Source organism: Crinia signifera, chromosome 1 (assembly GCF_055691185.1).
Source record: "Crinia signifera chromosome 1, ASM5569118v1, whole genome shotgun sequence".
Classification (NCBI taxonomy): Eukaryota; Metazoa; Chordata; class Amphibia; order Anura; family Myobatrachidae; genus Crinia; species Crinia signifera.
The window spans coordinates 173,182,868-173,471,225 of record NC_139217.1 but is presented as its reverse complement, the minus strand read 5'-3'; the positions used below and the strand labels follow the sequence as shown (position 1 = coordinate 173,471,225).

Sequence of the window (288,358 nt, the reverse complement as noted above, 5' to 3'; positions counted from 1 at the left end):
ATTGTATGACATTGTATATGGCATACAATGCCATACAATGCGATGCTATGCGATTAAAAATTGTATAAGCACCCTAATGGGTGCTTACAATCTTAAATGCACCCTAATGGGTGCTTACAATCTTAAATGCACCCCCAAGCCACCCCCCCACTATAAACGTGAACCCGAAGCGTGGCGAGCGTAGCGCGCCCGCGAGGGGCGGCGGTCCGCGTCCTACGACCTTTTCATACCCCCACTATCCACGTCGGCGTGGAATTGATTTTACAAAGTGTGGCGAGCGCAGCGAGCCACCGCGCCCGAAGTGTGGCGAGCGCAGCGAGCCCCACGAGGGGACGCGGATACCTGTGAAGCCCGCGAGGGGACGCGGATACCTGTGAAGGTATCCGCGTGCGCTTGCCACGATTTGGGCTCGGTGGCTTGCTGCGCTCACCACACTTTATAAAATCAACTCCACGCCGACGTGGATAGTGGGGGTCTGAAAAGGTCGTAGGACGCGTGGCTCATTGCGCTCGCCACGCTTCGGGTTCACGTTTATAGTAGGGGGTGCGTGGGGGTGCATTTAACATTGTAAGCACCCATTAGGGTGCTTAAAAGCACCCATTTGGGTGCTTATACGATTTTTTATCGAATAGGGGGCTAAAATCGCGTCGCATCGCATGCCATCGGGTGCATGGCATGCGATGCGATGAAAACATCGCGCGATCAATATCGGGGGCGCCGTGATAATACACAAGTACCTTTAGATTTTTCTTTTTTGTCTTTTACATATGGTATTTAATGTCTTATTGTTAATTAATAATTAATTATTCATCTAATAATTGGTGTCGTGTTGTCTAGCGCCACATAGAAGTATTCTTCAGTTTTCAAATTTAGGAGATTGGCATATCTCCACTATTATGCCAGCTGATAGACACAACTACTAGTCCACCAACCACTCTATTGCCCTATGACATATCTCTTTTTCCAGTAGAACGTATGTCTGGCTACACTCCCTGACACAATCGCAAAATGGTTATCTTGCATACATTCAGGTTGTTGCCACCCAGATATGCCCATGTGGTGTCTGAGAAATGGCTGGGATGTGTTCCTGACTGTATCATGCACGTGTTCGTACCTTTGCGAATGAAGGCCACCATGCATGCACAGCGTGCAAATAACCGCCAGCTTTGAAGTTTCAAGCATAGAATCTTGATGGTTTGTGTTCTATTCCGATTGTGGTGTGTCTACGCATGTGCAGATTTCCTGACCTCACGAGCAGGGATGAGGCTGCAAGTTTGAGTAAGCTTCATCTTTCTCAGATGGCTGATACTGGAAATATTGGAAATACGATGATGTATTTTCTGATGTGCCACCCGAGGGGGTGTCTTTTCTCCTCAGATGTCTCCTGCTGCATTAGCATTAGTTGTACAATATTACACATCTGCCTCCCTGTGGCTGTGCAATACCATCTATATATAGATACTGTATACGCTGTTCATCACCTCTGTAGTGCTGTCGCAAGCCACAGTAGGGCACCAACGGATCTCTGATCTGGACACACAACACTAGTGGCGGTTTTACCTATGGATTGCAGCCCCCCAGGTAAAATCCACCATTGGTTAAAGCCACATGCAGTCTGTGAGATTTCACTGGCTTCACTGTGACTGGCAGTGACTTCCTATTGGATGTCCGACCAGCCAGTCACTCAAGGCAGTCCGATTGAGAAGTGTTCCCACCTTCAGGGATGCCTCTATGGGCTGCTATGACTACAGCCTATAGAATTTGTGGTCTGTGCATGCACAGTACTGAGGCCGATACCACGCATACAACGTTCCTGGTGCCTGTCATCTGAAGTGTACAGGCACCTGGACATATTTTATCTTTTATGGGCTGCTGCTGAAGCGGTGAAAGGGGGAGGGCGGCATTGCCACCAGGGGCAGCCCCCCTCCTCCAACAAGGAAGGAGTCACCAATGCACAACACACCCCTATTTACACTGCACCCCCATCATTTGCCATAGACTGCCATACATTGCACCACCATACCCCCTCCATATAGTACCCCTTATGTACATAGAGAGCACTCCATATTCTATGCTTCAACCCCAGGTTACTTGACATACAGGTACTCAGCAATAGTAGCAGCAGTAACCAGGAAACAGATGCAGAACCCACCAGACAGTTCTGCATCGCTCAGAGCAGAGGCATCGGAGACATATGTGATACTCCAGCCTTTGGCTGAGCTGCAGGCATGACAGGAGTTAAGATATTGGAAAGTTCCAAAATGCCAGTTGATCCTCATCAGAGGGGGGATTTGCTAAGTTGGAAGACTAGGGACATTTAGGGAGTTTTTATGGCCACCGGAAATTCCAGTTCTCTGCACAGGCAAGTGGGATATGCAGGATGTGGGGATTTTAGGAGAGAAAATCCTTAGAATAAGGGGGTCAGGGCCGCCGATAGGGGGTGCTGTGGGTACAGCTGTCCCAGCCCTGGCCTCTGGAAGGGCCTGTGCAGCTCATTTTGCCCACTGCAACCCCCCCCAACTGCCTCCGCTGTGCTCCTGCGCTGCGCTTGGTGCAGGTCCCGAAACACAGGCATCTCCAATGCAGGGCACTGGCAGCCAATTAAAATGCTGCACCGGCCTTTGAGACAATCAGAGTTTGTGTACCATTAGCCAATCAGAGCAGCTGCTGGTACATGAGCCTTGATTATCTCACCAGCCAGTGCTGCATTTTAATTGGCCACCGGTGTGGGGAGAAAGAGAGGGGGGGGGGGGGGGGCAAAATTCCTAGTGGCAGCCCTGAAGGGGGTAGTTGTGCAGTCTGAGATGTGAGCTGAGGAAGCATGGCAGGCACAAGCTAGAATGTCCAGGGATGAGATCCCCTGCTGGGGCCGTGGACTGACATATATTGGTTTCATGGTCCCAGGCATTATGCAGCAGCATATGGGTGCTGCTAGGAAGTGCAAGAGAGATCCAGATTTGCTATGGAGAGAGGGAGAACCCGTTTCTGCATTGTGACCTAGGAGCCAGCAACTTCAGAGACTGAGTGAGATCGCAGGGTAAAAGCAGCATGAATGGAAGCAAACCAGGAGGATCTTCACCTTTTGGGATAACCTCATAGTTCACCATGTGAGTCTCGGGAAGCAGGATGAATCTGGGTGAGTGGAAAGGACTACAGTGGGCACGGCAGCCTCATCGAACACGGTCCACGTTATGAGTACCATGATAAGACTAGGCCTCAGAGAGAGAGGACGCACAATGACAGGGAAAATCCCAGCAGGAAGCTGTGAAACTAGTGATCCCAGCAGGACTCTGGTAATGTATTTGTGTTGCTGTAACTGCATCATTTATGCTTAATCAGAAAGTCTTGCCGTATCTATGCTGTATCCTGAAGTAGCAGATATGAAGATTGTGCTGGAGAAAAGAATAGCAAGAGTTGATATGTGACAACTGTGACATGCCTCCGGGATGTGAGGCAGCTCCCCTGTGCGGCTCAGCTGTCCCCGCCACCTGTACCTTACATCATGGTCAATCCCAGCTTTAACGAGGGCCAAGTGCCCTTCACCCACCCCGCTGAAGAGTCCGGCGGTGCATGGAGCGTTACTACGCTCCTCTGGAGATGATAGCGTTCTACAATAAAGCCACTTCAGAGGGGCGCGCCAGGATACAGAATCAGGGGCGGATTTACCACTAGGCCCGTGCCTACGGGCGGCACCTGCTGGGGGCGGCACAGCATCCCCCCTTCTCGCAGGGGTCCGCAAAATGTGAGAGGGGGGGTCGCAGGGGGTCCACAAATCGCGTGAGGGGGGTCACAGGGGGGGTACGCGAATCACGCGCGGGGGGGTGTTGGGAGTTCTGCGAATCGCGGGAGGGGGGGTCGCAGGGGGCCCGCGAAATGCAGGAGGGGGGTCACGGGGGAGCCGTGAATCACGAGAGGGGGGTCATGGGGGTCCGCAAAATGCGGAGGGCTGCTGCTTAATATCCCAGTAGCACTATGGCAGCAACTGTGGAAGTGACTGGAGCACCAGCTGCAGTGGCAGCAGTGACATCTCCAGCACTGGGGAGGAGGAGAGGACAGGATGCCTCCTCCAGATCTGGGACTGTGATGGCTACACCAACAGGTCGGGGGGGCATCATCAGCAGGTATGCAGGCGGGCATCAGCAGGTACACAAGGGGGGGGGGGGGCACACAATGTTGTGCGTATGGGCCACTTAAATCCGGCCCTGTACAGAATGGCGCCGGAACTCCTTGCAGCTCTGAACCTCACAGACGAGGCGTCCTCCTGCCCGCAGCGCTGCACTGATCCTGGAGTGAGTCACTTTCCCCCTCACTATCCCAGGTTTTTCAGGTATGCAAAAGTGATAAAATGGAGAGTGATAAACAGCCAGCCAATCAGCTCCTACCTGCCATGTCCCAGACTTGGTTTGAAAAATGTCAGACAGGAGCTGATTGGCTGGCTTTTTATCACTTCCATTTTATCACTTTTGAAGCTTAGAGAATCTGGCCCTATATTCCCTACCACATGTACACGCACACTCATTCATTTGAGGATTAATTTTAGTTAGGAGCCAAATAACCTACCAGTATTTTTTTTGGAATGTGGGAGGAAACCGGAGTGCCCGGTGGAAACCCATGCAAGTACGGGGAGAATATACAAATTCCGCACTATTAGGGCCATGGCGGGAATCGAACCCATGACCTCAGTGCTGTGAGGTAGTAATGCTAACCATTACACAAACTGTACTGCCCACCATATCGTACTTTGCCTCTACCTGAGAGAATTTCCTAGACATGAATGTGTAAGGATGAATCTCAAATGAGTACTGGTCCTCCTGGGACAAAATTGCCCCAAACCTGACCTCCGAGGCATCCACCTCCACAACAAAGGTAAGTTCGGATTGGGGTGTTTAAACACTGGGGCAGACACAAAAGCTTGCTTAAGAAGTTGAAATAAATGCTCCTCCTGGGGTGAGCACTTAGAATGATTGCCCCCCTTTTTTGGTCAGAGCCATGATGGGTGCTACCAACTCGGCAAAAGTATGAATAAAGCACTGGTAATAGTTGGCAAAACCTAAGAATCTCTGAACTGCTTTGAGATTCCCAGGTCGCTCCCATTCCGGATTTGGCTCAAAATTTCTTGGGTTCCATTGAAATCCCCTTGGGAGAAATAATATACCTCAAAAAGCTAACTCAGAGACATAAAATTCACACTTCTTCTGTTTGGCATAGAGCTGGATCTCACGTAAGTTTTGTAAGAACTGGTGAACATGAGCATCATGGTGTGAAGTGGAAGAAGAGTAAATAAGAATGTCGTCTAAGTACACAACTACAAATTTTCCCAAAAAAATCACGAAGCACATTGTGATAAAATCCTAGAAGACAGGTGGGGTGTTTGATAGCCCGAATGGCATTACTAAGTACTCGTAATGGCAATGAAACAACCTACGAGATCCTACAACATGATCCAACAGAGATCTTTTCAAGGCAACTACTAGAACATCTAGAGGAAGGTTTGGAGAGAGATATCATTACGAAAAAAAGAATTCAACTTTATCTACCAAGAATATCCTAAAATACCGACCTTCTATTTCTTGCCAAAAGTGCATAAGAGCACGACTCACCCTCCCGGAAGACTTATTATCTCCGGAATTGACTCTGTCACGTCAAATCTTTCCAAATATACAGATTTCTTCCTACAAGAACTAGTAAGGCAACAAAAAAGCTATCTCAAAGATACAACCAGCATACTCCAAGTTCTAGAACACCTCGAATGGAAGAAGGAGTACATATTGTGTACAGCGGATGTAAAATCCTTGTACACATGCATTGCACATACTCAAGGATGCGAACACACAAGGCACTATTTATCATCAGATCAAACATTAAAAAATTTGCAAATAAATTTCATCATGGAAAATATTCACTTTATCCTATCCAATAACTATTTTTGGCACGATGGACATTTTTACTTACAAAAGCGAGGAACAGCTATGGGGACTCCACTAGCCCCTAGCTATGCAAATCTCTTCGTAGCAAAATGGGAAGATGATTATATCTGGACCCACAACCAGCACAGCGAACACCTTGTACAGTGGTATCGCTACATAGACGATATCTTCTTTATTTGGCAAGGGACAGAGCAACAATTGGATATCTTTAAAGCATATTTAAATTCAAACAATCTAAATTTGGAGTTCACCACCACTTAGAATTGAAGTGGTGTATCTAGATCTTGAGATTTTCATAGAAGAAGACAGATTCAAAACAAGAACTCACACTAAAGAAGTCAATGGAAATAACATCCTTCCATCAACGAGTAACCACCATCAGAACTGGATCAGAAGTATCCCTGTGGGACAGTTCCGTCGAGTGAAAAGAAACTGCACAGACGACTTGACCTTCAAAATACAAAGTGAAGAAATGAAAACGAACTTCGTGGCTAAAGGATATAAAGAGACATTACTAGACCAACAGCTAAACAAAATCAATGACACTGATAGGAAAGACCTTATCACTTACAAAACAAAGGGAAAAAAAAAACAGGAAGATTTCAACCTTGCTTTCTTCACACAATTCACCAGTAATTCTGAAGTAATTGAAAAGATGATTCACAAACACTGGCACGTCCTTCAGTTGGACTAAGCCTTACGGCCCATTCTCCCAAATAAACCAAAAATAATATATCGCAAAGCAAAAAATATAAAACATCATCTTATTACAAGCTACACCAAAGATTCTTCAAATAACACTTCAGTTCATAACAAAGGTTTCTTGGATTGTCTAAATTGCAAAGCATGCAGAAATAACAAAACATCAACTAAACCAGTAACTGTTTTCAAATCCAATCAGACAGGAAGAGAATACAAAATTAAAGATAGACTTTCCTGTGACTCAGAAGGGGTCATTTTTCTATTGGAATGCAACTGCGGATTACAATATATTGGGCAAACAAAGAGAAAAGCAAAAATCCGATTTGCAGAGCATATCTATAATATTTCAAAGGGAATGAAAACTCACAGCGTTTCCAATCATTTCTGCGAAAAACATGCAAAAAACCCGGCGGGTCTGAAATGCACTGTTATACAAAAAGTCAATAGAAACTGGCGTGGAGGCGATCTAGTAAATGAACTCAAGAAAATTGAAACAAAACGGATTTTCAATATGAAGACATTAGAACCCTTAGGCCTCAATATTGACATTGAATTAAATGCTTTTTTGTAGAGTGGTACCTCATTTTTATTTTTTTTATTTTTATCTTTATAACTCCTTTTTTCTAATTAAATAATCAAACCAGTTTTTCCTGCAAGTAAAGGAAAACATGTGGTTCCTACCACTTTTTAGCACTTCCTGGACATCATTTCCGGTTTTACTAATAAAGTTTTGTTCTATAAATAGACAATGCTGGTTACACAACCTCATTCCTTGAAAAAGTGCGCAGGCCGCACGAAACGCGTTGGCCAATCAAGAGAAGAACCAGCTGAACCCTGACACCCGTTTCCCCATACTCCATTCGTCTACTCTGACAGCCGGCACCGATTCCCGGTCACTTCCGGTCCATACGGCACGCAGCGGGGTAGCGCTACTAACATCTGAAGCGCTAGGAGATTCTGATTCCATCAGTGACACGGCCAGCGCTAGCAATACTTGCACTGCAAAAAGAACATCACCGCTACTGCACCATCCTGTCACCCCCGACTCACGCACGGAGCATCGGCTGCAGGATCACACCTGCACCTGTCTAAACCATCACAGCACAGAGAAGACACAGAGTATAGGGTAAGATAGGGACAGGCATTAGCTGTAACCTTCCATCCATTATAAGTTTTCCCCAAAAGGGTGTAAACATTTATAATAACCTATTTTCCTTTACAGGTACCACTCTAATTAATATTTTATCATCCATCTCTTTTTTACCACTCTTTACACGTCCAATACCAACCTTTACACATAACTTTAGCGCTCTTTAATTATTTCTCCTTATAAGAGCTGCTCAAACTAGCGCAATTTCCTTTCCAAAACCGAAACTCGTAATGGCCCGACAGAGTACTGAATACTGTCTTCCATTCATCGCCAAATTTTATGCGTACTAAATTGTACGCTCTCCTGAGGTCAATTTCTGCAGTCCGAATCTAATCAAATAACACGGATATTAGAAGAAGAGGATAAGTTTTTGACTGAAATCTTGTTCAGTGCCCTGTAATCTATGCAGGGCCTCAGAGACCCATCTTTTTTCCCTACAAAGAAAAACCCTGAACTAAAGGAAGACTTAGAGGGGCGAGTAGCCTTCATTTAGGCTGTCAGTCACATATTCCTCCACAGCGCCTATGATCACCACATTTTTTTCTGTGTTTTGTTTAAGATTTGAGGAGTCTTGTGGTTGATCAAGGGCGGCAGTATTTTAGGCACAGTCATTATTCTTTAACTTTCTTCTACATATTCCTCCATAGCCTCACTCTGTCCCAGAAAGCGCATATGTGTTCCCTGTGTGATAACTGTACTGTCTCTGCTTGTATTGTTGCCTGCCTGGCTGTTGTGGCAACCAGTGGCGCTGCTGGAAATGGCTGCCTAGATGCTGTGCTCTCTGTGTGATAACTGTACTGTCTCTGCTTGTATTGTATTATAGAAAGTTACCATTCAAGGGGCAGGGGAAGTGGGGGGGGGGGGGGGTAGGGGGGGGAGAGGGAGGGAGTAGGTGGGGGGATGGGGGGAGGGAAGGGGGAGGGGGGGGACTATGTTCATAGTCATAGCATAGTTTTAACTAAGACTGTGCTAAGACTATCATTTTGTTTAGACTATTAAGTTTTTGGGGATTTTTTTATAGTTTTTTTTATGGGGGAGAAAAGGGGGAGTGGGGACTATGCTATGCTATACTAAGTTGTGATATGCAATAAACAATTAGAGACTCTAACTTTCAATTTTTGCTGCATATCCTCTATCACACTTCTCCTATGACATAATATTAATATGGCTACATTGAGGTTCTTAGTACAAAACTATGAGACCACCTACCACATCAAGGTGACCTCATCAGGTGGGTTGGGGGGGGGGGGGAGAGAGGGGTTAGAGGGGAGGGAGGAGGGGATGAGGAAGAGGTGGGGGATATGGGGGAGGGGGGGAGTGGGAGGTACAGGGGGTAGGTGGGGGATGTGGGGAGAGAAGGGGGAGGGGGGACTTAGCAATGCTAAGACCATAGCATAGCATAGTCATAGCATAGTTTTAACTAAGACTACGCTAAGACTATCAAAAATTTGGTCCGCTCCGTGTGGTGGACCATATTGGGCAGGCAGCTTCAGCGCTTCCCGCTGTACTTTGTATTAAAGGCAGGGCTTAAAGTGGTCATGCAAATGTGGGGGAACTCCTTTCTCTATGCCACCTAATCTAGTCCCCCCTGCCACCCGTGAATAGATGCTGTGCGCATGCAGTATAGACCACACCCCTTGCTGTTAGGCCATGCCCCCAAAGCTCCACTGGGGCAGGGACTGATGTGAATGTTCAAATATTCTCTGTAATTCTCTTATATAGCGCAGCATATTCCATTGTGCTTTACAAAAGGAAATATAAGAAACTATTAATAAATAAATAATATTAACACAATCATCAGCTTTTAAATTTAGTAACTTTTTATCGAATTTTAAAGGAACATATAAACTGACATTGACAGCAATGGTATGACAGAGACATATATCAGATACAGCACATCCATATACATATGAACAATCATCAGCTTTTAAAGGAATGCCTGTTAAGATCTAGTAGGTAACATGGGTCCCTTGATTTCCTATTTTTACAAATATAATTTCGGTACTTGTTTCCTAGCACGGCCACACCGATTTAGATCGGGGTGGTCGTGTCGGAAAAATCGGGTCGATCGCATCGCATGCGATTTGGTCGCATGCGATGCGATCGACGCGACCGACCGATTTTGGACCCGATTTTTTTCATTGAATCCAATGTAAATTGGGTCATTGGATTAAATGAAAAAAATTCCCAACCCCCCCAAATGTAAGCGCGTAAACTCCAGACCACGATAGACGACAACCCGAAGCGTGGCGAGCGCAGCGAGCCCGCGAGGGGCGTCGGTGCGCGTCCTACGACCTTTTCATTCCCCTACTATCCACGTCGGCGTGGAGTTGAGAATAGAATAGTGTGGCGAGCGCAGCGAGCCACCGAGCCCGAAGCGTGGCGAGCGCAGCGAGCCCCGCGAGGGGACGCGGATACCTTCACAGGTAAACGCGTCGCCACGGACACCTGTGAAGGCCGCGAAGGGACGCGTATAACTGTGAAGGTATCCGCGTCCCCTCGCGGGGCTCGCTGCGCTTCGGGCTCGGTGGCTCGCTGCGCTCGCCACACTATTCTATTCTCAACTCCACGCCGACGTGGATAGTAGGGGAATGAAAAGGACGGAGGACGCGCACCGCCGCCCCTCGCGGGCTCGCTGCGCTCGCCACGCTTCGGGTTGGCGTCTATCGTGGGGTGACGACGGGGACATCTATAATGTGAAATGGGTCATATTGGCCCATTTCACATTTTTTCACATTTTTTCACCATTTCAATGTTAAAAAATATTTTAACATTGAAGCCTATGCAAAAATCGGGTGCATCGCGTCGCATCGCGTCGGGACCAATGTTAATGGTCCCGACCGACGCGATGCCCCCGATATTTTAACTTTCCCGACAAGATTTCAATGTTAAAATATTTTTTAACATTGAAGCCTATGGAAATATCGGGGGCATCGCGTCGGTCGCGTCGGGACCAATGTTAATGGTCCCGACCGACGCGATGCCCCCGATATTGTATCCTAGCCGGCAAAATGGACCTGATTTCAAAAGAAATCGGGTCCATCGGGGGTAATCGTGTCCCTTAATTAAGGGACACGATTACTCCAGATTGTGGCCGTGCTAGGAAACAAGTACCATAATTTCCCTGTTAGAGTATGACATGAAACCTGCGCAAACATACAGAATTAGGATATTTGGCCGATGCATCATTCAACTGATTTTAGATGAAGTGACCATCATACTATTCTATTCTATACTATAAGCCAGTCGTCTGATCTGCCGTTTTACATGCACCGCCCTGTGCATTCTCTGCCATGCCCTTTGGAAGTGAATAAGCAGTCCTCTACAGACCTCACAGAGGTCAGCAGATGGCTTGTTCTGGTGTCTGGCTAAATTGTAGAAAAGATCTAGCAAGTACTTAGGAACTCTTATTTTGGGGTTTTGGGATGATGTATTTGGAGCGAGAATCAGTTTCTCATTGGCAAGGAATTTATTGGACTATGGCCCTTATTCCCTGACTTACAAACATATTCAGTCTGTTATCACGTCATTGCTGTATTGCTTCATTTCCACTTTCCAAACTGCACTGCAGTATATTAAAACATAGAATGTTACTGATTGTGATCTGGATTGAACTTTTCCATCATGAATCAGCAGAGCATTAATGCAAAAACAATGTTCGGAAGACCTTTACAGTTACAGGCAGATGTTTGACATTATGACCCCTATTTCAGAATAACGAGATCTGTTGGCAGTCCAGGTATTTGATTGCTAGCCTTGTGTTCCAAACATTACTGTGCAGGGTGATGAGCAAGAATTGCCAATTAAATATTTATTTTAAGAAACATGCCTAATGGCTGGAAAATCACAATCAATGCCAAGCAGGCCAGTTATTCGAAGCTTTTTTTTATTGTATGTGTTGCTCATTTCTGCTCATTTCAATAGCTCAGCCAACATTTGCAGCGTGGACAAGCTGAGATCATATTCTTGCATGGTAGTTACCAGAGCATGTTCAGCCAGATGTAATTATTATGTAGGGATCCCTAGCTGATGTTATTGCATATTTACAAAAGGTTATATTTAAAAAGAATAATTGGTGGTGCACTATAAGTAATAATTAATATTATCTTGCAAGGCAAACATTGATGAAGCACCAGACCTGTCAAAAGGCAGAGGCGTACCTAGATATTCGTGGGCCCCATAGCAAAAGTTTGTAAGGGACCCCTATTTAGCAACTGGTGATGATAAATGTATGTAAAACATATTACTTAGACAGCAAAGATGGGCCCCTTTCAGCTCTGGGCCCCATAGCAGCTGCACCCCTTGCAACTATGGTAGTTACGCGCCTGTCAAAAGGAATATTGAGTCATGCATGATGAACACTTAATGGGAGGGGGAAATCTAGTAACATCCGGACGAGTTCTAGTAAACCCACCGTTGTGAGAGGGAGACAATCCGAAATACCTTTTTTTAATGAGTACTAAAGCACAACCTAACGCACAATACAAATCACCATCACTGAAATACAAAAGTAATACACTAGAGAGCGCTGTGTCCTGCCTGACATTTTTCAAACACAGGGCTAGATTCTCTAAGCTTCAAAAGTGATAAAATGGAGAGTGATAAACAGCCAGCCAATCAGCTCCTGTATCCCATGTCACAGACAGTGTTTGAAAAATATCAGACAGGAGCTGATTGGCTGGCTGTTTATCACTCTCCATTTTATCACTTTTGAAGCTTAGAGAATCTGGCCCATTGTCTGTGACATGACAGGTAGGAGCTTATTGGCTGGCTGTTCACTCTCCATTTCATCACTTTTTGAAGCTTAGTGCATCTGGCCCACTGTCACAGGTAGGGCTGACAATGGAAACATACTCTAAAATCTCTATGTGCCCTCCACCTCCTCAAATGCTATCAACCCCCCTATGCTGGAAGATAAACTGGCTGCACTGTGGCCTGTGTTCTATCACACTGATGCGCTCCCTCACCCTGCGGGCTGCGTTGTATCACACTGACGCACTGCCTCATCCTGTGGGCTGTGTTCTATCACAATAAAGCGCTCCCTCACGCCACATTTGTCCTATGGCCTGCGCGATATCACAATGATGCACTCCCTCACCCCACGGCTTGAGCTCTATAACACTGTCGTGCTTCCTTACCCTACGGCCTGTGCTATATCACACTGATGCAGTCCCTCACCATGCGGCCTGTGTTCTGTCACACTGACATGGTCCCTTACCCTGCGCTCCGCACTATATCATAGTGAGGCACTCCCTCACCATGCTTGCTGTGTTTTATCACACTAACGCACTCCCTCACCATGCTGCCTGCAGTCTATCACACTAACGCACTCCCTCCCCATGCTGCCTGTGTTTTATCACACTAACGCACTCCCTCACCATGCTGCCTGTGGTTTATCACACTAACGCACTCCCTCCCCATGCTGCCTGCGTTCTATCACACTAACGCACTCCCTCCCAATGCTGCCTGCGTTCTATCACACTAACGCACTCCCTCCCCATGCTGCCTGCGTTCTATCACACTAACGCACTCCCTCCCCATGCTGCCTGCGTTCTATCACACTAACGCACTCCCTCCCCATGCTGCCTGTGTTCTATCACACTAACTCACTCCCTCACCATGCTGCCTGTGTTTTATCACACTAACGCACTCCCTCCCCATGCTGCCTGCGTTCTATCACACTAACGCACTCCCTCCCCATGCTAACTGCATTCTATCACACTAACGCACTCCCTCCCCATGCTGCCTGCGTTCTATCACACTAACGCACTCCCTCCCCATGCTGCCTGCGTTCTTTCACACCAACGCACTCCCTCACCATGCTTCCTGTGTTTTATCACACTAACGCACTCCCTCCCCATGCTGCCTGCGTTCTATCACATTAACGCACTCCCTCCCCATGCTGCCTGTGTTTTATCACACTAACGCACTCCCTCACCATGCTGCCTGTGTTTTATCACACTAACGCACTCCCTCCCCATGCTGCCTGTGTTTTATCACACTAACGCACTCCCTCCCCATGCTGCCTGCGTTCTATCACACTAACGCACTCCCTCCCCATGCTGCCTGTGTTTTATCACACTAACGCACTCCCTCACCATGCTGCCTGTGCTTTAGGTACTTCTTTACTTTCACGGCGCCAGCATGGCGCCGCGCTACTTCCGGGTTACGCTCGCCACAAACTAAGTAAAATAAACGAAGTTAACGCCATGCCAACATGGATAGTTCATACCTCCACTATCCATGTTGGCATGGAGTTGATTTTAATTAGCGTGGCGAGCGTAGCGAGCCACCGAGCACGCAGCGTGGGCGAGCGAAGCGAGCCCCGCAAGGGGACTCTGACGCGCGGCGCCATGCTGGCGCCGTGAAAGTAAAGAAGTACTGTTTTATCACACTAACGCACTCCGTCCCCATGCTGCCTGCGTTCTATCACACTAACGCACTCCCTCCCCATGCTGCCTGTGTTCTATCACATTGACGCACTCCCTCCCCATGCTGCCTGCGTTCTATCACACTAACGCACTCCCTCCCCATGCTGCCTGCGTTCTATCACACTAACGCACTCCCTCACCATGCTGCCAGTGTTTTATCACACTAATGCACTCCCTCACCATGCTTCCTGTGTTTTATCACACTAACGCACTCCCTCCCCATGCTGCCTGCGTTCTATCACACCAACGCACTCCCTCACCATGCTTCCTGTGTTTTATCACACTAACGCACTCCCTCCCCATGCTGCCTGCGTTCTATCACATTAACACACTCCCTCCCCATGCTGCCTGTGTTTTATCACACTAACGCACTCCCTCACCATGCTGCCTGTGTTTTATCACACTAACGCACTCCCTCCCCATGCTGCCTGTGTTTTATCACACTAACGCACTCCCTCCCCATGCTGCCTGTGTTTTATCACACTAACGCACTCCCTCACCATGCTGCCTGTGCTTTAGGTACTTCTTTACTTTCACGGCGCCAGCATGGCGCCGCGCTACTTCCGGGTTACGCTCGCCACAAACTAAGTAAAATAAACGAAGTTAACGCCATGCCAACATGGATAGTTCATACCTCCACTATCCATGTTGGCATGGAGTTGATTTTAATTAGCGTGGCGAGCGTAGCGAGCCACCGAGCACGCAGCGTGGGCGAGCGAAGCGAGCCCCGCAAGGGGACTCTGACGCGCGGCGCCATGCTGGCGCCGTGAAAGTAAAGAAGTACTGTTTTATCACACTAACGCACTCCGTCCCCATGCTGCCTGCGTTCTATCACACTAACGCACTCCCTCCCCATGCTGCCTGTGTTCTATCACATTGACGCACTCCCTCCCCATGCTGCCTGCGTTCTATCACACTAACGCACTCCCTCCCCATGCTGCCTGCGTTCTATCACACTAACGCACTCCCTCACCATGCTGCCAGTGTTTTATCACACTAATGCACTCCCTCACCATGCTTCCTGTGTTTTATCACACTAACGCACTCCCTCCCCATGCTGCCTGCGTTCTATCACACCAACGCACTCCCTCACCATGCTTCCTGTGTTTTATCACACTAACGCACTCCCTCCCCATGCTGCCTGCGTTCTATCACATTAACACACTCCCTCCCCATGCTGCCTGTGTTTTATCACACTAACGCACTCCCTCACCATGCTGCCTGTGTTTTATCACACTAACGCACTCCCTCCCCATGCTGCCTGTGTTTTATCACACTAACGCACTCCGTCCCCATGCTGCCTGCGTTCTATCACACTAACGCACTCCCTCCCCATGCTGCCTGTGTTCTATCACATTGACGCACTCCCTCCCCATGCTGCCTGCGTTCTATCACACTAACGCACTCCCTCCCCATGCTGCCTGCGTTCTATCACACTAACGCACTCCCTCACCATGCTGCCAGTGTTTTATCACACTAATGCACTCCCTCACCATGCTTCCTGTGTTTTATCACACTAACGCACTCCCTCCCCATGCTGCCTGCGTTCTATCACACTAACGCACTCCCTCCCCATGCTGCCTGTGTTTTATCACACTAACGCACTCCCTCACCATGCTTCCTGTGTTTTATCACACTAACGCACTCCCTCACCATGCTGCCTGCGTTTTATCACACTAACGCACTCCCTCCCCATGCTGCCTGCGTTCTATCACACTAACGCACTCCCTCCCCATGCTGCCTGTGTTTTATCACACTAACGCACTCCCACCCCATGCTGCCTGCGTTCTATCACACTAACGCACTCCCTCCCCATGCTGCCTGCGTTCTATCACACTAACGCACTCCCTCCCCATGCTGCCTGTGTTTTATCACACTAACGCACTCCCACCCCATGCTGCCTGCGTTCTATCACACTAACGCACTCCCACCCCATGCTGCCTGCGTTCTATCACACTGACGCGCTCCCTCACCATGCTTATTGTGTTTTATCACACTAATGCACTTCCTCCCTATGCTGCCTGTGTTCTATCACACTAACGCACTCCCTCACCATGCTGCCTGTGTTTTATCACACTGACGCACTCCCTCACAATGCTGCCTGTGTTTTATCACACTGACACGCTCCCACACCATTCTTCCTGTGTTTTATCAGACTAATGCACTCCCTCCCCATGCTGCCTGTGTTTTATCACACTGACGCGCTCCCTCACCATGCTTCCTGTGTTTTATCACACTAATGCACTCCCTCCCCATGCTGCCTGTGTTCTATCACACTGGCACGCTCCCTCACACTGCGGCCTGCGTTCTATCACATTGACTCTCTCCCTCACCCTTCCTACCCCTACAGCCTAACCCTAACCCATCCTACATATATATATATATATATATATACACTCACCACCTACTCTTACCTTAGAAACACCTGCAAACTGCATTTTCACGGATGGGTGGACCTGGAATGGCAGCAGCTTCTCTTCTCCCTCTTGCTCAGCACAGCAGCCACTTGAATCCCATGTAGCCCCGCCCCACACCAGGACCTGGGTAGCCCCACAGAGACCCGCGTAGCCCTGCCCCTGTCAAGTTCTGTAAAGCCCCATTTGATTCCCAATCGGCAAGAGGGGAGGATGTGGCTGATTGGCAGAGCCGGGCTGCTGATCCGAAGCGGGGCATCTGAGTGAGAGGAGGGGGGAGCTGGATGCAGGATGGACGGCTGAGCAGGGGGTTGGAATTGGGGCCCATCAAATCAGCGGGGCCTGGGACAGCTGTACCCTTTGACGCCCCTGTCGTCGGGCCTGGTCACTAGACATACTGGAAACTGTGAAGAGTGCATAGTAGTCGCTGCCACTATGAGCATAACAGAAACAAGCTGGAAACTGTGTAAGTGACCGGCAGTAATGGTTGGAACTTGGAGTATCAGAGGACCACCTGAACACAGGGATTTATTTTGGGGCGTGCTGTAATCATGGGAGGCATGGCCATGCACCCTTAAAATAAAATACAGAAAATGTAGTACTTTAAGCACCTTCCTGGCCATACTCCACCCCAGCACACAGCAGCATGTGCTGGTTTAAGGAGATAAGCTGCTTTCAGGTAATGAGGGGGAATATCACGGCCCCCACTGTATCCCTCCATCAGACCTGGGCTACTGCTTCTGGGCCTGGGTAATTAGAAGTCCCTCCTCCCCCTTGGTGCCCCTGGGCAATTATACCATATGGAACAATATCCAGATAGCCAGGAAGAGATATAACAAACAATATAGAGACAGCGCCTTGGTGTAACATTGTTCCTCATATATGAGTGGTGTAATGTTAAAAGACACTATTGTGAGTTTATGGACTTTAGGGAAATAGGCAATGATTCCACCAGAATGCAAAGGTTCCTGGTGTGCTGTATGATAAAGTGACCCAGCAGTTAGGCCAGGGGTCAGGAAGATGGAAAATGTGATAAAGAAAGAGGGGTGTGGTATAGGGTTCCGACAGTCAGGATCCCGACAGTCATTAGCACGATGTCGTGATCCAGACAGTAATAACTCCAGGAGTAATAACTACATGTGTGAACAATGAAGGAAAGATACCAGTAGAGAAAGGGAGGTTACAGATTTTAGTTAAGATTGGGATGAGTACAGGAGAAAGAGATTTACTTATTTGTGAGGGTATAGGGTCAAGAGGAGAGGTAGTAGAGTGGGAGGATGAGAAAAGTGCAGATACTTTGGGTGACATTTAATTTAATGGGATGAGATATCCTGACTTTTGTGATTTTTAGTCCAAAAATTATCCGATCAGGATTGGCTGGTGGGCGGGCCTAACTCCAGGTCTGTGGGTGGAGCCACAGATGTAAACAGAAGATCGCAGTATGTGTACAGCGTTTCTGTGGAGCCGGAGAAGCACAGAAGACATCATGTGTGTATGATTTTGTAGGCACCGAAAGGGGCTTTACCTCATTTGGTACGGCTGGAATCGGTCCCACTAGTCTCCTCCGGTTCACAGTCTGGAGTCTTCTCGTACTATAGGATGGGTACACAAATCAATCGACACACTTTCTCAATTGATGCTTTATTCTGGGCCTGCAACTAGGGGCGCCAGCTGGTTTTTGTACCTTGGAATGGGGTGAACACCACGTAACAGTATAAAACAATATCACAGTGCAAACATCATTTGGAATACAAACAGGACAGTAGCTCTAGGACAGTAATGGCCATTATTTACGATTATCACTAACACAGCAATAATTAGGCTTTATCTTAACCGCTACCTATTGCAACACACATATCATGAAATTTAACTTCGCACCACCTAAGCCTATGTACCCGGGTACTATCGTTAGCTAAGACCGGTCAGTCCTCAACAAGAACCTATGCATAGGATTTAATTATGTCTATGGGTCCCTGTACTTTTATCCTTTTGCCACCGGGTGGCAATGTTGGTCCAGCAACCTTTTCCTTGGATTTGAAAAGTGGAGTGACAAAGTATGGGGGTTAACTTTTAGGTCAGGGGTAAAGTACCTGTGGCGTGGTGCCAGCTCCCGCTGGGTATGGGCAGACATTCACCGGTCGCAGTGCACCCCGACGGGATTGCTAGTGTGGGCGCCAGGCGTTGCCACACTCCGCTACACTGCACCCCGGCTGCTGTTGGGTCCTCTGGTTGGGCTGCAATTACTGCTGGGCTCTGCAGTTCTCCCCGCTGCACTCCTTTCTCCCTCTGGTACGATACCGGCACCTGGTGGGGGGTCTGCTGGTGGTCTGGTGCGGCTCTCAATGGGCCTCTGCTGGTGGCCTGGGCTGCTGGTGGCCTGGGACACTCTCTCCAGGGCCTCTGCTGGTGGCCTGGGCCTCTCTCAAGGGGCCTCTGCTGATGGCCTGGGCTGCTATGAAGTGGGGTCAGTGGGGGTCCCGGCTACTGCCACGCTGTGTATGCGGCTGGTGAGTGCCGGACCCTGAGGGATTCTTCCCTCTCTCTATTCCCCTCTAGGTGGCGTGGCCGGTGCGGCTGATGGACAGGGAGGTCAGCGGGGGTCACAGACCTCTCCGCGCTCCCTCTCCGGCTCTGTGCGGCAGTCTCTCCCCACCGCATCTTCCGTCCCTCTCCTCCGGGTCGGCGGGGGTCACCGGCGCGCTGCTGCTGCTGCCCATCCTACCTGGATGCGGCAATCTCCGAGCGCCGCGTCTCTGCCTGGAGGTCGGCGGGGGTCACCACTGACGTCACCCGCTTCTCCGTCTCCTTTCCCAGCGGCGGGCGCTCCACTCCACGCCGGGGACCGCACGCTGCTGCTGGGCTCTCTCCCTCTTCACCCTTCCACCTCTCTCCCCACGTGAGTCTCCTCTCTCCGTTTCCTGCTCCTTGCCACCGCCTCTTCCTCTACTCTCCCCTCCAATCCTGGGCGCACTCCGCGGCACTGATTAACCCCTTCCTTCTGGGGCTTACAATTTCTTTCCACAGGAACCCAAATGGATTTTACATGGACAAGAGGACAGGCCATCGGTGGACCCATAGGTAATGATTGAGTGGATGATTGTAGTATGTAATAAAGTTTTACTGTTCGGAGGTGTCCTTGTTTTTTTTTTATTATTTGTATTATTGTGGAACTACAACGGGCTCTTTAATGCCCCGCATGCTGGGACTTGTGGTTCTCCAAGTCCCTGCATGTGGTGCAATCTTGCTGGGACTCATAATTCCACAACAATTCTGTAGGGGGGGCTCCCACTTCACAGGATCCCTGCCCAGGCTGACCGGAAAGGGGGTCAATGTTTTGGCTGGGGCAGACTTTTTTAAAAAGTCTCCCCATGGCTGTAGCATTACCCTCAGTGGCAAACGCAGGATTTTCAGAAGGGGGTTTCCAGAGGGGCGGAGCAAAGCACGGAGATGGACACTTAGGTGACCCAGTATATGCCGGGTCAGTTAAAGTATTATAGATAGACCAAATGTATATAAATAATAATAATAACAATAATAATAATATATATATATATATACACACACACACACATATATATATATATATATATATATATATATATATATATACATACACGCACCAATCGACGGCTGCACGGACTCGCTTGTAATGAAACTCTCAACACACGGCTTTACTTTCAGCAACGTTTCAATGTGCGTTACATTGTCATCAGGCTTAACAAGTAATAACAAGTTCATACCTTATATACACCATGTCTCCTTAGTGCAAACAGCATTTCCGGGCGACGGGACTGCACTCCCGGCCCGCCAACGCGAATGTGACGTCATCAGGCGATACCCGTTGTCAGGGACGCATAACGACGCACCGCAGTGACATAAAACATAGCAACCACCACCACCAATAAAGAGACTGCATCTGGAATAACAAGAAGAAGATAGCGCTGTAAAGAAATACATAATGCAGCTACAATCAAAGCATACAATAAATATTATACATCAAACATTATGATTAGTATAAATAACTGATTTTTAAGTATATCATATTAAAAACAGCTTAAAGTTAATTGATCATTGAGGCCGTGGGGAGCAGAGGGGCAAAACGGGGAAGACCACCACTCCCCAGACGTCAGTAATTTACAATTTGTCTTCCTATACGTTATCATCTAGTGAAGAAAAATTATTGTCGAGAGGACTCTCTTTTGTGCCGACAAGCAATCATGACCCACTTAGACATCAGGTGGAGTTACATGAATTACAGAAAAAGCTGCGCATTAAAGAGTTCTTTACAAAAAACCCTCCTAATAACATTGAACCTGATCCAATACCACCCCAGGTTCGCAAACTACTCCCGAAATCCAAATTTGATCCACCATCCTCGAATCCCACAATAAAGACATTCATGCGAGTTATGGAACAGGCGACTCCTTCCATCGATGAAACAAAACCATCGTATAATCGAGGCAATTTATCGGGTGAGGAATGGACAGCTTTGGAGAAATTATCTACAAATGACCAGTTAATATTCCGCTCTGCGGATAAAGGAGGTGCGTTAGTTATCATGGATGTTCAAGATTATGAGGTTGAAATGGAGAGCCAATTAAATGATGAAAAGACTTATCGCATGTTACCAAGCGATCCAACCACCAAGTTCACAAAAGAACTTAAGGTTACATTAGACGCAGCAGTGTCAAATAATACCATCCACAAGAAATTGGCTAAAGCTTTAATTCCAGATTTTCCCAAGGTCCCTCTAATCTATTTAATTCCCAAAATTCACAAGAACCCTTTGAAACCCCCAGGTCGACCAATTATAGCGGCCCGTGGGTCTTTATTCCAATTGGTCTCGACGTATTTAGATGAACTGTTCCAACCGTGTGTACAAGCACACAAGAATTATTTGTTGGACACTACAGATTTGTTGTCACAATTATTACAGCTCCCTCCTATTCCAGATGATGTATGGATGTGCACGGTGGATGTTAGCAGCCTGTACACCTCGATCCCTCATGGGGCAGGTGTACAGGCTGTTAGAAGGTTCCTTACCGACCATCCTTTATATGTTGGTCCTGATATAAATTTGATTCTTGAATTATTGGAGATGATCCTCTGTAAGAATTACTTTGCTTACTCAAAAAAAATTTTCCTACAGGTCAGTGGGTGTGCGATGGGGTCCCCTGTGGCCCCATCGTACGCTAATATTTTTATGTTTATGGTGGAAGAAGCATTATTCTTTTCGAATCCAGATGTAACCTCAAAAATTTTTTTCTACAAGAGGTTCATTGATGATCTGCTGATCATGTGGAGGGGGTCTGAAATGGAGTTCAGAGAATTATTGGGCACACATAACGAGAGCTCTAGCCCCATAAAATTCACCTTCCACATGAGCAAGGAAGAGGTGTCTTATTTGGATGTAAAAATTGTGAGAAGTGGCGACACAGTGTCGACCACACTTTTTTCTAAAGAAACAGATCGCAATAACTTATTGTTATATAGCAGTTTTCACCCTGCCCCTTTGAAGGCTGGATTGCCTTACTCCCAGTTTTTACGGGTGATGAGAATTAACAGTGACCGTATAACTGCTAGAAAACAAATCGATATAATGGTGAGCAAATTTGAACAACGTGGCTATCCCAGACAATTACTTTTGGAGGCAAAAAACAAAGTATTGCTCCTTGATAGAAACGATCTTTTAAAAAAACAAACTAAGGTACAGAAATTTTTTTTCCCATGGGTCACAGTGTTTAATCCCAGTAGTAAGAGCACAGGTGCGGTAATTAAACGTAACTGGCCGATGGTGAGAACTGATGAGACATTGGGTCTCTGTGACACCAGATTCCTTAATTGCTATAAACGGAGCAGGAATCTTCGTGACTATTTGGTGCATACTGATATGTCCAAACCCATCAAATCACAACATTTTTTGCAACCCAAGAATGGATGTTTCCCGTGTGGTTGTACCACATGTGGCTTTTTGATAAAGGGCGACAAATTCCCCCATCCTTTATCTGGAAAAATTTATGATATTAGATACCACCTCACTTGCAAAATGCGGTACCTAGTGTACCAGATCATTTGTCCGTGTGGCATGACATACGTGGGTAAAACGGAACGTACGTTCCGCGAGCGTATGAATGCCCACAGATCTGCCATCAGACTGGCCTTGGAAACGGGTGACAGTGATCAGCCTGTCGCCCGTCACTTTGTGCTTAGGAAACATGCGTTAACATCTATCAGGTATCGCATGATTGATTATGTCCCCCCATTGAGGCGAGGTGGTGACAGAGGATCTGCACTGCTCAGAAAAGAGAGCGAGTGGATCCATAGATTAAAATCTTTGGCTCCCCACGGCCTCAATGATCAATTAACTTTAAGCTGTTTTTAATATGATATACTTAAAAATCAGTTATTTATACTAATCATAATGTTTGATGTATAATATTTATTGTATGCTTTGATTGTAGCTGCATTATGTATTTCTTTACAGCGCTATCTTCTTCTTGTTATTCCAGATGCAGTCTCTTTATTGGTGGTGGTGGTTGCTATGTTTTATGTCACTGCGGTGCGTCGTTATGCGTCCCTGACAACGGGTATCGCCTGATGACGTCACATTCGCGTTGGCGGGCCGGGAGTGCAGTCCCGTCGCCCGGAAATGCTGTTTGCACTAAGGAGACATGGTGTATATAAGGTATGAACTTGTTATTACTTGTTAAGCCTGATGACAATGTAACGCACATTGAAACGTTGCTGAAAGTAAAGCCGTGTGTTGAGAGTTTCATTACAAGCGAGTCCGTGCAGCCGTCGATTGGTGCGTGTATGTATCCCTGCTAGGGAAGACTGAGCTCCGGACCCCAGCATCGCTACAATTATTAGAGTGCCGGCCGACAGCCAGTGTATATATATACATACATATATATACAGGGGCGTCAACAGCAGTGTAGACCCCTGGGCATAGCAATGTATTGGGGCACCTACCGAACCTCCAGCGGTAGGGGTGGGGGAAGCTTTGATGTCCCCCAGGTGGTAGGGGTTATTATATCAACCGCTCAGCATGTAGGGCCTGGATCAGTAATTTCCACTAATTACACCTTTACTGCACAGATGGTGGGAGAAGGGGGCATTGGGCTGAATGAAGGGGCCCTGATACATAACTTACAGGGTGGTAGAGGATGTTTAATATGCAGAGGAGGGGTGTATAGTGGAGTGGGCTTATTATTCATAATTTTCTGGTGGGAGGACAGCTTGCTTGACTGCAGATATCTCCAGTTTCCAGGAATTAAAAACTAGAGAATCCCACCTACCAAATGATATTGGTGACTCGGGGATCAGAGTTCAGGAGGCAGAGCAATCTGCCAACGAGTATATAAAACTACATACCAGGTGTGTGGAGCTGGAGCAGTAACCAGCTGCTGGAAGGCTGATATCTCTGGTTTTGGGAACAGTAGAGACAAGCTACTAGTGTCCATCAAAGGGGGAGAATCCCAGCTTTTGGAATATAAAGCTCTTAATCAGACAGAACCTGAAATATCTGACTGGGAAGAGCAATTAACAGGCTTGGATGGGGACCACTGCTTTGAAGTCAGATATCTCCGGTTCCCAAGGGCCGATTTTTAAAATTCTTGTACCCATGGAAAGAGGGGACCCTCAGCTTTCAGACTAGGGCCCTTAGACTCCTAGGGGGGTTTCTGGGTACTCAGAAACCCCCCCCTGCATGCGCTACTGACCCTGCTGGCTGGTTGGGCCCAGTGCTGGTTCTTAAAATACGGGTTTTGTTTTGTCCCCTGTATTTTGGGAACCAGGTGCTGGTTTTAAAAAATCCAGGTGCCTGGTGCTGGTTTTAAAAAATCCAGGGGACCCCTATTTGTTTTGCCACGTGATTTTTTTAAACCAGGACCGGCTCTTTGAACCCAGGGCTGGTTATGCGCAGGAGGGGGAACCCCAACCCGTTTTTGTTTTTTTAAACCATATCTCCAAAATCACACATGTCCACTAATTTGCACATTTTCATGACTAAAATTTGCATTTTTTAATGACTAAACATCGCACCAGATCGCACTTTTCACCCGCAAATTTGCATTGCCATTAAATAGTCATTTTTTTTTTCAAAAAAATTCCCGATTTCGGAAAATGTGATAATGTGCGATTTCAAAACCTTACTAAAAATCGCATCCCATTAAATCATAGTTGCCTACCCTCCTGCATTCTGCAGGATGCAGGAGACTCCCTGAAATAGCAGCAATCTCCCTCTCTCCCTCATTAGTCTACCAATCTCCCTCATTTCACCTAACCCACATTACACTGTTAGATTTTTTGGGGGAAAAGGAATGAGAGATAGATACATTTTCATTGAATTATCAGCACCATTTCCCAGCACTTTACCATGTACAGTATCTCTTACTAACTGCTTTGGGGCTCATCTACATTTGTATATAAGTAATTTTAAAAGATTCCTCTCAGATGTAGCAGTACACACCCACGCTTCTAGGTGCCATGTTCACAATCTCTATTCACAATCTCTCCATATATGGAACTAGACACGCCCTTTGGGTGGAGCTTGACACGCCACCTTAATGGGGCGCTGTGCAAAATTCTACTACCAACTATAATATCCCTGAAATTAGTTTTCAAAAGTAGGCAAGTATGCATTAAATGTCACCCTTCATCTTCATTCATGGGATCAAATGAAGTAACTGTGTCAGAGGGCTCAGGTAGGGAATTGAGCCGATCACCGACTGAATGTCGAGTGAACAAGAGGGAGTGAGAAAAAAGAGGGCAGAGTGCCCAAATGGCTGACATGTCTACCTGTATGAGTGATGAATATGGATGTTTGTATAATGTATAACCAGTATTACTGATTTACAAAACAGATTGCTTAGAACAATGGACTTTATATTTGCAGACTGCAGTTACCATAGATTTCTTATGAGATTGTTTTAGTTCTACTGTAAGAAATTACTGGGTAAATGTTACACACAGTGTTTTGGTTTGGGTCTGCTACAGATATACTTTGCGCTTGAAATTTATTTTTAGTGGGGTGTCGATTAGCTCACAGACAATGTCTAGGTAGACAGTCAATATGTCGACACCAAAAGGCCGACATGCACAAGGTCAGTGATGGCTAACCTTGACACTCCAGCTGTTGTTGAACTACACAACCCAGCATGCCGTGCTACAGTTTTACTATTTGGCCATGCTAAAAATGATGCAGGGCATCAGGGGTGGATTGGCCCGCCGGGAAACTGGGCCATTTCCCGGTGAGCCGGCCCCAAACTCACTAAAACCAGGCCGCCGCGCTCCCCCTGGGCTGGCTGGGCACTTTGCCCAAAACCAAAATGGCCACAGGAGGGCTGCTGCTTATGCGTGACAGCGCACAGCACCTCCCATGGGCCTTCTGCTGCTGCTGGGAACACGCGGGGGTAGGCAGTGGGTTACATGTGGCTCCATCTTCCTGCACCTTCTGGAGTTCTGAGGTCAGAATGGCAGCTGGTGGACCGGCGGCGGTGGTGGTGGAGGAGGAGGCTGCACAGACCTTACTGCTCATGGACAGGACAGATCATCAACTGGTGTCACAGACTCATTTCTGAAGCGGCTATACTTGGTACGTTGAAGGCTCCCAGCACCGTTCCCCCTCTGGAGCCAGTAGGTGAGCCCCCCCCGTACACCGCCGACACCCCTACACACACACACACACACACACACACACACACACACATACACACACACATACACCACCGACAACCCCCCCACCCCCTTCCCCCGGGCTGCTGCACGATTATTCCCGGCCAGAATTCAAGTCCCAATCCACCACTGCAGGGCATGCTGGGATGTGTAGTTCAACAACAGCTGGAGTGTCAAGGTTAGCCATGACTGCACTAGGTCAACAATGACAAAAGGTCGACACAAGTAGATAGGTAAAGGTCGAAATGAGGTTTTCAGGGTTTTCTGGTGTCAATGTCAACACCTGAGCATCAGAGTTCTTGTGAATGATAAAGTATGAAAAGGTCCCTCAAAAATTGGAGAAAATCATGAAAAAAGCATATCAAACTTTTCATGCATCAACCATTATCATGTCGACCTTTTGCTTGTTTCAACTTATTATATCTACTGAGAAATTGGGCCGATTTCAGACCTCATTGCACGGCTGCCAAAATCGCAGGCTGGGCAATTATCGATAGACTGCGTATGTGTGCGGCCCATAGTACGCATGCCACGGGGCCATCCTGCAATAAAATCCTGCTACTTTTTTTTATTGCTGGCCGTATGCAAGGTGATTGATATGAATCAAGTGTTCGGGGGTGGGAACTGGCTGTTTTCTGGGAGTGTCAGGGAAAATGCAGATGTGCCCAGGCATTTTAGATGAAGGCTTGTGACCTCAGCTCCAGCCCCGAACAGCCTGTCTCTATCGCAGCCACCGAATAAGTCCTGGGCTACGCACAGACTTTACACAGTGAAAAATCATTGGATGGTGAGCGGTTTGCTGATCCAGATATTTTTTGCACGGCGCGCTAAACTAATTGCAGTCTTGCACAGGGTGGAATTTCACTCTGGCGGGGCATTGTATTCCTGACCACAGGGCTAAAAAAAAAATTAGCAGCCCAGCGATCAGGTCTGAATAAGGCCCATTGTCTGTGAGCCATATGGATAGGAGGTTTTTTGGTGGTGACCGGTCGCACAGAAATTATCCACAGGTATTTCAAAATGGCCCCCTAATAGGCATTAATGATTAATCACACATATATTGATTAGGTGTGTGCTACCACTGGACATGGATAAATTGACCCCTGTAAAGAACAATTGCTGAATTTCAGCTCCAATATAGGTGGATTATTTTTAGCCGCCTCCTTTCTTATTTACATATCATGAATATGCATGAGGTATGGGTACTTAAGGAGCCTCCGGATGTCAGCCCGGTTGGTCCTTTGAAGCTCTCTGCGAAGCATACGCAGACCTGACACACCTAGTATGTGCTCCCAGCCTTCCCCTCCCTCTGAAATGTGATTTTGATCTGTTTAGTTTAAATTTTAGTTTAAGTGGTGCGTCCCCGCTGCCGGCTCTCCCACCCGCCTCCAAGCCTGAGACGCGGTGTCTAGGTACTGAACACAGCGCGGTGTTCACTTGCAGGCAGACGGCGTCTCGGGAGTGAAGCGGCTGTACTTTACCGCTGTCACTCCAATTCAGCAAGCCGCGGCTGCTGCTGACTACCGTCCCTACCCCACTGGCTGTTCCTTAGCCACAGGGAGGACGGGGCAATTACGTGCCGCTGCTGTGCCCACTGTAGACGGTCACCTTACTGTCTACACCAACGGGAATTGCCTGGCACCGGGACTACTGACTTATTTTTGTCAGACTGTCCACACAACACTTTAACCAATTAACTGCCTTTACCTAATTGATAGGAGGAATCTCCTTTACCATTGGGCAGTGGGATACTGTTGCAACATTTGTGGTATTACTGTTACTGTGCAGTGGATTCACGCAACAGTGTTACACATATCCCCAAGTACCACCACTGAACAACACTAAGATTAAAAGAAGGGACACAGATCCTGGGAGCCTCACGGTGTGAGGATTACTTTTAAATTCACTGTCCGTGTCATTTATGTATGTGTGTTGTATATTTCGCAGCTTTTAGAAATCTATTATTAAAAGTTATATTTTATTCCAGTCTTTAGGTGCACCACACCGTGACATTCTTCCTTTCCCCCCTTTTTTGAGCCATATGGATACCCTTAAAACGGAATCGGTACATCTGTCAGAATGAACTTAGGTCTACAGTCATTAGGTCAACCCCACTAGGTCGACTGGCAGGAAGGTCGACCTGACTTAAGGTCGACATGGGCCAAGGTCGACATGACTTAAGGTCAAATTTGCATAAAGGTCGACATGAGGAAGGTCGCCTGGTCATAAGGTCGACATGGGTTTTTCACTGTTTTTTTATCCGAATATCGACACAGTCGACTTGGACACAGTTGGCAATGAGAATCGGACGCTCGCAATGCTTCGGGCATGGTGGCTCGCTTCGCTCGCCACAGCTTTAATAACCTCCTCCACGCCCTAGTGGATGGTAGGGCATGAAATACCGCCTGTCGGCACATGTCGGCTCAAAAAACTGTGAAAAACCCCATGTCGACCTTATGACCAGTCAACCTTCCTCATGTCGACCTTTATGCAAATTCGACCTTAAGTCATGTCGACCTTGGCCCATGTTGACCTTAAGTCAGGTCGACCTTCCTGCCAGTCGACCTAGTGGGGTCGACCTAATAACTGTAGACCTAAGTTCATTCTAATAGATGACCGCATCCCCTTAAACATTGGTTTTTCTTTTTTTTTATAATGGACATGATAAAGAAATGTTATTCATGGTATCCAATATCTATATAATAAGTTGAAGAGTCTGTGTGCGTGTGTGTGTGCGTGCGTGCGTGTCCGTCGCATTGCGGACACACCGTGGCACTCAGAGACACCAAATTTGGCAACAAGATACCTCTGGACCCGGTGGTGTGCACCTCGAAGCCGTTTTGGGGAAATTTCACTTAGAATTTTAAAAAAACACCAAGTTTTAATTTTCCTCCATTGATGATCTGGAGAAAAGATCGACGATCTGGGAAACCGTGGACGAAGGAACAACTCCACACCTGATTTAATTGCTGTCACTGAATATGACAGACACATTCTAACATTATGGTGAAGGCTTTAAACAATTAGGAAATAATTGAGGATATACATAGACCACACATAACACACACACACGTACACATTGTACACGCACACACACACACAGTACACCACATACACACACATAGCACACAACACACACATTTATACGTAGAGCACCTCACACACTTACACATTGGACAGATACACACACACACAACACACCACATGCAGTACAATATAAATCCATACACACTACAACACACACCCAAAAACAGTACAACAAACACACAGAACAAACACACTTAAACATTGCCAGGATACGCACAGCACACTACACACATATATACGTACAGTAGCACACCTCACAAACTTACACATTCGGCAGATACACACAACACACACACATAACACACCACTCACAGTACACCACACACCCACATTCACTACAACACACACCCAAAAACAGTACAATACACAGAACACACACTTAAACATTGCACAGATACACACAGCACACTACACACACACACACACAGATTTATACATAGCACACCTTACGCACTTACACATAGGGCAGATCCACACAACACACACATAACATACCTCTAACAGCACAACACACCCACATTCACCACACACACCCAAAAAACAGTACAGCACACACAAAACACACACTTAAACATTGCACAGATACACAAAGACACAACACACACATACTGTATATACATAGCACACCTCACACACTTACGCATTGGACAGATACATACAATACAACACACACACAACCACATACACTACAACACACACACAAAAACAGTACAACACACACAAACACACAGAACACATCAAAAATTATTTGCCGTTTATTTTACAGTCTGTACCGGCAAATAAAAACTGTACCAAATGTACCGTTTCTACTTTGTTCCCCATATCCGTCTCTCCAGTCCTCCAGCCTGTCACTGCGCTCCCCGGCCAGTTGCACTGAGAAATCTTTGTCCTGGCCAATGCACCCATTGATCAATACAAAGTGGGTACACTGCACTCACCCTGTTAGTCAGTTGGATATCAGGCACTGCTCTGCCTTAAGGGTTTCCCAGACTCTTTTGATTCATAGATAATGTTTGGTCGATGGGCATGAGCGCTGCATGCATTTGTTTGAATGTTATGAGTGTAAGAAATTGAAGAATAAGACTGAGATGAATATTTGTCATGTTATAGTGTACAATTTACTCAATAAATCGTGAAAAAAAAATGTGTACATAGAAGTACAATCAAGAAATGACAGTAGGATTAAAAAATAAATTCTGATTCAAACTGATAATTGTTTGGATGGCGGTGGGTTGCGAAACAAATCTATAGGTGGAGGGGGTATGGATATTGTAGGCATAATTGGTGTTTGGTACACCTACAGGGAGTCCCCGGTTGATGAGAAATTTTCACTACAGTGTCACCGTAGGGGGATTTCCAATTGCGGTTCAGGTGGTCTTTTAGGGACCCCTTTACAATCCCGTTGGTCTCTTCTCCTGGAGCCTACGGTCTCCCTCAGTGATTGACTATCATTAAGGGAGACCGTAAGCTCAAGGAGAAGAGACCTACAGGATTGTAAAGGGTCCCTAAAAGACCACCTGGACCCCAATTGGGAATCCCCCTATGGTGACACTGTGACCCAGGGGCGTAGCTACAATAAAGGCAGCCCCCGCAGCTGCTTGGGGGAGCCAACTGCGGTGGGCGCCCGGCGTACTAACTAGTGTGCAGGGAGGGATGACAGGCAGCAGCGCCGGCTGTAATGAAAGCAGCAGCTGCTGCTGGACGGGACTCAGGAGCCGGGGCTTACAAGGGCAGCAGCAGCAGAGGAAGTGACTTTACTTTCACTTTCCACGCTGCAGTTCTGAGCCCCGCCTCCTCCCTCCAGTAACTGCTGAGAACGAACAAGCATGGGTTCCTGGGGCCGGAGCTGCTGCCTCTTCTCTGCCAGTGACAATTAAGCTGGCCCCTGCAAACACCTGCTGCTGGACTCCCTAGTGCTGCTGCTGACAGGCCCTCCACCCAGCGCCAGTGGTATGTACAATATTATTAATATCTTGGGATACATGTATGGATGTCATTTTGGGGACATATGGATGTATGTATGTATGTATGTATGCATGAGGGTGCAGTGTATGTATGTATGTATGTATGTATGTAGGAGGCAGGGTGTGTGTTTGTGTGTATGTATGTAAGTATGCATAAGGAAGTCAGTGTATGTATGTATGTATGTATGTATGTATGTATGCATGCATGAGGTAGGTAGTGTATGGATGGTTGTATGTATGTATGTATGTATGTATGTATGTATGAGGGAGGCAGTGTATGTATGTATGCATTTGGAAGTCAGTCTATGTATGTATGTATGTATGTATGTATGTATGAGGGAGGCAGTGTATGTATGTATGTATGTATGTATGTATGTATGTATGTATGAGGGAGGCAGTGTATGTATGTATGCATTTGGAAGTCAGTCTATGTATGTATGTATGTATGTATGTATGTATGAGGGAGGCAGTGTATGTATGTATGTATGTATCTATGCATAAGGAAGTCAGTGTATGTATGTATGTATGTATGTATGTATGTATGCATGCCTGCATGCATGAGGTAGGTAGTGTATGGATGGTTGTATGTATGTATGTATGAGGGAGGCAGTGTATGTATTTATGTATGCATAAGGAAGTCAGTGTATGTATGTATGTATGTATGTATGTATGTATGTATGTATGAGGTAGGCAGTGTATGGATGTGCTGTATGTATCAGGGAGGCAGTGTATGTATGTATGTATGTATGTATGTATGAATGAGGTAGGCAGTGTATGTATGTATGCATTAGGAAGTCAGTGTATGTATGTATGTATGTATGTATGAGGGAGGCAGTGTATGTATGTATGTATGAGGTAGGCAGTGTATGGATGTGCTGTATGTATCAGGGAGGCAGTGTATGTATGTATGTATGTATGTATGTATGTATGAGGTAGGCAGTGTATGTATGTATGCATTAGGAAGTCAGTGTATGTATGTATGTATGTATGTATGTATGAGGGAGGCAGTGTATGTATGTATGTATGTATGTATGTATGTATGAGGTAGGCAGTGTATGGATGTGCTGTATGTATCAGGGAGGCAGTGTATGTATGTATGTATGTATGTATGTATGTATATATGTATGTATGTATGAGGTAGGCAGTGTATGCATTTATGCATTAGGAAGTCAGTGTATGTATGAGGGAGGCAGTGTATGTATGTATGTATGTATGTATGCATAAGGAAGTCAGTGTATGTATGTATGTATGTATGTATGTATGTATGCATGCATGCATGAGGTAGGTAGTGGATGGATGGTTGTATGTATGTATGTATGTATGAGGGATGCAGTGTATGTATGTACTGTATGTATCTGTATATATCAGGGAGGCAGTGTATGTATGTATGTATGAGGGAGGCCGTCTATGCCCGCCCCCCAGTCCTGCGTTCCATCCCAGTGCCTACCCCACTCCCTGCCCAATATCTGTCCACACTCTACCTGCCCACCGACTCACTGGATATCCTCTCTCTCCCCCCTATGCCTGCCCAGCATCTGCCCCCCTCCTCTCCCTGCCAACCATCCGTACCCCTTCTCCCTGTCCACCATCCGGCCTCTGTCTGCCCACCATCCATCTCCTCTCTCTGCCCACCATCCGTTCCCCCTCTCCCTGTCAATCATCCCTCCCCCCACTCCCTGCAAACCACCCCCTATCTCTGCCCACCATTCATCCCCCCTCCCTCTTCCCAGCACCTGTCTTCCTCTCTCTGTCTAATGTCTGTCCCCGTCCATCCCCAGCATCTCTCCCCTCTCTCTGTCCAGCATCTGTACCACCTCCCTGCCCATCACCTGTCCCCCTCTTCCTGCCCGACATCTGTACCACCCTCTCTCTACCCAGCATCTGCCCCATACGCACTCCTCAGCATCTATCTCCCCTCTCCCCACATCTGTCTCCCTCTCTCTGCCCAGCATATACCCATCTGTCCCCAGCTAGAACTGTATCCCATGCACACGGAATGATGAAAATGAATTTGTGGCTCCTGGGAACAGTATTTCCTTGGAGTTCACAACCTGTTGTATTAGACCATACACACTTTTCTAGGAACCTGCACAAAACTGCCCCCCCCCCCATTTATTTATTGTAGTACCCCCACTGTCATTTTTTCTGGATCCCTGTGTCTGTGTGTGTGTATATGTATGTATGTGTAATATATATATATATATAGTTAGTGGGGGGGGGGGGGGGGCGCCACAACTTTTTTGGCTTGGGGGAGCAAAATTTATAGTTACGCCACTGCTGTGACCGTAACACTGTAGTGAAAATCCCATCAATTGAGGGCCCCCTGTAGGTGTACCAAACACCAATTATACCCACAATATCCATACCCCCACCTATAGATTTGTTTAACAACCCACCCCCATCCAAACAATTATCAGTTTGAATCAGAACTTATTTTTTAATCCTACTTTAATTTCTTGATTGTACTTCTATGTACACTTATATTTTTTTCACGATTTATTGAGTAAATTGTACACTTTAACATGGCAGATCTTTATCTCAGTCTTATTCTTCAACTTCTTACACTCAAAACCTTATCAATGCACCCATTGATGATTGCGATGGCTGGCTCGGTGGATTGGCCCAGCGGGTGTAGGGAAGAATTTAGCCCATTGCACCCGTTCGCAGTGGTGCGGGTAGCATGCGTCGGGTTATGACATCATGTGGCCAGGCCCGCGGACCTGCTCCCACACTCAGCGGCGGCCCCACTGTGGTAGAGATGCCCGGTGCATGTGCTTTACAGATCTTCAGACCTCAGAGACTGCTGCAGGCAGGATCGGTGAGGGGAGCGGCAGTAGCAGGGAGCAGTGAATTTTTAATTAATTATGGCGGGGTAAGTAACGCCCACCCCGGTCTCCACGCACTCAGCACCTGTAATTACACACCCTAGAAACTGTACCATTGAAAGTATAGAAATGGAGGTGTGGCCACGTCCCTTTCTGATTTTGTACCGATATCTGACCCTCAGATGATGGAGGATATGTCATACAGTAGGAGTGGATGTGGAATTCATCAACACATACAAGTCAACTCAGGAGCGTTGTGTTTCAAACAACAACACCACACCTGATTTCATTGCCGTCATTGAGTATCAATGCAAACACATTCTAACCTTATGGTGGAAACTATAACAAATTACAATCTTAGGTCTTTGGCACAGCATACTGTAAGATGACATTTTTCAGCAATTTTGGAAATAAAGAAACCCCAAGGTTTTCCCGGGCAACGCCGGGCGGGTCAGCTAGTATTAAAATAAATATACTATTCCTATGTTATCCAACTGTACAGGTTAGAGTCTTGTGCAGTGGATTGTGTGTGTCTCCCCTGCAACTTCTGTCTGTGTGGACCTGGCTACATTATGCCTCCCAGTCATGTCAGGGTCACCTTTGCCAGTATACTTAAGTGATCACAGATCAGGTGCTTATGAGATGAAGCCGAAAACAATGGCTACTCAGACAACCTACATTGACAAAAAAGTGTTAGAACATAACATAAAACAAAATAAATCATATTTACCTACTTTCTATCTGCCCTTGCGGGGAGTGAAAAAGGGTGGGGTGGGGGTGGAGCCACATGAGTGGCTACTTATTTGGGGGCATGGCCAGAGCGTTTGTGCTGTTTTAGCCACGCCCCAACATGCAATGCCATTGTTAAGGCATTGCACTGCGGTGGTCGGGGCTAAAACAACACAAATCGCGTCATTTGACCCGCGGACCCCCCCGCCAAGGGGGTCGTGGGAGCCAGGTGGTTTTGCTGGAGGGTTGCCCTCTTTCCAGGGGGGGGGGTTGGGAGGGGGGGTGTAGCTGATTTCCGTGACCCTCCCGGGCCATTCCATTCAGGCAACCCTGAAATAAAAGCAATAAAGCAATAATTTAAATAATAACTTTTTATTAACTTTGTTTTGCTAAATATGGTTAGTATTGAAATTCCATCAGTCATGGGCACAATGCCGACAGCAGCATCCCGCGGTCAAAATCCAGATGGATCCTGGTTTTTATTTTACCCTATTCCTAAACTTAACCAACCACTCCTGTAGCCTATCCCTAACTCCCCCTCCACAGTATAATATATTAAACTAGCCTCCAAAGCCTAACCCTAACCACCCCCCCCCCCCCCCTAACCCCTGCACTTACGATCAGGATTCGTTGGGATTTCACGGTTGGTATTCTGATCCGGAGTGGATTTTAGGGTCTTGGAGCCCCTAAGCACAACTGCAATAGCCGTCCCCCTCTGACCTAGTTGGGTTATAAGCACTCAATGACTGCCAATTTAATATAATAATTAAAAAAACATGAACTATGAAGTTTAATTTTATTTTTAATTGTGTATGCATATTTTCTAAGTAGTAAAGCTTACAGGGGTAGGCCAACCCATTTACACTCCACTCAAAATGCCATATGGTACAGTAGAGTGGAAATATTTTACAGTTATGGGTATATTTCAGTCTGACAGTACTAAAACAAGCATCTATTTGCCGAAAGTGCGGGCCCTAGGCACGTACCTGAGGGCGGATTTTCCACAAGGCAACCTAGGTGCCTGCCTAGGGTCCAGTAGGTCCCAAGGGGCCCATAAATATATCTTGGACATCCAAAATGTTTCCAGAGGAGCATTATGCAATCACAGCGTGATTTCATGACATTATATGGACCTGCACACATGAACCAGTTCCTTTGATTTTCTTTGAGAGGATGAAAAATATTTAGACACACCAATTGCTTTCATCCACTGTATATGGGCAGTAAGTTTGCTTTCAATGTAACTCAGGTATTAGGCCTACTTCCACGCACCACGGTACTCTATCGATGCCACCTGCAATCAGCACCAAAATATAGTGCTATGGATTGTTTGAGGAGGGCCCAAAACTGGTATCTGGCCAAGGACCCCATGAGGTATAAATTCTTCTCTGCATGTTCTTCATGTGCTTAATGGGAAATTCCCCACTGATTCTGATTGCATCCTGATGAATAAAAAAAAAAAAAACATAAATAAAAAAATAAAAAAAATACAGAAAACCTGAATAAGCAGGTTCCCCAGAATTATATTTTCATTTCATATATTAAATATACCATGCAAAAGTGGAATTGAAGGGAAGGAAACGTAAAAAACATGAACAAATGGTTTGTTGCCCACATCATACATCCCAACTGTCCCGCTTATCATGGGAACATCCCGTTTTTTGGGGGACTTTCCTGTATCCCTCCCGGGGATGGCGGGAGCCGCAAGCATAGGCCACGCCCCCAATTTTTTTGTTGCGTATTTGGCGCGCATGTGGGTGTCCCTCTTCCTCCGAATGAAAGTTAGGAGGTATGCCCGCATGCAATATGGGGTTAAAAGAATCATAAAATTAAAATAAAACCTGCTTAATTAAAAGGAATATTTGAATAAATTACCATAAATAGTATGGCTAGCGAAAAACATTTAGCACTATATGCATCATATAAATTATATTAGTGTTAATAACAGATAATATTAAAACCATGGTATAAAAATATGGTCAGATAATGAATGAGTGTCTCTCCAGAAACATGTGATTCTTATATGTTCCGCTACAGTGTTTGGGGCATTTTCCCCTTTTATTACATAGAGGAACTCTTATACGTAAATATAAAAAATATGTGAACTCCATCCATGCTAAATGTACCGTACAAAGATGTAGATTACAGAGTAATATATTTTCCATGGAAAGTGTTGGCCCTCTCTGTCGTTCTATCCCATATCTTTATATTTAAACAGCACTTTAAAGATGATGTATTTACTTCATATGGACCACGTTCGGAGCAACTTATCCATGATCTCCAACAACATAAAATTGATGTATTAAATGTGTAACAAAGTTACAGCCACATACTGTACTAGAAATGTTTATTCTGAGTGGAGCATACAACATTTCCCTACTGATCATTGTTACAGAGAGACAAAAATAACACTGTGGGAAAAAAACATCTTTCCGTCTAACTCATCCCCAGACATTAATTTGTAACTTCCTGTTGAACGTGAATTACCCCTTGTCATTTCTTGGCCAACTTTCTTAGGCAATCGTCATGTTGCAATGATAAGAGTGTGTGCCACATATAATAATGTAATGGCAAAATAGTCTTAAGATGTCTAGTGTATCGCCTCATCATCCTGATAAAACAGCAAATAACTAAACAGAGATGGAACAACATTTCCATCTACAGTGATGTAGGTAAATTAATTCACATCTGAAAATTTGTATGCAGCAACTGTGCAGCAGCCACTGGATGTTCTATAGAAACAGGGGCGGATCCAGGAGAAAATGACAGGGGGGGCACCATGTTTCAGGGGGGGGGGGTGTTTTGGTGATAGCAGTGCCAGTGTGCCCGTTCAGAGAGTGGGGAGATAGAGATAGAGGAGAAGAGCAGAGAGAGGGCAGGAGTGGGATTATAAATAGGCCCTGGCCTTTAAAGTACACAGGCCCAACTTGGCGTCAAGCATGAAGGATGCAGTTGTGGATTGGAAAAGGGGTGTGTGGCCACGTGTAAGGGGGCGTGTCCTTGAGTGTAGTGTACCACACCATATACCACCTCTACACATTATGCAACAAAATAGAAGACCCAATTATAGGGAATGAGCCCAAATTCAAATTCATATAATGCCACACGGATTGAGCCAAAATTCACATAATGCCACACGAAGTGAGATAAAATGCACAATAAATGCCACAAAATGTGCATGTGCAGTAAAACAACAGGTCACCATGCAAACGCAGCCCTACTGCGAACAGACCTGAATAGGGGCTATAATGCCACACACTGTAATGCCCATTATACATAATGCCACACACCATAATGCCCATTAAGCATAATGCCACAAGGACTTGCATGCTTATTGCCAAGGGAACTTACAAAAAATTTGGATGGAGCACTATAAATGTGTCAGTTATTAATTGTATAACATGTAATAATTCTTATTGTGGCACCTGAAAAATAAATTAAAATAATGTTTACAATGTTTAATCTATTTTATTTTTCAGGTGCCAAAATAAAAATGATTACATGTTATACAATTAATAACTGACACATTTATAGCCCTCCATCCAAATTTTATTTAACTGCTGTATATATTTTATGAGCTGCTTGCACAGGTAGTGTGGAACATCTCACATTTTAAGGGGATTTACATGCTTGTTGCCAGAGTGGTCCTAACATTGCTCTTGCACTCCTCTGACCGCTGTGTCCGGCCTCCAACCCACAGCGGGCCACACGCACAGTCTGTCAGTGATGGCCCCTCCAAAAATGTCTGCCGCCGTGGAGGAGACAGATGTCTGCTGGACCTCTAGTGTCTGCCAGACCTCTACTGTCTTTCTCCTCCAAGCCGGGGGCCATTTTTGAACAGGCCGCCACTGACAGAATGTGCGTGCAGCCCACTGTGGGTTGGAGGCCGTATGCGGTGGCTGCAGCAGAGGTGTATGGGTGTGTTAGGCATTGAGGGGTGCATGGGAACACAAGGAAACCCCCATACACACACCTGTGAATGCAACTATTATAAATATGACACTGCACAGCAATTGGATGCACATTGGCCAAACACCAACTTTCTGATTAGCCCATGGTCGCTCAGCATGGCTGATGGAAGGAAAGTACCACAGCCCTTGCAAATAAATTGTGAAATATTTCTATATGCTATCACGTCTCATGCACAGTCAACCAATAATCACCTTATCTGTGAATTTAAATATCAGCGATCAACACTGAATAAAGCCCAGTGACCAAAGTCACAAAATCATCATGACACATGCGCAATGTAACTAAGATGCAAAAAAAATTGCTCCAATTGTACTAATTGACTAATCTTTGAACCAGGCCATAAGTTGTAAGCACAGATGTCTACTCTATCGCAGCTACCTAAATCACATAGCACATGAAGATTGAACATAACCACTTACAGAACCGCATGTATATGTCATCCGATCTGATCCGATGCACGGTTGGAAGTCGAACGGGCTGCATGTAAGATAACTCGTACGTGCAGCCGTCAGTGGTACATTGTGGGTGCTTTTTAGCACACGTGATGTATCGCACTAATACGGTCTGATAATAGGAGAGATGCTTCCCACACTCTGCATCCCCAGTGGGCAGCGGACTGAACATTAAAAAAAAATATATAACAGAATGGGTGGCCTCTGATTGGCTGAGAGAGCTCTCCAAGCCAATGAGCAGCCTCCCATTCTTTTGAATGGGTTCTTTGAATTCTCCAGAATATATTGCATGTAAAAATAGCACATCAAGTGCCAAATCGTCAGTGAGCTCTCTAGTCGGACTAATGTATGTGGGACTTTAAAGTAAATAAAATGGTATTGGTTCAACTTCAAACAGAAAATCTATCATTTTTAAATAATAACCAACAGCAGGTAAAATGATTTGCAAAGTGTTATTCGATTTCAGGTAATATGTATAAAGTGACTTTGCAAAGACACTAGCCTAGGCTTTTAGATGACTTCCCTTTATCCTCTACAACATATGCTGACATAATGTATAAGCAGCTGAGATCAGTGCAGCGTGATACTTTTATAATCGATTTCATACATTTTAGAAACGGTCAGCTCCAGTGCCTATTTATATGTAAGTCTACTGGGCATTCACCATGGACAATCCAACTTCAAAGGGTACAGTACATAAAATTCAGCTGTGATGATTAATATGACAAGAACGCTGTATGCATTGCTCCGAGCTCACTAAACAGTAACAATGTATTTGTACTTAACCAGAATCTATTGATATAGGGGTCTGTGACATACTGTACAAATGATCTTATATAGATCTTATATAGATAGTCTTGCATAGAATCTGATACAATTAAATGTTATTTTCCCACTAACATACACTGGCCAGCGTGTATGGACAGCGCTGGGGGGGAAAGCCGCTCAGTGCATACACACCGGCCCTTATTCTGGTTCACTTGCAAAGCCAAATTCCTTCTCAAATGAACAAAATCATGTGCACTGCAGGGGGGGGGGGATGTAACTTTTGCAGAGGGAATTAGATTTGGGTGGGGTTTTATTTCAAAGTGAGATCTATATTGCAGTGTAAAAATAAAGCAGCCAGTATTTTCCCTGCACAGAAACAAAATAACTCACACAAATCTAAATCTCTCTGCACATGTTGCTTCTGCCCCCCCTGCAGTGCACATTGTTTTGCCCATTTGAGAAGGAATTTGCCTTTGCGAGTGAACCAGAATAAGGGCCACTGTGCAGCTTTCCTCCTGCCCGATGCTGTTAGCTGGGGGGCGGGTGAATTTGTCTAACTAATGATAGTCTGTGATCTAGTCAAAATTGCTTTGCCTGCACAGTCTATCTATGCTAGGGGATACTGACTTAAGTACACATGTTGAGATGTGATGTGTGTTCTGAGCAATTTTACATCGCTCAGAACGCTCAGCAAATTTCGCTCAGCACACAGAGATGTGCTAGCACCAACATCCCCTGCTAAAATCTCACCATATGTACACCCCTTAAGTCTCTTTGTAATATGTAGTCTCTAGAACAGCCCGGCCGCCTACTTTTGTGACCCGCAGGATCAAGGGCAAAGCCCCTTTCAGAACGCTGAAGCCAGGAGAGGCTTCAGAAGAAAATGTGTGGAAATACTGCACATTTTCTTCTGAAGCCTCTCCTGGCTTCAGCGTTCTCAGTAGTGCATTGCGTGGGTGCACGTGTGACGTCACCGCGCAGTGCAGGACTAAGGCGCTTGGAGGCGGGAAGGCAGGGTAGCGGAGGGCTGCGAGCAGCTGCAGTGAGGGGGCAGAGCGGCCTGCAGTTACCCCCTGCCAGAGGCAGCATCAGGGAGCAGAGCAGTGGCTCCCCGTCAGCACGGGGATGAAGTAAACCTCCATGTGCCTGCCAGCGGTAAGATGTCTTTTTTGTGTGCTTTATCTGGCACTGTGGGGGCATTTGTGTTATCTGGCACCGTGGTGGCATGTGTGTTATCTTATGGGGGCATATGTGTTATCTGGCACTATGGGGGCATATGTGTTATCTTATGGGGCATGTGTGTTATCTTATGGGGGCATATGTGTTATCTGGCACCGTGGGGGCATGTGTGTTATCTTATGGGGGCATATGTGTTATCTGGCACCGTGGGGGCATGTGTGTTATCTGGCACTATGGGGGCATATGTGTTATCTGGCACTATGGGGGCATATGTGTTATCTGGCACTATGGGGGCATATGTGTTATCTTATGGGAGCATATGTGTTATCTTATGGGGGCATATGTGTTATCTGGCACCGTGGGGGCATATGTGTTATCTGGCACCGTGGGGGCATATGTGTTATCTGGCACCGTGGGGGCATATGTGTTATCTGGCACCGTGGGGGCATGTGTGTTATCTTATGGGGGCATATGTGTTATCTGGCACTATGGGGGCATATGTGTTATCTGGCACTATGGGGGCATATGTGTTATCTGGCACTATGGGGGCATATGTGTTATCTTATGGGGGGCATATGTGTTATCTGACACCGTGGGGGCATATGTGTTATCTTATGGGGCATATGTGTTATCTGGCACCGTGGGGGCATATGTGTTATCTGGCACCGTGGGGGCATATGTGTTATCTGGCACCGTGGGGGCATATGTGTTATCTGGCACCGTGGGGGCATATGTGTTATCTTATGGGGCATATGTGTTATCTGGCACCGTGGGGGCATATGTGTTATCTGGCACTGTGGGGGCATATGTGTTATCTGGCACCGTGGGGGCATATGTGTTATCTGGCACTGTGGGGGCATATGTGCTATCTGGCACCGTGGGGGCATATGTGTTATCTGGCACCGTGGGGGCATATGTGTTATCTGGCACCGTGGGGGCATATGTGTTATCTGGCACTGTGGGGGCATATGTGCTATCTGGCACCGTGGGGGCATATGTGTTATCTGGCACCATGGGTCAGAATGTGAATTTCGGCTTATTCTCTGTGTCACAATGTGAATTTCTGCTTATTCTCTGTGTCAGAATGAGAATTTCGGCTTATTCTCTGTGTCACAATGTGAATTTGAAGGCTAAATAGACACTGATATATAATATAATATAGAGGAGGCGACTGTACAGTGCTGACAATGGGTATATAGGACTCACAAGACTTAGGGGGGTATTCAATGTCGCTTTGCTCGACTTGAGCTCGGCGGTCGGGATTCAATGTCCCGGCCGCCGAGCGGCGAGAAAGGGGCGTGGCCGCGAGTTGAGGGCGGAAATAGATGAGCTCCGGCCGGGAGCTCGCCTATTTCCGGCTTTTCTCGGCAGAACGAGCCCGACAGCTTGTGATGTCGGGCTCGTTCTGCCGAGAACCCCTGTTCAATGCTGTTGGGGAAGACAGCATTGAATAGGGCCCCGCAGCCATCTCCCCCGTCGGGAGATGGCTGCGGGAGCACGCCAAACATTGAATACCTCCCTTAGACCTTTATTATTCGGCCCAGTTGGGATTTTGAGTTTGACATGCCTGCTCTAGAATCTTCAATAAGTTCCCTTCCATCTTAATCAAGATCTTGCTGAAGTGACTCTTGTTAGCCTAGTATTGAATCTGGATTTCATGGAAAAGAAAAAGAGCAGCTTGAGGATCTGGCAAGTTAGTGAGAAGCTGACTGACTCTGGGAGTTGTTGTGTCATACACACTCTGATTATCTCTCTAGGGCTTCAGCAAGCTAATATGATATAGCCGCTCTTTCTGTTGGCTTTCTGGTTGACAGATTTTGTAATCTGCTGGCCTTTCTCACACTTAGCTGTCCAAAAGTGTACTTTCTGTTGTTGAAGTCGGTATCATAATTCTGTCACCAGGTTGCAGCTGGTGATGCACAGTTTAACAATTGTACAATTTCTGTTCATTTACTTCCAATGTGTTGATGTATAATAGAAATTTTCTTTTTTGGAAATGGTTAATCAGACTTGCAAACAAATCTCTCTATTTACATTAATATGGTACTAACATAATGGGGCATAAGTAATAGTGTCAACGTTTGCTGGAGGAGCAAGATGCTGGTCGATCTCAGATTTTATTTTTTTAAGTGGCATTTATTTGGTGCGGCTTCATACCTTCCAACTCTCCTGCTTTCCTCTGGACCATCCCGGTTTTTGGGACGATCCCACGTCCCGCCCGGGGCTGGCAGTGTCCTGCGGCTAAGGGGGGGGGGGGGAGACTTGGGAGTTCCCCATGTCACCCATTAATAGACACAGAACACATGCGTCACAGAGCCGCTGGCCATTCCCCCATAGCAGCGAAAACAGGTGCGTGGCCTCGTTGGAGCATCCTGCATATAGGCCATGCCCCCTTCTCGCTAGACCATGCCCCCAAAATCCTGGCAGCGTGCACTATCCCGATTCCCGTTCAGCCAATGTTGGGAGGTAGGCTGGCATCCTACAAGCTAGGCTGGCATCCTACACCTCTGGCAAACTCAGGTCACAGTGGCCTGTACGTATACTGATTGCTACAAAAAGGCAAACTGGACTAAATGTATTTTCACTTGTAGCTTCAGTACTGTCCTTCTGCATATTCCTGTCTTCAGTGCACACTTGCTAACCTCAATCCCGATGGCTGATATGAAAAGCAGAAATAATTCCCATAACCTGGTGCCTCTGTCATGGCTGCTACTGCAACTTAAATTAGATGAATTCAAACATGTGGGGTAATTCAGGCCTGTTCGCTAGGCTGCGTATATCCGCTGCCTAGCAAGTAAGTAAATGCCACCCTGCCAAAGGCACACCCCAAATCCCTGCACCCTCATGCGAGCGGATGTGTATGGTTACACATCAGCTCACATGCGGTCGCACAAAGGAAAAATTATTTGATGGTCACTCACAATCGAACCCGTCAAAGTGCCCCCTGTCTGTCACTTAGGCTGTGAGCGCCCTGGGAAATTAAACATTTTCTGAAGGCGCTCGCTGCAGGGGTTTGCACATGCGCATAATCGCGCATGCACAGACCCCCACCATCGAGGACAGGGATGAATTCGGACCAGTGCCAACAAGTCTGAATTGGCCCCATGGTGCTGACATTTAATGACACAGTTCCCAAGTGCTCAAATATCCAAAAAACAAAGAGGACCGATTTACACTGATTTAGGTGATTTTTTCCCCCACCAGTTACAGTATATTCTACTGGACAAGTGAACATGAATGGCTACAGGTAAGTAAGCATACCTCGCCATACCTCCCAACTTGTAGGGAGACCAAGGAGGGAAATTTTGGGGTGTGGCCTAATTAAAGGGGCATGTCCTATACTCGCGGATCTCCCGCGAGGCCACGCCCACGTCTTGCCACTATGGGGGCATGACCCAGAGGCTCTGTGAGCCTCTAGCCATACCCCCAGCCCCTTGGCTGCGGGAATAGACGCTGTGCAAATGCGCACAGCATTTATTCCCCGCTGCTCAGCAGCCGACAGGGAGACTCCAAACAGCCCACCCCTTGCCGCGGGAGGGATTCAGGAATGTCCCCGAAAACCGGGACATTCCCGCGGTAATCGGGACTGTTGGGAGGTATGCCTCCCAACTTTTACATTTTGAAACTCAGGACCTGCCGCAATGAAGGCAGAAGCAGAACAGTGGAGATCTCTGGATCCCCCAATTGCCCATTCGCCCACGGGACACCACACTGTGACCCACGGGAAGGACAGCAGCACAGTCTGCAATTAGTGGGACTGTCCTGCTGTAATATGGACAGTTGGGAGGTATGCATTCAATGTCTAATTATGCAAGGGTGTTTCCGTGTGTGTGTGTGTGTGTAATTGTGCAAGGGTGTTTCCTTTTGTGTGTGTGTGTAATTGTGCAAGGGTGTTTCCTTGTGTGTGTAATTGTGCAAGGGTGTTTCCTTTTGTGTGTGTGTGTTCTGTATTTTTTTAATATTATTTTAAAGGAGGGACTAAAGATACCAGCAAGCACTTGTGGGTACAGCTGTCCCGAGCCCTGGCCTCTGGAGGGGCCCGGGCAGCTGTCCACAGTAGCACTGCGCCTCCCCCACCCAGCGGCCCCCAGCCAGGCACGCACAATACACAGTGCAACCTGCAGAGCGCCGAGCCTAGGATACAGAGGCTTTGCGCTCTGCAGGCTGCACTGTGCGCTCCCGACCGTCTGTGAAGGAGGGATTTGGTCAGCCAACGGACGGTGTTTAATTGTTCGCTATGCTGCACACATATGCAGCCTCGTGCACAGGTCTGAATCAGGCTCCATGTGACAAACCCCAGGCAAATGCTTCAAAAGCTAGTCTGCTACCATGTGATTGCCTCTGTGTTTGTGCCTGTGCGAGAGAGAAAGGGATGTAGTTTCACTCGCTGCCAACAGATGGCCGTGTTTCGGAGACACACAAACAGATACTAGACATATATAGATGATACTAGCAGATTTTCGATTAGTTTAGTGATATCACTCAGGTGCTCGTATGGGAGGGGTAAACACACTTGGTTTCTCCCAGCACCCTGAATAATACCAGTAACAAGATATAAATCCTATATGGTAACAGAATTCAGAGATCTTGTACAACATGTACATGTATGAATAAGCCCCCAAGCCGTTGTCAAGGCTTCCCTGTGTATTAGCGGTCCCTGCGGTATTTATACCCAAAGTCACTTCACGTTCTCTGCATATTATATAGCTTTTACATTACACATTTTTCTGCTGTCACTGTTGGCTCAGCTTGATGTATGTAATGAGAATTAAACAAAAAGTTGAAGTTTTGTTTGCTTTATATGAAAGCGTAAGAGACATGTACAAGCCATAGTCTTATCAGTGATAGAAGGCAGCTGGTAAAACAGGAAATGTGAATCTCCACTTATAATGCAATGTACACTGGAGGATGGCCGGATCAAGGCCAAAGTAAACAGCTTTTGGTTCTTATTAACCAGTGAGAACATTTCAGACTATAATGCAAGCCAAAAATTCTAATTTACAGAGGATTTGCTTTTGTGCTTGTATTTTATGGTGATATAATATGGGCCACTGTTGTAATATTGTATATTTTATAACTTGTCTGCATTTTCATTTACTCAAACTGAAAGAGTTTTTTTTATTTATTTTTTATTGCTTCACCTTGGATATAACTGGATTACCATATAAACACTGCCTTTCATTTGCTCATTATTAACACATATCCAATATTTATATCCCATATTTATGTCCTTATTTGCCGGCACTCCCAGACATCTTGATCTGGTGCACTACAATAAATTTATATGGATCCAAACACAGAGGCACACGGACACCATTCAATAATTCAAACGAGTGTATTGGGCAAGTAGCACTATCTGACAATGCTACTTTGCCCAATACACTCGTTTGAACTATTGAATGGTGTCCGTGTGCCTCTGTGTTTGGATCCATATATATACCAACATATATATTTCTTACCAAAGTCAGTTAATAACTTCCTGGTTGTATTTATCCATCTTTAAAAATAACTAAACTAGTTTCTTGATAAACCTTGCCTATTAGGGATGCCAATCCCGGGATGCGGGATTTAAAAATGATCAATCCCATGAATCCTGGGATCACAGGATTGACTTAATGGTGGCAAAGCAGTGCATATTGCTTCCACAGAGTTGCCTGGAGAACTAGGACAGAGATCAGGCGGGCGGACACAGCTGGATGAAGACCTGACGTGCGAGGATCAGGGGTCTTCGTGGGTTGATGGGCAGGCTGGCTGGCTAGAGAGCGGGCGTGCTGGTGAGGCAGGTGGGCAGGAGAATCAGTAGACTCAGCAGGTAGATGCGGCTGTTAGGTTGCGCAGCGTGACCTCTTATGTCACGCTGCACACAGCCAAGGGGCAGCTGGGCAGCTTCTGAGCCATTTCATACTCAGCGCTGCACGGCAATAAAAATAAAAATAAAACACATTTGCGCAATTCCAAAATTGGACGCGCCAATCCCGGGATTGAAATCACAGTGATTTTAGGCCAACCTCACGTTAAACGACCCATCTACTCTCTGAACGTTTAACTCAACTGTTCTGTGTGTGGCACAGGGGTTAAGCAGTGATGCACGGTAGGGATCCAGCGGCAGTGGGCGGAGTGCTGTTAAGCCACCCGACGTGGATGTCCAGTCAGCAGGGATCCAGAAGCAGCAGGAAATAGAGCCAGGCCTACCACATATGGACGTCTGGCAGATCTGGCATCGGCACCGAGGAGAGCCAGGCGCATCACGCGTAGACACCCAACTGGGGTCTGGAGGTGGAAGGGAGAAGAGCCGCGTGCACCAGGCGTGGATGCCCCGGCGGGGACCTTTCAGCGGCAGGGACAGGACAAGCAGAGAACTCAGCTACAGTGGATTAGGAGTCGCAAAAATGACCGGCTCCACTAACTCTTCAGTAACAACTGCATCAGCGGCAGGTGCAATACAGCTTACTGCACAAGTTACACAGATAGCGCTTATAGATGGATTATTGTTTGTTTAACTTCTGCCAGCCACTGCTGCAGGTATTACAGAAGATTCCCGGGAGCTGGTCACTTCTCAACCACTGCAGCTCTGCTTCATAAGGGTGCCCCCCAGTTGGGCAGTCACGGCATCGCTGCTCCTCGTCTCTTAAGGTAGAGGAGCAGCTTATGTGAGAAAATAAAAAGGGCACCGCCATCGCCTGGTTCTAGTTACGCCTCTGTTACTAACCATCAAGAAACTTGGAGATTTAGAAATATCTCTGTTGATAATTACACATGCAGTATTATTATTGGCCACAGGGTGGTAGTAATAACACAATAAGTTTAGAGGGAGTAAAAAAAACAAAACAAAAAAAACATACAAGCTCCTCATGTGGTAACGCAAGCTCAGGACAGAGCTCTAGTAAGAAATTAAAGTTTCCACTAGGTGGCTCTGTTGTCATTTTTAAAGCCCATTCACACTTTTACAGTTTGAGTTGCTTTCAGTTCAAAAGCTGCCCAGTGTGTATGGCCTGTCGTTGAGTGGTGAGTGCTGATGCGCGCTTCCGCACCATTTCTGGCTGCCGCCACTCATCTGCTGTTATTACCAGCAGATGAGAGAGCGTCCTGCTATGGAAAGCCATCCATTAAGGTGAAAATCATTGGATGGGCAGAAATTGCTCAGTGTGTATGCACTGAGCAATATTCAACCCAGTGATTTTCGCCATCAGCGCTGTGAATACACTGTGTCCTAAAACACCCAGTGTGTTCAACTCAAAGTGAGCAATCAAAGCACTAGGTTCTAATATAAAATGTTGATTCTCAGTAATGTTGATTTGGTCAAACCGTAAACATAGTTATTTTTAGGAAGATATTTAGGCCTAGGGTTAGGGTTAGCATTAGGCGAATATAAGCAAAAATCAGTATGCAGACAATGCATTTACATTTTATCTATGTCAACATTTGCGAATGTCTATTGGGGGTATCACTCCTCATAGGGCTTTATTCTGAGTTGGTTGCAGTAGTGGCCATCCTTGTATCCAGAGCCGGTCCTAGCCAATGATGCCCTAGGCAAAGTTTTGCCTGGTGCCCCCTAGCACTGCCGCTAGTTCCACCTCTGATCCAGCACCCATAACCCAGCAGCACAGATCTCAGCCTCAGCCACCATCCACTGGCTTATCCATAATGGGTGCAAGGTTTGCAGCTCACACAGTCCCCTGGGTCCTGGGGGCCCCACACACTGTACACCCTGCACCCATTTCAGTCTACTCACCTCTCCATCGCTCTGGCAGAGCAGCGGTAACGATCACTGGGAAAATGGTTGCGTAGTCACCTATATTCATATTACACAGTGAGTAGTGACCGATTTTCACATTACACAGCGTGTAGTGACCCATGGTCACATTACACAGCCCGTAGGGACCCATGGTCACATTACACAGCGCGTAGTGACCAATATTCACATTATGGGTCACTATGGCCCTTATTCAGATCTTATCACAGTACAAATTTGTAACATGTGCAGAGAGAGTTAAATTTGGGTGTGGTGTGTTGAAACTGAAATCTAAATTGCAGTGTAAAAATAATGCAGCCAGTATTTATAGCCTGCACAGAAACAAAATACCTCACCCAAATCTAACTCTCTCTATACATGTTGCATCTGCCCCACCTGCAGTGCACATGGTTTTGCCCATTTTGAGAACAAATTTGTACTGCGATCATATCTGAATAAGGGCCATAGTGACTCATACTCACATAGTGACCCATAGTCAAATTACACAGCCCGTAGTGACCCATAGTCACATTTCACAGCCCGTGGTGACACATAGGCCCTTATTCTGGTTGGTGCGGTCGAGCCGCATATGCGGCTCCGACCGCACCAGACGTATCCCCGCCCACACTACGGATCGCCACGGCCGTCCGTACACGGACGGCTGGCGATCCGCACGAAAATGGTGGAGGCGTACGCCTCCACCATGGTGGGAGCTGCCCCCTGCATTCGATGGTCGACGACCATCGAAGGCAGGTCCGCACGCCGCGGCAGCTCCCGCAAGCTGAGACCACACGGACAATCGTCCGTGTGGTAGCTTGTATGGGGGCTGAAAGCTGACATCCGCCGACGTCAGCTTTCCGCCCCCATGAGTGGCGTCATGGCCTCATTACCATGCGTACGCCCCGCGTTTGCATGGGAACGCCCATGAAACGCGGGGCGTACACATAGGGAAATGAGGGCATGATGCCTCTCACGCCCCTATACGCCCCCTTTGCGGCGGACGAAATCCGTCTGCGGCGAAGGGGGCTGCACATGCGCAGATTGACCTCTGCGCATGTGCAGAAGAAAAACATCGGCGGTACGGCCGCACGCGGGCCGTACCGCACGAATCAAAATAAGGGCCATAGTCACGTTACAGAGTGCGTAATGACCCATATTCATATTACACAACAAGCATTAATCCATAATTATGTTGTTTAAAAAAACGGGTTCTGGCTGTGATCAGAACTGACGGAACTAACCTTTGTGTACAGTATATATATATTATATATTATATTTATATATATTCAGGACACAGAGTGCAGTGGTTCTGCAGTATATATTTTTTGTCTTGCCGGCATCTGCTGTCCTAACAAAGGGATCCTATGCTGTCATTAAACACTTTTTTTAGGAACTTTGAAGTTTTACTGTAATGATTTTTACTACACACACAGTATAGTAAAAGGCACCCATATTGTTGTATTGTTTCCATAGAGTGTTGGCTTTTCTGGATAGTATCCAACCTGAATATTCAAGACTCAATTTTCTAGCACGATCACCACCACGCATAGACTCCGCAATGTGATCGATAATAAAATATTTTAATAAGGTCGTAGGATGACCCAACATTTTAAAATGGTGAGCCACCGGTTGATCAACCTCCCTACCACTGAGGGATAAATTGATAGCAGACCGATGGAGCGCCATTCGGTCACGGAATGGCCGAACAGTCTTCACAATGTAGTATAATCCACATGGGCAGACTGTTACATATACAACAAAAGAATTCTTGCACGTGAGAACAAACCTCGTGTCATAAAATTTGGGTTTTTGAATGGGGTTTTTTAACCCCTTCACGACATTTGACGTATATATACGTCATGGCCGGGAAGTACTTCCCGACCGTTGACGTATATATACGTCATGGCTTAAAACTGTCACTGCGTCTAGAGACGCAGTGACAGAGGGACGATGTCTGCTGTCCCTGACAGCAGACATGTCCGTGCATGCCCCCCCGTCGGCGATCGCTGTGATTGGCTGTTCATTGTGAACAGCCATTCACAGCGTTTTCTGTGTCACCGGCGAATAACGTTCGCCGGTGACACGGGATCGGAGGTGATTGGTGCTGTAAAGTACAGCACCAATCACCGCGGGGTGTAAGGGTGACACTGGTGTCACCCCACCTCACCCCTCCCGCCCCCAAAGGCCGTGATTGGTTCGTCGGACCGACGGACCAATCACAGCCATGGAGGGGGGTTTAAACTAACGGTGACTGCACTGCAGACGCCATTCCGGTCTGGAATAGCGTGCAGTGCGGTCACCGTGCCCAGCTGCCGCCTATACTGACCAGAACCCATCCAAAATACTTACCTGATCATTGATATTGCTTATGCTTGTGACATCTTGTGACATCCTGTGACATCTTGTGCTGCTGCGATTTATTAGATAGAGAGAGAGTTAGAGAGAGAGAGATAGAGAGAGATAGAGAGAGATAGAGAGGCCTAGTGCTATATTTTGTGCTGCAGTGTGATAGAGCTATAGATAGAGAGATAGAGAGAGATAGAGAGAGAGAGATAGAGAGAGAGATAGTGACAGATTGTGCTATATATTTTTTATATAACTGAAAGAGATAGAGAGAGATAGAGAGAGATAGAGAGGCCTAGTGCTATATTTTGTGCTGCTGCAGTGTGATAGAGCTATAGATAGATAGAGAGAGATAGAGAGAGATAGAGAGAGAGAGATAGAGAGATAGTGACAGATTGTGCTATATATTTTTTATATAACTGACTGCTGCCCCCCCTTTTGTGCTGATCAGTATAAATTAACTGATCAGCAACTTTTTGGGGGCGCAGGTTTTTTTTTATATATAGATATACCTGTCAGTGCTGCTGCTGCAGTGTCATAGAGTGATAGATAGTGAGAGATAGAGAGATAGAGAGTGATAGAGAGTGCTAAATTTTGTGTCTGCTGCCCCCGCCTTTTGTGCTGATCACTATATCTGAGGTGATCAGCAACTTTTTGGGGGTACAGAGGTTTTTTTTTTTATATATACCTGTCAGTACCACCAAAGGTTGTGCACCTGCTGCCCCTCACTGGTAATCAGTGTCGCATCACTGATCACCTTTTTTTATTTTTTGTGAGTGCTGTGGGGTCTTTTTTACATTTTTTTTTTTACACACACTGTGATTTTGTGTGTGTCCTGTGGCCACTGTGCGCTGATCAGTGACGTACATCACTGATCAGCTTTTTCGGCACAGGGTTGATCTATTTTTTTTTTTTTTTGGATCAAATTCCTGTTGCCTTTGAGCGCTGTTCAGTGACGGACGTTACTGACCAACATCTGTGCTCAATTTTTGGCGCAGGACCTTTTTTTTTTTTAACCCCTTCCATTTTTTTTTTTTTTTAACCCCTTCCATTTTTTTTTTTTAACCCCTTCCATTTTTTTTTTTTGTATTTTTTTTTTTCTGCACACTACATACACACTACACACTACATACCCCCCGGGTTGAAATAAAGTTTGTACCCCCCCCTACACTATACACGTGTTGAAACATTTCACTACCAGTAACACAAAAATATAAATGGCATCCCAAATGTCATCCCAAATGTCGTCCCAGTCATCCAGGAGAATGTATTCGGTGGAGGAGGCATATGCCATGCTTGCCTCTGACTCTGACACAGCCAGTGAGGCAAGCGGGGAATTTGAAGGATTTGTCTTAAGCTCCTCTTCCTCCTCTGATGATGAGGGACCCCCTCAAAGACGCCCCCGTAGAGCAGCTGAGACCCCCCCCCCAATAATTGATCTCGTATGGACCCCACCACCAGACAATTTTGAGCCCCAGGTTCCTGAGTTTTTGGCCATCCCAGGAATCCAATTTGATTCAACAGGTCTCAGAGAAATTGACTTTTTCAAATTATTTTTCTCTGATGATTTTATAAATTTAATGGTGGACCAAACTAATTTATATGCCCAGCAGTTTATTGCTCAAAACCCCACGTCATCATTTGCTAGGTGGACCCCTGTAGATGCAGTAGAGATGATGACGTTTTGGGGTCTGGTGTTACATATGGGCATAGTAAAAAAGCCACAAATTAGGCAATATTGGAGTACAGATGTTCTGTACAGCACCCCATTTCACCGTATGGCCATGCCCCGGGCTCGTTTTGAGGCAATCCATAAATTTATACATTACACCGATAATGCACAGTGCCCACCCAGAGATGATCCCACCTTTGACAGGCTATTCAAAGTCAGGCCGGTCATTGATCATTTCAGTGCCAAATTTGCAGAGCTATACATCCCTGATAAATGTATTAGTATCGACGAGTCCCTTATACATTTTAAAGGAAGGGTTAAATTCCGCCAGTACCTTCCCAGTAAGAGGGCAAGGTATGGCATAAAAATGTATAAGCTGTGTGAAAGCACCACAGGGTACACCCACAAGTTTAGGGTATATGAAGGGAAGGATTCAAGAATTGAACCACCAGAATGCCCCCCCTCCCTCGTAGGTGTTAGTGGAAAAATTGTCTGGGATTTAATGCACCCCTTCCTGGATAAGGGTTATCACCTCTATGTGGATAACTTTTACACCAGCATCCCCCTGTTTAAGGCCCTTGGTTCAAGAGGTACAGCAGCTTGCGGTACTGTGCGCAAGAACCAAAGAGGCCTCCCCAAAACGCACATTGCCCAAGTAATGAGAAGGGGTGAAAGCAGGGGAATATGCACCGAAAATATGTTGTTGGTCAAATATAAGGACAAGAGGGATGTCCTTATACTGACAACAATTCATGGAGACAGTACCACCTCCATCCCTGTACGAGGTACCAGTACCCACACCTCAAAACCAAATTGTATCCTAGATTACAATAAGTACATGGGCGGAGTGGATCTTTCAGATCAGGTACTGAAGCCGTACAGTGCCCTGCGGAAAACAAATATCTGGTACAAGAAGCTGGCCGTGTATATCATCCAGATGGCACTGTATAACGCTTACGTGCTATTCCGTTCTACCGGCCAGAGGGGGACATTTATGCACTTTCAAGAGGAAGTCATAAAGAGCCTAACATTTGGGAATCAGCAGGCAGAGGGCCCCAGTACTTCTAGTACTGGCCCCCGTATTGTACCAGGGCAGCATTTTCCCAACGAAATCCCCTCCACTGCAAGAAAGGGCAGGACACAAAAAAGGTGCAAAGTTTGCTATAAAAAGGGAATAAGAAAGGAAACTATTTTCCACTGTGAAACTTGCCCCGACAAACCCGGCCTATGTATAAAGGAGTGTTTCAAAATATACCACACATCTATGGATTATTAGGTTCATCATTTCACCGTGCTTCGGGGGTCTTGCTAATGCCACATAGCACCCACCATTCATTCCACCAGAATCTGAGCTGCAAAAACCAAAAATCACTCCTTCCCTTCTGAGTCCTGCCATGCACCCAACTGGTATTTTTTGGTCACATGTGAGGCATTGCCGTACTCTGGAGAAATTGGGGCACAGATTTTGGGGTGCTTTGTCTCCTTCATTCCTTGTGAAAATGAAAAATTTTGAGCCAGAAGTACATTTTTGTGTAAAAAAATGTATTTTTTTCATTTTCACTGCCCAGTTGTACCAAAATTGATGAAACCCCTGGGGGTTTGAAATGTACACTATACCCCTAGATGAATTCCCTGAGGGGTGTAGTTTGCAAAATGGGGTCACTTGTGGGGGGGTTCCACTGTATTGGTAATGCAACATAGCACCCACCATTCATTCCACCAAAATCTGTGCTGCAAAATCCAAAAATCACTCCTTCCCTTCTGAGTCCTGCCATGCACCCAACTGGTATTTTTTGGTCACATGTGAGGCATTGCCGTACTCTGGAGAAATGGGGGCACAGATTTTGGGGTGCTTTGTCTCCTTCATTCCTTGTGAAAATGAAAAATTTTGAGCCAGAAGTACATTTTTGTGTAAAAAAATGTATTTTTTTCATTTTCACTGCCCAGTTGTACCAAAATTGATGAAACCTCTGGGGGTTTGAAATGTACACTATACCCCTAGATGAATTCCCTGAGGGGTGTAGTTTGCAAAATGGGGTCACTTGTGGGGGGGTTCCACTGTATTGGTGCTTGGGGGGTCTTGCTAATGCGACATAGCACCCACCAAAATTCCACCAGAATCTGAGCTGCAAAATCCAAAAATCACTCCTTCCCTTCTAAGTCCTGCCATGCACCCAACTGGTATTTTTTGGTCACATGTGAGGCATTGCCGTACTCGGGAGAAATTGGGGCACAGATTTTGGGGTGCTTTGTCTCCTTCATTCCTTGTGAAAATGAAAAATTTTGAGCCAGAACTGCATGTTTGTGTAAAAAAATGTAATTTTCCATTTTCACATCCCAGTTGTACCAAAATTGGTGAAACCCCTGGGGGTTTGAAATGTACACTATACCCCTAGATGAATTCCCTGAGGGGTGTACTTTGCAAAATGGGGTGACTTGTGGGGGGGTTCCACTGTATTGGTGCTTTGGGAGTCTTGCTAATGCAACATAGCACCCACCATTCATTCCACCAAAATCTTTGCTGCAAAATCCAAAAATCACTCCTTCCCTTCTGAGTCCTGCCATGCACCCAACTGGTATTTTTTGGTCACATGTGAGGCATTGCCGTACTCGGGAGAAATTGGGGCACAGATTTTGGGGTGCTTTGTCTCCTTCATTCCTTGTGAAAATGAAAAATTTTGAGCCAGAACTGCATGTTTGTGTAAAAAAATGTAATTTTCCATTTTCACATCCCAGTTGTACCAAAATTGGTGAAACCCCTGGGGGTTTGAAATGTACACTATACCCCTAGATGAATTCCCTGAGGGGTGTACTTTGCAAAATGGGGTGACTTGTGGGGGGGTTCCACTGTATTGGTGCTTTGGGAGTCTTGCTAATGCAACATAGCACCCACCATTCATTCCACCAAAATCTTTGCTGCAAAATCCAAAAATCACTCCTTCCCTTCTGAGTCCTGCCATGCACCCAACTGGTATTTTTTGGTCACATGTGAGGCATTGCCGTACTCGGGAGAAATTGGGGCACAGATTTTGGGGTGCTTTGTCTCCTTCATTCCTTGTGAAAATGAAAAATTTTGAGCCAGAACTGCATGTTTGTGTAAAAAAATGTAATTTTCCATTTTCACATCCCAGTTGTACCAAAATTGGTGAAACCCCTGGGGGTTTGAAATGTACACTATACCCCTAGATGAATTCCCTGAGGGGTGTACTTTGCAAAATGGGGTGACTTGTGGGGGGTTTCCACTGTATTGGTGCTTTGGGAGTCTTGCTAATGCAACATAGCACCCACCATTCATTCCACCAAAATCTTTGCTGCAAAATCCAAAAATCACTCCTTCCCTTCTGAGTCCTGCCATGCACCCAACTGGTATTTTTTGGTCACATGTGAGGCATTGCCGTACTCGGGAGAAATTGGGGCACAGATTTTGGGGTGCTTTGTCTCCTTCATTCCTTGTGAAAATGAAAAATTTTGAGCCAGAACTGCATGTTTGTGTAAAAAAATGTAATTTTCCATTTTCACATCCCAGTTGTACCAAAATTGGTGAAACCCCTGGGGGTTTGAAATGTACACTATACCCCTAGATGAATTCCCTGAGGGGTGTACTTTGCAAAATGGGGTGACTTGTGGGGGGGTTCCACTGTATTGGTGCTTTGGGAGTCTTGCTAATGCAACATAGCACCCACCATTCATTCCACCAAAATCTTTGCTGCAAAATCCAAAAATCACTCCTTCCCTTCTGAGTCCTGCCATGCACCCAACTGGTATTTTTTGGTCACATGTGAGGCATTGCCGTACTCGGGAGAAATTGGGGCACAGATTTTGGGGTGCTTTGTCTCCTTCATTCCTTGTGAAAATGAAAAATTTTGAGCCAGAACTGCATGTTTGTGTAAAAAAATGTAATTTTCCATTTTCACATCCCAGTTGTACCAAAATTGGTGAAACCCCTGGGGGTTTGAAATGTACACTATACCCCTAGATGAATTCCCTGAGGGGTGTACTTTGCAAAATGGGGTGACTTGTGGGGGGGTTCCACTGTATTGGTGCTTTGGGAGTCTTGCTAATGCAACATAGCACCCACCATTCATTCCACCAAAATCTTTGCTGCAAAATCCAAAAATCACTCCTTCCCTTCTGAGTCCTGCCATGCACCCAACTGGTATTTTTTGGTCACATGTGAGGCATTGCCGTACTCGGGAGAAATTGGGGCACAGATTTTGGGGTGCTTTGTCTCCTTCATTCCTTGTGAAAATGAAAAATTTTGAGCCAGAACTGCATGTTTGTGTAAAAAAATGTAATTTTCCATTTTCACATCCCAGTTGTACCAAAATTGGTGAAACCCCTGGGGGTTTGAAATGTACACTATACCCCTAGATGAATTCCCTGAGGGGTGTACTTTGCAAAATGGGGTGACTTGTGGGGGGGTTCCACTGTATTGGTGCTTTGGGAGTCTTGCTAATGCAACATAGCACCCACCATTCATTCCACCAAAATCTTTGCTGCAAAATCCAAAAATCACTCCTTCCCTTCTGAGTCCTGCCATGCACCCAACTGGTATTTTTTGGTCACATGTGAGGCATTGCCGTACTCGGGAGAAATTGGGGCACAGATTTTGGGGTGCTTTGTCTCCTTCATTCCTTGTGAAAATGAAAAATTTTGAGCCAGAACTGCATGTTTGTGTAAAAAAATGTAATTTTCCATTTTCACATCCCAGTTATACCAAAATTGGTGAAACCCCTGGGGGTTTGAAATGTACACTATACCCCTAGATGAATTCCCTGAGGGGTGTAGATTGCAAAATGGGGTGACTTGTGGGGGAGGTTCCTAACTTTTAGCACTTATGGTGCCTAGAAACCTACATGGTGCCTAAAAAAAAATCTCATAAAAAGGAGGCTCCAAAATCAAGTAGGTGCTCCTTCTATTATGAAGCCTGTGGTTTGGTCAACGTGCACACTAGGGCCACATATAGGATATTTTTGAAAACAAAAGAATTGGGGGAATCAATTTTTAGTCACATTTCTCTAGTAAAATCTACTGTATTCGTTAGAAAAATGTATTAAAATTGAAACTCTGCAAAAAAAAAGAAATTTTGAAATTTCACCTACACTTTGTTTTAATTCCTGTGAAACACCTAAAGGGTTAACAAACTTCCAAAATGCTGTTTTGAATACTGTGAGGGGTGCAGTTTTTGAAATGGCATCATTTATGGGGGTGTCTCACATACAAGTCCCTCAAAGTCACATCAGAACTGAACTGGTCCCTAAAAAAATCAGTGTTTGAAATTTTCATGAAAATTTGAGAATTTGCTATTCATATTGTAAGCCTCCTAGTGTCCAAAAAAATTAAAAGGAAGTTGAAATAATGATGGAAACATAAAGTAGACATATGGTCTATGTTAGTTATTAACTATTTTGAGTGGTATGATTATTTGTCTCACAAGCAGAAAATTTAACATTTTGCAAATCGCAAAATTTTCCATTTTTTCACGATATTTTGGTATTTTTCACAAAAAAACACAGACTGTATCGACGAAAATTTACCACTAACTTGAAGTACAATGTGTCACGAGAAAACAATCTCAAAATCACTGGGATAAGTAAAAGCAAAAAAAAGTTATCCCCACTTAAGTGAGACATGTCAGATTTGAAAAAAAGGGCTCTGTCATGAAGGCACAAACTGGCTCTGTCATGAAGGGGTTAAAGCTTTTGCAAGATATCATATGTCTGCACATGGCACAACAATTGTAACAACCAGGCAGTTTGGTGTAGGTATTAGGTGGGCTGGGAATGCCCATCCCAGTGATGTCAGTCTTCATGAGATGATCTTTCAAGTTGGGTCCCCTTTTAAATGCAAGGACTTGAGACCTGTTAGCTCACCATTGTTTTTAATACTGGGCCACAAGGCCTTTGTTGCCTTTCTAATCACTGGACTGGCAACCGAGAACACACTAGACTTGTATCCTGTATTTACCTTAGGGGTAAATAGTTGAGATATGGGCATATTTAAGACATAATGGTTTTGTGTCTCCAGTGTAGCGTGATCATACCCTCTTGACAAAAACTTTTGAATCAAAGTATCTAAGCAAGCCTCAATACCAGCCGTATCACTCATGATGCTGGAAACCCCCATCTGGGATAGGGTGAGCCCATGTTTCAGTGCAGGAGAGTGATGGCTGGAGGCCATCAAAAAAGTATTAGGATCTACGTCTTTGAAGAACACATCAGTACATATCTTACCGGCTACAATGCTAATAGCTACATCCAAGAAATGAGTAGTGACAGTGCTAGAGGATGCAGTTTATTTGATATTGAGCTCCGAAGAGTTAATACTAACAAGCAATTTCTCCAACAAATCTGGATATAACGGGTATATAATAACAAATAATCAATGGAAATCCGGGTTATTAAAAAACACTGTCTTCTCCTGTGCAAACATAAAAATATTTGCAAAAGAAGGGGCCACAGCAGACCCCATGGCACACCTCCTTAATTGGATATAGTATGCTCCATCAAACAAAAAATAACTGCATTTTAATGTTAAATACAACACTTTGATAGACAGCTCCTGGTTAAACAAAGTAGGATCCAGGTATTGCTGGATGAATCTCTTAGCAGTTTCTAGAGCCCCATCAACAGGGATGAAGGTGTAGAGGCTACACATAATCCAAGTAAACCATAATAAACCCAGCAGGAACCTCCCCTACCCAACCCAACAACTGCAAAAAAATGGTGGTATCTCTGAGAAAAGTTTTGTAATAAAAAGTCCAATAATTTTCCAGGAGGGCGGGTGGGGGCTTGGGAATTCCCCACCTGGTAGCTTTCTCTCATTTGGTTTTCTTAAAGGTATATCATGGATTGGCTACAGGGCACTGACAGCTATACCCATAAATCTCTGGACATTGATGTGATCAAGCCTCCACTTGATCAAATGAGTCATCTAACACTGTCTGTGCAGCCGGCGCACAGCATGGACACACAGACTGCCTGGAGTCCCACTGCCATGCTGTGAACACACTATCCCCACACCCTCAGGTAACTGGCAGCTCTCTCATCAGCGGGCAGCACACAATGCTCCTGCAATGCATTTCATGTAACAGGACTATGAGCTCTGCCTTAAGCTGACAGTAGAAGCTGCCGACTTATTTCCTTTCTTCTGCTAGATAGCATTTACCTGCCAGTAATGCTCTCATCCTGAGTCCGCAGCCGTGTCATGACTCAGAGACAGCAGAAGGCTGAGTATATTTGCAAAAGGCACACTTTATTTGTATAATACTTCATTGTATAATTTTCACACTCTCTCATTAGCTAAACAGGCACCCTGGTATCCTGCAATGCTAATAGCAACAGGCTCCTTTGTTTCTGAAATTGCTGACCGCAGAAGTGTGATTATCTTTATTTTCTGACCTTAAACACACCTGATTTCGCTCATCCTGAGTCCGCTGCAGCGTCCTGCAAGACCAAGTGATAGCAAAAAAAATCAGGTGATCAGTTTTAAGGTACATCATATAACATAATTGTTAACCTGCAATGGATCACCATCTCCAGGAATGAAAAGGGAAAATACAATGCTTATATGTGCGGTCCTGCCAATAAGCTTTTGATTATATGCCCCACTCATCCACGTACAGTAAATTTTATGCAGTCACAATATATGTATATAATATTGGGGATTTATGAGCCACAGAAATCCAGAGCCCAGACATGTTTGATGCAAATGTATTGAATCTTGTACACTTACACTTTTGTGGTAAGGTTAAAAAACCTGAGGCATTTTGGTAACTGACACTGATATATATGTAACATCACAACTGAACAGTAACCATTCCAGGCAGGGATACATTTTCAATGTCTTAAGCTGGGTACACATATTCAATCGTCGGGCCTTTCTTCTGTTCTGGGACAAACGGCCGTTCCATTGTATAGGTGTGTACGTGATCACGACTCCCTCTGTATGATAGATAAACAGCCAAATACGGTCTTGTCCGTCCATACTCGGTCGGTCGAAGGTTCAGTGCGGTTTAGTATTAATCCGACCGGACGTGCCCATATCGGAACAAAAGTGCAGTGTGTACACAGGTTCATTTGATATGCTGGCCGTTCTTGCGATTATACTGCCAAAGCTGGAACGCCAATGTGGGCGTTCCATAGCTGCATGATCTCTCCTACAGCACAAGAAGCGTGCCTGCTAATAATTAGACGACTAATCAACTAGCATTGATCCATCCAATCCACCACCAATTGGTATTTCCACCCTTATTGCTGCTGCTGAATAAAAAAAGACTTCTGCTCTGGCTGGATACTGCATTTGGGACTTCTGCATTGGTTCCTAATTATCCAGCACCTGAGTACAGCTCATCAAAGATTCCAGAAGTTTCTAGAGAACCACAAATCTTTCTATGTAGATACAAGCATATTGTGAGGAGAACGCAAGATTTCACATCTCCCATTTCTTCTAAATATTGTCCCTAGCAACTTCAATTATTACAGCACATTTCGCTCCACCAGTGGATTGGTAACTCAATTATTCATTTTTTGATCCAGTTGGATCATTTATTCAAGACCAGTGGTCTACATAAAATACCAGATTTTATGCTAGCTAAATGTATTTGCACTTTGTGACCTTTTTTTTTTATTTATATTTCATGTTTTATATTTATATGTATGTTTAGTCATTTTTTAATCACCGTCTTGCAAACTAATTATTCAGCCAGCACTGGCACTTATATTATTTTCTCTTTAGTCTTTTTTGGGGTGTGACAACCCCGTGCCAGCAGCTGTTATTTGCGCAACACACATAATTTCCATTTTTTTTTGTGTACATGGTTTTGTCCATTTTGACAACAAATTTGTACTGCGATCAGATCTGAATAAGGGCCAATAAGCACAAACATGTTTGCAAACCTATGTGCAATGGCAAACCCCCACTCTGCTGTTTGATTGGTTGGCAGCACTGTCACTTCGGAACAGGGTTTATACATGGCTTCTGCTGTTAAAAGAGGTACAGTAATGGCAATGTGAAATACATTTTAGTGTAGTGCACTCCAGTATTATCTTGTGCTCCTGTATTGAAGCCACCTTTACCAAGGTATTAGCTGCAAGCCTTGCTGCACATCCTAAAATTCGACTTTGTGCCACCTTATTCTGAGTGTGACCGCACTGTACTGCAAGTACATGCAGCACATATTCCTCCAGGAAGGTAGTACTGCAGATACCACTGCTACAGCTGTATTTTTGGTACTTGTTTCCTAGAACGGCCACAACGATTTAGATCGTTGTGGTCGTAAGATAAAAAATCGGATCGATCGCATCGCATGCGATTTGGTCGCATACGATGCGACCGATCCGATCGACCGATTTTTCACCCGATTTTTTTTTTTTTTGCACCAGATTTGTTTAAATTGCCCCCCCAAATGTTAATAAGTGTGCTAGACCCCACGATAGACGTGAACCCGAAGCGTGGCGAGCGCAGCGAGCCCGCGAGGGGCAGCGGTGCGCGTCCTCCGACCTTTTCATTCCCCTACTATCCACTAGGGCGTGGAGTGAGAATATAATAGTGTGGCGAGCGCAGCGAGCCACCGAGCCCGAAGTGTGGCGAGCGCAGCGAGCCCCGCGAGGGGACGCGTCTAACTTCACAGGTATACGCGTCCCCTCGCGGGGCTCGCTGCGCTCGCCACGCTTCGGGCTCGGTGGCTCGCTGCGCTCGCCACACTATTATATTCTCACTCCACGCCCTAGTGGATAGTAGGGGAATGAAAAGGTCGGAGGACGCGCACCGCCGCCCCTCGCGGGCATTGAAGTCTATGGAAAAATCGGGTCAATCGGTCGGTCGCATCGCGGCCGATTTTAATTGGTCGCGACCGACCGATTGACCCGATTTCTGTCAATCAAATGGAAAAAATTGTAAAAAATCGGCCACATCGTGAGGATCGTGTCCCTTAATTAAGAGCCACGATCACTCACGATTGTGGCCGTTCTAGGAAACAAGTACCGTATTTTTTATATATATCATGGTAATTGACAGACTGCTCATATTTGCATCCTTTGGCAAATAAGCCATTTTAGTGGAAAGATTTGCACAAAAAGACCCTTTGAGTCATGCCATGAGATGCAAGTAGGCTAGATGTATCTGAACATGACTGTAGTCCTATACCACAAGGCACGTAAAAGAACAATAAAATGGAGGTGAAAACACACATTATCCAATATTTGCTGTTTAATTTTTTTGAAAGCAATACAAGTAATTATGAGTTAATAAAATGATACCATCCTTATTTAAGAGTCAATTAAAAGGCACTTGTAAAAGATTTTCTCCAATTGTTTGCTTAGAATTCTTCTGCTGAGCTACAAAAGTCTATGACAGAAGCAGGCTTATAAATTAGGATGGAGTGGAGGGGTAGGAGACAGCTTCAGGGAGGCACAGTGATGCTGCTCTATTCACTGTGGCTCTTGGTCAATGCACAGTATAAAAACTTCAGCGTAATGTAACCAGTTCCTCTGAAGAGGTAGGGTGAATGGCAACAGTGTTATCAAAGTCTTTTTTGGTGCCTCCCATTTTGATGGCTACAGCAAATCCTTGCAACATCTCATCACATCCCAGTCCTTGCATATGCAACCCAACCACCTGTGAAATGAAATGTTAGAATTAAAACTTCCAGCCATAGACACACAAGTCACACAGAGGCAGTATTTCGCCCAACACAGCTGGATCATACATAAGGCAACCTAGCTTCTTGTCCAGAGACCAATTACCACTCAGTACCAGAATACTTTTATGGGGTGCTGGATGACCTCACAACAGATTCCGATGATCAGTAGACTGACATGGGAATAGAGATCGTTAAAAGCCCTACAGATGGGATCTCAAGTTATAGGGGCTATTCTCCATCGTGGGGGTTCTGTCGACCCCCATAGGGGGGTGGACAACAGAACCTGTGGCAGGCGCAGCTATCAGAGTACCGGCAGTTGGGATTCCGACGTCTGTCTAATGACCGTCATAATCCCGACTGTCGGTGCACCAAAGCCAGACATAAACCTGTAAGCTGCATACAGGTTCCTAATCAGATTCCATCTCCTATAAATTAGACCTATAGCATTGTATCTGCATACATGGGGGTCTATCCTATTAGCCCCAAATGGTGCAGATGATTCGCAAGTTGGCACACTTTATGGCGGGTCGACTTCGCTGAAAAGTGTTTGCGCCTCCATAGGGGTGCAAGCAATTTTCAGCGAATTCGGCCCTGCGAAGGGTTCGAGTTAGGGTTAAATCTGGTGCCATTATCAGAGTTAAAACGGCACCCGAATGGCAACTCGCACCCTTTGGGGTTAATAAGATCGACCCCTAAGCGTATCAAATTATTTTCTGTAGTTGTCCCCCTACAGTTTTAACTTCTAAACCTCCAACTATGCAACTGCTTAACCCTTTGAGTGTCAACATCTGAGAGATGTGCAAAATATCTGCCAAAAATGCCAGCGTCGCCCACATTTGTTGTATACATTCAAATAAAAAATGTTGTGTAAAAAAAGATTATATTTCCTATAGAAGGTAAACATTACAGGTCAGTATGATGAACAAAAAGGTTTGCTTGCCAATTTACACACCTATTTTGACAAATTCACTTGGCATTCAAAGGGTTAAATTAGAATCATATTCATTATAAGGCGTACCCTACTCAAATTAAACATTTGAAATAAAGAATTAGAACACACAAATGAGCATGCTTGTTTTGGTGATAATATAGGTAATTAACAATCTTCCATTCTGTCATGCTATGGCTTAAAGGTCTCCTATAAAGAAGTCAGCTTTTCAAGAAAGACATTACTGGCGAGTAGATATTTACTGTAATGCTATTATACAGTTTGCTAAAGGGCTGGCAGGACTTCAGGACCACTGCAGGCCGGGGGATGCACATAGTAAACATTCCCAGTGTAGAGAACTATAGATATAGAATAGAACCAGATGAAGGAGTTGCGTTCTCACCTTTTCCTCTTTGCCAACGCAAACCAGCTTCATCACACATTTTGTTTTTCTTTTGGTTACTGCGTGGTACATTGGTGGAAAAGAAGTAGTGTAAATCTTGACATTCTCCCTGCCCTTGGCGGTCACGGCTTCCTCTAAAATAGACCAATTTAAGTAGTGAAAAATACATATGAGTAGTGAACACATTTGAGAGAGATAAGCATTCCTATGAAAGGCTATAGAATATTGTTCTTTTTAAAAACGTGTGGAGAGAAGAGGAAATTAATGAATACCCATGTGCACAATCCCATACTTCTACATAGCGGTTTTATTATACATCTGCTGGTTTGTCCCATCTCGGTTATGCAAATTGTACCCACTGCTGCTGCAGACAGACTGGACAAGTTTGTGGCCAGCGGCAAACAATAAATTAATATAGAGGGAGATTGATGGAAAAGAAAATCCTGCAGCACCGATCACAGCATGTGGTGTCAGATATAGTAGTACGGATATAATTTCCATTAAGTAATATTGTACTTTCTCTCAGATTTGGAGTGACAAGTTAAAGCACAACAGACGAAGCACATGTGCACCCTTGCACCAAGGCCACACCCCCTTTTTGGAATGAAACATGCACAAATTAGTTATTTTTAAAGTGTCTGGGAGTGCATTTTTAACGGTTTGCATTACCTAAGTGCCATGGGGAGGCACCAGAAACTTGTAACAAGGAGGAGCTGCTGTCTGCAGCCAGTGAAGTGTGAGGGATGCTTTCCCTGGCTGGCTCACTTTTAACTCTGCCAGACAAGTTAGTATTAAGGTCCCCATACACTAGTGTCAAATTGTATGTAATTTACTGACGATTCCGATCAGATGCCCAACGCTTAACGAATCATATCTTATCCGGAGATAGTGCTGCAGTAACAATTAAATCGCACCCACAGCGGTGAAAGAGATAGCATGCAAAAACTACTGCATAGCTTGGCATATAAAATGTACACAGCTAAGGGATGCTTTATTTAGGCAGTGGGAGGGATAAGTTAATGATCAAGGGTGTGCAGTCTACAAATTACATTATCATATGCGCACAGAATTAGAAAAGAAACACTCATCAAGCAGCTTCTGGGCAGCTCAATTAAGCTGGTGACCTACGGAGAAAAGTCCCACTAAGGCCTAAGGGCGATCCACCCCTGTAGACAACAAAAACAATTCTAGGTGTACAAATCAATATAGAGAACATCGCACCTTCTGTGAGCCCCACTGTTCCTATGGGAGGATGGCTAAAGACCACTGTCGGAATGTTGTTGTAGTCCAGCTTGGAATCTTCTTGGCCCTCAAACAATCTATGCGCCAATCTTCTGCCCGCTGCTATGGCAACTACAGAGCAGAAAATAAAGATGTACATTTGTAAAATCACAATTGTTCTTGGAAGCAAAGTATACCAAAATTCTCCTTTGCAGCAAAATAAGTCACAGACTGGAGACAAAATATAAACAAAAGCAGCTTTTTTTTTTTCAATCAGACTCTGGAATGAGTCGGTTTAATATCTAAGAAAGAGGGTTCAAGTGTTTGGAAATGCAACCATTACAAATGTGTTGGGAAGTTTTAATATAGAGTACATCCCTAAATATTTAATGATGTATGCAACATCAGTACTCATGCTTTGCCATAAATAGAATTCATTGTGTTGCTTTCTTTACTTGGTCCTGAGACATATAGCTAAAACTTCTGAGACAACCACAATTAGTAATTGAACAAACCTCACACATAGGGGGGTATAATATTAGCAGCGGTTCTTCACCTCTGCTTATAGGTCCGCCAGGGGCTATCCTAATAGCCCCAATTATGCGTCAACACCCCCCCCCCCCCCCGAAACCCACTGTTTTCATGTATTATTGCGCAGCGTAACCCCCAATAAGTAGCCACCAGACCTGATTTAAAAAAAAATGGACACTAATTGGATACTGCAATACTAACATCTAAACAGCATTGGGATTAAAAAGATATTGCACCAAAAATGAAACACAGGGACGCATTTAATGAGTAGTTACTTACATTCATGTCCTAAGGGTGTCCTGGTTTTAGTTGTAAAATATTGACACTATGGGGCGGATCAACTAAGTGCAAACTGCTGCCTGTAGCGCTCACTGCACATTTGTCGGCCCACTACAGTAAGACATAGGCTAGGAACAGAAAACAGGTGCCCAGAACTCCAAAAATATGTCACGGTTTGTGTTATTTAATCTTATATAATGAACTGAACAAGCGTGACACAAAGGATTTATAATCATCAGTGATTGAAAAATATTAAACTACCTGGTGTCAAAAGTGCTCTCCCACACACGTCACCTACAGCATAAATTCCTTTTCGGCTGGTGTTCTGAAACTCGTCTACTACAATGTGACCTTTCTCGTCTAAGTCAAGGCCCTGTAAAAAACAAAATAACACAATGGTCTTAGATACCCTAATAAAGGTAGTTTTAACATGAACTGTCCCACTGATCTTATAATAGAAACACTCTTATACTCTGCCAGTGTTTAAATAGCATAAATAGGGGGGTATTCAATCTGTGCCTATATTTCCTGATGGGAAACTTTAGCACTGCCATTAACGACAGCATTAAGGGTGTCAGATCCAACTTTTTTTTTTTTTTTTAGTAAAGTCAGATCTATTTTGTCCGTAACTGCCAAGGATTGTCGAATTCACAACCGGTTTTTGAAAATCCAAGTCCGTTTTCGCCATTCCACAGACTTTCCAACACTCAACAATCGGAACATTGAAGTCGGACTGTCAAGTTACTGTCGGATCAGATGAAAATGGCCCAGAATTCCGACTGTCGGGACGTTCCAACAGTCTGAATCGCAGATTGAATACCCCCATTAGTGTTTTTATTACTCACTTCAGATCATCTCCTATTGCATTTCCCATTGTTTCATTGGCATATACAGTAGATACACCTTTTGTGTGATTAAACAAATTACTAAAAACAAAACATAACAATATTGTTTCCAAAAATACATAGGGATAAACATGTGAACATAAATAACGGTCATGGCTGAAAACAAGGTTTGTATTTTCATAACAAGCTAATTAATTAGCTTTAGTGCTTCGGAACCCAGAAGGAGGTTTTACCAGTTTATCCAGGTTCAGTCCTTCAGTGTTGGGATCTCTTCCAATCGCCCACAGCAGACAATCCACGTCCTGTATTGTCCTCACCGTTGGTTTGCGTCCTGGCACAGAGCACTGCACGTTCACTTCTAGACCAGAGCTGGTCTTATTAACCGACTTCACCTACAGTAACAAATAATCAAACCCTTATTGTACTTTGCTAAAACTACAATATACTGGTGCCATATATAATAAAAACGTTACTGCATATTACGTTACCTCTGCATATTTCCACACATCTACACCTGCATTTTCAAGCTCCTCTGTGCAATTTGTGCTGATCATGGAATCAAATGTCCGCAGCACCTGTAAGAAGATGTGTTATTACTAGAGACAGGATTATATGCAACATAAAAAGCTTGAAATATGCATGCAAATATGCATGAAAAGTGTTAAAATATGCTACATTAAATAATAAAAAAAAGTAATTTTTAACTTGTTTATTTAAAAATCAGCATACAATTAGTAGCAAATAAACCTCCAAAATAGGCCCACAGCATCTGCAGATGTCTAGTGCTGTACACAGGATTTTTTTTCTTCCTGGCTGCTACAGCAGACTGCAGGGTCCTAGGCGCTGCTACAGCAGACTGCAGCGTCCTAGGCTCTTCTGGCTCATCTCCAGCGCCGATGGATCAAATGTCAGCATAGCGTGTGAGGGCGGCGCAGTGGAAGGCTTCCTCCCTGCACCGCATACTCACTGTGACGCGGCATTTCCTATCCGCGTGATGTCACAACTCTTCCGCCCACCTCCTCTGCTGCAGAAGTCTGTCTCTTGGTGTAAAGTCCCAGGCCAGGGGAGGGCAAAGGTTCAGGAGCTTCGTAATGGCATCCGCCCCTACTGACTTTTATCAACATGGATTGGCAGCCTAGAGCAGTGTCAGACATAGCGTACATCCAAGGTCCCCCACCCTGCGCACATATTGCCCCAGCCTGCACACTCTACCACTACCTGGCTAGCAGCAGTAGGGCAAAGCAGTGCTGTAACTCGCAGGTGGAAAGGGGGCGGGGCCTAAAATATGCACCATCACTAGATTTTTGGTCAAATATGCAATAACCAGTGAGAATGGGCAAACTATGCAAATGCATATGCAAATATGCAAATGCATATAATCCTGTCTCTAGTTATTACGAATGATGCAGCTGTACGAACCACATTTTCTGAAAGCTCCATGTACTCTGCTAGATTATACAACTCTGACAGAACTGCAAATGCGCTCTTACAGGTGCTTAATAATGTCTGATTATAAATAGGGTATTTATTAGTGGATGAACTGTTACACACAACATAAAAAACCCTCAGCATTTGGCTTGGTCTCATCATTAAATTATACTAACTACAATGAATTTCCAAGAGGAGCACCAAAGAAATAAAGAAAATATATATTACCTTGTCTTGTCGAATCAACAATGCAGCTCTAGAGCCCAGAGCAGAAAGAATCCCAGCTATCTCAACAGCAATGTAACCAGCACCAACAATAACACTCCTCCTAGAAGAGGAAAACCGTTATAGAACTCATACATTACATCCAGTACGAGCTACACTAGAGTTTAACAAGACTTCCTCCAGTCAACTCGAGAGGAAAATCCATCTCCCAGAGCCACTTAAATTTTCCTGAAGTGGTGGATCTTAAAGAAACACAAGGGGTTATTTTGGGTCACTCTTTCTGACAAACTCCTTTTTATATGGACAAAACCATGTGCACTGCAGGTGGGGCAGATGTTACTTGTGCAGAGAGAATTAGATTTGGGTGGGGTTTTACTTCAAAGTGAGATCTATATTGCAGTGTAAAAATAAAGCAGTCAGTATTTTCCCTGCACAGAAACAAAATAACTCACCTCTCTGTACATGTTGCATCTGCCCCCCCCTGCAGTGCACATGGTTTTGTCCAGCTAAGATGGAATTTGTTAGAAAGAGTGAACCAAAATAACCCCTACAGTCCCATTCATTTATATTTACTGGTTCAGCTTCTGGAGAGCACACTAGTGGAGGGAGTACCAGGATTAAAGCTCGTACAAACGGAATGATTGGTCCCTCAGCGATCAAATTGCGGAGTGTCCGGTTTTTATCAGTGACCAACGATGGTCAAAGATGAAAACGAGACAGCCTGCCGCGGGAAGCTGCTGGGCACGAGAACACGATCCTGGTAACCGTCACCCTGTATGTGTGTACGGGGGGGGGCTTTACAGTGAAGGTCCTGACAAAGTGGTGGTTAATTCCACAATGGCTCTCTCCATTAAGGATTATAAAAGTTTTATGATTCGAAAAGAATCATATTTGCTGTAGTTGTGACTAGCTGAAATCTTGCTTGGTGACCAAATGCTAGCAATAATGTTTGCATAAATACCAGAAGGAATAGTTAATATACATAACTAAGAAAAGAACTGGCTGCAGGCCGTGGTCTGAGCACCAGTGTTGGCTTCTGGTGACTTTGGACATATCTGTTCAATCTTCATTTGGCCAGAGCCCACAATAAATTATGAGGAAATCTGAACATTTTGTATCCAAAGGAATATTTAAGTAGATGTTTGGACTTGACAACCAAATAAACATAAAGCACATACAGTTGATAAGGTTGCATTGGAATAGAAATGATAAATGTCACCAGCAACAAGAGGCAGCTGCTCTTGATATTAACCAGGCAAATAGCTAATATGCATTTGAGAATATATACCTGGGCAAATCTTCAAGTTCAAAAAATCCATCACTTGTTATTCCTAAACTTGCTCCTAAAAGGAAAATTAAAATTTTTACGATTAATTATGAATTTCCACAATGCAATTGTAAAATGATTTAAATAAATATTAAAGCAATAGCCTATTATTATTTCAAAATTACAGCAGTAAGCTAACTAAACACAACACTCAGTTGTTATAACGCCCCTGCAGTGTCCCTGAATGACTGACAGTAAGGGGCTTATGTACTAGCCTGTGTGCTGCACGCTCAGCTTGCACGCCATTACATAAGCCTCTAAATCTACACTGTAGAATATACAGCTGTGATGGTAAAGGAGTCATTCACATATACACAGATGAAAACGGAGGAATACTTTCATTGCGGTAATGAGAAGGCAGAGGTGATCCTTTCAGTATATAAATATACACTGATTACTCTGTGCAAGGATCCGGAACATAGGTCAAAATATTGACAATTGTTGACATTTGAAAAGGTTGACATGAGTTTTACACTTTTTCATGCTTTACTATCCACGTGGACTAGAACTAGTAACCGTAATGTGTTCTGAGCACAGTAAGGTACCTGGCCCAACTAATGTCAAGAGAAGAGATACACTAACTGGGGGTCCACTTCTCAACTGTCGACAATGGTGAAAAATTCATGTCAACTTCTCCCCATGTCGACCTTGTGCACATCAACCTTGAAACTGTCGATCCTATGATCCGCACCACCTCTGTACTATTGTGATTTTTACTACTATAGTAATTGGGTGTAAGTTGCTGTATTACCACATATGTTGTAACTGGACAGGGTTATTCCCCCTGCCAAGGCGCTTTCCTAATCTGCTACGACTGAAAATGGGATGCAGCGATTTCTATATCACAAGTCTGATTTTTATTTCTCAAATCGTAAATTTTAGGAAAAAATAAAAATCACTGGAACTTGCATTGACACCTCACCCTACCTAAGAACCAATTAAGCAACTGGGAGTTTCCATTTAGCTTAGTCTAAAATGACTCACCTTCCCAAGCACGGTCTTCTGTACCCACCATTGGGGAGCTGGTCTTCTGCAGCAATAGTGAGGATGTAATGTGTATGAGTATGTGTGTGACTCCCACGTGGAAGTGTAAACCCTTGCTCCACTCAGAACGGACCTCTAAGAGAGCTACATTTCACAGCAGCCTGGGCTTCTGCTATCAGCCCCCTCCCCAGGGCTGGACTGGCCATCTGGCAAATGACAGAGGGGCCAGCGGCCCGATTACTTCATGCAAGGTGGAGGCTCCGCCTCCTGATCGGCACACAGAGAGAGCCGCTGGACTCTCTCTGTGCACCGCTGAGGTCCAGGAGAGAGAGGGGGGTCCAGTGTGTGCACGGGCACAACAAAGGTCGCGCGCGTGCACAAATGCCAGGGCCAATTCAGTCCGTCGCTGCCCTTTCCCAATGGTAGCATAGAGGCGAGATCACTGGGAGTTAAGGATGTCACCAATCAGGTGAACATCTTTTTTTTCACATCACAGGGTTTTCAGCTCTGAAAACCCAGCAACCATTTTTTTCAAATGGATACCGTGGGTATTGGGAGAGCATATAGTCATGGTAAACCAAATATGGATCTACATACCCGGCACCTCTGTGTCCGATGGCATCGTAGGCTTTCCGCCTGTAGCAATGAGGATGTGTGGAGCCGTATATTTCCGACCGTTCACTTCAAGTGTTGGCTCAGGGTCAGATGTAAATGTTGCTCGACCCCGGATAATCTCTATCTGAGCCTGTGTTGAAGAAACAGTGATTATTTTGGTACTTGTGTAATAGCACGGCACCCGGCTACACTACGTTTTCAGCGTAGGCTAAGCTACGCGTTCAGTGTAGCCCAACAGCTTCCTAGCTTAGTGACTCCGCGGCAGGCCGGCTCCCCGGTGTCCATGGCAAGCCTAGTGAGCGCCTCTCACACAGCGCCGGTAACCGCCATGTCCCCTGCGCTGGCGGATGCCGGTGGAGAGGGGATCATATGGGTGCAGGTGGAGATGCGCTCCATCTGTCTGAGACGCAGGTGCATGGAGTTGATTTTATTAAGTGTGGCGAGCCCAAAGCGTGGTGAGCGCAGCGAGCCCCGCGAGGGGACACAGATTACTTTACATGTATTCCGCGTCCGCTCACAACGCTTCGGGATCACTTTATAAAATCAACTTCACGCCGATGTGGATAGTGGGGGTATGAACAGGTTGGGGGGACGCGTAAAGCGTCCGCTCGCCACACTTCGGGCTGGCATGGATAGTGGGGTGTTTCAGGATCACATATCTGACAGGGACGCTGACTACGCTAGCGGGAACACTACGCTACTTCTGACAGGGACGCTACGCTAACAACACAAATTGGTGCAATTTTTTGCTTTTCAGTTTGCCATAATGTAGCTTTATTAGTCCATTAACAGTGAAAAGTTAAAGAAAATTCCTATTATAAAAAGGTAAAAATGGTAGGACTTGATTCAGAACCTTCCAAACCCCTGCCCCACTATGATTAATGTATAATTAGACACATCAGATTTTTAATTTGCATAATTTGTTTAATTGTGACATATAATTTTTGAGTTTATATTCTGCAAAATGCAGAATAATGTGGCTCAGGTGTACAGGGGTGCTGTATTGTAGGGCAGCACGGATGGTGTAATGGTTATCATTACTGCCTCACAGTGCTGAGGTCATGGGTTCGATCCCCACCATGGCTCTAACGGGGTTTGTATATTCTCCCCGTGCTTGCGTGGGTTTACTCCGGTTTCCTCCCACAATCCAAAAAGATACAGATAGGTTAATTGGCTTCCAACTAAATTAACCCTAGAATGTCTATGTGTGCGTGTACATGTGGTAGGGAATATAGATTGTAAGCTCCACTGGGGCAGGGACTGATGTGAATATTCAAATATTCTCTGTAAAGCGCTGCGGAATATGTATGCGCTATATAAGAAACTGTTAATAAGTAATAAATAAATATTGATGGGGCATCAGGTGGGAATTACAAGCATCAGGTGGTAATTACAAGCAACTTTCAGGCATGTTATGCACCCCAGATTCATCTAGAGCATTTGGTCTGCTGGAAAAATATTGTTTAAAAAATAAAATAAAATAATTAACTTAAAAAAATGCAAAAATCATCCATCTAACATTTAAAAAGCCTCAAATACTTAGCGTTTGCCCATCAATAGGCTTCCATACTGGTAGCCACTGTTAGTTTGCACCTTTTGGGGGTTCAAGCTGATTTCAACACACATAATGATGCGGACATCATTAAAAATGGATTACAAAGAAGAAAAAAAAAGGGACTGTTGGTGGGGAACGCACTAATGATTGAGAGTATACTAAAATATAACTTTTATTTGTTTTATCATTAATATTAATGATACAACAAATTAAAGTTATATTTAAGTATACTCTCACTCATTAGTGCGTTCCCCACCAACAGTCCCTTTTTTCTCTTCTTTGCAAATATTGTACAATTGACTGAGGAACAGCACCCCCACTATTGATTAATTAAAATGGCGTTCTTCTAAACTACTGAATAGAAACAATTGGTGTGCAGATACGCAACAGGCTCCCTAGTGGAGCAAACAACATCATTAAAAACGACCATGCATCCTCCAGCAGAAGACTTTCACAATTGTACCCCAGAAATAATAGGAGCAGCATATGGGCTTAATTCAAGCAGAGGTAAACCAATGCAGATAACTGAATTCAGCTCACAGACTAGCAAGAGATCGGTGAAGCAACCCAGCACCTTTATTACAATGTTTTCACTGCTGTAGACCCGATCTGAACATCCTAGTCTATTAGTGCCACAGTATCTATACACATAACAAAACTGTAAGGTTTGTGTACGTACATAGAAAATTTATTTTGATAAATATACTTCTAGGGATTGTTTATGAACACTATGGATATGCGTGTGCCTGTTTCACCACACAAAAAACTACTGGATAAAATCGGATAAGGTTGTGGTGGGGAAACCCTTAAGACTAATGCTTATTGCCTGAGGTACTGCTGTGTTTATGCCCATACAACATTAACGGTTGAGGAAGTTGCTCCATGCCTGTGCTTGACGCTTATTAACCTCTTCACCCCCGGCTTGTGCTACGAACATAACTATTGGCTAAAAGGTAGATTGTTGTGCCCCTTATTAAGAAGTGGTCGTCTTATTTCACACTGCACTAACAGCGCACTGTATAGATTTCTTGTTCTTGGATAAATTCAGATGGTAAAAGTAAATGAAATATACCTTGTGGAGGTTACTTTGATATACATCATTGAGGCGGCTTACATATGCATCCCGTTTGTCTTTAATAACTCTAGGAGAAAAAGATAACAGGCATTTATTTTTTTTATAAAACAAGTATAAAAATGATTCATCAGTGATGATAAAATGAAAATATTAGTACAATAAGACTTGTATGGGAAACCTTTGGTGACCTGGGACAATTTTCCTTCCTCGATGCATCATTTTTTTCCTGCAATTTGGACTATAATAGCCCTTTTTTGGGATTGCAACAGGCCAGCCTTCGCTCCCGAGGTGCAAAAATGAGCCTTGGGCGTCCACAACTCAGTCACCAGTTGACCAAATGTTCTTCTTTAGACCACTTTTGGTAGGCACTACCACTGCATACTGGGAGCACCCAACAAAACCTGCTTTTTTGGAGATGCACTGTCCCCGTCCTCTAGTCATCAGAATTCATTCCTTGTCAAAGTTACACAGGTACTTACGCTTGCTCATATTTCTTCCAACACATCAACTTTTAGAACTTATTGTTAACATTCTGTCTAATATGTCCAATCCCTTGACAGGTGTCCTTGTAACCAACATTATACACTTGACATGGAGAGTGGTTTTAATGTTATGGCTGATGGGGGTATGTAGGAAGACAAAATGGCACACAGAATAACTACCATTGATCTTGTGACCCTTATTTTTACAGTTTGTAATAGACAAGACCCAAGAAATACATGGGTTGGATGCATTCACCCTGAACCTGGGTCTGCCCTGAAATTTGTTGTGGATTTAAAAAGGGAACACATTGGCAGTAATGACTGGATTTTGTACACAGGTACAACCCGGCTGAGACCCCTTTAACCCCTTCCCGACATTTGACGTATATATACGTCATGGCCGGGATGTACTTCCCGACACATGACGTATATATACACGTCATGGCTTCTAACTGTCAACGCGTCTATAGACGCGGTGACAGTTAGGAGATGTCTGCTGTCCCTGACAGCAGACATCCCCCCTCGCCGCCCAGGGGGGGCAGGGATGCCCCCCCCGGTCGGCGATCGCTGTGATTGGCTGTTCAAATCTGTTCAAATCTGAACAGCCATTCACAGCGTTTCCTGTGTTACCGGCGGCTAAGCCGCTCGGTAACACAGAAAACGGTGGTGATCGGTGCTGTTAAATACAGCACCGATCACCACCGATGAGCAGGAGCCCCCCCACCCACTCACCCGGCAGCCCGGCAGGTCCTCAGTAGGGGAAGCGCTGAGCGCACGCAGCGCTCGCCCCTCCCGCCCACCCCGCCAGGCTCAGCAGCAGCAGCAGCATGAGATGCTGTAAAAGTAAAAAAAAAAAAAAGACACACTGAAATATATATATATATATATATATATATATATATATATATATATATATATATATATATATATATATATATATATATATATATATATATATATATCTGTCCAATCCTGCCGGCACTCAGACAGTCTCCATAACAGCTGCTCCAGGTGCCAGAAGTGCAATAGATACAGGTCCAACTACCCCACCGAAGCGGGAATAAACGGCACTCACGGAGACTTGAATAAATGCAAAAAGGTGTATTGAAAAACACAGGTATGTGGGGGACGTTTCGGGGTATCAGCCCCGTCCTCAGCCCCAAACCTACAGCAATTACATGCAGTGCAGACATACAATTTATACTCACCTGGACCTGGGACCCACGCCGACGCACCAGCATGTAATTGCTGTAGGTTTGGGGCTGAGGACGGGGCTGATACCCCGAAACGTCCCCCACATACCTGTGTTTTTCAATACACCTTTTTGCATTTATTCAAGTCTCCGTGAGTGCCGTTTATTCCCGCTTCGGTGGGGTAGTTGGACCTGTATATATATATATATATATATATATATATATATATATATATATATATATATATATATATATATATATATATATATATACACACACACACACACCTATCTATCTATCTATATATAGACAGATAGATAGAAAGATATTCCCGACATATGACGTATATATACACGTCATGGTCGGGAGGTACTTCCCGACCGGAGACGTATATATACGTCATGGTTTTAACTGTCACCGCGTCTATAGACGCGGTGACAGTTTGGAGATGTCTGCTGTCCCTGATTCCCAATCAGCGATCGCTGTTATTGGCTGTTCAAATGTGAACAGCCAATCACAGCGTTTTCTGTGTTACCGGCGGCTAAGCCGCTCGGTAACAGTGATCGGTGCTGTTAAGTACAGCACCGATCACCACCGATCGCCAGCCCCCCCCCCCCCCTCCCACCCGGCAGCCCCCCCTCCCACCCACCCGGCTGCCGCAGTGCCAGCACCCCTCCCACCCCCCCACCAGCCGCAGCGCCAGCCCCCCTCCCAAAGCTGGTGAGCAAAATGGGGTCACATGTGGGGGGGTTCCACTGTATTGGTGCTTCGGGGGTCTTGCTAATGCGACATAGCACCCACCATTCATTCCACCACCAAATATCACTCCTTCCCTTCTGAGTCCTGCCATGCACCCAAATGGTATTTTTTGGTCACATGTGAGGCATTGCCGTACTCGGTAGAAATTGGGGCACAGATTTTGGGGTGCTTTGTCTCCTTCATTCCTTGTGAAAATGAAAAATTTTGAGCCAGAAATGCATTTTTGTGTACAAAATTACATTTTTTTTAAACAAAAATGCAGTTCTGGCTCAAAATTTTTCATTTTCACAAGGAATGAAGGAGACAAAGCACCCCAAAATCTGTGCCCCAATTTCTCCCGAGTATGGCAATGCCTCACATGTGACCAAAAAATATCAGTTGGGTGCATGGCAGGACTCAGAAGGGAAGGAGTGATATTTGGATTTTGCAGCACAGATTCTGGTTGAATGACCCCTGAAGCACCCATACAGTGGAACCCCCCCACAAGTGACCCCATTTTGCAAACTACACCCTTCAGGGAATTCAACAAGGGGTATAGTGTACATTTCAAACCCCCAGGGGTTTCACCAATTTTGATACAACTGAGCTGTGAAAATGAAAAATTAAATTTTTTCATTTGCACAGCCCAGTTGTATCAAAATTGGTGAAACCCCTGGGGGTTTGAAATGTACACTATACCCCTTGTTGAATTCCCTGAAGGGTGTAGTTTGCAAAATGGGGTCACTTGTGGGGGAGGTTGAAATGTACACTATACCCCTTGTTGAATTCCCTGAAGGGTGTAGTTTGCAAAATGGGGTCACTTGTGGGGGAGGTTCCTAACTTTTAGCATCTTATGGTGCCTATAAACCTACATGGTGCCTAAAAAATAATCTCATAAAAAGGAGGCTCCAAAATCAAGTAGGTGCTCCTTCTATTATGAAGCCTGTGGTTTGGTCACCGTGCACACTAGGGCCACATATAAGATATTTATGAAAACAAAAGAATTGGGGGAATCAATTTTTAGTCACATTTCTCTAGTAAAATCTACTGTGTTCCTTAGAAAAATGTATTAAAAATTGAAAATCTGCCAATTTTTTTTTTGAAATTTCACCTACACTTTGTTTTAATTCTTGTGAAACACCTAAAGGGTTAACAAACTTCCAAAATGCTGTTTTGAATACTGTGAGGGGTGCACTTTTTGAAATGGCATCATTTATGGGGGTGTCTCACATACAAGTCCCTCAAAGTCACATCATAACTGAACTGGTCCCTAAAAAAAGTTTGAAATTTTCTTGAAAATTTGAGAATTTGCTATTCATATTTTAAGCCTCCTAGTGTCCAAAAAAATGAAAATGAGGTTGAAATAATGATGGCAACATAAAGTATACATATGGTCTATGTTAGTTATTAACTATTTTGAGTGGTAAGATTATTTGTCTCACAAGCAGAAAATTTAACATTTTGCAAATCGCTAAATTTTCCATTTTTTTACGACATTTTGGAATTTTTCACAAAAAAACACAGACTGTATCGACCAAAATTTACCACTAACTTGAAGTACAATGTGTCACGAGAAAACAATCTCAAAATCACTGGGATAAGTAAAAGCAAAAAATAGTTATCCCCACTTAAGTTATACATGCCAGATTTGAAAAAAAGGGCTCTGTCAGGAAGGCAAAAACAGGCTCCGTCAGGAAGGGGTTAATATAGGGGTCTGGACCCGGCATTTTCCCAGGTAAATTACATTGCTGCACACAGCTGGAGGGCCAGAATTTGGAGAAGAGATCATCTACAAGTACAGGGCCCCTATCTGGGCCCTGAAGAAATTTTTTTAACGTGCCTTCCTTGTACATAGAGGGGAGGTAGAAGACTATAGTGTATCATACACATAGGGGTACAGTGTCAGACACATACACACACACACACACACACACACACACACAGGGGTAGTGGGCTACAAAGGGGGGGGGGAGGGACACACAAACACAGAGATAGGGGGTCTAACACCTTGGATGAGGGGGTCACATAAAGAGGAAGGATGTAGGGGGTGGAGAAGGTTTCACGCACACGGGTTGAGGGGTACAGGTGGGTCATACACACACACAGAGGAATGGGGTAAATAAGATTTAAAACACATGTACACTGTTGGGCATACACTGGGGTGGGGGCTCCCCGGGCACTTACCAATCTGTGGGGTGAGCTGCAGCCTGCTTTACATATGAAAGTAACTTTATGCCAGTTATCATCCTACCAAACTTCATGAAAATCTGAGACGTCTGGTCGGAAGCTGTGATGATTTGGCATGGAATGACCCTATTTTGGCCGATGGCAGGCTACAGTGGGTGCCTTTTTCTGCATACAGTGCAGTGTAACTGTGTGAAGGGGGAGCTCCAGGCCCCATAGCAGCTGCACCCTCGGTAGTTATGCCGCTGGGGTCAGATCAACCTGGGTTACCCTATTCACTAGCACATTGAATTCCTGGCTCAGGTCAGTAGAGAAGAGGCATAAAATGGCTAACTTATTTAGTCCAAAATCTTGTTTATAATCTTTAAAGCCTTTAACAGTTTGTGGTATCATGAAATCCTGAACGTAATGCCTCTTTCCACTGACATAAAAACCTCAGGGGAGCGCCCATCAACCCAGGATATTTGGCACTGGAAAATGGTTATAGTCCCAGGTCCAAAGTGGGTATCCCTAGCTCTGTGTATTTTTTTTCTATCAAATGAAGAATGTGGGATAGATATAGATAGATAAAAAATATATAAAATGTAATAAAAAACAAAAAAAACACACACACTTTTAATTGAGAGAGCATGGATTAAACAAACAAAAAACAATTAATATTCTAGATCAGTGGTTTCCAAACTTTCTTGAGTCACGGCACCCTAGATTATAAGCATTTTTTGCCAAGGAGCCCCTAGACCAAAAGTTTCTAATTTAATATTTTTTGTGCTTACCTGTCACCCTTAGGTTCAGTTATGTGGTGGTGGACGCAGGGTTAATTCGGTAGAAGTTGCAGTTTTGCTAAAATAGCAGAATTGAAATTGCAGTCCTTTGAATGCTGGGAGCCACCCAGCATGTAAAGGCCGGTCCTGCACTGCAATCGCAATGTAAATGCGATCACATCGCAGAAATCAGAGGACAGTGATTAAGTTTGCCCCCAGGTTTCGCAGCGCAGGCGCACCACTACCACGTTTCAGGCCACAATGGCTACATTTGACATCACACAGCCGTTCTGAAAACCGGCCAAACACGCCCCCTAAACTTTATGATGACACCCGCTGCTGTGACTCAAACTGCGAACACATTTTACGGTTTTGCACATGTAGAAATCCCCAGATAGTTGTGGTTCTAATTGTCCACATATTTAATCATTGGCAGCCACCAGCACAGATTTTGTCTAACACTTTGACCATAAATAACTTCTCCTGGACCACCAAACCGAGGCGCCCCTGCCATAGCCTTGCAGCACCCCTGAGTGCCTAAACACACAGTTTGGAAACCACTGTTCTACACATTGTACAGTAGCTGTGGTTGAACTCTATCAGCATCATGGACACTGATTCATAAGCACCTTTATATTATCTGTCTGTCTCCCCTTCCTACTAGATTGTAAACTCCTCCGAGCAGGGCCCTCTTCCCTCCTGTTTTCAAAGCCCACTTCTCTTCACATTTCACTCACAGCTCTCCTATACTCCAACACTCAGTGACCATCTTCGTCTGCATACTCATCTCCATCATTGGCCTCAAGCCTCTAGTTGTATGTTGATTGAGTGCTCACTACTTACATTTAAGCTGTAATGTGTATTGATCTGTGGCGCTCTTTATTTGTACTGTATTTTTGTTATTTATTCAATGTTATGCCAAGCTTTGACTCCCTGTATTGTTCCTTTGTACGGTGCTGCAAAACACTTGTGGCACCTTATAAATAAAATAATAATACCAAAATATTATTGTTAATTAATCCACTTTTACTTACTTCCAGGTAAATTTCACATCTGGAGCTTGAAATCCATAATCTTCATGATCATGTACATATTCTGAATGAATAGCAGCATTCCACATAATCTGGTGGCACACACAGACCAGTTACTGCACATTAGCAGCACCAATAATATTTCAGATATCAAAAACACTAGTCCTGTATAGAAGCTGTAGCCATAAATAACATGAGGTGTACATCAGTTGCAAGAGTTTAAGCATATAAACAGTCCAGTATAGTCTATGTATAAGTAATTTCTCGGTATTTGTGTAGTTTCACAGCGGCAGTTATGTAGCCAGTGTAGAGTCCCTGTCAGAATCAGTGTAGTGTTCACGCGGCCAGCGTAGTTAGCGTCCCGGTCAGTATCAGCATCGTGTTCCTGCAGCCAGCGACTGCATGTACGTTCGCACCTAACTGGAGCTTAGGCAGTAAGCGTAGTCAGTCAGCATTACCCAGTTAGCGTAGTCAGTCAGCATTACCCAGTTAGCGCTTATTACATTGGGCGGTATTCAATGTGGATTTTGGCGATGTGCAGCGAATCCTGTTTAGGATTGGCTGCACATTCGCCACTGGTCGCCGCGTTCCGGAGCCTCGCCGGCTCCGGTATTCAACGAGTCAGGGGCTCGCTGCCCCTGACCGGCGAATTTGAGCTCCTGAGGACGGTGGCAGGCAGGGAGAGCTCCCCGGGTGCCAGGCAGCCCCCCTGGGGGTGTCAGCAGGGGACCGCGTATATTCACTACACCCGATCATGAATATGTAATGATCGAGTGAAGTGAATATATGAATATCTAAAGAGCAGCTCGGCTCCAGCCCCCTGCTGGCTGCTCTGTGTAAAAAAAAAAAAAAAAAAAAATATATATATATATATATATATATATATATATATATATATATATATATATAATATATATATATATATATAATATATATATATATATATATATATATATATATATATATATATATATATATATATATATATAACAAAGGTCTGGCACTCCCATAGAACAGTAGCTTTGCTGCAGCCGGTGCCCTCTCAGGGGTGATACATACGGAGTCTGGAGGAGCGGCACTCGTGACTTCAATATTAGTAGATCAATAATCACACCGTGACACGGTAATAGTGATCAACGTTTCAAATATCTTTGTATTTCAGGATGAAGACAAATACAAAGATATTTGAAACGTTGATCACTATTACCGTGTCACGGTGTGATTATTGATCTACTAATATTGAAGTCACGAGTGCCGCTCCTCCAGACTCCGTATATATATATATATATATATATATATATATATATATATATATATATATATATATATATATATATATATATATAAATTAAATATATATTCATGTGCTTACAGCACATGAATAAAAATAGCATGCCCCTCCTCAGACTAAAATTCCAGATTTTTTTACACCAATTAAAAAAACAAAACACTTTATTTTAAAAGTTCACCTTCCACTTCACCATAAAAAGATAGCGATTGCTACTCGGTGAATCATGGCGAAAAAAACCTTGAAATGTATTCGCCATCTGGTCATTGAATAGGGTGATTCACCGTTTTAGTCAGTAATTCGCCTTACAGCACAAAATCGCCATAAAAACCTGGCAAATCAGCCTCATTGAATACCACCCACTGTGTGGGAACCATTGACCATTTTTAACCTACCTGACATGACAGGTGTGAATGTGTTCTATGAAGCACCCCCACTATCCACGCCAGACCGAAGCATGGCGAGCGCAGCAAGCCCCGCAATATGCGTCCTCCTGACCTGTTCATACCCCCACTATCCACGTCGGCGTGGAGTTGATTTTATAAAGCGTGGCGAGCGCAGCGAGAGGGGACGCGTAAAACGAGATCGAAGCATGAAGAGCACAGCGACCCCCGTGAGGGGACGCATATTACTGGACGTGTATTCCGCGTCCGCTCGCCATGCTTCAGGCTTAATTATATTGGGCTGACGTGGATAGTGGGGGGTTTGAAATGGATTTGCCAGTATGTAACATGGAGCACTGGCAAATTAGTCTTTTATTGAGCATGAGACGCAATTGCGCACTGCACACCCTCTTTGTGCACGAGACGCACGTGCTAGCGAACCCCTAACCCTGTCCATCTCCCTGAAGCGGACAAGGGTTGTCGTACCCTGCTGCAAGAATTACTGAGATGCACAAGCGTATGAGACGCTTGTGCGTCTTAGGCAGATGGAGTGCCTCTCTGCCGGCATCCACCAGCGCAGGGGATCTGGCTGATTACCGGCGCTGTGTGAGAGGCACTCACTAGGCTTGCCAGGGATGCCGGGGACAGAGCTGCAGCTCGCAGGGACAGTATGGTGACTACGCTACCTGAAGTGGTCACTATGCTGACTACGCAGAGCTGCCGCGGGGACACTACGCTAGGCCGCCGTTGGGCTACGCTGACAGCATAGCGTAAGGTGCTGCCGTGAAACTACACAAGTACACATTTCACATATACTCTTTTGGTACATAGAAGTAACAAGATGAGGTGCATCTGATAACAATAGCAGAACCATTGTATCCGATTGTGCCGTGTACAGGGTCTATGGTTATTATTAAAACTTTTATACAAAAGGTTTCACATGGTACCTGGCTGTAATGCTTGCCTATGACTAGGCCTGTTATAACTCACATAAGAGGACTACATGAAAGGCACACAATTCCCGATGCCATGCAATGGAGAAACACTACAGGCACTATTCTATATAGGCCTTAAGCATATTGTTCACAATTTCATATAGAACTGGGGACTTGTGCAAAATCACAATGCAGAAACATCAGTAATTAGTAAACATTTTGTGAAGAACCTAAGAGGACCAAGATGACCCACCCCATATTTTAAGAACAACTCTGATTAGTTTATGCGGTACCAACATATATAAAAAAGTATACCTTTCAGAAGACTATACTTTCAGAAAATATCATTAGTCTTTTAACTTACTGTAAACACCTAGGGAGACACTTTAGGCTGTCATTTTACATTGGTGTATACTCCCTCTACCTGACCAGTTAACTGCCTGAGGAGTAACTGCAGAACCAACAAAAGAGGAGGCAAGCACTAGAACAGGCATTCCCAACCACGGTCCTCAAGGCACACCAACAGTTCAGGTTTTAGTGATATCCAGGCTTCAGCACAGATGGTTTAATCAGAATCACTCAGATACTAATTAAGTCCCCTGTGCTCAAGCCAGGATATCACTAAAACCTGCACTGTTGGTGTGCCTTGAGGACCGTGGTTGGGAATGCCTGCACTAGAAGATCAGACAGAGGCAAAGCAACTGAACTCAATACAACCTTATTGCCCTTATTCTGGTTCACTCGCAAAAGGCAAATTCCTTCTCAAATGGACAAAACCATGTGCACTGCAGGGTGGGGCAGATTCAACATGTGCAGAAAGATTTAGATTTGGGTGAGTTACCGTATTTGCGTATAAGACGACTTTTTACCCCTGAAAAAAATGCCTCCAAGTGGGGGGGTAGTCTTATACGCCGGGTCTGCGCGGCGAACGGAGAGGTGCTTTGAATCTGGCGCCGCTGCGGCTGCCAATCCAAAGTGCAGCTCGCGGCGGTTTGAATGCCCCGCTATTCGGGAGCCAGTCAGGGCTCCCGAGTCGGGAGCCAATGGCAGACCACTGCAGTGAGCCAATTAGCGCTCGCCGCACCGTACTCAGCCTCGCCCCCGGCGTCTGACGTCAGACGCTGCCGGGAGGGCGAGGAAGGAAGTCCCCCGGCTGAGGAGCAAGAGGACGCCGGAAGCCGCCGGAGGATGGCGCAGAAGACTGCGGAGGGGAGAAGAGCTCCTGCGGCCGCTGAAGAGACCAGAAGACGCCGTGGCAGCGAAGAGGAGAAGCAGCGCCGCTGCTGGCCAGGACAGGCCAGCGGCAGAAGAAAGATGGTGGCCGGATACGGAGAGGCCAGCAGAAGAGCTGACGAAGCTCCCCCCTGCGGCCTCTCCCAACAGCAGGTAGGCGGCCCCAGGCCACCTACCCCACCCTAGACCATGGGGTGATGGGGCACTAGGCCCATGGGTACAGATCAGGCCCCTCCGGCCTGTGGGCATGATAGTCAGGCCCTATCGGCCCGTGGGCATTTCATTCCCTCCTAGCCCTTATTGAATTTTGCTGGGCCCCTCCTATCTTATACGGCTGGTCGTATAATACGCCGGCAAATACGGTATTTTGTTTCTGTGCAGGGAAAATGCTGACTGCTTTATATTTACACTGCAATATAGATCTCACTTTGTAGTAAAACCCCACCCAAATCTAATTCTCTCTGTACAAGATATATCTGCCCCACCTGCAGTGCACATGGTTTTGTCCATTTGAGAAGGAATTTGCCTCTGAGTGAACCACAATAAGGGCCTATATATCCAGTTCAACTAATTTCATCAGACCTTAAATGTAACCATTTTAACATTAAAGTTTCTTTAAAGTTTTTGTGGGTCATACATGTTAAAATAAAGCAATTGCAATAAAGATTAAATCACATTGTTAATCACTATTTCTATATAATTGTCTGTTTTGTGCTACTTTGGAATATTATTAAAGATCACCAATACCTTTCTATGAGTCTTTTGTTATTATTATATTTTCTTGTTGTTTTATTTTATGATATCATTGTCTTCTAGAAGATCTTCCCTAAAGTATATTGGACTTCTAGTACCAAAAGCTTCCATGTTTTTTGTTACATCATAAGCCTCATTTGTATTTATTATGCTGTTTCTAGGAGAGATGCCCAGTACAGTTTGCATCACGCCGTTTCTGTTTAGATTTCTTTATAAGTTATCTCAAATCTTAATCTCTCTTTCTCGGCTCTTTGCCAATATCAACTTGCAACAATTTGTTTCACTGTGTTTCTATGGAATTATTGATAAATAGGGAAAGGGTAATGGGGATATCGGCCTAGGGCACAGGACTAATTTGACAAAGGGTAAGAAGGCGTTCTCCATTCAACAAAAATAACCATTAATAAATTATATGGTTGTGGAGGTGCTCCCGGGGAGTAGGTAAGTGTATACAGAAAAAGAGGATATCAAGAACGGCAGACTTCTTGATATCCTTCCTTGGATATCCTCTTTTTCTCTATGGAATTAATAAAGTTACATTGTTATATTTCCCTAATATAGCTCCATAGAGCGATGCACTTTTGCGTCTCATATTTAGTTGCTAAATGCTTTTAACTGTATATTTTTCCATGCCAGGAGTATAAATATTGATCTCATGTATTGGTTATTATACAAGTTTGAATTCTGTGGTATTGATTTCCAGGATATATTAGTATATTTTAAAATTATGGTTAGTAATTATTTGTTAAGAATACAGTGCTCAACTCATACGTTATTTATCTATTAACAGTTTCTTATATAGCGCACACATATTCCACAGCGCTTTACAGAGACTATTTGAACATTCACATCAGTCCCTGCCCCAGTGGAGCTTACACTCTATATTCTCTACCACATGTACACACACACACACACACACACACAGACATACTAGGGTTAATTTGTGTTAGGAGCCAAATGACCTACAGTACCAGTATATTTTTGGAATGTGGAATAAACCGAAGTACCCTGAGGAATCCAACGCAAGTACGGGGAGAATATACAAACTACAAACAGTTAGGGCCATGGTGGGAATCAAACCCATTACAACATCCATTACTTGCCCATATTAATTTTTATGCTTGGTATTAGCCTTCACTTCTAAGTGTATGCACATTTGCCATAGATTAATATGAGCAAGTAATGGGTGTTCCCAAGAAAATGCTGGGCATTCCCATGCTAATGCATCCTTGACGCTGGTGCTGGGGGTGGGCAGCTGACAAACCTGGCCCTAGCTATAAAATGAGCAGCAGTCCCACTTCTTGTGAGCAGCAGGAGATACAGCAGCATGGCAGCGTCTGTATAAGATGGCTTCCCTTTATATTTGAGAGTAAAACACTGGGGCTGCTGGGAAATGGAGGGACTAAGCACCACCCCATACACCGCATCACCTACCTGTAAATGGTGCCAACGTGCACTATTCAATTTCACCTGCCCAAAGAAACCATGCATACCTGCTGGCCTAGGCGCCAAGTTTGTACCTGTGTGACCATGTTCGGTCATGCTGCTGGAGGCAGCGGGCTGTGGGGGCTGCAGCATGAGCTTTGCACAGACGACTGGAGTTCCCCAATATTTTCCCATCTTATAAGCACCACAATTAATACTGATTTCTCTAATAATCCTTTTTAAATAGTACAAAGCAGAATTTTATGTTTAGGTTTAAGTTTTTGCTGTCTCAGTTTGTTGGAAAGGGGAGACTCCACTGTTTCAGGACAGACGGCCCCCATGTACGTGCAGATCAGTATGAGGGAAAAGCCCTCCCACTACAGTAGTGCTAGTAGAAAAAGTTATAAATATGGGGGTGAGAGAAAAACATACTGTATGCACAACATAGTAGATTACCGGTGATCATCGGTAATGTCCAGACAATATGTGCTAATAGGACCCATCACTTAAAGATAGGAATAGCAACAAAGCCTTTACAAAGTTTCTCTGGCAAGGGAAAAAAACAATTGCGTATGGTAAACTAGCCCTTCAACGAAAAGAAGGAGGCTTAGCAGCACCCAATATAGAAAACTATATACACTCTATAGCCTTTAGATATATAAAAGATTGGATATATCAGACTTCAATATATTCAAACTTTGAAATAGAAGAGTCACTAGTAAGTCCGTACACACTAAGAGCACTATTACACACACCTAAGAAATTAATACCAGCAAATATTCAATCTAACACTTTATTTATGCACACCTATTTATCATGGATAAAAATCCATAAGAACATTAAAGCCCCGTATATTGCTTCCAAATATATAACGATATGCGGTAACCCCATGTTCTCTCCAGCATGGAATAATGTAAATTTTCAACAATGGCATATCAAAGGTATAATGGAAATCAAAGATATATATGATCCAGGGGGAATAATGTATACATTCGCAGCACTTTCAGAGAAATATGGAGTGCCAAAATCACAGTTTTTTATGTATCTCCAATTGAGACACTATGCTCAAAATATCACCCCACACATAGAGAATATCGAAGAGACTAGCACGTTACTCACTTTATTGGAATATAGTAAAAATAACATATACAAGATAAGGCAATTATATTGGTTATTAACGTCACCTCAAAACCCCAAATTATGGGCATCACTATGCACAGCCTGGGAAAAAGACCAGGTACACCAAACCACTTTTTTAAATGCACTTAAGCACATGGAAACAGTATTGAAACACCTACCGTCCGCAATACTTCAAGAAGTTCATATACGTACCATACATAGAGTCTATATAGCACAGGGCCAACGCAAACATATGATACAAGAAGAACTGGGCATATGCCCCAAATGCAAGAAGCAAAACGCACTCTTTAAACATAACTTCTGGGACTGCCCGAAAATCCAGCGTTTTTGGCATAAGACGGTGGCTTTCATCAATGACAGGTTCAAGGTTAAAGCAACCATAAACATAAAGGCATTACTTTTTGCAGATTTCTCGGTATGGGATCTCGATACCAAGAGATATGGATTAATCCCGATATTAACCATCTTAATTACGATAGCAAAAAAAGAGATACTGAGGAATTGGAAGGAGGGGAGGGCCCCAAGAGTGGAAAAAGTGAACCTGTCCTTGATGAAGACGCTTCATTTCGAAAAACAAACTGCGATATTGGATAGCGAGGGGGGAAGTAGGAGATTCTATAAAAAATGGATTCGTTATATAGAAACGCTGGATCAACAACTACAACAACAGATAAGGGCACTCCTGGAAGAGTAAAAACTTGAACAAGTAAAAAATAGGAGAAGTTAAAGTATCCTAAAGTTTTAAGACCATATAGAGATAGAGGAGACTTGGTAATATGGAAGAAACAGTGGTAGCTAGCTTAAAATAAGGGGAAGGAGACAAGGCGATGATTAGGAAAAAAACTACATAGTACTATACAGTATGGAAGAAGGGGTGAGGGTGGGGGGAAAGGGAGGAGGGATGAATGGTTTTGTATGTAAAAGGAAGGTGTATGTTTTTATATGTAAAAGGAATGTGTATGATTTTTCTGGATATTGTGTAAAAAAAATGTATAAAACTTCAATAAAGATATTTAAAAAAAAAAAGATAGGAACCACTTATTTCTAAAATGGGTGCCTATGATTTTTGCGGATGCCAGGCTCGGCAGAGACCTTCCCTTTATATTCTCTGTGGTAGCATAGTTAAAAAAGGGGAATCCTCTCGTTTAAACAAGGGTGAAACTATCTTTATACAGTATGTGCCAGGGTTGAGCAGATAGAGAGACTTAAAATCCTTCCCTGGCAAAATATTAAAGTTTAAATGAAAATAAAAATAAAGGCCTCCCTGTCAAATGTCACTGTCCTGGTACTGCCCCTCCAACCCTAAGAACTCCCCACCAGTGGTTTGTGCCAGTGGAGAAAAAGGAAAGGTAGCGGGGAGCACTTCACTGTGGATGATAAGTAGGATTTATCATTCACAGGTTTAAGGATTATGTGGATGACAAGCTCCAATTGTCATTCACAGCAAAGAAATTAACAAATGTGAAAACACAGCACTGATGTCATGGGTTTGATTCCCACCATGGCCCTAACTGTGCTAAGTTTGTATATTCTCCCCGTACTTTAATGGGTTTCCTTCAGGTACTCCGGTTTCCTCCCACAATCCATCAACATACGGGTAGGCTAATTGGCTACCAACAAATTAACCCTAGAATGTCTGTGTGTGCATGTACATGTGGTAGGGAATATAGATTGTAAGATCCACTGGGGCAGGGACTGATGTGAATGTTCAAATATTCTCTGTAAAGCGCTGCGGAATATGTGTGCGCTATATAAGAATCTGTTAATAAATAAATAAAATAGAACAAAGATGAAACCTATAGGGTCCAATGGCCCTGTATCCACTTCTGCTAGCACCATAGGTAGAGTATGACAGCAGCACAGCAATGTTATCTATTCCTTTGTGTTCACTGTATGCACACCTATAAGTGCCAGTCCTCCCCTATGGCGAGTGTGTGTGGCATACACACTTCATGGTAAACTTGATTGTGACGTTTTCATGATACCAGTCAGGAAATATACTTCTGCTGATCTGTAACTGCATCTTTTCATATGAAATGTAATGTCCCCTTAGTGTTGTTATAAAAAGTAGTATTATTTCCATTCAGCGGCTAAACTAATAGTTATTAGACTTACCTTTTTTGGAACACATCCAACGTTGACCTGTAGTAATAAAGAAAAGACAAAGAATGTAATTATATTGCACTTTCACAAGTTTATTACTAGGCACCCAATGCCATATTTCTACCCTCAATGTACATGGGTACTACAGGTTGAGGATTCCTTATCCAAAACGCTCGGGACAAGAAGCATTTTGGGTAATGGATTATTCCGTATTTTGGAATATTTTAATATTTGAATGAGGTATCTTACATTTATGTTGTACAAACCTATCAAAAACGTGAAATACACAAATATATTTATTTTGTGTATGAAACAAGGTTTCAGAACATGAAACAAAGTTTGTGTGCAATCTCAGACACTGAATTTGAATGCCAAGCAGACATTGCACATATTGTGTGCCAGTTACATATCATTTCCTCAGTAGCGCCAGTTACAGATGTAACTATCAGGTTTAAAAAAAAAAAAAAAAAAAAAAAACAACACATTCTGGATACTATGGTTTTCCGAATAATTTGGATAAGGAACACTCAACCTGTATAAGCAGTTTCCTGGTCCACTTCACATTCTCATGATTCCAAACTTAAATTAAGCTAAACTGACAAGCATTTTAGTTAAAAGGGAAAACATTTTAATCAATAGAGGAAGCTGTCCTGGAGTAATTGTAGGCTGGACTTTAAAGTGTTATTTACACCATTTCCTCATTGCTTGTATTTGGGTGGCTCTGAAACAAGGTGCATCAGGATTCTCCTGTAGAAGTTTCAAGGTTAAGGCATGTTAAAACTTGCTACATGTTCATTGTTTAAATAAAAATCTAATAATAAAAACAGTTAGTGTTTATATTTTTTCCATTAGTAAGTGAGCAGTGATATCTATTGCATAGGAAATGTATGTATATTACCTGTGTGATGTATCCTTAGAAATCACCATGCAGCAGATCTTACTAATAGGCAGTATGCAGTTGATGGGTCAACACATATTAGATGGACACTCAATAGGTTATAAATACATACTATAATGTAATATTATTTCAATATAAAACTTTGCACTCAATATGTTATGCTTCCAAATAAACTTGATCACAAGCTTAATTCCATTAATTTGCTCCATATAAAAGTGCCTTGATATTTTCAACCTACCTGTGTGATGTCAAATGAGGTGCCCAAACTGCACACAATGCATTGCGCAGGTTTATTCACAATAAACCTCTAAACGTGGTGTATACAGGAATGCAACAAGCACATTGAGAAGTAATGGTTGCCCATCTGCAGACCAACTGAATTTATCCCAGCTGGAAACACTTATGTCATCTAATATTTGTATGTATATCATAGAACAGATAAAAGTAACTACTACTGGTGTCCCCCCTGTGCTGCTCGCACTGTATAGATGGCTTGTCCCCAGGTACCCCTGTAAGTGACCCTGCTGACAGCAGAGCAGAGGAAGCAGCACTAGGGCCGGATGGAAATGGCCGTGCAGATTCCGGGTACCCTGCGTTCTGGTCTGGAGACTGGCTATGTATGCCTGGGCATCACTACATGTGTGCACTGCAGTATGGGTGTAATGATAGGACAGCAGAGTGCCACAGACATAGAAGTATAGCCCATCCCTGTTCTGCAGGTGACAGCACAGCATGTATAGCAGCCACACTGTAGGTGTCCATCCATTACGGACTGGAAGGTCGGTGCGCCTGGCACAGAAATGGGCTGTTCGGACCCGCCTGAGCCGCCCTCATCAACACTAGTTGTGCTGCAGTGCAGGCTCATACTTACACAAGTACCTCCGAGCTTGTTGCTCTCCACCACGGCAGTCCGGGCTCCAAGCTCCGCCGCCCTTCGGGCACTGGCCAGCCCGCCCGAGCCTCCCCCGATAACCACATAATCAAACGAGCAGTGCGGGCGGCGCTTCGGGTGACTCCCACACACAGCACCTGAGTCCGGCACCTCTCCAGGGAGCTGCTGGGACATGGTGACGCTCTCACCTCCCGGGTGCGTGCAAAAGCGATGGGCGCTCAGGTGTGACAAGGGCGCTCTGGTGATGCTAGGGCGACACTCGCCGGATGGCGGCCTTCCTGTGTGATGAGTCCGGGCCTGGCAGCTGATGGGGACAGTGTGGCTCCGAGTAAGCCGTGCACAGAGGCCTCTGCTGCCCCGGCTCAGCAGCAGCAGTGCCATAACGCGGAAGTCCATGTGCACTTGTACTGTACTGGCTGCTGCCGCCGGGGGAGGGACGAGGTGCCCGCTGCTGTTGCAACTTGCTGCTGCTGAGTCACGCTGAGTCTCCCAACTTTGGGCTATTAGCAGCACCCAGTAACTACTAGTAGTCACAGAGGTACCTGTAAGATGCAAGCCTCCGTCTATGGGTGTCGGCAACTCTATTTAACGTCATACAATCGGCAGCACGGTTGGCGTGGTGGTTAGCATTACTGCCTCACAGCACTGAAGTGAGTTTGATGTCCCTAAAAGGTGCGACATTTGTATAGTCTCTCCATGCATAAAGTGCCATAGGGTATATGCGTGCAATATGAATACCTGTAAAATTTAAGGAACCACAGTGTAAACTATTGAAATTGCCATGATTATACACTTAAGAATTGCCCCCAAATGTTTGGAAAGTTCCAGGTGGCCAGGACCATGACTACAAACTGAGATTGTTCTCACTGTAGCATTCTGCTGCCCTAAAATGAATTCGCACCATACAGTCAACAGCATTTTTTCACATGTCATGCTTACCTGCTTCTTTTCATATTTGACAGTCATGATTGGCCAAACACAGTTGGGCAGTCTAGTTAGGACTGTTATCAAATGCATTACACTATATAATCAGAGTTTTTTCCTAATAAATGTTGAAATCATGTGGCAGGATTGTGTTTCTGTCATACACCATGCAAATCCCACAATTAGGTATTGCTAGAATTGATGCACAAAATTCATATTATACAAGAACTCTAATTCCAAACATACCATATAGGGCGAGATTTACTAAAGGGAAAATGCCGTAAAACCCCCGTTTTACGCCATTTTCCTATGTATCAATCCCCGTCCGCCCCGTTTTCGCAAGGCTGGGTATCGCCACCCCCTGGGTGGCGATACCCTATAGAAGCCTATGGGCTTCTTTCGCCTCCCGCCGTACGACGTCCGCGTGCCCCCCCCCACCCCCACCCCCCCTCCAAAATCTCCTCCTCCCCCTGGTGTGACAGCCGGGAGGACATCCGGCTTCAGGGGGGAGGAGGAGACGCAGGGGGACGCTGCCAGCCGCCGGGAGGTGATGGAGACCCCCGTAGCCCACATCACAGGTATCGCGGGGGTCTCCATCACCGCAACCCGATGCTGGCCGCATATGTTAGTACATATGCGGCAGCTGCAGTGCGAAGAGCGGCGATGTATGTTAATACATCCCGCCCATATACTCAAGAATAAGCCTACTTTTCAGAACATTTTTTATGCTGAAAAAGCCCCCCTCGGCTTATACTCGAGTGAGGGTCTGTGCTAGTTTTTCTTAGTTAATTTGGTTTTAACAACACTTTCTAGGCTTTCTCCTAGGTTTTTTTTTTTTGCAAGATAATTATAACGTTTGTGCTCAGGGATGCATAATATTATACATTTTTCTTATTTGTACTTGGACTATCACATAAATCATTCACAACGTACATAATTCTTTTGAAAACTTTTATTTTAAATGGTTGTATCATATTTAAATGTGGAATATAAACATAAACAACTATGGGCTGAATTCAGAAGTGGATGCAGTTTTCCATATGCAGTGAAACTGCATATGCCATAGCACTGGTGTTTCACTGAGTTGGAAAAGCACCACCTGTAAGCTGTAAATGTGGCATCTCAGTTTAGATTAAACCAGCCACTGTATCAGCATAAAGGCCCATACACACTGGGCGACTGAGCTGAAAGCAGGTTTCAGTGGCTTTCAGCTCAAAGCCGCCCAGTGTGTATGGGCCCTTATGCAGATACAGTGGCTGGTTTAATCTAAACTGAGATGCCAAATTTACAGCTTACAGGTGGTGCTTTTCCAACTCAGTGAAACACCAGTGCTATGGCATATGCAGTTTCTCTTTCTGAGCATAGCATCTTGTCTTTTGCCCGCATCTGCTTAGCCACCTCCCTGTTAGCTTCCAGGAATGCTGCTGAAATCCACTGACTGTGGAAAAGCTGTTCATCATCTGCTGGTTATACCAGCAGATGAGTAGCTTTGAGTAGCGCTCCACTATTCAAAGCCGTCCTCTCCCCTCCATCAGCGCCGGGCAGGGGGAAATCCACTCAGTGTGTATGCACTGAGCGGCTTTCCCCCGAGCGCTGAACGCGATCATCGATGTCCATGCACGCTGAGCTTAGTCGCCCAGTGTGTATGGACCTTAAGACAAAGACATGGCTGCGGCAACACACTCAGATAGATTCTGATTGGTTGCCCAAAGCAACATCTCATGAAATACAACTCCCATCAGTAAATTTTCCCCTCAGAATAAGGCTTTATATGACAACTTAAAAAAGCCTCTAAATTGCTCAGTTCACATTATATAAAGATATACAGAGCTAAACATATTAGTACAAATGCCAGTCTATTTTTCCCGGGGTTTAGAAAAGTAAAATAAGATATAAACCCACTTATATTGCTTTTCAGTAATATTGGTTCATGACCACCATTTTGCATACATTGTTATGTACTTTACTGAAATATGATGCTAGTCACTTCATTTTCCAACAAAATGCAAATTTCTAGTTATTGTTAGTGACATCTCCTCCCTTTCCTTTGCTGGCAGTTCCAACACCGCAAACCAAACAAATCCTTATGTGATATATTAAACAATTAAGGTATATATTTATAAGGTATATATTTAACAATAAGTAATATTCTTATTTTAACTCCCTACAAATTATAAATGGTGCTCCAGCCAATCAGCTCCTGTCATCTCTCAAACACGACAGGAAAACTGATTGGCTGAAGAACCATCTATCATTCATGCCGAGTGATAACATGAATATACCTCATTGATAAATCTGCCCCTAACTGTGAATAAAATTAATAAAAATATAAATCAAATGCAAAAATATAGTATATTTCCATAGAATGTTATTAAAACTAAATCGTAATTTAAACCATAAAATAAAGTGCAGCCTCAGTAGTTATATTTTCAGCACGTTGGCTTCCCTTGTGTACTGTATGACATGATGTCAACATAGTGGTAACTGCAGTTACTGATTTGTTTTCACATTTCTGGGTATGCATCTAAAATGGAATATTACTGCAATGTGATGTGTTGTGTTGTACAGACAATATAACCGGCTATGTAGTAGTAGTACGTTTATTTATAAGGCGCCGCAAAGTGTCCGCAGCGCCGTACATATCAAACAAAAAACAAATTACAAGGTAACGTACAGGGTGTGTTGAAAAATACAGTATAAATAGGGGTATAGCTGGTAGAACTAAATGCAGCATCAGTTCAGAAGTAGGTGTCAAAATTGTCGAGGAGACTGAAGATGAAGTAGAGGAAGGGAAGAACAGGACAGGAGCACAGGTGAGGTAAAGAGGTAGGGTGAGTATGTGAGGAAGGAGGACCCTACTCATAAGAGTTAACATACTAAAAATAGGTGGGTGGACGAACGAAAAACAATAGGATAAGTAGGAACGGAGGGGAACGGAGGCAGGATAGGAGGATCAAAAGAGGTTAGGAGGAGGGATAGGCTAGTCGAAAAAAGTGGTTTTTTTTTAGGGAGCGCTTGAAGGAGGTAAGGGAATCAGAAAGCCTGATGGGTGGCGGGAGGTTGTTCCAGTGCAGGGGGGCAGCGCGAGAGAAGTCTTGGACACTGGAGTGGGAGGAGGTGATTAGGTGAGAGGTCAGTCGGCGGTCAGCGATGGAGCGAAGAGGACGGGAGGGAGTGTGGATAGAGATCAGTGAAGAGAGGTAAGGAGCGGTGGAGGAGGAGAGAGCCTTGTAGGTGGTGGTGAGGAGTTTAAAGAGAACTCAGAAAGGAATGGGGAGCCAGTGAAGAGATAGACAGAGGGGGGAGGCGGAGGTAGAGCGGCGGGAGAGGAAGATGAGCCTAGCAGCAGCATTAAGAATGGATTGGAGAGGTGCGAGGCGGGTGAGAGGTAGCCCAGAGAGAAGGATGTTGCAGTAGTCAAGGCGGGAGATGACAAGAGAGTGAATGAGAATTTTGGTCGCGTCAGTGGAGAGGAATGGTCTGATGCGTGAGATGTTGCGTAGGTGAAAGCGGCAAGACTGTACTTTTAAAAGTCTCACACTCTTCATACTGTGTAGTCTTCAATTTATCATTATCTGAGAACAATTATTATTTAACAACAGTTTTGTGTACAGTGCAGCAGGTTCTGTTGCGCTTTACAAAATAGGGATATATCAAACTGGGTAGTTACAGATAGTCAAAATGGTAGGAGGGCCCTGCTCACAAGCTTACAATCTATAGGACAATAGAGTTATTTCAGCAGTGCCAGATTAAAAGGAGGGGGGCCATATGTATGCTTCATGTGGGCCCCCTCCTCTCTATGGCACAGGTCTTTGGAGAAATGGCACCTGGCGACTAATCATTACTGCACATGCATGGTGGCCATTTTCCCAATTGTTCACACAGCTCCCTAAAGGCAAGTAGTTAAACATGCGCAATGTGTTCGGTGTGGGCCTCCCTGGAGATACGCCAATGTAACCTAGCATAGCCTTGGTGGGGGTGGGGGAATATGTTTTGCGCTATAGTTGAACTATATGCTATATATCCAATTTAGAAATAATGACATGCTTTAAAAGCATTCGTATCACTTATTGATAAATAGTTTGTGTGTATCTGAATATATTTAACAGTACTTAAGAATCATTTTAGGAAATTTTGCATATGAAAAGCTGTAAATGAGAAGACTTAAAGCACCCACCCTGAATTCTAACACTCTCTCAATGAAATTATGGAAACACGACCTTAGTTTTCCTTGTCCTAACCTATCCTTATCATTAACTTCACTGAGCTACATGGGGAAGCCGCTACTGCTTCCTGTTTTATCCAGTAGAAGTAAGGCAATCTATCTTCTTTTTGTTCCCCCAAAACCTACAAAAAAGAAAAACATTGTTTATTATAGCAACAATACAGAATCAGGTAGTAAGGTCCTTATATACAAGCATGTCTCCATTAGAACTAGTTATAAAGTGTCAATTCAATAACCTGTAAATACGACTATATGCTGAACTTACAGTAGCTGTGATCGCGATCCATAGGGCTGCATACAAACAGTGATTATGGGGCAAAAACAGGTCACGTAGGGGGGCGAGTGATTGCTGTTGCTGGAGTTTCTCTGCCATTGTAATGTCAACTGTTAATTTACTCTACCCCTAGAGGTAGAAATACTGCTTAAACCAATCTTAACCCTTTGAGTGCCAACATCTCTGTGAGAGATATGCAAAATATCCACTAACAAATGCGAGTCACTCACATTTGTTATATGAATTCAAATAAAATATGTTTTGTAAAAAAAAAAATATATATATATATATATATTTCCTATATAAGGTAAACATTATGAGTTCAATTTAATAGGACGAGAGATTCAGAAAGAGATTTTTTTTTAGAAATCTCCAGTTTTTTTTTAAAGCGGCAATTATTTACACTTTAAAATCAACCTGATTTTGAAGTGTAAATGATTGCCACTTTAAAAAAACTGGAGATTTCTTACCAAATCTCTCATCCTTTTAAATTTCACTCTACATGTCATTATGATGAATAAAAAGGTTTGTTTGGCAATTTTCCCACCAGTTTTGACAAATTGACTTGGCACTCAGAGGGTTAAGGCATCCCTATAAACAGTGCCTGGGACAAGTACAAACTGCTCTGAAACCTCTTGTGAGACGGCACTTCTGACTGAATTAAGAATAAGGCGTTTAATTTAACATTTCTTATGTTGGACAAACACTATACAATTATCTGGCTGATTCACCAGATCCAAACTGGCCATATAATTGTACAGTGTGGACCTAATTCAAGCCCGATCGGGGCGGTGGGTGGCGCTGACCTGACCACTAGGCTGCGAGTGAATGTGAAATGTGGAAAAACCCACTTAAGGACCTGGCTAGGGTGTTTAAACTACTGTTTATGTACCCAAACCATGGAGTTTTCTCAGAATTTCACCTTGCCACCACAGGAGGCTGTGAGCTGAAATGCACCCTCTGCCTGCGTGCTTGAGGACAATGGGCCTATCTTAAAGTTTGATGTAAATAAAACAAAATGTTCTATTTCCACCTTGGTAAAAAACCATGTTGCACTGCAGGGGCAGATTCAAAACGTGCAGAGAGATTCATAGTTGGGAGGAGCGCGTCCTAGATTAATTCTAATTTAGAGTTTAAAACCAAAGCTGCACGTGGGCAGCACGGACGGTGTAATGGATAGTATTACTGCCTCACAGCGTTGAGATTCCCACCATGGCCCTAACTGTGCGGAGTTTGTATATTCTCCCCGTACTTGCGTGGATTTACTCCGGGTACTCCGGTTTCCTCCCACAATCCAAAAATATACAGGTAGGTTAATTGGCTTCCAACAAAAATTAACCCTAGAATGTCTGTGTGTGCGTGTACATGTGGTAGGGAATATAGATTGTAAGCTCCACTGGGGCAGGGACTGATGTGAATGTTCAAATATTCTCTGTAAAGCGCTGCGGAATATGTGTCCGCTATATAAGAAACTGTTAATAAATAAATAAAAAAAAATTGTTTCCTACAAGTAGCCAGCATGTTTTCTACATCTACATTAAAATAAGTACATGCATTTATATACACACCCCTTGCACAACAATATGGTGTGCACCAAAAGCAAGTTATTCCTAGTTTGATATTTACTCCAAACTTTAAATCATGACTAGGTAGGCCAATCAGATTTGAGATTGAAAAACTGTCAAATCATGGATTCCCAGGATTGGCATGCTGACGACGCACCACACTGGGAAATGCTTAAAAGCAGTCCTTCAGTGTGCGGGCGCATGCGGTATAGGGGACGGGCCGATGCGTTGTTGCAAAGCATGACCTCTAACATCACACAGCGCAGCCAGACAACATGTTTGCCAGTCTTCTGACCACCGGCATCCTGATAATTGGAATGCCAACTAATTCCTCATTGGAGGATTATCTCATTTATCATACAGATATTAATACACATCTTGCTATTTAAATATGCACCAAACTTTCTGAAACTTCCTCCTACAAAACTATGGGAGGGGATGCATGGATATATTGCCTTTTGAGTTTTTAATGCTGCTGTGGAATTTCTTGTAATACAGTTTTTACATAGTTATATGGTTTAGACTGATACTGCTGCAACAATTGCTGTACATTGCAACTTGATGAGACTATATTCCCCAAATATTGGTTCTGTAAATGTCTCTGTGAGCCTATTGTGTTCCTAGCACCCTGATTGTTAGAACAGCTCAGCTATTTGCATAATTTGGTTGGTGGCCAGCTGAAAGATGCAGTGACCTGTAATGACATGCAGTGTGCAGCAGCTTCTCTGGAAATGCTCAGGCAGCGGAAACACTCACTCAGTGACCATTATCTTCACTCCGGACTGTGCAAACAGCAAACACACATGCACACAATATATCTGTTTTATAAGGACATATACAGTATAATACAGATAAACAGCCAGGAAAGTGCAAATACATTCAATATATAATAATGTAATTTATATTATATATCGATATAGAGTAAGCTATTCAGTCAGTGTGCATGAATAATATTACTAATGTTAATAATGACCCTTTCAGGGACTAAAAGGGTTTAGGCTCAGGTTAATTCAGAGCTTCTGCTAACACTGAATGGGGGAGGGATCACATCAGACAGTGGTAACAATGCATATAGCAATTAGCATTTAGGGGGATATTTATCAAAGCTTTAATGGTGGCCACACACGCACCGATTACAGTGCTATGCGTTTTTGGCTGTAAAATGGTTCTATACAATTTTTCGTCCAGATTTAAGCATGACCCGATGTGGTGGTTATTTTGCTGTCTGCGATGCGATGCTGTGCGATTTAAGCACACTTTTTCACTGGCTTTTTCTGTCCTTTCTTTTGTTCGAGTTCACATGTTTTAAACATGCAATAAAGTTGTTGATAACTATTTGTATGTAATTATTTCGGAAAAAAAAAAAAAAACCATCGTGCAGCATCTGCTCGTATGCCGGTATTATGCAGAGCCCGATGCTGTGCGATAATGTCCTAAAAAGTACCTGCGGCACATACTTTTTAGGACATCTAAAATCGAGCAACGGGAACGCGCATAGCACAGCATCGCGTCGCACACGCCGCGCTACTACAACACTATAATCGTACGCACGATGCGTTTTGTACTTTAAAAGTACAAAACGCATTCTAAAATCGATGCGTGTGTGGGCTGCATAAGAGAGAGAGAAAATTCTGAGAGATAAAAGTACCAACCAATCAGCTCTGGTCAGTTACAAACACTGGGGCAGATAATACCTCCAGCTTCGCCTCATTAACGAGTCAAAACATACAAGAACATCTTGTCTGCTAAAGTGTGGGGGGGGGGGGGGTGCAAACTCCCCCCTCCAATGACGTCCCCCTATTGGGGACAGCGCATCAGTTCACACTGAAGCACTGTCTCCTTCCCCCTGGCCAGCTGGACTGGGCATTTGCGGTATCTTGCTACTCACGCAAGATCTCCAGTGCAGCCCACAGCCAGCTGTATCCCTGCTGTGGAGACTGGGCTTCACCACCCTGCTGCTGGCAAAGTGGGAGCTGCTGACCGTTCATACATTCGCCCTGTTATAATTTAGATAGCAGAGCCAATATGGACAGGGGCACTATGACAGCACCCCTGTCAATTAGCGCTCACCGGCTCCTTCATACATGGGGGCGATCGGTATCAGTGCACATAACATGCGCTCATACCTCTTCTCCCCCATAATGACACTTCATACATCTGCCCCGCAGTCTGTAAAATGTAGGAAATCCGCGGATTGAATCAGGCCCAAAGCACTGGCCAGAGTTGATTGCAAAAGCCAAATCTCATATGGGAAAAACCATCACTGCAGGGGGGGGGGCAGATGTAGAGAGAGTTAGAATTGGGTGGGGTGTGTTCAAGCTGAAATCTACAGTGCAGTGTAAAAATAATGCAGCCATTATTTACTCAGAAACAAAATAACAACCAAATCTAAAGGCCCCCATACACTATGCGATTTGGGCACGATTTCACCCGATTCGGGTGAATCGGGCCGTGAAATCGGCCCAAATCGCACTTCGGGAGGGAGGTCGGACGGGCTGCACATAAGATTTGCTAATGTGCAGCCCAGCCCCGGAGCCGTACGAGGGATGACAACGGGCGGGGGATGCCGGCTATAGAGAGCCGAGCAGGGGGAGGCTGCATAGGGAGACGGGCAGGAGGAGGGTGACAGCGGGAGCAGCGCGTCGGGCAGGGAGGATGACACTGGCTGCCGGGCAGCAAACACACATGCACACATGCACACAATATATCTGTTTTATAAGGACATATACAGTATAATACAGATAAACAGCCAGGAAAGTGCAAATACATTCAATATATAATAATGTAATTTATATTATATATCGATATAGAGTAAGCTATTCAGTCAGTGTGCATGAATAATATTACTAATGTTAATAATGACCCTTTCAGGGACTAAAAGGGTTTAGGCTCAGGTTAATTCAGAGCTTCTGCTAACACTGAATGGGGGAGGGATCACATCAGACAGTGGTAACAATGCATATAGCAATTAGCATTTAGGGGGATATTTATCAAAGCTTTAATGGTGGCCACACACGCACCGATTACAGTGCTATGCGTTTTTGGCTGTAAAATGGTTCTATACAATTTTTCGTCCAGATTTAAGCATGACCCGATGTGGTGGTTATTTTGCTGTCTGCGATGCGATGCTGTGCGATTTAAGCACACTTTTTCACTGGCTTTTTCTGTCCTTTCTTTTGTTCGAGTTCACATGTTTTAAACATGCAATAAAGTTGTTGATAACTATTTGTATGTAATTATTTCGAAAAAAAAAAAAAAAACCATCGTGCAGCATCTGCTCGTATGCCGGTATTATGCAGAGCCCGATGCTGTGCGATAATGTCCTAAAAAGTACCTGCGGCACATACTTTTTAGGACATCTAAAATCGAGCAACGGGAACGCGCATAGCACAGCATCGCGTCGCACACGCCGCGCTACTACAACACTATAATCGTACGCACGATGCGTTTTGTACTTTAAAAGTACAAAACGCATTCTAAAATCGATGCGTGTGTGGGCTGCATAAGAGAGAGAGAAAATTCTGAGAGATAAAAGTACCAACCAATCAGCTCTGGTCAGTTACAAACACTGGGGCAGATAATACCTCCAGCTTCGCCTCATTAACGAGTCAAAACATACAAGAACATCTTGTCTGCTAAAGTGTGGGGGGGGGGGGGTGCAAACTCCCTCCTCCAATGACGTCCCCCTATTGGGGACAGCGCATCAGTTCACACTGAAGCACTGTCTCCTTCCCCCTGGCCAGCTGGACTGGGCATTTGCGGTATCTTGCTACTCACGCAAGATCTCCAGTGCAGCCCACAGCCAGCTGTATCCCTGCTGTGGAGACTGGGCTTCACCACCCTGCTGCTGGCAAAGTGGGAGCTGCTGACCGTTCATACATTCGCCCTGTTATAATTTAGATAGCAGAGCCAATATGGACAGGGGCACTATGACAGCACCCCTGTCAATTAGCGCTCACCGGCTCCTTCATACATGGGGGCGATCGGTATCAGTGCACATAACATGCGCTCATACCTCTTCTCCCCCATAATGACACTTCATACATCTGCCCCGCAGTCTGTAAAATGTAGGAAATCCGCGGATTGAATCAGGCCCAAAGCACTGGCCAGAGTTGATTGCAAAAGCCAAATCTCATATGGGAAAAACCATCACTGCAGGGGGGGGGGGCAGATGTAGAGAGAGTTAGAATTGGGTGGGGTGTGTTCAAGCTGAAATCTACAGTGCAGTGTAAAAATAATGCAGCCATTATTTACTCAGAAACAAAATAACAACCAAATCTAAAGGCCCCCATACACTATGCGATTTGGGCACGATTTCACCCGATTCGGGTGAATCGGGCCGTGAAATCGGCCCAAATCGCACTTCGGGAGGGAGGTCGGACGGGCTGCACATAAGATTTGCTAATGTGCAGCCCAGCCCCGGAGCCGTACGAGGGATGACAACGGGCGGGGGATGCCGGCTATAGAGAGCCGAGCAGGGGGAGGCTGCATAGGGAGACGGGCAGGAGGAGGGTGACAGCGGGAGCAGCGCGTCGGGCAGGGAGGATGACACTGGCTGCCGGGCAGCGGCGGAAGCCGGGTGGAACACACTAACTTGAAAAAAAAAAAAGAGAAAGGTCTCAGCCAATCAATGGCTTGCTAGTCATTCTGTATGGGCTTTTTTTTTCTTCCAAGTTATCTGTGTTCCTTCCGGCTCCCGCCGATGCCCGGCAGCCAGCGTCATCCTGCCTGGCCGGCGCGCGGCTCCCGCTGTCACCCTCCTCCTGCCCGGCTCCCTATGCAGCCTCCCCCTGCTCGGCTCTCTATTAGCCGGCATCCCCCGCCCGCTGATGACTACCCTCCTCCTGCAGCTCCCCGGGGACCGCATATGATAAATCCATGCGATTTAGCATATGCAAACCTTGGCACATCAAGTGCCTAATCGTGTGTCCCCCTCCCGGGGAGCTGCAGGGTGAAATCAGGTCCGACTTGTCCTTAGGACAAGTCGGACTAATGTATGGGGGCCTTAACTCTCCCTGCCCATCCCTTCTGCAGTGGACATGGCACTGCAGATTCAGACCTGATTGTTGACTGCTACTATTTTGCGTAGCAGCAAACAGCTAGAAGCTGTGCCACTATAGTGAAATACCATCTTGCAAATGAATGTGCTCGCTGTGCGAGTAGATGTGTATGGCTAGCTGTGTAAAGACTTCGTAGTGCAGTGGAGGGGATATGTCAAATTCCATTTGTAAGACACTCACCATCGCAGGCTCAGTATAGCCAGGGAATTACTCGGCTGCTGCGAAGAATACAGGATTATCTTGCCCTAAACGGACGTCACGCACCCTCCCCTAAACCGCTTGGGCATGCCTAGCATTGAACACTCCCACTAAACAGCCGATTACCACTCCCAGACGCCTACTTCCTGTCAATCACCTTGCGCACAGCTAAAAAATGAAAAGGAGTAGCCGGATGTGTTCCTTAGCAGGCGCTGCGCATGCACCTTGTGGCCGATAAGCATGCACAGTATATTGATAATCGTCCGCTTCGTGAATTCCAGCAGCAGTTATCTGGTCTGAATCGGGGCCCGTGGTTTGGGCCGTTTGAGAAAGATTTTGCATTTGCAATCAACTCTGAATCAGGCCCTTTATCTCTTTTCAATCTTTGATAAATACCCACCTTAGTGTTTAATTGTCAATATTGAACTTTCTGCATTGTGATAACTGCTATGAGCAAGGTTTTTACACTTTATCCTGCCACTGTCTAAGTTATCCTCCTGTATTTGTGCCGGTTTATTATAAACAATCATAACATTACCTGAAGCTGTTCTTATACCGGAGCTTTGTGGGGCTCTTGGCGGCTCAGGGTTTCCATAGTGGTGCTGTGAATATGCAGGTCCACTCCATGTGTTGTGAAAGGGTGAATAAGGTGAATAAGGACGCTGTGCCCTAAGCACAAAAACATGAAAACAACTCACAAACAGATCACCAATATACAAGTAAAAGCAGTACTAGCCTAAGATGTTTTTTGCTTCATTTCTTATAATTATGTAAGAGTAATTATACTGTATAATGTAAGTTTATCTATTAATGCATGTCTAACACACACACACACACACACACACATATAAATAAATCAAACAACTATTTATTCCCCTTACCCCTTTTACACCAAAAACCCTGGTCGGACCCTGGTCTTTGAACGCTGGAGTATCCAGGGTCTGACCCTGCTTTATACATCATTTACACAGCACTTTGACCTGGGTCTGCACCTTTTATACCGCTTTCAGACCGCACTCCGAACACGGCATATTGCAGTGTTCGCGGGGCCTAAACACGGGTCACGGTGCGGTCTGAAAAGGGCACCACGGGTCGAGCAACACGGCTATTCAACCCTGGTATTGACCAGGGTTGAACACGGCTATGACCCGTGTCAACTGCGGTGTGAACGGGTGCCTGGGTCGAGTGACCCGTGTCCCGTTCACAGTATGGAGGAGGCAGCACTGTCAGCTCCAAGTACTGCCTCCTCCCGAGCCCCCGATGACGCGCCGCAGCCCAGCACCGCCCCATGTGACGTCACCGACTCGGCAATATGCTGTGTCGGAACTTTCAGACCGCATTGCCGTGTTGCTCTGGGGATGGGACCCGTGTCCTAATCCCGTGACACGGCATTTGCGGTCTGAAAGTAGTATAACACTGAACCTGGGTCAGCCCTGCCTTAAATAATAATATATATATATATATATAATATATATATATATATATATATATATATATATATATATATATATATATATATATATATATATATATATATATATATATATATATATATATATATATATATATATATATATATATATATATATATATATATACTGTCCGTGGGAATCGGCACTCCCAGTGGCTGACAAAAACAATAGCTTCGGTGCCTTGCCTGTTTGCCGTTGACGTCACAGACCCGGTGAGAACAGGGATGGGATGGACGGAGGAGGCCCTGGACGGCGTGCGGTGCGAGCGTGAGGGGAGGCGCCGGCCGAACCGACACAGGTATTTAATCACGTTTTGTTTTACATGCTTGTCACTTGTTGTTTGTCACGGCTTGAGAAAGGGTCTCCGTCCCCGAAACGTTGCCCAATAAACCTTTTTTGGTTGTTTTGAAGAAGTCTCCGAGTGCCTCCCTCACCGCCAGATATATATATATATATATATATATATATATATATACTACTGTTTGAATACAATTTTTGAAGGGGGTAGATTGGGAGTGCTGTCCCCGGGTGCTGGGAGGAGGGGGTCCCTGCGGCTGCTGAGGGGAGGGGGGGTACCTGTCAGCCTGAGGTCGGAGCTCAGCGGAGGGGATGATGTGTGGGAGGAGGGGGGTCCCTGCGGCTGCTGAGGGGAGGGGGGTACCTGTCAGCCTGAGGTCGGAGCTCAGCGGAGGGGATGATGTGCGCTGCTGCTGTACCTCTCCCTGCAGCCGCGAAGTTCCTGCGGCGAATGTACAGTCAGTGGCGGGGGTCCCTCTGGTGCATGGGAACTAGTACTAGTTCCCATGCACTGGAGGGACCGCCGACACTGACTGTCCATTCGCCGCAGGGACCGGCTGCCGGGGGGTGGTACAGCAGCGGCGCACATCATCCCTTCCGCTGAGCTCCGACCTCAGGCTGACAGGTACCCCCCCTCCCCTCAGCAGCCGCAGGGACCCCCTCCTCCCGCAGCAGCTGGGCACCCGCAGCCGGACCATTTACACCGCCATTTACACGGGTCCTATCCGGATTCTACCCAGGTCAGGACCTGGGTAGAGGACCCGTGTAAATGGACACGGATATACCCCATTTACACCGCCGATGATCCGGGTCTGACCTGCAGCTGACCCGGATTTTTCGGCGGTGTAAAAGGGGTATTAGTAACCACAATAAAACACTGTAGGAGACTTCCATTCTGCAGGACAGAGGGGGAACCAATCAATATCACATACTTGAAAACCTAGTAAAATGAATGACCTGCAGGAAAGCTACCTGTGTGTTACTAATATTAGCTCATTACAATAAGGCTTGGTGTTTATATGAATGGACACGTTACACCAGAGTTTCCCAAACTCCACCATTACAGACCAGGTTTTAAAGGAAATTTATGTTTGAGTCCAGATGGTTGAATCAAATTGACAGAGGAAATAATCAACTCACCAGTGCTTAAACATTCATATGCTTAAAACTTGGACTGCAAAGGAGTTTGGGAAACTCTGCTTTACAATGTTGCAAGGAAATAAAATTACCATTCCAGTACCAAGATAAATTAGCTGACCTCACTTTTATCTCACAAAACTATTGTAATAACCCGCTTACCTCTGATTGCCAAACAGGTATCCTAGTACACCACCGGTTCCTAAACCTGTCCAAAACCCAGGTCCTTGGTTTGATTGGCTGCCAAAAGTAGAACTACTATCATAGCCGTGAAAGCCTGATGAAGAGCCTGGATGTCAACATTGAAAAAAAATATTTAGGAGATGTACAGTATATAACATATTAATACATTAAAAGGAAATGTATAACAGAGCTGAATAACAGACATGAAAAAGCTGTATATATCCACTATCCTGTATTTTACTCTTCTACTTTAGCTGACTTTGTTATAACCAAAAAGATAGTCAGTCTTCCTGTTCAGAACTGCATTATACGGATTGGTGGATTTATAGAACACAGTGAATCAGTGCAATCACACTTTTTTACCTGTGTCAACTATCTCGGCTGACGGGAGAATTCACACACAAATCTCTTAAATAACAAAGACCTGTTTATTAAGAATGACCTATTAAATAGGTCTTCAATCACTATTTGCATATGCAAAAAATAATAGAACAATAATAATAATAATAATAATACAATGTCAAAATAATAAGTCATATTTTGTAAACAACCAGCAGTGTCACGTCACAGTCTGGAGAGACTTTTGACACAAGCTCCCCCGTTCAAAACATGACGGCCATGGCTGGCCAACTCTGGCCGGGATATTTACTATAGCTGGAGTACTGATCCACCACTTAGGGATAAGTTTACTTTTCATGGCTGATCCCAGTACGAACGGGAGAAGCCCTAAAATACAACATGAGAATACGGATAATTTACTAATCATCCATAGTTTCAGGATTCGTATTTCCCGATGGTGAATTACCGAAAGCCAAATACGTACAACCCGGCAGCATCGCGCGGATCAATCAGATCCATGCGATGCTGCCCTGTGTATAAGACAGGACAAATAAATACATTTTAAAAACAGCGTTCAGTCCCCCCCCGCCCGGTAATTACTAGCCCCGGGCTCATTGAGCTGGTCCTGGTTGCAGAAGTACAGGGGGGAAAAAAGCTGGGGCTGCAGAAATACAGGGGGGAGAAAGCTGAGTACGGAGTGAACATGAATGAATGACTCTTTAACCACCTTCTGATACTATTTAAGAACATAAGAAGAGTTGAGAAAAGGACAGGGAGAACATGTGATAGAAATAGCAGCTCCGTGCATCAGTTATGACGCTGGACTATTGGTTCCTGTGCCCTTAGTCATCTTCATTGTACATAATGTAGACATTAAAGATGTGTACTCACCTGTAAAGTCTGACTTGAAACCTGGTGGTGGTGGTGGTGCATTAGCACGACTGGAGCTTTGGGCACCATGTCCATTATAATCAGGGTGAGATTGAGGTTGCTGCATTGAAGGTCCACTTAGGAATAACTTGTACATGCCATAAGCCAACCCCAAGATGACCAGAAAGACAATCGCCCCACTACCATCACTATTCCAGTCCCTTGAGTTCCTTTGGAAATAACCTGAGCCGAATCCACCAGAGCTGTAACCATTCTGAGATCTCGATTTTCCTTCCGTTGTCAGTTCCAATGTGTATTCCAAACCACAGGAACCACGTAGGATATAGGGGTCCTCAGGGTAGTCAAAGCCTTCACAACTCACTTCAACTTGCCCAAACTGGTAAGAGTTATCCATGTCCACCTTGCATTCCCACTGGGTTTCAAACAAATCTTATGATTAGCATATCGAAAATATTTGTACTAGATATCATTTACATTTATTTAAATGTATCAGATCATTTGTAATAGTTTGGAAATTTAAAGTATATGATGTAGCAAATGAAACATTAAATGACGAGCAAGGTCTCTTAATAAATGAATAATAAAAGAACACTTTGACCCAATCAAAGCTTAACATGAAAATACAAGTTATGAATATGAAAGTGCCACATTTACCTGAACATCAATGCCATCCCATCCTCTGTTGTGGCAATGCACCACTTGTGGTGTCACAGCACTGCAGCCAGCACTTCCACCTATACATTTCAGCTGTGGAATAGGGGATGAGCGTCGTGCATTTGTGTATCTGCCTGCATACAGTGTGATCGCCTGGATATCCCTCAACAAGACACGTTCTGCAAGAAATCAGTTACAAAGACTATATTTTACTATTAACTGAATCACAAGAATAATATCTGCAGCGGGATGTAGTAAAGGCTTAGTTCATCAGAGGTTTTTATTTAAAGCATCTATCATTTACAAGGCAAAATCTTGTAGTAAGTACCGCCCCACCCCTCAGAAATCAAACTGCTACAAATCATAGGACTGTGAGGAGGGCGCAGGGCTAACATGGCAAAACTGTTCTTGAATCACCTCATATTGGTCACTCCCTGTGATCTGTGGTGTCCTCTCACCATCTTGACTATTGGTCAACAGTGAAAAAGTTGACACACGAAAAAGGTTGATACTGACAAAATAGGTCGACACGAGCACAATGTCAATATGATGAGTTTTTCTCCATATTTTGGTGTTAATGCCGAGATCTGTTATCATGGACCCCAATTTGGTGGTAGCATAAACCATTGATGGTAACTATTCTATGTCATCCCATCACTGGTTATGCAATCAATGTTTGGGGCTGGAATGTGAATGAGCCGAGCCTATTAAGGACCGTGGGCCATATCATTCCTGGCACAATACACTGTGTTCATGAGTCGGGGTGGCAAAGAGGGGTGTGAATGAAAAAGTCTACAGCAGGCATGTCCAAAATGTGGCCATACAGCTGTTGTGAAACTACACATCCCAGCATGCCTTGCCATAGTTTTAGCATTCCCTTATAGTAAAACTGTGACGTGTAGTTTCACAACAGCTGGCGGTCCACAATTTGGACATGCCTGGTCTACAGTCAATAGGTTGGCACCAAAAGGTCAACAAGCAAAAGCTTGACATTAACAGAGGATCGACACATGAAAATGACAACATAATTTTTTTTTTACATTTTCACATTGACTTTTTGTCAATGTCAACCTTTTTGGTATCAACGCAACCTATTTACTGTAGACTAGTTCCACCTCAACGTTCTATACCATTCCTCCCACTTCATCCCCTGCAGGGCAGAGCTGCTGGCTAACAGCCTGTGCAAATATAAAACTACTAGTAAGCCTGCTCAAAGCAAAAGCTTTGAAAGCTAGTCTGCCACCTTCTGTGTTTGTGCATGTGTGAGAAAGAGATGTAGTTTCACTCTCTGTCAGCAGATGGCAGTGTTTCGGAGACTCACGGACACTAGACATATATTTAGATGATTTGTTCCACAGCTACCACTAATGATAGGAAACCATATGGATTTACCAATTAACGCTTACAAGTATTTGACATTGATCATATATATAAACCATTGTTTAGAACAGATGGCCATTCACAAGGAAGTGAGATGGATACAAAACATCCACCAACTCTCCAGGGGGTCCGGGATACTACCCAAAAGATCAGGGGTCACAAGGACTTTCCTTGAGTGTATTAGATAGATAGATAGATAGATAGATAGATAGATAGATAGATACTTAGCTATATACAGTACCCTGGAGTATACACTCTAAAAATGTTACCATGTTGGTTCCATCCCTGTGCTCCCGGCAGCTGCAGGGCAGCGAGAAGAGGCAGGAGCAGTGCTGCTGCCACCGGCGTCATCGTCCCCTCTGATCCGTGCTGAGTGTGTGTTGCCCCGGCCGCTTGATCCGCGGATTCACAGTCACTACCGCTGTATTACTCTGAGTTTCGTCACCCAGAGCAGCTGTGTCACCTGTCGCTGGTCTCCTCTTTCCCCCCGCCCACTACCTTTCATGAGCTTCCCATTGGTAATGCGGGTAGAAAGGGGAGGGGCCGTGCACCCGGTTGACGTCGCACAACCGATGTATCTTGTTAATAAAGTTATACAAATACACTCAATGCGGAAACAACGAGCCTCGGAGGCAGGAATGCAGCGGCAGGTGAGGCCATCCGGCGGAAGTGGTGTCTCTGGTGCTGTCGCCCATAGGACCCGGCGTTGCAGTGAACTATAGCAGTTCTAGTGACCGCCGTGCGCATTGGGCATATGTACTGCCGGTAACATACCCTCTGCCAGCGGCTGCACGGTGCCCTCTGCGTCTTCTTTTCTACGGCAAGGCCCTGCTCTCCAATGGCTGGCATTAAAGGTAATGTTACCTTCATACACCTAGCTCCAAGCACAAGGCTGGATGGACTGCCCTGCCCGTGTGTCCGAACTCCTATACATGCTGCTACCTGCTGGCTAGTGTGTAGCTGGGCCGCCCATGCACCTGTACCCAGACATCAGCTGCGGGAGGTACTAAAAGGAATGACAGTGGAATGACAGGGGAATGACAGTGTTGTCTGCAGATAAGGAATGCCAATTGACTATAATGGGAGAAAATGACTTTTATATTAATATTTCTGAAATTATTGCACATATCAACTATATTTTAGGTATACTTCTTGCTAAGACCATTACACATATTTTACATGCAGAATGACGGCTGCCTCCTATGGAATGACGGCCTTTTAATTCGCCATCCTGAAGCCAAAATAGCATTAAAATAGCTCCATTATGCGATATTAAGACCCCGATGTTACGGTGATCCCCATAGCGCACGCGCTCATCCTTTTCCAAATATGTCCGCCTACACCCCTACTCTCGTAAACATGTCACTTGACGCGGAATGACGGCTGCACCCTATGGAATGACGGCCTTTTAATTCGCCATCCTGAAGCCAAAATAGCATTAAAGCAGCTCCATTATGCGATATTAAGACCCCGATGTTACGGTGATCCCCATAGCGCACGCGCTCATCCTTTTCCAAATATGCCCGCCTACACCCCTACTCTCGTAAACATGTCACGTGACGCGGAATGACGGCTGCCTCCTATGGAATGACAGCCTTTTAATTCGCCATCCTGAAGCCAAAATAGCATTAAAATAGCTCCATTATGCGATATTAAGACCCCGATGTTACGGTGATCCCCATAGCGCACGCGCTCATCCTTTTCCAAATATTCCCGCCTACACCCCTGCTCTCGTAAACATGTCACCTGACGCGGAATGACGGCTTCCTCCTATGGAATGACGGCCTTTTAATTCGCCATCCTGAAGCCAAAATAGCATTAAAGCAGCTCCATTATGCGATAGTAAGACCCCGATGTTACGGTGTTCCCCATAGCGCACGCGCTCATCCTATTCCAAATATGCCCGCCTACACCCCTACTCTCGTAAACATGTCACCTGATGCGGAATGACGGCTGCCTCCTATGGAATGACGGCCTTTTAATTCGCCATCCTGAAGCCAAAATAGCATTAAAATAGCACAGTGGAATGACAGTGTTGTCTGCAGATAAGGAATGCCAATTGACTATAATGGGAGAAAATGACTTTTATATTAATATTTCTGAAATTATTGCACATATCAACTATATTTTAGGTATACTTCTTGCTAAGACCATTACACATATTTTACATGCAGAATGACGCGGAATGACGGCTTCCTCCTATGGAATGACGGCCTTTTAATTCGCCATCCTGAAGCCAAAATAGCATTAAAATAGCTCCATTATGCGATATTAAGACCCCGATGTTACGGTGATCCCCATAGCGCACGCGCTCATCCTTTTCCAAATATGTCCGCCTACACCCCTACTCTCGAAAACATGTCACGTGACGCGGAATGACGGCCTTTTAATTCGCCATCCTGAAGCCAAAATAGCATTAAAGCAGCTCCATTATGCGATATTAAGACCCCGATGTTACGGTGATCCCCATAGCGCACGCGCTCATCCTTTTCCAAATATGCCCGCCTACACCCCTACTCTCGTAAACATGTCACGTGACGCGGAATGACGGCTGCCTCCTATGGAATGACAGCCTTTTAATTCGCCATCCTGAAGCCAAAATAGCATTAAAATAGCTCCATTATGCGATATTAAGACCCCGATGTTACGGTGATCCCCATAGCGCACGCGCTCATCCTTTTCCAAATATGTCCGCCTACACCCCTACTCTCGTAAACATGTCACTTGACGCGGAATGACGGCTGCACCCTATGGAATGACGGCCTTTTAATTCGCCATCCTGAAGCCAAAATAGCATTAAAGCAGCTCCATTATACGATATTAAGACCCCGATGTTACGGTGATCCCCATAGCGCACGCGCTCATCCTTTTCCAAATATGCCCGCCTACACCCCTACTCTCGTAAACATGTCACTTGACGCGGAATGACGGCTGCACCCTATGGAATGACGGCCTTTTAATTCGCCATCCTGAAGCCAAAATAGCATTAAAGCAGCTCCATTATGCGATATTAAGACCCCGATGTTACGGTGATCCCCATAGCGCACGCGCTCATCCTTTTCCAAATATGCCCGCCTACACCCCTACTCTCGTAAACATGTCACGTGACGCGGAATGACGGCTGCCTCCTATGGAATGACAGCCTTTTAATTCGCCATCCTGAAGCCAAAATAGCATTAAAATAGCTCCATTATGCGATATTAAGACCCCGATGTTACGGTGATCCCCATAGCGCACGCGCTCATCCTTTTCCAAATATGCCCGCCTACACCCCTGCTCTCGTAAACATGTCACCTGACGCGGAATGACGGCTTCCTCCTATGGAATGACGGCCTTTTAATTCGCCATCCTGAAGCCAAAATAGCATTAAAGCAGCTCCATTATGCGATAGTAAGACCCCGATGTTACGGTGTTCCCCATAGCGCACGCGCTCATCCTATTCCAAATATGCCCGCCTACACCCCTACTCTCGTAAACATGTCACCTGATGCGGAATGACGGCTGCCTCCTATGGAATGACGGCCTTTTAATTCGCCATCCTGAAGCCAAAATAGCATTAAAATAGCACAGTGGAATGACAGTGTTGTCTGCAGATAAGGAATGCCAATTGACTATAATGGGAGAAAATGACTTTTATATTAATATTTCTGAAATTATTGCACATATCAACTATATTTTAGGTATACTTCTTGCTAAGACCATTACACATATTTTACATGCAGAATGACGCGGAATGACGGCTTCCTCCTATGGAATGACGGCCTTTTAATTCGCCATCCTGAAGCCAAAATAGCATTAAAATAGCTCCATTATGCGATATTAAGACCCCGATGTTACGGTGATCCCCATAGCGCACGCGCTCATCCTTTTCCAAATATGTCCGCCTACACCCCTACTCTCGAAAACATGTCACGTGACGCGGAATGACGGCCTTTTAATTCGCCATCCTGAAGCCAAAATAGCATTAAAGCAGCTCCATTATGCGATATTAAGACCCCGATGTTACGGTGATCCCCATAGCGCACGCGCTCATCCTTTTCCAAATATGCCCGCCTACACCCCTACTCTCGTAAACATGTCACGTGACGCGGAATGACGGCTGCCTCCTATGGAATGACAGCCTTTTAATTCGCCATCCTGAAGCCAAAATAGCATTAAAATAGCTCCATTATGCGATATTAAGACCCCGATGTTACGGTGATCCCCATAGCGCACGCGCTCATCCTTTTCCAAATATGTCCGCCTACACCCCTACTCTCGTAAACATGTCACTTGACGCGGAATGACGGCTGCACCCTATGGAATGACGGCCTTTTAATTCGCCATCCTGAAGCCAAAATAGCATTAAAGCAGCTCCATTATGCGATATTAAGACCCCGATGTTACGGTGATCCCCATAGCGCACGCGCTCATCCTTTTCCAAATATGCCCGCCTACACCCCTACTCTCGTAAACATGTCACGTGACGCGGAATGACGGCTGCCTCCTATGGAATGACAGCCTTTTAATTCGCCATCCTGAAGCCAAAATAGCATTAAAATAGCTCCATTATGCGATATTAAGACCCCGATGTTACGGTGATCCCCATAGCGCACGCGCTCATCCTTTTCCAAATATGCCCGCCTACACCCCTGCTCTCGTAAACATGTCACCTGACGCGGAATGACGGCTTCCTCCTATGGAATGACGGCCTTTTAATTCGCCATCCTGAAGCCAAAATAGCATTAAAGCAGCTCCATTATGCGATAGTAAGACCCCGATGTTACGGTGTTCCCCATAGCGCACGCGCTCATCCTATTCCAAATATTCCCGCCTACACCCCTGCTCTCGTAAACATGTCACCTGACTCGGAATGACGGCTTCCTCCTATGGAATGACGGCCTTTTAATTCGCCATCCTTAAGCCAAAATAGCATTAAAGCAGCTCCATTATGCGATATTAAGACCCCGATGTTACGGTGATCCCCATAGCGCACGCGCTCATCCTTTTCCAAATATGCCCGCCTATACCCCTACTCTCGTAAACATGTCACGTGACGCGGAATGACGGCTGCCTCCTATGGAATGACAGCCTTTTAATTCGCCATCCTGAAGCCAAAATAGCATTAAAGCAGCTCCATTATGCGATATTAAGACCCGATGTTACGGTGATCCCCATAGCGCACGCGCTCATCCTTTTCCAAATATGCCCGCCTACACCCCTGCTCTCGTAAACATGTCACATGACGCGGAATGACGGCTGCCTCCTATGGAATGACGGCCTTTTAATTCGCCATCCTGAAGCCAAAATAGCATTAAAATAGCACAGTGGAATGACAGTGTTGTCTGCAGATAAGGAATGCCAATTGACTATAATGGGAGAAAATGACTTTTATATTAATATTTCTGAAATTATTGCACATATCAACTATATTTTAGGTATACTTCTTGCTAAGACCATTACACATATTTTACATGCAGAATGACGCGGAATGACGGCTGCCTCCTATGGAATGACGGCCTTTTAATTCGCCATCCTGAAGCCAAAATAGCATTAAAATAGCTCCATTATGCGATATTAAGACCCCGATGTTACGGTGATCCCCATAGCGCACGCGCTCATCCTTTTCCAAATATGTCCGCCTACACCCCTACTCTCGAAAACATGTCACGTGACGCGGAATGACGGCCTTTTAATTCGCCATCCTGAAGCCAAAATAGCATTAAAGCAGCTCCATTATGCGATATTAAGACCCCGATGTTACGGTGATCCCCATAGCGCACGCGCTCATCCTTTTCCAAATATGCCCGCCTACACCCCTACTCTCGTAAACATGTCACGTGACGCGGAATGACGGCTGCCTCCTATGGAATGACAGCCTTTTAATTCGCCATCCTGAAGCCAAAATAGCATTAAAATAGCTCCATTATGCGATATTAAGACCCCGATGTTACGGTGATCCCCATAGCGCACGTGCTCATCCTTTTCCAAATATGCCCGCCTACACCCCTGCTCTCGTAAACATGTCACCTGACGCGGAATGACGGCTTCCTCCTATGGAATGACGGCCTTTTAATTCGCCATCCTGAAGCCAAAATAGCATTAAAGCAGCTCCATTATGCGATAGTAAGACCCCGATGTTACGGTGTTCCCCATAGCGCACGCGCTCATCCTATTCCAAATATGTCCGCCTACACCCCTACTCTCGTAAACATGTCACCTGACGCGGAATGACGGCTGCACCCTATGGAATGACGGCCTTTTAATTCGCCATCCTGAAGCCAAAATAGCATTAAAATAGCACAGTGGAATGACAGTGTTGTCTGCAGATAAGGAATGCCAATTGACTATAATGGGAGAAAATGACTTTTATATTAATATTTCTGAAATTATTGCACATATCAACTATATTTTAGGTATACTTCTTGCTAAGACCATTACACATATTTTACATGCAGAATGACGCGGAATGACGGCTTCCTCCTATGGAATGACGGCCTTTTAATTCGCCATCCTGAAGCCAAAATAGCATTAAAATAGCTCCATTATGCGATATTAAGACCCCGATGTTACGGTGATCCCCATAGCGCACGCGCTCATCCTTTTCCAAATATGTCCGCCTACACCCCTACTCTCGAAAACATGTCACGTGACGCGGAATGACGGCTGCCTCCTATGGAATGACGGCCTTTTAATTCGCCATCCTGAAGCCAAAATAGCATTAAAGCAGCTCCATTATGCGATATTAAGACCCCGATGTTACGGTGATCCCCATAGCGCACTCGCTCATCCTTTTCCAAATATGCCCGCCTACACCCCTACTCTCGTAAACATGTCACCTGACGCGGAATGACGGCTGCCTCCTATGGAATGACGGCCTTTTAATTCGCCATCCTGAAGCCAAAATAGCATTAAAGCAGCTCCATTATGCGATATTAAGACCCCGATGTTACGGTGATCCCCATAGCGCACGCGCTCATCCTATTCCAAATATGCCCGCCTACACCCCTACTCTCGTAAACATGTCACCTGATGCGGAATGACGGCTGCCTCCTATGGAATGACGGCCTTTTAATTCGCCATCCTGAAGCCAAAATAGCATTAAAGCAGCTCCATTATGCGATATTAAGACCCCGATGTTACGGTGATCCCCATAGCGCACGCGCTCATCCTTTTCCAAATATGCCCGCCTACACCCCTGCTCTCGTAAACATGTCACATGACGCGGAATGACGGCTGCCTCCTATGGAATGACGGCCTTTTAATTCGCCATCCTGAAGCCAAAATAGCATTAAAATAGCACAGTGGAATGACAGTGTTGTCTGCAGATAAGGAATGCCAATTGACTATAATGGGAAAAAATGACTTTTATATTAATATTTCTGAAATTATTGCACATATCAACTATATTTTAGGTATACTTCTTGCTAAGACCATTACACATATTTTACATGCAGAATGACGGCTTCCTCCTATGGAATGACGGCCTTTTAATTCGCCATCCTGAAGCCAAAATAGCATTAAATAGCTCCATTATGCGATATTAAGACCCCGATGTTACGGTGATCCCCATAGCGCACGCGCTCATCCTTTTCCAAATATGTCCGCCTACACCCCTACTCTCGTAAACATGTCACCTGACGCGGAATGACGGCTGCACCCTATGGAATGACGGCCTTTTAATTCGCCATCCTGAAGCCAAAATAGCATTAAAGCAGCTCCATTATGCTATATTAAGACCCCGATTTTACTATGATCCAATAAGCGCACACACTAACCTCTTTCCGTATACGCCTGCCTACACCCCTACTCTTATTAATATGTCAAATTACTTTGTTTTTTTTTTGGTACTTGTGTGTTATTGCGGTGCCCGTTACGTAGCGTCCCTGTCAAAATAAGCGTAGTGTTCCCGCGGCCAGCGTAGTTTAGTGTTCCCGCCCGTCGAGCCGGTGCTTACGTAGTTAGCGTAGTCAGTCAGTGTTATGCAGTTAGTGTAGTCAGTGATCGCATATTGTATTTTGTGGGAACCATCTACTTGTTGCCTACAAATGGTCCCACATCCCTATAGATGATGTGTGTGATTTTTTACACTTTGCCGGGACATTAGGACAAGTCGGCCTAATGTCGGCCCCGACTTCCACTGAGCTCCCCCCGGCAGCTCCTGATATGATTTGGCACTTGATGTGCCATTTTTTGCATATGATAAATCGGATCGATTCAAATCCGGGCAGAGCTGCAGGAGAGCAGGGTCTAGGGGGAGCTTGCGGCGGGGGGGGTCAGGGTCCGTCTGGGGGAGCGGGGACCAGAGACCGGAGAGACTGGGCGGACGCTGATTGCCCGAGAGCTCAGCCAATCAGCGACTGCCCTGCCCACTCAGTCTTTTGAATAGGATGTTTCCTATTCTCCCGCTCGCCGATACCTGGACTCTGCTTTGTGCCGTGCGCTCCCCGCCTGTCGCTACCTCTCCAGTCCACCCGCTAGCCCACTACCCCTCCTGCAGCTGGACCGGACCTCGCTCCCTGCCACCTCTCCTGCCACTAGCTGACTACCCCCTCTGCATCACCCACGGACCGGACCCTGCTCTCCGGTCTCTGGTCCCCACTCCCCCAGACCAGCTCAATGCCGGCTGCACATAAGATTTATCTTATGTGCAGACCGTCCGACATCCAGATCTGATCCGATGCGCACGGGACCACGCATCGGAAGAGATTGGATGTCATACCCTACGCGATTTGGGCAATTTCACCCGATTTCTTGGCCCGATCCTCCAGAATCGGGTGAAATCGGGCCCAAATCGTGTAGTGTATGGGGGCCTTAAGAGATGAAATACACATGAATGAGTGGCAGTGAGGATGCTGACAGTCAGAAAACCAACACCGGCATCCTGTAAGACGGAATCCTGAAAGGGGTCTTGTAAGTATACTTTACAGCCCCTTCCTATCCCTAACCTTCCCCCAACCACACAGACTAACCGTAGTACTCTGCTCACTAAACCGAACCCTCCCACCCCAAAGCCTAGCCTTAAACACATTTCTGGGGGGGCGTGGCCAGGACGCTGAGCTGAGCAGACGTGGGCTGCTGGAGCTCCCACTATCAAGGCCAAAACCTGGTGCCCAGAGCCTCATCCCTACCCACAACTGCCCCAGATCACTTGCCCGGGGCCCCCTCGCACAGCTGACTAGTGCCACAGAGCCGGGGGACATTCCCGGAGTCCCCGCGGGTTGCGGCCTACTCGCGGTGGTGGAGCCAGGGCCTCGAGTTTTGCGGCTGCCCGCGACGCGGTTCTGGGTCCAGCCCGCCGCGCCCGGAGTGGCTGGAGTGAAGCAGAGACCCCCAGCAGCCCACCCAGGAGCGGGAGGAGGCTGGCAGCGGGCTGAGGATCTGCTGCTGTCGCCCGAGGAGTCCTCCCTGCGGTGATCCCCTCTGCTTCAGGGAGATGGCGGCCATCTTGGATCCGGAGCTGCAGCCTAAGACCTCTGCTGCTCTGCCCCGGCATACTGTGCTCCACACGGATTCCTGCAGACCCCCAGCTGCCCCCAGCAAGCTGCAGTAAGTGGCACTCAGTGCCTTCTTTACAGCTACCCTAGCCTACATTAATATAACACCTCACAGGGCATATTACTGTACTGCACTGCCTTCACTCACATACTGGGTGGCAAGCCCCTCTGTACTGTACTGCAGGGTAAGCTTAGCCTGGGCATGAGATAGTGGGTACACAAAATAAGTGTCTCCTGTGCGCCACCTACTCTGAATCTACACTACTGCTCCTTACTTCACTATTCTGCTACAACCAGAATTGATCGGGACACAGTGATCTCACCCCCCTCCTGCTAGCTGTGAATCCCTACCTTATCATTCAGCCCATTGGGGAGTCAGTGTGCTCAGGAATGGGTCTTGTGTACATTTGATGTGACGGCCTCCCATACACCCCATTATGTCAAGGCAGATGCTGTGAGACTGTCCTCTTTCTGCATGAGTGCAGCCTGACAGTTCTGTTTATGTGAAATTGCTACCGACCCCCTTGACCCTATTAAGGAATTGATTTAAGAGAAGTCTATGTTCCTGCCTTCGCCATTATGAGATCGCGCAAAACAAGGTGTCTAAGACAGTGTCCCAGGTGGCTTTTTTCAAACCGTCTTCCAGATCCTCTAAATCTGAAAATGCTCCACCTTCCACATCCACCTCGTCTCCCACTTCACTATTCCCTACGTCAGCCCCTTCCCTGTCTTCTCCTCTGGAGACCCCAACCAGCAGGGAGCTTCCTGATGATGAGGCGCTGACAGTTGGCACCTTGAAATTTCTACTTACACAACTGAAAGATGAAGTATCCGCGGAAATACGTACATCCCTACAGTCGTGCCAGCGTTCCATAAACGAACTGGGAGAATGTACGGATGCTTTGGAGTTGAAAATGGGGGAGGTGGTTGCTTCCCATAACGATTTGATTGACTCTCATGCTAATCTGGAGACGGAAGTCGCCTTGTTACGGGATAAAGTTGCAGACTTGGAGGATCGCTCCCGCAGGAATAACCTTAAGCTAAGGGGCATTCCTGACAACGTCTCTAACAGTAGCCTTCATGATGTGACTTTGGAGATTTTCAAGAAGCTCCTTCCATCGGCCTCGGCTTCCGACCTGTTGATAGACCGGATTCATAGGCTTCCACGAGCCATCAACGCCCCTGAGGGTGCACCCAGAGACGTCCTCATGCGTGTACATTTCTACCACATTAAAGAGGCTCTCCTAAAAGCGGCGAGACCCTCCTCTGAGACGGCTGCTGCCTTGGGCTCCTATCAGTTGTTTGGGGACCTGTCGCAGGCAACCTTAGCTAAGAGGAGAGCGCTACAACCTATTACCTTATCGCTCAGGAAGGCCAATGTCCTTTACCGTTGGGGTTTCCCGACTCGACTACTGATTGTACGTGAGGGGTCAACCAACTCTATCTCCTCAATGGAGGACGGTTTGAAAATATTGCAGAAATGGAACATCCCGGTAACTCACCCAGGGGACTCTCCAAACCGCCGGCTTCAGCAGGACTGGTCGACGGTGGAGTAAGTCCACGCCGGTGGGGAAGGACACGCCCAATGGCGCCTTCTCGCTGGTGGTATTCCCAAATTATTTGGAAAGTGGATACCCTGTGATACGTCTTTTATTAATAGTGCCCACATAGCCCTAATTATCCTGTTGAATTAAGCATATAGAGCATAATTGTTTTACAACGTACTTATGTTATTAGCCATGTCTGATGTAGCAAACCGTTAATTGCACTGCATGTGGCGGACCGGCCCCGGTCTCTCCTTGGAGCGCTCCAGGTGTCCTCTAAGATGCGCCCTATACCTCCTGTTGGCGCACTGTATCTGTTCACTAGTCTATGCCGACTTGGGGGACGTGCCGAGGAGTGAGCGGAGGGCCTGCTGTCTGTGGCGGGCCTCAGCACTTGGTCTAATGTTGTTTAAATATATTGTAATATTAAAACTACCGTGGGGACCTCTGCAGGGGGCCTCCTGATCCCCGTTATGTTTCAACCTATGAGCAAGGGCTCTGTGTCCCTGTTGCATTTCTATTATCTTATTCCTGCAATGTTTGATATTGGCATTAAGGAGATCGGTAGAGTTTAGTATAGTCTGTTTAAGCCTGTTTTAATACTAGTTTGGATTTAACTACCTTGGGGTGTTAGGCCACTACCCCCCTTTTTGAACTATGTGTGAGGTACTTTTTGCTTGGTGCCTCTTCTCGACTCTTCTGAGAGTCGCTGTCTTTACATCTCTGTCTCTATTCTCCCTGCTTAACCTATCCTTTCTTCTTACTATCCCTCCTCTCGGGGTCCCGGTGTGGGTGAGTTATTATGAGATTGTACTCTGCCTAGATAGAGTTAAACTTTTACCCAAGTTAGATTATGGTTAACATTCTATCGCTGAATGTGAAGGGGCTCAATTCCCCCCATAAACGCAGAGTTACTCTGGCCACCTTCCATAAATTGAAGGCTCATATAGTTGCACTACAAGAAACACACTTTAAGAAATCGTCCCCTCCTAAGTTCTCAGATGCTAGATATCCCCAGTGTTATTCAGCCAATGGTCCCCTTAAGAAAGCTGGTGTTGCAATTCTGTTTTCTGTTCACTGTCCTTTCACACTCTCTTTTCAACACTCTGATTCTGAGGGCAGATTTATCATTTTAGTGGGTAAATTGGATGAAGTGGAGGTAACCCTGGTTGCCTGCTATGCTCCAAATACTGGGCAGGTAAAGTTCGTAAGGAGACTCTGTGCATTGGTGCAGAAGCATACAAGGGGAGCCCTCATTGTTCTGGGAGACTTCAATATGGTCTTGGACCCCAATATTGATAGATCGGGCCATTGCTCTAGAAGGGGGACCCAAGCAGCAGACCACTCCTCCAGGTTTAGGCAGATCATTAATGAATTTGACCTACATGATGCTTGGCGTGCTAAGCACCCAGGGAAGCGAGATTATACATTCTTCTCTCACCCTCACCAAACTTATTCTAGGATAGACTTAGCGCTAACAGATAAATGGATTTTAGAGTCTCTACGTAAAATTGAAATACTACCCATTACTTGGTCGGACCATGCCCCCTTGTTTATCTCCTGGGATCAATCTCGCTATAGAGCTCCCCCGGGCCCCTGGAGACTGGGTAAATCGGCCTTGTCCTACCCTGAATCCCTTCAGTTTATTAAGGACGGTCTTACTTCCTATATCTCTACTAATCACCCCAACGACACCTCCATATTCAATCATTGGTGTTCGCTCAAAGCGGTAATCCGAGGTTCTGCCATTCAGGCAGCCTCCAGGTTAAAAAAGGCTCAAATCAAAGAGCGCTTACTAGCTGAAGAAGAATTAACTAGATTGGAGTCTGCCCATAAAGCGAACCCCTCAGATAGGGCTCTACATAAAGAACTGGTTCAAGCTAGAGATAAAGTTAATTCATTTTCTATGCAAGAAGTACAAAAGAATCTAGCCAAATTAAATCAGCGGTTTTACATTTTTGGGAATAAAGCGGGGCGCCTTTTGGCGAGGAAATTAAGAGGCCATAGAGCCAGGGCAAAAATTAACCTTCTAATTAACTCCCAGGGCTCGAGAGTGGTGGACCCTTTTAGCATTGCGAATACCTTCGCTGATTACTACTCACAGCTATATAATCTCAACTCAGACCCACTTACTTACCAACCTACGACAGCCGACATAGATAACTTTCTGAACAGCATCAATCTCCCAAAATTGGACCGAGACATCGCTGTCTCTATGCTCTCCCTGGTCCACTTCCGAAATAGAGGCTGCCATCGACTCTTTGCCACGAGATAAAGCCCCTGGCCCGGATGGATATCCCTCCACCTTCTATAAATGCTTCAAGTCAGAACTTATCCCTGTACTGTTAACTGTCTTTAGTGAAGCCTCGGAATCCAAGGGCTTCCCTAGGGAAATGCTTGAGGCGAGAATAGTGGCGATCCCCAAACCTGGTAAACCTGCAACCTCGGCCCAGAACTTTCGCCTTATATCCCTTTTAAACACTGACCTTAAACTATACGCTAAATTAGTCGCCAATCGTTTGGCTCCTCTGCTTCCTGCTTTGGTGGGATTTGTCCCGGGGAGGCAGGCACCGGATAATACAAGAAGGGTTTTTGATATTGTGGAGTACTGTAATATGAATCTAGAGCCCTTATTGTTGCTTTCTCTTGACGCTGAGAAAGCGTTCAATAGGCTCCATTGGGGTTATCTTTTTGAATTCCATACTTGCCCTGTATTCCTGTCCTTCCGCAAGGGTCTTCGTGAACGGCTGCCTGTCCTCTAGCTTTAATATTACCAACGGGACCAGACAGGGTTGCCCCCTGTCCCCACTAATTTTCGTTCTGGCTATTGAACCGTTGGCGGAAAAAATTAGGACAAACAGCCAAATAGTGGGCCCAGTTGTGGGTGAGATTCCCCATAAAATTTGTATGTTTGCAGATGACATACTTTTATGTCTTCTGGATCCTGAGAGCTCCCTCCCTGCTCTACACGAGACTCTGGAGGAATATTCCAAAGTATCCTTTTATAAGCTTAATACCTCTAAGACTGAAGCCCTCCCACTGCATATCCCTCCCGCGGTAACTACAGTATTAAAAGACAAATACCAATATGCCTGGCAGAACAAATCGATTAAATATCTGGGGGTGCATGTAGCTTGGGATCTCAATATTATAGATTGTAATTTTATCCCTTTACTGAATGCTTTTGAAAAGCTCATTACTGAATGCAGTGTTCGCGAAAACCACCCAAAAAAGTGGGTCCCGGGGACCCTTCACTTCTAAAAATTGGGGTCCTACCGGACCTTTTCTGGGTCCCAACGGAATAAATCCTCCTCTCCCCTTCTCCCTAGCATAGCACATGTGGGTCAGGGGGGGGGGGGGGAGAGAGTATCAATTGGCCCACTCTCATGAAGGTACATATATACTAGAAACTAACTAAACCTGAAAACAGGGACAGTGCGCGCCGAAGGCGCGCGCTAAAAATTTATGGCATGTGTTTTTGGGGGGGGGGTGGTGTCACATAGTAGTACACATTACAGCACACCCCGTAATGCCCAGTACACATTACAGCACACCCCGTAATGCCCAGTACACATTACAGCACACCCCGTAATGCCCAGTACACATTACAGCACACCCCGTAATGCCCAGTACACATTACAGCACACCCCGTAATGCCCAGTACACATTACAGCACATCCCGTAATGCCCAGTACACATTACAGCACATCCCGTAATGCCCAGTACACATTACAGCACACCCCGTAATGCCCAGTACACATTACAGCACACCCCGTAATGCCCAGCACACATTACAGCACACCCCGTAATGCCCAGCACACATTACAGCACACCCCGTAATGCCCAGCACACATTACAGCACACCCCGTAATGCCCAGTACACATTACAGCACACCCCGTAATGCCCAGTACACATTACAGCACACCCCGTAATGCCCAGTACACATTACAGCACACCCCGTAATGCCCAGTACACATTACAGCACACCCCGTAATGCCCAGTACACATTACAGCACACACCGTAATGCCCAGTACACATTACAGCACACACCGTAATGCCCAGTACACATTACAGCACACACCGATATGCCCAGTACACATTACAGCACACACCGTAATGCCCAGTACACATTATAGCACACACCGATATGCCCAGTACACATTATAGCACACACTGTAATGCCCAGTATATATTATAGCACACACCGATATGCCCAGTACACATCATAGCACACACTGATATGCCCAGTACACATCATAGCACACACTGTAATGCCCAGTATATATTATAGCACATAAGTGCTGCTTACTTACATGCTTGTTGCTAGGGGTTACATGCTCCTTGCAGGGGTCACATGCTGGGGGGGATGGGGGCATTTTATGCTGGTTGCCACAGGGGAGGGGGCGTTTTATGCTGGTTGCCATTGGGGGGGGGGGGGGTGCTTATTAGGTTTGTTGCCACAGTGGGGGGGCTGGAAAACATGCCGACATGCTGCTCAGCAGAGTAGGTGAGCGGGCTATCAGCGCGGCGGGGGACTGGATGTGGCTGGAATAGCTGACACGCTGCTCTGAGTTGCTTTAGCCACATCCAGTCCCCCGCCACCCTGACAGCGCGCTCATCTACTCTGCTGAGAGCGGCTGTTACAGCATCCCCCCCCCCCCTCTCAGCAGCGGAGTGGACTTGGGATGCAGAGTTACTATGAAACGGTAACCTGCTCTCATGCAGGGTGCGTTGCTTTAAGGTGCGCAGCGGCAGCAAACTGTATAAAACCTACAGTGATTGGCTGCCGGTGGCCACTGTTCAGTGATTGGGTCCTGGCGGCCGCTGCAGTCACAGTGATTGGCTCGCAGCAGCGGCTGACAGGTTTAGTACAGCGCGTCCTCGGGGACCCCTTTAGTTTTAAAAACTGAGTCCCGGGGACCGTTTTAGGGTAAAATACGCGCTATAGCGCGTTTTTGCGAACCCTGGAATGGTCCATACACGAGATCTCCTGGTTAGGTAGAGTAGCAGCGTCAAAGATGGTCTTGCTACCTAAGCTCATGTATTTGTTCAGAGCTATCCCTCGGATCCTCCCTACTTCTCTTATTTGTAAATTCAATGCCTTATTTTCTAAATACATTTGGAAGGGTTCCAGGCCCAGGATCTCCAGAGGAGTGCTCTCGCTGCCTAAGGACAGGGGGGGAGTGGCCTATCCGGATATCGAGAGATATCAATTGGCTTGTCGGCTTAGTCAAGCTAGAGACTGGTTCGCGCCGCACTCCCCTAAGCCTTGGGTGGTGATAGAACGCTCTTTCTCCCCAAGACTGGGCCTAAACTAACTATTTTGGATTCCCCCTCAGGTCTCCCCTAAATGGTCTGGCCCTGGGACATCTATCAAAGCTACGGTAACGGTTTGGCATAAAGCTATCACTGGCGCAGAGGGAGTTTCCCTGCCTGGACCCGACCTGTCACTTAAAGCTATGTCGAGACTCATTCCCAACCTGAAGCTAGATTCTTGGATAGAGGCAGGAATAGTGTCCCTTAGACAGATGTACCACGAGGGTAATCTTTTACAGTTCTCTTCTTTACAGGAGAGATACGGGGTACTCAAGCAGGACTTTTATAAATACCTTCAAATACGGCACTGGTTGTCATCCTCATTTAAAAGTACCACGGCCAGCCCCTCCTTCCCTAATTACGTACTCTCTTATTTGACTTCACAGAACCATAGAGGGGGTATTTCAAGATGGTATAGATACTTGGTTACTAAAGGGAAAAAAGGTAAATTACCGGCCCAGCTGAAGTGGGAGGTGGATCTGTCCACTACCTTCACGGAGGAGGAGTGGAACGCTATTCTCTACTCTGGCTTTAAAATGTCTAGATGCCTCCACCACTCTGAGATGTTTTACAGATTGTGCCACAGAGCGTACTTCACCCCCCAGCGGCTCCACGGGATCTGGCCCACCGTCTCCAAACTTTTCTGGAGGAGCTGTGGCAGTGTGGGTTCCCTGTACCACATCTTCTGGGAATGTGCGTTAATACGTCCGCTGTGGGGTGTTCTCCCTTATTAGTGATGTTTTGAGAGTTAGTATCCCTTTGGACCCAATAATAGCTCTCCTACATCAGTGTATGCAGCTTCCCAAGGGAGACCTATACATTCTTCGACACATTCTGATAGCCACCAAAGCTGCCATAGGTCAACTTTGGAAATCCTTAGATGTCCCTTCCATGCCACATATAATTTCTAGTATTCATAAGCATTTTCTATTCGAGACATCCAACGTTAAATATACATCTTCAGCTTCGTCAATACACCTCAAGTGGTTTAAATGGAGTGAATATAGGGAGTCCCATGGCCTTCCACTGTCTCACACAGACACTGCAGACCCAGCAACCCTTCTATCCCCTCCGCACTCTGTGGATGACGGCTCTACTTAGGAGCTAGTTGTCCCCTTATGGCCCCCTGCCTATTGGACCTCTCCGCCTCATAACTCACCCCGGGACCTTTTCCTTTCCTTTTCACCCCTTTCTTTCCCTCTTTTCATCTTTTATCTTCTTATTTTTCTCTCCGCTCTTTCCTCCTTTTCTCTTCTTAACTCATAAATTTAAAACCTGTCTTGTATGTTTCACACCTATGTAATTGTAATGTCTTTTTACAATTTATTCAGATATTTTGCACAATCGAAACCAAACATTGGTTACTGATTCTATTGTTATATGTGTTCAAGACTCAATAAAAAGTTATTATTGAAAAAAAAAAAAAAACATTTCTAAGTGCATAACCCTAACTCCCACCTACCCAGAATTGACCTATGTCATCCCTAGTGCCTAAACCTTAACCCCCCCAGCCATTCCTAACGCACATACTTGCATTCAACATTCCGACGTAGGCATTTCCAATGATCTTGGTATTCTGAAGCAGGACTCCTGGTGGTAGTCGGTATGCAGGGGTGAGTATTGTGAATGCCAGCATACCCACCACCCCAGTGCTAACTAAAAAGTTACAGCCAGGACCATGCTCAACCTACAGTACATACCAGCTTGGCCAATGCTGATGGACACCTGTCCACAGAGGGACACCTTTACACATAATGATGCTACTTTTCCAGAGCTGGGATGCCATACTCAATCCCAAGGCTGCTATTTTTCTTTCTCCGGCAAGATCAAAATGGTGGCCAGATCTGGCGGTATGTCATAAAGTTGTTTACTGCCACACTTCAAGCACTTTTGTGAAAAAAAAAACCCCCGGTAATTGTGTATTATCACAGTGCCTGGCTATGCTACCTTTTCAGCGCAGGCTAAGCTACGTTAGCATAGCCCAACAGCTGCCTAGCGTAGTCAGCGTAGTGACTCCGCGGCAGCCCTGCGTAGTCAGCGCAGTGTCCCCATCAGGCAGCTAGCCAGCGTACTGTCCCCAGGAGAGCTGCGGCTCTGTCCCCAGCATCCCTGGCCAGCCTAGTGAGTGCCTCTCACACAGCGCCGGTAACCGCCAGATCCCCTGCGCTGGCAGACACCAGCGGAGAGGGGATCATGCGGGTCTGAGACGTCTCAGTAATTATTGCGGCAGGGTACGGCAGGTTAGGGGTTCGGTAGCACGTGCGTCTCCTGCGCAAAGGAGGGGGGGGGGTTTGGCAGCAAGTGCGCCTCATGCACAATAAAGGAGTCATTTGCCAGTGCTCCATGTTACATACTGGCAAATGCCTCCATTTAAAACCCCCACTATCCACGTCAGCCTGAAGCGTGGCGAGCGTAGCAAGCCCCGCAAAGGGGACACGTTGATGCGTTACGTGTCCTCCCGACCTTTTCATACCCCCACTATCCACGTCAGCGGGGAGTTGATTTTAGAAAAGTGTGGCAAGCGCAGCGAGCCACCGAGTCCAAAGCGCGGCAATAGTGGGGGTATGATGGCTGGCGTGGATAGTGGGGGTGTTTCAGGAACACATTCACACCTGTCATGTCAGGCAGGTTAAAATGGTCAATGGTTCCCACACAATACAATATGCGATCACTGACTACGCTAACTGCATAACACTGACTGACTACGCTAACTACGTAAGCTCCGGCCCGACGGGCGGGAACACTAAACTACGCTGGCCGCGGGAACACTACGCCTATTTTGACAGGGACGCTACGTAACGTGCACCGCAATAACACACAAGTACCAAAAAAAATAAAATAAAATTTGACATATTAATAAGAGTAGGGGTGTAGGCAGGCGTATACGGAAAGAGGTTAGTGTGTGCGCTTATTGGATCATAGTAAAATCGGGGTCTTAATATAGCATAATGGAGCTGCTTTAATGCTATTTTGGCTTCAGGATGGCGAATTAAAAGGCCGTCATTCCATAGGGTGCAGCCGTCATTCCGCGTCAGGTGACATGTTTACGAGAGTAGGGGTGTAGGCGGACATATTTGGAAAAGGATGAGCGCGTGCGCTATGGGGATCACCGTAATATCGGGGTCTTAATATCGCATAATGGAGCTATTTAATGCTATTTTGGCTTCAGGATGGCGAATTAAAAGGCCGTCATTCCATAGGAGGAAGCCGTCATTCCGCGTCATTCTGCATGTAAAATATGTGTAATGGTCTTAGCAAGAAGTATACCTAAAATATAGTTGATATGTGCAATAATTTCAGAAATATTAATATAAAAGTCATTTTCTCCCATTATAGTCAATTGGCATTCCTTATCTGCAGACAACACTGTCATTCCACTGTGCTATTTTAATGCTATTTTGGCTTCAGGATGGCGAATTAAAAGGCCGTCATTCCATAGGGTGCAGCCGTCATTCCGCGTCAGGTGACATGTTTACGAGAGTAGGGGTGTAGGCGGACATATTTGGAATAGGATGAGCGCGTGCGCTATGGGGAACACCGTAACATCGGGGTCTTACTATCGCATAATGGAGCTGCTTTAATGCTATTTTGGCTTCAGGATGGCGAATTAAAAGGCCGTCATTCCATAGGAGGAAGCCGTCATTCCGCGTCAGGTGACATGTTTACGAGAGCAGGGGTGTAGGCGGGCATATTTGGAAAAGGATGAGCGCGTGCGCTATGGGGATCACCGTAACATCGGGGTCTTAATATCGCATAATGGAGCTATTTTAATGCTATTTTGGCTTCAGGATGGCGAATTAAAAGGCTGTCATTCCATAGGAGGCAGCCGTCATTCCGCGTCACGTGACATGTTTACGAGAGTAGGGGTGTAGGCGGGCATATTTGGAAAAGGATGAGCGCGTGCGCTATGGGGATCACCGTAACATCGGGGTCTTAATATCGCATAATGGAGCTGCTTTAATGCTATTTTGGCTTAAGGATGGCGAATTAAAAGGCCGTCATTCCATAGGAGGCAGCCGTCATTCCGCATCAGGTGACATGTTTACGAGAGTAGGGGTGTAGGCGGGCATATTTGGAATAGGATGAGCGCGTGCGCTATGGGGAACACCGTAACATCGGGGTCTTACTATCGCATAATGGAGCTGCTTTAATGCTATTTTGGCTTCAGGATGGCGAATTAAAAGGCCGTCATTCCATAGGAGGAAGCCGTCATTCCGCGTCAGGTGACATGTTTACGAGAGCAGGGGTGTAGGCGGGCATATTTGGAAAAGGATGAGCGCGTGCGCTATGGGGATCACCGTAACATCGGGGTCTTAATATCGCATAATGGAGCTATTTTAATGCTATTTTGGCTTCAGGATGGCGAATTAAAAGGCTGTCATTCCATAGGAGGCAGCCGTCATTCCGCGTCACGTGACATGTTTACGAGAGTAGGGGTGTAGGCGGGCATATTTGGAAAAGGATGAGCGCGTGCGCTATGGGGATCACCGTAACATCGGGGTCTTAATATCGCATAATGGAGCTGCTTTAATGCTATTTTGGCTTCAGGATGGCGAATTAAAAGGCCGTCATTCCATAGGAGGCAGCCGTCATTCCGCGTCAAGTGACATGTTTACGAGAGTAGGGGTGTAGGCGGACATATTTGGAAAAGGATGAGCGCGTGCGCTATGGGGATCACCGTAACATCGGGGTCTTAATATCGCATAATGGAGCTATTTTAATGCTATTTTGGCTTCAGGATGGCGAATTAAAAGGCCGTCATTCCATAGGAGGAAGCCGTCATTCCGCGTCATTCTGCATGTAAAATATGTGTAATGGTCTTAGCAAGAAGTATACCTAAAATATAGTTGATATGTGCAATAATTTCAGAAATATTAATATAAAAGTCATTTTCTCCCATTATAGTCAATTGGCATTCCTTATCTGCAGACAACACTGTCATTCCACTGTGCTATTTTAATGCTATTTTGGCTTCAGGATGGCGAATTAAAAGGCCGTCATTCCATAGGGTGCAGCCGTCATTCCGCGTCAGGTGACATGTTTACGAGAGTAGGGGTGTAGGCGGACATATTTGGAATAGGATGAGCGCGTGCGCTATGGGGAACACCGTAACATCGGGGTCTTACTATCGCATAATGGAGCTGCTTTAATGCTATTTTGGCTTCAGGATGGCGAATTAAAAGGCCGTCATTCCATAGGAGGAAGCCGTCATTCCGCGTCAGGTGACATGTTTACGAGAGCAGGGGTGTAGGCGGGCATATTTGGAAAAGGATGAGCGCGTGCGCTATGGGGATCACCGTAACATCGGGGTCTTAATATCGCATAATGGAGCTATTTTAATGCTATTTTGGCTTCAGGATGGCGAATTAAAAGGCCGTCATTCCATAGGAGGCAGCCGTCATTCCGCGTCATGTGACATGTTTACGAGAGCAGGGGTGTAGGCGGCATATTTGGAAAAGGATGAGCGCGTGCGCTATGGGGATCACCGTAACATCGGGGTCTTAATATCGCATAATGGAGCTGCTTTAATGCTATTTTGGCTTCAGGATGGCGAATTAAAAGGCTGTCATTCCATAGGAGGCAGCCGTCATTCCGCGTCACGTGACATGTTTACGAGAGTAGGGGTATAGGCGGGCATATTTGGAAAAGGATGAGCGCGTGCGCTATGGGGATCACCGTAACATCGGGGTCTTAATATCGCATAATGGAGCTGCTTTAATGCTATTTTGGCTTAAGGATGGCGAATTAAAAGGCCGTCATTCCATAGGAGGCAGCCGTCATTCCGCATCAGGTGACATGTTTACGAGAGTAGGGGTGTAGGCGGGCATATTTGGAATAGGATGAGCGCGTGCGCTATGGGGAACACCGTAACATCGGGGTCTTACTATCGCATAATGGAGCTGCTTTAATGCTATTTTGGCTTCAGGATGGCGAATTAAAAGGCCGTCATTCCATAGGAGGAAGCCGTCATTCCGCGTCAGGTGACATGTTTACGAGAGCAGGGGTGTAGGCGGGCATATTTGGAAAAGGATGAGCGCGTGCGCTATGGGGATCACCGTAACATCGGGGTCTTAATATCGCATAATGGAGCTATTTTAATGCTATTTTGGCTTCAGGATGGCGAATTAAAAGGCTGTCATTCCATAGGAGGCAGCCGTCATTCCGCGTCACGTGACATGTTTACGAGAGTAGGGGTGTAGGCGGGCATATTTGGAAAAGGATGAGCGCGTGCGCTATGGGGATCACCGTAATATTGGGGTCTTAATATCGCATAATGGAGCTGCTTTAATGCTATTTTGGCTTCAGGATGGCGAATTAAAAGGCCGTCATTCCATAGGAGGCAGCCGTCATTCCGCGTCACGTGACATGTTTTCGAGAGTAGGGGTGTAGGTGGGCATATTTGGAAAAGGATGAGCGCGTGCGCTATGGGGATCACCGTAATATTGGGGTCTTAATATCGCATAATGGAGCTGCTTTAATGCTATTTTGGCTTCAGGATGGCGAATTAAAAGGCCGTCATTCCATAGGAGGAAGCCGTCATTCCGCGTCAGGTGACATGTTTACGAGAGCAGGGGTGTAGGCGGGCATATTTGGAAAAGGATGAGCGCGTGCGCTATGGGGATCACCGTAACATCGGGGTCTTAATATCGCATAATGGAGCTATTTTAATGCTATTTTGGCTTCAGGATGGCGAATTAAAAGGCTGTCATTCCATAGGAGGCAGCCGTCATTCCGCGTCACGTGACATGTTTACGAGAGTAGGGGTGTAGGCGGGCATATTTGGAAAAGGATGAGCGCGTGCGCTATGGGGATCACCGTAACATTGGGGTCTTAATATCGCATAATGGAGCTGCTTTAATGCTATTTTGGCTTCAGGATGGCGAATTAAAAGGCCGTCATTCCATAGGAGGCAGCCGTCATTCCGCGTCACGTGACATGTTTTCGAGAGTAGGGGTGTAGGCGGACATATTTGGAAAAGGATGAGCGCGTGCGCTATGGGGATCACCGTAACATCGGGGTCTTAATATCGCATAATGGAGCTATTTTAATGCTATTTTGGCTTCAGGATGGCGAATTAAAAGGCCGTCATTCCATAGGAGGAAGCCGTCATTCCGCGTCATTCTGCATGTAAAATATGTGTAATGGTCTTAGCAAGAAGTATACCTAAAATATAGTTGATATGTGCAATAATTTCAGAAATATTAATATAAAAGTCATTTTCTCCCATTATAGTCAATTGGCATTCCTTATCTGCAGACAACACTGTCATTCCACTGTGCTATTTTAATGCTATTTTGGCTTCAGGATGGCGAATTAAAAGGCCGTCATTCCATAGGAGGCAGCCGTCATTCCGCATCAGGTGACATGTTTACGAGAGTAGGGGTGTAGGCGGGCATATTTGGAATAGGATGAGCGCGTGCGCTATGGGGAACACCGTAACATCGGGGTCTTACTATCGCATAATGGAGCTGCTTTAATGCTATTTTGGCTTCAGGATGGCGAATTAAAAGGCCGTCATTCCATAGGAGGAAGCCGTCATTCCGCGTCAGGTGACATGTTTACGAGAGCAGGGGTGTAGGCGGGCATATTTGGAAAAGGATGAGCGCGTGCGCTATGGGGATCACCGTAACATCGGGGTCTTAATATCGCATAATGGAGCTATTTTAATGCTATTTTGGCTTCAGGATGGCGAATTAAAAGGCTGTCATTCCATAGGAGGCAGCCGTCATTCCGCGTCACGTGACATGTTTACGAGAGTAGGGGTGTAGGCGGGCATATTTGGAAAAGGATGAGCGCGTGCGCTATGGGGATCACCGTAACATCGGGGTCTTAATATCGCATAATGGAGCTGCTTTAATGCTATTTTGGCTTCAGGATGGCGAATTAAAAGGCCGTCATTCCATAGGGTGCAGCCGTCATTCCGCGTCAAGTGACATGTTTACGAGAGTAGGGGTGTAGGCGGACATATTTGGAAAAGGATGAGCGCGTGCGCTATGGGGATCACCGTAACATCGGGGTCTTAATATCGCATAATGGAGCTATTTTAATGCTATTTTGGCTTCAGGATGGCGAATTAAAAGGCCGTCATTCCATAGGAGGCAGCCGTCATTCCGCGTCATTCTGCATGTAAAATATGTGTAATGGTCTTAGCAAGAAGTATACCTAAAATATAGTTGATATGTGCAATAATTTCAGAAATATTAATATAAAAGTCATTTTCTCCCATTATAGTCAATTGGCATTCCTTATCTGCAGACAACACTGTCATTCCACTGTGCTATTTTAATGCTATTTTGGCTTCAGGATGGCGAATTAAAAGGCCGTCATTCCATAGGAGGCAGCCGTCATTCCGCGTCATGTGACATGTTTACGAGAGCAGGGGTGTAGGCGGGCATATTTGGAAAAGGATGAGCGCGTGCGCTATGGGGATCACCGTAACATCGGGGTCTTAATATCGCATAATGGAGCTGCTTTAATGCTATTTTGGCTTAAGGATGGCGAATTAAAAGGCCGTCATTCCATAGGAGGCAGCCGTCATTCCGCATCAGGTGACATGTTTACGAGAGTAGGGGTGTAGGCGGGCATATTTGGAATAGGATGAGCGCGTGCGCTATGGGGAACACCGTAACATCGGGGTCTTACTATCGCATAATGGAGCTGCTTTAATGCTATTTTGGCTTCAGGATGGCGAATTAAAAGGCCGTCATTCCATAGGAGGAAGCCGTCATTCCGCGTCAGGTGACATGTTTACGAGAGCAGGGGTGTAGGCGGGCATATTTGGAAAAGGATGAGCGCGTGCGCTATGGGGATCACCGTAACATCGGGGTCTTAATATCGCATAATGGAGCTTTTTTAATGCTATTTTGGCTTCAGGATGGCGAATTAAAAGGCTGTCATTCCATAGGAGGCAGCCGTCATTCCGCGTCACGTGACATGTTTACGAGAGTAGGGGTGTAGGCGGGCATATTTGGAAAAGGATGAGCGCGTGCGCTATGGGGATCACCGTAACATTGGGGTCTTAATATCGCATAATGGAGCTGCTTTAATGCTATTTTGGCTTCAGGATGGCGAATTAAAAGGCCGTCATTCCATAGGAGGAAGCCGTCATTCCGCGTCAGGTGACATGTTTACGAGAGCAGGGGTGTAGGCGGGCATATTTGGAAAAGGATGAGCGCGTGCGCTATGGGGATCACCGTAACATCGGGGTCTTAATATCGCATAATGGAGCTATTTTAATGCTATTTTGGCTTCAGGATGGCGAATTAAAAGGCTGTCATTCCATAGGAGGCAGCCGTCATTCCGCGTCACGTGACATGTTTACGAGAGTAGGGGTGTAGGCGGGCATATTTGGAAAAGGATGAGCGCGTGCGCTATGGGGATCACCGTAACATTGGGGTCTTAATATCGCATAATGGAGCTGCTTTAATGCTATTTTGGCTTCAGGATGGCGAATTAAAAGGCCGTCATTCCATAGGAGGCAGCCGTCATTCCGCGTCACGTGACATGTTTTCGAGAGTAGGGGTGTAGGCGGACATATTTGGAAAAGGATGAGCGCGTGCGCTATGGGGATCACCGTAACATCGGGGTCTTAATATCGCATAATGGAGCTATTTTAATGCTATTTTGGCTTCAGGATGGCGAATTAAAAGGCCGTCATTCCATAGGAGGAAGCCGTCATTCCGCGTCATTCTGCATGTAAAATATGTGTAATGGTCTTAGCAAGAAGTATACCTAAAATATAGTTGATATGTGCAATAATTTCAGAAATATTAATATAAAAGTCATTTTCTCCCATTATAGTCAATTGGCATTCCTTATCTGCAGACAACACTGTCATTCCACTGTGCTATTTTAATGCTATTTTGGCTTCAGGATGGCGAATTAAAAGGCCGTCATTCCATAGGAGGCAGCCGTCATTCCGCATCAGGTGACATGTTTACGAGAGTAGGGGTGTAGGCGGGCATATTTGGAATAGGATGAGCGCGTGCGCTATGGGGAACACCGTAACATCGGGGTCTTACTATCGCATAATGGAGCTGCTTTAATGCTATTTTGGCTTCAGGATGGCGAATTAAAAGGCCGTCATTCCATAGGAGGAAGCCGTCATTCCGCGTCAGGTGACATGTTTACGAGAGCAGGGGTGTAGGCGGGCATATTTGGAAAAGGATGAGCGCGTGCGCTATGGGGATCACCGTAACATCGGGGTCTTAATATCGCATAATGGAGCTATTTTAATGCTATTTTGGCTTCAGGATGGCGAATTAAAAGGCTGTCATTCCATAGGAGGCAGCCGTCATTCCGCGTCACGTGACATGTTTACGAGAGTAGGGGTGTAGGCGGGCATATTTGGAAAAGGATGAGCGCGTGCGCTATGGGGATCACCGTAACATCGGGGTCTTAATATCGCATAATGGAGCTGCTTTAATGCTATTTTGGCTTCAGGATGGCGAATTAAAAGGCCGTCATTCCATAGGGTGCAGCCGTCATTCCGCGTCAAGTGACATGTTTACGAGAGTAGGGGTGTAGGCGGACATATTTGGAAAAGGATGAGCGCGTGCGCTATGGGGATCACCGTAACATCGGGGTCTTAATATCGCATAATGGAGCTATTTTAATGCTATTTTGGCTTCAGGATGGCGAATTAAAAGGCCGTCATTCCATAGGAGGCAGCCGTCATTCCGCGTCATTCTGCATGTAAAATATGTGTAATGGTCTTAGCAAGAAGTATACCTAAAATATAGTTGATATGTGCAATAATTTCAGAAATATTAATATAAAAGTCATTTTCTCCCATTATAGTCAATTGGCATTCCTTATCTGCAGACAACACTGTCATTCCACTGTCATTCCACTGTCATTCCTTTTAGTATGTCCCTCAGCTGCTGCCCGGAATAGCGTTTTGACAGCTAGAGGCCATCTAGTATATGTCTCCCTGCTACAGTCATGCACAATCTGTGTGTCCACTCTTCATAATAGCACCCCTGTGTATAACTATACTGCGGACACCATCAGGGTGTATAAGTTCTGATTTCTTGCTGATAACCTGAGTATATCCATCTGCTCTCTAGTCAGATGTTGTGATTGCAACCCTGCTCCTAGGACTTTCACTTCTGTCTATTGCAAAGCAGAGAGGTTTGTGATCATTTCCCGAAAATGTGTTACATTTGTGTTGTATATACTGGTTTGTATGTTTGTGGATCCATACAAATAAGATATAGTACTTTGTGGCCACAGCTATGCCAGTTATATTAGCCGCATTCAAAATAGCTGTGCCGACAACTAAAGTTACTTTCACGCCATCCTCCTGTGTCCACACCACCATGTATTACCTTTAGTAAGGTTGTGGTGAGCAGAGCGAGTCACCGAGGCCCAAAGTGGGCTGGGCGGACGATTATCAGTACGTAAGTTCCGTAGCGTAAGCTACATGCATGTGTGACAAAAAGATGTAGTTTCCCTCACTAACAACAATGGCAGTGTTACAGACACTAGACATATATAGAAGATGATGATGATGGAGAAATTGAATGCAGGAGTCATCCCCCCTGCTGGTACCTCACCTGGACTCTGACAGCTGAGATCTGCACTGGTGTATTCAACATTGTTATGGAACTTGGTTGGGACTCTATACCCAGAAGTATGTGCAGCAGCTGATGCCTACTTCTGGAAATATCTATTAGCCAGGCTTTTTTTCTAATTTAAAATCACCTCACCCTTTTTTTATATTTTCAACACAGCATACGCCTTATCTGTCCCCTTCTATCTATGCGTTTGTGTGTGTATGTTCCTCAACACCATCAACCACCCAATTTCCAAACCTTTTATATTCCTCCACTCATAGTTATCCCTCTGTGCCAATCCTCTTATTTCATTAATAATCCTATCTTTTAATATGTAACCACCCACTGTGTCCTTGCTCTTTTGCGTTTACTCCCATTACATTCATGATGCCCTTGATATTATACCTTTTACTGTGCACCTGATTATTAGCTGTCATACCTTACATAGAAAAGGAAATAACAGTGCTGGATATCACACACAGTTATTTAGAGACACATTTGCAGGATTCATGTCTGTCTATCAGGAATGGTTAAAAGTAGAACAAGGTCTGCTTTTCACCTGTCTATTTTTGGAAAGAAAGGTATGTGCAAGGGTTGTGGATTGAAAGATACCGTGTATAGGTCCATCACTATTGTAAAAATAGTCCACACAATAATAAGGTCAACTTTGACCAAAAGGTTCACATGCTTTTTCATGGTTCTAAGTTGTCTGTCGACCTGGACCCCTAATTAGTGTAAAGGCCCATACACACTGGGTGACTTTGAGCTGAAAGCCGCTCAAAACTGCCTCTTTGAGCGGCTTTCAGCTCAAAGCTGCCTAGTGTGTACGCCCCAGCAATGAGCGCTGGTGCGCGCTCCCGCATCATTGCCGGGAAAGCCGCTCATCTGCTGGTAATGCCAGCAGATGTGGCGTTGAGGACGGCTTTGCATTGCACTGTGCTATGCAAAGCCGCCCTCCCCCCTCCGTCGGTGGCGGGCAAGGGGGAAATCCGCTCATTGCACTGAGCAGCTTTCCGCGCAGCGATACTTGACATCATCACTGTCCATACACGCTGAGCATAGTCGCCCAGTGTGTATGGACCTTTATGGTGCGTACACACGGGGGCGATTATAGCAAATATCGCTGGAAATATAGTCGCTGAGCGACCATATTGCCAGTGATTGGAGTGTGCACCAGCGATAAATCGCCAGGCGTGCGCTCCATTTTTCAGCCCCAGAATGGTCGCTGGTCGGAGGAGCATGCTCCTCCGACCAGCGACTTCCACTGCCTCTTCTCCCGGCACTGTGATTTTCATCTGAGACCATCTCTGGTGTAAAGGTTGACACATGAGAGAGGATGATATGAGTTAAGGTTTTCAGTTGTTTGTCAACATAGTGTATCGCGTCTTCCCACATGGTTCTCTGCGCTTGGCACACTGTTATATTCTCCCTCTGTCATGGATGGGGAACCTTCGGCCCTCCAGCTGTTGTTGAACTATACATCCCAGCATGCCCTGCAACAGTTGTTGCATGGCCACATAGCAAAACTGTAACAAGGCATACTGGGGTGTGTAGTTCTACAACAGCTGGAGGGCCGAAGGTTCCCCATCCCTGCGCTGTCCACTGGGATAGTAAAGTATGAACAAGTCCAGAAACAAAAACCGTGTCCACCTTTTTTACTGTGTCGACCTGTTACTTGGCAATCTGTCCTAGACACTGTCAACTTAAGGACCGCATGCCATGTGCATATAGTCATTAGTAACGTTTTGTCTTCTCTGTAGTAGCATTCCTACCACACCACTGAAATATTTTATAGTCTCTAATGTTTTGATTATAAAGTAACTGGTTTATATGTAGTGGTTGACTCTGAATTTACTTAAAATGTTCAGAATCTGTAATAAGTCTTAAAATTATTTTTGATATTACATTGGGTTTACAGTGTTTTGTTTTTTTAAATACTTCATTTATTCGCTTAATAGTAATTTGAGAGCTGCCCTCAGGGATTAGGGTGGTCAGATGACAGTCTGCTGACTTGATAATTGACTGACTGGCTGTGTGTTAGACTTTTGGTATAGTATTTGGCTGTGCTTTATGAATAAGAACAACACTGGTGTGTTAGCACATGACCCATGTCTCCAATGCCATTTTGATTTCATTTCGGTGGGGTAACTGCCAGAATCTGCAGTACCTTTTTAATTTCAAAATACGTGAAAGTATGGGAGGCAGTGGACTGGAAAATTGTGGTAAGATGCCTTGTATAGGATTGCTTTTTATTTTGTTATTCAATTAACTTTACCACCTGTTAACGTACGTTCTCTGTTGATGGAATTGTCTGAACAAGAGTAGGTTGACTTTACGTTTGACCTATTCAATCTTTCCAGCTAGAAATCTTCTAACCGTCGAAAGCCATGGATAGGCGAAAATAGCCACCGATTCGTCAATTTAGATTCAACTTTTTTTTTTTTTTAAATAGTTGAATCTGCGTGGACAGCAAGCCATCTTGAGTTGATGTGCGCTGATATTGGTAAAGAAATGGAAATATCGGTGCACATTGAATAAGCCCCAATGTAGCACTCGCTGACCTAGGGTTATTAAGGGATGACATCCAATACATTGTCACAATATCTATAGCTTCTTCCCTTTTGTTACATTGTCTCCATTCTGTTACTGAGTGATGTCTGTATGCATTTCTCCTGAAAAGAGTTTGTTCAGCCATTAACCTACCTGCTTGTAGTTGCATAGGAAGCTCATTAAGTCAGTAACGTTTGTGGAGTCGCTTCCCTTTAAAAAAAAAAATGTTCATGTTTATTTTTAGCTTTGATCAGCCTATCATTTGGAGGGGCAATTGGACTGATGTTTCTGATGCTGGGATGTGCATTGCCACAATATAAGTAAGTTGTTTTTGTTATTTGCGGGATGAGGGGGGGGGGGGGGTTGTTCAGTAGTGGAAGCTAACTGGTGAGATGAAAAGTAGAGGCATGTAATGGAACATTATGTAACACAAGCTGTCATTTCACGGTTCATGGGTTTATTAAAGATGTTCTATATTTATCTTTAAGTACATTGTATAAAAATATCTTACATTTGTTCATGTGTTGTCAGCACTTGCTGTGTTGGCTAAAAACTGTGCATAATCTGTATCGCACACCGTTACAGATATTGTTTTTGTAAAAGGTACCAGACATGGGGTACTTCTACTTACGACAAATATTGAATCTAAAGTATATTGGGATAAGGGCTTTGTTAGTCAATCGGTCAACATGCAATATGTCAACACAGGGAAAGGGTCAACTTTGAACAGGCTGACACATAAGTTTTTTTTTTTCTTTTTTATTTGTCACTGTCGACATGGGACCCCCAATTAGAGTAGCGCATACTGTGCTATATGTCTCCATATTCCGTTCCCAATTGTAGTGTGCGTGGATGCTAAAGTTTGAAAGGCCAAAAAATACTTTAAAAATTGTGAAACTCATGTTGACTTTCATGTGTTGACATGTTGACGATGCATTCAACCTAGTGTCTGTCTACCTGGACACTAGACTTTTCAACTGCTTCCCTTTTATTATAAGGGGAGTAGTAAGAGCTTGACGGTATCCGGCCCCTGGGTCGACAATGTCTAGGTCGAGCTTGAGAGTCAAAATGTAAATGGTCGACACAAGGGGCTTTTTTTACATTTATTTATTTTAATTTTTTTTTTAAGACCAAATTGGTTCATACTTTACTATCCAAGTGTGCATAAAGGGCCTTATTCTAGTTCACTCTCAGAGGCAATTTCTTTCTCTAATGGACAAAACCATGTGTACTGCAGGTGGGGCAGATGTAACATGTGCAGAGAGTTACATTTGGGTGTTATTTTGTTTCTGTGCAGGGAAAATACGGATTGCTTTATTTCTACACTGCAATATAGATCTCACTTTGAAGTACACACCCCACCCAAATCTAATTCTCTCTGCACAAGTTACATCTGCCCCACCTGCAGTGCACATGGTTTTGTCCACTTGAGAAGGAATTTGCCTCTGAGAGTGAACCAGAATAAAGTCCAAAGGGAGAATATAATAGTGTGCAGCGAGGCACTGTTGCACAAAGCATGGCGAGCCACGGTACACTTATACGGTGTCAATGTCAACATAGACACCAAAAAAACATGAAAGACTCATGTCTACCTTAAGCTTGTGTCAACCTGTCATTGTCATCCTAGGGTATGTTGACCTAATCGTGGTTGCCCTAGACATTGTAGTCCCATTATCCCAGAACTGAGCTTGACTGGTCTCTAGGGCAGTGATTTTCAACCTTTTTCATCTCACAGCACACCAAACATGAGTTTAAAAAAACCAAGGCACACCATCAGACTTTCACATTGGAAAATTGCATTGGCTCCCACAGGAAAACAAACAAACCCATTGGCTCCCATCTGAAAAATACAATCACACTAGACCCCATAGGTAGCCAAAATAGAATACATTGGCTTTAGCATGAAAACGGAGACCAGTGAATAACCGCTGAACCAGTTTCATTGGTTGGAAACTGGTTTGAATATCTCTAGCTCTGGTGGCACACATCAGAAAAAATGGTTGAAAAACGCTGCTCTAGGAATATGAGTGGCAGTGTATGGACTGGCAGAGAGGGACAGATATTGAAACCTGTCATAGTTATTTATGTTTTTTCTTTTCGCTTTGAATTATGGCTCCTTTCTTTTCCTGTCTCATATTATTAAGGTTGTGAGAATGAGGTTTGTTCAGGCTGTCGCAAGTAATGTGTATTTATTTTTTTCCCTTTTTTTTTTCCATATAGCGTGTACTGGCCACTGTTTGTGCTGTTTTTCTACATATTGGCACCTATTCCATACTGCATAGCAAAGCGAGCCGTAGATGAGACGGATGCTGCAAGTAATGCATGCAAGGAACTGGCAATATTTCTCACAACTGGCATAGTTGTCTCAGCATTTGGACTGCCAATTGTGCTTGCCCGAGCAAGTGTGGTGAGTCGGACATGTTGCATTACAATACCACCACTCTACATTTCTAAAAGTTTAATAAATCTACCCACGTGTTTTTATTTGTTTGTTTTTCTCCTTCATACTTCATGGCAGCCATTACATTGGGTTTATCCCCCTCTCTCTCCCAATTAGACAGGTAGTTTTTTCCTCCCTAGGATCCAACTCCTCCTCTTCCTCCTGCTATATAACTGAGCACCTCCCCTTAAACCATAGTCTTTTTTCCTGTCTCCTCTATCTGTAACAGGTAGTTAGTTTAGAGGCTAGAGTAAAGTAAAATGACCTGGCAGCGAGGGGTGGCGGTGCCTTACCCTGTATATATGATCCGGAGCCGGAGGCATGGATCTGTGCTCAAAGAAACGGGTTGGCGGAGCCTATAACCCAGAGAGAGAGAGAATATGGCTGAGGGACTCACCAGGTGCCTTAGTGCGGTGGCCATGGCGTGGCGGTGAGTCCGGAGCACTTGGAAGGCGGGCGCAGCAGCGTCCAGCGTGTCATGGATGCCTGGCGTCTGTTCCGGGTGCTGGGACAGTAGACGCCGGAGGGAGAGTGACGCGGGCTTCCGGCGCGCGGTCTGCGTTGCACAGGCAGACCGCGTGCGTTCCACAGTCAGGAAGTAGCCAGCGCTTCCTTACTCGGCGGTCTATGTGCTAGGACGCCGGGGAGGAAGTGACGCGTATGCGACGCGTCAGCACGCGGCCTGCGTTCCATTGCAGGTCGCGTGCGTGTCACAGTGCGGAAGTGACCATATATATAGCGCCTGGCCGGTGTAACAGGCGCTGCTGCTTCTTTCTGCGTGGTGTGCTAAAGTGAGGACTTCAGCTGCAATGGAGGAAGCCTCTCTTAATACCAATGTACCGCTGCCCAGGTAAGTCCTCAGTGAGGACTGGTTATTGTTCCTTCTATGCTGGTTATAGTCAGTTAGTTAGTCTATCTTTTCTTCTATTTTTAGTGTGCCTATAGTTGCAAAAAAGAAGACAGCCAAAAAGAGATTGGATAAGATTTGCCCAGAGTGTGACAAGTCGTTTGTTGGAGAGGATGTATTATGCAGATATTGTCTTCAAAAGAAGGAGGCTGCTTCAGTGTCTAGCCAGATTTCAGAACTTAGAGAGTGGATGGAGAAGAATTTTGTCTCTAAGAAAGAATACACTAGCAATAAGAGGTCTAGGTCTCAGACCAGTTTGGATGTAGAAGATGACGGTGGTTCGGTAGGGGCCGGTTCTGATGACGGCACAGGTGGTTCCACGGCCGAGTCTGGAGAAGTGGTTGAAGACGAGCGTTTGTTTGATTTAGGTCTGGTGGAAGTGGTGTTGAAGAATCTATATAAGACCTTGAATTATAAGCAGCCAGTTAAGACGGAGCTGGATACTCTATTCGAGGATAGATCAAGGAAAGGCAGGTGCTTTCCGGTCCACAAGGTTGTCAAAGATATATTGATAAAGGAGTGGAATAATGTGGACAAACGTGTCGGGTCCTTTAAGAGGATTGATAAGATGTTTCCCTTAGAGGATGAGGACTTTTTGAAATGGAGCAATGTGCCCAAAATTGATGCATCCGTGTCTGAGGTTACTACCCGCACGACGATTCCATTAGAGGACGGTGCTTCTTTAAAAGACCCTATGGAAAAAAGAATGGAAAGTGCTTTGAAACGTTTGCACATATCAACCTCTGTGTCCATGAAGGCAGGCGTAGCCATAGCCTCTCTGTCACGAGCATTACGCATATGGTGTGTGGCATTGCAGGATGATATGCAGGACAAAACCTCCCGAGATCATATGAGCAAGAGCTTGGCTCAGATACAAATGGCTATAGACTATGTCTGTGAGGCATCACTAGACATGTTGGATTTCTCAGCCAAATCCTTGACTTCAGGAGTAGTAGCCAGGAGGGCGCTCTGGCTGAAGTCATGGTCGGCGGATTCGCACTCTAAAAATAAACTGGCCACACTTCCGTATGAGGGTGCTTTTCTCTTTGGGAGTAAGCTCGACCAAATGATTCAGAGGATGTCGGGGGGTAAATCGGTCAGATTACCCCAGGATAGGAGGGGTAGATTTAACTCCTATTCTAACAGGCAGTCATTTAGACAGGCCAGGTCATACAGACCAGGTAGGCCTTTTCGTGACAAGTACGCATCAGGCACGTCACGGGCATTTTTTCGCCAATACATTAAGAAGAGAGGCGAAAGCTCTAGTACAACTCAAAAGCAGTGACGCCAGAAGCACCATAGGACGAATTCCAGTAGCAGGAAGACTGCTGGAGTTTGCGCACGTCTGGGAGCAAAACGTCTCGGACAAATGGGTCCTAGAGATAGTATCGCAAGGATACCAGTTAGAATTTCTGTCAAGGCCAAGATGGGCAAAGTTTTTAAGTTCCAAACTTCCTTTATCGGAAACAGAAAAGGAGGTGTTGAAGTTAAGTGTGCAGGATCTGGTCGACACAAAAGCAGTCGAAGAAGTTCCATTAAAAGAAAGAGGACTGGGGTATTACTCCCCGTTATTTGTTATAAGCAAGGCTTCAGGCGGGTTCAGAACGATCCTCGACTTGAGGGGTCTGAACAATCGCCTAAGAAAAAAGAAGTTTCATATGGAAACAACCAAGTCGATCTTGATGGGAATCAGGAAAGACGATTATCTGGTAACAATCGACCTGAAGGATGCGTACTTTCACATTCCCATCTTTCCGGGCGACAGAAAGTATCTCAGGTTTGCCATAAAAGAAAGACATTTCCAGTTTACATGTCTGCCGTTCGGGCTAACTTCGTCACCCCGAGTTTTCACAAAGGTTCTGGTGGTGTTAATAGAAAGCTTAAGAAGACAAAAGGTGATGGTATGGGCATACCTAGACGACATCCTGATAGCAGCACGGTCCGAAGAAGAAAGTGTACTAGCGAGAGACTATACCATCGAGTTTCTTCAAAAACACGGCTGGATGATCAACTGGGAGAAAAGTCGTCTCATCCCGTCAAGAAAGATCCAGTTCTTAGGCATTCTAGTAGATACCATCTCCTTTCAAATAGCGCTTTCAGAGAGAAGATGCGAGAAAGTCCAACAGCTAATCTCTCTCATTCACAGCGAGTCCCGCGTGCCCTTGAGAACGGCAATGAGTTTGCTGGGAATGATGGCCTCAGCAGTAGAGGTTACGCCGTGGGCAAGATGGAGGATGAGGCCACTGCAGTGGTTTCTTCTAAGGTTCTCACGAAATCACACGCCATTAGACCAAGTAATAAGGATTCCAGACGCAGTAAAGAACTCTCTAAATTGGTGGAGCTACGATCTGTTAAAAGAAAGAAGGTGGTCGTTGCAAAGTCCAGCGTTTGTAGTGATAACTACGGATGCCAGCGCCTCCGGCTGGGGAGCGCATGGGATAGGAAGATCGTGCCAAGGGAGGTGGTCGATGCAAGAAAAGGATTGGTCATCAAACCACAGAGAACTGAGAGCGGTGTGGCAGGCGATAAAGTTCTTCGCAGACGAAATAAAGGGGTCACATGTGCGGGTGTTCTCAGACAACGTCACGACAGTCTCTTACATCAACCGGCAAGGAGGCACAAGAAGTCGGGTGTTGTTAGAGGAAGTAGAGAACATAATGTCATGGGCCGAAGTAAATCTCCTGTCTATTACGGCCTTGCACATTCCAGGAGAAGAAAATCAAGCTGCAGACTTCTTGAGTCGCAATACATTAGTTCCAGGCGAATGGGAACTAAAGCAGTCAGTCTTCCAGCTCATAGTAGAAAACTTCGGCATGCCAGAGATCGACCTAATGGCGACATCGGTCAACAAAAAAGTTCCCCGGTTCTTCTCCCGGTACCCAGCACACGGGTCGTGCGGAGTAGACGCCCTGTCACAAGAGTGGAGCTATTCCCTAGCCTATGTGTTCCCGCCATTTTCTCTCATTCACAGGGTGCTGTGGAAGATCAGATCGGAGAAATGTCAGGTATTGATAGTTCTACCATTTTGGGCCAGAAGGGCTTGGTTTCCGATGCTAGAGAGCATGGCGGTAGCAGGACCTCTGTTTCTGCCAGTATCAGCAGACCTGCTGTCCCAGGGACCAATCAGATGCCAAAATCCTCAGAGCTTGTCATTGACGGCGTGGAAATTGAAAGGCAGCAATTGAGAGAGAAACATCTGTCCCCAGAAGTGATAGAAATACTTCTTCAGGCTAGGAAGAAGGTTTCATCAGCCATCTATTACAGAGTCTGGAGGATATTTGCTAAGTGGTCTAGAGACAAGTTTCAGTTTCCAAATGCAACCATGTCTCATGTTTTGCAATTCCTGTGTGACGGTTTCAACAAGGGCCTAGCAGTGTCTACCCTGAAAGTGCACATCTCAGCATTAAGTATTTTATTAGACCAGAGGCTGGCAGATCATACCTTAGTAAAGAGATTCTGTCAGGCCATCAAGAGAATCCGACCAAGGATTCGTTCTACGGTTCCTCAATGGGATCTTAACTTGGTGCTGAACGGGCTTATGGAGGCTCCGTTTGAGCCGTTGGACAGGACAAGCCTTAAGTTTTTGACATGGAAAGTTGCTTTCCTGGTAGCAGTCACTTCAGCCAGAAGGGTTAGTGAGCTCCAGGCGCTGTGTATTCAAGGACAATATCTTAAAATTTTTCCGGACAAAGTAGTCTTAAAGACTAAAAATTCTTTTTTGCCAAAAGTGGTGTCATATTTTCACTTAAATCAAGAGGTTATTTTACCTTGTTTTTTTCCCAATCCTTCAAATAAGAGGGAGGAGAATTTGCATTCATTAGATGTGGTCAGAGCCATAAAGATTTATTTGGACAGAACTGCATCATACAGGCAAACAGAGAATTTGTTTGTGATTCCGCAAGGTGCGAAGAAGGGATTCGTTCCAGCGAAACAAACAATTTCACGATGGCTTAAAGAAGTTATTTCCTTTACCTACAAGAAAGTAGGACGTCCAGTCCCGGAGGGTATCAAGGCACACTCGACACGGGCAATGGCGGTTTCATGGGCGAGAGAGGCGAACGTATCAGCCAGAGAGATATGTCAAGCGGCTACTTGGAAGTCTCTGCACACGTTTTCCAAGCATTATGCCCTGGATGTGGCAGAGGCACGTTTTGGAAGCGAAGTCCTAAGACAAGCGCTAGCTTGAGGTATTGTATATCCCGCCCTACTGCTTTGGTACATCCCAATGTAATGGCTGCCATGAAGTATGAAGGAGAAAGCAAGGATTATACTCACGATAATACCTTTTCTTCGGAATACTTCATGGCAGCCCATATTTTTTAAGCCCTCCCTGTTTCTGTTTTTTCCCTAGGATCAGGACGGAGACATTCAAAAGACTATGGTTTAAGGGGAGGTGCTCAGTTATATAGCAGGAGGAAGAGGAGGAGTTGGATCCTAGGGAGGAAAAAACTACCTGTCTAATTGGGAGAGAGAGGGGGATAAACCCAATGTAATGGCTGCCATGAAGTATTCCGAAGAAAAGGTATTATCGTGAGTATAATCCTTGCTTTCCCCCTGACATGCATACTTTTAAAACCTATCATGTTTACCATATGGTAAATCAAGTACATGATATAGATAGATGCCTGCCTAGAACCCAACAGTCCCCAAGGAACCCCATAAAGATTTCATGGCCATTTAAAATGTTCCCAGAGGAGTTGTGACATCTCATAAACCTGCCCAAACTCGTAAAGTCCTTTTTCACTCTTTGAGTGGCAAGTGAATTTGTCAAAATAGGTCTGAAAATTGGGAAGCAAACATTTTTATTTACTCATAATGAATGACCTGTAACGTTTGCCTAATATAGGAAATATAATGTTTTTTATTGCACAACGTTTTTTTTTTTTTTTTTTTCAATTTATTTAACAAATGTGTTTTTTGGCATTTTTAGTGGATAGTTTGCATGTCTCACAGAGATGGTAAATGTTCTTTGATAGTCTAAAACATGGGTCCTCAAACTGCGGCCCTCCAGATGTTGTGAAACTACAAATCCCAGCATGCCTTGCCACAGTTTTGCTATAAGGGAGTGTTAAAACTGTGGCAAGGCATGCTGGGATTTGTAGTTTCACAACATCTGGAGGGCCGCAGTTTGAGGACCCATGGTCTAAAATATATGTAGACACACTGCAGAGCTTGAAAAATAGGTTAAAACTTTGTAGGATATGCAGGATTGATTTCTATATTTTTCCAATAGGGACTTAAAAATTATGCAATTTCCACGATTTTCTTAAAAAAAATAAGTCTATTTCTTAAAAAACAGAAAGTCAATAAAAAAAAAAATATGAAGATAAAATGTTTATCAACCTGTTCCTTATCCACAAGAAGAAAAATTATAAACTAGACTGACCTCCTGGGGACGTGCTTTTCATCTTTTAATCCACAGATGTTATATCTTCCTTTTTGTCAGGGCCACTACGGCTATCCTTCAGATTTTTACTGTGTGGTCAGGATCTTAGTGGAAAAAAGAAGGGGTTCTGTGAACTAGGCGTACGGCTTTTGGTGATATTGCTCGTACTACCCCCCCCCCCCCCCCCCCCTCCCCCTTGTCCAGGCACTGCCTGCGCTCGCAGTCTGGTGGGGGTTTCACAGCGAGAATGTTTATAGAAAGCTGTGTCACTCAAAAACAGGAGCTCCCGCTCTGGATCTTTCAAAGCAGCCCGGTGCCGATGGTGTCACTGAATCACACTCCTCTGCTCCGGCACAGTTCCCCTTGTGTGTGGTGGCTTTCTCTCACGGGCTACGGTCTCCAGCTGCTCACCTGGTGACAGTTTACTTCTAAATGTGATACAGGTATTAAGCCTGCTTCCAAAATACCTAGAGCCTGATTCCGATATGTACAAATGCCGATGTTCATATAGCTGAGCGTTTATCGGTAGACTGCACTCACCACTGTAATTTATCAATGCTGGCTAAAATCAGCAGCAAAATATAGTGCTATGGATTGTTTGAGGAGGGCCCCAAACCATTATCTTGCTAAGAGCCCCTTGAGGTCTAAACCCTTTTCTGTGTATGCACAACACCTGCAGTTGTCAATATTGATCGCCGCTACTGACTGTTTAAACATATCGGCACGCTATTTAACCCTTTGAGTGAAAAGTGAATTTGGGAAAATAGGTGTTTAATTTTTTTTTTCCATCATAATGACCTGTAATGTTTACTTTTTTTTTTTTTTTTTTATAGAAAATATATTTTATTACACAACATTTTTTTTATTTGCGTTTATTTAACATGTGATTCTGGCACTCTTATCGGATATTTTCAACATCTCATAGATGTTGGCACTCCAAGGGTTAAAGATAGCAGCTCGGTTAATACTAGTCACACTTCTCCTTCATACATGGAGAGAAGCGCTAACAGCTCGCATTAAACCGCTTCTTACATCTAGTTTGTGGTTTATTCTTCTATATGTAAATGCACAGTGAGGAAGTGTAGTGTTTACTTGTGATGTCACATTTTCCCTACTTCCTTGGATTTTCTACTATCAATGTTTGTAACTGTAATTACACTGCCATGCTAGTTACATTCTCTAATACCTATTTCAGTTTGTACAGCTTTTTGAAATCTGACTCCTCAAACTGAAGATGTGTGACAATCAAATATTTATTTAATTTTTATTTTTATTTTTTCACAGATTTATTGGGGGTCATGCGCACTAGTTCTCACTGGAAACGCAGTCATCTTCTCTACCATTTTAGGCTTCTTCTTAGTATTTGGAAGCAATGATGACTTCAGTTGGCAGCAATGGTGAGGTCCAATGAAGAACTGCTCTCTGCAGGCAGCCATGACTGACTCCAGCAGCCAGCCAGCCATTAGATAAGACAGAGCACAGAAAGAACTGTAGCATTACTCTGGAACTAGCATGTGGGATTCTCGCCACATCATGTTACTCATGCTTTTACCATGGATGTGCAGCATAGCTTGCTGGAAAATTGCTCTAAACAAGAAACCTGTAGTACTTCCATGGTGTAATTAAGATGTTATCTGTGTTTTTGTCAAGGCGTTATTTCTTGTTAGAATAGCCGCCTTCCCTTTTTTTGTTTTATATATAAAGTTCATTCCTTGCATGAAGTAAAGTATTGAGTCAAATGAAAAATGCTGCAAAAACTGCACTTTTTTTTATTTCAGTTGGTTAAATGTAGAACTTTTTATTTTTCCTAGTTTTTGTGTTTGTTTATTTTGTGTTATATACATTTTCAAATCTCATGCATAGGACTCTCTAAGGTGTATTTATTTGTTTTCCCTCTTTGTCTACTTTTATGGTGTGTACACACGGTCGATTTTAAGCTTGCTATTCGATACTGTTGCAATGAGATTGAATCGCACAGCAAGCCACCCTACATGCATGCGATTTGGACGCTACAGTGCAGATCTGCACTATATCGTCATTGGAGCCCTGTCTATCTGGGTTTCAATATGTGCTGCCATGGAAGCGCGCATCGGGATCGCAAGGTAAAAAACCTGTGCGATCTGCTTGTGATCCTGATGCTATTTTGACTATATAGTCAAAATCTCATGCTGATTGTACCCGAGTGTACACACCATTAGATGCCCCCTCTCGTTTATTGTTGATGTAAAATAAATGAGTTGCATTTTATGTAAAGAAAAGGCAAAATGCCAGCACTGACTAGCTGTGTGTCCCCTAAGCACATTTAGTGCATCTTAGTTTTACTGATCTTTAGAAAAACTATATCCTTTTGAGATTTTGGTAAACTATGAGCAGTAAGACACTGTATAACCTAAATATGCAGCAACATACTCAACTGACCTGTACATTAAGATGCATAAAATTGTGTGTGTGTAATGGTAGTTTTGCAAACTAATGGCATCTAAAGCTGCCCATACACGCTGCTATGCGTGCTGTCCCGATGTGTGCTTTGAGGTGCGCACTCCCGCGGCACCTCACCGCACAGTACAAAAAGTTTGTGCTTGCACATACTTTTTGTACTTAGGTTTCATCACATTGCATCGCATTGCATGCACAACGCATGCACAGGCAATGCAATGTGATCTGTGCTAGTACAGCACGGAAAGCACGCCCTCATAGCAGCGTGTATGGGCTGCTTTACACCTTGAAAAGCCAGGTCACACTAGACAACATTTTAAAATAAAGGCCCGTGCACACTAGAGGGTGTAGTAAGTTATCGCTGTAAGGGCTTTCTGAGCAATTTATTTTACTATATTTTTTAGTGTGTACACTCAATATCGTTAACTATGCGTGCTCCCATGCATAGCTAAAGACCCCCCTTTTCTCGTCTGACCATGCAGATCAATTTGGCTACACACACATGTCACTGTCCTGGGGATGTCACCGAATGATATCTTTTACCAATATTGTTCAGTGTGTACATGCACTAACCGGCCACCTGCGGCCCATATTAACTATAGTATATGTAGTGTGTTTGGGGCTTAATTCTTCGACAGATCTTTAATCGTTCACTGTGTGTACGCACTCCTGTATATCTCTAGTAACGTCTGTACATGCAGCTTAATCGAAGGATATAGTAAACAACCACTATACTTCTGGATGTGGCCACCGGTGCAATCTATATAGTTTGTTCAGGTGTACTATGTCATTTGTCGGGAGTTCCAGGGAAATCATTAGTAACATATTATTGTTTGTATGTCATCTAGTGTGTACTCAATATTAGTCTGCTTCATCAAAATATATATTCTGTTTCTATTTATGCAGTGAAGCATTAGCATCTTGGTACACAGGTGTTGCATATTTATCATAAGTGGATGCAGACCATTAGTAGCTCAAACTTCATCCATGTAGAGACTACTAGATTGGAATACATTTTATGTACAACTAGAACTCTTGTTACTTGCCATCAAGTCTTTATGGTTCTTAAGTACTTTGTTTTTATTTAGCTGACTATCTTAGGGGGTGTGGATCAAAGAGCTTACAGTCAGTAATTTGTAAGGACAAAGGTAGACACATGAAAAAGTCGACATGAGTTTTTTTTTTTTGGAGTGGGCTATCAATGTCTACAAAGACAACCCCCCCCCCCCCAATTCGCTCACTGTGCATGATGCCTCGCTCTGCTGCAGCTGTCCAAGGCACATTTTTCCGTTCCCAATTATAGTCCACGTGGATCACACTGCATGAAACAATAGTGCTAAATATGTCTATCTTCATGTGTCAACCATTGCCATGCTGACCTTTTGTCAATGTTGACCATATAGGATTGATGTATTGACTGTTGACCTAGACAATGTCAACCTATCATCCAGGTACCCTATTTAGGTAACTATGATTATTTATTTGTTTAATCCCTTTTGGGGGGGGGGGGGCGGGGTTGAAACTACTATTGGTGTGTAAGTACTGTATGGTTCAGAAGGAAACCACCAGCCAATCACCAGTTATTTTTAGTAACTGGGAAATACTCTGCAGGAGAAAATCCTATAGCACTGCTGTACTTCTGTGTAGCCTGGGACCATCTACACACCTTTGATCCACATTTTACGCTGGTCCTATAAAGATACTAATGGGAAATGTAAAAAAAAAAAAAAAACTGCTGCTGCTACATCTGTAGAAATGAAAGTCTTCTCTTTCTCAGGAAGAGAGAAGCTCTTCTATAGCTGTTACAAGTAAACTGGTTTTATTTTACTGTTTTTAATATGCATCAGTCCCACATTTACCAAATAAAGAACCATACAAATAATTTGATCTGTAATCTAAAAGAGTAAATGGGTCAAATGTGATGGAGTATGAGTTGTACAAATTGCTGAGATTTCATTGGTTTAAACTTGCAACTTTTTGTTTGTCTCAAAATCGGTGTGCTTTAGATGCTGATTGCGTGGTTCTGTTGAACTGAAAATACATTCTGTTTTTTTTTTTTTTTCCTTATAAAAACTTACGTTCTGCATATGCACAGGTATAACTGGAATGGTAAACATTGCCTGGATTCAGGCAAATCCAATAACTGTGGTTCCCAAATGTGGGGCACTATCAGGGGTGTCCTGAGATGGTGCTCCAGGACCAATTCAGCTTGTTTTAACTTAAAATGAAAATGTCCAATTCCTTTACTGACATTATGGAGGCCTCTCCTTAGAAGGAGGGGGATGGGCTTTGTTCTTCTTCAGTGGGAGTTGGCTACTGAGAGGAAAAAAAAAGTGCTTTTGCCAAGGAAGAATGGCGTTCCCCTAACAAAGTCTTCGCAGTGCTCCTTTGAATAAATAAAGGCATAACCATCATGTCTGCATATTCTACTACTGATCAGCAGTCATTTTTAGGTAGAAATTCCAAATCTCTCTCAATACGTATTTATTTGTTTTGTAGTTTAACACTGAGGGTTTTGGTGAAATCCTACTTTGCACAGCACGTCCTTGTAACCAGTGTCGGTATTTCAGTCACTTGTTGAAAGATTTAATGGTACAAGTCTGGGCGAACGCTCAGGGCTCTGGATTGTGTTGGCTTTAATAAAGTGTAATTGCGGTACTTTGTTTCCTAGAACGGCCACAATCGCGGGCATCGTGTACCTTAAAGTTAAGGTACACGATGCCTGCGATGGACCCGATTTCCTTTGAAATCAGGTCCATTTTGCCGGCAAAGGCAAAATCGGGGGCATCACGTCAGTCGCGTGCATTAACATGGCCACCGACGCGATGCCCGCGATTTTGCCATAGGCTTCAATGTTAAAATATTTTTAACATTGAAATCGGGAGCATCGCGTCGGTCTTGTGCCATTATAATGGCACAAGATGAGATGGACTTGATTAAGTCCATCTCACATAGGAAACAATGTGAAATGGGCCAATATGACCCATTTCACATTGTGTATATATATATGATTGACTCCAACCCGAAGCGTGGCGAGGGCCGGCGGTGCGCGTCCTCCGACTTTTCATACCCTACTATCCACGTTGGCGTTGAGTTGAGAATATAAAGTGTGGCGAGCGCACGCCAATACCTGTGAAGTTATACGCGTCCCCTCGCGGGGCGCGCTGCGCTCGCCACGCTTCGGGCTCGGTGGCACGCTGCGCTCGCCACACTTTATATTCTCAACACCACGCCGATGTGGATAGTAGGGGTATGAAAAGGTCAGAGGATGCGCACCGCCGCCCCTCGCTGCGTTCGCCACGCTTCGGGTTGGCGTCAATAGTGGGGTGGTGTTGAGGGGGTAAAATTGGGGTTTGGGGAATATTTTACATTGAATCCAATGTAAAATAGGGTCCCAGGGACCCTATTCACATTTGATTCAATGTAAAAATCGGGTCGCATCGCATGCGATTTGGTCACATGCGATGCGACAGACGCGATTAAGACCACCCCGATGCAAATCGGTGTGGCCGTGCTAGGAAACAAGTACCGTAATTGCAACTTGTGTTTTGTCTATTATAAAGCAATAGAGCCAAGAAATGGAAGCACAGTTGTCAATAGTTGAAGTTGTAAATGGCTTGCACATTTTTGTTGCTACAATTTGCATCAATCGATTTATTTTGTTATGTCATGCAGTGTGTCCTTTCTAGATCATTTGTATCTCCTAGGCCACATACATTACAAAGTATTGTACATTTATTATTTAGAAATGCTAGTTGTTTCTGTTATGCTTTTTGTTATAGCTGGTTTTATAAGCTGATTGACTCAGTTGAGGACAGCCCATCCGTTATTTTGTTGAATCAAAGTTGGTCATAACGTCTTTATTTCCTGTACTTTGTCAGAAAATGTTCATTTTAATATGCACTGAAATGTGAATTCTTTGCAAAAAAATATTTGGGGATAATAAAAATAAACATTTTAATTATCCATGTTGAATGTTGTGATTTTCTTTAAAGTGACATGCATAATAACCTTCAAAGAAACTATTGGTTTTGTGTATCAGACTGTTTTGTTTCCCCCCCCCCCCCCCCCCCCCCCAGATTTTCTTACATGATGACTATAAATAAACTAGGTGATTCATCGCGCCCTACGGGCGCTCTTCACACCGGCGTAAGGGGCTACGCCCCTTAATTTGTGAACATTTGTATTGTGAGAATATGGTTAGAATTGTATGAAAGATGCCCTGTATTGCAGCTTCTGGCAGTGGGTGAGGGTCCAGCGTGGCAGCACAGGAGTACCGGATGGTGGCCCTGAGTCAGTGTCTCCTCCTACTGGGTGGGAGTTAGGGGCATGAGAGCAGGAGGCTGGAATATGAGGCATGATAGGGGTATGTGGGCAACACAGCGTCAGCGATTACCCAGTGGTGGAAGTTACGGTTCAGGAGAGCAGGAAGCTGGGTAGTGATAGGGGGTGTGGGGCATACGGGGGACTAAAGAGGGTGGTGGACACTGTGCAGCTTCTGCCAGTGGGTGAGGGTCCAGCGTGGCAGCACAGAAATCAGGAGTCAGTGTCTCCTCCGACTGGGTGGGAGTTAGGGTGCATGAGAGCAGGAGGCTGGGTGGCAAAGCATGATAGGGGAATGTGGGCAACACAGGGTGAGCGGGTCTCCACTGGCGGAAGTTACGGGGCAGGAGAACAGGAGGCAGGGCAGTGTCCTCCCACATTGATGGCAAAAGTATTTAACATCGGCCATAAACCATCGATTATTTGAAAATCATTGATGGTCGATGGGCATCTCTAGAACTGGAGGAGGGAGGGGGACAGTATGCAGCTCCCGGGCAGTGGGTGAGCGTCTCCTCCCACTGGGAGGGAGTGAGCGTGCATGAGAGCAGGAGGCTGTATAATAGTGGTATGTGGGCAAGACATTGATAAAAGTTGTGCGCTGGTGCAGAGGGCAGAGGGGAAACCTGCAGTGCGGCAGCCAGGGCCGGATTTCCCACCTAGGGGGGTACCTGCTTGTGGTGGTACAGGATCCCCCATTGTCACGGGGTTACGTGAAATGCGGGAGCGGGGGCCGCGGTGGTCGCTGGGGGGTGGAATTGCCGGAAGGGGGTCTGCAAATTGCGGGAGGGGGGGTGGTGTGTGGGGATCCGCGGTTAGCGGGAGGGGGCGGGGGGTCCGCAAATCGTGGGCGGGGGAGCAGGGGGCTTGAATCGTGGGAAGGGGGTCCGCAAATTGCGGGAGGGGGGTTGTCGGGGTTAGTGAATTGCGGGAGGGGGGTTGCGGAGGTCCGTGAATTGCGTGGGGTGCCGTGAGTCAAGGGGGGGTGGTGCGGGGGTCCGTGAATCACGGGAGGGGTCATGAATCGCAGGAGGGGGGGGGGGTGTGGGGGGTTGCCGTGAATTGCATGAGGGGGGCGTGAATCAAGGGAGGGTGGGCGCAGGGGGGTGGTGCGGGGGTCCGTGAATCGCGGGAGGGGGCATGAATCGCGGGAGGGGGGGTCGTGGGGGGTTCCGAATCGCAGGAAGGGGGGTATGGGGGTGCCGTGAATTGCGTGAGGGGGGCATGGGCCCTTTTAATGCCGGGAGGGGGGGGTCGCAAGGGTCCCGCGAATCGCGGGAGGGAGGATGCAGGGGTCCTGCGAATCGCGGGAGGGGTCGCTGGGGTCCCGCGATTTGCGGGAGGGTCGCGGGGGTCCCGCGTTTCCGCGGGAGGGGTGGTCGCGGAGGTCCAGCGAATCGCGGGAGGGGTGGTCGGGTCTGGGACGGATATTAGACAGCACTTACATCGACAGCCATTACATCGACACCATTAGTTCGACAGCTCAATAGGTCGACATGGTTTTAGGTCGACATACCATTAGGTCGACATGTCATTTATGTCGACAGCTCATTAGGTCAGACAGCTCATTAGGTCGACATGTTTTTAGGTCGACACTGCCATTAGGTCGACAGAGTCTATGTCGACAGTCAAAAGGTCGACATGGGTTTTTTCACTGTTTTTTGGCCGAAATGTCGACACAGTCGACATGGACACAGTTTGAAGTGTACCGCAGCCGCTCGCTATGCTTCGGGCACGGTGCCTCGCTGCGCTCGGCACACTATTTTATCTCCCACCACGCCCTAGTGGATAGTAGGTCATGAAATACCGCCTGTCGGCACATGTCGGCTCAATGAAACAGTGAAAAAAACCCATGTCGACCTTTTGACTGTCGACATAGACACTGTCGACCTAATGGCAGTGTCGACCTAAAAAACATGTCGACCTAATGAGCTGTCGACATAATGACATGTCGACCTAATGGTATGTCGACTAAAACCATGTCGACCTATTGAGCTGTTGAACTAATGGTGTCGATGTAATGGCTGTCAATGTAAGTGCTGTCTAACAATAGTCTGGATACCGGGGTGGTCGCGGGGGTCCCGCGAATCACGGGAGGGGGGGTCGCGGGGTTCCCGCGGCTCGCGAGAGGGTGGAAAGGCGGGAGGGGGGTCGCGGGGGTCCCGCGATTCCCGGGAGGGGGGGGGGGCGGGGGTCCCGCGAATCGCGGGAGGGGGGTCGCGGGGGTCCCGCGAATCGCGGGAGGGGGGTCGCGGGGGTCCTGGCAGAGGGTAGGGATGTGCAGGAGTAATGGTGGATGGTGGCTGTGGAGTAATGGTGGATGGTGGGCGTGTACTGTAGCCCTGGCTGGGCGGGGGGGAGGTGATGTCAAGGGGGTGGAACGTCAGACACATGAAAGTGAAACTGTTTTACACAGGAACGTTCTCCACAGGGGTTGAGTGACAGATCTGGCTAAATATATAAGAGATATTTGTCTTGACAGTTTTTACCCCATAGTTTACTATAGTAATTAATATTGAAATGTGGTAAAGGTTATCTCTCGTGTGTGTGTGTGTGTGTATAGATAGATAGGTATCGCTGGTATCCGGCACTCACTGTTGCTGCGGATCGTTTAATGCCCTGGAGCTATCCTGAGACCAGGGTTACTCCTGCACCAATATGTAAAAGATATAGGTGGAAAAAGCTAACAGAAACATAAACAAATATAAAACGCAAATTACATTCCATAACATAAACATGATGTGACATTACATAATCTTAAACTTATCAAATGTGATGTGCTGCTGTGCCCTGCTAAGTATAATTCATAAGCTTAGGTAGCCTGCCATGACTGAGTGTCATATGTGTAAGACCCCGCTGATTCCCGAGGATAAGTACAGTGTAACGAACCTCTGTGTAATATGTGACAAAATTGTGTGACAGGGAACATAACTTGACAGTATGATAACATGAAAAAAAAAATTTAAATTGCAAAGGTTGTATGAGGGAGATCATGTGTAAATGTATGAGTGTGCCCATTCAAATACTCGAGGCACCGCATGAAAGAAATGATCATACATATGGATGACCATGGCAAATATAAATGTGGAAAAAATATTATCAGAAGAAATACCATAAGAAAAATGTCTGTTTAAAGAACAATGTGTACATGTTAGACCATGCTGTTATTTTAGTGTGTACCTTTGTGGGAACCCATGCATCTACTTGTCACTGTGAAGCTAGTGTTAAAAGTGACTAGTGTTAAAATAGGGTCTCAATGCATTGCAGCTCTATCCTATATACTATAAACTGATGTGTCGAGCTCATCGGAAACAAACTGTTATGAGTGCCATGTATACCTAACTAAATATTCATAATAAAAAAAAAATAGAATGAACATCAAACGTGTCGTAACTAGACAATAAAAATTTACCAAAACAACTTTAATAGGAAAGGAGAAATGGAAGACGACAATATTATGGTCCTATGGGGACACCATTTATTACTCTGCTTTCTACAGAAAGCAGCCCAACCAAAGGGATTTGTTGAGGCCTTTGATTGTACTGTGTCCAGACGAAAGATCTACGTAGCTTCCAGCTGCAGTAAAGCCTTCCCTCTGTTACCACCTCTCGGGGACAAGGGGACTTGGTCAATGACCTTATGACGGATAGTTGTCACTCCGTGCTGTTGCTGTGCAAAGTGGCAGGCTACGGGCTGTTCACTGATGCCACTGGCCAGTGCTGCCCTAATGGCTGTACAATGCTGGGTCATTCCCTCTTTGAACTGCCGCTCTGTTTTGCCCACGTAACATAGGCCACATGGGTAAAACAGAGCATACACCACAAACCTGGACGTGCACGTAAGTGCTTTGTTAATATGGAATTTTCTGCCCGTATGTGGATGTGCAATGCTGTTTCCAGTAAGCATGAATCCACAAGTGGTGCAGGGGGCCAGTATATTTTTCCCTTCCGGACCAGTTCAGAGCTCTGGGAATTGAATTGTTGTACCCAGTGTGTGACCTTTTGAGATGGTTTGCACTAGTTTTACCTGTAGTAATTTCCCTCTCGGTCTATTGATTGCTTTTGATCTGGCCTTCTCTATTTCCTTTATGGGGTATCCCCTTGATAGAAATTTGTATGTCATGATGTCCAGTTTTTTCTCTCTAGGCCGGGTCACTGGTGCATCGGCGTACCCTTATAAATTGCGAAATAAGGGAGCCCTTTGATGGTGGCTGGTGGATGAAAACTGGCATGATGTAGCAAGGTGTTTATCCGTCTCCTTGGGGGGGAAGGATACGGGATACTCAACCTGTGTATACTGTATTTTTTTTTTTTTTACTGAAATTCAGTAATGCTAGTCATTCATGCTGTAATATTGCAGCAAGTGTATGGTAACTGGTCTGTTATTGCACTGTGAGCAACCCACAATGTAAAAATGAAAGGTTTCTGATATACTAAATCTAATATTTAAAAATGCATTACCAGTATCTATTATGATCGTCTGTCTGTGTACATTAGACCGAGCAGCAGTAATCCTTTTCAACAACTGGCAGCCATTTTGTGGGCTTAACAAAAATATGAATGCATCCTTGCAATCGATTCGGTCATGTAATATATTTTCCATGCCTACTTTTAACCCTTTGAGTGTCAACATCTGTGAGATGTTCAATTTATCCCCTAAAAGTGCTAACGTCACTCATATTTGTTGTAAATTCAAATAAAAAAGGTGTCATTACAGTGAGTAACAAATGTTTACTTGCTAATTTTTCCACCTTTTTGGCAATTCACTTGGCACTCAAAGGGTTAATAAGGGCAACTATGCTACCTAGCATTTTTTCTGTATGAGGACACATCTAATAAAATGTATTACTGTAAAAACAAATATTTTTTTTTATTTTTCGACAGATATGAAGCGCTAAAAGCACCGCTATAACACTTCCTGCTTCACCTCAGTAGCAAGGCGAAGCAGGAGGGGACAGTGACAAGATCACGAAGATCTTGCCACCAAAGCGGGGGAGCGCTAACTCCCCCCTCCGGCGATGCCTCCTCCAGCTGACAGCGTGTCATTGTTAACGGACGCGCTGTCTGCTTCTCCCCGGCCGGCTGGACTGCGCATGCGCGGGATCTCGCTGCTAACGCGAGATCCCCAGCGCAGCTCGGAGCCAGCAGCAGAGACAGCACTGTCCCTGCTGTGGGCATAGGGCATCGCCGCCTGCAGCTGTTGAAGTCAATAGCTGCAGGCGGCGGAACGGTCAGTGATGCTGACCGTTCATAAATTAGGCAGGAGGCAGGCGCACACTACGAAATTTCGTAGTTGTGCTATGCCTCCTTCCTCACACTGCCGCGTGATAGACACCCACTCGGCGGGGGTCTTGGATCAGGGGAAGTGCTATCCCCTGCTTTAGCACATGGGGATAGCGCAGATTCCCCTGATCACCAGTTAATAAATCTGCCCCTTGGTGAGATGTGTTCTTGATGTGCTTTGTTTTAGATTGCTTCACATCTATTTAAAATCACATGCGATATGCTAGAGCAGTGTTCGGTTTGAACTAAAATTACTTCATGCGCCAACTTTTTAGCCATATGCAATGCACGCATTGCAAGCCAATAGAAACACTGTGATGTGAACCGCATGCGATGCATTTTAAACTAAAGGTCAAAACACATCTGACCATCTCAGTGTGTGGGCACCTTAAGACCTTTTAAGCTATACAATGTTTGGTGCAAAGCTGCCAAAGACCACCCATGGGATATCAGTTTTTTGTAAGAAATTATCTGTTGTATGTATAATAAGATGTGCTAAGATTTGTAGCACATTGTAGGTAACTATAGATAGTGTGTGTAATTTCTTGCAAGGGAAGTCTGATGCAGTGGTTGGCCATTGGAGATTGCCCATCACTGTTGTGGTGATGCGTGAAAGAGGGGATTCTCTAATCCCCTATGTCCAGACACTGTTTCACTCCCAAGAATATATTGCATTGTAGAAAACATCCTGCTGAATAACATTTAATCTCCTCCTTTTACTTCAGAATATTTTAGGGAAAAAGACTTGCCACAAAATGTCTGACATCTTAGTAAATTTCTGCCATAGTATGCGGTCCTTTTGCATACTATGTATTGTATGCTATCCTAGCTAAGGCTGCTGGATCTGATCTATAGTGCAGTCCTTGTGGTCTCTCATCCGATGCACACGGGACCAAGCATCTGTTCGGAATTGGAGGTTAAGCACCAGCAATTTTACACTTTTTATCTGATTTTCTAGGCCTAATGCAGGTTTTCAAATGTGGAAATGTTGCCCTTACTAACCAATCAGATTCTACTTCATGTTGTGGAGGTCTCCCATACAGGATCACAAGTGAAAGAAATGGCTCCACCTGGGAATCTGTTCCAATGTTTCAGTGAGTAATGAATAAACCAGTGTGTCTGCTACATGTGAGCTGTTTGGGGTCCTGAGTTTGAGCATCACTGGTTTAGAGCTATGCACAGGAAACTTGAAAATATTAAAACTGGTTATGATTGTATAAGATACTGCTGATGCCTATCACTAGCTGGTGGCATGTGGGGACATATGTTCAAAGGATAAAGAACCAAAGCGCTCAAGAGTAGGAAAGAGAGAAGAAAGGTATATAAAAAAAAAAAAGTATGCAATACCAAAGATAAAATAAAAGTTTTTTTAGCCAATGTTTATGCTCTTTTTGTATAAGTGCAAATGTCCTTTCAAAACAGCCTTTAGTCCGGAACAGACCACAGTTGACGTCAATCGCTAACTGACCCTTATTGTGCTTTAAGCTGGGTTCTTGTAGCCGCGTCTTCTCCCTCTGCTGTGTGAGTCCCGTGCGGCGACTTCCAGTATCGGGGATCGTGTTTTTGGCACTGGCGTCTTTGCAGCTTCACTGATGGATCTTCTTTGCAGTCTTCTCCTAGGCGAACGCGACACGCAGTCCCATGCATCCCCATCGCCTGACTAGATCTTGACTACCATGTATTCAAGGTCTGGTCAGATTGCCACTGTTCACGGATCACCCATACACACATTGCTACGCTGGGACACAGAAGGGCACTCAGCATGCAGGCTAGCAGAAATTGCCCCATATGTATGAGGCTTAAAGTAACAAGGTGGTTGTTTTATTTCAGTTATAAGAGATTTGTTTATCATTAAATATTTGCAGGATCTTTACCTAGAGCAGCAGTTTTCAGAGTATACTGTACTCCCAAATATCAAGGAGACAACAGCCATGGAGGTATTACAGACAATATCTCCAATATACTTACTATATGTTCTCTCAATTTCTGACCCTAGCTCTCTATGGGTGCTGCTATACAGTTGAATTTACCAAGCTCTGGAATATGAAACCTTTCCAGATCGCGTTAGCAAATTTAAATAAAAAAAAAGTTTCACATCTGCATTAAAATCTAAATATGACTAAATGCAACCATTTATTTTAAGCCCAGGAAATCAGTTTGGATTTAAATTAAATAGTTGAATAAAATTCCCAAGTGACATTTTATTTGCTATATTCTCTATGCATGTTTTCTCTCCATCACACTCAGTATATCTGCCTCCAATGTTTTGAGGAGTGTTACTGTACCTAGTGTAGTGTTGTTTTGCTGTAGCCATAGTTACCTACCCCTTTGCATCTGGCAGGAGGCTCCTGTTTTTGCCATTAATATCTTGCTCCCCTGCATTGTACTTCTCATCCCCTGGGTTTCTCAGATTATGCCAGGGGTGCCACTAATGAGTTTCGTTACAAGAGTGATTTGCTGTAGCAGCTGAGGGGTCTCTGCTGACTACTCTTACCCCCTCTTGCGGGAATCTATGATAGGAGTGAGCAACAGCAGAACATTATCACACAGGGACCTCAGTATCTGTGCTGTTGTGCACTGACCCACAGCCGTTGCTGCTTCTGCTTTAGAAATCTTTTTTTAGATTAACACATTTGTTTAATAAAAGTATCTGGTATCCATAATGATTTGAGTAATCTTATAATGGTATGAAAATCAGCATCAAATAACAATAGATAGCGCCTACTGCGCAAGTTGCAGACAGGCTAGTGTTCACAATAAAATAACATTTAATACACAGAAAACATACTTCTATGCTTAGGGATGAATACACACAAGGTCAGATTGCATTTGGAATTTATTGCATAGGCATCACATTAATCATGTATACTGTGCTGAATGAGAAGAAAATAAATAACACAGCAAATGTATGGTTGCAAGCAAGAAACCGCAGTCCCAGAGGTGGAACTTGTGGGTTGTGAGCCCAGGTGCAAAAATATATTTGGGCCCCCCTCCTCCACCCGAAACTAAGTTCACAAAGTGCAACACAGCAGTGGGAGACGTGGAGCGTCTGAAGCTGACAGAAAGGGGGACAGGTAGAGTGTGACAGGAAAAACTGTGGGTGACAGGAAGAGGGTGATAGTCCTCAGGGGCCCCAATGCACTGCACCTGCTGAACCAATGGTAGTGCCACCTTTGTATAGTCCATATAGCATACCACTGTTGTAAAAGTGGTCGATGCTGTATACCAGGCATGTCCAACCTGCGGCCCTCCAGATGTGCTAAAACTACACATCCCAGCATGCATTGCCATCATTCTAGCATTCCCTAATAGCCAAATTGTGTCAAGGCATGCTGGGATGTGTAGTTTTAGCACATCTGGAGGGCTGCAGGTTGGACATGCCTGCTGTATACCATAACCATTTTAATTACTGTCTCTTTCCTATCAGTTTGTAAACTGAAAAGTTCTTTTATGTGAAAATCCCACAAGATCAACAGTTTTTAAAATCTCAAAACTGAAAGTCTGACACCATCAGATCACATTTCAACATGTCAGGTATTTGGTCTAAACAACAACTGAACCTCTTGATCATATATACACATGTTTTTATACCTTAAATTCCAGGCATGTTATTGGATGATCTGTATTAATGAGGTGTACATAATAAATTAGTGACACATTTTATATTTTAATTTTGTCCATTTACTGTAATATGGAAAATATATATAAAGCACTGGTTTTATGTACATGCAAAACGCAAAGAACAGTATTTAAAAATACCTAAATATGTGACCGTAGTTGTGCTGCATGGAAAGGCACATTTGTTTATACATTGGATATCTGAAAAATAAAAATAAAAGGTTGACTGTAATATAACATCAATCTCATAATCTGTTTTTGGCTGCAGTGACGCTGACACAATGTGATAACAATTTTTAATTCAGTGGTGATTGAAAATTAGACATTATAGCTGTTTAGCCACATCCTTAGTGCAGGAGTGAAGATTAGAACAGATCCAGTAATGGATACAGTGAGGAACACCCACAGAAAAATACGATCGAGAACCTGAGCCACGAATTTCCAGTCTTGAACTACCTAGAATAAATTGTTAGATAAAATCGTTAATACTGGATCTAGTATTATTCTACAGTAACTGTTATTTGTAATAAAACTTTTACATATTTATATTTATTTTTTTTCTCAAAAAGTCAACATGGATATACAGATCATACAATCCAACATTTATATCTAAAATGAGTAACATAAATTTGAGGCAAATGCGTAAATTTATCAAAGCTCTCTTTTTAAATTGATTTTAAAATTGATCTAAACTGACCAACATTGATTTCCAATTTAAATTCCACATAATTATCACCTGTCAATTGTAGTTGATACCTGAGATTGAAGTCAATCAGAGTTTGCAGGTGTAAATTACAAAGAATTATTCATTTTTAGCGTTAAAATTAAATGAAATAGCTTTTATAAAAAAAAAAAATCAACACAAAAAAACTAAATCGACAACCAGCCACAAAGCTCTAAGCCCGATCTTGCAGCGAAAACCAGTGCTTGGTCCTGTTCTCCATGTAGTAGCGCACAAGTCAATATGATGAAACATTCTGACCCGTGCTTTGGCATTCTGTACAGTTTGTACAGCGCTATTCCCGATAAGACCGTTCCTACGAGGGTCACTGCCATAGTATTCAATAGGGAAGCACTGATTGGCTGATTCAGATGCCGCCACAAATATTTCAATCGACATAAGGGGCTTGAATCTGCTTTGGGTGCAGTGATGTGTACATTTGTGTCTGGCTCACACTGGGCATGCGCCCTGATTTGTACAAAGATGCATTAGAGGACAAGACACTGTTAAAAAAAGGTGTTTTTTTTTTTTATTACATGCCACCACCCACCTTGTCTAGTCATCCCTGTAGACCCAATTGATCCTGCCCTCTCTGTCCTTAACTTCCTCTTTGTTTAATCCCCTTTGCTCTGTGCCCCTCATGTACAGAATGGGAATCTGCCTATTTTGTCAGTCTCAGGCCCCATAATTTGCATGTTTTTTTTTCTTTGTGCCAAAATACTCTTACAAACACTGACAGACTGGAAGGTTGACTTTTCACTCAGAGCCAGATTAAGGTCTAAATGGGCCTGGAGCTGAAAATGATCAAGGGCCTATTATGCGCAATAATAGGGGTTGTGGCCAGCGCCTAATAATGTGGGGGGCGTGACCAGTGTTCTGGTTGGGTGGTCTGCTCATGGGTGTGTCTCTATTTTTGTAAATACTTTCAACTAATTATATATGCCTGGAAAAAGCAGGGGTCTGACATAGGAAAAATGATATCCAAATGTGCACCCGCAGGATGCCGATGTCCTAAGATACTTGCGGGGTGAGGCGGCACTCCAGTCAGAATAAAATATTGTGCCGAGCGTAGCAAGGCACCGTGCCCTCTGCTTGGTGAGTCATATCATTCATAAACGGGCATTGCGCGCCAAAGGTGTGCATTAAATATTACACCATAATATCCATTACATGTTACATTACATGTTAAGCCACACACCATAATGTCCATTACGTATTAAGCAAACACCATAATGCCTATTAAAAATTATGCTACATAAGTGCTGCTTGCCTATATGCTCATTGCCAGGGGTTCCATGCTCATTGCCAGAGTTTCCATGCTCATTGCCATGCGGGATTACATGCTCATTGCCAAGGGGGAATACATGCTTGTGGTAACTGAGGGACAGCCGCCGCCAGGCAGAAACGACAGCCATTAACTGCCGGACAGAGAGCAGGGGGCTGCCCGGCTGTATTCAGAGCAATATAGGTCCCAGCTATTTGATATAATACCCCTTTCACACCAGAAAATGCAGGGATTTACCCAGGAATATTGACCCAGGATCATGCAGGGACATTCCCGGATTGGCCCCTTTTACACCAGCCTAGTTCCTGCATTTTCTGGCGTGAGGAGGAGAGGAAACTACCCTCCCCCCTTTAAACAACCAGCTATATCTTCGGAACCAACTGAGCCATTTACACGAGGGATTCAAATTATTTTCAAATAATTTTGGTCCTGTGAAACTGGGCCATTTGGTTCCAGAGAAATCTGTCCTCAAACAACATGAACAACCATGAAATTACATTTCAAAAATGAAAAAAAAAAAAAAAAAAAATCGGTTTACACGAAATATCTCTAGAACCAATGAACCCATATGGACCAGCCTGGTATCAGATTGAAGGCCCAATTTGGGTTAGACTGAGATCAACCTTTAGCTTCTGTGATGCCGTTGGAACCAGGTGGGAGTTGGAATTTGTGGGTCTCATGTTATCCTATGGGGAAAACGTTCCAGCTTTGCCTGGCAGTATCTCCGGTTCCCAGGGGGCTAGAGACTCGGGGCTGGGCTCGTTGGAAAGCCCTGACCCTCAGCTACAAAATGGGCCTATTTAGAGAGTGGGCCTGGAGCTGTAGCTCCATCAGGCCCATTGTTAATCCGGCTCTGTTCTCACTAAATTAACTGCAGTGTGTATCATGCCTCCCAACTTTCTTACTTCAGTATGAGGGACATCTAAAATTGGGGAGCTTGAACTCAAAGCCAGGGGTCGTGACCTCATGGGAAATGGCTGCCTATGAGCAATGTCTCTAATTTTTTTGGCATAGTCGGGGCTTGGCAAGCTGTCCGGGAGCTGCTAGATATTAACCCAGTTGTTCTCTTTCGTGAATAGATGACGTTTGCATGTGCACTAAGCAGAGCAGTCAGTGAGACAGGGCCTTCCAGCTTCCCTTCCCACCACAATGGGACCTTGCAGTCTATGCCTGGAGTAGCAGAACAGTGCACAAAAAAATATGATTGTCATGCTAAGATTGGGTCATTTGGGAGGTAGGGTGTATGTATGTGTGCCTTTGTGTGTAGTAGGAAATATAGATTTTTAGATTCCCATGGAGCTGGGTTTAATGTGAATGATTAGGATTTCTATGTAAAGCACTGTGTAATATGATGGTGAATAAACTGTATAAGTGTTAATTCATACGGCATGATTAGGAAGTAAAGCAAAAAAAGAGCAACTAACTTTGCACCTTTCTATAACAATGCTGCACTGCAGGTGGAGCAGATGTAGTGTCTGATTCTGGTTCACTTGCAAAAGCAAATTCTCTCTTTAATGGATAAAACCATGTGCACTGCAGGTGGGGCAGATGTAACATGTGCAGAGAGTTAGATTTGGATGGGGTTTGCACTTCAAACTGATATCTATATTTCAGTGTATAAATCAGGGTTGCCGACTCTCCCGGAATGGCCGGGAGTCTCCCGAAAATCGGGACCCCCTCCCGGCCCCCCGGAATGGTGGGCAACCCTCCTGGATTCAGGGGGGACCCCCCCTGCGCCCCGGATCGCGGCAATAAAATGGCGCAATCCTCAGGTCTCAGAGGAGGGGTCGGAGCTAAAATGACACAATCGCGTCATTTTATCCCCGCCCCCTCCACGGAGATCCGTGAATTCGGCAGTTTATCATCATGGGGGCGGGGCTTAGTGACGTCACACTTACGCCCCGCCCCCTGAGCGGCTGCTGGAACTCTCCTCTCCGGGCTTCTCATTTAGAGCAGGTGCAGAGGATGGACCGTTTTTGAGGGTGCTAGAGGAGGCCGCTGCCTCCTCTAGCATCCTCAAAAAGTGTCTGTTGTAAGGGGGCAGCCATTTTGTGATGGTCACTTTTATTACCAGCAGCCAGGAGGAGCACCGATACCATAGGAAAGGAGCTTGTACAAGGAGCTTTGCGGGTCCCGGCGGCACTTTTGAGGGGTAAGGCAGGGTGGTCCTGAAGTGCTGTGTATCCATACCTCACAGATCCCCGGTGCCCACACAACTCAGCGCCTCCCCGCCACCGCGGGGTCTGCGGGGCTATTGTTATGCCACTGCCATAGGGTGGCTTGCTGCACCCATTGAGTCACGTAAGCCATCCTTCACAGAGGCCAGGAAACCTCCATCCAACAACAGAGGTAACTGGCCTATTTTATACCCTTAAATGGCAGCTACACGCTGTTTTAACAAATAGAGGTCGGTGCCGCAACCTCCCTGTCCCAGCAACAGACTGTCAGTCATTGACAGAATCCGCTGTTGCATGACCCGTTCACATACATGTGTCCCGAGCATTTGCAAAGTACTTATAACCGGTGCTTTTGCTGCACAAGGCGCAGCTCCTACCACATCAGACGTATGCTAAATATTTGCTCTTTTTTACTATATATTCTATTTTGTGTTGAATGATAGGATTTAAGAAATAATTTAATAACTTTTTTTATAGTTCAATTGCAAATGAGGATCATAATTACGCATCATTAAGGACTAGTGGAGTTAGTGTTCATTCTAGCACCCGCCATCTTTGAAAACCCATGCAGTTCCTCTTCCCTGCCTGGGGTGTCGCTGTCTGCTGTGGTGTTTCTAGCACAGGTCTGGTTTGCATATCAGTGCTGATATACAGACTACACTGTGCTAGAAGCACTACAGCAGACAGCGACACCCCAGGGAAGAGGAACTGCATGGGTTTTCAAAGATGGCGGGTGCTAGAATGAACACTAGGAGTCATATTTTGCATTGCAACTTACATGTCTTCGCATATTACATGTTGTTTAGCTAAACTATTATGGTACATATGGATCACTTGGTGGATGCATTCTTTTGATATAAAATAAACAATATATATTTATTACTTACTTGTCTAATAAAATGTTCCTTTTTAACATGAGTTGAGATGTACTTTATAGAATCAGCTGCCTTTTCCAGGAACGCAATTAGAATCTTTTCTCCATCATTTGCTTGAATGTGTTTCCTTTTGCTAGAGATCTTGGATTTTGTAGCTGGGGCAGTATTTTCTGTATCCAGAAAGGAGAATTGATCCACATGTCCCTTCATACATAACAGCTTGGGAAGCTTTTGCAAGAAAAGTGCTTTAACCCATGGCGCCATAGGATGGTATGTTGCAGAAGATCGGTGATGGACATTAATGACGAATACCGTCACTATTATTGACAGGGTTACAAATATCATGATGAATAAAAGATACTCTCCGATCAATGGAATTACCTTGGATGAAGATGGAATAATTTCTTCAATGACCAGAAGGAAAACTGTAAGTGAAACTAGAACAGAAGTAGATAGAGAGAGCTTTTCTCCTTCATCAGATGGAAGGTAAAAGACAAGGACAGTTAAGAATGACAACCCAAGACAGGGGACTATTAGGAAAAGAGTATAAAATAACGGAAGGCGCCTCAGAACAAAGGAATATGTGATGTGCGGGTAAGCATAAAGTCCATCTTTCCTCATTCCTTTCAGGCCTGTGGCATTTAATATATCCCATTCTCCATTATCGAAGAAGTCCTTTCTATCAACATTTTCATCTAAAAGAATGAGGTCAACCATGTTCCCATCATAAGTCCATGATCCGAATTTCATTGAGCAGTTTTGACGGTCAAAAGGAAAATATGTGACATCCATAGTGCAAGAGCTTTTATAACTGGCTGGTGGAGTCCATGTTACTGTACCATCATACTTTACTATGGCTTTTGTCATCAGAGATCCCTCAAAACGGCCATCTGCACTGTAAGACAAGTGAAAGTCCATAAATATAGATTTTTTTTTTTTTATACAATTTTCGATGAACATTTGGATATGGTATTACAGTGTACAGAAGGTGATAGAAACATGTCATGTAAAGTTACAGTGCTTAGGATGTACTAAAGCCAAAACCGCAGCCAATTTTCTGAGTTTTGTACACATTTCATATGTTCCAGAATGTATTCCATTAGGTACCAGTAAGTAATGCAATCTTGATGTGGTCTAACTATATACCCAAAGCATATAGGTTTCTTTTCACATTTTATAGGCTTCTTTTCACATTTTCCTCAGAGAGGGATCCAACAGTATCCCTACCAGCTCTCATAAAGACCACAGCACTCTGCTAATGCACAGATGAATTCCTGAGTCAAATACCCAAAAGTCCTTTTATTGCAAAGGGCAGCTCTTATCGGGAGAGCTGTGCTTTCCATCTTAATTGTATTTCTAAGTACTTACTGGTAAGTGGCAGGATGTATTGCATCACTGATGAAATGCTTAATACATCTTGTCTTTACTCTTATAACAATACCAGCCAGGAATGGAGAAAATACAAAGCAATGTTCGTTATCAGTTAACAGAGTATGTTTGATTGCTTCCAAATGTAAGGATTATGTACATCATAACCTACAAGACGCAGGGCTTTATTTAGAGTCAGTCTTTTTTCAAATTGCTATTTTCACACTGTGTGTGTGACTTTTGGAGCTGCTTTTTCTTTAGTCTCATGTCTGATTTGAGACGATGTCTGTCTAGGGGACTGACATGGGCAGGGAATAGCAGGAAGTGTCTATTAATGTTACTGCAGTGGATGGGCATTTGCAAAACAAAAGTACAGTAAAGGGGAAGAGTGGGCAAGTCACAAATTGAGTCAAACATGGCTCCGAAGAGTCTCTAGCACAGCCACCCAAAGGGCAGGGCCGCCAATAGGGGGGTGCTATGGGTACAGCTGTCCCAGGCCCCAGCCTCTGGAAGGGCCCAGGACAGCTCATTTTGCCCACTGCAACCCCCCTGAATGCCTCCGTTGCACTCAGTACGCTAAACAAAGCAGGTCCCGGAGCGCAGGCTTATTCAACCCAGGATGCCAGCAGCCAATTAAAATGCTGCACTGGCTTTTGAGCCAATCAGAGCGAGTGCTGATACCTCTGGGCTGCAGCTCAGCTTAAGAGGACATGGGGGAGCAGGAGCCGGGTTACGGTAAGTCAAGTGTGGAGGGGGGTGCCGGACTGGAAATGAGACCCGGCCCTTAAAATGCCTTATGGCAGCCCTGCCAAAAGGGATGACTTGCATCAACTCTGGTGTAAGTGTAATAGTAAAACATGAGAATTGCAGAGCTGTTAATAAGGACTGCATCTGATTGATTGAAACCGTGAAAAAACACACCCATGATATCAAGATAAGTGAGACAGCAGGAGCAATGTTTTATACTGAAGGTAACCCTCATTTTTAGAAATAAAGGCCGATACATGCACAGGGGAAAACTGCAAATATATATAAATGTGGAAATGGAGCATGCATCTGCATAGTAGCGGAATGGAGATACTCCAAATCACTTGGGTACAGCAACATGGGCCTGATTCATTATGGGTTGCAGTTTTGAGAGTTTTGTGATATCACACAGTTTCTGCCCAACACCCCCCCACCCCCCGCGGGGTGCAGGGGTTGTCCAGACTGCCCCCCAAAAACACTCATTTGCTACCCCTGCCACTTCCCCGCTTCCATAGTCCCGTAGACCATGGTCGCATTTTTAGCAATTTCTTTTGCAAATTAGAGGGCCAAGCTGAAGTGGGTCCTATATGTTCATGTAGTTTAGTAATAGTATTACTATTGTGTGCTGCGATTTTCTGGGTACTTGTGTATTATCTGGGCGCCTGATTTTTTCATCGCATGCCACTACTTAAGGCATGCAATGCGATTTTTCATTGTAAAGACCCGATTTTTAATTGTATAGTCACCCATGGGTGATTTCATACCCTCACTATCCAACTACGCATGGAGTTGAATTTATACAGTGTGGCGAGCGCAGCGAGCCACCGAGCCCAAAGCGTGGCGAGCGGATGCGGATTACTTTACATGTATTCTGCGTCCCCTTGCGGGGCTCGCTTCGCTCGCCATGCTTCGGGCTCGGTGGCTCGGTGGCTCGCTGCGCTCACCACACTATATAAAATCAACTCCATACGTAGTTGGATAGTGGGGGTATGAAATCACCCATGGGTGACTATACAATTAAAAATCGTGTCTTTACAATGAAAAATCGCATTGCATGAATTGTATGCCACTATATTGCATGCGATGCAATACAATGAAACAATCGGGCGCCCAGATATTACACAAGTACCCATTTCTGTCCTGTCTTTGAACCCTTTCTCCATTCACAGTCCAGTTTCATCTAAGCTATGTAAGGGGAACGGTTGCAGCTTGAGAGTTTATTTGGGAATGGCTGAATAGTTAGCAGAGATGACAAAATGCACATTGCTATTGACTGAATAGAACGCACAAGGTCCATTAAAAGACATGAGTAGCATATTAATTGTAAATTAAACATAATGTGTTATACAAATGATACACAAACGTATAGAAATAAGCAACATTAACCTCAGTAAAACATACAACATTATAGTCTGGATATGATGTTTTGGTAGTTTTTAAAGTAATTAATTTATTTCCATTATTACTCAGTTTAGTGTATTGTATACTCTGTTACATGTGGCACTTTTAGAAGAGCTGTATAATAATAATAATAATAATATTAATAATAATAATAATAATAATATAATAATGTGTGTTTTAAGATTTTTATTATGGTTAGTAATAGTTTTGGACAATTTCACATGTAGCCAGCAGAGGACACTACTATACCAATTAATTTTGCCCTGAATTTCCACTTATCCAAGATGGCCTGTACGGTCTCCGAAAAATCTATTACAAATTGGGTTTATAAATAGGCATTGCCTGACTAATATCCCTTTCACACCGAAAAGCGAATTACCAGGTCAAACATTTCCACCCGGTAATTTGCTGTTCAATACGGGTACATTACTTGTGTGCAGCATCAACCTGGGTTGAAATTTTCAGGTTTTCGACCCAGGTATTTATCAGGGTTGAGTTTTAACCTGGTTTGGCCCTTTAACACAGAAGACACTTGTTAATCAGAAAATTACCGGGTAGAAATGCTTGACCCGGTAATTTGCTTTGCTGTGTGAAAAAGGGTCAGACTGGGACCTGCAGAACAACCCAGCACTCAAATGCAGAGTAAAAGCCACAACTTACGGGCTCTTCTTCTGAAAGTGGTATATACTATTTTCTGTGCTCCTCTCTAACTAAACTTTATTTTAGACGGTCACTATCTAACACCTTGTACAACCACTGACTATATGCTTGCGTGCTAACTCCGTTTATGACTGCCTACAATTGTGCCATTCCATCTGGACTCATTGCTTGTAGGCCAACCTTAAATAGCTGCTATTACATATATAGGGTGACATGTATCAAGCCTTCAAGCTGCATCCTAGCACCAACAGCAAGAGAGGACAGAAAATCTTTGTACTCACACAAAGTTCCAGGCCTTCCACCATATACTGTAGGTGGGAAAAACAAAATGGAGTCTGTTTCAACACCCTCCTACCCTTGAACGGCATCAGCCTGTCAGTCACTGACAGTCTGATGCCATAGTGCGACTTAAGTAGCAGACCCAGACTACACATGAGCAGTATACGTCCAGCACATGTGCAAAGTACCCAAAAGCAACCAATCAGCTTCTAACGGTCATTTGCTTTGGGAATATTCATCACATTATCTCTTTTTCTATTTACTAAGGGGTCTATGTACTAAGCCCTGGAGAGTGGTAAAGTAGAGAGAGACAACCTACCACCCAACCAGCTCAGGGCCAGTGCAGGGTTTTTTGGCGCCCTCATCTCACTGCTCCCAGAATCACAGACTCACCAATACGACATTCCAAAAACTCAACTGAAAGTGTGGAGGTGGCGTCTTAGAAGGTCAACCCCTTCCATTTGCATTAAGTTTAGCAATGATGCCTCTCTCAGAGTCATCCTTAATCTTAGATAGTCAGACTCATGGGTGCCTCCCAGTTTCTGGAGCTCCTAGGGTGCTGCCTAAAGCTGCCCAATGGTAGAGCTGCCCAATGGTTAGGAGCTGATTGGCTGGTACTTTATCTCTCTCCACTTTATCTCTCCCCAATGCTTATATAATAGAGCCAATAGGCTCGATACATCTCCCCTTTACATTGTCCAAAGTGCAGATAGAAGATTCAAAATGCAGGCCAACTGAAGTATGGAGTGAGAGACTTTCAAGAAGAGCAGATTTGTGCATTATCTGGCAAACAATCCCCCCAATGTTCCTCTGAATCCTTTATATCAGTTAAATAATGTTAGTCAAAGACAGAGGCGGAATAAGCATGGGGCGACAGGGGCGGTCACCCCGGGGCCCCCACACCTGCACTGCTGCCAGTGTGGGGCTCCTGTCACCCCGTGCTTGGGCAGCGGGGTCTGGCGGCGCAGCGCAGGCAATCCCTGTAGTGGGCTGGGCAATCAGCGCCGGGGTCACTGCCGCGAATGGGAAGTCAGCCACAGGATCCCTGCGGCCTATGGGAACTTGTAGCCAATACCTCTACTATTTCCCATCTGCTGCAGGGACCCCGGTGCTGACTTCTCATACGCTGCAGGGACCCCGGTGCTGACTTCTCATACGCTGCAGGGACCCCGGTGCTGACTGCCGAGAGAGCAGCAGGGACCCCCTGGGGGGGGGGGGGGGCAGCTGTCTGGGGGTGGTGTCAAGTTTGTTGTGACCTTAATCCGCCCCTGCTCAATGATTTTACTTTTAATCTCTGCCTGCAAATTCATTCACTTCCCTGTGAATTAGTGGTATTTGAGCTAACATATGCAATGCACATACCCCATTATAAGAAAATTAGTAAATCTTACTTTTCAAAGAGGACAATGTCTGGAAGCCACAGGGTCTCAGAAGGTACTCTAATATACGTAATACCACCATAGTCTTTTGGATTCCAACGCAATTTTAAATCCACCCATTCCTAAGGCATGAAGCAAAAACATTATAAATAGTAAATGTGCCAGTAAATAATCAGCAAAAGCATCTTTGTTTTTTTTTCCTTCACAGGTATAGAAATCTATCGAAGGGATAGTAAGGGCTTAAATTCAATATAACAAGGTACTTCCTGTATAGCAATTATGACTTGCAACTAAAATTGCTGGCATGACTCAAATAACTAATATTCCTTCACTAAGCATAATACATTTTTTGCTTTGTTTGAAAATGAAGTTTGTGCTGTGGCTTTTTCCTCACAGCGGTTTAGGGCCATTTAAAAGTGTGTTGGGTAATTTTAAAAAGGAGCCTTCAGCAACACTCCTGACTGACATAAGCATACTGCTACAGTTTTACTGTACAGTAATATTGTGATGACAATTCCAAACAAGTTGGTTACTATGGTAACTTTAAAAAAAAAATAATGAATAGGATAGCACTTCTTCATAATTCACAAATCAATCCAGTCTGATACCCCTTTCACATCTCACATGCATACCTCCCAACTTTTGAAGCTCTGCAGGCGGGACGATGCTCCTGCGCGCCGTAGGCGCGCTGAAATTTTCGGGGGGGGGGGGGGGGGGGGGGGTGTGTGACCTAATTTGGGGGCGTGGCCTATATTCACGGCTCTTATGCGAGGCCACCCCCCCATTTTGCCGCTATGGGGGCATGACCCAGAGGCTCTGTGAGCCTCTAGCCATGCCCCCAGCCCCCTGGCGAGTTTATTCCCCGCTGCTTAGCAGCTGACAGGGGGGACTCCCAACAGCCCCCCCACACCGCGGGACACTGCCGCCCGCGGGTGGGACATCGGGACAGGCCCTGACAATCGGGACTGTCCCGATAAAATCGGGACTGTTGGGAGGTATGCACATGACTGGTCGCACCCAAGATTTGGACTTGGGTCCCTCCCGGGAGTGACCCGCATTTGCAATGATTAGCTCCCACAGCATTGCAGGTTGTTTAAGTCACAAAGGGGGTGGGGCAGCGGCGCATCATCAGGAGGCTGTGAGGCAGCGCTTTGAGCTTACACTGTCTTCTCCCTATAGAGTAAGCATGGTCATTACGCGCTCTCTGATGGCGTAAATATCACAGGGCTCACTACTGTAGTTTGGTATTTATTTATGTTTTAAGTAAATTCAGTTAGATTGCATTTCCCATTGTAAGTATGGGAAATGCGATCTGATTACTAAAAATATGTGAATGAAAAGGTTTGGAGCAGTTTTTCACTTTCAAAAAAAGTGCTGCAAAAGCCCTTAAATACATTTATTATGTATTACTAAAATAATGTAAAAAAGGTGTGGAAACACCCTTCTTATAATATTTTAGAACAAAAATGTTCAGAAATCTGCTCCTTAGCCCCTTCACTTCATGATTCTACCTACCTTTTGTTTTATTTGTCCCTGTTTAATGCAACAATGTATCTGTAAATGCTATCTATATATAAGATACCATACTGTTAAAAAAAAACAATGGGTGACATTCTATGCTCTGCGATTTCCGTTTTTTTTGCGGTAATTAGACCACAAAATGGCGATATCGCATTTTCCCATTAAATCGTTAATTTAATGGGATGCGCTAAGGGACTGAAATCGCATATTATGTGCGTTAAGGTATGCTGAGTAAAAATGCGAGATGAATTCGCATTTTTATCGCATCCAGATGTTTTCGTATAGAAAAGTATACAAGTCGCTTATTTAATGCAATGCGCATTTGCACATCGCATTTTTTAGGTGCCTAATTATCGCACTTATTTCAGACCAGGGTCTGTTTGGCGAATTAGCCAGAACCCTGCACAGATCGCAATGTTCTGTGCAGGGTTCTGCTGTAAAAAATAAAGGGTTAAAATAAAAAAAAAACGATCGCGGGGTCCCCCGCCAGAGTATAACCAGCCCCGGGCTCACTGAGCAGGTGCTGGTGACATAAAATCAGGGTCCCCGACAAATAGGGGTCCCCTTGATTTCATGAAACCAGCACCAGGCTCAAGGTCCGGCGCTGGTTCCCAAAATACGGGGGACAAAGTGACTAGGGGTCCCCCGTATTTTAAGAACCAGCACCGGACACAACCAGCCAGCAGGGTAATGCCACAGCCGGGGGAAACTTATTATATAAGCTCCCACGGCCAAAGCATTAACCCCCTGGCTGGTCAGCATGGGCAGGGGTCCTGGGGAAGTGGGGACCCCCCCAATGAAGGGGTCCCCCCCTCCAGGACTTACCAGCCCATGCTGATAGTCCGGGGCTGTCCCTGATGCCCCTGGGCGGTGGGCATCGGGCTGATGGCTTGTGTAAAAAAAGAAGTAAAACTATTGTTTTATACTGGCGAACTATGAGTCCCAGCAAGCCTACCCCGCATGCTGGGACTTGGAGAACCACAAGTCCCAGCATGCGGGGCATTAAAGGGCCCGCTGGCACTTGTAGTTCAGCAGTACAAAAAATAGTTAACAAAATCACACTGACACCCTGTAAAATAAAAGTTTAATACATACAAAACACACACACACTGATACTTACCTACCTTGAGCCTGTAGGTCGGTCCCTGGATCCTGGGTCCGTCCTCCGGGGCTCCAGGGCAGAAGAGTCCGGTTCCGGGGCCTTGGTCCTGGTTCCGGGGCTGGTCCTGGGGTTCCGGGGCTCCTGGGCTACAGAATCCGGGGTCCGGGATCCGAGGTAGTCCCCAGGGGTACCTAAGGAAGCAAAGCCAACTCACCTGGTCCCCGGCGACGACCTCGGAATCCTCTCCGGTGACAGCGCTGCTCCCATCTGGTACCCGGCTCGCAGGACTTTGACAGGCGCAGAGATGTTTCCTCCTCGGCGTCTCTGCACAGAATGATTTCTTGGCCAATCAGGAGCCGAAAAAAGTCGGCTCCTGATTGGCCAGAAATCATTCTAACTAGAGACGCCGAGGAGGAAACATCTCTGCTCTAGATGCGCTGAGATGTTACTTCCTCGGCGTCTCTAGTTAGAATGATTTCTGGCCAATCAGGAGCCGACTTTCTCGGCTCCTGATTGGCCAAGAAATCATTCTGTGCAGAGACACCGAGGAGGAAACATCTCTGCGCCTGTCAAAGTCCTGCGAGCCGGGTACCAGATGGGAGCAGCGCTGTCACCGGAGAGGATTCCGAGGTCGTCGCCGGGGACCAGGTGAGTTGGATTTGCTTCCTTAGGTACCCCTGGGGACTACCTCGGATCCCGGACCCCGGATTCTGCAGCCCAGGAGCCCCGGAACCCCAGGACCAGCCCCGGAACCCCAGGACCAGCCCCGGAACCAGGACCAAGGCCCCGGAACCGGACTCTTCTGCCCTGGAGCCCCGGAGGACGGACCCAGGATCCAGGGACCGACCTACGGGCTCAAGGTAGGTAAGTATCAGTGTGTGTGTGTTTTGTATGTATTAAACTTTTATTTTACAGGGTGTCAGTGTGATTTTGTTAACTATTTTTGGTACTGCTGAACTACAAGTGCCAGCGGGCCCTTTAATGCCCCGCATGCTGGGACTTGTGGTTCTCCAAGTCCCAGCATGCGGGGTAGGCTTGCTGGGACTCATAGTTCGCCAGTATAAAACAATAGTTTTACTTCTTTTTTTACACAAGCCATCAGCCCGATGCCCACCGCCCAGGGGCATCGGGGACAGCCCCGGACTATCAGCATGGGCTGGTAAGTCCTGGAGGGGGGGGACCCCTTCATTGGGGGGGTCCCCACTTCCCCAGGACCCCTGCCCATGCTGACCAGCCAGGGGGTTAATGCTTTGGCCGCGGGAGCTTATATAATAAGTTTCCCCCGGCTGTGGCATTACCCTGCTGGCTGGTTGTGTCCGGTGCTGGTTCTTAAAATACGGGGGACCCCTAGTCACTTTGTCCCCCGTATTTTGGGAACCAGCGCCGGACCTTGAGCCTGGTGCTGGTTTCATGAAATCAAGGGGACCCCTATTTGTCGGGGACCCTGATTTTATGTCACCAGCACCGGCTCAGTGAGCCCGGGGCTGGTTATGCTCGGGCGGGGGACCCCGCGCTCGTTTTTTTTTTTAAACTTTGCGCTGTTCTGCAAATGTGCGATTTTCAGACATGAAAATCGCACATTTTCAGGACTAAATACAGTGCACCACTTCGCCGCAAATCGCCCCTCTTCGCACTTTTCAGCCTCCAATGCGCATCACATTAAATCATGGGTCTTCAAACTGCGGCCCTCCAGATGTTGCGAAACTACAAATCCCAGCATGCCTTGCCACAGTTTTAACACTCCCTTATAGCAAAACCGTGGCAAGGCATGCTGGGATTTGTAGTTTCACAACATCTGGAGGGCCGCAGTTTGAAGACCCATGCATTAAATAATCGAATTTTGGCTGAAAAGTGCGATTTTGAAAAAGGCGATTTGCGGCGATGTGGTGCGCGAATGAAACATGCGCTTTTAGCGCAAAGCATAGAATGTCACCCAATATGTCTGTTATCTATATATTGTGTTACATGATTATGTTATGCTTCAGTCATGCCAATTCAAATAAAGTTATATAAAAAATGAAATATCACTCATGGTGTCAGAAAAAAACGTCTTGTGGCCAACATGGCAAAACACAACATTTATATTTTTTCTGTGAAATGCAAGTAGCAAGGTAAAATGTACAACTACTAATCAAAAGTTTTAGAACACCACAATTTTTCCAGTTGTAATTCAGGTGAATAACCTGGAATTGTACAAATGTAGCAATTAACAGCTAGAGGTTATCACAATTAGGTAAGCAAACAAAATCTGGGGGCCCCAATCAATATAACCCTATTGCATTTACAATATACATATATTTGCTGCACACCATGATGTCAATACTGTTTATCTTCTGCCCTAGCATGCCAAGATACAAGATAAAGGGGGAGATGTAATAGGGTGCGATTTTTAGACCACTAAAGGGAGGAAGCTGGCTTGATGTGAAGAGGCTCCAGGAGAAAGGAGAAAAGGGGCATGCTTTTTGGGAGCCATTATGGGAGGGTAGGCAACTATGGTGTGTATAGGCTGGATTTAGAGGTGTTAGGTGAACTGATTTTTTTTACTACGCTTGTACTAAAGCAGCAATGCGCGCACAGAGCAATAGATTAGTGATGGTGTACGCAGTATGGATTTATTGTATAGTGCAGGGGTGGCCAACCGGTCAGAGGTAAAGAGCCGAAAAATATTGGTAGTCAAGCTAAAGAGCCGACATCATGCGCAGGGGCGTAGTCTATTTTGACCCCTTGGGTGGTTGTGATACAAATATGCCTCCAATAGTGCAGTGCCATATATACATATGCCCCCAATAGTGCCAGATACACATATGCCCCCCACGGTGCCAGGTATGCACCACATGGTGCTGGGTATGCCCCCACAGTGCCAAAAAGCTGGTATGCCCCCACAGTGCCACAAACTGCTATGCCCCCACAGTGCCACAAACTGCTATGCCCCCACAGTGCCACAAACTGCTATGCCCCCACAGTGCCACAAACTGCTATGCCTCCACAGTGCAAATTTCCCAGCAGCAGCTCCTGATTGGCTGCTGGCCCACGAGCTCTGATTGGCGGACGGCCCAGTCACAAGGATGCTGTTAGGAGCTGCACGGGCAGCGCCTCCGCTCGCCCGGCAGTCTCCTCTGTAGTTCTTCCGGCGGTTGCCGGGTTACCGCGACGCCGTCGCGTCATCAGCCGGGAGCTTCCGGCAGGCAGTCAGGCTGCCGGCGTACAACCCCTTCCTCCCCTGCCGCAGCGGTTGCCAAGGCGACGGGGGACGCCTGGCGGCCGCAGGGAGGAAGGGGTGTGCATGACGCCGCACGCAGCGTCAGGGTAGCGCTTGGCGCGCTATTTAAACTTGGTTGCTGGGGCACTCAGACGCCGGCTATAGCTCTTGATTTGGCGTCCTGAGTGTTTCCGGTTCCAGGCTCCTACCCACTCGTGGTTCCTGTTTCCAGTACCTGTTCCTGGCTGCCTCCAGGATCCTTGCTTGTGTCTGCCTGCCGATCTCTTGGTTTTCAGATAAGTTGGGAGATTCCCACTCCTTGCCTCCCTTATTGTCATTTATCTTTTGTCTCATCATATTGTGTATTGTTACACCCGTCAGCAGTTCTTATTGTGTCAGCATATTGTGTATTGTTACACCCGTCAGCAGTTCTTATTGTGTCAGCATATTGTGTATTGTTACACCCGTCAGCAGTTCTTATTGTGTCAGCATATTGTGTATTGTTACACCCGTCAGCAGTTCTTATTGTGTCAGCATATTGTGTATTGTTACACCTGTCAGCAGGTCTGATTGTGTCAGCATACTGTGTATTGTTACTCTTGCTTAGCATCTGGGTACACCTCGTGTACAGTGATACCGGTCAGCTTGGCCACGGTACATTGTCTTGCCTGTTGCCCACAGCATTAGCACCGCGGGTCCCAGCTCAGTCCGCTATCCACTGACACGCCCTCCGTGGGGCAGGGTGGTTCTCGCCTCCTTGGTTGTTAGGTAGATTTCCCCTTGTTTACCTCTGGCCTTGGCGGCTGCGTTGTCACTAGTAAGACCAGGTGGCATCGAGGTGGGAGCCTGACTAACGGGCTCCCACGAACGCGGCTATTATTGGTGAAGGTTAGCTTAGCACGCATCCGCCAACTCCAAGGGGTGACAACGGAGTTAGGGTGGGCGAGATCTCCCTGTTCCTAACATTATAGCCGGCCACATACTTCACCCAACTTTCAGTCAGCTATCATGGATCCGGCCCAGCAGGCTGCTAATCACGCTCTGGCGGGGCAGATGCATACTCTTACTCAAGAGCTTCAGAAATTGACCCTCCAGGTAAACTCACAAGAGGAACGGGTACAAGGGGTCGTATCCTCATCTAGAAACCCCGAACCCAAGCTGAGTCTCCCGGACCGGTTTTCCGGGGAACGTTCCCAGTTTTTTTACTTTAGAGAGTCGTGTAAACTTTATTTCAAACTCCGCCCGGCCTCCTCCGGTGTGGAATCCCAGCGTGTGGGAATGGTCATCTCCCTGTTACAAGGGGACCCTCAGACCTGGGCGTTTGGCCTTCCCGCAGGGTCCGAGGCCCTTACCTCTGTGAATGCTTTTTTTTCTGCCATGGGGTTGCTTTACGACGACCCAGACCGTGCTGCCTCCGCTGAAGCCAACCTGAGGGCACTACGGCAGGGTCAGAGTAACGCAGAGGCTTATTGTACCCAATTCAGGAGGTGGGCCATTGACTCTGGTTGGAATGACCCAGCACTCCGTAGCCAGTTTTGCATCGGTTTATCTGAAACGTTAAAAGATGCATTGGTTCACTACCCTACCCCGACCTCCCTTGATAAAATTATGGAGTTAGCCATCAAGGTAGATCGGAGGTTCCGGGAACGCCAGAGGGAGAGGGTCTCTGGGGTATATCCCTCCACATCACTGGGGGAGACCTCGGAGGTTGCCTGTGACGAACCCATGCAAATTGGGGCTACACGTTTATCTGCCGCAGAAAAGAATCGTAGGAGGCTGAAGGGTCTCTGTCTGTATTGTGGAGGTCAGGGTCACCGTGCAGTGGTCTGTCCGTTGAAGGCGGGAAAAGACAGGGCCTAGGTGGGTTTGGGGAAACTCACTTGGGCCTATCTTGTTTTTCTCCCCTAGACTCAATCATTATTCAGGTTTCTGTCACCTATAATAACTGCACTGTCGCTACCACTGCCTTTGTTGATTGCGGTGCAGCCGGCAATTTTATTGACAGGGGGCTGGTTTGCTCGTTGGGGCTCAAACCCATTTCCCTGGTCAATTCCTTGTCGGTTTGTGGCCTGGATGGTCAGCCACTCGCCAACGGCAGTGTTACCGCATGCACCCCTTCTCTCCAGCTTTCGGTGGGGGCTCTTCATTCAGAAGAGATTTCTTTTCTGTTGTTTCACTGTCCGCTCACGCCACTCGTCCTGGGGTTACCATGGCTTAGGAAGCACAATCCCAGTATCGACTGGACCACAGGAGAAATCATACGTTGGGGCTCTTCCTGTTCTGATCATTGTCTCTCTCTTCCTCTTCGTCTTGTCCTTCCCGTTTTTACTTCTTTACCCGTACCCTACAGAGACTTTGCCGATGTGTTTTCCAAGAAGGAAGCTGATACGTTGCCCCCTCACCGTCCCTTTGATTGTGCTATAGACTTAGTTCCCAATGCCAGATTGCCCAAGGGACGTCTATATGCCCTCTCAGAACCTGAATCCCAGGCCATGGATTCATACATAAAAGAGAGTCTCGAAAAGGGATTCATTCGTCCTTCTAAATCACCTGTAGGTGCAGGGTTTTTTTTTGTTGAAAAAAAAGATGGATCTTTGCGTCCCTGCATAGACTATAGGGCCTTGAACAAAATCACTGTAAAAAATTCCTATCCGTTACCACTCATCTCTGTTTTGTTCGATCAAATCCGGGAAGCGGTGGTGTTTTCCAAGATTGATCTTAGAGGAGCATATAACCTCATCAGGATTAGAAAGGGAGATGAGTGGAAGACAGCCTTTAACACACATTCAGGTCACTACGAATATCTTGTGATGCCGTTCGGCTTGGCCAACGCTCCTGCAGTTTTTCAGGATTTCATCAATGAAGTACTCCGGCCGTACCTGGGGGTATTTGCTGTGGTTTACTTAGATGACATTTTGATTTTTTCCAAGTCACTTTCTGAACATCGGCAACACGTCCGCCTGATCCTTCAGAAGTTGCGTGAAAATCAATTATACGCCAAACTCGAAAAGTGTGAATTCGAAATTGCTCAAGTCTCTTTTTTGGGTTATGTCATCTCTCCAAAGGGTTTTTCCATGGACCCCAGCAAGGTTCAAGCCATCATGTCCTGGGCTCGTCCTAACAATCTCAAGGCCATCCAAAGATTCTTAGGATTCTCCAATTATTATCGGAGATTCATCCGGTCCTTTTCTGACATTGTTGCCCCCATTGTGGAACTTACTCGCAAGGGAGCCAATCCTGAAGTTTGGTCCCCACAGGCCGTTGAGTCCTTTCATCAGTTAAAAAAGGCCTTCTGCTCAGCTCCTGTCTTACATCACCCAGATCCCAGAATTCCTTTCATTGTGGAGGTTGACGCCTCGGATGTAGGGGCTGGAGCTGTCCGTTCTCAGAAGGACATTCGTGATCAGAAAATTCATCCTTGCACCTTCTTCTCCCGTAAGTTTTCCTCAGCCGAAAGGAACTATGATGTCGGGAATCGCGAATTGTTGGCCATTAAGTGGGCCTTTGAGGAGTGGCGTCATTGGTTAGAAGGAGCCAAACACATCATCACTGTGATTACCGACCATAAAAACTTAGCCTACATCGAGTCTGCTAAACGATTAAACCCACGACAAGCCCGGTGGGCGTTGTTCTTTACCAGGTTTCAATTCATCATTACATTCAGACCCGGCCCCAAAAATGTCAAAGCTGATGCATTATCTCGTAGTTTCCAGACTTGTCAGAGTGCTGGACTCAAAGATACACCCATTGTCCCGTCTTCTGTCATTTTTGCGGGTCTGACTCAGGACTTGGCCTCCCGTGTCCTGGCTTCCCAGCCTTCTGCTCCTCAGGGGACTCCACATAATAGACTGTTTATTCCTAAACACCTCAGAAAATTGGTCCTCAAAGACTTTCATTCCAGTAGGGTCACTGGACACCCTGGCGTTACCAAGACCCTTGAGCACTTGTCTAGGGCGGTTTGGTGGCCCACCATAAAACAGGATGTTGCTCTGTTTATCTCTTCTTGTCCGGTATGTGCTCGACATAAATCTCCCAGATCATCACCAGTGGGTACTCTCCTGCCGTTGTTCATTCCAGAAAGGCCATGGTCCCATATTTCTATGGACTTCATTGTCGATCTTCCTTCTTCTTCCCGTTTTACCACCATTTGGGTCACGGTCGACCGCTTTAGCAAGATGGCACATTTTATTCCCTTGCGTAAACTCCCCACTGCTAAAGAGTTGGCACAGCTCTTTATCTCGCATATTTTCAGACTCCATGGCCTTCCCTTGGATATAGTTTCTGATAGGGGATCTCAGTTTGTGGCCAGGTTCTGGAGAAGTTTTTGTTCCGGTTTAGGAATACAGGTCAGTCTTTCCTCCGGGCATCACCCACAGTCCAACGGGCAGACCGAAAGGGTCAATCAGGCACTGGAGCAATATTTACGCTGCTTCGTCTCCAAATGTCAGAGCAATTGGGCCGAACTGGTACCGTTAGCAGAATTTGCTTATAACAACTCTTATCATGCGGCCTCCAAGAGCTCGCCCTTTTTGTGTAATTTCGGGTTCCATCCCAAGTGCAACTCCTTCTTTGTCCCAAGGGATTCCTCTCGGCCGCCCTTCTCCACAGTGTCCTTCCTTAGGAAGTCTTGGCAAAAGGTTCATTTGGCTCTGAGGCAATCTTCAGCACGTTCAAAAAAATTTTTTGACAAACATAGGAGACCATGTTTTTTCCGAGTGGGGCAAAAGGTATGGTTGTCTACTCGCCACATTAAGCTTCGCCAGAGATGTCCAAAATTAGGGCCCAGGTTCATCGGTCCATTTTTTGATCACTGCTCAAGTCAATCCGGTGGCATTTAGGTTGCAGCTTCCCAGAGCACTGCGGATCAATAATGTCTTCCATTGTTCTCTTCTTAAACCAGCCTCGATGGCTTCCCAATCAGGGCCTGCTCCTAACCGCAAACCAGTCCTCATTCAAGGGCACAAAGAATTCATAGTAGAACAGATATTAGATTCCAAGGTTGTTCAGGGTCAACTGAAATTTTTGGTCCATTGGAAGGGGTTCGGAGAAGAGGAGAGGTCTTGGGTGCCTGAGCGATTGTTACATGCGCCCAGGCTCAAAGCAGAGTTCTTTAAGACCTTCCCGTTCAAACCTGGTTCTAAGGGTTCGGTGACCCCTCCTCAAGGGGGGGGGTACTGTTAGGAGCTGCACGGGCAGCGCCTCCGCTCGCCCGGCAGTCTCCTCTGTAGTTCTTCCGGCGGTTGCCGGGTTACCGCGACGCCGTCGCGTCATCAGCCGGGAGCTTCCGGCAGGCAGTCAGGCTGCCGGCGTACAACCCCTTCCTCCCCTGCCGCAGCGGTTGCCAAGGCGACGGGGGACGCCTGGCGGCCGCAGGGAGGAAGGGGTGTGCATGACGCCGCACGCAGCGTCAGGGTAGCGCTTGGCGCGCTATTTAAACTTGGTTGCTGGGGCACTCAGACGCCGGCTATAGCTCTTGATTTGGCGTCCTGAGTGTTTCCGGTTCCAGGCTCCTACCCACTCGTGGTTCCTGTTTCCAGTACCTGTTCCTGGCTGCCTCCAGGATCCTTGCTTGTGTCTGCCTGCCGATCTCTTGGTTTTCAGATAAGTTGGGAGATTCCCACTCCTTGCCTCCCTTATTGTCATTTATCTTTTGTCTCATCATATTGTGTATTGTTACACCCGTCAGCAGTTCTTATTGTGTCAGCATATTGTGTATTGTTACACCCGTCAGCAGTTCTTATTGTGTCAGCATATTGTGTATTGTTACACCCGTCAGCAGTTCTTATTGTGTCAGCATATTGTGTATTGTTACACCCGTCAGCAGTTCTTATTGTGTCAGCATATTGTGTATTGTTACACCTGTCAGCAGGTCTGATTGTGTCAGCATACTGTGTATTGTTACTCTTGCTTAGCATCTGGGTACACCTCGTGTACAGTGATACCGGTCAGCTTGGCCACGGTACATTGTCTTGCCTGTTGCCCACAGCATTAGCACCGCGGGTCCCAGCTCAGTCCGCTATCCACTGACACCCCCTCCGTGGGGCAGGGTGGTTCTCGCCTCCTTGGTTGTTAGGTAGATTTCCCCTTGTTTACCTCTGGCCTTGGCGGCTGCGTTGTCACTAGTAAGACCAGGTGGCATCGAGGTGGGAGCCTGACTAACGGGCTCCCACGAACGCGGCTATTATTGGTGAAGGTTAGCTTAGCACGCATCCGCCAACTCCAAGGGGTGACAACGGAGTTAGGGTGGGCGAGATCTCCCTGTTCCTAACAGATGCACAGTAAGGGGTAGGAGAGATGTGCGATGCGCGCTCTCCTCCCCTCAGAAGGAGAAGGGATTCAGGGAACCGGCAGCAGGGGGGACTGGGACAGATGGTGGGCGGCGGGCAGCAGTGGGAGCAGGAGCCGCACTTTATAAGGGGGAGAGCCGCATGAGGCTCAAGAGCCACAGGTTGGCCACCACTGGTATAGTGAGTGACAGGTGTTCAGCATTTGGGGAAGGTAACGGAGAGTGGCTAGAGAAATACAAGTGTTGGGACCATTTTCCTTCATGCCATAGTCAACCACTGCAAAATTCCTATGCAGCCGGAGAGGCCCTGGAAAATTTAGGGCAAGCTTCAAAAGTGATAAATTGGAGACTGATAAACAATCAGCCACTCAGCTCCTACCTGTCATTTTTAAAACCCACCATGTGACGTGGCAGTTAGTAGCTGATTGGCTGGCTGTTTATCATTCTCCGTTTTATTTTATTTTTTGAAGCTTGATACACCTGTCTCTAAGTGAGATTTACATTCTGAGGCAGAATAGAGTGGCTCAGAGATTCACTGGTGATTACATATTGATGGCCGACAGATGGGATGCACAGAATTGAGCCGGGGGTCCAGTAAATACACTTAACTTCTCCCAGTGCCCCCCTAACCCTCTCCCCACAGCCTAAAACTAACCCTCCCCATTATTGCCTAACTTTAACCCCCCCCCCCCCCCCGCAGCATAACCCTAACCATTTTGACCTGTAGCCTAACCATAACCCCCTTTTCAGGGCCTAAGATTAAATTGAATCAACCCCCCCCCCCCCTCACACACCCTAAGGTTTGCCCTCCAACCACCAAAGCCTATCCCTAACCCACCCCCTTGTGCCTAAAGCTAACCTGACACCACCCCCCTTCCCCTTCCCCTTCTTGGCCTAAGCCTTACCTCGGCAAACTTATAATCAAGACAGGGTCGCTGACAGGGGGTGCTGTGGGTACAGCTGTCCTGGGCCCTGGCCTCTGTAGGGGCCTGGGCAGCTGCCTACAGCGACAGTGGCATGGTGCCACCCCCAACCCCTGCGGCCGCACACCGTCTCCCCCACCCGTCGGCCCCCCAGCCAGGCACGCACAATACACAGTGCAGCCTGCACAGTGCCGAGCCCAGGACACAGACAGAGGGGCTCGGCGCTCTGCAGGCTGCACTGTGCAGTGTATGCTCTCGTGGAGGCATGCAGGAACAAGGGCGATGCCACAGCTAGGTAAGTAATGGTGAAGGGGGCAGGGTGGTGCGGTGCGCAGGGGTGCCCGGGCCCCAAGATTACTAGTGGCGGCCCTGGATCAAGATGCTTGGTTTCCAGCATCAGCATTGAAAGCGATGTCAGGATTCCAATGACTGTTTTCTGCCTGTAAGTTGCAATTCCTGTGTCTTTATTTGGACTCCCGGCATCCCAGCTGCTGGGATGTTAACCTTATGCCAATATTATGATATATACTGTAATATGTACATCGTTATAGATATGTCTTGCATATCTATAACAATAAAGAAAGGTTTATCCACAGTGCTCAAGTGTATTGTATGAAATGGGTTAAACAATATATATATATATATATATATATATATATATATATATATATATATATATATATATATATATATATATATATAACAAGGTAAATGCTACCTTTGTAAATAAATGTTACCAACAGAAATGTTATTACCTGTCTTAGCCACACATTTGTGGTCATCAGTTGCTTTTTCTCATCCTGTCAGGAAGATAAATGAAAAGTAGAATTAGCTCAGGAGCTCGCTACAGGATGTAAGTACACATTGCATAACTATGTGACTGATATTTGCATGCCTTATTGTGAATTAACCCAGCTGTTCATTGAAAACCAAGGAACCAAGCATTAGCATTTCTTTCATATTATTCCTAATAAAGTATGAAACTGAGCAAGAAGGATTTCTTGCTATTATTGACCATGTGGCCTAATTCATAGACGTGGTTTGTTTGCGTAATTCTTCTGAACGTGTGCAGAATGGGTCCAGCATTGTCACACACAGTGCCCCCTGAGTCCCATTTCCTTGGAGTTCCAAGGTGAGGCTCTTTGTCTGATGCAGACTTCATCTTCTTGGCTATGGAGCTTTAAGGGCCAATCGTGACCTAATTATACAACTTACCAACTCTCCTGCAAGTTCCAGGAAACTCACAAAGTTTTGGGAAGTCCCCCGAACTTATGGATGAGTGTCCAGACAGGCCACATCCTTCTAGTGCAGGGTGTAGGATTAGAGGTGGTTTTAAGAGAAAATGTAGTAGTCTGTGACATGACAGTTAGGAGCTGATTGGTTGGTTATTTTTCACTCTCCATTTTATCACTTTTTGAAGCTTAGTGCATCTGGCCCACAGTGTAGGATACCATATTTCCCCTCCTTGTTAAAGTTTCTTTACTATTGGAACAAATGTTTCTTATTTTACATTTTTCAATAAATCTTTTTGTGCTTCGCAAGCACGATTTGAACATTCTGCCTGCATAGAATATATTACTGATGTATATTATAATGAGCATCCGAGGGAAACAATAGATACGATGGCGTTACCTCTCTCATCCACCTTATTACTTCGTACGCCAGGCTCTGCAGAAATGAGGTCTGCGACTTTGCTCACTCAGCTGTTTTTATTTTGTGACCTATTTTACATAAACGTCAGCCCTTTCTCACCAGTGACAGTATTAGCCCGAGGATTACCGTGAGGCTACAGGAACACTGTTCGCACAAACATATGTACAGTATATGTTCATGTTATTATTATTAATTGGTTACAGTTGGCTGGACGAATGTTGAAACTGAAGTAATTGGAACTTCTACTTTTTTACAAACTGTATAATGAAAAATTTCCCAGTGGGGTGAGCTAAAACTTCTGTGACCCCTTAGCAGGGCCAGGGGAGTTCTCTACTATGCTGAAGTGAGACTGTGTAGACCGTGAAGAGGTAATTAGAACTATATATGGTTGCAAGGTGTGCACTGTGGGCACCCCTGGACCCAAGGGCCCATGTATATGGCATACCCTGCAACCATTGTAACCATGGCTTTACCCTAATAAGGTATAGAAACTCTTCTTCCATCTCTCCACACAGTGGCGTAACTATAGTGCCGCAGACCCCGCAGTGGCTTGGGGGAGCCAGTGCCGTTGGGGTCTGTGGGCGCTGGGGGTTAATGCATTCTGTCTTGTCCACACAGCATCCTTTATAGTGTTGCAGCTGCTTGTGCCTGCCTGCGGTGCACTGAGCCATTCACTGGCACACACAGAGCCGCCGGCTGCAGCTGCTGCAAGACACCCACTCTCAAGCACCGCCTGCCTCCCCCCCCCTTCCCCTGCTTTAGAGACTCAGCGTCAGCCCGGGCCTCCCTCAGTAACCCTCCGGTGTTGCTGGCAGAGAAGAGATATTGCAACATCTATCCCGCAGCACGAGGAGGAGCAGCCGTGAGGATGGACCTGTTCCTGGCCACATACCTGATAGGAAGCGAATGTTTGTGAAGGAGGAGTTCTGACGACAGCATGAGGTGCGCACTAGAGAAGCAGGTTGAAGGGGTGGTGCAGCCACATGTGGGGGGACAAGCTCAGAGCTGCATTAGTTTATATAAAGTGCATGAGGGCCTGGGGAGAGTAGGGTCAGGGTGACAGCTGCGTTGGGTATGACATCAAGGGGAGAGCTGAGACGGGCATGGCATCAGGGGGAGGGCTGCATATGGGTCAGTGCATCAGGGGAGAGTTGGATAAGGGCAGGGCTGTGTCGGAAATGGCGCCATGGGAGACCTGCATCAGGGGTGAGTGCTGAACCAGGGATATGATGTCAGAGGCAGTGCTGTGCTAGGAGTATGGCATCACGGGGAGAGCTGTATCAGGGGAATGGTGCCAGGAGCAGAGCTGCATCAGGGGTAAGGGATATATAATTAATGTAATTTCTTTAATGTCATGGGGGGGGGGGGGGGTGCAGTAAGCTTTATTGGGGGGAGCAAAATTTATAGTTACACCACTGTCTCCACATTTATCTTGATGGGTGCAGGCCCTACAGTACCTCTCCTCACTTCTTTTCAGTAAGCAGAATTCAATTTCAATCACCAGATGACAGCTGCCTGCCATTTTCCCCTTAGGAATACACGCAAAACTAAGACACCTTAGAGTGTCTTCTTTTTGCGTGTACCCTCCATTCAAAAGGCAGGCTAGCCATTGATCGTCTGAGAGTGCTCTCTCTTTCAGCCAATAAGCTGCCTCGTCCCCAGGCACTCATCGCAGCACGGACCCCGCAGCTGCCCGCCCCTGCATGCCCTTGCACATAGGTGTGTGCCAGCGATATTTTCAAAATTCACTTGCAGATGTGCACAGGGTAGGGTTTTTTAATGTATGGGTGGCAGCTACAAATTTGCAGATGAGCGATCAGGCCTGAATTAGGCCCTAAATTCAATGAAATACAAGCATTCATGTGCTATAACAGCCAGATTATTGTATTGTAAACTCTCAGTGGCAGGGGACCAGAAGCAATTAGGCAATCTAAGTTGGCTATAACTATACAACCAATTTGAACAATAGACAATCTCTAAAGAGAGATCGTGCTGTTTCCTGTAGTGCCGCAAGGAGGGTCTAGGGGTAACTCCTGGTATAATATCCCAGAGACCAAAACACGTTGACTCAGGAGTGTGAAGAGCCTTTTGTATCCAGATCTTACAAGCTTGCATCATACTGTATGTATTTTGAAATTTACACTTTATTTTTTATTTTTTTTAACATCAATAAATTTTTATTGAGAAAATTTTGTTCCGTTAGCCACGGAAGGGGAAGGGATACAGAAAATAAAATAGGAGGGGGGGGGGGGGGGTAAAGTCCGAATACAATACATCCAATTCACATTATACATGTAACTGTCTATACACATAACAGATATAGGCTTTATTTTACCATCTGCTCTGGCTTTAATGTACATGGGGTGAGTCTGGCCTTCCTTTCCCCTTAACTGTGTTAGTCTGGGCCTAGTATAGCTTCGAGACCGTCTCTAGACATCGAGTATACCTGCCAGTCGAGCCATTTAGCCGCTGGTGAGTTGGTCTGGGCAGAGTGTGGTAAGCCAAAGGTTTCCATTTGGTATGCATGATGTATTTTGCGGATAATCTTCGCAATCGGTGGGGGGTTTGGGTTTTTCCAGTTTTGTGCTATCGCTGCTCTAGTAGCGATTAATATATGTCCAAGGACATATCTTGCTGTGACGGGGGTCTCGTCTGTATAAATGTGGAGAAGGGCGAGTGTGGGTGATAACGGGATAGATATTTTCAGGATTTTGGAGGCCAGTGCAAATACTTCTCTCCATAGCTGGAGAATCTTGGGACACGCCCAAAATATGTGGAAGACATCTCCTATCTCCGCACAGTCTCGCCAGCAGTATTTGGAGATCGACGGCCATATCTTATGAAGTTTGGCCGGTGTGAAGTAGATGGTTGCTGCATTTAGACAAAGAATGAGACGTCATGTAAATCGATTCCCATTGTTTCTGAGTAAGCGAAAGGTTTAAGTCTGAGTCCCATTTCAATTGCGATGCTGTTTTAGCATCTGGATCACCACTATTTGCTAGCCCGTACCAAAATCTAATTGAACCTCTAGAGTTACCAGATGCAATCTTGGTCATTATGTCAGGAGGGGGGAGGAGAAGCGGCCCCGAGGAGCGAAGTGAGCTCGTTATCCAGTGGACAACGCGGGTATATGAGAATAGTTCTGTCGGGGGCAAATTATGTTGAGCTTGTAATGTTGAGAAAGGAGTAATTAAATTGCCCTCTACTAGTTCTGCAATTGTGACAATACCTCGGGAGGTCCAACCGGTCAGCGTCAAGTCTGGGATTATAGCGGATAGGGCCCTTAGTGATAAAGATCTAGAGGGTAAGGATACTCTCTTGGAGAGGGTTAAGACCTCATCCCACGCTTTTAGTGAGTTCTTGATCACACAGGGAATGTTGTGAGCTAGCGGTCTCTGTTGGACTGGGATCCACAATAAATCAAGTAAGGGGAACCGGGGGTACATTTGTCTCTCTAGGTCTACCCAAGGTTTTGTACCTGGAGGTAAGGACCAATCACACGTCTGAGCTATCAAACTTGCTAACTGATATCTTCTTAAATCTGGCACTGCCAGCCCCTATCAGTTGCATGCTGGTATAACTGAATAAGAGGGGGTAGCAAATCTGAAATTAATTTTTTGTAGAATGAGTTTGTGTAGCCATCTGGGCCAGGGGCTTTTCCATGGGGCAGGGACTTGACTACCGATTTTATCTCTACTTCAGTCCATTGTATGTTAAGGGAGTCTACGACCGCCTGGGAAAAGTTCGGGAGGTGGAGATTTTGCAGAAAAGAATGTATCAGGGAGGGGGTGGGTTGTATGGTGTCAGCGTCGGACTGAAGGTTATATAGCTTTTTATAGAAGTCAGCGAATGCTTCTGCTATGTCTGTTGGGTTAAGGAGTTTCTTTCCGTCGGAGGTTTGGATGAGTTTGATTCTATTTCTGGTGTGCTGCAGGCGAAGCCTGATGGCCAGAAGAGCCCCGGATTTGTTTCCCAGGGAGTAACATCTCTGTTGTAGTTTATCGTAAGCATACTTCATACGCTGCAGGAATAATGCCTCGAGTTGGTTACGTATGGAAACTAATTCCCTTTTCAGTAGGCGGGATGGTTGTGCTCTATTTAAAGATTCGACTTGGAGTAAGCGACTTTCCAGGTCTTCCTGTTTTTGTAAGTATTGCTTTTTAAGTCTAGCTCCTGTTTGGATGATTATCCCCCGTAATACGGCTTTCAGGGCACACCAGTGGGTTGGTACCGATGTGTCTTGGGGAGAGTTGGTAGCTAGATAGGATTTCAGGGCCTCAGTAATAGCTGTGAGAGCTTCAGGGGTTTTAAGTATAGAGTCCTGTAGTCTCCAAGGTCGGGGTGGTATCCTAGAGCGGTGCAGGTTCCAAGACCAGGTCACCGCTGCATGGTCTGACCACACAACTGGGGTGATAGATGTTCTGGAGGTGTGCTGGAGGGTCCACTTATCTAATAGAATTAGGTCTATGCGGGAGTAAGAGTTATGTACATGGGAGAAGAAGGTATAATCTTTAACTGAGGGGGACTTGACCCTCCATACATCATAGAGGTCAAACTCTGCTAGCAGACGGCTCAGAGGGGATGGGGCTCTCTGTTGGTGTGGTAAGCTATTCAATTGTGTAGATTTGTCTAATCTCTCGTCTGGGACTAAATTAAAATCACCCATTATAACTACATGTCCTTTCTTAACTTTCTGGAGTGTGTCTAATAATTTGCGTAAGAAAGAGATCTGGCCGATGTTAGGGGCATATAAAGAGACAATTGTGATTAATGTGTCGTCTAGTTTACCTACTATAATCAGATAGCGGCCTTCCTTGTCTGAGGTTTGAGATATTAGATCAAACTGAACAGTGTTGTGGAACAAAATTGCTACACCCTGTCTCTTAAAAGGGCCATTGGAGAAATATCCTAAGGGGTATCGCGAGTTGTGGAAAGCTGGGGGAGCTAGAGCTGCAAAGTGAGTCTCCTGCAAGCCGACTACTTCAGCTCTCTCTCTATGAAATGTTTCCAGTGCTTGGCGTCTTTTGTTCGGGGAATTAAGACCATGGACATTCAAAGAATAAAACTTAACCATATTTCCTCTACCTCCCCATGGCAGCTGTACTATGGGTTTTCCCCCTCATTAGGTAGATCTGGAAAGGAAAAAAAAGACACAACACTGCCCCTATATAAGGACCGCCCCTACTGAGGCTCAGTGTCTTTTTTTCCTTTCCAGGTAGAGGAGGCTTACCCTGGAACTGCTGCAGCCTTCCCCACTGCCTAGTGCAGATAGGGGTTTAGGCAATTAGAGGTTACCCGCTACCTAGTGTAGTAGGGACACCTGTCTGGCAAATACCCCCCTGCCTAGAGCAGTGTGGGACTATGGAGCATAAAAGAAAACAAACCTCGCCAACGTGGTCTCAACAGGAGCGCGGAGGTACATGGGGTGTCCGGCATCAGCTCACAGGCTTCACACAGTCCTGTTGGATCTCCCCCCCCCTCCGGCAGGGACACGAGGTTAGGAAGCCGGCTACAGCATCAGCGGCCGGAGGAGACGTCAGACGCAGCGTCTGACGGCATCGCGCAGGTCTCAGACTGGCGCGCGCGCCTGGGGCGCGGGGAAACGGCGTCTGACGTCACCAGAAGGCGCCAGGTGGCGCGCGCGATCTCTGACAAGCAGAGCAGACGCCAGGACTTAAAATGGCGCCGCAACTAAGCAGAAACGCTGCTGAGATCCTAAGCCAGACGGATATCGGGTAAGACTCCACTGTGCAGCGCTGCTGCTGGAGTACAATTGTTTTATTACTATACCCTTTACATGTCTAACTAGCATATTGTTATGACAGTGACTCCGCAGCAATGGAGGATGATAGGAAGCAGCAAACAAAATCAGGGTAAGCCAGAAGGAAATTATTAGGAGAGACTCATAGTGTATCCCAGCTCTAAAGCAAGGTTATTGTTCCTTGCAGGTCAGAATCAAGTAAAGACAAGCTGGAAGTGAAACAGAAACACAAAAAGCTGCATGTGGCTAAATGCTCTGCGTGTGATGCACCTCTGCCAGACAAATGGAAAAGTGCTGTATGTGAGAATTGCAAAAAAGCCCCCATAATGAGACCGGACCAAATGGCGGACTTGGTCGCCATGTTAAAAACTTCCTTAGCTGATACCTTTGTTACAAAGGAAGATATGAAGAAGGGGTCAAAGAGGCCTAGGGAACCACCATCTGAGGACTCTGATCCAGGGGAAGGTCCTGCCACTGACTTACTTGAGGAGGTGGAAGATGGGGAAGTAACCCAGGAGAAAATGGAGCTGGACTTCAACCCAGATCTCCTCAACAACCTTCTCATCCTGATAAATAAATCACTCAGTATTGAGGACCCACAAGAAGAAGGGAAGTTGCAGGACCTCCTCTTTAAGGATAAAAAGAAAAAACCAAAAGCATTTCCTTTATCAAAGCCACTCCAGGATATAGTAGAGGAAGAGTGGGCTAACCCAGATAAAAAAATAGCCGTACCTCTCAGAGTCAATAAGATGTACCCATTCGACACAGACCAGGTGAAGAAGTGGGAGGTGGCTCCTAAAGTCGACTCAGCCATTGCCAGACTGTCAAGAAAAACTACTTTGCCCTTAGAAGACGCCAATGTATTTAAGGATGCAATGGAAAGAAAGATGGAAATGAGCCTGCGTAAGCAGCATATTACGTCCGGTGCCTCCATTAAGGCTTCCTCGGCAATAGCGGTGACTTCGAGAGTACTAAGGTCCTGGTGCCAGGACTTAGAGTCCGACTTATTGGATGGAGTAAGAAGGTCAGAACTCCTTAAGATAATTCAGAACGTGCAAGTTGCTGTTGAGTTCATCTGCGATGCATCACTGGATGCGGTCAGACTGGCGGCCAGAACAAATGCGAGCACCGCGGTTACCAGGAGAGCATTGTGGCTGAAGCCCTGGTCGGCGGACGCACAATCTAAAAATAAGTTGGTATCCCTCCCGTTCCAGGGTGATTACCTGTTTGGGAAGAACCTGGATGAGATCATATCAAAAACCACGGGGGGAAAGTCAGTATGGCTTCCCCAGGACAGGGGCTTTAAAAAAATGCCTAATAGATCTCAAAAGTTTCAATCCCAAGATTTCAAGTAGGCGAGGACGTACAGGCCGGGCAGAGGGTACAGGAGGCCCTGGTCTGGGGGAAGAAGTTCCTTTCGTGGCCAAAGAGGCAGAGACGGAAGGTTTGGATATAACAGACAAACACAATGACGCCAAGGAGAAGGTCGGGGGCAGGCTGAAGAAGTTTCATTCAGCCTGGGGCCGATCTACAAACGACAAATGGGTGACAGAGGTCGTATCGTCAGGATACAAAATAGAATTTGTACGAGATCCTGGGGTATGGCTGGAAGACTCACCTATACCAAAAAACAAAGAAGAAAGGCTGGCGTTGAGACAAAGTCTACGAAATATGATATCGCAAGGCGTGGTGGTGCCGGTCCCCAAAGGACAAGAAATGACAGGATGGCAATCAAGATTCTTCGTAGTCAAGAAACAATCAGGAGGGTTCAGGACCATACTGGACCTAAGGAGGTTAAACGTATATGTGACAGCCAGGAAATTCAGGATGGAGTCTCTCAGGACGATACTCCCAGACATAAAAAGAAAATCCTTTCTGACTATAATAGACCTCAAGGATGCCTACCTGCACATACCAATCTATTCAGAGCACCAAAAATTCTTAAGATTTCGAATCTTAGGCATAACTTATCAGTTCACGGCACTGCCGTTCGGCCTGTCAACATCGCCAAGGACGTTCACAAAAGTCCTGATAGTCCTTGTGGCAAAACTCAGGGAGGAAGGCATCACAGTCTGGGCCTACCTGGACGACTTGCTTGTAATGGCGCGGTCAAAAGAGCAAGCCTTAAGGGACACACACAGGGTAATGGAGTTTCTCCAAGAACACGGATGGATTGTAAATCTAGAGAAAAGTCAGCTCCAACCCACAACAGCAGTAAAATACCTAGGAGTCATCATAGACTCAAGGACAATGAAAGCGATGTTGACAAGGGAGAGAATAATGAAGATAAGACAAGAAATAAGCTACTTCTTACCAAGGAGGGCAGTCAGGTCAGCAGACTGCCTAAGATTATTGGGTCTTCTGTCAGCAGCATCGGACACCGTAAAATGGGCAAGGTTTCATACAAGAAGCATGCAGAACTGCTTTCTGTCGCAATGGGACGGAGACAGCAAGAAGACAACCCAAAAGATCCTTTTATCAAAAAGAGCCAAACAAGACCTGCTCTGGTGGGTGATGGAAGGAAGATTAGGACAGGGAAAGTCCTTCACCACAGGGGAACAGGTGCTGGTGACAACCGATGCCAGCATGTCAGGCTGGGGGGCAGTATGTCAAGGAGCAGCAGCCCAAGGAGAATGGACAAAACAAGAAGGACTGCTTCACTCAAATATCAGGGAAATGAATGCAGTGAAGGAGGCGTGTCGGTATTTTCAATCCCACCTGTACCAAAGAGATGTAGTAATCAGAACAGACAACCTGGTGGTAGTGGCATACCTGAACAAGCAGGGAGGCACGAGAAGCAGATCCATGATGACAGCAGCAGCACAGGTACTGAACTGGGCAGAAGCTTGGACAGAGAGTCTCTCAGCAGTATTCATTGCGGGGCAAGAAAATATGTACGCGGACGCCCTAAGCAGGAGGCCGATAAAACCAGGGGAGTGGGAATTATCCCAAGAAGTGTTCGAACAGATAGTACAGATGTGGGGCAATCCGAGGACCGACCTAATGGCAACCAGAGACAACAGGAAGGTGAAGAAGTTCATCTCCAGACGCTGGGAAAAGGAGTCCTGGGGGACAGACGCGCTAACGTGTCAATGGGAACAAGGTCTGATGTATGCCTTTCCGCCATTCCCGGTCATCTCCAGGTTGCTAAACAAAATACAGAGGGAAAAGGCGACGGTGATAATCGTCGTACCCACATGGCCAAGAAGAGCCTGGTTCCAGAAACTGGTCAGAATGGCAGTAGCAGGGCCCTGGAGGCTTCCAGATCGGGAGGACCTGCTGGGGCAAGGAAAATATGCGCAACAACAGCCCAGGAACTGGAACCTAGCGGCATGGCTGCTGAAACCAGAACTCTGGTGAATAAAGGCTTCTCTTCGAAAGTAGTAAGAACTCTTCTGAAGGCCAGGAAAAGCTCAACCTCAGGTACATATTATAAGATTTGGAAAACATATATACAATTCTGCAAGACGCAGGGAAAAAGTCATAAAGCTATACCTACGGTGCTAGACTTCCTGCAAACAGGCTTAGACAAAAAACTGTCAGTCAGTACGTTAAAAGTCCAAGTATCTGCTCTTGGGGCTATACTTGACAGGAAAATAGCAGAAGATAAATACGTACAGAGATTCATACAAGCATCCAAGAGGATAAGACCAGAGTTTCGCAACCCTACTACGCCATGGGACCTTAATCTGGTGCTGAACGCCTTAACAGAGAGCCCTTTCGAACCGCTTGAAGAGGTACCAGTCAAGTGGCTAACAACTAAGGTAGCATTCCTGGTGGCCGTAACATCCACAAGGAGAGTGTCAGAACTGCAAGCCCTCTGGGCAGAAGAGCCATTCCTGAATTTCTACGAAAATAAGGTCGTCCTAAGGACAAACCCTAACTTCCTGCCCAAAGTAGTGACTTCTTTCCACATCAACCAGGAGATAGTACTACCTTCGTTTTGTGCGAAACCAGCGAATGAAAAAGAGCAAAAGCTCCATAAACTCGATGTGAAAAGAGCATTAATAATCTACTTACAAAGAGTGAAAGATTGGAGAAAGACAAAAAGGCTCTTCGTGGTGACTGAGGGCAAGAACAAGGGCCTAGGGGCCTCAAAAACAACCATCGCGAGATGGATTAAGACATGCATAGCTGAGGCATACAGGAGGAACAATAGGGAAGTTCCCCAGAGCTTAAAAGCTCACTCCACTAGAGCAGTGGGGTCTTCCTGGGCCAGGAAAGGGGCAGCATCTCTTGAAGAACTATGCAAAGCAGCCTGTTGGGCCTCAGCACATACCTTTTCTAGACATTACAGCTTGGATGTCGAATCCTCCAGTGACGCAAAACTGGGCAGGAAGATACTAAGCGCAGTAATCTAAAGATTACACTGACTCACCTTTTAAAAAAAAAAAAAAAAAAGGGGAAGGGCATTTAATTCAAAAGCAGCCTTATATGTAGGTGATGACAACCTGCATCCTAAAGGTAATCTTACTTCTATTTGGTCCCTCCCAAAAAAATTTTTTCTTTCTTTATACTGCTATGGTATTACCCATAGTACAGCTGCCATGGGGAGGTAGAGGAAAGTACGGATTCTTACCGTTAATACGCTTTCCTCTACTCCACCATGGCAGCATTATTCCCTCCCTTGGGATATATGAAGCAATATAAGTGTTATGTTATGTTATGTAAAAGCGTATAATTGCTGATAATCAAGACACTGAGCCTCAGTAGGGGCGGTCCTTATATAGGGGCAGTGTTGTGTCTTTTTTTTCCTTTCCAGATCTACCTAATGAGGGGGAAAACCCATAGTACAGCTGCCATGGTGGAGTAGAGGAAAGCGTATTAACGGTAAGAATCCGTACTTTAGTACTTAGGTCGTGGATATGCAGCTTATAGACGGACGTCAAGGGGATAAGGGAGGTGACAGAAAACAGGGGACAAGGAGGATACATAGAACTAAAAACGGCGGGCAATAGGAAAAAACAAATAGAAGGGTTAACTGAAATAGCCCTAAAACTAGGGCCAGAGTGTTTGCCACCTTCAAAAACTGGCGGCAAATCCAAAAACATTGGGGGTGTGGTCCCTGACGGGTCCTGTTAAGGAGATCAATTAGTAAATAATTTACAACACATTTGTAAGTTATATATTCCAACATACTAAACTGAGAATGAACTTGTAAACACGGTACTGAAACCATATAAAAATGGGCACTCCCTGAATCAGAGTGATGATATAGTAATTAGTAAAACAGGGCAAAGTCTGGTATTTGAGAAGAACCATAACAGTGGCATCATATCAAACCAATAACTAGGGAGTCTATATCAAAAGGGTAGGCGACCTTGACATGATACCGACATTCATCTCTATACTGGCCATAAGAAATACAACAAAATACTTTTGATGCAGTAGCAGGTTAAACAGTGCAACTACACCTGTGGGGCCTGGTTCTCTCCACCATCAGTCCTCTTGTAGCCGGGCGGAAGCAGTGGGCCTAAGCGTCGGAATTGAAATGTCCCAGTCTTCTAAGAGTTTAACTCCTGCCTCAAGTGAAGAAATGATATAGGAAGAGTCGTCGTGCCTGACAATGATCTTTACAGGAAATCCCCATCTGTATTGGATGTCGTTGTCACGAAGCGCAGATGTTATAGGGTGTAGAGCCCTTCTCTTGGCCAGGGTAAACTGTGACAGATCGGAGTAGATTTGTAGGCCTCCGAGGGTGTCAGAACCCTCCGCCATTCTCGCGGCCTTAAGGATGTCTTCTTTAACATGGAAGAAGTGTATTCGAAGCAGGACATCTCTTGGGAAATTAGATGCATAATTCCCTCTTGGTTTGGGGAGCCTGTGCACTCTGTCAATTATTAGGTCTTGTGGAGTAGCCGCTGGCAGCAGTTTCTGGAACAGTTTTGTAACATAGTCTCTCAACTCTGCGGGGGCAACTGAATCTGGAACTCCCCTGATTTTAAGGTTATTTCGTCTCGACCTGTCCTCCAGGTCCGCTAGTTTATCACGCATCAGGCCGACCTCCTCTTGTAGTTCAGAGTGGGACGTGAGAAGGTCATTATGAGACGTCATTAATTCTTGCATCTTTGACTCCAAATGATCTGTGCGACCTGTGATTCCGCCCAAATCGGTTCTGAGCGTTTGGATCGAGGACTCTAGGTTGGTAAGGATGTCAGCTCGAAACACCGTAAACAGGCGGAGCATGGACTGGGTTGTGAGTGGAGCCTGCGGATCAAGTTCAGTTTCCAGGTCAGCTAAGGGGTTGGAGGAAGAGGGCCTGGCGGGGGTGCTGGGGGCCATGGATGACTTCACTGGAGTCGTGGAGGGTTGTTGCTTTTGCATGATTGGTTCCTTGAACCGCACAGGAGTGGGTTGTTTAGGGGTCTTGCCCCCTCTCTTCGGCATTGTATGGACAACGTTAGAGGCCAGTACAGGGGTAGGAATCAGATTGCAGAGTTAAGAGACCGTGTGATAGGAATTAGTATGTTATGAAGATAGCATGAAAAGAGCGGGCGAGGAGATCACTCCATTTCGTTTTCACCAGGAGTGGGTAAGCTGAAGGACCCAATGGAGAGGCACTAGCCCTCCACCATTATTGTGGAGTAGTTGGCATATCGGTGGGCGGGGGGGGTCTCACATCTGGAGCGGCAGCGAGTACTGATAGAGGGACCCTGGAACACTGGGGGCACACTCGAAGGGGGTGTGAGGGCAAAGCACGCCCCGGTGCACTCTGTCGCTATAATGAGGGAGGAGGCCTCAGAGTAAGGCCAGGGCTACCATCCACGGACCAGCCTGTGAATGGGTGTTCTCAGGTCACCTGCATCTGCACACAGCAGGAATGGAAGGGGGAGGCAGTACAGGATTACAGTCCAGTCGGGGGTTAAGCTTGACCAGGTGGGCTCAATGTCCCCACAGGCCTCCACAACGGCAGGTGGAGGACAGTCTCAGGGAGAATATAGCTAGGGAGCTGGCAGGGAGGGACTCTCCTATGGAGGGCAAGTGTCCTGTCTGGATATGGTCTGGAGAGGCTTATGGCTGGGATCCAATGCCTCCCTGGACAAATGGGGCACTGTGCACTCCCCAACCTAGCCCCCCTGGAAAGTGCTTTATATTTGCAGCACGGCGCTGGCAGAAGCTAAGCTGCAGGTGGGAGCAGAGCTTCCCCACCCAAGATGGCCGCCGAACACGCCGTCTGGGGCTGTCCTGTCTCTCTTACCCTGCTGGCTGGCTGTCTTGGCTCCCCCGGGCAGGTAGGAAGGCTGGGGACGACTCCTCCGGCACAGGCAAGCTCCACCTGTCCCCGGGGGTGCTCCAGGCAATGCGGGGGAGACGTCGCGGGTGCCGCGGCCGACGTGGAGCCCGAGATCCAGGTCAGCCCTCAAATCGAGTCCCCGGCTTCTGGAGGGTGGTAGGCCGCAGTCCGCAAAGGCCGTGAAAACGGCCTCCCGACTCCGCAGCTCACCCGCTGTGCCTCTCCGGGCTGTGAGGAAGCAGTCTGGGAGGGAGAAGGGCTGGGGGATCCCGATTTACAGCCTCAAATGGCTTTAGTAGGCAGGAGCTGCGTCCAGGTACGACTGCTCAGCTTCCCGTGCAGGCCACGCCCCTACATTTTTTTTTTCTTTGGAATTTTTTGGGGACTTTGTAAAACAAAATTTTATTTTGATATCCAGTGAACTGTATTCCCTTTTGTGCGGAGAGTACCCTGTGCTGCTTAATTCATGTTGTCATATACCTGCGGTGAACGAACATGTTACAGAAACAGGGTGGTAACCAGGGATGTGCAAGTAGTGCCATCACACAGAGTACTGGGAGATGTGGGTGGCACCATCAATGGCCATGTCACCGGTATGTGGCTTTCCGGATACCTGGAACAGCTCCCTGCAGCCAGTAGTGCTTTTGCAGGCCCACCCAAAGCATTTTCACAGCCTGTGGAGGTGCCTGGAGCTTCCTTAGGATGCTTCTTGCAAAGCTCTACTTCCAAGAACTGGCGCTTCTGCCCCTACAGTTGATGTCATGACATTGCGGGTTTAGGGCACAGGAGGAAAACATGATTCACTGATGCCCTGTTACAGCACTGACAGTGACAAACATACTGTATAGTGCATAACTTTAATAGATATCTCCTAAAGTGTCTTGTTTTTTTTAAGGGCATATTCACATCTTTCAGCTGTACAGTTGGTTTTCATGTATTGAAATCAGTACAGGAATATTATTTTGATGGCACCATGTTCAGAACATGTAGGGCATGTAATATAAGTATAAAAAAATAATATGTTAATGACTTCTTACCACATCCACAAGCTGTGATATTTTCAAGCCAAAATTTACATTTATAGTCTTATTGGGGTTGTGAATCGGCCTCACCCACTTTTGGTATCCAATAAAGAGGTTTCGCAGGAGTGAGTCTTCTATTTCTGCCAAAGGATGGGAACTGCATAAGGCTGTATGGCCACAGAAAGACAAGATATTAGGCACATTCATCAATCGCTTCAATAAAATATATCCATTTCCGAGGTTACAAACATTTCATGTTCTATGTAGGCAAACTAGGAACATGGTTGAAGCCGCACTGCTCAGAGATCTATATTTAATATGGAGACATCTATATTGTATACAAAAACATTTCTTTGTATACAATAAAGATCCCTCCATATTTTTGGGAGATATAAGGCAATACTTACCCTTACCAATGATCCCTCTGTATCTGATTAATTTCAGAAAATACTCAGAGGAAGCAGAACTAAGAGGTTGAATATACAGTATATATACATAAGCTATAATAGTGCTTACTATTTCTACGGTCCCCATAAGGTGTCATAACATATAAATAAACCAATACACAGTGACACTCGCATCATTTAAATTATTGTACTCTGTTTTGTCAATTTTATATTGCATTCTTCAACAAAAACAGTTTTATTCGAAATTTAATAAAAGGTATATTTTATCTTGAATTATTCTCTAATCATTTTTCTTTACCTAGTGTGCCAGCAAAAGAGATGATACTTTTTTTTTTTTTTTGCATCAATTTATTGTCTATGGCAGCACCCCCCAACATGTGAAAAATATATTGATATAAAAATCGGAATTGGGGCTTACTAACAAATTTAACTAACCTAACCTAGTGCAGAATTCTCCCAAACTCCCCATTTTCCCCTTTTTTGTACGAATTTCCATTCTACCTATTCAATCTATCCATAAACTTTCAGACAGTCAGATAGCCGGTGTATCGGTGAAAAACGGCTGCAAAATGCGACAATTTAGTGTCCGTTTTCACCAATGCAGATTTGGCTTTTAATCTGCATTGGCGAAAACCGCAGCTAAATTGTAAATTGTGGTCATTTCCGCAATCCATCTAATGGAAAAAAAACATACAGAAGCAAGTTAACGTCACTATACAATAGGCAGATGTGGTAAGTCTTGGAGAGTAATAAAGTGGAGAGAGATAAAGCCTGTAGCATGGCAGGAGCTGATTGGTTAATATTTTATATCCCTCCACTTTATTACCCTCCAAGGCTTAGTAGACTTAGGTAACGTCATGTACTCGGATCATGTAATGATTTCTACCGCAGCTCCCTTGGCTACTCCATTATAAAAAAAAGGCTTAATGTGCCATCACCTCTAGCAGCCTCCTTTCACTTACAGCTGTGCTTACTGATTTTTGGATGATGCTGGGACTTGTGCACAAGATAGCTGTGCTTCTAAGTTACTATGGAGATAACAGTTTATAGCTAATAGCTGGGCACCTAAGAAGCTCAGAAAAAGACATGGTAGTTAAAGAGGGTGTGCATCATATGGTCCACCAAAAGTTGGTTGACAGTCATTAGGTCGACACCACTAGGTCGACATACTGAAAGGTCAACATGGGTCTAGGTCGACATGGGCAAGGTTGACAGCCAAAATGTCGACATGCGGGTTTTCACAGTTTTTTTGCAGTTTTTTTGCACTCTCCATTTTATTACTTTTCAAGGCTTAGTACATCTGGCCCTTAATGGGCGAGATTCTCTATTACAGAAATGCGGTAAAAACCCTGTTATTGGGGTTTTACCGCATTTCTGTATTCTCTAACCTCCCTCCGCAGTGTCACCGCTGCGGAGGGAATCGCCAGCAAAAGCTGGCGGATCCCTGCAGAAGCCTATGGGCTTCTTACCGCAGCGGTGTGTGAGGGATCCGTCACGGATCCCTCCCAGCATGCCCCGCGGCCGGCACGTCAGTCTGCGCATGCGCAGACGGACTCCCGGGTCATAGACCCGGAAGTCCAGCAACGGCGCCGCATCGCAAGGGACAGCTCTTATCGCAAGAGCTGTCCCTTGCGTTAATGACCGCATATTTTAAAGAATATGCGGTCATTAGAAATGCGGTGGCCGGCGAAGAGGGCTGCGGATTTTAGAGAATCCCGCCCAATGTCTTTAATGGGCATGGGCTGAATCTTTGCTTCTGGTGCATATAGCAGCTTTGCAGTAGCCGTCTTCCCATAAAATTTGTGTAAAAAAGAGAATAATGTGACACAAAACTTCATTTATATTTCATATTTTCACCTAAAATAGGCTCTCCATTACAGTAATGGGTAAAGGAACCATATGTAAAAGATTTAAAATCAAATATGGTATAGTACAATAAGGTAAAATACATGTATTGATAAAAACACAATAAAAAAAATCCAATTAAAAAAACTAAAAAAAATAAAAATGTTTTTATTGTGTTATTATCAATACATGTATTTTACCTGATTGTGCTATACTTATCCATTTCACTGTCTTCAAGTTACCTGGGGAGTAATAATAGGTACAAGTGTTTTCAGTGCCCAGAAGTTTAAACTCAAAATAACTCTATATTGTGTTTATTCGCTGCCTAGCGAGCAGCTAAACGCCACCCCGCGGAATGCAGCCCCCCCCCCACCGCCCGTATCCCCGCACTACGGTGCAAGCGGATGTGTACACTTACACATCAAATCGCATGCGGCCGCACGGAGGAAAAATCATTCAATGGCCACTCACAATCAAATGATTTTTCCTCCCTTCGTGGATAAAAGTATATCTATACTTTTATGCTGAATGAAGATGGCCAAAATGGTGGAGGGCGCTGGCGTCATGTGATGTCAACCGCCTACCCCAAGCAGGCATGGACACTGTCCAGTGTTTCCATGGGCGCACCCACTGTTTTTGTAGGCATGCCTATAAAATGCTGGGCGGTCCCCTGTGACCACCTCCTTCCCACCCATTAGTGAGCAAACGCCCTGGCAAGAGTTCGTTCTGGGGTTTGCACATGTGCATATTAACCATATTAACGCATGCAGTGGCGTAGCTAAGGCTCCGCAGCCCTAGCAGTGGCGGGGGAGAGCCAGAGCCACAGGGGCGCAGGTGTTGGAAAAGTGCGCTCGGCAACCATCCCCATGGCAACCCCAGCAGCAGCCCGCGGGCTGTTTGTCCCCTGCAGCCACTGTCCCCAGGAATAGGCGGTCATCAGCGAAATCCCGCGCTGTCACATCCTTGAGTGACAGCGCAGTTAGCCCCTCAGCAGTTAGCCCCTCAGGGCGCCCTTACCAGCCAATTGTAGCGCTGCTTGATGCTGTTCTGTTACACTGGTTTAGTCCAGCACCATGAGTGTGTCCCTAAACCTAGCGCTATGGGGTGTCCCTCCTGTAGTGAGGAGAGCCCCGATGTACGTGCATCCGCTCTGAGTCATTGTGCCGGGGGAGCTGTCAATCATTGCCCGGCGGTGTCTCCCGCATAGCGCCTGCAGCGCTATGTCATTGCCTGCCTCATAGAACTCTACAGCTCCACAGCTGTGCAGACTTCAAGCCAGCAGAGAGACCTCCATAGAGCATTGCTTGCTGTATATCCCTAAAGCTGCAGGTGCAGATAAGTACAATAACTGCACCAATACACCTGCTAAAGTTTGCCTGTGTACACCTAACCCCCCAGCCTAGAACCCTAACCATACACACAACCCGCAGCCTATAACCCTAACCATACACCCACAGCCTATAACTCTAACCATACACACACACCCCGTAGCCTATAACCCTAACCACACACACATCCCGCAGCCTATAACCCTAACCATACACCCACACCCCAGCCTATAACTATAACCATACACACACCCCGCAGCCTATAGCCCTAACCATACACACCCCACAGCCTATAACCCGAACCATGCACACACACCCCGCAGCCTATAACCCTAACCACACACCCACACCCCACAGCCTATAACTCTAACCATACACACACACCCCGCAGCCTATAACCCTAACCATACACCCACAGCCCATAACTCTAACCATACACACACCCCCGCAGCCTATAACCCTAACCATACACCCACACCCCAGCCTATAACTCTAACCATACACACACCCCGTAGCCTATAACCCTAACCATACACACCCCACAGCCTATAACCCTAACCATACACACACCGCAGCCTATAACCCTAACCATACACACACCCCGCAGCCTATAACCCTAACCACACACACACCCCACAGCCTATAACCCTAGCCATTCACCCACACCCCACAGCCTATAACCCTAACCATACACCCACACCCCACAGCCTATAACCGCTACCATACACACCCCCCCCGCAGCCTATAACCCTAACCATACACCCACACCCCACAGCCTATAACCCTAACCACACACACACCCCGCAGCCTATATCTCTAACCATACACCCACACCCCAGCCTATAACTATAACCATACACACACCCCGCAGCCTATAACCCTAACCACACACACACACCCCGCAGCATATAACCATAACCATACACACACCCGCAGCCTATAACCCTAACCACACACACACCACGCAGCCTATAACCCTAACCATATAGTGTAAGTGACATTAAGATGTATTGCATGATGTATAAGGGGCAGTACGTGGGGCAGTGCCAGAAAATATTGAGGCTGGGAGGAGCAAAATTTATAGTTACACCACTGAACGCATGCACGTGCGCAAACCCCAGCAAAAATCAGCCGGGGTAGCGAATTCGGACGTGACATCGCTCTCTTAGTTCTCAGTGTAAAATAATGTTAGTATATTAGTTCTTATAGTAAAATAATGTATATTAGTTCATTTGTTGAAGACCCTATAATAGCATACAACAAGCAAAGCGCTTTAGTTCTGCACACTACAGAATCTTATTTCCTATTATTTATTCATAGTGTTCAGCAACAGATGAAACTGTAGGAACATCAAGTGCACTTGGACAGTCTCACTATCAAATTCATTTTGGATTACTGGGGCATAATATCTCATATAGCTACTAGCTTGTCTTATGGGAAGTAGTACAAACTGGTTAAGTGCATATATATATACACACACACACACACACACACACACACACACACTTACTGTTGAGGAGATACACTGTTAGATTCTACACCTGGTTTAGAATCCATGTGAGACCCCTTCCAAAACAGAAAATATACGAAGCACATTTGATTTTACTGGAGAAACCAGTTATAAAAGGGATTGCGATCATCATTTATTCTCCATACTGTTTATGCGTTGACCCCTGATGAAGTCTTTTTAGATGAAACGCGTAGGGTTTTAAATTCGTCAAGTGTCTACTCCAATTGTAATGAACAGATGTTGTACAATTTTATGTTGTTTTTAATAAAAAATATTTTTTGTTACTATTTCTCACCCTTAAAAACTTGTGGTGAGAACTTGAAGGTGGTGCAATATGATAGCACCCTCTATTACTTTTACTTCTAGCCCTCACTGTCTCCCGCTAACAGGGGGCATATATAGAGTAGCTGCTGTTAATTGATAGCGCATCCAAGGTCACCTTTGTGTATATGTGTGTATATATATATATATATATATATATATATATATATATATATATAGCGAGGGTTGGGGTCCGGCACTCCACCTAAGTATAAACTGCCGCGGTGCCTTCCACAAGGTAGTCAAATAGCAAATGTATGTACCAAGGTACTGGGGCGGCACTCGTCGGGCTTCACTCAGAACGAAAAAACTGCACACCAGACTGCAGTGTGGTGTGCAGTTTTTTCGTTCTGAGTGAAGCCCGACGAGTGCCGCCCCAGTACCTTGGTACATACATTTGATATATATATATATATATATATATATATATATATATATATATATATACAGTATGTATACTAGCTAAGTCCGCTTGAAGAAAATGCTTTAAAAGCTAGTCTGCTACATTGTGATTGCCTCTATGTTTCTGTATGTGTGATTGCCACTGTGGTTTTTGTAAGTGCAAAAGAGAAAGTGATGTAGTTTCACTCATTGCCAACAGATGGCAGTGTTTCGGTTACACACGGACACCCGCGCATCATTAACAATGATTGATATCTACTGAACATGCAGGTTACCCGCGCATCGTTAACAATGATATCTACTGAACATGCAGGTCATTTTGGCAATATAGCCAAATAACCCGAATGTTCGGCCGGTCCCAGTGACGTCACTGAACGGTTTTGGTGGATGATAGCATTCACACTGTGCCGACAATATTGGCCACCCGCGGGCCACCTATATCGGTAGTGGCCACTGTCGGGTAATGTGTCTGGGGCTTTTATACAAGCAGATTATAAAATTCTCAGTAAAGCGATAGAGGAAGCTGCTGCTCAGGGTTGGGGTACGTTTTTTTTATAAGAGACATAAATTTACCTAAAAAATAATTTACTATTACCGCAATAGTTTGTTGTATAGGCAAAATTGTGGCGGATGTAAAATCACCCGTTGGTGATAAAGCTCAATGTTCTTGCTGCACAAAACTCAGATTGAATGTCCATAAGCTTCAAGGCAAAGTTACGTGTGCTTGGATGATGACAGCAGCAGACAGTCATCATTTTCAGCCAGGCCTGAACTATAATTGATATTGGCTTGGTGCCCTTTTGAGACCCAGTAACACTGTTATTTGGGGGTATTTGGGTGTAAAACTATTTTTGCTGATGGAATTGCATTGTGGATGGCTGTAATCATTCTGAAAAACAGTCAGAAAACATTCATCTTATATATTCATCCTAAAGTACTAAACAAATGTCATAGTTTTTCTGTCCTCTGTAATCAGTCTCTTGTGACATGACAAGCCCTGATGATCACAGACTGATTTTGCAGAAGTGCACTGTTCCCTATAAATATAACAAAGGTAAGGCTAATTTTATGGGCTGGTTAAGCTCACTGAGAACGAATTGTGAGATACCTGAGAGAAGGGCACGTCAAGCTAATCTAGTTGATTATATTTAACATGTCACTCACTAGTGCCTTAAACCATACTTGCCTACTTTTGAAAAGCAGTTTCAGGGAGATGTTAAATGATAGGGCAGGTTTGCTGAGGGGGGAGTTAGGGAGTATGAGGGCAGAGATGGGAGAGTTAGAAAGAGGGCAAGGATGTTGAGGGGGGAGTTAAAGGGGCGGGCAGGGATACATTGGAAGTTAAAGGGAGGGTGAGGGCAGTGATGCTAATGGGGAGTTAGAAGGAAGGCATGGGCAGGGACACTAAAGAGAGGAGTTAAGGCCCCCATACACTAATACCCCTTTCAGACATACGCGAAAATCCCGGGTTTTTTCACATGAACGCGCCCAAACCCGGGAGTAGCGTATGTCTGAAAGGGTATACCCGGGATTTTACTCCCGGATGCTGAGCCCCTGCAATTGACCAGGGTTTTTCCCGGTATTTAACTCCCGGGTATAATACCCGGGTTATGTCTGAACGGGTTTACCCGGGTTTTTCAGTTTTACACATACGACAACGCTTTTTTTTTGCTGCCTGGGCGTCTTCTGATGAGGTCATCAGCTGCAGCCGCGGAAGACGCCCCAGGCACACGTGCGGCGGAGCAAGCAGAGGCAGTGGCTGCATGTTGCTCCTGTGCTCCCTTTCCAGCAAAAGGGTGCAGATTCCTGTGGCCAGACAGGTGCTATGGCACAGCATTGGAAGGATGAGGAGGTCAGGGAGCTCTTACATGTCCGTGGAGAAGAGGAGATCAAATCTCAAATCACAGGCACTGTGAAGGATGCCATAGTGTATGGAAATATTGCAAAGGTCCTTGGTAGCAGAGGTGTGAGGAAGACCCAGCAGCAGGTATTGAACAAGCTTAAGTCCCTGAAAAAGCAGTACCTCAAGGTCAATGACCAGAATCGCAATCGCAGTGGGGCTGGACGCACAGAGTGGCCCTTGTACGACCTTTGCAATGCTGTTTTTGGCCATACAGCTTTATGCAACCCTGTTGCCTTGTCGTCATCAAGCAATGCCTCGTCTCCGCCACAGACGCCAGCAGCGACAACGGAGTGCAGTCCGCAGAGCCCGCCGCCATCGCAACTTCTATTTGATGATGATGATGACGATACCATCATTTTAGAATCCGACAAGTCAGACAGCACACCCGATGTGACAGCAGCACAACCGAGCCAGGGTGGAGAGACCCAATTGGAGACCCAGGGAGGCATGCCGACACTGCGCGCTAACAGTAAGTGCCTCTTGATTATAGACATGACAGGTGGATATAATGGTGTCCACCTTTGCTGACATCACAGGTGGATATAGTGGTGTCTACCTTTTTGACATGACAGGTAGATATAGTATTGTCCACCTTTTTGACATGACAGGTAGATATAGTATTGTCCACCTTTGCCGACATGACAGGTAGATATAGTATTGTCCACCTTTGCCGACATGACAGGTTGATATAGTGGTGTCCACCTTTGCTGACATCACAGGTGGATATAGTGGTGTCTACCTTTTTGACATGACAGGTAGATATAGTATTGTCCACCTTTTTGACATGACAGGTAGATATAGTATTGTCCACCTTTTTGACATGACAGGTAGATATAGTATTGTCCACCTTTGCCGACATGACAGGTAGATATAGTATTGTCCACCTTTGCCGACATGACAGGTAGATATAGTATTATGACTGTTTACTGGCTCACCGTTATAACAACTTTTTTTGCCACACAGTCTACAATGTCCCATCGAGGAAAAAGAAGAGGACAAAAATAGAAATGACCACAAGAGCCATGACAACCATCCTCGGTGAGCAACTGCGGGACCTGGATTCTGCGTGGCAACGTCAAGAAGATGTCAGACTGCAGCGCTTCATGGATAGTGAACGCGAACTGCAGAAAAATTTACTAACCCAAATGGCAGCAATGCATGACAGGGTGAGTGAGGATCAGGCAAACCTTTGTCGCGAAAATCGTGATTTTCTACGACAATTACTGTCCCAATCCTGGTCACCACCCACCGCAACGTTGCCACCCCCAAACGCATATAGTCACCAACCACAGTCACCGCCATCATTTGCCCATACTTCTCAGTATGTGCAACAGGTGCACTCTCCACCCTCATTTGTACCCAATCCTCCAGCACAATCTCCACCTGCATTTGGGGAAAGTGGCTGGAATGGGCATAATGGGCAACATTCCCCTTCTCCAAACAACACAGAGTTCAGAATTTACCGTAATATGTAGAGTTTAGAGAGTACATTTGGGTAGATATATCTCCCCTACATTTTTTCTACAGTTTATTCCATGTTTCTTGAAAAGTTTGGGGATACTTTGTTTGTACTTAATATACGTCCAGATTTTAATATTATTTTATAATTATTTGTTTGGCCACGGCTAAGGTATAGGTGGCAATTATTTATTTTAAAATGCTTGTTTGTTCCATTTGAAAATTTTTCAATTTTTCGCTGTGCTTCCTGCTCGCTGACACCAAATATAGCAGGTTTTCAACAGCTGGTGTGGGGGTTAAACAGCAAGGATCGCAGGAATTCTGCAATCCTCGCTGTTTAACTCCCTCGCTAGGCACATTGAATACTACCCATGCAAGTTTTAATTTCACCATCTAAAAAAAAGTGTATTTTTGTATTGTCTGTTTGTGAGAATACTTTACAAGACATTTCACACATGGCCTGTGTTATAAACGTACTTGATTTTATGGAACTCTTTATGAAGGCATTGTTACACATGCTATCAAACAGTTAATGCATGAAAGAAATGCATTTGAAATAAAAATGTATGGTTTAAGCAACAGACTTATGATTTATTAATTACTGCAACATGGCATCCAGATTATTTGTAATAGTGGCACGTATTACTTCTGCGGGATTCACACCACTTTGGGTCTCAGGGGGTTGTGTGGGGGCAGGAACAATTTCACTGCCAACCTGATCATCTTGCACATCCCACTCTGGCAAATAGTGTTCTTTCTGTATCTCACATATGTTATGCAAGATACAACATGCTGCCACAACGTCAGGAACAAGGGTAATGTGAATGTCATTGCGCTTGAGCAAACACCGCCAACGTCCCTTGAGCCGGCCAAAGGCGTTCTCCACCACCATCCTGGCAGAACTGAGGGTATGGGTGTAGTGTATCTGCTCCGGTGTCAACCTAAGATGCTGGGTATAACCTTTCATTAGCCACCTTCTTAGCGGATAAGCAGCATCACCAATGATGTGGATTGGAACCTCAACCCCCTGCACAAACTTTGAATTCTGCAAAGAAAAAACAGTATCAATATACAGCAGTGTAACGTGTAAACTTGGGAAGTATGATACAGACTTTGTATGGGCATATATATTATAGGGGACACAAGCATAAATTTACCTCTTCAGGGAATAGCCTGCCATTGTTCCTCTCCTCCGCTATCTTGTAGATGTCCGAATTGGCCAGAACACGGGCATCATGAGAACGTCCTGGCCAGCCAATGAACACATCGGTGAAACTGAAAAAAAATGATTTGTTAAGAAATACAATACACAAGTGTACAACAACCTCTAGGCTCTGCAGCTGCTGTGGAACTACAAGTCACAGGATGCCCTTCAACAGTTTTGCTCCTAGAGAATGCAAAACCTGTGAAAGGGCATGCTGAGATGTGTAGTTCCACAACAGCAATCCTCCCCCTCCAAACTTCCAAAGGCACTTACCAATATTTATGGTCCACTACTGCTTGTAGAATGATGGAATGCCACCCTTGCGGTTGTAGTAGTCCGCTGCGCTGTCTGTAGGAGCAATTATGGGTATGTGGGTGCCATCAATGGCACCTGCACACTGCGGATATCCGCGACGCAGGAACCCAGCCACAGTCTCATCCAGTCTCTGCCCCTGGGGTAGGGAAATGAAACGGCGATATAAGGAATCCAGGATTGCCTTTGTCACTTCCCGCACCAACACACACACCGTTGAAATGCCTACACCAAACAAGCAGGCTATTGTGCGGTACTCGCCAGGGGTAGCATACCACCACAAGACAATTGCCAGTCTTCTGCTGGGGGAAATAGGCTGTCTCCAACGTGTTGTTTGCCTGGTAAGTGCCGGGGAAAGGAGTTCCAAAAGATAATTAAAGGTTCCATGCGACATCCTGAAATGTGCCAGCCATTGATTATCCTCAAATGCCTCCACCGTAGCCCAGAAAACCTGCCCATGTTGCTGATCTCTAGCCCACAGTGTACGAGCTGACGCACCAGTCACACGTAGTATGGATGCGATGCTGGACATGATCATGGTTCTCCTCCGGCGTAAGTAATGCCGGCGATTGGCCTCCCTCTCCACCAAAAAATGATACCTCCTTCTCTGCATCTCACACTGTGCAACAATGAACAGCATGTGCAGCTTAATCCAAGCATCACAGCCTGCAAAACACACCAGATCCACAAGAACAGACAAACTCTCCATCCTCCACATGTTCTCAGCAGCCATAACAGCAATGTATTGTGGGAACTCCCCACAGGCCCTTTTGTAGTCAGCCCCCACCTTTGCATGATGTCATTCTTGTGAGCCAGCAAAGTGTCCCATTTTAATGATGACACACTGAAATGCTTGAAAAAGCCTGGCTTATGTGTGAAAGGGGTATACCCGGGTTTTTCCCGGGTCTGAGGTGTAGTGTGAAAGGGGGTCTGTACTAAAATCCCGGGAGTGACCTTGGCTGAAAATCCCGGGTAAACCTGGCCAAAATCCCGGGTAGTATGTCTAAAAGGGGTATAACTTGATACAATATATAAGAGTGATCAGGAATGTCCATGTACTGCTGCAATATTTTGAACATTATCACTAGCTAGATGACAATAACAAAGGCAACAAGAAGATGAAAAGCTTTATATAATTAAATATTTATATCTATTAATAATTCAGGTTTAATTATGTTTTCTATTTGCAAAATGGCATTAATATTTATTTTACTTTTGCTTTAACTACCAATGAAAGCCTAAGCTCAAACTTCTAGTACTGTGCACAGGCATAAGCTGGATAACCTGGAAAGCTAAGTCATGATCCAGTATAATATCATTCATAATCGACATAAGTAGCCCATGACTTAATTAACCTTTACTTAACCATAAGTGCAAAACCTCTAACTTAAAATAATTGAGACTGACTCAAATAAATCACGCAGACAAAATAAAGACTCAGACACCAGAATTACGTTTAAAAAGGTCAAAGGAATTATTTATTGAAGACCTTGTTAAGCTAAACTAGAATTTTAAATTTGGAATTTTTGGGATCATAAAGATCAAGTCCCTAACGTTAAACTAAAGATGGAGGATGGCAAAAATTCTTAGTCACTACCACACGCCAGCCCAGTCAACTTGAAACACGTGACTTAAACTTAAGGAGGGGTTCACCACCGCCTCCTAACTGGCACAACCTGCATCGTGAGGATCCCACCACCCCTTAACCTGGCAGAGCAAAAAATGGGCGGTCCCGCAAGGGAACGCCCCTTGTCCACCCGCATGGCGAGGACCACTCGCCGTCCTACGAAAGGGGTGGTGTCCCACGATGACCGCTTATGCCCCCCTTTGACCGCTGGCTGGTAGCGACTTTCCGCCATTTTGGCTGAAAAGCCACCACAAAAAATTGCTTAAAAAGACCAAGCGTACCAGCACTCTGAGGGATAACCATCCCACCGTTGAATGCTAAAATAGTGAGGGCGGGAGGGCTTCCAAAGGTAAGAAGGTGGAGGTCACATGGTCCCTAGAGCTTAAGTAGTGCTAAAATGTACCCTCCCCCTTGACTCCTGATAGGCTAACTACTTCTGCCAACCTTATCACTAGGCAGAAAAACCTGAACAGAGTTTTTTCACTGCTTGAACTTTTACTGACCCTAAGTCAGGGCTCTTATCTTGCCTCATGCTTAAACAGCCTTCAGCTCCCCTAAGTAGCCCATGACTTAATTAACCTTTACTTAACCATAAGTGCAAAACCTCTAACTTAAAATAATTGAGACTGACTCAAATAAATCACGCAGACAAAATAAAGACTCAGACACCAGAATTACGTTTAAAAAGGTCAAAGGAATTATTTATTGAAGACCTTGTTAAGCTAAACTAGAATTTTAAATTTGGAATTTTTGGGATCATAAAGATCAAGTCCCTAACGTTAAACTAAAGATGGAGGATGGCAAAAATTCTTAGTCGCTACCACACGCCAGCCCAGTCAACTTGAAACACGTGACTTAAACTTAAGGAGGGGTTCACCACCGCCTCCTAACTGGCACAACCTGCATCGTGAGGATCCCACCACCCCTTAACCTGGCAGAGCAAAAAATGGGCGGTCCCGCAAGGGAACGCCCCTTGTCCACCCGCATGGCGAGGACCACTCGCCGTCCTACGAAAGGGGTGGTGTCCCACGATGACCGCTTATGCCCCCCTTTGACCGCTGGCTGGTAGCGACTTTCCGCCACAACAAGGTTGCCTCAAGGCAACCTCCACCGCCATCCCCAGGAAAGAACCCGAAAAGGCCATTAACCCGAATACTCATGCCCAAACTCTAAAAATATCCTCCAAGAAGATGCAATTTCCCGCAGGGGAAAGATGCACCCCATCCTCGCGATAAAACCTCACACTGTCCAGAAACCAGTGAAGGATGTTTGACGACAATTCCCCCCATGGCTCTCACAAAAACTCCTATTGCGGAGTTCACCTTCTTGCGAGCCTTTCCAATGGCGGAGATCCTAACTGCACCCCGCCAATGAAACCTGGGAATTATCTCCGACCACACCACCTTAACATTAGGCCAGTGTTCCCTCAACGCTACCAGATCCGACTTGATACTTAGAATCAAGTCAATCCCTTTGGTAATACCCAGATCATTACCACCGAGATGAATAACCAGCCACTCAGGCCTGCCCCAGTTCCTCTCATGCCTCATGAGCACTTTCAGGAACTCGACCCAACGCAGACCCCGGACTCCTATCAACCTGACCTGCCTATCACCAAGATAATCATGTGACCTTCTCGCCATTGGATGCCCACCGGCCCAATAAATAAAAGAATGGCCGATGAGCCATATTTGTCCTGATGAATCCGTTGAAACTGAAAAATTAAGGAGATTCCCTAACATCAGTATCTTATTCTTAAAACACAACTTGATACATAATCAATCCATGTGAAGGAGAAAACTTAAAAAACCTCCCGTGGACCAGTTTTGCCAATTGAATTAAGGCCCCCGTGGAGGAAAAAGTAAAAGCAACCTTCACACCATCGATTCCGGAACGCTGCCGTTCCAAAACCGACAGTAAACTTCGTTTTAGGGTTGGCGCAACAGGCGCATCTACAACTTATCTAAACGAACATAAGACTTGTATGCATTTGACTTCCACCGGCCTAGCGCCCAGATCTCACTTACCGACGATCCGGACGCCGCCGCCTGTGTAGCCGACCCAATCCGAAAGGAATGGGTCCCATATTCCTGGGGCCTTAGTCCCAGCACCTCTAAACACTGCTTTAAAACTTCAGCAAATTGAAACTTTGACATTGAACTCCCATCTGGATGCAACAAAAACTGCCCTTGAATCCCCGCAGGGCGGATTCCTAAATAAGCTTGCGCCAAGCTGAGCGGGCAGATATCTTTAACGCTTTGCGCCTGCAGTGTGATCCATAACAACGCTGCCTCTACCTATTTGGACGTTGCCCACCCCTTTCATGGCCTTAGCCAACACAAAGGACCGAGTGGGGTCCTCCTGACCCCGCAGCCTAGAATGAAAGGCTATGCCCGCAAGGGCAATCGACATGGCCCACTAACCCGGTTCGATGATCTGCCAGACATAAGGCGGGCATGTCAAACCCACTGGAGACGCCCCGGGTACCAATTCCCGGAACCTCTCCCAGTGGAAACGGGACAATGCATCCGCAATGTTATTATCTATGCCCGGCACATGGCTGGCAGAGAAATTAATATTAAAACGCAAACACTGCAATACTAGATGCCTGAGCAGCCGCAAGGTGAACGGGCATGAACTCCTCTGATTATTAATCGCGTGCACTACCCCCATGTTGTCGCACCTAAAAACCACCTGCCTATCAGCCAAATCGCGGGCCCACAACACCAGAGACACCACAATAGGAAACAATTCCAATAACAACAGGTTCCTGGTAAAGCCCCTATCCACCCAGGACTTTGGCCAGCCCGAAACACACCACTCCAACCTGAAAAATGCTCCAAACCCACAACTACCCGACGCATCCGTAAACAACTGCAACGCACTGTTGTAACCAGGAGGGGCAGGCCACAAAACTACCCTGTTAAAAGAAACCAAAAACGAAGCCCAAACCTTTAAATCCTCCCTGATTTCCCTTGAAAGATAAACTGAATGATGGAGCCGCACCACACCAGCTGTTGCGCGTTCCAATTTGCGACAAAAAACACGTCCCATTGGTATGATCCTGCACGCAAAATTGAAAGATCCCAATAACGACTGCACCTGCTTTAACCGCACTTTCCGCTTACCCAGGCAGTCTTCAATGAGACCCAACAGCTTCTGAACCTTGTCCGCCGGGAGACGGCAGCATCCCGCCTGGGAATCAATTTCGATTCCCAGATAGCTTAGGCAATGGGTTGGACCCTCTGTTTTCCCTTCCGCTATGGGAACCCCTAATGCTCCAAAAACCCTCTCGGTAACCTCCAATAACCTCTGGCAAACTTTGCTCCCGCCTTGACCCACAAAAAGGAAATCATCCAGGTAATGAGCAATACCCTGATGCCCTGAAGCCGACTGAATGCACCAATGCAAAAAACAACTAAACCTCTCAAAATACGCACAAGAAACCGAGCACCCCATAGGTAGACATCTATCCACAAAAAAAACTCGCTACCCAACTTGAAACCCAGGAACCGCAAGGAAACCGGGTGTATTGGTAACAACCGAAAAGCGGCTTCAACATCTACCTTTGCTAACAACGCATTGCGGCCACAGCCTCTCACTAACTCCAAGGCCTCCTCGAACAGCTGGTACCTAACCCTGCACAGTTCCTCCGGTATGGCATCATTAACTGACCCACCGTGGGGGTGAGATAGGTGTTGGATCAACCTAAACTTTCCCGGGGTACTCTTGGGTACAACACCTACCGGAGAATTACATAAACCCTGTATTGGCGGTACCGCATATGGACCGCACATACGCCCTAATGCTATTTCCGCGTCCACTTTCTGGCGGACAATGAGAGGAAAATCCCTGGCCGATTTTAAGTTCCTAACCGAAACAACATGCACAGAACCTTCTATCGGCAACTAACCGAGCGAAAACCATTCAACAAAAACTTGGCAGCCTCTCGATCTGGGTAGCTCCTAAGCCACCTGCCTAACTCTACCACCACTATAGGGGAAGGGGCCTTACTTGTGACTTCCAGCGGCATCACTGGCATCACCTGCCTTGTAAGATGGGGCTGCGGTGCAATCCTTTGCTGGGTGACTGGACCCGCACTCTGCAGGAGTGGCGAAAACGACAATTCGCCCCCCTGTCGCATTTTCCCTCATTATAAGCGAAACACTTGCCCTTGCCCGCTACCTTGGGGGATTGAGCGGGCGCCACCGCCACCTTTTTCCCCGAAGCTTCACCCAAAGGCCTGGTCTGCTGGGTAACCTCCAACCAGACCTCCACGTCCTTAAACCCCATGGGCAACACCCCGTTCCCGTCCTGCTTGCGACGAAACTTTTCATCATACTCCCGCCAGGAATACCCCTTTGTCTTCAAATACATCTCATGTACCAAAAACAAATATTTTATAAGATTGGGGTATTCTGCCACCCTTGTCTCAGCATAGCAGGCTGCAAAAACTAAAAACCCTTTCAGCCACTGGTGAAAATTTTTAAAAGCATTCTCCCCTATTCCATCGGCCTTTTTCGCCCTCTCGAAAGCCTGCTTCATATCATCAGTCAGTGTAAAAATATCCACATATTTCCCTTTTCTAATCTTTTCCCTCATCCTCTTACGGATGCCCCTGGTGACCGCTGTGTTCGCACAGTGAACCATTTCGGTGAACAGGGGTGGCTCCGCAGGAGGAGGAGCAGCGCTTGAACCCACAGGCTTGTCTTTTGTGGTAACCTTACCAACCTGACGCGCAATCATCCTGGCTAACTTACGCGGGCGCCGAGGGGAATCCGACCCCACACTACTGGTGTCGCTGTCAGTAGAATCACAAGATGAATGACCCACACACTCACCTGTGCCCGATGTCCCTGGAGCTTCGTCAGCCACAACGGCCGACCCGGAAACTGCTGCAGACGTTTCAGGGACTGTCCTCTGCTCGACCCTGACCTCCCGACTTCTTCTCCTGGATGTTGATCCTGTAGCTGCAACCGCCCTAACCTGTGAAGACACAACAAGAGAGGGGGGGGGGAGAAGAAAAAACACTATCCCCCCCGGCCCCAGCGGATGCCGGAGCTACCGCCGTGGCAGGGGGAACTACTTCAACCGCACCTGAAGGCGGAACCCTCTGTGGATTAACAAACCTTGGCGGGTTCCCGTATCCCCGAGGGGTCTGGGGGTACCCAACCGCACCTGCCCCGGGAGAAATTCCGTAACCTTGACCCAGTTGAGGCTGCCAATACCCCGAAAACCTTGCCCCTTGCTCCCAAACATAGCCTGCTGAACTGGGTGAGCTGTACCCATGCGGAACCATGGGCCCCCACATATGCTGTCCCGAGGTCCCCGACTGATACCCTACACCCTGCTGAAACCCATAGCCCGTTGAAAACCCAGGTCTCCAGGTGGCTCCCTGGGACACCACCCCTTGCCCGCCAACCCCCATGGGGGACTGAAAATACGGTGAGCTATGGGGCGCCCACTGCCCTTGCCAACCCGACATAGGGGGGCCCTGTGGCAATGAGATGGAATGAGCCCCCTGCCAGGCTCCTGATGACATAATCCCCCCCACTGAGTGAAACCCAGGGTAAACACTAGATGCAGATCCCTGCATTTGTACGGAAGTGGCCATGTAGCTACTAGAATAAAAACCATTTCCTGCCACCCCTGCACCTGTAGGTGGCGCTGGTGCACCACTCCCTTGCCCTGCCATGGGATTGTAACCCATAAGCCTTGGCCCAGCTTCACCAAAATACCCCTGCCTAGCCCCAGAATTGGGGGGAGCCAAGCCACTTCCCCCCCATCCCCACCATATACTGAGGTCTGAGAGAACTCAAACCCCCTAGTGCAGGGCCAACGCTTATAGGACCTGCAGACACATTTATTCCTGCAGCGCTACTATTTGCTCCAGGCAGCCTTGTAACTGCCTGGCCATCCACCCCTATCCCTCTCCCCTCAGCAGACATATCCTCCCCCACTTCCTCCCTTAACAATGCGGTGCCCACCCGCAACATTCCGCTGCTCCCCGCAAGGGAAGACAGCGCACTTCCTCCATCCCCCTGTTCAGGCCTATAATACTGTAGCGCCGGGGACCCCCGAGCCTCCGCCGGCACAGTGTAAGTCCCCGCCGCCTGATCCCCATCTCCAGGCCCCGCGCTCGCTAGAGCCGGGGCCTGCGCACTAACCACATTCCCTGTGCCAGCGTGAGCGCCAGGCCTCGCGCTCACCAGAGCAGAGGCCTGCGCTCCGTGTCCAGCATCCCCGTCAGCGGGTGGCGCCGGCATCGTCATTGCCGCGTCACCCGCCGTCAGAGCAGAGCGCGCGCTAGCCAGCGCCGCGCCCTGCCCGTCAGATGCCGGAACGCTCCCCGCCGGGGGAGCCGGCATGTCCGTCACCCCCGCCTGCGACCCCGCCGCATCACCCGACTCCGGAGCAGGGCGCGCGCTAGCCAGCGCCGCGTCCTGCCCTTCAGCTGCCACAACGCTCCCCGCCGGGGGAGCCGACTTCCCTGACCCACCAGCCACTGCCGCCTCCGGCCGGGACCTCTCCAGGCTCCCAGCCTGTTCCCTGCCCGACTCTGACACCCCGCTCAGCGCCGGAGCGGGAGAGGGGGAAGGGGAAGAAGCCACCCTCACCTCACTAACACCCTGGCTCACAGGGGGGGCAGGCAAAGCCTCAGCCCTGACCTCTGCACCCACTACTCTCACCCTGGGCCGCCTGTACCCCCCAAGGGGCCTGGCAGCGTCCGCCAGTCGGCGGGGAGGGGGAGCAGAGCGTCTAGGCCTAGGCATTCTAATGCTTAAGATGCCAAGAAAATAATCCACTTACCAGATCTGCGCAGGAGCCCACAGGATACCAGCACTTCCAAAGGTAAGAAGGTGGAGGTCACATGGTCCCTAGAGCTTAAGTAGTGCTAAAATGTACCCTCCCCCTTGACTCCTGATAGGCTAACTACTTCTGCCAACCTTATCACTAGGCAGAAAAACCTGAACAGAGTTTTTTCACTGCTTGAACTTTTACTGACCCTAAGTCAGGGCTCTTATCTTGCCTCATGCTTAAACAGCCTTCAGCTCCCCTAAGCCCTGTACACATGCATCGATTTTTCCACATTTTCAATTCGAATCCTAAACAAAATTGAATGGTTTTTGTGTCACTTTCGATCAACATTCAATTCGATGCACGCTCCTGTTTTCACAAAATCAAACAGAAAAATCTACTGTGCAGCCAAGGAAATATCGAATTCGATTTAGTAAATCGAATGTGTACAATGTACCATGAATGTATATCGAATTCGATATCAAATTCAATATCTAATGCAAAAGTACAGATCTAATACCAAATCGAATGGAAAGATCTAATGCCAGATCTAATAGAAAATCAAATCTAACATCGAATCAAAAGCAAATCGACGTGTGTGTACAGGGCTTTACATACGTAGAGATGTGTGCTAAGCTATTTAGGGTAGGCGATTTCCTGATGTCCAGATCTCCCATGGAGAGCACATACACATGCAGTGATTTGTGCTAAGCAATTTTGCTTACGTAAATAAAAAGGCCGGGTAGTGGTTCAGAATGAGAGATCTCAATCACTATCTCTCATTCTGTACACACAGAGAGATTTGCAGTCACCTGCTAAACAATTTGACAAGATTTTGACTGCATGCACTGACTTAATCGCTTGGGGCATATACACGGAGATATCTGTGCTTGCTTTCTAAGCAAACTAGTGAGACTGCTTAGAAAAGAGCACAAAATCACTCCGTGTGTAAGCCCCTATACTTCTACCAACCACTCAAGTTTTGTTGGTAAATTATGGAAATAATTAACAGCTCTAGAAACTCTTTTACTAGTCATACACCCTGGGGGATTTTGCCCAGCGTGTATGGACAATGATGATGGGGAAAATTGCTGGGCTGAGAAACGCTCAGAGCATACACATTGAGCGTTTTTCGCCTGTTTTAGCCATTTTCCTCAGGGTGGACTGCTTTCCATAACAGGTCGCTCATTTGCTGGTAATACACTGCAGGAAGGCAGATGTAACATGTGCAGAGAGAGTTAGATTTGGGTGTTATTTTGTTTCTGTGCAGGGAAAATACTGGCTGTTTGAAGTACAAACCCCACCCAAATCTAACTCTCTCTGCACATGTTACATCTGCCCCACCTGTAGTACACATGGTTTTGTCCATTAGAGAGAGAATTTGCTTTTGCAAGTGAACCAGAATCAGGCCCAATGTGTATCCAGCTTAAGACAGGCTTTGGCAGCAAAATTTGTGGAATGTATGGGTTAGCACAAGTTAACCCTGTGTTTACCACACGTGAAAAAGGCTGAATAGTTACAGGCATGAAAACCAGAGCTATTCACTGCGCGGTAAACACAAGGGGTGACATTTAATAGGATGAGAGTTTTAGTAACTTTTCAAAATCACCCATTATTGCACTTTTTAAAATCGCATTTTTTGCAGCAGATTCATATATTTAATGAGCTGCGTATTCCAGGAAAAAAAAGTATGATTAAGTGCGATAATGGGCGATTTTTAGTCATGAAAATATGCAAATTTGTGTTAAAAAAATGGCGTGAGATCCCCCCCTCCTGAGCATAACCAGCCCGGGCTCATTGAGCCGGACCTGGTTCCAAAAATACGGGGGAAAAAAAGCGTAGGGGTCCCCCGTATTTCTGGGACAGCGCTACAGAAGCTGTTAGCAGCGCCAGAGAAAGCCGGCTCACCCCGCTGTCAGTACGGGGTGAGCTGGCTCTGGAGGACTTGGTAAGTATATTGGTGTACCCCGTTCAAGGCTGACCAGCCATGGTGCTCATGGTTTGGCCAGGGGACCTTATGTAAAAAGTGTCCCCCGGCTATGGCATGATACCTTGGGCTTTTGGAGCCCGGTGCTGGTTTCAAAATACGGGGGACCCCCAGATTTCTAGTCCCCCATATTTTTGGAACCAGGACCAGTCCAAGAATCCGGGGCTGGTTATGCTCAGGAGGAGGGGACCCAACGCCATTTAAAACAAGCAAAAAAAACTTTTACACATTTTTTAAGACTGGACCATGCACAGATCTCAATTATCTGTGCAGGGTTCTGGCGAATTCGCTGTCAGAACCTGGTCTGCATGTGTGGCAATTTTTACACACATTTTCCTGAATTCGCATCTCATTAAATATGCGATGCGAGTTCTGGCGTTACTAAAAATCGCATCTCCAGATTTTGTTTCTTGACGTTTTTCGCATCTCATTAAATACGCGAATTCGGGAAAAATGTGATTTCGGCCATTTTTTTTTGACTAAAAATCGAACAAATCACATTTCCGCATCTCATTAAATGTCAACCTGTGGCTAATAGGATTCCCCCATGTGGTCCATTTATATCCTTCTTGTATCCTTTTGTAACCTATAAATGAATCTAACTAAGTATTTAGATGATGTAATACCCTTTTAATTATCATCCGGTCAAAAGCAGACTTGGCATTTCTTCTATTACTCAATGCAGGGCTGACCCTTTGAACTTATTCATTATGTCCCAGGTAACTTGCTCCATTTATTGTCCTTGGTCTAATTTCTGCTGTGGTCATTTTTGAAGGCATAAGCATTGCACTAGAGATCATATTGCTGACCTCTAGCAAGGTTGGTAACCTGACATCCGGTGATGTCAGCTCCCGGCCCCTGGCACCTGCGTCACTCCGCCATTAGCATGGGAGCGGGCAGCGCTTGCATGGGAACGCCCATGAAACACTGGCCATTCCCATAGGCACGACCCATACCTGCTACCCCATGCCCCCCACCCGCACCTCTCTTTGTGAGTGGTCTGGCGACTATACAAATCACCGCGTTCATTCGCAAACAGAGCCTGCACATGCGCATAAATGGATATTCGCATGCGCAGAAGCAAAAAATCACTCCCCGTGCAAACTCATGGGGGGAGCAAAACAACCAGAATGACCTCCCTTTATGTAGTTTGCATGCATATTGAAGTCCAAATTCCTCCTTTAGGTTTAGGTAAGCACAATAAGGGCCTAGATTCTCAGGCACTGCCAGGACCAGCAACAGAAATCTTGGGTCCTGGTACATTTATACTTCTGGGGCCTCTCCTCCCCCATAATCGCCTGTGCTGAAATTGGGATACGGTCGGTTGGTCGACCTAAAGATTGTCAACAGTCATTAGGTCAACACCATTGGGTCGATATACTGGAAGATCGACAGGTGTCTAGGACGACATGGCACAAGGTCGACAGGTGTCTAGGTTGACATGGGACAAGGTCGACAGGTGTTTAGGTCAACACAACCAATAGGTCGACATGGGTTAGGTCGACAGTCATAGCAGAAAGCCACAGCATCTGGCAGAAGTCATGGTACTTGTGTGTTATCACGGCGCCCAAGTTGATTTTATAAAGTGTGGCGAGCGTAGCGAGCCACCGAGCCCGAAGCGTGGTGAGCGCAGCGAGCCCCACGAGGGGCTGCGGAAAACGAGCCCAAAGCGTGGCGAGCTTGCCTCGCTGTGCTCGCCATGCTTCGGGCTCGGTGACTTTATTAAATCAACTCCACAACGACGTGGATAGTGGGGGTAGGAAAAGGTTGGGAGGATGCATTTTGCGTCCCCTCTTGGGGCTTGCAGCGCTCGCCACGATTTGGGGTGATGTGGATAGTAGGCGTGTGTTAAATCGCATTGCATCGCATCGACGTGGATAGTGGGGGTGTGCTAAATTGCATGCGATTTGCGTGCAATGCGATCCGCGGCCAGGGGTGCAGTGAAAAATGAACTAGTACGATCGCATCACACCGCACGCAAATTGCATGCCATGCGATCTCACTATGTTGAATAGGGCACTAAGCTATTTGCTTAGTGGGCGCCGTGATAATACACAAGTACTGAACCCAGCACAGCAGCAGTTACAGCCTGAGTGTGTGACATTCCCACAAGTGCTCTGCTGATTTCAAGAGGTGAGAGGAGCATGTGATTGGCTCCTCCAATCAGAGCTCAGCACATGCCTTCTTACCCTTCAGCACAGTCATGGGAGTTATTACTCAGTAATGCATTGCCCCAGCCAGGACCGGCGCCACCACTAGGCAGTATTAGGCATTTGCCTAGGGCGCCAGCCACTGGAGGGCGGCACTATGTATGGAAGCGGAGGCCACTGAACCCACCGTGGAGCCAGGTTACGGGGCCCACAGCCCCCCCCCCCCCATTGAGACTGGGTCAGAGGTGACCGACTGCCTCCAAACCACTTCCCTCCCCTACACTCGCAGTGGAGCCAGGCGATTGGTGTCAGCAATGACCCCCCCCCCTCCCGTGGACCAGGTCGGAGTGGGTGTTGAGCGGAGGGGAGAGGGAGAGCGGTGGGGCGTCCGCGCCACCCCTGCCCCTTCCCCCCTGTGATCGGTGTCAGCAACTTCACCCCCATGGACCAGGTCAGAGCAGGTGTTGAGCGGAGGGGAGCGGGAGAGCAGTGGGGCATCCACGTCACCCCCGCCCCTTCCCCCTGTGATCGGTGTCGGAAACCCCCCAGACCAGGTTGGAGCTGGTGGTGAGCGGAGGTGAGCAGTGGGGTGTCCGCACCCCCCTCCCCCCCTGGACCGGGTGAGCAGAGGGGAGATGGGGAGCGGAGGGGGGGGGGGTCCTTGGGGGGTCGCCTGGGGCACTGACAGGGCTTCCACCGGCCCTGGCCCCAGCTGGACCTCATTACCTGCCTGAATCTCGAGGCCCCTATGAAGAGCTCAATGACATGATTAAATGCTAATGTCATAATTTTAGCCCCACGCCCTATGCAAATTTCTCCCAATCATTGCATTTTGCCCTAAGAGGAGGCGGGGTCTATAGGTGCAATTAGCCCCTGTCACCACCTACACGCTTCTCTCTAGGCTCCCAGAGAGGAGATTATGAACGTAGGTAATTAAGTATTAAGCAACTTCACAGGTAAGAAGCAGCTGGTTATTGTCAGCAGCTGGCACTGGCAGCTGGCACTACAGGGAAATAAAAATAAACTAGTGATAATAAAAATTAAGGTGGCGCCAGTACTTTACTTGTAATTACCAGAAAACAACAATGAGTGAATGTGATGCCATTTTTTTTAATGCATATTATCAATTGGTTGCACCATTTAACACATATAAGTACTATCTTGTGTTAATGTGCAATCACCTTATCGGCAGCAGCGAGGTGTATTACTAGTTATTTATATAGCACACACATATTCTGCAGCGCTTTACAGAGAAAGTGTATCTGAGGAAGCATCCATATCTAATTGTGACCATAGGCATGAGCACATTGAGTGTTAAGGGTGCAAAGGCACCCCCTAATGCTGTGCCCCCATCCCCACACTTATTGCTGCTAGTAATACCAGCAATACCTTTTACCAAAGACTTTTGCTTTTTAGACCTGTATTCCATTAAAATAAGCGCCCATCAATCAGTTATGTGTGTTTTGCATTATTAATTGTATTACACCATTGTCATATCACTACATATCTGTGTCATCCATATATGATTTTGACTTTGCTATTTGCATGTACTGTTACACAGAGTAATGAGAAGACTAAAACTGAAATAGGCAGGATATAATGGTGTGGCTGAGAGACGTTTTATATTGTAGTGAGTGCACGCCTGATTGGCGGTGTTAGACAGACCCAATGGCGGTGTTAGACATGCCCAATAGGTGGTGCTAGGCACACCACTTTGACAGTGCACCCCCTAATAAAATGTGCTGCGCACGCCTATGATTGTGACAATGTTATATTAGCACACCTTTACTATTCTCAGCATACCATTAACTGGATATATACGTATTCATTTCTTGTGTCCATGTGCAGTGCAGAAGTGTGTATGTATGTAGTTGCTCTCTATGCAGGTGGAGGGAAGTGAGGCAAGTATTTTCTGTACATTCTCAATGATTACATCCTGGTGTATGATCCGCGACCCTGTGTAGTAACACAAAAATGCTCAATACTCCTCATTCTACTACTACAAAGGCATACCCTCCAACATGACCCATTCCATTAGGTAGATAATTTATAATTGCAGTCACCTGTGTTGAACTAGTCCAGTGATGATAACGGTGTTCCAGCAAAGGTGAAGGCAATCCTAAATTAAGGAAGAAGTCCAGAAGCAAAGCATTTTGTACCTAATGGAATGGGTCATGTTGGAGGGTATGGAAAGGGCCAGATTCAAATACTTGCAGAAGTTGCCATAATTCACATAAAGGCTTAAGAAAATATTTGGGAAATAATACAAGGGAATCAGATGCAACCCTAGCATTATTTACAGTACTACGATGGGATTTATATTTCAGATGGGATGTTGCTAAGGACAACCAATCATAATCTACTTCTTATTTATTTAGCACCTTCTAGAAGATACTAGGTAGAATCTGATTGGTTGCCCATAGCAACATCCCATCTGAAATACAACTTCTATTTTTGTAAATAAACCCCACAGCATGAATGCAGTACTGAGAGGCTTTAGGTTTGCTTGACCCAAATTACTTCTCCCATAATGTCCTCAGTGATAGTTCACATAAAAAAAGCAGATGTACAGTACATCCATCAATAGATAATAACAACACACACACACACACACACACACACACACACACACACACACACACACACACACACACACACACACACACACACACACAAACAAACAAACAAACACACACACACACAATCTGTCTAGTTCTTTGACAGCAGAAAAGGTAAATAAATATCAGAACCTGTATACTTTGTTCATAAATACAGATTAGAGTTTTTCCAATAGAAACTAAATTATAGGGAATAATGTATCACTAGCATAAATTATAGGCATATTAGAAGTCACCAGCTCTGTTATTGTACAAAGGCACAAGAAGATTGGCTGAGCGTAACTCTAATGTACAGTTAGTAAGGAGCTTTTTGCCTTCTCACATTTCAGTTAAGGAAAATTAAATGGTCAATGTTCATTTTAAATACATTGATAAATGGAAACTAAATGATATAGAGAAAATACTGTACACATAACAACTCATTACTAAATAATTTACAAGCACAATGCTCCATTTTAATGATACACAAGTAATCCATAATTAACCTGTTTTTGGCATTACTGAATATCCAACAATGCACTGCATAGCCATCACCTTATGGGGTGTTAGAAGAATGGTACACATTTTGGGTATCAGCGCTACATTGAGACAGGACAGAGCCAGGTGTGTCACCGCAGCTGCAGAACTGTTAGCTTGCTCTATAAACCACTATTCACACACAAACATGCCACCAACACATTCATCTTTTATCTGTGATTAATACATCTACACGTATCCTACATACAGTATCAGCTTTATTAACTGCATGCATACATTTACACTAGTATATATTAGTTGCTGTAATATTTATTTATGATGATATATAACCTCTCAGAGCAATAATGATTAATCATTTAATGAAACCTTAACATGATTTTAAGGGAATTTTATTTTTGGTTAACACATTTATCAATGGAAATTATTGCAGCCCAGCTTTGTCTTATTCTGTATATTATTCTTATTTCTCCTGTTTCCTACCTCCACACTACTACATGTTGTAGTCATTCACAAGCAGTATCTTTTTCTCACTTCATCACTTTTCAGACACTGTACTTGGGGCTGGTAATCCATATGCAATTTCAGCTATACACAATTAAAGTTACGGTGAAAAAGCTGGAATTTCCCAAGATAATTGAACATTCATCTAAAACAAGGAACAAAAGTGCAATTCTTACAATGTACTCACCAGAGTTGAAGGAAAACACATTAATGAGTACAATTAGAAACTGAGCCCACAGGATCATGTTCATCAGGAGTCCCCTTCTCTGTCAGCCTCAGTCATGTGCTGTCATGGAGCAGATTTCTCTGACACCGCAGATTAATCCTTGAAAAGACAGAGGAAGGATTTAATGCAATTCCTTCGGCATGAAAAATAATTAGAGCGTACTTTACTGTTTCAGCTGTCTGCTTCTCCGAGCGTTGGATCCAATCTCTGGATCCTAAGCCCTGCCCTGTTTAACCCTTCCAATGCCCACTGTCGTTTTTAGCTGGTATCAGATATCCTGACATAAATATGAAAAAATTATATTTTACATTAACAGAGCTATAAAAAATTATATAGAAATAATTGTGCAAAGAAAATAAATGTGGCTTAGATATTGGGGGAAATTTACTAAAGGAAATTTCTAAAAAATAGGTGTATTTGTATCCAGAAATACACTTATTTTTCACATTTACTATCCCGAAAATATGGCAATTCGTATTCGTATTGATGTGCTATCCGTATTTTTGGGGGCAGTAAATATCAAAAATAAGTGTATATCTGGATACAAACACACCTATTTTTTTTTACAAATTTCCTTTAGTAAATTTCCCCCATTATGTTGATAATGTACAATAGATTTAAACATGATATATTAGATTCTTGACCTTTTCTAAATCACTTTATATTACTACACTTTATATTAAATTTATATTTATGTAGCATATATTGTGTAAATGTATGGAAATGAGTAAAAGGACTTAGAGGTGGTGGAAATCAGTTCCACCCTATTCCCCCTCACTTCAACCCCTGGTTATACCCCTTTCACACCAACCTGAATTCCCGGGTTGGCCCTGCTGGTGTGCAAGGTTCCCGGGCCAAGTTCCTGGGAAAATTCCAGAGAATTCAACCCTGCTAGATAGCAGGGTTGCTCCGGGGACCAGCCTGGGACACAGGCCAGTGTGAAAGGAACTTACCCGGCATCCTGGATTTCTTCCATCCGGGGAGCGGGGTCTGGGGTCCAGGCGCGAGGTCTGGGCGACTGGGTCTGGACTGCAGGGATCCGGCAGAGGCAGCTGGGCGCTTGTAGCACTATTTGCCAGGCAGCGGGGTGGGAAGAGCTGCTGGATTTGAAAAAGGCCGGATGCTCTCAGCCAATCAGCTTCCGGCCAGTCTTTTAAAAAAACTTTCAAATTTTCCCACCCCGCTGCCCGACAAATAGCACTGCCAGATCCCCGCAGTCTGGACCCCACACCCCACCACCTACTGCCCGGACCCAGCCACCCGTTGCCCAGAACCCGCTGCCCCCTCACAAGAGAAAATGTAGGGACTAGGCCAGAGTCAAAGGGGCTAACCCAGGAATGTCCCTGCATGATCCAGGGACCATATTCCTGGTTAAGTCCCTGCATTTTCTGGTGTGAAAGGGGTACTATTTACATTACACTGTAGTGTCAGTTATTCACATTATACAGCACAATAGTTTCTGTTATTCATATTACATCAAACATTAGTGTCCATTATGCATATTACACGCCCAGTAGTGTCTCAAATTACACCACACAGTAGTGTCTGTTATTGACATTATGCCCCATATTGCCACACAGTAGTTTTTTTCACTGTATAGCTCATCCTCCTTCTCCACATTATTACTCCTTTTTCATCTAATTCCTCATCATTCCTTCTCATTGCTACTCCTCCACTTTATCCTCGTCATCATTCCAACTCTTCATTCCTCATCATCAATTCTTCCCATTCATGCACATCTTCCTTGTACTCCTTATTATCGCCGCCTCCTCTTCAGCTGCTGTGAATTCTCATCATTCCTACTCATCATTGCTCCTCCTCCTTCTCCTCCTCATTTCTCCTTCCACAACTACCTCATTCCACCTGTGCTGCTTTCTGTACCCAGTTGTGCTGGGCCACTGTGAGGCTTCACTGTTCCCACTGATACTGCTTTCACATTGCAAAAACCTGCTTTCAACCCGATTTTCTAAACGTGTCTTAAAACTGGTCAAAAGCCAGTTAAACCCCTTTCATATTGCATGATGTAAAGGTATATTGCAGTTTAAATACCATTTTGTACCTTTCAGATTCCACCCGTTTCACCCATAGAAAGCCATACAATGTCATTTAAAAAAAAAAATTCCTGCTTGTGGGCGGGGATCAAGTGAGGTTATCATTTGTAGCAAATACCGTTTCTGAGCTGTTCAGACTGCAGGGAAAACGGCTCAGAAACGTGTAGGATCCTGCTTTTAACACGTGTCAAAATACCGGTTTTCTGTAACCGGTAAATTGACAATGTAGCTTTCACATTGCAGCTGGAACCGTTTTAAAGCACTAAAAAAACGGCAATATACCGTGTTACAGCTGCAATGTGAAAGGGGTATGACATTCACTGTCAGTGTAGTCTGAGGAGATTTCATGATGTCTCACCCAGGAGAGGCTGCAGGAGAGAGGGCAGAGTACATTAGCTGCATATATAACAGTGGGCAGCGCTTCAGCTAGTGGCGGGTGAATGCAGTTCTGGTCAGTGGCATAACTACTGTAAGGCAGCCCCAGCAGTCGCTTGGGGGAGAAAGCAGCAGCGGGGTCTCTGTGGGCGCCGGCACCCGCTCAACGCACTGACATGCTGCTGCCTGCCGCTGCCCACTGACTGAGCACCAGAGGCGAGTCATCCACAACGCGGGTGCGGCCATGGCAGAGATAACAAATCTCCCCACTGATTCAATTGACTGTACACAGAGCCGGATATTGGCTACTGTGTACAGGATGGGCAGGCGGATGGGCGTGCTAGGGCGACCTGGGATGAATCAGAGCCAAGGGAAGCAGCAGTGTCTGCTGGTCTCTCTTCCTCTATCCTGCTTCAGCTTCTCCGTTATGCGTGTGACATCATCACATCACATGGTGGGGAAACACGCTGGAGAGGAGCCTGGGGGGGAGGGGTGGGTGGGTGGGCGCCACAAACTTTTTGGCAGGGGGGAGCAAAATTTATAGTTCTGGTTGCCAAGTTATGGCAGATGTGGAGTGCGGAAAGTTCTCTGCCTGAAGGGCATATGGATTTCACTTGTGCTGTGGGCATACTTGGTACCACCCTAGTTGTGACCCCAATAATAATAAATAATAATAATAATAATATAGATTATTGCACAGCAAGTAATACTTTACAGTACATCAATCCTGTGACACTAGGATATAACATACTGCCTATGGTATATGGCTTTGCAGATTATACAGTTGGGTAATTCTGCCATAACACTGGCAGGTGAAGCATTTTGAATTTAAATGTTTAATGTAAAATTGACATCTATGATCTCTGTTTGTGTCTCTGTAATTTATGGCTTTGCATATATCTGCACACATAATTAATTTAGCGCAATGCATTGACACACTTTTTAACAGCATGGCATTGCATCCTGCACTGGCCCCACTCCTTCAGTGTATGATGTCATTGTGGCGCACACTGGTTACTATTCCAGGCACTCTACTAACCAGAAGCAAGGGTGGTAGAGCAGCAACAACATACCTGTGTTCTGTGCGACAGTACAGATATCACGCCCTAAGTAGCCAGTACTGAGTTCATTGGCTTAATTACAACCAATGTCATAACTGTGTGGAGTTTGTTCTCCCCGTGTTTAAGTGGGTTTTTTCCCACAAAACCAAAAAATATTGGTAGGCTAATTGGTTGCTTCCAATTAAAATAATAATAATAACAATAAATAATAATAATAATAATAATAATTTAATCATAAACAGAATGTGTGTCTCCATGGGACAGGGAATATATGGGGTTAGCTCTACTGGGGAAGATTCTACTCTGAATGCTCAAATTGCCCTTTCAGCACATCAGAACATGTGTGCATTATATTAATATTATCTATACATGTAAATAATATTAACCAGCAGATGTCACTATTTCTTATCTGATGCCTTAAAAAATCCAAAAGAAGCAACACACTTTCACACACCTGGATGTTATTTATCAGATACCAAACTATTCCATAGTACTGTGTGCATTTAAGTTTTTGTCACCAATAAAAGGTAGTCTATTAAAAATCTATGCAATAGAAAAATCTATATATAATTAATCATCTTTATTTACACAATTATTTTTCACAGCTAAATATGAAGTTATGAAATTCTTTAAAATATTTTTTTACAAACTTTTTTTTTATTGAAACGTGTATAAATCACAAACTGATAAAACATATGCTGCCCATACATATGTGCGATCAGATGCGATGTGACATGTCCCATCGCATCTGATCGCATCAAGTGGTGCCCAGTGCAGCACCCGATGTCGCATTCCATCCTGCGATGGACATCGGGTGCTGGAGGGGTGGTGTGTCGGCTGTGTAGGCGGGACCGGAGCTGGGGACCATAGCGGTAGAACTTTCAGGTGGCGGGACTTGTTGACTTTGGCAGCAGTTGACTTTGAAACACTGGGACGGCCCTCTGATTGGCTGAGGCCGCTGAGATAGCGCTCTCTCAGCCAATCAGCGGCCTCACATTCAGGCGGCCGCTGATTGGCTGAGAGAACTCTCTCTCATCTGCTGCCGCTGCCGCGTCCCGCCGCCTGAAAGCTCAACGCTACACAACCGCCATGCCTCCCCTGCTGCTGCTGAGACCCATTCCGGCCCCGCTCCCCGAACCCGCCGCTGATTGCATTTTGAGCAATCGCATGTGGTTAAAAACCACATGCGATTGCTCATGCAATTCGATAAAAATTATGTGCAGTTCATAATATCTATCGATGCAACATTCAGCAGCGTGCCTGGGCATCGCGTCAAATGTCAGCTTAAAAATGCATGCAATCATTCCATTTATCGGCCAGATGTGGCCGAAATCGAATGATTGCATTCGATATCTCACATATGTATGGGCAGCAATTAAATGAAAATAAAATATGAGCAGCGCGTTGTTCCATGAGATGAGAAGATAGAACAGAAATAAAATTTTGCCATATGAGGACGAGGTTCCGAGTGCTCGTCTTATCCAGTCCATTGTAATGATATAATACAGCTTCTGATGGAACAGGGATATAGTAGGTTTGTATCCAGGGCTGAATAATATTTTCTCATGCAGCCAAGGAGACTGTAAGCAATAATTTGCGGATTGGACTGGATAAAAAAAGAAATACTTTCTTAGCTACTTCTACAATAATTAGGGCCTGTGATGGATCAATGCAGTGGGGGGATTAGTGTCATACTGATGGATTAACACTGAGGTTTAACCTTCAGTATAAAAATATCAATAGATACAGAATTTGTAGAGAGACTTGCCATTACTGTGGAACTAAACATCTCGGCATGTACTACACAGTTGCCTACCCTCCTGCATTCTGCAGGAGACTCCCTGAAATAACAGCAATCTCCCTCTCTCCCTCATTAGTATAGCAATTTCCCTCATTTCACCTAGCCCACATTACACTGTTACATTTTATGGAGAAAAAAGGAATGAGAGATAGATACATTTACAATGAATCATCAGCACCATTTCCCAGCACTTTACCAAGTATAGTAACTCTTAGTAACGGCTTTGGGGCTCATCTACATTTGTATATAAGTAATTTTGGTACTTGTGTATTATCAGGGCGTCCAGGATTTCCATCGTAGGGCATTGTATCGGTCGTATCGCATCGCATGAGATGCGATGCGATACGACCCGATTTTTAATTGTACAGGCACCCTGATGGGTGATACCTATGTTAAATGCACCCCCAGACCCGATTTTTCATTGTACAGCCACCCTGATGGGTGATTATTATGTTAAATGCCCCCCATTGTTAACACCACCCCCATTATCAACAGCGGTATGCGTCCTCTGACCTTTTCATACCCCCACTGTCTACGTTAGCGTGGAGTTGATTTTATATAGTGTGGCGAGCACAGAAAGCCACCGAGCCCGAAGCGTGGTGAGCGCAGCGAGCCCCGCGAGGGGATGCGGATAACTTCACATGTATTCCGCATGCCCTCGCCACACTTCGGGCTCAGTGGCTCGCCGCGCTCGCCACACTATATAAAATCAACTCCACGCCGACGTGGATAGTGGGGGTACGAAAAGGTTGGAGGATGCGTACCGCCGCCCCTCGCCACGCTTCGGGTTGGCGTTGATAGTGGGGTGGCGTTAACAATGGGGGGCATTTAACATAGTAATCACCCATCAGGGTGGGTGTACAATTAAAAACGGGTCTCGTCGCATCGCATCGCATGCCATTCTAATGATATGCGATACGACGCAATGTTAAAATTTTACAGAATTGTACAGAAACCTTTAAAAACCCTCATATCGGCTCTGACCAGGTCCCATCGCATACCTTAACTTAATGGTATGCGATGGACCCAACGGGCGCCGTGCTAGGAAACAAGTACCCATTACTATATTATTTGAGGCAGTACAGATGGTGTAATGGTTAGCATTACTGCATCACAGTACTGAGATCATGGGTTCGATTCCCACCTTGACCCTAACTGTGCGGAGTTTGTATATTTTCCCTGTGTTTGCATGGATTTACTCCATGTACTCCAGTTTCCTCCCACAATCCAAAAATATACTGGTAGGTGAACTGTCTCCCAACTAAATTAATCTTAGAATGTCTGTGTGTGCGTGTACATGTGGTAGGGAATATAGATTGTAAACTCCACTGGGGTAGGGACGAATTTAAATGTTTAAATATTCTCTGTAAAGTGCTGTGAAATATGTGTGACCTATATAAATAAGTGGTAATAAATAATATTCTTGCAGCACTCAAATGCAGACTAAACCTACAGCTGAATCATACCCTACCACTAGTAACTTAAATAACTTACAATCCTAGGAAAGAAGCTGGTCCAATAGGGTGATGGACTGGAGAGAGCAGCATAAATACACCACTGAGGTGCTGAAGTAAAGTTAGCCACTTAAAGGGTCATTCCTGGCATCTCCTTTTATAATTTCATACAAGCAAAAGGGCTGGGTTTGCTAAAGCGGGGAAGCCAAACCCAGCCCTCTTGTATCACCAGAGAACTCAGTGGGGTGTCAGTAGGCAGATAGAAGAGCTCACAGCCACTGTTAACAGAAAACCCAGCAGCGTATCAGCACAGCAGGAAGAAGCTGGAAGGCTAATCTTCCTAGCCAGACGTTCATCGTCTCCAAAGCTACTCTGTCAGTCACTTCATTGGTTACCTGTGTTCTACCGTATTCAATACAAAATTATTTTACTCACACACAAAGCCATAAACCAAAGCACACCAACATACATCTCTTCTCTTATCTCAAAATATCTTCCAAACCGACCTCTACGTATCCTCTCAAGATCTACGTCTCTCATCCACACTCATTACTCGCTCCCATTCCCGATTGCACGACTTTCTTCGGACTGCATCCACTCTGTGGAATGCCCTCCCAAGCACAATAAGACTCTCCTCCAGTCTCCAAACCCATAAGAGTTCCCTGAAAACTCATCTCTTCAGGCAAGCTTATCAAATTCCAGAACCAGCCACTTAACCTTCATAAACCATTCCTATCCAATAACATCTCCACTGTACAGGCCGCACTAATATTCTCTCTTTCTTTCTCACACTATCCATCCTCCTGACCCTTGGCCAAACTGCTGGGTCACCGTATCTTAGAGCACACCAGGAACTTTTGCATTCTTCTGGACTTTATACAATAAAGAATATCTATCTTTTTGTATCAATGCCTATTTCCCTATAGATTGTAAGCTTGCGAGCAGGGATCTCATAATTTTATCTGTCAGTAAATACCCTGTTTGTTTTATCACTGGCTCCTATTGTAAAGTGCAACGGAATATGGTGCGCTATATAAGAAACTGATAATAAATGAAGAAATAGTCGTTGCCCCCCCCCCCCCATAACAACACTTCAAACATCCCCCACCGTAACACAGTTACATTGACAGGGGTGTCACACTCTTATTGGGTGGTAACTCTTGAATTGGTAGTAAAATTCTTATTATATATTTGCAAAAATATTTTTAAATGGCTGAATTATCATTTGAAATATTCCAATTTGTGAGGAAACAGAAGAGATGCTTTTGAAAGAAGTTGATTACATTGCTAATCTTTACTGTAACTTCTGGCTGGAAATCTGCATGAACTAAATGGATCATGATTAATAGTACAGTAATCACAATATATACAAAATGTATTAAAGACATCAATAATACCATCTCCAAGAGACACAGTTATTTCTTCACTAGGTAATATGCATCCTGCTTAGTAGATAAGGTTAATTTTCTAGCACAGCTGGTTCTCTAACTCTCAGACAGCATTACATGGACAAGGGGAATTGTGTACAGGGGAATATAAAGAAATGGCTGTCTATTCATTATAATGTACCACACAATATCAATACCAAGGATCAGATAATAACAGATGCTCCAATGGATACAATCTTGTATCAAACTGAATTTATATAGGATGTCTTCCACAACCTGATTCTAAATGCTCAAGAAAATAGCGCTTATTATAATGTTTTGTAGTGCACAGTAGTGGATTTACCAAGGCTGTAAATGGATAATTATGCAAATAATCCATTGGCAGCTGTGCATGGGATCATGGCGTGTGAGGGGGTTGGGGGGGGGGGGCGGCAGGCACTGCGGCCGGCCGGCAGTGTTTAGTCCACACACAACGTTGTAAACTTTGCAGCGTTGCCTGTGGACCAGAATAAGGTTCCAATTACATTTAAGTACACAAGAATGATTTTCAATTTTTCAATATTTGCAATTAGGATCTACTGATACCCCATACACACTAGCTGACCCTATGCCTACTTGGCCACGGACGATATACTGTAGTTAACAATATAGGCCATCGGCGGCCGATATTGTGCATACACGATGAATGATATTACCCGCCATTATCATTCAGTGATGTCACTGGGGCCTGCTATTCATGCAGGTCATTTGGCTATATAGCCAAATTGACCTGCAAGTTCAGTAGACATCAATCATCATTAACAATATGTGGGAGCGTGCAGCGCTAACGATATTGAGTACACACTAGATGATTTAGTGAATGATATCTCTCAGAAAGCCCTTTCTGAACAATAGTACTTTCTAAAGGTGCCCATACACTAGTAAGATTTATCTTCAGATCTGGCTGGTTGGAACAAAAACATGGTTATGGATGAGTGACAGTTTGTCAGTTTTCCAGCATCTCCAAGCAAATGGTGAACTGTCATTTGCTCTCATCCATAACCAGGTTTTTGTTCCAACCAGACAGATCTGAAGATAAATCTGCGTGTGTATGGCCATCTTTAGGGATATCTATCACTATGAGATAAGACATTGTATTTATTGTTCCCTCTTATCTCCAAGCTTTGATAAATATCCCCCCATAGTATCCATACAATTCAATATAAAGAGGGGCCTAATTTCTGTTTGCAGTCTATGGCTGATGTTCACACAGGTGTGAGATTATTAGTAAACTGCGCATGTGCTGCGATTGCAGTGCACTTGCATCAAGGTGCCGCTACTGTATGATCCTGCTCACAATTAGGATTTCATGGTAAAGTGATTGACAAAAAGTGACCTTTGAAGGTGTTAAGGGGGAGCGGTTGAAAAAACGCAGGCGTTACATTGCCATTTCCGAGGCTTGTACATTCAAAAACACGGCTCCTGCTTTGTCCAGTCTGAGTAGCCATGGGGTTGCCTTATCAGACAATGTTCCTCTGGTTTGCATATACAATGCAAATGTGTACAAACATGAATTAGGCCAAGAGTGAAGAATCGTTGCACGGAGTTATTTATGCCCTAACATTTTTCTGACCATCAAGAAAAAGAAAAGAAACTGAATGAAATCCTCACACTTTAGTAGGGTTTATGTTCCTGCTCTGTAGCAAGTGTACCAATGTATGAGACTCTGGTAGTGCAAATGGGAATCCTTACCGCTGGACCGACTGATGATTGATTTAGATCCTGGCGCTCAGTCAGCCTTCTGTAATAAAAATGTTCAGTGTCAGGTTCACTGCAGAGGGCTTGTGGAGAGATGATTTCAATTATTTATTGCTATTCACTTCAACCTTGGCAACAGTTATCAACAGTATTTCCACAGACATCAAGACTATGCACTATCTAAAAAAAAATAACATTTGCTGCTCACCATTTCATTCAGCTTCAATGTATTCTATAATCACAATAAGAAGAGTGTGAACTTTGATATAATTATTTTTCTCCCTCATGAATTGGTTTGTATTAAAAATGTAATCCCTTCTCAGGCTCAGTCTGAGCCTTGGAAGGGGTTACATTGTGTTTCTAAAGTAGTTTCCTTCCTCTCACCAACGGATGAACCAATTAGGTACGGCCCTCTAATCCTCGGCTGGTTCTAGAGAAGCTACAGTATCTCCTTGTTTTAGAAGATACTTCAAATACTATAATGGCCATTGTGATATTGGTATAAAACCGCAGTGAATCTAAAGGTGCATATACATGGAATGATGACGGAAGTTCACGAGTGTATCAAATGGTTCATCGTGCGTACACATGGAACGATTTGATAGACTTCGCTAAAGATTGGTCAATGATCTTCCTGCATGCAGGGAAGACCATTGACCATCGTTAATGATCAATGGGTACGTGCATCGTTAACGATGCACGGAACGATTTGAACGATTGGTCATTCCCATCGATTGGGAACACCCACATTGTCCTTCATATTGTCCTGTGTGTATTCACCTTAAGATCTTACAAGCACTTCTTTATTTCATTTGGGTTTTACCAGCCACAACATATAAAAAAATGTTTATAATTTATTTTACAGAGGATATTTATATCCCTTCCATTGTCATCTAATGGGAATACCTCCATGTCATCCTTTCCAAAATATGTTAAAAACATGCTTATCTCTAGAATTGTTTTGGGGATGTTTTGGACTTCAATTCAAACAAATTGCTTTATCAGATATAGTTACATTTTTACCATTAACCACAGAATGGGCCATTTTTGGCATTATGACAACTAACTTCAGAATGTAGGTGGGTTGCCATAAACTGATCATAACCCTTTGAGTGCCAATGTTGCTGTGTGGCACTGGCATTTTTAATGGATATTTTAAGGATCTCTCACAGCAACGTTGGCACTCGGTTTACTAAAAAGGTTTGCTTAGCAATTTTCATACCTAGAGTATTTTTACAAATTCCCTTGGCACTCGAAAGTGCCATGGCGTGGAAATGTATACTCCAGCAATTACCTATCTATTGTGTAGATATAAACTTTCTCATGTGTTACATAAAGAACAATGTATTGAAAAGTTAATTTTAATTACTCTTTGGAAATCTTTTATTGACTCATTACACACTTCGATTAATTATCAAATTCATAACTGTTTTCATGCAACTTTATTCAACTATATTGCAGTGTTTAACTTTGATGTTTCAAATGTCTGAAGTTTTTGGGCTTCAGGCAATCTTTCCCTTTCCCCCAATTTCTTATTACCTTCTCTCTTTTTTTCTTTCTCATCTTTCTTTTATTCTTTTTTTCCCCTTGCAAGCATGTCAACATAATATTATATGATTACATGGATTGTAATATGTTTTGTTTTATGTGATTGGCTTTACTATTCTGCAATGTTTACTACATCAATATTATTACTCAGTTATTTTTTCTACATACTATCATCCCTTTATGACAAAAACCTCTAATAAAAACATTTAAAAAAATATACTGTATTTCCCCTGCAAGAAGGATTGCAATGCCACTCTCAGCACTGGATTTAGAATAGGGTCTGTATACTTCTGGTTATTGGCATTCATGCAATGTGCTGGATTTAGCATTTTTTGCAACTAGAAGAGAACATAAAAATAATTAAATCTACTATCCCATATGTTTTCCCAATTTTTTTTAGATAACAGTAAATCTATAATGTCTACATATTTCTGGAAATCTTCCTGTCCTAAAATAGCATGCTCGAGAATGATTCTAACAAAAGCCTAAGGAGGCTTAGCCCTCCCAGATCTTACATCATATAACGAGGCACGTTTGTTGGTCCAACTCAAAGTTTGGATTTGTCCCCAGCTTACCCAGGCCGCTAAAAGATGTTTTATGGACCCTTAATCTATAATTCCCATCTTCCCGAGCTTCCATTCTGGTGTGGAATAAATTGATATCTAAACTCCCTGGTTTTACTTATGCGCTCTCAGCCCACTCTCTCCGTTCTATTGTCAATTCTTAATCTCACGCATTGGCAAGGATGTGGTGTTGAGAATCTCGATGACCTTTTGGATGGTACTGCCCTACCCACCTTTTCTCAAATTCAAGATAAAAATTATCTTGTTGACTTAAACTTCTTCACTATTTTCAAAATCAGCATTGGCTAAATCGTTTTTCTACTCCCCGAGTACCCAACCCCTGACAGGTTGCATACATGTTGTTCCTCTTGTTCTAAGTATTGTTGGCATCAATGTAGGGAAGTGGGCCACATATTTCATGACATGTACTTCCATTCATGAGGTCATCACTTTGTTTTAGGTCACATTTGCATTGTGGCATGTGCCACACTTGCCCAACATTGGAAACAATCTACATCTCTTCAGTTTTACAGGTTATTCACAAAATACAATTTAATTTTGTTATGGAAATAGAATTCATGCCTTATTCTTTTTCAGCATCATTCATTTTCGGCATAGTACGCTGGATGTCCTGGCACAAATTTTTAATAACAGGTGAAGGTGTTCAATTAATAACACATCCTTCCCAAACTAGTCCTCTCCAATTCAGTTTAAAGGAGGAAGTATCCCCTTGATGACTTATTGATTATTATTATTTTTTAATATTTCAATCTGTTGTGTAAATTATGTTCTCTTATTTGTGCTGCCTGCTGTCTATTGCCTTATAGATTGATATTTGATTTTGAATTGATATTTTAGATATATATATATATATATATATATATATATATATATATATACCATGTATTCTTATATTGTCTCCGTACCCCCATTTTCTCTTTTCTGTACCCCTTTCCTTATGCAAAATAATCTATTTTCAATAAAAATTATTAATGTAAAAAAATATTAATATTTAAATCTATGTCATAGTGAAAAATCCATCTGTTTAGTGGAATGCTGTTGGTATTGTTCTTTACGCTCATATGTGTCCTGATTTTCTCATGGAGGGCCAGATGTATCAAGCATCAAAAAGTGATAAAATGGAGAGTGATAAACAACCAGCCAATCAGCTCCTGTAATTTTTCAAACCCAGCCTGTAACATGACAGTTAGGAGCAGATTGGCTGGTTGTTTCTCACTCTCCATTTTATTAAGTTTTGATGCTTGATACATCTGGCCCAGAATATGAAGAGTTTATATAATGTGATTATTGCTCAGTCCTTAAAAGCCTGTCTCTTTTTACGTTTTAAAACTCTATTACTTTAGTTGTGCTATGATAATAAATTGGCTACAAAAGTGTCAATATCATTGACCAGTTTTTTTAATCCCAAAACCCGAGATTATAAAAATGCCCCAGGATTGGCATCCCTAATTGGGTGTATTTCATCAGAAATAATTTACCCTCCCAAAGTTGTAAAGGAGCACTTGTTAGTTACACTCTCCGATTAGATTTGACACATCATTATGGGGAGACCTATATTCATGAATTATTATCAACAATTATTATGCTAGTGCTCCTAGTTGATTGTCAGGTTGTGTTTCCATCAATAGGCTTGCCATAACCTCCCTTTAATTTGGGCCAGCTACAGTATAGTTTACAAAGGTTCTGTGGCTGGCTAAATTCAAGCCTACGTTTCAAATGGTATTAATCAGCCACAGGACACGTGTGTCCTGGATTAAAGGGTTATTATGGCAAGTCTATACATGGACATTAATTCAGTTGCCAAAATAGCTATCTTCAATTTGTGTAGGCAAGAATCACTCTGTAATATTAGGAAATAAAAAGTGGCTTAGGTATAACTTTATATACATTCATTCTTCAAGCTTGAAGGGTTAAGGACTGTAAAAGAAAAAAATAGCTGAATGAAAATGCAAAGTGGCAGTTTTCCTGATCCACTCTCTCCTGGGTAGCAGACATGTTAGATATCAAGACCGCCTTTTATGTACAAGTTCAAACACACCTGAGGCCTATCTTTAAACTCAAAGCCAAATTGACTCCTGTGAAATTCCCAGGATTGTATCTAAAAACTACAGAACCTGTTCAGTGTAGCCTATTATCTATATGGATACAAGTGGTAGGATGTGACATTCCTATATATCTCATTACTTATGCAGTTCCCTTGGACTTGGAACTGCTTTTAAGTACAGTATTTGTGACTTTCACATATCCATTTCAAAAGGTAAAACTAATTATAAGCTTCATAAGAGAAGAAAAAGAGTATCAGAATGCATTAATTACCATTGTGTATTGAAAGTGATATTAAATAAAAGTTCTGAAAACCATTTAATTAATAACTAATGTACTTACAGCAGGGCATGCAATTTAAATGTGCATCCTTTTATATCAAATGTCCTTTATTCTCTATGGCAATAGGAATATGGCAATCAGAGCGGTGTGCTGCAGAGTTTTAAAAATGTTGTTTCTTAGTAGGTTGTTGATTTCAGTGTACTTCATCTGGCAGCCTTGTACAGCTGAAGGCATGGGACTGATCAAAACAGAGCAGCTGTTCAGAGGTCCCTTTTGCCTGTCAGTCTGAGAGGAGGAGGCTAGGGTCTGGGCTATTTGTCTGTGTGACTGATATTGGAAAACTGGCCAGTGACTAGGGACTCTAATAACTACTGGTCTGTGGGCATCCTGACAAAAAAAAAAAAAAAAAGATAAGCATGTTCACAGAAATATAAGTAAATAATTGAAATGTAAGCATGGGCCATTGGATTCCAAATGGGGCACTGAAGGGCACTTTTAGGCATGTATTCAATGAGGCTGGCGAGAGGGTTTTTATAGCGATGATGGTTTGTTTTCAGCGGGGATTGCCGAAAACAAGCCATCCTCGCCGTTTTACCCCCTCGCCAGCCACTCGCCCTATTCTAAATTCCGGGGGAATCCTCGCTGTCAAAACCAGTGCCAGTGGCTGCCAATCATAACAGATGATTTATTTAACACATAGGCACAACCCAGTCCACCCCCACATTCCTTAACCTAAGAATGACAAGAAAGCACAAGTTACATAATTTCAAAATTATTCTCAATGAAAATATTTTGGCCTAGGGGTGCAATGAAAAAATTCTGATAACTTAGGCTCGATTCATGAAAGTTTGGGAACCCCTGGGCAGAATGTTACCAGAGTACCAGGGGGTAAAATCCCGACAGTCAGAATACTGACAGCAGCATCTTGGCATTCAGAATCCTGATCAATCCCCCAGGTAAGTATTTTAACCCTAACCCACCCCTCATGCAACTCTAAATGTTTCCTCCCATAGTCCAAAAGTAATGATTTTGCGGGCAAAAAGAAAAGGTGAAACATACATACATTTATCTTTTACATACTCTCCAGCCTTGCACCCCCTTCCTCAATCCATTTGCCCACCCCACTTTAGAATGTAAACTGTCAGCAGCAGGGCGCTCTCTTCTGTGGTTTTCTGTATATCATTTTCTCATTTAAAATGTGTAATTATGTAACTATGAAAAATCTATATATGTTTTTGTTTTGCTTTCTCACTTATACCGCTTTCACACTGCCAAAACGTTTTAAAAACCGGTATTTTTAAGTGGTATTTAAAATGGGTCTGAGCCTTCACATGGCAGTAGAATACCGTTTAAGTACCATTCACATCAGTCAACCCGTTTAATCCCCTGAACACGTTTCAAGGCAGAATGCAGGGGACAGCCTATCACAGGTCTGTAATCTGCTGTTTTTACTAAATACCGTTTCATAGCCATTCTCACTGCAAAAAAAAAACAACAAGTAACTTTGCAGTTGTTGTAAATATTATTATTATTATTATTGTAATTGTTATTTGCATTAGAGATGAGCGGGCCCGGATCCCCCAGATCCGTCAGATCAGAATCTCGGGATCCGGGTCAGGATCCGAGGCGGCTCGGGAGTTCCCCCCTCAATTCCGGACCGAAAACGAGGCAAAACGTCATCATCGCGCTGTCGGATTCTCGCGCAAGCAGGATCTTATAAAAGACGCACGCGCGCCCCGCCATCTTCACTCCAATCTTGGAGAGGGAAGAGGGTGGTTGGGAAGCTCCGTGTGCCCTGTGCTGTGCTCCGTGCCATGCTGTGCTGTGCTCCGTGACCTGCCCTGTTCCCTCACTGCCCTGTGCTCCGTGTTGTAGACTTGTATTGAGTGAGAGTCAGTGACTGTTTATAGGCCTGAGCCCTGTAGTGTGATTTAACTAACTAGGTGCTGCAGTGCTCACACGCAGAGGCTGCAGTGTCCACTGTCCAGGGGCTGTCCTGTGGCCCGTGCACAGATGTGATTTATTTAGCCCTAAGCCCTGTGTTGTGATTTATTTAGCCCTGAGCCCTGTGTTGTGTGATTTAACTAACTCAGTGCTGCAGTGCTCACACGCAGGGGCTGCAGTGCTGCTGAGTAGTACACTGTGTACAGGGGCTGCAGTAATACAAGAAGCTGTGTCCAGTGTGACGGCCTATATCCATTGTCCAGTGTCACGAGTCATGACATATTTCCTGTGTCCAGTGTGACGACATATATCCTGTGTCCAGTGTGAGGACATATATCCAGTGTCCAGTGTGACAGATATATCCATTGTCCAGTGTGACGACATATATCCTGTGTTCAGTGTGACGACATATATCCAGTGTCCAGTGTGACATCTAACCATTGTGTGACGGCATATATCCAGTGTCCAGCGTGACATATATCCATTGTCCAGTGTGACGACATATATCCTGTGTCCAGTGTGACATGTAACCATTGTGTGACCGCATATATCCTGTATCCAGCGTGACATATATCCATTGTCCAGTGTGACGACATATATCCAGTGTCCAGTGTGACATATATCCATTGTCCAGTGTGACTACATATATCCAGTGTCCAGTGTGACTACATATATCCAGTGTCCAGTGTGACAGGGGCTGTGTCCAGTGTACAGGGGCTGTGTCCAGGGGTTGTGTCCAGTGTACAGGGGTTGTGTCCAGTATACAGGAGCTGTGTACAGGAGCTGTGTCCAGTTTCCAGGGGCTGTGTCCAGGGGCAGTGTCCAGTGTGACGGCTGTGTCCAGTGTACAGGAGCTGTGTCCCGGGGTGGTGTCCAGAGGCTGTGTCCATTGTCCAGGCAGGGCCGGCGCCACCACTAGGCAGCTCTAGGCATTTGCCTAGGGCGCCGGCACCTGGAGGGCGGCAGTTCGCCCCTCACCCCCAGCATGGAGGGTTAGCGAACTGTGGTACCTGTGTAAAAAAACTTGCGTCCCTGCAGTGCTGGTGCGTGCAGGGGTATCCGTGCCGCCGGGGGGAACCTGCGGCGCTGTTATTGTGTATAAGCTGGCCGCGGCCGGTGGGGTCCTTACAGTGAATAGAAAATAACTAGCGCTATGCGCGCTGTAGGGACCCCGCCGGCCGCGGCCAGCTTATACACAATAACAGCGCCGCAGGTTCCCCCGGCGGCACGGACACCCCTGCATGCACCAGCACTCAGCAGGGATGCCGGGGACGCAAGTTTTTTACACAGGTACCCCCCCCCTACCCCCCCCACCCCCCCGGCACCGGGGCGCCCCCACCCCCGACTCGCCTGGGGCGTTCCGGTGCCTTGCGCCGGCCCTGTGTCCAGGGGAACGGGCTGTGTCCATTGTCCAGGGGCTGTGTCCAGGGTGACGGGCTGTGTCCAGTGTCCAGGAGCAGTGTCCAGTGTGAAGGCTGTGTCCAGTGTACAGGAGCTGTGTCCAGTGTGAAGGCTGTGTCCAGTGTACAGGAGCTGTGTCCAGAGGCTGTGTCCAGTGTGACGGCTGTGTCCAGTGTACAGGAGCTGTGTCCAGAGGCTGTGTCCATTGTCCAGGGGCTGTGTCCAGTGTGACGACTGTGTCCAGTGTACAGGAGCTGTGTCCATTGTCCAAGGGCTGTGTCCAGGGTGACGGGCTGTGTCCAGTGTCCAGGGGCAGTGTCCAGGGGCTGTGTCCAGGGGCAGTGTCCAGTGTCCAAGGGGCTGTGTCCAGTGTGACAGGCTGTGTCCAGTGTAAAGTAAGAAAAATAAATAAAAGTAATAAATAAAATAAAAACACATTTTTGGAGGATGATGGAGGAAATAGTGGGAGATTAGCAACCTGATAGAAGTGCTGAAGCTGCTACCACCAGTCATGACAAGGCCGATACCTCTTTGTATTTGCTCTTTGGAGCATTTCTCTTTTTTTGGGATAGTTTATTAAACTGCCACCCTGTCTGCCCCTGCAGTGCCGCTCTGCCAGGTTGGAAGTGTAAGGTCCACATGTATGTGATGCCGACTGCTGTCGCTTAGCTTAGTCATCCAGCTACCTCGGTATACCCTTTTGGCCCAACTACAGTTAATTAAAACAATTTTGTAAGCTGTGAAGTGATCAAAATTTACTAGAAATAAGTGCAAAATAATGTTATTTAGGTAATAATACTTTAGGGGCAAAAACAGGCCCAAATTATGTTATTTTAGCCATTTTTAGCATTTTTTTCATAAAAATCCAGATCCAAAACCAAAACCCACAAGGGTGGTTTTGCCAAAACCAATCCAGATCCAAAACACGAAGGGAGATCCAGATCCAAAACCAAAACCCCAAAAAGTGGCCGCCGCACATCTCTAATTTGCATGCAGGGTAAATGCTGTCTTCTTTTGCATGTAGTCCACACATGTACCAGAAAAAGAAGGGAGACTATAAAAAATACCTTTTAATGAGTTTATATTAAAACTGCCAAGTATATAAAAGACATCACGTAACATATAACAAAGACAAAGTGAATAGAGTGCGTGCTTAAAAAAGCACTTGCAAGGTCACCATGTGCTTGGTGGTGTGTTCCTCCTTATATAGAATAGTGTGTTGTTACCAGATACGAGTGACTTATGACAGTATGTCCGTCGCTAATTTATGTGGCTATAAAGCCGATTCCATATATGAGAGGAGACAATGCATACACGCTAATCTGTGATAGGGGACGAAGGCTACTTGTTTATTGGGATACAGTTGCTTATCACCAGATTTAAATCTGTATGTAAAAAGATTCCATTCCCTAAGTCAGTGGTTCCCAAACTTCTCAAATCACGGCACCCTACAGTATAAGAATGTTTTTCACAGCACCCCTAGGCTAAAAGTTGTTACTGAGAATTTCAGAAAAATGAAATAAGTTGTGATTACATTTTATCCTTAGGTCCAGTTATGTGATTCACTTCTGTTTACCCACATAATTTATAATTGGAAGCCACAAGCACTGATTTTGCCTATTTCATTGAACTGGTTCTGGACCACCAACCCGAGGCCCCCCTGCAAGTGTTTCGAGGCACCCCAGGGAGTTTGGGAACCACTGTCCTAAGTAGAGTGTGTTACTGTGTATTGATACTGCAACTAAATAACGGTTTATCACAAATAGGTTGATGTGTAGCTAGTGCAGTATCAGCCTGCCCACTCATGCAGGACAGGTTCACTTTCATACTGCAATTTAAATTTGAGTTTGAACTCTCCTCTCTCAAATTTTGGGGTATATTTAATTGGAAGTGTTCAGTCTGTTCATCCCACGGCATACAAGATTTTGTGCAGATTGACGCAAGAATTTGAGTTCTCTATAGAAATTATTATGGTGTTTTTTCTTATAATTTAAGAACATGTGTGTATTTAGAATTTTTTTATTTTAAGGCAAAAATGGCAGGACCATATGGGGCTCTTGTATGAAAGGGACATGTATTTTAATTGCATTGCAGGTTTGAGTTTTTTTTAATGTAATGTGGACTCAAAATACACCAACATTTTTTTTTCTTTCAACTTTTTCATTTTCTTATATTTATTTAAAACATTTTCACTTTTAAAAAAATTGCATAGGTTTTCTCTGGAAAAATTATCACACCTGATTTTTTTTTTTCCAATTGAATAGCAAAAGAATTGGAAGTAAGTATACTGTACCTGTGATGGTTGAAAAATGGGTGCAATAGTTTTAATGTTGAGGGTGAGATTTAATAGGATGAGAGATTCAGAAAGTGAGAGATTTGGTAAGAAATATCCAGTTTTTTTACAGCGGCAATCATTCACACTGCAAAACCAGTTTGATTTTGAAGTGTAAAAAACTGGAGATTTCTCACCAAATCTCTCACTTTCTTAATCTCTCATCCTATTAAATCTCACCCTTAATGTTTTATACAAAAATGTTGAACCTAATTGCTAAATGGATATACCCAAAAATATCTCTGTACATTTAAAATCTGTCCCACCTACAATGCAGTATGGATTTGCCATGGTTTAAAGTTACTTGTTGCTCATTGCTTTGTTCCCAACTCAGCATTGGCTCCACTGTGTACAAATGCTATGGAACTTCTGTGGCAACACATTTGAAAAATATATTATTATTATTAATAATAATAATAATAATGGTGTGTACACACAGTGAGATTCCCTTGCTATTCGACTTAAGATTCGAGTGCTACAATCTTTGCTAACTCTGTACTATTTACATACAATTCATACAATCTGCATTAGATCTGCACTATATAGTCTTTGCTGCCCTGTCTATCTGGGTTTCAATTTGTGCTGTCACGGGAGCGCGCATCGGGATCGCAAGGTAAAAAACCTGTGCGATCTGCTTGCGATCTGCATACGATCTTTAAACAATCTGCATGCGATTTTGACTATATAGTCAAAATCTAATGTCAAATCTCACCGTGTGTACACAGCATAAGGCAAATCCATTCTCTAAGCTTCATTGTAATAAACTTGAGTTACTTTTAGGGAAAGATGTACATAATTCCCCACAAATTACAGCAATGTCCCGAAACTGCAACATCCGAGTCAGGTAATAGGTAATTAGCCCTTTGCCAAGTTAATTTGACAAAATAGTTGTGAACATTTTGACAATTTTTATTCATCATAATGACCTGTAATGTGTAACTTATAGGAAATATTTTTTTTTTTTACACAACATCTTTTATTGGAATTTTAATTTTTTTACATTGTTCACAGAGATGTTGGCACTTAAAGGGTTAAACAGTTTTAAAATTCCAAATCCTGTCAGTTTTGGCGAATCAGGCATATTTATTAACATGTTTTTATTAAGCACATCACAGACATACAGAACAAAAGGTACTTATGAGTTATCCGGGCGCCCGATTTCTAAATCGGATCGGGCACATCGCATCGCATCGCATGCGACCATCGGATGCGATGCGATGCGATGACCCGATTTTTCCATAGGAATCAATGTTAAAATGGACTGAGTCCATTTTAACATGGAATTCAATGGGAAAAAGGGGTCCTTTTCATTCCCCTACTATCCAAGTGGGCATGGAGTTGGATATAAACCTGTGGCGAGCGTAGCGAGCCACCGAGCCCGAAGCGTGGCGAGCGTAGCGAGCCCCGCGAGGGGACATAGAATACCGTCCCCTCGCGGGGCTCGCCACGCTTCGGGCTCGGTGGCTCGCTACGCTCGCCACAGGTTTATATCCAACTCCATGCCCACTTGGATAGTAGGGGTATGAAGAGGACCCCTTTTTCCCATTGAATTCCATGTTAAAATGGACTCTGTCAATTTTAACATTGATTCCTATGGAAAAATCGGGTCATCGCATCCGATGGTCGCATGCGATGCGATGCGATATCGCATCGCATCGCATCTGATTGTATGCCTTAACTTAAGGCATACAATCAAAAAATCGGGCGCCCAGATAACTCATAAGTACCGAACAAAATTAGCAGTAATTGCAAAAAATAATAACAGAATGTCTGCAGAAGTACAATCAATATAACGTGACAAATATATTAATAGTCATCATGTGGGACAGTGTAAACTGTACTCTCAAGCAGTATAAACAAACAAAAAAGATTTGTAAACAATATATCAATAGAAGAAAATACATCCTTGTTACATATAAAAGGTAACCAATATAAATGATCAATAAATAGCGATATAAAATAATAATTTAAAAAAATGACAAAAAATAGTGTGGGTGGGTGGGGGTGAGATGTATTTAGCCTTTGAAATAAAATGGAGAGATATAAACTACCAACCAATCAACACCTGACATTTTTTAATCACAACCAGTAACATCTCTCCACTTCACTTTCACTCCTCCGAATACCTTAGTCCTCCAAAGAGGAATCATCATTGGTGACTGGTCAGCAGATCAGCGGTATCAATCAGGTCAGGGATATATAATGTCCTAAGCCTTAGGAGAGTGAAAAAGGTATAGCGTACCAGCCAATAAAATCGTAGTGTTCATTCTAGCACCCGCCATCTTTGAAAACCCATGCAGTTCCTGTTCCTTGCCTGGGGTGTTTCTAGCACAGGTCTGGTTTGCATATCAGTGCAGACCACAGCAGACAGTGACACCCCAGGCAGGGAAGAGGAACTGCATGGGTTTTCAATGATAGCGGGTGCTAGAATGAACACTAAAATCCTAACGGTCATGTTACTGGTTGTGTTTCAAAAATGAAGGCTTAATACATCTGCCCCTTAGTATTTTATAAATTACTTCAACTATGAAGCAAATTGTATGTAAAGTTCCTTCATGCGCTACAGCTTATTTTCGCATCTAGCCAATGTACTGTAACAGAGACCCCCAGGGGTACGCCTGCTATAATCTGATATGTACAAAGCATATAAAGCTGTCTGGTAGACCAGATATACACACGTGTATTTTCCATTAATTTAAGGAATCTGAACAGGAAATAATGTCAGCCTTTGTGCACTGACCTATAAAACACCTGCTATAGTTGTTCAAGTATTGGATTCCAGAGAAGTTGATGAATTATTCCTTTACCAAGCCATGCAATGTGACAAAGATATAGCATGTAATTTCATGTTTAGATTGTTTTTGGTAACACCCAGTCTCGGCGGTTTCAATTGGAAGCAAACATCTGGGCATCAGTGCAGAGTTGATTCAGGTTGATTCATTCTGTTGCTCTGCATTTCTCGCTTTTTCTCTTAATATTCTCAGTGTTTGCTATGTTTATCCCCTGGGGCTGTATTCTCTATCACATGAACGGGTACTTTTCCCTGTGAATCTTTTGCTCATGAAACACACATGCAGTCCCTGTGAAAGGAGAGAACATTCAATTCTTCCCTTTACCTGTACGTGTCTCAGAAGCATTTCTGGCTGTCGTATCACCTGTGTCTAGTCTCCGAAGAAGATCTTGATTTTCCACAACATTTAAATCCATCTTTTTATCTGGATTCTGACATCAGATTTGTTCCGCTCACCTCCAGTTTCTGTTTCTGCTTCAGGAGAAATGATGCTTTGCCATGTTAGAAACATTGAAACATTGATCTTCAGCCATATACTTACTTTGCTGATTGCTTTCAGAGGTAAGACAATTTCATATAATTACATGCAATTTCTTGTATTAAATAGTATTTTGTATTTCATTTTAAATTTAGCTCACATAGAAAAATGTATAGAACTTTAAAATTTTTGTAAAATTACATGTTTGCTCTAAAAGTCTAATATATTGATTTTTCCCTTGTTTTATATATTTGATATTTTTTAACATATAAAATGTATGATGGATAAACTAGTCCGTGATTTCATAGAATTAATAAAATGGTCTTTGGATAAAGTTCTGTAACCCTAGGATAACAGTACCATTTTTTTGGAATACTTTATTTTGTGTTTATATTTATGTAGTACATTTAATCATCATGCATTATTCTTTATTTATTTTAACATATTTATAGTTTATTGGCTGCATAGTCTTTTTAACAGATGCATTTTTCAATATATCTTATGAAGATTTACTTTGTGTTGTTAGTATTTTGGTACATTAATATATGTTAATTATACAGTAATGAAAAGGCAATAATTTAATTGCCAGAATATGCTGCACTGAATTGTGGGGAATAACAGGCCCGCTGGCACTAAAAGGGTTGAAAGACCAAGACAATTTAGTCAATGAAATTTTAATGTGGTTTAGCCATGCATTAAACACGGACTTAGGGGAGAGTTGCAGTCACAAGTACCTTGCATAACATCTGCTTCACTTGTCATATCAAGATTAAGTGGATACTGCAGAAATGCTTTGTAAACCTATTTCTGGAATCCTTACAGTGTGTTTGCTCAATAAAACTTTAAACGCCTTGATGCTACAAGGCTTTTAACCTAATTTACAAATAGAACGGATTAGTATGAAGATGAGTCTATCTTATCTATCTATTTTATCTATATTGTGTGTGTATGTGATTGTGGGCATTGTGGCGATAACCGCAGTGTAATCTCTCACCTACAGGGGTTTTTATATAATTTGTGTAAATCCATTTATATATCGGTAAACAGTAAAGGCACATACAGATACAGAGACCCTGCTATACCCCTATTTCATTTCTTCATATTTGTCTTTGTAGATATTTTGCATGACATCTGGCTGGCTTTCTAGAACACAAATGCACATTTTGACAAAAATAAAAATGGCATCTAATGTTCAAAGCAATGCTTTTTCATTTCAATTGATCAAAAAAGCTATTTTCAGCTGTAACAAGTGGTAATTATTTACCGCAAGCCCTAGGAAATGTGATGCTCTAGGCAAAATTTTCTTTGGTACCCCCTAACAGATAATGTTAGGATCTGAGGGTATCCCCGCCAACCCTAACTCCGTTGCCTCCACCTGGAATCGACGGACGAGTGCAGGGCTAGGCTTCACCTGGGCCCGTCTCGGCTGAAGGGCGAATTATTTCCGCCCCACTCCGCTACAGGCAGGTCTTAAGTATGGACAACTCGTCCGCCGAGGCCACGAGAGAACAAGGGGACAAACTAGCTAGACCCAATGAAGGCGGGGAACCCCAGAGCCACAGCTGAGTGAATGACACAGGGAGATGCCTACACAGTGGTGAACCCGCTAATGACCTGACTACGGGAAGCGCAGGTAAACGCAACAATGCGTATTGGTCTTAAAAGATAACAACAAATGACAGTAGGGCCAGGATGGTATAACCCAATGGTGAATAGCAACAATGCTAAAGTTGGCACCAATAACAAAATCTCACTGAACAATCAGGAATGTAAAAGGATATACTGGGGGAACCCCCGGAGGGTGTCCCACCCGGACTCACGGTGACAGGGGTGTCTCGGACGGGACTGTCCCGGACCACGGCACCACTGCTTCCCTCACAGGTATGGAACACTCGGTAACAGGTTCTCATGAAAGAAGCAGCAGGTGACTCTGGGTAGGAGGATGCAGTAGATCCGGGACCCACCGGAGACCAGACACGCACAGCAAGACAGACTGGAACAACCAGGAAGACTCACTGGACAGGCAAACTGAGCTTGACAGGCAGGACAAGCCTCAGGACACGGGAACCAACAGACTGGACAGGTGGGGTAATGCCAAGGAACCGGGAACACTCTGGACATGCAGGACAGAACTATAACCGGCATGGGACTGAATAACCAGAGGGTTTATATAGAGAGCACAACTTGAACCCCTTCTGGGGCAACACCAACTTGAACCCCTTCTGGGGAAACACCAGCCTTTGGGCCCCCACTCGGGGCTGCAGCCTCGACACAGGCCTGAACCCCCTCTGGGGTGACACAAGCCTGAACCCCCTCTGGGGCGACACCAACTTGAACCCCTTCTGGGGCAACACCAACTTGAACCCCTTCTGGGGCAACACCAACTTGAACCCCTTCTGGGGCAACACCAACTTGAACACCTTCTGGGGCAACACCAACTTGAACACCTTCTGGGGCAACACCAACTTGAACCCCTTCTGGGGCTGCGGCCTTCGGGACCCCACTCGGGGCTGCGACCTTCGGGACCCCACTAGGGGCTGCGGCCTTCGGGACCCCACTTGGGGCTGCGGCCTCCGGCTGGCTCGGCGGACCCCCGGCATTAGCCGGGCTCGGCGGGCCCCCGGCATCAGCCGGGCTCGGCGGGCCCCCGGCATCAGCCGGGCTCGGCGGGCCCCCGGCATCAACCGGACTCGGCGGGCCCCCGGCATCAACCGGACTCGGCGGGCCCCCGGCATCAGCCGGGCTCGGTGGGCCCCCGGCATCAGCCTGACTCGGCGGGCCCCCGGCACCTGAGTCAATCACCTGGGCTTTCCCCTTAAGGGTTTGCAACTCTGACTTAATATGGGAGCACCTCCTCTGCTGATTCTTAAACCCAAAATGGGGTCTCCCAGCACTTAGACCAACCGTATTAATCAGAGCGCTTTTACTGGGAGACTCAGTAGAGCGCTCTTCTGCCACAGTGGAGACAGGCATAGATCTGACAACCTGCCCTGACTTGGCCAGAGGAAACACCCTGTTGCCACCACTGGAGTTGCGCAAAACACAAGTTTGCACAAAGTGGCCTGAATCTCCACAGTATAAGCATAGATTAAAGTCTCTACGCCGCTGACGCTCCTCCGATGGGAGCTTCGGCCGTAGAACACTCCTATGCATTACCTGAACCTCTGGGTCTGAGGACTTGCTGCCTAATACCTCCTTAGGCAGGGTCTCATTAGGGGCTCAATGAACCCCAGTGACCTCTGGGAGGATCAGAAAAATTTCTGTTAGGAGTTTTTGCAACTGCAGTAAGGACTGCTGCAAAACCTCTAACTGCCCAGGTTTAAAGGCAGTAAATGCCAAATTTAGAGCCGCTAAAGATTCTTGCATGGCCTGCATGATATAGCCGTGCAAGGTTACACAACAAACAATGACACGACAAAAAAAAAATGTGACTCGACAATGACAGTGACAAAACAGAGAGTGACAAGGCAGGAAAACTGCTGGACTGAGAGGGCAGAACTCAGCTCCAGAGTTTATCTGTTATGGCCGGTTATAATGTTAGGATCTGAGGGTATCCCCGCCAACCCTAACTCCGTTGCCTCCGCCTGGAATCGACGGACGAGTGCAGGGCTAGGCTTCACCTGGGCCCGTCTCGGCTGAAGGGTGAATTAGGTCCGCCCCACTCCGCTACAGGCAGGTCTTAAGTATGGACAACTCGTCCGCCGAGGCCAGGAGAGAACAAGGGGATAAACTAGCTAGACCCAATGAAGGCGGGGAACCCCAGAACCACAGCTGAGTGAATGACACAGGGAGATGCCTACACAGTGGTGAACCCGCTAATGACCTGACTACGGGAAGCGCAGGTAAACGCAACAATGCGTATTGGTCTTAAAAGATAACAACAAATGACAGTAGGGCCAGGATGGTATAACCCAATGGTGAATAGCAACAATGCTAAAGTTGGCACCAATAACAAAATCTCACTGAACAATCAGGAATGTAAAAGGATATACTGGGGGAACCCCCGGAGGGTGTCCCACCCAGACTCACGGTGACAGGGGTGTCTCGGACGGGACTGTCACGGACCACGGCACCTCTGCTTCCCTCACAGGTATGGAACACTCTGGATGGTAACAGGTTCTCATGAAAGAAGCAGCAGGTGACTCTGGGTAGGAGGATGCAGTAGATCCGGGACCCACCGGAGACCAGACACGCACAGCAAGACAGACTGGAACAACCAGGAAGACTCACTGGACAGGCAAACTGAGCTTGACAGGCAGGACAAGCCTCAGGACACGGGAACCAACAGACTGGACAGGTGGGGTAATGCCAAGGAACCGGGAACACTCTGGACATGCAGGACAGAACTATAACCGGCATGGGACTGAATAACCAGAGGGTTTATATAGAGAGCACAATGTGGTGTTGATTACACATTTCCTACATAGAGTGAGCTGCAATGGCCCATGCTTACCACTGGAGGCCACCAGCGAGCAAACGCAAACACAGGCTGGAATAAACCCAGGGAGCAGAATCCAGGGAAAACAGACAAACTACACACAGAATAAGTAAAACTGCACATTTACACCGATCCGCTGGAGGCGGATCGTAACCTATGCGCATGTGCAAACCCCGGGAGCGAGCACCAGGGCGTTCTCTCATTGATGGGTGGGCAAATGTAGGGGCCTGCCCAGCGTTTTGTGGGCGTGCCCACAAAAATGCTGGGCGTACCCCTATGAACGCAGGAGGCTGATGTTACATTCACCCACCCTGAATTCAGCCATCTCTGGGCAGAATAAAAGTAAGTCTAGGGTTACTTTTATTTGTGAAAGGAAGAAAATTAATTAGATGGCGAGCGAGCATCAAATTATTTTTATTATTATTATTATTTTGCTGCCACATATGAGCGGATGTGTAAGTGAACGCATCCGCTGGAATGCTAGTGAGGAGATTTGGACGGTGAGGGTTTGGCTTTCGGCTGGGCGGCGTTTACCTGCACGCTGGGCAATGACTCTTGCATGTGTTTTGAACTAGATCGCATTGCATGCAATTTGCATGCAATGCGATGCAAAGCTAGTTAAAAAAGTATGTGCAGCATATACTTTTTGAACTGTGAGATGGGATGTGTGCAGAAGTGCTTATCACATCATACCCGTAAAACGCACTGTGTATGGGCACCTTTATAAATCTTAATGTGCTTAATGTAATATAATTGTACAGATTAGACTCCCAAAAGATTGGCAGGAATGGTGCACTGCGCTGAGAAGTGGGCATCAAGACTAAACGTAATGTTACTGTTTGGACCATTGTCTAAAAGTGTGTGATATTAGGACACATCCACTAAATGTCTTAAAGGATCCTACTTCATTACAGTGTCTCTCACAAAGATTAGAGGTGTCGGGATACATTTGGTGTAAATGTTCTGTACCTTATAGGGATGCTTAAAGAACACTTTGAAATATTGAGTCTCTGAGCTGTCTTCTCATTAAGAGGTAAGTCAGTCGCCGATTGTTGTTCGTAGGCTATAAATGCAAAGATGCTCCATCACCAGAGGATTCTGTAAAGAGTCTGGAGATGAGAGAGACAAATCGATGAAATGTCGGATTTGGATATATCCATAGAAACAAGATTGTGGAAGAGAATGTTTCTCCATGATTCTGAAAAAGATGCAAACTGGGCAATAATGTGACAAAAACCGGTAACACCAGCCACTTGTCCTAGTGGAGACCATGGGCCCGATTCAAACATGATCGTTGATCTGCAAATTTGCAGATGACTGTGGGTAGTTAGCTGCCACCCAGAACAATTTTGCAATACAATATCCTGTTGCATATCCACATGCAATGCAGTGAGTATCGAATGATTATCCCTGTCTTTGCAAATCTGAGTAAGTCTGACCCTTCCACAACTAAGCATAACAGATAGGCTTATCAAGGCAGGCACTGACATCACGCACCCACCTTTTAAATGTCTGGGCAAGCCTATGTTTTTTATGACACTCCTAGAAAATGGCACTAAACGGTGACTTTCTGTCCTTTAAATTGCGAAGGGATTGTGATTAGATATTTGTGCTATTTTTGTCACTATTTGGCCTTGCGCATGTGTACTATAACCCACACTGATAATTCTGAGAGGGGCCTATATTTCTGAGGAAGCAACGGTAAGTCAGAGACAGGGGGACCCCACTGAGGGCACATTCAAGGTGCCTGGCACTCCCCTAAAGGTATCAGAAGCTGGGTTGGCTTTTGGTACCTTTAGGGGAGTGCCAGGCAACTTAATCTGGAGGCTTGGTAATACTTAGCTAATGATGTGAGACCAAGATCAGCATTTGTGGAACACTTAAAAAGAGTGCGTATTCGAGGTCTCCTTTTGACCTAGATGAGTTTACCATATAATGATTGGAGAGAACAGTGGACACAAGGGAGAACCACTACAGGTAGAGTCTGAAAAAGGTACAAGTGTTTGGTGAGGATGTTCATTTTAAGCTCATTAATTTGGCCAATAGATGTCTTCTTCTACTGTCCTAAACAAGGTAGAATAGTTTGTTTTATATAAGGTGTTGAAAGATTTTGTAAGATGGACAATAAGGTATTTAATAAATTTTGATTGTCATGTGAATGTGAAATTAAAATGAAGGCGGTCTAAGGATGGCTTTGGGATATTAAATGGTAAGGCTGCTGACTTCTCCTTATTTATCTTATAACCATATAATTGCCCATAGAGGGAGAGCTCTTGAAATAGGTTTGGAAGAGAAATCAAGGGGATGGTGAGGGTAAGGAGGACATCATCAACAAAAGTAAAAGCTTCTAAGAAGAGCCCCAACAGAGATGCCAGAAATATCTGTGTTTCTATGGATCCTGCAGGCTAAGGGTTCAATGATTAGGGCAACAATTTGTGGGGAAAAAGGGCACCCCTGCTTGTTCTAATGGGCTACTTTGGGACAAAGAAGTGATATAACAATATCTTACAAGTCACAGAAGATTAGGAGAAAAAAATAAAAAACTCTGGGTGGGGGGCACCCTTATATCACAGGTCAAAAGTTTGTATGTAATATTAAGATTTAACTTTTATTAGGTATGCTCTAAAATAGGGTACACACCTGGGATTTTGACCCAGGTATTGGTGGATTCCCTTCCATGTCCCTGATTCCACTGCCCTGTTTTCCTGGGTTTTCCCAGGTTGATCCCATTTCCACTGAAAATAGAAACCCAGGAAAGCAGGGCAGCGGGGGGGCACTGGCAGGAGGTCAGCAGCGGGGGTCAGTGACCGGCAGGTTGGCATTGCCAAGGGGTTAGCGATGGGTGGGTACCGGCAGGGGTGTCAGCGGTGGACAGTTGGGCACCACCGGGAGGGGGGGCAGCCTGTCAGCGGTGGACGGGTGGGCAGCAGTAGGCGCCTGCACAATAGCAGCCTCCCCTACTGGGGTGTAAAAAACTGCTTGATTCCCAGGAAAGAATCCCAGGTCACTAAACCTGGGATTTTTACCTGGTCACCATTTCCACTGACAAAAATCCCAAGTCAGTGCATGCAATGCAAAAGCCCGGGATTTTAAGTCAGTGGAAACAGGGCCGGCACTACCCGCTCAGCAGAGGATGTAGGGCAGGGAGGCGCGGGGCAGTAGAGGAGCTCTCCCTGCTCTACATCCCCTGCTTTCCTAGTGTTCTCTGTGGCTGACTGCTGCCACTGCACCCACACTGCATGACATACAGCGGGAAGCTAAATCCAGGCTTCCGACCCTCTTTGACTGCACTGAAGCAACAGGGCCTGAAAGGGGGCAGAGCTACAGAGAATAAAAGGGTGTGGCTACACTGAATGGAGGGGTATAGCTACAAGGGGCTGAGGGGGCGGGCTTACACGGAGCAAGGCTGATGATAGGAAAAAAGGAGAGGATGAGCTGCCAGACATATTATAAGGTAATTAAAGTCTGTGAGAGAGAGTAATACTGTCAGCAACTGGTGTGGGCATTAAGCAGCACTACTACTGTTGGCAACTGGTCTGGGCGTTAAGCAGCACTACTAGTGTTGGCAACTGGTGTGGGCGTTATGCAGCACTACTACTGTCAGCAACTGGTGTGGGCGTTACGCAACACGTATAAGCAGCACTATTTCTGTCAGCAGCTGGTGTGGGCGTTATGTATAAGCAGCACTCATACTGTCATCAACTGGTGTGGGCATTACGTAGAGTTACTTTGTCGGCAACTGGTGTGGGCGTTACGTAGTGCTACTACTATCGGCAACTGGTGTGGGCATTAAGCAGTGCTACTACTGTCAGCAATTGGTGTGGGCGTTAAGCAGCACTACTACTGTCGGCAACTGGTGTGGGCGTTATGCAGCGCTATTACTGTCAGCAACTGGTGTGGGCGTTACAAAGCACTACTACTGTCGGCAACTAGTGTGGGCGTTACAATGCACTACTACTGTAGGCAACTGGTGTCGGTGTTACGCAGTACTGCTACTGTCAGCAACTGTTGTGGGCATTACGCAGTGCTACTACTATCAGCAACTGGTGTGGGAGTTATGCAGCACTACTACTGTTGTCAACTGGTGTGGGCATTACGTATAAGCAGCACTATTTCTGTAAGCAGCTGGTATGGGCATTATATATAAGCAGCGCTACTACTGTTATCAACTGGTGTGGGTGTTACGCAGAATTACTTTGTCGGCAACTGGTGTGGGCATTACCAAGCGCTACTACTGTCAGCAACTGGTGTGGGCGTTAAGCAGCACTACTATTGTCGGCAACTGGTGTGGGCATTATGCAGCACTACTACTGTCGGCAACTGGTGTGGGCGTTACACAGCACTTCTACTGTCAGCAACTGGTGTGGGAGTTATGCAGTGCTACTACTGTCAGCAACTGGTGTGGGTGTTGCGCAGCACTACTACTGTTGGCAACTGGTGTGGGCGTTACACTTAAGCAGCGCTATTTCTGTCAGCAGCTGGTGTGGTGCTGGTGTGTTTTGTATAAGCAGCTCTACTACTGTCATCAACTGGTGTGGGCATTACGCAGCGTTACTTTTGCCGGCAACTGGTGTGGGCGTTAAGCAGCGCTACTACTGTTGGCAACTGGTGTGGGTGTTAAGCATCGCTACTACTGTTGGCAACTGGTGTGGGCGTTAAGCAGCGCTACTACTGTCGGCAACTGGTGTGGGTGTCGCGCAGCACTAATACTGTTGGCAACTGGTGTTTGTGTTAAGCATCGCTACTACTGTTGGCAACTGGTGTGGGCGTTAAGCAGCGCTACTACTGTACTACTACTGTACCATAATATCTAGTTATGGCACCGGAGCTGTGTAATGTGATTAAGATTGTGCTACTGTGTGGCATCATTTGAAATGGTAGTACTATTGTGTGGCCATGCCCCTTCCTTGTGAGATCACACGTCTTTTTTTCAGTGTGCGCTGTCACTTTGTAAACTATGAGAGGGCGCAAATTTAAAGTTTGCAGGAGGGTGCCGAACACTCTAGCATCGGCCCTAAGTGGAAAGTGGTATTATTCATTAAAATCTTGCACTGAGAGAGTTAAATCCAAAATTGGGGCCTTGGAGCAGCTGCTGAGGCATAAAGGACTGAGAAAACTTAAATACCTCCAATTCCTAAAGCAAAGTGAAAGGTTTGATGCATTACCAGTCATTGCATTGCACAGCTGGTAATGCATCAAATCTTTCTCTTTTCACGTATCACGTTTGTGAACTCTGTTTTCCTTTTTATTTTCTTGAACCTAATGCAATATAATCTGCTGTCGTCATAAATTTTCTGCAAACAACCTTTGGAAATATTTTTTGTATTAATACATTTAATTTAGCGCATTCTCAATGTTTCTTGTTGAATTTGCGAGCATGTGAGTCCCAATGCTACATGCCTATGTGTAAGTGTGAAATATTAACCTTTGTGCTGAGAATGGAAGCAATCCATTATTTCCCCCCATAGTGGCAGAATTCATTTGTATATTTATCCTGATTGACCAAAGTGTGTAACTGTCATGACCCAGATTATTTTTTAGTGCAGACTGGAATTGTGACGATGATGATGATGATAATAATAATAATAATAAAAATGCTAATCATCCTAATTTTATTTGGTTTTGTAATATTGGGGCCGTTTCAGACCGTTCGTACAGGTCGGAATTTGCCCCCTTCCCTGATGTTCGGGGGCTGCATATTCGCATGCGCGATTATGCGGAAACCCCCTGTGTGGATGCCTTCAGTGAGTATCGCGCTCGCTGAGGCGTTCACACTGTCAGGGGATGGAAGGGGCAGTCAGGGGGCTCCCCTGGAAACGCAGGTGTGTCGATGCCTGCTCGGGGTGGGAGGCTGATGTCACATGGCGTCAGTGACGGCACCAAATTCGGAGATCAGCGGCCATCTGAAAAGTAAGTATTGACTTATTTTTCAGACCGAAGGCTGCAAAAATCATTCGATAGTCAGCAACCATTGAATGACTTCTTCCTCCATTCGGCCGCTTGCAAGGGATGTGTAAGCGTACACTTACCCTCACATGCAAATGCCAGGATTCATGCGTTGGGCGGGCAGACATTCGGTTGGGCGGCGTTTACTTGTTTGCTAGGCTGCAAACATACGCATCCTATCAAACAGGTCTGAATCAGGCCCATTGTTGTTACGTATGACTTGAACATACCTCTTTACCCCACTGTAGCCTGTAGCCAGCCCAGCATCCCTATTTGCAATTTCAGTTGGTGCAGCTGAATGCACTGCTTTTGTTTGATGGATAACTGGAGGTTCCACTTCCAAGGCTAATACTTTTCCTGTTCTTCCACATAACTCTTTGTGTTCTCTGTATTCTTTGTGTTGTTTCCTTTTTCTGATGTGTAAAAAATAGTTCCATCAGATTGCTCGCTCAATGGTCCTGCGTACCCTCTAGATCAGGGGTGTCAAACTCAAATTCATCAGGGTCCGCATCAGCAGTTTGGTCACCCTCAAAGGGCCGGTTGTATCTGTAGGTCCCCCTGTATAATTATAATGCCATGACACCACAGGCTGCTCCCCCTGTATAATATAAAATGAATGCCATGACACCACAGGCTGCTCCCCCTGTATAATAATAATGCCATGACACCACAGACTGCTCCCCCTGTATAATATAATAAAAGTAATGCCATGACACATAAATGATTATACAGGAGGAGCAGCCTGTGGTGTCATGGCATTATTATTATTATTATACACGGGGACACCTCAGGAAACAGCAGATATATATATATATATATATTTTTATTGTAAGTGTGATCCTCATCCTCACTTACTGATTCTCCGTCTGTCCTGCAGCTGCTGCGGCTTCCAGCTTTTTTTCACTGCTTGCTGCGGCCACACTGTCCCCGACTCCCGGTCCAGCTTCCCGGCCTGCTCCTACTTCTCTACAGACGCATGGGCGGGTGGCGTCATCGTCATGACGTCCCGGCGGCCATGTTTCTGTAGCCGCATACATATGTGCCTACAGTAACATGGCCGCCGACAGTGGAGGAACAGGTAAGGCGGCCGTGGACGTGGACTCGGCCCGCAGCACTCCTGTTTTAGACACACTGCCTCTGCGTGCTATCTCCTCGCGCGGGCCACATGACGAGGTCTGGCGGGCCGTATTTGGCCCGCGGGCCTTGTGTTTGACACCCGTGCTCTAGATATTCTTGACCTCCCAGTGTGATCTAGACTCACTCACAGGATACTGGTATCTCTATTTTAGTTTTATTTGTACAATATATTGCATCATAGAACATAGAACTGCATCGCTGGACAGACAGATAGATAAATAAATATAGGTCATATGATTTCACCAATAGTTCCATGTTCCATGGTTAAATATACTATAAAATTTACTTAAACATACGTATTGTAGCCCATTTCAAGCCCTTTGAGCAGTGTGGACACAGCTTATCAGACAATGTCAGCACATTACCTCAGTATCATGCATATTATTATTGTGAGCCTGTGACTTAGAGATACAGCACTGTGTGAGCCATTATGGTCACTTGCCATCTCCAGCAAAAGGCCCGTACTCACCCTTTGCCAAAAGCAGCAGCAGCATGGTAACTATAAGGCTGCATCTGCATGATTAAATGAAGGAGATTGTCTGTATTGTCTCTGCAATATCGGAAATACAATGTATTCCTAAGAGGTAGCGTAACTTATTTACATAATTTCTCTGCATGAACCATGAATAAATAAGCTCAAAATATTATTATTCCACATAACTCACATATCAACCATGTGCCACTAGCTACCAAAGCAACATATAAGCCTGTTAGACACGCTATACTTTAGCCTAACAGCAATACAGTTTACAGAGATTATATAGAGCATAATATTATTCTGTTTATCACATTATACATTGTATTCACATATTCTATAATAATGATAAGGTGTCTTGTTTGGGATAGCTATGCTCTTGGAACAATGTATTTAATAATAAGATAAGCTACAATTAGTAAAAAAGGACAAACAATATTAAGAAAAGAAATACCACCAACCACAAAAGGAACAGAAGGAGGAATAACCAGTATACAACTAAAAAGAATTGCAGATTATTTTAATAATTGTTTTTGTTGATATTTTACAAAAGTTCTGTAACAGAACCAGACGGGGTTAAACAAATGTGCCTAGAGGAATTGAGGAAAGTACTAAAGTGTAGAATCCTAAATGTAATATATCAAAATGCAAAAATAATGCATGTGGGACCAAGGAAGAATACAGAATAAATAGTGATGTAATGTCAGCAACTGAAAAGAACCAGGGTGGAGGACTGAACAAGTACTTTTCTTGTTTTGTTGGTGTGCTTGAATATCTGGGGGGTATTCAAGCACACCAACAAAACAAGAAAAGTACTTGTTCAGTCCTTCACCCTGGTTCTTTGCATTTCAATGTTCCTCCTGTCGAGTGTCAAAAAGTGGGTGTGTCGGTGGATACGGCCGTGGATTGTCGAGAAACGGGCGTGAATTTTGACAATACATGGCCGTTTCCAACAAAACAGATCCAACTTGTTTTAAAGTCTGTTTTGTCGAAATCCGCCTCCAATGCTGTCAGAAATGGCAGCATGAATTGGCGGCAGGTGCTATTTTCCCTGTCGGAAATAGTGCCCGACATTGTATACCGCCCTGTATGATTTATTGCCTGTATGTATTTTAATGTATAGATATAAACTTGTATATTAAAAATAATAGTATTCAGTGTTTCTTTTTCATGGCAATTGGCATGTGCTGAGCGATGTAGTGTAGTACAGATCACCCAGCAAACTTGCTCAGCACACAGCAATGCCCCTGCGATGTGTGCTGAGCAATCTGTCATAGCCAGTGTTCTCTGGTGAGAGAACACTGGCGATGATTGGTTTATTATGCAGGCTTGAATGATCTAGCCTGGGGATAGGGACACGCGGGACCGTGTATCGCCATTGCTATGGGACATACACTCTAAGCAATTTGTGCTCAATTTCTAAGCAATCTATCCAGATTGCTTAGAAAACAAGCTCAGAACTTTGGGGGCCCCATAGCAACATATTTCAGGGGCCCCTGTCCAAATCATTCTTGAGAGACACCTCTCCATAGCAGTTATTAATTTTATTCCCCATAATAGTGAATAGTTGATTCAGACCTGATTGCTGATGGGTGAATTTGCAGAGACCTGCGATCAGATAGCCACCATCCAGATTGTGTGAATTCTCGTCCCCTGCAAATCTGCAAATGGCGCGTGAAAATATCGTCCACATGCAGCTACCTGCAAATCCATAGCAACTCACAAACCAGAAAATGAATTGTCAACTGTGTGCAATCTGTGCGTAACCCCTACCCTTCCACAAGTGTGCGGTGGAAACAGGCTGATCAACTCCATAATGGACATCACATTCACTGACAACACTTTGGCACACCCGCGGTTTTCCTAATACTTCCAGAAAATGGACAGGTGACACTCACAAATGATGGCTTCCTGTAAATCAACTTGCAAATGGCTTGTGAATAGAGTAATCACTGACTGGTACTTCATCATCTTTGCGGTCACCACTACGCCAGTTACGTTACCTGCTACTTAACCACTATGTAAGGATTTTCGGCGAGGGAACCGCACCACCACCCTGGGTCCACGCCACCACCCTGGGTCCATGCCACCCTCCTGGATCCACGCCACGATCCTGTGTCCACGCCACCATTTATTACCTTTAGTAAAGTTGCGAAGCGAGCCACCGAGCCCGAAGCGTAGCGGTCGAAGCGAGCCCGCGAAGGGGATGATGATGCTTATCAGCACTGTTCCGTAGCGTAAGCGGTGGCCGCAAAGATGAGGCAGTACCACTGATTTTTGTTGATGTTTGGCCTTGCGCATGCACGCTAATATCAATACGCATGCACAGTTATTCCATAATCGATCACCATGTGAATTCTCACAGCAGAGATCAGGTCTGTGTAACACCATAAGTTCATTTTCTGAATGATGCCAGAATTATATTACATTATATTATGCCCCATAGTAGCGTACTAGTTTATTTTATATATCATCATGTAACATTGAAATACTTCCTTTTTTGGAGATGCTTTATATTCTGTATATTCAAGGGATGTCTCCAAATATTCCAAGGTGTGAGGTGCATATAAAAAAAATGAAAACAGAAAGAAAAATGTATATGGATACAGCTTTTGATAATAATTATTTTGTAGATGGTATCGCTTGGTCAGAATTGTTGTGACTGCGTACCCAACTCACATCTCAATGGTATATTATAAACACATCATGGTATCTTTATCTTTATGTATCTTTATATAGCTTTATACACATCCAATGGGGCATAATGGCTTCTTCGACTCCTATCAAGGTATCTTTTAAAAGTGGCCACTCAGATTGAAGATAAAATGCACTTTATTTATACAAAATATAAAAAAATGTAAAATAAGGGTATTGATCCAGAAAAAAACACTGGGAGATAAGGGTGCACGTTGTAGCTATGTTACAAATAAAAACCTTATCGATTGACATTTAGGGGGAAATTTACCAATATGAAAAACCTAGTTTTTCGTATTGGTATTTCCCCTACGACTGCATACGACTGTTTCAGTCGTATGCAAAGTCGTGTTCCGGAGGGGAATGTACAAAGCAGTCATATACGACTGCTTTGTAACCCATATATACGGCCGCTAATACGAATTCGTACAGGCAGTCTGCACGGATCAGTAGGCTGGGACTTGTGGTTCTACAAGTCCCAGCTTGCTGGGGAGGCTTGCTGGCACTTGTAGTGCCACAGTAAAAAACAATAGTTTAATCTTTTTTTTACACTTGAATCAGCCCGATGCCCACCACCCAGGGGCATCGGTGACAGCACCAGGCTTCAGCCTGGTCAGGCAAGTCCTGGAGGGGGGGACCCCTTTATTGGGGGGGTCCCCACTCCCCCAGGACCCCTGGCCAGGCTGACTGGTCGGTAGGGATGAATGCTTTGGCCGGGGGGACTTGTATAAAAAGTCTCCCCCCGGCTGTGGCATTACCCTGCTGGCTGGTTTTGCCTGGGGCTGGTTCTTAAAATACGGGGGACCCCTAGTCATTTTGTCCCCCGTATTTTGGGAACCAGCCCCAGAGCAGGAGCCTTGGGCTGGTTGTTAAAAATCGGGGAACCCCTATTTGTCGGGTTCCCTGATTTTTAATTACCGGCTCCAGGCTCTGTCAGCCTGGTGCTGGTTTCGGCTGTGGGGGGGACCCCACACCGTTTTTTAATTTATTTATTTTATTTTATTTATTTTTACACCGCAGCCTGCACGGATCTGACTGATCCGTGAAGGCTAAAACGAGAATACGACAGGAAAATGGTGTTCTATTTTTCTGCCGTATTTTCTATACGGCTGCTTAGTAAATCAGGAACCACCATTCTTTTGAATGGTGATTTCTGTCGTATCCTAACGATGGTGTAGACATCCTAGGGATGGAACATTCGTATTTGTATTTACAAATACGAATGTTCCATCCCTAGGACTACGAATTGTTGTATTTTGGGGATAGAAAATCCCGAAAATACAAATTCGTAAAAAAAAGGTGTATTTCTCCCTATGAATACACCTTTTTTCTACGAATCCATATTAGTAAATTTCCCCCTTAGGGTGAATTTTAATAGGATGAGAGATTCAGAAAGTAAGAGATTTGATAAGAAATCTCCAGTTTTTTTAAAGCGGCGATCATTTACACTGCAAAACCAAATCTCTCACTTTCTGAATCTCTCATCCTATTAAATTTCACCCATAACTTTTTCACAGATTTTTCCACCTCTCCATGCACTTAAGGGCCCTACACACATAGAGATTTGTGCCAGAGATTCATAATGGGAGATTTAGCATGAGAGATTTCAAATCTCTCACAGAAAGTGTTTCGGCGACTTCAGGGGAATTAATAAAAGTCTTCAAATTAAAATAATGGGTTGGAATAGAGCCTGGTGGAGTTTCATCTTCTTTGTCTATAATAGAAAAATAATTTTAAAAAAAATAATGGCATGCCCCCCTCCCCCTCCCCAAGCATGACCAACCCCGGGCTTTTAGAGTGGTCCCGGTTCCCAAAATACGGAGGACAAACTGAGTGGGGGTCCCCCCGTATTTTGGGGACGAGCACCAGGCTCTTGAATCGGCCATGGTTTCCCAAATACAGGGGACAAAATGAATAGGGGTCCCCGTATTTTGGGGACCAGCACCAGGATCCACTAGCAGGGGGTGTAATTCCATAGCCAGGGGACACGCTTGGTGGAGTCCCGTGGCCCAAGCATTACCACCCTAACTAGTCAGACCAGGCCGGAGTTTTTGGGGAGGTGGAGACCCCCCCAAATAAAGGGGTCCCCCCTCTTTAGGGCACCCCAGGCCTGGGCTGAAGCCCAGGGCTATCCCCTGCACCCCTGGGCGGTGGTTGCAGGGTTGATAGCTTGTTTAAACAGTAATATTGTCTTTTACAGTAGGACTACAGGTCCCAGCAAGTCTGCCCCACATGCTGGTACTTGGGAGAACCACAGGTACCAGCATGTGGGGCATTAAAGGCCCGCTGGTACCTATAGCCCCCTGTAAAGGAAATATTAATATAAAAACACAAACACAGGTTTTTAAATATTTTATTTAATAAAAACACAAACACAGGTTTTTACAAATTTTATTTACTGCATCTTGTCTTCACCCGGGGGGGGGGGGGGCTGCCCCTCCCAGGGAATCTGCGGAGTCTTCACCTGGGGCCTTTTAAGCTCTTTTGCATGGCCGCTGCTTCCCAGGGCTTCAGCCTCTTCATCTGTGTTCTTCACCTGGGGCGGCAGCCTTTTCAGCTCTTTTGCATGGCCGCTGCCTTCCAGGACTGTTTCTTCTGGAGCTCTTCTCTGCTCTGCCTCCTGTCTCGAGCTGGCTAATATAGCCAGCTCTAGGGGGCGAGGCAATGACAGCGAGCCGTGATTGGCTGGCCATGGCCATTTTGAAGGGTTTTTTTACTTTTCCCACTGCCACGCTGCCGCCGATGGATGAGGGGTACTAAAACGCCACCCCTGTGGACCCGGACCGGACAGCTGCCGCCGAGTGGTGAGGCGTGCAGATGGGGTTCGTGGTGGTGCTGCGGGTGGGGGGGGGGGGGGATCGGTGCTTCCGCTGGTGGAGGAGGGGACTCAGGGGTGCCGGCGGGTGCAGAAGGGGGGTTCTCCGGCGTCCTCAGGGCAGGTTCTGGGGCAGGTTCTTCAGCATCCTCAATCGCTTTGCCCTGCTCATCTGCCCGCGGCCACACATGCGGGAGAAGAGCAGGAGCTTCTCAGTGACTTACTGATTTAGTCAAATCTCTCAGAAAATGCCTGAATGTCAGCAAGTGTGTAGTGCTCATTATAGTAGATGCACTTTTAGATTGCACAATGCTACACCTTGAAGTGCACTTGGCAGACCATTCAGGCACACCACAACAGAACTATAGTACTGCACTATACATTTATTATGCTTCATAAGTGATCTTTATAGAGAACATTGCTTTCTTCATTTTTACATTCTTACCTCATGTGATTCAAAATAAATATAATGGACATTTCTTTACAATACAAAGACATGATATTTATTGTACAGTTTATATTTCCAGCATTGCATCCACTGGATTTATTTGCCTCAGGTTGTTATGATTGCTAATATAAGACATATACTAGACAGAAAGCATTTGGAATATGTGTATTGTGCCCTTAACTGTGGTAAGCGTCTTTAAGTATTGCGCTATTTCCATATTGTATTTTAATGTCGTTTTAAAAGAATTATGTTTTCTGGTGTGATTTATATTGTGTGCACCACTATAGTGCCTCCATTTCATATTATGCCCCATTACAGTGCCACAGTTCTTATTACATAACATTATAGTGCCCCCCCCACAACAATGAGATCAGATTAGTAAGCATAACAGTGCCCCCCTAATTATATTATACTTTTTCCAATTGCAGTGATGAAGGGGCGCTTATCATTATTATTAATATTTAATCATCTTGGAATTATAGAATTTTAGAGGCTATCAAAGGATGCTAAAGAGGAAATGGGAAAATGGCAGTTGAATACTTGGTAGTACAGAAAAAGGAGAGCGGAAAGTGGGAGGTCATACTACAACTCTATAGGTCCAGTGGTGTATTTATAATGGCTGCACCCATTTTTGCAATACTTATCCTCTGGAGTTCAGTGACGGCAGCAGCACTGCGGAAATCACCGGAATAATGGCCATTGTGCCATTTTTCCGACAATCTGCATATACGCAGTGGAGTCTGAGCTCTGTAGTGCTCCGATTCCACAACGTTTCAATGCAGAAATAGCAGGAAAGATTGCCACTTTGCCATTTTTCCGGAGATCTGCGCATGCATAATAATAGGGTCTGAGCGCTCCCCTATTCCCTGGTAGAAAGGAGGAGGGTGCACATGGGCCTCTTCTTCGCTTAAAACTCCCCTGTATAGGTCACTTGCATGTCATTACCTTGGGTACTGTATATACAGTAGTTCTGAAGTGCCTAAGAATAATTAACATAGTTATTAATAAAATAATTTACATAATTAAGCTAATATGATTTATTGGTTGCAAACCAAGGTTGTCAGGAAAGACTTCAAGAGCTGAACCTGTAAAGAGGAGAGAAGAGATTGAGAAGATATTATAGAAACATTCAAATAAACACTATTAACAGAGTTCAGGAGTAAGTGATCTGTACATACTGTAGGAACACTTTGTACTTGTAGTGAAGAACCCCGTTCGGTAACACTAACATAAGAACATAAGGAAGAACATTGTCATTGGAATAGTCATTGATCTATGCAAAAGCCATCTAGTAGGTTGTGTAGAGACTGATATGAGGTCATTAAATTCTACCTGGTGTGCCTCCGGAATGGTCACAATTAAGCTGTGTACACACGCTTCAATTTTTCCCTGTTTTCGATTCGATTTTGCTTATAGAAACAAAATCAAATCGAAACCTAATCGAAATCGAATGGTTTTTAGGACACTTTCGACTGGCATTCGATTTGATGCACACTCCCATTTTCTCTATATCGAAAAGAAAAATAGACTGTGCAGCCAAGGAAATATCGAATACCATCCAGTAAATCGAATGTGTACACTGTGAAATTGATATCGAATCAAATGTAAAAGAACAGATCTAATGGAAAGATCTAATGCCAAATCTAATAGAAAATTGAATCTAACATTGAAGTATGTGTACACAGCTTTACACTCCTTAGCAATGTAGCTTTGCTGATTTTAACTCACATTCTATAGACTGTGTGTGCAAGAAAGTTTTCCCAATAGGGGATGATTGCAGGAGTTACGGTATGAGGTTCAGCTGTGTATATTAGTGGTAATTACAAAAAGTATACACTGACATTTTTTTCCACACCTCAGTGTGGTGGAAGCAATAAAACAGTAGCTGGTTACTACACTGTTATTTTTTTATTGTTTTGTACCTGTATGAATTGAATCAAACCTATACAATAAAAGAACTACTATAGCACTATACATTACAATAATTCCTACAGCTTTTATAGCAAATGATTTATTGAATATTTCGACAATAGAAAATATTTGCAATGCTTTAGAACATTTTTTCTGCTATTAAATTCTATGATTTGTAAGAAATGAAATATCTGTTTTGACTCAGAAACTCTCACTATGCTGTTCTCAGGTTCCTCGCAGTGTGAGATGGAAGAGAGACTCTTCCGCAAGCTCTTTGCTCATTACAATCAGTACATACGGCCAGTAGAAAATGTCTCTGATCCTGTTATGGTACAGTTTGAGGCTGCTATAACTCAACTTGTTAATGTGGTAAGTCACCTATTTTCTTTTCAAACAATGTCAATTAATTTGATATGGATCTATCATCCCAATTCCATGTTATTTAATTAATTCATATACTATGTAACTGCTCTTATCATCAACAGATTATAAAAAAAAAATAGTTGTATGTGTTTTCATAAGGGAAGAAGCACACCCTTTTTACTTGCCTTAAAATGTAATTGTTAAGAACTCATTAAATAAGTGCTGACACACACACACACACACACACACAGGACACTCAGTTTAATGGATTTAACTTCTCCTTGGCAATGAGCATGTCTTTCCCCTTGGCAACAAGCATGTATTCCCCCTTGGCATCGAGTATGAAGCCCCTGGCATCAAGCAAGAATCCCCTAGCAATGAGCATGTAGGTAAGCGGCACTTATGTATCAAATATGTAATGGGCATCAGTGTGTGTGTGTTATAATGTATGATGGGCATCATGGTGTGTAGTACAATGTGTAATGGGCATCACGGTGTGTAGCACAATGTGTAATGGGCATATCGGTGTATGGCACAATGAGTAATGGGCATTACAGTGTGTGGCACAACGTGTAATGTATAGGGTGTCTATGGGCTCTAGCTGGTGAAGTGTGTCTAAGGGGCATTACTGTGTGGTGTAATGTGAATTGGTTCTATTATGTAGTCATGCCCTTCATTTTTGATGCGCGCTGGAGGCGTGTGGTGACGCTATCATTGCCTATCAGTTGATACTCCACCCACATTGTAGATCCACCTACAACAAGGGGTGCTAAAATCTATACTTGTTTACCAAAAACATTAGGCATGGGCTGGCCCTGAGCTCCACCCACATTGTAGCTCCACCCACAACGAGGGTTGCTAAAATCTATATTTGCTTACCAAAAAATTAGGCTTGAGCCGGCCCTGAGCCCACCACTCTCTCTACCCGGCTTTACATTGTATGTGGCTCAGGATGGCGGCTGTCTTACTGGAGCTGCAGCATTTCACTCCCCCTTGGCAACAAGCAATTCACTCCCCCTTGGTAACAAGCAATTCAATCCCCCTTGACAATGAGCAATTCACTCCCAGTTGGCAACAAGCATGTATTCCCCCTTGGCAATGAGCATTAAGACCCATTGGCATCAAGCATGAAGCCCCTTACATCGAGCATGAATCCCCACAGCATGTAGGTAAGCGGTACTTACTGTATGTGTTAAATATGTAATGGGCATTACGGTTTGTTATATAGTATGTAATGGGCATCATGATGTGTGGTACAATATGTAATGGGCATTACCATTGTAAAGTGCAACAGAATCTGCTGCGCTATATAAGAAACTGGAAATAAATAAATAAATTATGGTGTGTGGCCTTATGTATAATTGACATTAACCCCTTCCCGACACATGACGTATATATACGTCATGTGTCGGTTGCGGGGGAATCAAGCCAGCTCACGGAGTGAGCTGGCTTGAAAGAGAGCAGGTAATGGCTGTATATTACAGCCAGGCACCTGCTCTCACGGCCACGAGCGGCGAGTTCGCCGATCGTGGCCGTTTAACCCTTTAAGCACCGCGGGCAAAGCGCCCGCAGTGCTTAAATAGCTGATCGGAGGGGGGGTGCCCCCCTCCGGCGCCGATCGGGGCCCCCCGCGGCGAGATCGGAGGGTGCCGATCGGTTGCCATGGTAGCCAGGGGTCTAATGTAGACCCCTGTGCTGGCCGTGTCAGTATTCCTATTACATCCTGCCTGAGGCAGGATGTAATAGAAAGTGCTGAAAATCTCTATGTTCAGCCATAGAGCTCTATGGCTGAACCTAGTACAGGCGATCGCGCCCCCTAGTGGTCAAGTACACTAGGGGGCCTTGTAGTAAAAGTAAAAAAAAATAAAAAAATAAGTTTAAAAATAAAAAAAAATAAAAAAATATTAAAAGTTCAAATCACCCCCCTTTCCCCATTTCACAAATAAAAATAAATAAAAAATAAAAAAAATAAACATATTTGGTATCGCCGCGTTCCTAAAAGTCCGATCTATTAAAATTTAACATTAGTTATCCCGCACGGTTAAAGGCGTAAACGGAAAATAATTCCCAACGCCAAAACTACGTTTTTTGGTCGCATCGCGTACCCAAAAAAAAATAACTAAAAGAGATCAGAAAGTCGCCCATATCCCATAATGGTATTAATTAAAAAGTACACTTCAGCCCGCAAAAAATGAGCCCTCACCCAGGTCCGTAGGTGGAAAAATAAAAAAGTTATAAGCCGCAGAACATGGCGACGCGACGCAAATTCGAAAAACCGTAAAAGTTGCTATTTTTTTTTTTAGTGGTAAAACATAACGAAAACTATATAAGTTTGGTATCACCAGAATCGTAACGACCCATAGAATAAAGATAACCCATCATTTTAAACGAACTATGAACTCCCAAAAAAACGTAACCAGCGCAAAATTGTGCAATGGCGTTTTTTTTTTTTTTTACCCCACATTGAATTATTTCCTGATTCCCCAGAATATTATACGGTATAGTAAATGGTACCATTACAAAGTACAACTTGTCCCGCAAAAAAAAAGCCCTCATGTGTCTATATAGCTGGAAAATTAAAAAAGTTACGCTTATTTGAACGCAAAGAGGAAAAAAAAAAAAAAATTACCATAAAAGGCAATGTCGGGAAGGGGTTAAGGTGTGTAGCTTTATGTGTATTAGGTATTACAGCGTTTGCTAAAATGTTTAATGGGCATTACTGCGTGTGGTATAATGTGTAATACCACGCCCCCTTTTTGTAATGCCACACCTCCTTTCACCTACGTGAGGCTGGGACCAACCATTACCATATTTCTAGATTTGCCAGTGTACATAAGGTACATTTTACAATTGTCAAAATAGTGGTAAACAAGATTCAATTCAGCATATTTACTGATGCCCTGATGGGTCAAAAATGTAAAACATGGTATCCATGGTCTGTTCAGCATTTCTTAAACTGCATTTGTTAAAATTATCTGTAGATCACTACTCTGACAAGCATGGTAATGCAGCACACGCCAAGCTGCCTGCCTGCATATTTGTACTCTAAGCAGGGATGGAAAAGACTGGAATCAATTTAGTAGAGCCACACTTACAATGTCAACAAGCAGAAAGGGGTCCTATGCTAACTACAACTGCAGTACATCCATAATGTATAAATGTAAAAAAATTGAAAAATGGGCATTATTCCTTTAAAGTTGAAGTTCAGCCATCTAGTTTTACACAAAATAATAAAAAAAACTGTTTTGTGTTTTGGTTTACTTTTAAACAAAACAGCAAGACTATTTAAATATTTGGACACACATAAACATACATACAATTTTGAATATATCTTTCTTGTTTTAAAGGATGAAGTCAATCAAATCTTGGAGACAAACTTGTGGCTTCGCCATGTAAGTACCAGAGTATTGTGGTTATACAATTAAAGCGTGTTTTTACTGTGTGGTAAATGACTATTATTGGGCACAAGGCTTAATACATCTGCCCCTATAAATGTAATTACTATATCTTATTTTTTCTGAATATTGACACCAATATTATCAATTGCGTATCTAGGTCAGCTGACCCTGGTTTAAAATCTGAACAAGAACCCACATAACCTTTCTGTATCCCCTGAATAATCTAATGCATCTTTAAGTCAGTACTTAAAGCCCATACACACTATGGGATTTTTAGCTGAAAATTGCCTAGTGTGTATGCCCCAGCGACTGCCGACTAGCAATGAGGCATGCTCCCGCATCATCACTATCGAGGTGGGCCATCTGCTGGTTTTACCTGTGCATCTAGCAATTATTGCTGGTTTTTCAGCCATCATCACTAGGTGTGTACGTCCGCCGGGCTGAAAGATGAGAGACTTTCAGCCCGGATGACCGCCCGTTCCCTCCCCCTGCTTATCCTAACCCTGCCCTGCTCCAATGCTGCTTGACTCGCCTCCAACACTGCATGACTTCCCCTCCGCTTCCCCGCCTGGCCACACAGCCCCGTGGGATGCCCTGACCCCTGGCTGACTGGCCGCTTCCTCCCCCTGCTCCACTGTATGGAGCATAGATAAACATACACCACTGTCCACCAATGAATTAGTCTTAAGGCAGTAATGTATACATTGCTGACACATTCCAGCAAAGTATATATTTTTGGCACCACTGGCCACCAATGTCACCTATAAGCCAGTTATATATACAGTACATTGCTGGCACATACCAGCCATGTATACGTTACCACCGGTACTGGCCACCAATATATATTTTATTTAGGGTTACCACCCATCTAGGATGACTCCGGACAGCCTGGTGTCCAGACGGGTGTGGATCCTGGACTATAGAATGTCTGGAAACAGGCAGAGTCTGACAGCAGTGCTAACATTAGTAACTCTCTGTGCCGCTGGGAGAGATAGCCGGCCCGACGAGCAAGTCTGCAGTTATTTTGCCGTCTGTGCAGCATTTTTGGCCCGGTTGTCTGGATGCCGCTCTTACTGCTATTAAACTCCCCCATGGCAATGAGTACTTGACTCCCCATGGCATCTAGCATGAAGGTCCTGGCATCTAGCATGAAGGCCCTGGCATCTAGCATGAAGCCTCTGGCATTGAGCAAGTAACCCCAGCAATTAATATGTAGGTAAGTGGGACTAATGTGGCATGATATGTAATAGCCATTATGGTGTGTGTGGTATAATATGAAATGGCCATCACAGCGTGTGGCATTATGTGTAATATGCATCACGGTGTGTGGTATAATGTGGAATGGGCATCATGATGTGTGGCATAATGGGAAATGGCCATTACAATGTGTGGAATAATGTGTAATTGACATTACAGTGTGTAAAATCAAGAATAGAATTTTAGCAAAGGTTAAAAAACCATGATAAGGCGAGTCAAGGGGCAGGGCTGGGGGTGGGTCAATGAGTGGGCTGGGGGCGGGTAAAGGAGTGGGCTGGGGGTGGGTCAAAGAGTGAGCCACTGTCTGAGAATCTCTCAACACAAAGGTGGTAACCCTAATTTTATTATGGCAGCAGTCTATACATTTCTTCCTACGTGCCGAATAGTCAAATTTCCCCGAGCGGGGTGGCGTTTACCTGATCCCTGGGCTCCAAATATATGCATAGGCCAATGATCAGTTCTGAATTAGGCCCCAAGAACAGAAATGCACTGAATCAAATGGCCCCTGCTCCCTCCCTTGGAATTCCAACCTAGCCCATTATGTAAATAGCCTTTTAATGAAAAATTTTCACCAAAGTCTTTCGCCTCCTGAAAATCTCTTGCTCTTTGGTAAAATTGCTCAGTGTGTATGCACTACTTTGGTGACAGATATATCTAATCAGAGATTTTAGCAAAAGTCTTTTGAAATGAAAATCTCCTAGTGTGTATGGGCCTTTAGTTGGCTTGGCAATGAAGGCAAGACCCCTTTTCATAAATGAATCTGTTGCATTACTCATGGATGCTACTAATACCCACTAACATTTACTCAGAGGCTTAAGATCCACATATAGCATCTACCCAGAAGAGGAGGTTTGGTTACATTATGCATAACTAGTAATAGCTATTTCATTACAGATGCTTACAGCAATATGATTTCTATCAAGTTCAAATAAAAACATTGTTTGAATTGCTTTATTTTGTAGATTTGGAATGATTACAAGCTGCAGTGGAATCCTGTGGACTTTGATGGCATTGAATTTATGCGTGTCCCAGCAGACAAAATTTGGAAACCTGATATTGTTTTATATAATAAGTATGTCATCAACTTTAATTGCTATATCCCTGTGTTTTTAAAATAAGACACCATCCTCATTTCCACAATGTTTTCTTTCTGCAGTGCTGTCGGAGACTTTCAAGTGGAAGGAAAGACAAAGGCCTTACTTAAATATAATGGCTTAATAAACTGGGCTCCACCAGCAATATTCAAAAGCTCATGCCCAATGGATATAACTTTTTTTCCATTTGACCATCAAAATTGTTCATTGAAGTTCGGGTCTTGGTCTTATGATAAGGCCAAAATAGATCTTTCCATCGTTGGGTCAAAAGTTGACATGAAAGATTTTTGGGAAAACAATGAATGGGAAATAATAGATGCTTCCGGGTACAAACATGATATCAAGTACAATTGTTGTGAAGAGATCTACACAGATATCACCTATTCTTTTTACATCAGAAGACTGCCCATGTTCTACACCGTTAATCTTATTATGCCCTGCTTATTCATTTCATTTTTAACTGTGCTGGTCTTCTACCTTCCATCAGACTGTGCGGAAAAGGTCACACTTTGCATATCAGTGTTGCTTTCCTTGACTGTATTTTTGTTGGTAATCACTGAAACTATTCCATCTACGTCTCTTGTAATTCCACTGGTCGGAGAATATCTTTTATTTACTATGATATTTGTAACTTTGTCTATAGTGGTCACAGTATTTGTGCTCAATATCCACTACCGCACTAGAACAACGCATAAAATGCCTGGGTGGGTAAAAGATGTCTTCTTGAAACATCTGCCTAAATTGCTCATGATGAGAAAGACTGTGGGGAAGAGAGATCGGCCTGGTTCCAAACGAACCAAGAAGAGAACTTGCAGTAAGACAGCAAAACTATCAAACTCCCAGTGCAGAGATGTAGAAGTGTTTGAAGAGGAGACATATTATCATTGCATGAAATCAAGGGAACGGAGCGCCAGAAGCCGCAGATTACAGCAACGGGAAGCTTGTAATGCAGCTGAACAATCTCCTGGTGAAATGAAAGATGTTGTCGATAGTATTCAGTTTATGGCAGAAAACATCAAAGATCATAACGAAAGGAAGGAGGTAAACATTATATTGATTATAACAATTTTATGCCCTGTAAACACTAGCCGATATGCTCCATGAGCGATATCGGCAGTATTTTCCTTTGAACTCACAGGCAAACAATATTGAGTTTACTGATGTCATCCAACCCTAGCTGACAACATGCCTCGTTGATGATATAATCAACATTACGCAAGCTGTGCAGAAGGGCTAAAATGAGCAATATCTTTTAAAAAATTGTCTAGTTTGTATGAGGCTGAAAAGCCCCATACACACTAGGTGACCTTGGCTGCGGCCGATATAGTTAGTATTGGCCAATATTGAATGTACTTAACGATATCGGTAAACAATATTGTTCAGTGATGTCACTGGGACATTTGTAGGGTATGGGTCATTGGTTTGACCAATATTAGATCGACATGCATTGGTTGGCTAAGGTGGACAGGGGTGTAAGGTCATCACAAGCATTAGGTTGACAATGGCTTTTCGGATGGCTGCACTTCTGGCATGGGAATGACGCCTATGAGTGCAGATGCAAAAATAATGGATGTCTATGAAAGACTATATTGAAATGAATTAGCTCTTTTATGGACATAGAACCTGATTCAGAGTTGATCGCAAGAGCCACATGTTTCTCAAATGGGTAAAACCATGCTGCACTGCAAGTGGGGAAAATTTAACATGGCCATGGGCAGAGAGAGAGTTAGATTTGCGTGGGGTGTGTTTAAAGTGAAATGTAAATTGCAGTGTAAAAATAAAGCAGACAGTATTTACCCTGCACAAAATCAAAATTATTAGTATCATTATTGTTGATTTATATGGCAACACAAGGGTTTCACAGCACCTAACAAAATGCATAAACAAATGATCAAAACAACAAAACAGCGACATACAGTACAAAACAATGATATGTTCATTGTTGCACAAGGGGAAAACAAACATCAGGCTGGCACGAATTGAGGGTTAATTTCCATTGTAGGAATTATGAAGTAGAAGATAATCTAATTAAAAGTAGGAAAAGCACTTGAGGGGAGAGGGCCCTGCTCGTGAGAGCTTACATTTTGAAGGGGAGTGGCAGATGGGTGAAATGGATGGGGTAGAAGTGAGCATGGAGCAGCGGGTTGGGATTAGAGATGGCTGAGCTTAATAAAGAAGTGGGTCTTGTGAGCCTATCTTAAGTTTTGTAGAGAGGTGGAGAGTCTGATAGGCAGAGGTAGAAAATTTGGGCACACCACAGCCAAAATCTTGGAGGCAGGAATACCTGGAAGTAATCAATTGACAAGAGAGGCGGCATGCATTTGTGGAGCGAAGAGGCCAAGGTCAAGGAAAATATTGGCTGCTAGATTTGGACTCATAGAGGTTATTGCAAACTTTTATGTGGGTAGTTTCCGAATGGAGTGGAAAGGACAGAAGCCAGACTGATATTGGTCAAGCAGCAAGTGGGAACAGATTGAAAAGTAATGCCTCCATTTGAATAGAGAGTTTATCCTCCATGTTATGCACTATTCACTTTTCAATGTAGTCCCCATTTCTTTTCATGCACGTGCACCAACACTTGACGAGTCGGTGAAACCTGTAGGAGAAGAAAGCTGGTGGTTGCTGTCGACACCACGACTGAATGGCAGCTTTCACCTCATCATCAGAGTTGAAGTGTTGACCCTTAAGGTGCTCTTTCATCTTTGGGAAGAGGTGAAAGTCACAGGGCACAAGGTCCGTGCTGCAGAACCTTCTTGAACTACAGGCACTGCAACCCTCTTCCCAAAGATGAAAGATTACCTTGAAGGTCAACATAGAGAGAAAGACATAACCACGCGCATGGACACTCCTGATGCGCCTAGTTGCCCCACAAAGATTTTTTTTTTGCATATACTGTAATGTCATCTTAATTTTTGCAGTTGTGGCTAAGATACACATACATGCTGGTGAGCACACACACACATTCTAGCAAACTATTGTACATATACCTACAATGAACATTGCTATATATGTTTAATTGTATAAAATATTGGTACCGTTTTTATTCAATAATAGCCATAAATAGAAGTCGATGTTACCTAATTGTTTGTGTATATATATATATAATTGAACTAATTAAATTACTTAAGTGTCCATGTTTTATTTTAGACATTGTCTTTGAAATACAAATACATGATCACAAACTAGAAAAAAATTCATCACTTTTTATTTTGTATTGTTTTAGGAAGAAGATGACTGGAAGTATGTTGCTATGGTGATTGATAGAGTCTTTCTCTGGGTGTTCATTATCCTGTGTGTATTAGGGACCACTGGTTTGTTTATGCAGCCTATGATTGATGGGAATAAAACATAAGACTTTAATATAAGGACTTTTTACATTATTATAGAAAACCTAAGGACACTACTAATCATACAAACTCACAGATGTTTATTTCATTAAGTCCATGTACATTCACTCCTAGTAACAGAAGAAAAGAGAGTGCACTGACATAGAGTATAATAAATGACAAATACAGATCCACCAAATATGAAATAGAATGTGTAGTAAAGAGTACATTGATATCCAGGTGTTATGTCCTTATGCTGAGCACTGTTAGTTGGGTCCACCATCGGGTGTTACAAGAGGAGGAATAATTAGTGGCTTTATTGGATAGTTTAAAATTGACCCTGTCCAATCCCTCTGAAAGACACAGAGATAAATAAGAGAGGAACCCCCGAAACTCAAAAGTATGTGGCTATTCTAGTAGGTTATGGAAGTGTATTGATCAGCGGCGGCTCATACCTTATTGGAGGAGGGGGGCTGCCTCTGGCCGCAGCGGGGGTGCCGCGATTCAGGTCGTCACTACTGCTTCTGCCTCCTCTCCTCTCCCGCACCTGTGCTTGTGATGATGACTCTGAGTGCCAGGCGCCGGGACTGGCGCATGCGCAGTACACGCCTGTACCGCGCATGCAGCCAACTTCTATGGGCTGCTTGGGCAACAGCCCATAGAAGCAATCTTTGGTCCCGGCGCCTGTACAATGTAAGTTACAGTCACCGGGACCAGTGCGTGCGCAGTACCTATCTGCCGTTTTTGGCAGCCCACACAAAGGCGTCCCGGATGGAGGGAACACCTCCCAATGGGACTGCCTTTGTGACTGGCAGGTTGGCATTTCTAATTGGAAATCACTGCCAGTCACAGTGAAGCCAGTGCAGTCTCACAGACTGCATCTGTCTTCACTACAGTGGCGGATTTTACCTGGGGGGGCTGCAGCCCTGCATCCCATAAGTAAAAACCGCCACTGGTATTGATTCAAGTTCAAGTAGCGTCCAGTCAGCAGGGAGACTAAGTATACCGTAAGCATACCTCCCAACTGTCCCGCTTATCGCGGGAACGTCCCAATATTTTGGGACATTCCCGCATCCCTCCCGCCACCGGCAGTGTCCCGCGGTGGGGGGGGGGCAGTTGGGAGTCCCCCCTGTCGTCCGTGAATAGACGTTGTGCGCATGCGCACAGCGTCTATTCTTGCAGGCAGAGGGGCTGGGGGCTGGCCAGCAGCTCACAGAGCTGGTGGGCATGCCCCCACCGCGGCGCAAAATGGGGGCATGGCCTCACGTGAGTGCCATGAGTATAGGCCACGCCCCCTTTCAGAGAGGTCACGCCCCCAAAAATTCACCGCTCGCCTTCGGCGCGCACCCTGTCCCGCCACCGGGGTCCCGGATGTTGGGAGGTATGCGTAAGTAAAGTTTGAGCTGTGGTTAAGTTCAAGTTCACCCTGTATATTAGATCAGTGGTGTTTTTCTGAGCAGAGGATAATAACTACAGCCAAGTCAAGCTCGGAGAAGAAGATTGGTGAAATCCATGCAGAGCTACAAAGAAATGAAACACATATACAGGATGACGGGACTAGTGTCAGGTCAACCGACTGAATGAGCAATACTGGGAGTTTGACTATAATAATCAAAGTTCTTGTAGCAAATGTAATATACCTGTGCAAGCATAAAGTGTCATGGGGTACATTAATGATGTGGACGCAACCTGACAGTGGGATACCTGGGGAACTGCTACATACAGTAGGACAATGTAAAGAACAGAAGTGAGTGTGATTATAGCACAGATGTGTATTAGCTGTTGTGCAACACATAAAAGACACTGTAATATTTCTGGCAACTACTAAGCAACTAAGTACTGTATGTGCAATGTTTAATAAAACAATGGACTTTATTGAAAGATGGTCTAGCATTTATTGCAAAACCTGTGACCTGCAGTCATGTAGTCGTGATTGTTTACTATTATCCAGATTTTAGATTTAAATGTACAAGGGTCCTTTCCTAATTATAACTCACAGTGATGTGGGCTAGCCTGGTGGTACAGGATGCTAGGGATGTGGGCTAACCTGGTGGAAAAGGAAGTAAGGGGCAGAAAAAACTGTTTGGTTTTTATCACTGGCCAAACAGCTCCTCCCTGTGAAGTTACAGGCTTGGTTTGAAAAATGACAGGTGGGAACTGATTGGTCGGTGATAAAAACCAGACACTTTATCACTTCACCTAGCTTAATAAATCTACCCCAAAGTGAGATGCCAGCATTACATTATATCTAGTACAGTGTGGGAGGAGCTATACAGTGGTGGTTGTCAGCTGCCAGGAGTTTTGTATAAAACATTTATAATTAGAGTATTTGTATAAGATAATTAACAAATGGCGCTCAGCAGATATACACAATCATGTGTCCAGAAATATGAGAATCTTAGTGCTGATCAACACCAATGTACAGGTAGGTGTTAATTTATGAGGTAGGCCATCCCTAGGTAAAATAATACTGGTTCTGTCCTTACCCCCCCCCCCCCCCACACACACACACACACACACTCACACACACACATGATGAATAACTGTATACCGTGTATGTGCTCTTAATGTCAATATGAGAATACTGTCATATGATTGGAGCTAAGTAGCATCTACTTGCCTCTAGGACTTAATTTTCTTTGTATCCTATGACCAGTATATAACCACAAATACACATCTGTTTTCCAGCTGTCCTGAGTGCAGTACATATATAGTAAGAGGTCAATGTGAATCTAAGATTACCATGGTTCACCAAGAATTAAGGTGTCCAGGTGTCTGTGCAGTAAGGAGGTGGAAGAAACGTAACCTCCAGACTTTTTTCAGCTGTCTGAATACCTGTCTCCCGCTGTTACCTGCTCCCTGGTTATTTCATCTGCTGCCAGAGACTTCTGCTATTACCATCTCCAGCATGCTTAACTGTCTTCTGTGCCTAGTCCAGAAATACCTTGCATAGGATCTGGCTAACACCGGCTCCCAGGCCGACTCTGCTACCATCGGCATCCAATTGAACTCTCACTACATAAAACCATCTATATTCCATTTTCCAGTACCCTCCACTTGCCCACCAGAGTCACTGCTGGGAACACAGCAAGTCCAGATCCTGACAGTTTGTTCAAGGCCGATGGACTGGGCACAAGACTATAGAGTGAGGCCAGTGGCTCTACAG

The 288,358-nt window shown here is 45.1% G+C and overlaps 7 protein-coding genes across 7 annotated transcripts; 3 read left to right on the top strand and 4 right to left on the bottom strand.

The window, feature by feature from the left end:
- Window positions 1-63,213: 63,213 nt before the first annotated feature.
- Window positions 63,214-93,063, bottom strand: GSR (glutathione-disulfide reductase). The gene is made up of 13 exons (XM_083177389.1): window positions 92,499-93,063; window positions 90,742-90,768; window positions 81,473-81,561; window positions 75,078-75,147; window positions 72,433-72,580; window positions 70,813-70,867; window positions 69,528-69,627; window positions 68,360-68,446; window positions 68,105-68,263; window positions 67,288-67,399; window positions 66,217-66,348; window positions 64,996-65,129; window positions 63,214-63,639 (listed from the first exon to the last, which is right to left on the bottom strand). The coding sequence occupies exons 1-13, from the start codon at window positions 92,913-92,915 to the stop codon at window positions 63,490-63,492; spliced, it is 1,680 nt and encodes a 559-aa protein (XP_083033515.1). The 5' UTR covers window positions 92,916-93,063; the 3' UTR covers window positions 63,214-63,489.
- A 3,927-nt stretch (window positions 93,064-96,990) lies between these two features.
- On the bottom strand, window positions 96,991-111,697 carry SARAF (store-operated calcium entry associated regulatory factor). Its single transcript, XM_083177362.1, has 6 exons — window positions 111,388-111,697; window positions 109,739-109,917; window positions 109,085-109,496; window positions 107,834-107,960; window positions 105,304-105,434; window positions 96,991-97,790 (listed from the first exon to the last, which is right to left on the bottom strand). The coding sequence occupies exons 1-6, from the start codon at window positions 111,467-111,469 to the stop codon at window positions 97,765-97,767; spliced, it is 957 nt and encodes a 318-aa protein (XP_083033488.1). The 5' UTR covers window positions 111,470-111,697; the 3' UTR covers window positions 96,991-97,764.
- A 21-nt stretch (window positions 111,698-111,718) lies between these two features.
- LEPROTL1 (leptin receptor overlapping transcript like 1) lies at window positions 111,719-153,950 on the top strand. Its single transcript, XM_083177375.1, has 4 exons — window positions 111,719-111,972; window positions 141,809-141,884; window positions 143,785-143,971; window positions 151,582-153,950. The coding sequence occupies exons 1-4, from the start codon at window positions 111,957-111,959 to the stop codon at window positions 151,696-151,698; spliced, it is 396 nt and encodes a 131-aa protein (XP_083033501.1). The 5' UTR covers window positions 111,719-111,956; the 3' UTR covers window positions 151,699-153,950.
- An 11,203-nt stretch (window positions 153,951-165,153) lies between these two features.
- Window positions 165,154-232,833, bottom strand: CHRNB3 (cholinergic receptor nicotinic beta 3 subunit). The gene is made up of 6 exons (XM_083177351.1): window positions 232,582-232,833; window positions 205,562-205,713; window positions 190,632-190,676; window positions 176,858-176,967; window positions 171,024-171,906; window positions 165,154-166,409 (listed from the first exon to the last, which is right to left on the bottom strand). Exons 1-6 carry the CDS (start codon window positions 232,643-232,645, stop codon window positions 166,272-166,274), a joined length of 1,392 nt encoding a protein of 463 aa, XP_083033477.1. The 5' UTR covers window positions 232,646-232,833; the 3' UTR covers window positions 165,154-166,271.
- Window positions 213,021-214,765, top strand: LOC146064144 (uncharacterized). The gene is made up of 2 exons (XM_083177327.1): window positions 213,021-213,731; window positions 214,226-214,765. Exons 1-2 carry the CDS (start codon window positions 213,185-213,187, stop codon window positions 214,735-214,737), a joined length of 1,059 nt encoding a protein of 352 aa, XP_083033453.1. The 5' UTR covers window positions 213,021-213,184; the 3' UTR covers window positions 214,738-214,765.
- Window positions 215,114-216,293, bottom strand: LOC146064153 (uncharacterized). The gene is made up of 3 exons (XM_083177338.1): window positions 216,198-216,293; window positions 215,878-215,995; window positions 215,114-215,765 (listed from the first exon to the last, which is right to left on the bottom strand). Exon 3 carries the CDS (start codon window positions 215,685-215,687, stop codon window positions 215,319-215,321), a length of 369 nt encoding a protein of 122 aa, XP_083033464.1. The 5' UTR covers window positions 215,688-215,765; window positions 215,878-215,995; window positions 216,198-216,293; the 3' UTR covers window positions 215,114-215,318.
- A 22,689-nt stretch (window positions 232,834-255,522) lies between the features above and the next one.
- CHRNA6 (cholinergic receptor nicotinic alpha 6 subunit) lies at window positions 255,523-287,647 on the top strand. The gene is made up of 6 exons (XM_083177319.1): window positions 255,523-255,973; window positions 275,984-276,123; window positions 279,465-279,509; window positions 281,735-281,844; window positions 281,929-282,907; window positions 285,090-287,647. The coding sequence occupies exons 1-6, from the start codon at window positions 255,898-255,900 to the stop codon at window positions 285,216-285,218; spliced, it is 1,479 nt and encodes a 492-aa protein (XP_083033445.1). The 5' UTR covers window positions 255,523-255,897; the 3' UTR covers window positions 285,219-287,647.
- Window positions 287,648-288,358: the final 711 nt, after the last annotated feature.

What these genes read in the sequence shown, in the direction of transcription:
- GSR (XM_083177389.1), bottom strand. Translation starts at nt 92,915, where the DNA reads ATGGACTTCCGCGTTATGGCACTGCTGCTGCTGAGCCGGGGCAGCAGA. An exon ending in ATCAAAGTAACCTCCACAAG is followed by an intron (nt 72,581 to 75,077) that starts GTATATTTCATT and finishes TCTTCAACACAG; the next exon opens with GCTCAGATAGAGATTATCCG. An exon ending in ATCGGACACAGAGGTGCCGG is followed by an intron (nt 70,868 to 72,432) that starts GTATGTAGATCC and finishes TTTTCCTTTTAG; the next exon opens with GAGCAAGTTTAGGAATAACA.
- SARAF (XM_083177362.1), bottom strand. Translation starts at nt 111,469, where the DNA reads ATGACGCCGGTGGCAGCAGCACTGCTCCTGCCTCTTCTCGCTGCCCTG. An exon ending in ACAGGGATGGAACCAACATG is followed by an intron (nt 109,918 to 111,387) that starts GTAACATTTTTA and finishes GATTTCTTGCAG; the next exon opens with AACGTGTCTTGTTGAGGGAT. An exon ending in GGGATGGCATTGATGTTCAG is followed by an intron (nt 109,497 to 109,738) that starts GTAAATGTGGCA and finishes TTTGAAACCCAG; the next exon opens with TGGGAATGCAAGGTGGACAT.
- LEPROTL1 (XM_083177375.1), top strand. An exon ending in TGTGCATTGCCACAATATAA is followed by an intron (nt 141,885 to 143,784) that starts GTAAGTTGTTTT and finishes TTTTCCATATAG; the next exon opens with CGTGTACTGGCCACTGTTTG. An exon ending in TGCTTGCCCGAGCAAGTGTG is followed by an intron (nt 143,972 to 151,581) that starts GTGAGTCGGACA and finishes ATTTTTTCACAG; the next exon opens with ATTTATTGGGGGTCATGCGC.
- LOC146064144 (XM_083177327.1), top strand. Translation starts at nt 213,185, where the DNA reads ATGGCACAGCATTGGAAGGATGAGGAGGTCAGGGAGCTCTTACATGTC. An exon ending in GCCGACACTGCGCGCTAACA is followed by an intron (nt 213,732 to 214,225) that starts GTAAGTGCCTCT and finishes TTTGCCACACAG; the next exon opens with TCTACAATGTCCCATCGAGG.
- LOC146064153 (XM_083177338.1), bottom strand. Translation starts at nt 215,687, where the DNA reads ATGAAAGGTTATACCCAGCATCTTAGGTTGACACCGGAGCAGATACAC.
- CHRNB3 (XM_083177351.1), bottom strand. Translation starts at nt 232,645, where the DNA reads ATGAACATGATCCTGTGGGCTCAGTTTCTAATTGTACTCATTAATGTG. An exon ending in TATCACAGCTTGTGGATGTG is followed by an intron (nt 190,677 to 205,561) that starts GTAAGAAGTCAT and finishes TCTTCCTGACAG; the next exon opens with GATGAGAAAAAGCAACTGAT. An exon ending in CAAATGTGTGGCTAAGACAG is followed by an intron (nt 176,968 to 190,631) that starts GTAATAACATTT and finishes TTCATGCCTTAG; the next exon opens with GAATGGGTGGATTTAAAATT.
- CHRNA6 (XM_083177319.1), top strand. Translation starts at nt 255,898, where the DNA reads ATGATGCTTTGCCATGTTAGAAACATTGAAACATTGATCTTCAGCCAT. An exon ending in CAAACTTGTGGCTTCGCCAT is followed by an intron (nt 279,510 to 281,734) that starts GTAAGTACCAGA and finishes TTTATTTTGTAG; the next exon opens with ATTTGGAATGATTACAAGCT. An exon ending in GATATTGTTTTATATAATAA is followed by an intron (nt 281,845 to 281,928) that starts GTATGTCATCAA and finishes TTCTTTCTGCAG; the next exon opens with TGCTGTCGGAGACTTTCAAG.